General features: G+C 38.6%; 3 protein-coding genes across 57 annotated transcripts in view; 2 read left to right on the top strand and 1 right to left on the bottom strand.

Annotated features, from left to right (window-relative positions):
* Window positions 1-3346: 3346 nt before the first annotated feature.
* On the top strand, window positions 3347-184370 carry CLASP2 (cytoplasmic linker associated protein 2). Of its 47 annotated transcripts, XM_067005787.1 has the most exons (43): window positions 3347-3778; window positions 18024-18102; window positions 24204-24307; window positions 26823-26914; window positions 28125-28200; window positions 29756-29853; window positions 35979-36049; window positions 57323-57469; window positions 74827-74906; window positions 77174-77266; window positions 80584-80729; window positions 83741-83876; window positions 89756-89826; window positions 92840-92899; window positions 94088-94165; window positions 95143-95310; window positions 97511-97566; window positions 98635-98808; window positions 115604-115627; window positions 117431-117448; window positions 119951-120052; window positions 120205-120231; window positions 123091-123117; window positions 125780-125950; window positions 126508-126615; window positions 130756-130818; window positions 131791-131897; window positions 133494-133517; window positions 134900-135144; window positions 137188-137251; window positions 147490-147653; window positions 148479-148557; window positions 148690-148740; window positions 152890-153033; window positions 162056-162199; window positions 163531-163637; window positions 165576-165729; window positions 168936-169164; window positions 175765-175958; window positions 176458-176586; window positions 178762-178968; window positions 180035-180151; window positions 182624-184370. In XM_067005787.1, exons 1-43 carry the CDS (start codon window positions 3584-3586, stop codon window positions 182708-182710), a joined length of 4710 nt encoding a protein of 1569 aa, XP_066861888.1. In that variant the 5' UTR covers window positions 3347-3583; the 3' UTR covers window positions 182711-184370. The 47 variants fall into 47 exon arrangements, with proteins under 47 accessions (XP_066861888.1, XP_066861892.1, XP_066861889.1 ...); XM_067005791.1 differs by lacking the exon at window positions 148690-148740; XM_067005788.1 differs by lacking the exon at window positions 133494-133517.
* Window positions 184371-208555: 24185 nt separating this feature from the next.
* UBP1 (upstream binding protein 1) lies at window positions 208556-280271 on the top strand. 4 transcript variants are annotated; one of them, XM_059077366.2, is made up of 17 exons: window positions 208556-208648; window positions 209155-209346; window positions 225917-226068; window positions 253645-253721; window positions 257598-257703; window positions 258890-258996; window positions 261323-261475; window positions 261578-261688; window positions 262131-262238; window positions 267885-267988; window positions 270207-270261; window positions 270507-270600; window positions 273317-273407; window positions 274162-274271; window positions 275320-275462; window positions 276179-276230; window positions 278273-280271. In XM_059077366.2, exons 2-17 carry the CDS (start codon window positions 209234-209236, stop codon window positions 278308-278310), a joined length of 1614 nt encoding a protein of 537 aa, XP_058933349.1. In that variant the 5' UTR covers window positions 208556-208648; window positions 209155-209233; the 3' UTR covers window positions 278311-280271. The 4 variants fall into 4 exon arrangements, with proteins under 4 accessions (XP_058933349.1, XP_066861930.1, XP_066861931.1 ...); XM_067005830.1 differs by lacking the exon at window positions 208556-208648 and adding an exon at window positions 208697-208769; XM_067005829.1 differs by lacking the exons at window positions 208556-208648; window positions 275320-275462 and adding an exon at window positions 208695-208769.
* FBXL2 (F-box and leucine rich repeat protein 2) overlaps window positions 279068-288358 on the bottom strand; it is a 94754-nt gene continuing 85463 nt past the window's right edge. For 2 of the 6 annotated variants that reach the window (XM_067005831.1, XM_067005832.1), the window contains 3 exons: window positions 288224-288280; window positions 282906-283118; window positions 281298-282260 (listed from right to left, as the gene is read on the bottom strand). In XM_067005831.1, coding sequence (XP_066861932.1) covers window positions 282153-282260; window positions 282906-283118; window positions 288224-288280 — 378 coding nt within the window. In that variant the 3' untranslated portion in view covers window positions 281298-282152. Of the gene's footprint in view, window positions 280574-280718; window positions 282261-282905; window positions 283119-288223; window positions 288281-288358 lie in introns of those variants that run through there. The other 4 variants (XR_010835013.1, XR_010835015.1, XR_010835014.1 and 1 more) reach the window with 4 other exon arrangements.

Below are 288358 nucleotides of genomic sequence, written 5' to 3' on the forward strand. Positions count from 1 at the left end.
GTGCCTATTTAAGAACGAAATGAAAATGCACTTTTTTTCCCAAATGCCTACTAAGATGTTAGGATGTGAATACTTATTGTTTGGCTCTTACTATTCAGTAGATGTATTTCTTAGGTGTTTTTTTTGGTCTAAGGTTCTGTGAAAAATCACTGATACTAAAGTGCTGTGAACTAGAAGGCTTGAGAACTTTCTGTTCTAACAATATTTAACTGAGGACAGACAACAGTGCTATAGAGAAATAAGTAGATTTTGTAGTAGGTATGTAATGAAAATAACAATGTTAAATTTAAATAGTCAAGACTACATCTTGTAGATAAACATGTTATTCCTCAAAAAAACACTTTAAAAAATTTTATTGAAGTATAGTTGATTTACAATGTTGTGTTTAATTTCTGCTATACAGCAAAGTGACTCAGTTATACATATATATATTCTTTTTCATATTCTTTTCCATTATGGGTTATCACAGAATGTTGAATATCACAGAATGTTGAATCATGTGCTATTACAGTAGGACTTTGTTGTTTATCCATTCTATATATAATAGTTTGCATCTGCTAATTCCAAACTCCCAGTCCTTCCCTCCTCCACCCTCCCCTCCCCCTTGGCAACCACAAGTCTGTTTTTGTTTCGTAGATATGTTCAGTTGTGTCTTATTTTAGATTCCACATGTAAGTGTTATCATATAGTATTTCTCTTTCTCTTTCTGGCTTACTTTGCTTAGTATGATCATCTCTAGGTCCATCCATGTTGCTGCAAAGGGCATTATTTCATTCTTTTTAATGGGTGCGTAATATTCCATTGTATATACATATGTACCACATCTTCTTTATCCATTCATCTGTCAATGGACATTTAGGTTGTTTCCACATCTTGGCTGTTGTAAATAGTGCTGCTATGTACATAGGGGTGCATGTATCTTTTCTAATTATAGTTTTGTCTGGGTATATGCCCAGGAGTGGGATTGCTGGAGCATATGAAAAAAATCACTTCTTTAATTAGCTAATTCCGATATATTCTCAAAACTCAATTTATACATAAACCTCTCCAGGAAGCCTTCCCTGGTTTACACCTCTCCTAGCCCCATTCTCAGTGCCATCTAGATAAGAAGTCGCTCATATAGGCTTCCAAATACCTTCTGCTTACCCCATCCTCGCATCCTGGGAATGTTGATTTTCTTGTCTGTACTTAGGTTTGTTGTGGGTAGAGACCAGATATAAATGAACTTTGTATCTGTGGACCCTGGCACAGTGTGTAGCACATAACAAGCTTTCAGAAGATATTTGTCGATGAATTAATGAAACACACAGAGGGTATGCATAGGTAATAGTAACCAGTGTTACTAAACATTTCATAGGTACTTCCAACATTACTCAAATGCCATAATATTATTTTATAACGTGAAGACTATTTAGTTATCAATTTAAAGACCTTGAGATACACAAGTTCAGAAAGGTGAATGGAGACAACAGAGGGCTTAGGGCAGCAGTAACTTTTGGTCACAGGGACAGGTAGGGCTGAACCTAGAATCCAGAGCCTCCTACATTTTTTTCTATACCACATACTGCACCTGGTCCCTGGCAATTAGAAAACAAACTTCTTTGGATTGGACTCTTTTTTAATATTCTTCTGTAACCCTTATGAACAGAACCTTTAGACACTCAAGGAACAGTTACTACAGTTTACTTGATTGAGGCCTAATTGCAGGGAGATTACAGTCAATTAAAGATGGAAGAAACTTTACATTACAATACAAAGAGAAACAGAGAAATATAGAAAAAACCTCAGAGTAAACACAGAAGAGAGGTTTCTTTGAATTTGGAGAGTGTATCATTATTGTTTTTGTTATTATTTTCTTACTGTGAACATTTCAAACATTTCATTACATTCATTCACTTGTTCAACTTAAATTGAGTGCCCATTATTTGCCAAGCACCATCCAAGGGAAAATACAAATGATCTTGGAGCTTTCTGTGTAATAGAGGAGACAGATACATAAAATAAGTATTAAATTGTGGCTGGAAATAATTGGCAGGAAGCTAAACACAATGTGCATTTATTTTTTAAAAATTTTTATTTATTTATTTATTTATTTTAGGCCACACTGCAGGGCATGCGGGATCTTAGTTCCCCGACTAAGGATCAAACCAGCACCTCCTGCAGTGGAAGCACGGAGTCCTAACCATTGGACTGCCAGAGAAGTCCCCAATGTGCATTTAGAATGTATAATAGACCAGTTTACACACACTAAAATGGCTAAAACTAATTACCCAACCATACCAAATATTGTGGAGGATGTGGAGCAACTGGAACTTCCGAGTACTTCTGTTGGGAGTGTAATATGGTCCAGCCACTTTGGAAAACAGTTTGGCAGCTTCTTCTAAAGTTAAACATACACTTCTCATACGACCTAGTAATTCCAGTCCTTGGTATTTACCCAAGAGAAATGAAACCCTGTCTCTCTCTGCACAATGACTTGTACACTAATGGTTATAGCTGGTTACAGCTGGAAAACTGAAAAATGAAATAACTCAACTGTCTATAAACAGGTGACTGTGTCACGAACTGTGGTTCTTCCATATATGGAATACTACTCAGCAATAAAAAGGGATTACTGACACACCAACAGCACTGGATCAGCCTTAAAACGTATGCTAAAGAAAGAAAGAAGCCCGAGTCAATAAGAGTACAAACTGTGAAGTCACGTGAAATTAAAGGGCAGGGAAACCTATGCTACAGTTATAGAAATCCGATTAGAAATGCTTGGCAAGGCAGTGGTTATTGACTGGGATGTTCCTCGAACTTCCCAGGGTGATGAAAACGTGCTCCAACTTCTGTAGGATGGTAGCTCTTCACATTGGTGAATACATTTGCCAAAGCACATGGACTGAACACTTAAAATCTGTGCACTTTACTCTGCAAATTAAATCTTTGTTTTAAAAAAAAAAAAAAGCATCACATGGTGACCCAACCAGAAGCAGGAGTCATGGTGTTTGTTTTTTAAATAAGTAAGTGTATGCTACAAAGTAAAACAGCAACAACCACCACCACAACAAAACAAACCCCAAAAACCGGGAGTGGGGATGGGAAAGTGGAATTCCTAGTACCAGAAACTTTCCCAAGTATTGGTTTCAAGTGGAGGAAAACCTAGAAGTGTTCTCGATTTTACGGGGCGAGGGCAGGCTGCTGAGATGGCGGGTTGCAGAGAAGTGTGGGCTTCCTGGGGGTGCCAACACAGTTCGACCCCAATTCCCCGCAGAGGTCCCGCCTCCGCCCCCGCCTCCTCTGGGAAGCTAAAGTCCGGACAGACGGGCGGGCGCTCGCCCGCCGGCGTCGCGCTGACGTCACGCGCGCGCTGACGTCGCCGGCGGCCGCGGCCTCTGAAGCGGGTTGGGGCGCGGGGGGCGCCTAGTTTGACTAGTTCGGGGGCCGATCCACGCTTGACGCTGCACCCGCCGCGCCCCGCGAGCCGCGCCTCGGCCGGACCCAGCGCGTCCCTCCCGTTCCCGTGGGGCCCCGCGCTGGCGGCTGGGCGGCGCTCGGCGAAAGTTGGTCCCTCACGGGCGGGCGAGCGGTCGCGGCCATGGAGCCCCGCTGCATGGAGTACTTCAGCGCCCAGGTGCAGCAGAAGGACGTCGGCGGCCGCCTGCAGGTCGGCCAGGAGCTGCTGCTCTACCTCGGCGTCCCCGGCGCCATCCCAGACCTGGAGGAGGACCTGGGCTGTCTGGGCAAGACGGTCGACGCTCTCACCGGCTGGGTGGGTTCGAGCAACTACCGGGTAAGTGGCGGCGGCGCGGCCTGGCAGGGCACGCCCTCCCCCGTCGGCCTTTTAATCACGGATGTGCGAGGCCGGCCGGGCGAGCCCCCGGGGGGGCGCCGGACCCCTCGGAACCGCCTCGCGGACTCGGGGTCCCCCGACGCGCCCCCACCGGGGAGCCTGCCTCTCCGAACTCGAGCCGGAGACCGATTTCCCACCACGACCAACTTTTTCCACAATTGTGAACAGTGACAAATTCAGTGATTCCGTGACACCGCACCGTGCGGAGTTCCTTGGCAGTAAGATATAATGTTTCATCACGTATTTTTAAAAAATCAGTGATCATTTACATGCATAAAAGGTTCGAAGACGTTTTACATTTGTACGTACCTATGTAAACACTACCCAGACCAAGACGTAGGACATGAGGATACAGATTTTAAGTTGAAAGATGTCAAGCTAATCCCTGTTCATTAGTGATTTTTATCCTACTTAATCGCCTGTTTCTTTTTTTCTTATATAGTTTGTGTGTGTGTGTGTGTGTCTGGAAGGTTGTGCTTTTCGTGTCTAAAGCATCTTTAGAGCTTAATAGCGTGCCTGATTGAGTTTACCGTTAAATCTAATGAAAAGATGCTGACCTCATGGCATTATTTATTTGCTTTTCGTTATGGCCGACGGAAGGCAGTTGAATGCTGTCATTTTGTTTTGCCGCAGTTGAGGACTGACTCGGATTTGAAACCGTGCCGTAGCAGGTTAGCTGATGCTGACAAAAAATAAAAGGATGAGGTCCAAGAAGGAATGAGTGTTTCTGAAGAGCCGGTAGTAGGCAGGTTGTAGCCAAGTTGGGAGACCAGGTAAATATTCTGTAATCAGCCTGAACTGTGGTTTTTGGCAGTAACTTTTCTTTCTAGTCTTCTGGTGGCAGTGTTGCTTTAAAATGTTGGCCCAAACGTCCTGTGAAGTGATTCTTCTTAGTAATAGATACTTATAACCCAGCGAATAGGCTGTACTTTAAAAGCATTATCATCATGGAGAAGAAAAGCAAACTCTAAAATTATTATGCAGATTTAATGGTGACACTTATATGAGTTTTGGAAGGGTTTGACTTTTTACAGGAATAATAGTTTGAGAATTAACCACCTCAGTGCTCCATTATATACTATCTCTTTATTATTTTTAAAAACTTTGGGAAAAGTTAATATTTAAGAATATGTCATTACTGTTTAGGGGATTAGTCTTATTTCTTTGGAAGAAACATGCTAAATTTACTTACACTGTAAGAAGAGCATGCACACTCAAGATAGTTGATTTTGTGTTACAGCCTAGGCTGCTGTAGAAAGTCGGCTCTTTGGTAATGCTTGCTATCCTTCCCAAGTGAAGGTTGATGTGTCACCTCTACGCTGGCTGTGGTTGAACTGGCTTTGGGCCATTTCACACCTCAGATGTACCATCAGTGAATGGCAGTTAAGCAGTCCCATCTCTTGAAACATATTTTTGGCTTCTGTGATACCACAGTATCCTGTTCTTTCTTTTTTGTCTCTAAGAGCTACTTCTACTCAGCGTTATGTTTTTCCTTTAACTGATCCTTAAGAGTTAGAATCCTTCAGGGATCTGACTTAAGTTCTTATCTCTTTACTACACATTCTCTCCATGCTCCTCAGTAGATACTGTAGCCTGAGACAATTTCAGAAATCCGAAGAGAACTCCCACATCCTCACCTACATACTTCCTTGTAGCTGTGCCCATATAACTCTTGTCTTCTCTGTTATAGTGAACAAATTATCTATCTTTCCCACTTCTACCAATCCCCCCACATGGGTATGAAGGCATGTGTATCCCATGCCCTCTTGCCTTCTCAAGGACATTAATTCATTAATTCTGATCTCTCCTTGAATCATTAGTTCTCTCCTTTCTACTGAATTCTGTAGTATAAGAGCTTTTCTGACTTTTGGGGAGAGGGCATTCTAATTAGTTTATTTGGGATTTATAAACTAAGTTACCAAGCTAGGTTACTCAAGATACAATGAATATTTAAATCTTCTGAAAAAAGTGTATCATGGAATTTTTGAACATACATACAAATAGAAATGTACTTATATTTCAAGTTATGCTGAACAAAATATAGTTTTTCTTTGGATTTGATAGTACTTCAGAATTTGAGTTTCTTAATAACAGTGAATTTGAGTGACTATACTTATATGCTGGGTATTATTCCAGATATTGAAGACCCAGCTGTGAACAAGACTAGAAAGGCTTATTCATTCAGCTTCATTTGGATATTAATTGAGGACCTACCATGTGCAGACAATATTCTGGGTACTTGGGATACAATAGTGAAAAAAAGACAGAAATCCTTGCTTAGATTCTCGTGGGGGCAGAGGAATAAACAAGATAAAATAACTAAAATCTGTAGTATGTTAGATGGTGGTAAATGCTTTGGAGAAAAGCAGTGAAGGGAATAGGAGTGTTGGGCAGGATGCAGATGTTGGAATTTTAAATAGTTGGTCATTGAAGACCTCACTGAGAAGTGATTTAAAGGAGGGAAGAGTGAGATCACTGCTGTCTTGGAGACAGATAGGTATAAAAATTGAATAGTTTCAAGTAACAAGTGTTTGTAAATCAACTGATGTTAAAGAATGAGGGGAAGATGAGACTATTTTGGAAGTAAAGGAAGTGAGGTGAAATTTGACAGACAGGAAAGAAATATAGGAATGAAGAATGCCTTTAGGGAGAGGAAACTGCAAATGCAGAGAACCTAGTTCTGTTGAGGAACATAAAGAAGACCAGCATGGCTAGAGTTTACAAGTGAGTGAGGTGTTCAGAAAAGTGAAGTTGAGGAGGCGGGTAGAAAGAGCTTTCTAGGTTTATTCTAAATTGGCAGAAGTTTTTATGTAGAGGGTTGTCTGCTTTGTGGGCAGTGGACAGTAAAGCAGCAAAAGAAGAAGGAGAGCGATGGTGGCTAAGGCTTGTTTGGTAGCAGTGGCAGTACTGAGAAGTGGAAGATTTGGTATGTGACTTGGTGGTAAAGCCAGTAGCACCTCCTCTTGCACTGAATATGAGCATTGAGAGAGAGAGCAGTTAGGTGTAGTTGCGTTACTTGAGCACCAGTAGAGGGTAGTATTTACTGAAATGGGGAAGACTGAGTAAACAAGTTGGGTGAAGGAAGTAAAAAGTTAGGTTTGAGAAGGTTGTTTGACATCCAAGTTGAGATGTTAAATGGATGGTTGGGGTCTTCATCCCAGTGGAGAAATCATAATTGAAGATTAAAAATGTGGGAAGGGCTTCCCTGGTGGCGCAGTGGTTGAGAGTCCGCCTGCCGATTCAGGGGACGCGGGTTCGTGCCCCGGTCCGGGAAGATCCCACATACCGCGGAGCGGCTGGGCCGGTGAGCCATGGCCGCTGAGCCTGCGCGTCCGGAGCCTGTGCTCCGCAACGGGACAGGCCACAACAGTGAGAGGCCTGCGTACCGCAAAAAAAAAAAGTGGGAATAGGTATGTATATTATATAAAATACAAATACATGTGCTCTGGTGTTTGACTTTGGTAAGGATAGTCCTGTGAGTTCATGAGTTCCCAAATTTTAAAATGGTACTACGGCAATAAAGTGTCCCTTATAAAATGCAGTTAAATATGATACCCACCATTTAAAGAGTCCTGAGTATCAGGCGTTGTCTCAGGTGTTTTATTTCCATTATCTCATTTTAATCTTTAAGGTGGCCTTAGAAAGTAAGTACTATTTCCTTATTTTGTAGAAAAGAAGATAAAAGTATCTTGGCGTAGGTCCTAGACCTGGTATATTGGTGGAGTACTTAAACCAAGAGAGACCAGGATTTTCCTTTCCTTTTCTGTACTTTTGTAAACCTCTTCAATATCCTATCACTTGTCAGCTCTACTCTCACTTTTTTATTTTATCTATCTGCAACTATAACAAGTTGACCCTAAAAGGAGAAAACAGTAAGTACCATTTATATAACTAGTGCTGGGCTAGTAATGTGCTAGGATTTCAAGTCTTGTAATCCAAAATCACAGCCCTTTTGCCATTTGAAGGATGATACTTTTCAATGTTAGCATCACCTTGATTGTATATCTTATAAACCATCAATTTCTTACAATATACTATTTTTTAGTTTGAAGTCTATCTATATATGGATGTTGTCTCTTCCTTTTACCTGCCATATAGGAAGAACATCCAGGTTGTTTTTAACTTTTTCCTGTTCACATTGTCCTTTTGCATTGTCACCTTGTACATGTGCATGAGAGTTTCTGTAGGGTGGTGATTCTGAACCCTGTCAGATTCAGTGCCGCCTTTCAATGCCCCCTTTACAATCTTGAAATAAAATTTATAGATAATACTCAATACACATCATTTTAAAAAATCCCAGTAATGACCTAACTGTACTATAAAGGAAAATTACACATAATTTATAATGAGATAAAATGTTTCAATATGTAAATGTGCCAGCCTGACTACCCAGGAAGACATAATGCTAGTCAGATGGCTGCATCAGTACATATTGCTATAAATGCCAATTCAGACCACTACAGGTATGTGGTTGCTCGTTATTCAGACTTCATCAGCAGCGTTACTGTTGGTGGTTGTGATATTCTGTGACTATAAATTCTGAATCTTATTTCTTTGACTATACCATCTTAAAGAGATTGACCACCCCATGTGACATCCAATTCACTTAAGTTTTAACTGTCCCATTATCCCTCTTGTCTGAGTTTAAATATCCTAGTCAGTCAATCACACCCTTACATTCTTTTTTTTTTTTTTTTTTTGCGGTACGCGGGCCTCTCACTGTTGTGGCCTCTCCCGTTGCGGAGCACAGGCTCCGGACGCGCAGGCTCAGCGGCCATGGCAAATGGGCCCAGCCGCTCCGCGGCATGTGGGATCCTCCCGGACCGGTGCATGAACCCGTATCCCCTGCATCGGCAGGCGGACTCTCAACCACTGTGCCACCAGGGAAGCCCACATTCATTTTTAATTCTCTTCTCCCTCCTCACTTTTCCTTTGTGGTTCTCATTTGATAAAATGTAATCCTAGTTAATCGAACTCTAACTACCCTGCACCTGCACCAGTGCAACTGAAGATGGATGAAGAAAAACACAAAACCTCTAACTGATTTCATTTTAAATTCCTGACCTTCAAGTGGGTCCTCTTTGGAGCCTGGCAATCTTCCTATATTTTCTTGGTTCATTCATTCTTTCATCTGTTGCTCTCCCCTCAGACCTATCAATAGTTCTGCTTCCATCATCAGTTTCAGCTGATGGCCTTGCTGCCTACTTCACTGAGAAAATTGAAGGAACTAGAATTTATTAAGATTCCCACTACTGTATGTACCCAACTTCCAGCACTTATACCCATGGCAGGCTCTCAGTATTTGTAAAATCAGTGAAAGTGTGTGAAAGCACACTTGATTTATCTGCTGGCTGCATTCCTGGAAACCTCATATAGTAAAACTGTGTACACACACACAAAAGTGTTAGCCTCTGATAACTTCAAACAGGGCTTTTATTTACTTAAATGACTGGCAGCAGGGCTACCAAGTATGGCCATGTACCTTTGGGATGCAGAGCTGCAGGGAATAATATTGTGTGTCTCCAATAATTGTTCTTGGTTATGTGTCTAGCAGTGGAAATATTGGGTTATACTTCCTGTCTTGTCCCCCTTGCTCTACCTAGAATTTATCAGTATCTTTAAGTTATTTATTCCCCTCCTTTTTTGAGAGAAATAGTTTTTTAATATATTTATATAAAAACCTGATATTTCTCTTCAGGTTTTCAAAATTTGTAAGCCATCATGTTTTACTTATTTGATCTGTGCATACATGTTCACTTGCCAATTTTTCTATCCCATTCTTTTACTCATTTTCTTAGATGCTGAGTTAATTTGTGTGGGGGAAAAAAAGTCCTATACACCTACAGTATTTCCTAATGAGAGGAGCATTACAGAAGTATACTTGTTATGAATAATACATGCCTTTTCTCTGTTGCACCTATGGTGGAAAAAATCCATGACTGTGAATTAAGCTTATGTCCTACCTAGATTTCAAGAACTCTTGTTGTCAGGCTTTCTGACTTTTACATGGAAAGTTCTTAGTTGTGATTTTACTGCGCAGCATTCAAGATCTTAATTCTCCCACCAGGGGTCAAATCCTCGCCCCCTGCAGTGGAAGCGCGGATTCTTTTTATTTATTTATTTATTTTTTTGGTGTGTGTGGTACGCGGGCCTCTCACTGCTGTGGTCTCTCCCGTTGCGGAGCACAGGCTCCGGACGCGCAGGCTCAGCAGCCATGGCTCACGGGCCCAGCCGCTCCGCGGAATGTGGGATCTTCCCGGACCGGTGCACGAACCCGTGTCCCCTGCATCAGCAGGTGGATTCTCAACCACTGCGCCACTAGGGAAGCCCCGGAAGCGCGGATTCTTAACCATTGGACCGCCAAGGAAGTCCCCGTTGTGATTCTTAAATTGGGGGTAATTACTATCGCATGCATTACTTAGCTCTGTTGTTGGTTGACAACATTTCTGATTTAAATCATTTTGAAGATTAAACATTATGTTGAATTAAAACTGTCGCCAAGATGACAACTTGCGTGTGAGTTTATTGATGTCAGGTTACTCAAAGATGTTCAACCACTTGTGATTCAGAGGTAAAAAGGGAGTGTGAGAGAGAGAGAGAGAAAGAAAGAATAGGAAAATGACCCTAAGGGTTTGGGGACTTCTTGGGGTTAATAAAATTTCATAATTTTTTTTTTTGGCCATGCCATGCCACTTGCAGGATCTTAGTTCCCTGACCAGGGATTGAATCCAGGCCTTGGCAGTGAAAGTCCCAAGTCCTAATCACTGGACCACCAGGGAATTCCCCATACATTTTTAAAAATTTCAGTTTTGTGGCTTAAAAACACCATAAAATTTAAGCATGGTTGTAGCCCAAAGTTTGCTTTTGGGGGTTTCTGTTTTTCTACCTGTTAAAAGGTATGTCATTTGTGCTTTTATGTCCATACACACACACACACACACACACACACACATATACACATACATACATTTATATATAAAATTTGGCTGCACCACGAGGCTTACAGGATCTTAGTTCCCCCACCAGGGATCAAACCTGGGCCCTGGCACTTAAAGTGCCAAGTCCTAACCCCTGCACCGCCAGGGAATTCCCATATATTATATATTTTAAATATTTCATTGTTGTATATTTTATATGTTTTATATTTTTGCTTTTATATTTTATATATACATGTTAGAAAGTACATTATTTTTGCTTTTTTTTTAAAGGATCTGAATGGAGGCATTTGAGTTCCTAAGAAATTGGTGAGGAGCAAATTGGAATACTGCTCTAGTTGTTTTTTCCTCTTTTTTTCAGGGTTTTAATATTCTACTGAAAGGATCCTTAGCCAAGATGCAGGCTAAGTTGAAAGATGTCTAAATGGAAATTCAAGAAGTTATTTGTAGCTCCATGGTAAATCTTGACGTTTGCTGTGTCACATCCACTCACCAGATTCTTTAGGAATGTGTTGGCTATTATTGGGTCTTTATTTACTATCCCATGTGAATTTTAGAACAAGCTAGTCAAGTTGCACCAAAAATTGTGGCTTTTTATTGGGATTACATTGGATGTCATCTTTTGGGGGGAAGACTTTATATCTTTATAATATTGAATTTGTCATAAATTGCAAATATATTGTTTCATCAGTTAAGTCTTTCTATTAATGTCTCAAAGATATCAATAAGTGCTCTTTAAAAAAAAGCATAACCTCAATATTATTATTATACATAAAAAATTCCTTGATATCAAATATCTTGGGTTTAAACTTCCAGTTTTTAAAAATGTAGTACAAATTTTGTAATTAGTTGTTTTAAGAAAAATCAGGATCTGAATAAGGTTCACATGTTGTGATTCATTAATATATTTGTTTTCTATTGCTGCTGTAACAAGTTACCACACCTTTGTATCTTAAAACAAAGTACATTTACTTTCTTACAGTTCTGGAGGTCAGAAGTCAGAAATGGGTTTTATTGGTATAAAATCAAGGTTTCAGCAGGATTGTATTCCTTCTGGAGACCTTAGAGAATTTTCCAGCTTCTAGATACTGCCTACATTTCTTGGCTTATGGCCTTTTCTTCCATCTTCAAAGCCCTCAGTATCTCATCCTCCCATCTTTCTTTCTGACCACTGCTTCTGTCATCACATTTCCTCTGACTCTGACTGACTTTCCACCCTGTCTCTTATAAGGACTCTTGGGCCCAGGATAATCCCAGGGTAATTTCCCCATCTTAAGATCCTTAACCACATCTTTAAAGTTTTTTTTACCATGTAGTTAATCTTTTCACAGGTCTGGGGATTAGGATGTGAACACATTGGGGAGGCCATTATTCTGCTTACCTCAGTTAACATGTTTATTTGTTTATTTACTTATTTAGGTTGGGTTGGGTCTTCGTTGCTGAACATGGGCTTTCTCCAGTTGCAGTGAGCAGGAGCTACTCTTCATTGCGGTGTGCAGGCTTCTCACTGTGGTGACTTCTCTTGTTGCGGAGCATGGGCTGTAGGTGCACGGGCTTCAGTAGCCGTGGCATGTGGACTCAGTAGTTATAGCTCATGGGCTTAGTTGCTCTGCGGCATGTGGACTCTTCCTGGACCAGAGATCAAACCTGTGTCCCCTGCATTGGCAGGTGGGTTCTTAACATTGGCAGGTGGGTTCTTAACCACTGCACCACCAGGGAAGTCCTAACATGTTTAGTAAGTATCTTAATCTGTTTCTCCCTCAGTGCCTTTTAAAAAAAAATTCTTGGCTTTTGTTTGTGGTAGAGTTTCCCACAGTCTGGATTTTGCTGATTTCATTCCTATGATGTTTTCTCTGTATTTCCTATAAATTGGTAGTTGATCTAAAGTTTGATCAGAATCAGTCTTTTCTTTATTTTTTATTTTATTTTATTTTTTTTAGCAAGACTACTTCATAAGTAGTGGTCTTCTTCCACCAGCTGGCATATAACATTAGGAAGGCACGTAAGGTCTTGTTCTGTGATGGTAGCAGCCATTAATGTTCAGTGTTTAGATCTCTTATTCATTAGGGTTTGCAAAATGATATTCTGATTATGTCATTCCTTCATTCATTAGCTGGAATACTTTTATAAAGAGAAACTTACACTGTTTACTAGTACCTGGTTACCCAGTGGTATAGTTTATATATAAACTATAGTTTATAGTTCATATGATTCGTTATTTACTAATTGTCAAAATAATGAGGTAAAAATAACTAGTATCCTCCAGCGTTGACCAGATAGTTTTTGTTATCATTATGAACTCTTGCATTTAACTATATCTAATGCATTTCAAGACAGTACTGTTATTATCCTCACCCCTTTCTTTTTAATGTTCAGGCTGGTTTCTTTGGTGTTTTTTTGTTTTTTTTTTGGCCACGCTGCACAGCATGTGGGATCTTAGTTCCCCAACCAGGGATCGAACTCGAGCCCATGCCCCCTGTAGTGGAAGGGCAGGGTCTTAACCACTGGACTGCCAGAGAAGTCCCCAGTTATTATCCTTATTAATATCCAAGCTGTTCTATCACATGACTCTAATAATCTTTAATAGAGTCTTTGCTATCTGGTATAATGAGATCATGTTTTCTGATCCTGCCCTGGAATCAACCACTTCTCCAAGAAGCTTTGGTTCCTTTTTGTGGGAAATGGTATGTGGAAACTACAGTGTGGGTGCTAATGGAACTTACTGTTACTCATCTGATCATTGTTTCCAGATTTTTTTCAATGCATAGGGTTAGGTTTAATTTAAAGAAAAATATATCATGAGTTCATACTGATATTCTAATTCAGATTCAGGACTGCAGTTTTTACTATTATATATCTTCCATCTATATCTCCTTCTATCAACATAATTTCTCAAAACATTGACAGTTTCTTTTTTGCAGTTTCGATTTTGTCCTTGGGGTATATCCCACTGGAGAGAGGCTCAGCGGCCACGGCAAACGGGCCCAGCCGCTCTGCGGCATGTGGGATCTTCCTGGACCGGGGCACAAACCCATGTCCCCTGCATGGGCAGGCAGACTCTCAACCACTGCACCACCAGGGAAACCCAGGTTGCTGTATTTTAAAGTCACTTGGAATAGTCTTCTGTGTGGTTATGCTACTAATGGAGTATACATTTAGGTTTACTTATTTTATTTGATTTTCAATGAAATTAGTTATTGCTACAAAGAAAGTATATTCAAAATAGTCTGGTTCCTTTCTCTGTTCCTTATAGCCTATTGCCAACCATAAAATTTTTTTCTGATTATCTTTCCATTGTTATATTTTAAATAAACATTTATAACTAAATCTATTTGTAGTCCCCTTTTTAAAATATACATGTGCATTTCTCCAACTTGATTTTTTCACTTAATATATCTTGGAGAGCATTGCATAGCAGAAGTAGGGTAGCCCTCATTTTTATTTTTAAAGTGTCATAGTACTCTCTAGTGTGGATATACCATAATTCTTTGAACCTGTCCCATACCACTAATGAATGTTTGAGTAGTTTCCAGTCTCTTGCAGTAATCTTTGTGTGTCTTTTCATAATTTTGCTGGTATATCTTCAGGGTAGATTCCTAAGTCAGATCTTCCTAAGAGTCCATGTTTTTCCTGTTGATTTGAGATACTGCTTTTATCATCTATTAAATTTTGTGTATGAGCGTGTCTATTGGTGCACTTTCAGTTAATTTTTAAAGTAGCTTTATCGATATAATTCACATATTGTACAGTTCACTCATTTGAAGTGTACAGCTCATTTTTTTAGTATATTTGTAGGTATGCATGATAGCACAGTAGATTTTAGAACATTTTCATCACCTCAAAAAGAACCCTGATGGCATTTTTCACAGAACTAGAACAAAAAAATTTCACAACTTGTATGGAAACACAAAAGACCCTGAATAGCCAAAGCAATCTTGAGAAAGAACAGTGGAGCTGGAGGAATCAGGCTCCCAGACTTCAGACTGTACTACAAAGCCACAGTAATCAAGACAGTATGGTACTGGCACAAAAACAGAACTATAGCTCAGTGGAACAGGAGAGAAAGCCCAGAGGTAAACCCACACACATATGGTCACCTTATCTTTGATAAAGGAGGCAAGAATATACAATAGAGAAAAGACAGCCTCTTCAATAAGTGGTGCTGGGAAAACTGGACAGCTACATGTAAAAGAATGAAATCAGAACACTTCCTAACACCATACACAGAAATAAACTCAAAATGGATTAAAGATCTAAATGTAAGGCCAGGCGCTATAAAACTCTTAGAGGAAAATATAGGCAGAATACTGTATGACGTGCATCACAGCAGGATCCTTTTGGACCCACCTCCTAGGGAAGTGGAAATAAAAACAAAAATAAACAAATTGGACCTAATGAAACTTCAAAGCTTTTGCACAGCCAAGGAAACCATAAATAAGACAAAAAGACAACCCTCTGAATGGGAGAAAATATTTGCAAACGAAGCAACTGACAAAGGATTAATTTCCAAAATATACAAGCAGCTCATGCAGCTCAATATCAAAAAGCAAACAACCCAATCTGAAAATGGACAGAAGACCTAAATAGACATTTCTCCAAAGAAGATATATAGATTGCCAAAAAAACACGTGGAAAGATGCTCAACATCACTAATCATTAGAGAAATGCAAATCAAAACTACAATGAGGTATCACCTCACACCAGTCAGAATGGCCATCATAAAAATTCTACAAACAAATGCTGGAGAGGGTGTGGAGAAAAGGGAACCCTCTTGCAGTGTTGGTGGGAAAGTAAATTGATACAGCCACTATGGAGAACAGTATGGAGGTTCCTTAAAAAACTAAAAATAGAACTACCATACGACCCAGCAATCCCACTACTGGGCATATACCGTGAGAAAACCATAATTCAAAAAGAGTCATGTACCACAATGTTCATTGCAGCTCTATTTACAATAGCCAGGACATGGAAGCAACCTAAGTGTCCATCAACAGATGAATGGATAAAGAAGATGTGACACATATATACAATGGAATATTACTCAGCCATAAAAGGAAACAAAATTGAGTCATTTGTAGTGAGGTGAATGGACTTGAAGTCTGTCATACAGAGTGAAGTAAGTCAGAAAGAGAAAAACAAATACTGTATGCTAACACATATATGTGGAATCTAAAAAACAAACAAAAAAATGGTCATGAAGAACCTAGTGTCAAGACGGGAATAAAGACACAGACCTACTTGAGAATGGACTTGAGGATACTGGGAGGGGGAAGGGTAAGATGGGACAAAGTGAGAGAGTGGCATGGACATATATACACTACCAAATGTAAAATAGATAGCTAGCGGGAAGCAGCCACATAGCACAGGGAGATCAGCTCGGTACTTTGTGACCACCTAGAGGGGTCGGATAGGGAGGGTGGGAGGGAGGGAGACGCAAGAGGGAGGAGATATGGGGATATATGTATAGGTATAGCTGATTCACTTTGTTATAAAGCAGAAACTAACACACCATTGTAAAGCAGTTATACTCCAATAAAGATGTTAAAAAAAGAAAAAAGAACCTTGTACCTTTAGCTGTTACCTCCCTATCCCCCACATACGCTAGTCCTAAGTACCACTAATCTACTTTCTATCTATGGATTTGCTTATTCTGGACATTCTTATAAATTGAATCACAGAACATGTAGCCATTTGTGTCTGGCTTTTTCACTTATCATAATGTTTTAAGGTTTATCCATGTTGTAGCATGTGTCGGTCTTTACTGTTTATAGCCAAATTATATTTGATTGAATGCATATATCACATTTTGTTTATTCATTCATCAGTTGATGGACATTTGGGCTTTTCCATCTTCGGGCTGTAATGAATTATGTGTAATGAACATTGGCATGCAAGCATCTGTTTGCATTCTGCTTTAATTCGTTTGGGTATATACCTAGGAGTGGAATTATTGGGTCCTCAATGTTTCTGCGCCCCCCCCCCCTACACTTTAGGCCTTCTCTTTTTTCTCATGCTTCATAGAGGGGTTTTCTTCTTCCCCAGTGGTAGACTGCTGTTGCTTCTTATTCTGTTCTTGCTGGCTGGTTTATGGGTAGTGGGCCTGGTCCAGCTGTTTTCCTGGTCCAGCTTCAGTCTTAGGAACCCTCTGTCCCTGAGTCTTGGGGGTAAGGCTTTATCAGAAATCCTGCCCCTCCTCAGCTGAAACCTTTAATCATCAGAGCCCAGCATGGTTTTTTGCTCCTACCCTTGAAGTAGAAGCCTTTTTTTTTTTTTCCCTTTTCTCTTTACTTAATAGGTATGAGTTTTTACCTCTGTCTAGAGGGTAACAGCATTGTCTTTCCCTCAGTAGCTTCAAACTTTCGTTTCCTGTAGGACAAGGAAAGGGGAAAGGTTTGTTCTTTTCCTGCAGAGGCAGCTGCTCCCTTCCTACGAGACCTGTAACCACCAAGAGACTTTCTCTTATCTCCTACCTTGTCCTCAGTCTTAATTATCAGTGTCTAGTGGAGGTTTGTGGAGAAAGAGCCGGCAAGTGGGTGTGAACTCTCCTTGTGTCTGCAGCTAATAGGGATTCTGTATTTTCATGCTAACCCACACTCAGCTATTAACAGTGAGTTGAATATAGCTGAATTCTTTTTACGCACTTGCATCTAAGCTTCATTTTCCATCTGTCCTCTGCCACATGTGACCTTCTGCTTATGTCTCATTCTCCTTAGCACCTGTCTTTCCTAAAGATTTCAACCTAGATGATTATTTTACAACCTTAGCTTTCTGATGAATTCAAGAATAGTTATGGTTTTGTAGATTATTTGGCTTTTTCTTGTTCATGGTGGGAGTGATGTTTTTTTCCAGTTTCTTCATCCCAGACAGAAGCTAGAATTCCTCTGTAATTAAATGTGCTGTTTTGTTTAACTGTTTCATTTAAGAAACATTTCAACATTACAGGAAAGTGACAGGTATAGTCAGTGAACTCCTGTGTACCTTTCACCTAATTTACCAGTTATTAATATTTTGCCAAATATGCTATATCACTATCTTTCTGCATTTGCATGTCATCATTATTATTATCATTATTATTGAACCATTTGAGAATAAGGTGCCTTACCCTCATGACTGTTCACCCTGAATATTTCAATCTCCTTATTTTTTTAAAAACTTGGTAATATGTGAAGATCTTTATGTCAGCAGTTAGATACTGATATTAAAATATGCATCAGTAATTTGTATTCTTTAAAATTTCTTTCCATCTGTAGGTGTCATTAATGGGATTGGAAATTTTAAGTGCCTTCGTGGACAGATTATCAACACGATTTAAGTCCTATGTAGCAATGGGTAAGTTAACTTTATTTAAAAATTATTGTAGGGTTTGACATACTTTTTTCTCATAATTTTTAACAGAATTAGTTCTTTGTAAATGCAAAAATGTAATTTTATACAACCCAGAGATTTGCTACTTAGCATTTTAATTTGCTGAACATAAAAGATTTTAAGCCTATTTAAATAAATATGTTCCTTTTAAGACAAAAACAAACAAAAGCAAAAAACTTACCGACTATACTGCTAATAGATTTTTACTTTGTATTTTCAAATTTTTTACTTATCTTTTACTTTTTTGTAACATATTAATAATTTATAATATAATTCGCAGCACCACTTTTCACTTATCTATGGTGAAGGACCAGGTTTTTCATTTCTAGTCTACTGCAGACCAATATTTTGTAAAATACAATACAAATAAATTACAGCAAAATGAAATGAAAAAAAATACAAGGCTCAATTTTTTACTGGTAAATTCAACAAATGTATAATTTACTTTGGTCAGATTGTTTCCAAACCTTGTTTTAGAAAAACTCACAATTTCTTTACCACAAGTAGTTTGTAGACTGGTCCTGGGCTGCTGGCCATACTTTGAGCAGCACTTACTTACAGTATGTTTGCAGTCCAGAACGATGTGCTAGTATAAAGCTGTTTGTATAGTAGTTAGATTGAAAAGTTGGCTTTGACTTATCTTTTAAACCTAAGTGACCTTTGCGTGCCTTTTGGAGTGCTTCAGTGAGTGGATTTGGTCCTGTTATGTAGAAATATATTTAAGGGTAACCTCAGATGTTTGTGATTTCTTTTATGGGTTAAGTTAATGCCTCATAATGTATTATCGCCCTTATTTTCAAATTATCTTTGGTCAGCTTCATGTTTGGTATGCCACTAAATTCTGCCAGTTTCTTCTTTTATTTTTATTGTCTATTCTTTCAGCAAAGCATCTTAGTGACTTTCTCTATCTCTATTATTGCCTTTTTAATCAATACTTGGTTCTAATTCAATATTTGTATGAATATCTTCTGAAAAGATGATTTTTAAGCTGTCAGTCTCCTGCTTAAAATCCTATGATAGATGTTAAAAACTGTGCTCTGCCAACATGTGTTATTGCTTATGTATTCTCTTAATGTATTTTGAATCATTGTTAGTAAAAATTCATATTTGTAGATTGTCTTCAAAAATTCGCCAATGTGGCAACCCTGCTCTTCCATTTCCATGTGTAAATAAAGGCAGAAGCTCTGTCGTAGCTTCCTTTTTGTCTGGGTCATGAGCTTTCCAATCCATAAGTCTCTCCCATCTCCTCTTGTTTCCTCATAACTGAGAATTTCAGTTATAATACACAGAGGTTGGAATACTGCAGTTCTTAGGTCTGGTTTATTTTTGGCATTTCTGGTACCTCCCTGACTGTGGGCACCTCTGTTTGTCACCCCTGCCCTGTAGTAGCTCCCAGTTATTAGTTGTTACAGACAATATTTTAGACTTGAGAGTAATTCTAGGTATCACATATCTCACTTATTTTTCAGACACAAGGAGGGCCAGATGGGGTTTGATATACTTACTGACTGTTTATATTGAGGCAGTAGGAGTATTAGGACCAGAACCCTAGTTTGCTGCCTCCCAGGACTGTCCTGTTTTCAAAACTTATTTCTGTTTTACTGTCCTTGGTGTTTCAGTTCTCTCAGCGTCTATGGCTCTTCTCCACCTCAGCAGCCTTATTTATTTGTGATTGTCAGTAAATACTCTCCACTATTGTTAATCAGAAACTTGCTCACTCTTGTTAGCTCTGGCTTAGCTTGTTTATGCCTCTGCTGTGCTGTTATTTCTTTTTGAAATCCTCTCTTCTTCTCCATGGTACTTCCTTTCTGGGGTTTTTTTGGATTTTTTTTTTTTTTTTTTTTTTTATGGCTGTGTTGTGTCTTCTTTGCTGTGTGCAGGCTTTCTGTAGTTGCGGCAAGAGGGGACTACTCTTCGTTGCGGTGTGCTGGCTTCTCATTGCGGTGACTTCTCTTGTTGCAGAACACAGGCTCTAGGAGCGCAGGCTCAGTAGTTGCGGCTCGCAGGCTCTAGAGCACAGGCTCAGTAGTTGTGGCACATGGGTTTAGTTGCTCCGCAGAATGTGGGATCTTCCCGAACCAGGGCTTGAAACCGTGTCCCCTGCATTAGCAGGCGGATTCTCAACCACTGCGCCACCAGGGAGGCCCCCTTCCTTTCTGTTTTAATGATTTACTTCCGATTTCAATATCTGGGAGCTTTGCAGATTAATCTCACCATATAGTGAATTTTTTTTTACTTCATGATTCTTATACCCATAAATATTAATAAATTACATTAAGTTGTTTTTGTTGGTTAGTGTTTTTTGTATGTTTCCCACATATCTACATATTCTCATATGTGTAACTTTATCTTTTAATCTCCTAACTCTTTCTGGTTATCCCTGAGCATTTACTGTTAGTCAGTATTGTTTTCACTTTGAACCCTAAGTGTTCATTATTTTTCTTAGTGAAACCTGAACTTGTTACTACTTGAGAGTCAGTGTGATATAATAGGAAAATTTCATCCCAGTTTTGCTACCATTTATTGAATGCCCACTTTTTATCCATTTACTGGGCTTCTCTACTTTACATATATGAAAGATTATCCTCAAATAATTATTTCTAATTTGTATGACAGCTCTACAAGAGAGGCTACAGTATATCTGTGTGCTTTTAAAGAGATACAGTACTAGACTAAGAATCGCAGAGTTAGCTTTCTTGTATTATTCCGTCATAGATCTTAGCCAAACCATTTTAGGAGCCTTTCCATAAAAGGAGGGAATTGAATTAAGTTATGTGCTGAAGGTTTTTTTTGATAATGTAACCTTAGATATATGTAACTTGATGTGAGTGATATTGTTTTCCTTTTGGTACACTTAGGTTATTAACTATCATTACAAATATTTTTTATCTTTTTACATTAAAAGTGAAGTTTTAGGGGCTTCCCTGGTGGCGCAGTGGTTGGGAGTCCGCCTGCCGATGCAGGGGACGTGGGTTCGTGCCCCGGTCCGGGAAGATCCCACATGCGCGGAGCGTCTGGGCCTGTGAGCCATGGCCGCTGGGCCTGTGCGTCCGGAGCCTGAGCTCCGCAACGGGAGAGGCCACAACAGTGAGAGGCCCATGTACCGCAAAAAAAAAAAAAAAAAGTGAAGTTTTACGAAAATTGAGGTTCATGTTCAGTTTTAGACAAAGTACCAAAAAAAGTATGGACTCTATTAATGTAATTCTTTAATATATTTAAATTTTCTCTTGTGACTACATGTACTGTGGAAAACTTTAATGTTCAAACCAAAAAAAAAAAAAAAATACAATTTACATTTAACACTGATAACCAACCAAGTTTTCTTTTTTTTTTTTTTTGCCGCATCATGCAGCTTGAGGGATCTTAGTTCCCTGACCAGGGATTAAACCTGCGCCCTAGGCAGTGAAAGCACAGAGTCCTAACCACTGGACCACCAACCCTGGTTTTATGATTCCCCCAAGCCTGGTTTTATGACAACAGTAAAGGATTTCATATTTTATAAATCTTAAACAGATAGTTTAATCCAAAATGGTTTTGTAGAAAGGGTATTAGAACAGTCAGGATGCCTGGTCATCAGCTTTGCATCTTGTAAAATGGTTTGCATCTTGTACAATGCTAAGAGAATAAAATATGCTAACACCTATGCTTCAGACTTCTTCCACGTTTCACTGTCCAAATTCCAGTCTATGATAGATGTATTTGTTTGTTTAACAAGGTTTTTTTGAGAGTTTACAGAGTGAAAAGCTCTGGTTTGTATTCCCAATAATTATTGATTGCATGTTCATTATCTACAGATCTTTAAGGAATAGTGCTAACACTTCTGAATGGTTATTATGGGCTTGGCCACAGGTGTTTTTTACCAGTTTTACTTATTCTCTCACTAGCTGTGTGAGGTATAGACCTGGATCCCTCCTTATTTTACAGACAAAGAAACTTTGAAGTTAGAGAAGTTTACTATCTTGCATAATTAAATAACCAGCAGAGCTAGAAATAAATCTTGTTCAGTTTGACTCCAAGAGTTTATATGTTAAAAAGGAAAAAAATTATGAATTTTTTTGTTTAATTTAATAGCTGTAAATCTTAAGTTTACGTAGTGTGAGGTTTTTTGTTTTAGTTGTTTATGTTTTATAAATTTTAGTTTTAAATTGAAGTGAGCCCTGTTTGGGCCAAATTTTTTTTTTTTTTTTTTTTTGGCTGCGCCACACGGCATGCAAGATCTGAGTTCCCCAACCAGGGATCGAACCCGTGCTCCCTGCAGTGGAAGTACGGAGTCTTAACCACTGGACCACCAGAGAAGTCCCTTTATTTTCTTTTGGAGTTAAACTCTACCTCTTAGGAATGAAGTGTCTATTTTTTGTTTCATTATTGTTATGTGGTTGTTAATACACACACACACACACACACACACACACACACACACACACACACACACACACACACACACACACACACACACACACACACACACACACACACACACCCCCCACCTCAGTCACAAATAAATGGAAGTAGTTATGACTGTAGCCTAACACTACTTGTGTGACCTTGGTCAAAGTATTTAATTCCTCTGGGCCTTCTCTATCAAACGGGCCTACTCTGTTTCATAGGATTGTTATGAGGATTAAGTGAGATAATTCAGTGCTTAGTACATAATAATATCTAACATTTACTAGTGTTTAGTATTGTCTTCGGTCTGTCAGAAGCTATCAGAATGAGTCCCACAATAGCCAATCATGTAGATATAGATGAATTTCTCTAGTGTTAACAATACATCTAAACAAAATGAGGATTTATACTGTTTCAACTGACAGATACTTCAGTTGCCCCATGATTAGGCTTATGATTTTTATTGCAAGGACTTCGTTTTCTTACACAATCATTTCCTTGATTAAGCTTAGATTTTTGGATGATCTTTCCATTTTGCATGGTTGGCTTCTCACTCAAATCATTTTCTTCCAGAAGGATGTGTTCCTTCTTTCCTTAAATGTTGTTGATTATTATATCAGTTCTGGTTGTTATGTTATAGACAATGTTAACATTGCAGCATACGTTTGCATTACATTACATACACATTTAATTATATGTGTCTATAAATAAACTAGAGACACATTGAATGCTTTCCCAATGTCCTTCACTCTCTGAGTTGTTTACATATATTTCAGTAATCTTCTGAGGTGAGCACTGCTGCACATATTTATGGGTTGAGGAGATAAAGACAAAAAGATTAGTTTGGTCACACACATAGTAATACTACACTGAGTGGTAGTGGTAATTTAAGGGATTACAAAAAGATAATTTTGACTATGAGATGTTTTTGCCCTATGGGCTGACTTTAGAAACCATAACCTCAGTTCAAGCCCCCCTCCCGTTTCCTTCCCCCCACACCCAATACATGTGATTTCTTTGTGGTGCTTTGTTGATTTATAGTTACAGCAACCTGTTTCATGAAAACTCTCTTAAGAATGGACTCTAACTGCCTTTCCTGCCTCCTTTCATGGAATAGTGTCAAGGTCTTGGACATAGTAGAGAAAGACCTCAATCCCATGGACCCGTGCTTTGTTTTTGTCATTTGAGTAATATGTTGTACCTATAGAATAATACATATCAAGCATGTACAATTTAAAGAATAACTATAAAACCAACCCCTGCCTGTGCCCAGGTCAAAGAACTAGAGCTCTGCCAGTTCCTTATATGCTCCCTCTTCATTTCTTGATGACACCTCCCACCCTCTACCAGGGATGACTGCTGTCATGACCTTTGGGATAATCGCTCCCTGTTGGTCTGTAACGCTTAACCGTCTATATGTATCTCTAAAAAGAATAATATTAAGTTTTGCCTGTTTTTTGAACATTATTATTATAAGTGGATGTCATACTGTATGTATTCTTTTGAAACTTGCTTCTCATTTATTTTTGATTGGACTCATGAGTAAAGAACTTGAAACAATTTGCTTACCTCATAACTTTTCACTTATGGAAATAATTGATATTTGTAATTTTGTAAAATACAGTTTATAATGGAGATGAATTATAAATATTTATTCTTTTCCCCCTTAATTTCTCTAGTTATTGTAGCTTTAATAGACAGAATGGGAGATGCCAAAGACAAGGTTCGAGATGAAGCTCAGACTCTGATACTGAAGTTAATGGATCAAGTAGCACCACCTATGGTAGGCCTACATTTTAGAATTCAGATTTTGCTAATTAATGATTAAATAACAATAAAGATAGATGGTAATCACTGCAAGTCAGTAAAACCCCAGGGACATAAAAACTAACATTTTAAACAGTAAATTATTGCTAATGCTTTAAAGAAGTTGAAATTTTAGATAGTGTCAATATTTAACATTTTGATTTTTTTGCTTTCCTTTTTCTTATTTTTCTATTCTTTAATGCTTTTGCAAAAAGCTAACTCATAGATCTAAGTGATTTGACAATGTACTGATTATACTATTTGTTAGGATTTTCTGGTTTTTGCTACCTACAAACAATACAGTGTTCAGTGAGAAAGCTTATTTTGAGAACTACTGAATGTTATATGAATTTCTGCAACTCTTACTGAAACAAGGAGAAAATTTCTTATTTTAACAGATGGTTACTAATTATATAAGGCATACATTAGATGATGGTGACCTGTGTTTTATGAATATGGTAGAAAAAAATTGCCCTTACGGACGTATTTTGAAAGAGGAGTAAAAATAAATTAACACGTAAACAAGGATTTAAAGAGTAGCTCATGTTGGGGGCTTCCCTAGTGGCACAGTGGTTGAGAATCCGCCTGCCAAGGCAGGGGACACGGGTTCGAGCCCTGGTCCAGGAAGATCCCACATGCCGCAAAGCGCCTAAGCCCGTGCACCACAACTACTGAGCCCATGTGCCACAACTACTGAAGCCCACATGCCTAGAGCCCGTGCTCCGCAACAAGAGAAGCCACCACAATGAGAAGCCTGTGCACCACAACAAAGAGTAGCCCCCGCTCACCACAACTAGAGAAAGCCCTTGTGCAGCAACGAAGGCCCATTGAAGCCAAAAATAAATAAATAAATTTATTTTTTTAAAAAATAAAGAGTAGGGGCTTCCCTGGTGGCGCAGTGGTTGAGAATCCGCCTGCCGATGCAGGGGATACGGGTTCGTGCCCCGGTCCGGGAAGATCCCACATGCCGCGGAGAGGCTGGGCCCGTGAGCCATGGCCGCTGAGCCTGTGCTTCCGGAGCCTGTGCTCCACAACGGGAGAGGCCACAACAGTGAGAGGCCCGCGTACCACAAAAAAAAAAATAAATAAAAAAAAATAAAGAGTAGCTCATGTTAAGTGGGAAAAAAAATCAGAATTTACAAAATATAGTGATACTATGTGTTATCATTTAAAATACAGTTTAAGAATTGTATTACATATGTTTTATTAAAAATCCAAATAGTATTGAAAGTAAACTTCCTCAGATTTTTTATACTGTAGAGTATAAAGATATGTATATAATCCTTATAATTTGATGGGTATCCTTTGACACTTGCTTAGCAGTTCAAATTTTAACTTTTTTTTTTTTGGCGGTACGTGGCCCTCTCACTGTTGTGGCCTCTCCCGTTGCGGAGCACAGGCTCCGGACGTGCAGGCTCAGCGGCCATGGCTCACGGGCCCAGCCACTCCGCGGCATGTGGGATCTTCCCGGACCGGGGCACGAACCCGTGTCCCCCGCATCGGCAGGCAGATTCTCAACCACTGCGCCTCCAGGGAAGCCCTTAACTTGTTTTTGACATGCTGTTATTATGAGTACTGTAAAGAGCATCCTTGTACATGTGTCTTTGGACATAAATGTAATTATAGAACAGAGTTCCAGAGATAGTGTTGCTGGATCAGGTTGTTCACATTTAAGACTTTTTTGGTAAACTTACAAGTTACCCTTCAGAAAGTTTGGCAGAGGAAATAATATTAGTAGAACTAATATAGAGTCCAGGGAGAATAGAGCCCAGGAGTAGGGGTTTGTGTGTATGTGTGAGAGTATGTGTGTATGTACACATTAATTTAGTAAATGGTAAGGGTGGTGTTTCTTAAATGTGGAGAAAGGATTGATTGGGACAATTGGCTATATGTTTAGAAAAACAAAGTTGAATTCCTTCTTATAACAAACCCATATAATTGTTTTAGATTGTTTGTATAGGTTTATCTATGCTTTTTTTTAAAAAAAAAAGATTATAGTGGATAACAATAGAATGATTATGTTTCTGTATTTGGATCCAGTGTTAAAAGGAAAAAACCCCTGAATTATAAAAAACTGAAAAAGCCTGTTCCATGTGACAGTCTGTACTAGTTGCTAGGCAACATTGGACCTTTTAAATGCTTGCAATACTACTAGGCTTATAATGGTAACATTGTTATTGACGGTTTCTAAAGTTTAGAAGAAATTATATGTTGTTGTAAATTTTAAGGTTTTTAAATGTTGGACACAGTTTTTCTGAGAATAATTGAAATCTAAAGTGAAAGATATAAAATAAAAATTAAAAATGTGATTAAGATATTTAAAAATGGGTGAGAGCAGCATCAGTGCAAATTTGGCTTAGAAAAACTTGTAGAGAAATCTGTGGGAAAATTTAGCTACCAGTAAGGTTGGTTGTACAGTTGAGAATAGATAAAAGATTGTAACATGAGTAATTTAATTTTTTGTTATACATGTTTACTTTTCTTTCAAATAGTACATTTGGGAACAGTTGGCTTCTGGTTTTAAGCACAAGAATTTTCGATCTCGAGAAGGCATGTGTCTGTGTCTTATTGAAACATTAAACATGTAAGTTTTATGATTACTGGAGTATGTTTTTCATTTTTCTAAAAAAAAAAGCAAAATCCATTTCACAAAGCTCAAGGAAAGCTATGGAAATAACAAATTTTAAATAGTTATTAATTTATCTCTGGCACCAGAGTTTTTTTATTTGATAGCTTTATCTGTTAATTTTTTTGTATGTATGTTGTTATCTTTCATGTTGTTAATTTAGAATTATTAGTCATTGATAAGAAGAGTTTCTTTTTTTCTCTTTAATATGTTAATAGTTGCCACCCAAATAGATGGTCATATAACAAATGTACTGATATAACTTAGGATCTACCTCTGTTCTGGACCCAGTTTGGAAGTTTTTTAAACTCAGTGGTATTTCAACAATTGTAGCTATTTTCCCCAGCCCCCTTTTGCCAGTTGGCCCTAGGTTTTCTAGAGCAGTGCAGGTGGTTACCAAAATCATAGACTGAATAAGATTCCCCCAGGTAACCAGACAGTGAAGCTGACAGCAGTGTGCAGAGCTCTGACAGCATAGATGCCACAGAGCTCAGAACTCCAGCCTGAAGAAATTGTAAACTAGGGCTTTTGTTCTCTTTCTGGATTATTTTTTCAAGTTCTGTGCAACAAGATAGGTAATATATAGTAGCTTTCAACTTTTTTGTAGTGTTACTTCCTTTTCTCTAACTATACCTTCATTTTATTTTCTTTTACTCCTCTATGGTCCTTTCTGCCATCTAGAGCTTGTAAGTGCATTCAGTCTGCACAACTTTCATGGTTTTTGGCTGTCTTGTCATTTGCTTTCAACCCATGACCTCATCAAAATATTAATAAGCATAAATAAAGATCTTTTAATTTACTTATTGTACTGGAATGCAAATTTGTTTGAGACCCAGAGTCTAAAAAAACAGTATTTTAATGCAAAAACTCAGATTTTGTAAGTGATTGATAGGTTGCTACGTTTAAGAGTGCCATTGGTTGAACATTTTGCTCTGTTGGATCATGTGTTGACAGTTTTCATTGTCAGTCATGATTATTCAGTTTTACATATCTCACATTGTTTAGAATTAGGTTTTGCTGTGTCTCATATCCTTCATATTTTAATGATGTGTGCCCATGCTATCCACCATATTTGTCTTATTGAGACAGATAAAAGTATAAGGATATTTTGTTTACTGTTTGATTAAAACCAAATTCTCTTTATTTTTTTTTTTCAAATTATATTTAGTTTTGGGGCTCAGCCACTAGTCCTCAGCAAGTTGGTACCACATTTGTGTATCCTATTTGGAGATTCCAACAGTCAGGTAAAATTTTATCTACATTTAAGCACTGACTAATTTTTTAGCCGCCTCTTATTTTCTAATGCTCTTATTCCATTTTTAAAAAGAAGGGAGAGGGTGGAGAGGGGTGGTAAAATCAAGATTCCACTTCATTTTTTCCTTTTAAAGTCTACCACATTTAGTTTTTAAGAATACACTATATTCACAAATGTAGCTTAAGTTTGTTAGCTGTTTGGCTAGTATTAAGGATAGATGGGACTTAAAGGATAGTTCTTGAGTTTGAAAGATTGAGTAACAAAGAACCTGAATTTCCTTCTCTAGTCCTCCTATAAGCTAATTGTGAGGGCAGATTGTCAGCTTCCTTTTCATTCCTGCATAACAACTTTTGCAACAGTCATAACCCTGTTTGTGCCAGTGGTATATCACTTGTTGGAAATTTCATTCCCTGAGCTTCAAATACTATAAGCATAATACAGGGGTGTGTTCTGGACCTTGTCCTTTGTGGTGGAGTTGAATCTTGGCTGTAATCCTTTTGGCACAGCTTGGGCATTTGGAATGACCCTGGATATTTCCCTGCTTTTAGGCCCTAGCTCCGCCTCTAGAGGTTTGTAGAGAGTTCTGCTGTCTCTTCATTTGCCCTTCGACAGTGAGCTATGCAAAGGAACTAAAAGCTGTCTTCCACATTCCTGTCTTTAGGCCACATTTATTTTTTCTTTTAATTGTGGTAAAATATTCACAACATAAAATTTACCATTTCAGCCTTTTTAAAGTGTACAGTTCATTGGCAGTAAGTACACTGACATTGTTGTGCAGCCATCACCACCACCCATCTCCAGAACTTTTTCATCTTCCCAAGCTGAAGCTCTCTACCTATTAAACAATAACTCCTCATTTCCCCCAGTCCTTCAGCTCTTGGTGGCCACGTTTTACTTTCTCTCTAAATGAATTTGACTACTCATAAACGTGGAACCATACGGTATTTGTCCTTTTGTATCTGGCATATTACACTTAGCATAGTGTCTTCACGGTTCATCCATGTTGTAGCATGTGTCAGAATTTCCCTCCATTCCTGTTTAAGGCTGAATAATATACCATTGTATGTATATACCACATCTTGTTTATCCATTCATCCATGGATAGACATTTGGGTTGTTTCCACCTTTTGTCTATTGTGAATAATGATGCTGTGAACATTGGTGTATAATTATCTGTTTGCTTTCAGGCCACATTCTTGAAAGGCAGTTTTATTCTACGAAAATATGTTAACCATGATAATGATTTGTACTCATATAGTTACTATCAGTTCTTTATACAATATTATTACAAATAGAAGATTTTTTTAAAGCCAGATTTATTTACATGTTTCTTAGATTTCTGTAAAACTTTTACAAGGTTTCTCTAGAGGTTTCTTGGCAGGTCATCTTGGTTTTTGTTAATGACCTGCCATAATCTCCCAGGGGTTTAGAGGCATTAAAACCAACTTGGAGCTTCAAGTTGGTCTGTGAATTTAATGTTACCTTGAGGTGAAGTATTTTATTGTGTCTCATGTAAGTTTTTAAAGTTCTGAATTATTTGGCAGGTTAGAGATGCTGCAATATTGGCTGTGGTGGAGATTTATAGACATGTGGGAGAGAAAGTGAGAGTGGACCTTTATAAGAGAGGAATTCCCCTTCCTAGGTAAGTCTTGCTAAATTTATTTTTTTGCCAATGCTTTTAAAGGTTTTAATTTCATGTGCTTATTTAAAAAAGGTTCAATTTTCTGGAATGCTTTAATATTCAAAAGATATAAAAGGACATATAGGTTATTACTGTTTAAAAAATTCTTAAGATTCTATACTGTTCTAGACAGGATAGTATAATGAACCTCATGTAACTATTATCCATCTTCAATAACTAACTTGTGGAAAGTTTTGTTTGTTACACCTTTACCTACTTAGTCTTGTCCTGTATTATTTTCAAGCAGATCCAACTTATAACATTTCATCTGTAATTATTAAATATATTTCTTTTCATTTTATTTTTTATTTTTTTTCACTGAAGTATAGTTGATTTACAGTGTTTCAGGTTTACAGCAAAGTGATTTAGTTTATATGTTTATATGTGTAATGTTTAGTTTATATGCATGTATATAATCTTTTTCAGATTCTGTGCCATTATAGGTTATTACAAGGGATTGACTATAATTCCCTGTGCTATACAGTAGGTCCTTTTTGTTATTCATTATATTTCTAAAGGGAAAAAAAATTTTTTTCCAATCACAACACAATGCAATCATCATACCTTACATTTTTTTGCAAATAATTCTGTAATATCAAATATCCAGTTAGGGTTCAAATTTTCATAAATGTCATAATGTTTTATAAATGTTGTATGTATATATTTTAATAGTTTGTTTGAATCAGTATACAGATAAAGTCCAACAATTAGTTGATATGTATTACAAGGCTGTTTAAATCTTTGTGTACCCCCAAATACTTTTTTCCTTGTGTTTTATTTGTTGAATAAGTTGGGTAGTTTACCCTGAAAGGTTTCCCATATCCTGGATATTACTAATTCTTTTCCTGTGGTGTGGTTTAATGTGTTCTTCTGTCTTTATATCCTGTAAATTGGTAGTTGGATATATAGGCTTGATCAGATTTTCGGTGGGGGGTGGCAGGAGGAGCAAGACTACTTCATAGGTGCTGGTGTGTTCTATTTACATAAGTCTCATCAGATCTGGCTGCCTCTCTTACCACGTAGATTATTTCCAGTATGAATTATTTTTAAGGTAATAAGGTCGTCTAAAAAATATGCATTTTGTTTACTTATTTATTCATTTGCTTTCTACTTCCAGGGTTAAAAAGAATTTTATTTGAATAAATTCTGTATCATTTAATGAAAGAAATGGTATTAACGTATATTGATATATTTTGTGTATGTATATATGTTACATTATATATTTTTAAATTTATATTGAGATTATTTTTTTTTTAAAGTATTTAGAAGTTTTGTTCAATTTTGACATTCATACAGAATAGTGCATAAATTGTAAGTATGTAGCTCTGTAAGTTATCACAAAGTGAATACACACATGTATCTCCCACACAGGTGAAGAAGTAGAACATTACAACATTCCAGAATCCTCCCCAAATCTTTCTTAATCCTTGTCTTTTCTCTCTTTCCCAGAAGTAACCATAATCCTGACTCTATCACCATATGTTAGTTTTGCCTCTGTTTGAATTTTATATAAATGAAAACATATAGTGTATACTTTTTGTGTCTTGTTTCTTTCAGTTAACATTATCTCTTTAAGATTCATTTGGGTTGTTGGATGCAGCTATAGTTGTTCATTTTCATTGCCTTATAGTTCTCCTTTGTATGAGTAGGTCATACTTTATGAATCCATACTGTTGATGGACTTCTGAGTTATTTTCATTTTTTAGCATTTATGAATTAATGTTGTTAGAAACATTCTTATGCATGTCTTTTGGTATACTTATGTATTTGTTCTCTTGGAATATATTTGAATGGATTTGCTGGGCCATAGGGTATGTTTACCTTTAGTTTATATTCATAGACAGTTTTCCAAAGTGGCTGGAATATTGGATGATTTCATTTATATGAAATGGCCAGATATGGCAAATCTATAGAAAGGAAGTTAGATTAATGGTTGCGTAGGACTGAGGAAATTGGGAGAAATGGGGAGTGACTGCTAATGCATACAGGGTTGTTTTTTGGGATGATGATGATGTTCTGAAATTGATTGTGTACATCTCTGGTTTTATATTAAAAACCATTGAATTGTGCACTTTAAAGGGGTGAATTATATGGTATGAGTTTTATCTCAATAATTGGCTGTTATAAAAAAAGGTAAGTTCTGAGATACCTAATTACCTCTTTTTTCATATTGTACTTGCGATTTATTGTTGTGACTCTAAACTTAAATATGGACTTTGGATAGAGTTGCTTTTCCAATTTTATCCTAGTGCTTTACTGTTCTCTATCCTTATCCTGAATCAGAACCTTCCAGAGCTTTACAGACCTCTATTCTTTGGCCTCCTAAGTTGTGTTTTGGGTATTCCAGCCTCTGTTGTATTTGCCTTCTGTTGAATTTCCTAAATTCTTTTTCTTCCTGAATTACTTAAGAGATCCCAGTCTCTTCTTTCTACTCTTACATTGTTCCTTCCCTCCTTTTCCATCAGATTATATGTGTAATGATCCTCCATTATGAATAAGCTTGTTTTTCTAAATAGCTGTATTATTATTTTATAATAGCTTTTTATTATTTCTTTTTCCTTTCTTTCTCCCTGTTACTGTTATATTTGCCTGGTCTTTCAGTTGACCCCTCTTCCCATTAAAGCTGCCTGTATCTGCATTCCTTGCTGTATATTTTGTCTGTCCCACCTCAATTCCTTACCAATCCTCTTTTCTCTCAGAGCTTCCAGCCGTTAGTTTCCTACTTCCTTTTTGCTACTGAATAGCTAGCTGAGTGTTAATTTCATGCTTCTTAACATCTTGTTCTGCCTTTTTCCCAGAGAGCTTTCCTAAATCCTCTCCTTTCTGTTTCTGGGCTGTGTGTGGTCTTCATTCTGAAGTTCCATCTTCCAATTCCAGTTTTCCCTCCCCTGTCTCATCTTGTCCATCTTGTCTCTGGGCAGCCTGTCTAGTGTCTGCTCAATTCTCTGGAAGGTAACTACTTTGTAGGATGAAGGGACCTGTATCTTTTGACTGCAGTGCTTTCATATGTGTGAATATTTGTTGAATTTAATGGGGGTAAGAGCTGAGGTTAAGGTTTAGAAATTCCATTATAATGAATTCCTAGAAGGTTTTCAACTAAAAGAAATTTTTTTAGACCAAGCAGTATTTTCATCCTCAATTTACAAGTAAAAAGTGACAGGATGTGGACCAAGGCTTAACTAAGGTTTTAGAAGTAAAATCATGACAGAACCATTGATGTGAGAAAAACATTTGGCAATTAACGACTTAACCCAAATCTCTAAGTCATAATTTAAGAATCATAGTGGGACTTACCTGGTGGCACAGTGGTTAAGAATCCGCCTGCCACTGCAGGGGACACAGATTCGAGCCCTGGTCCAGGAAGATCCCACGTGCCACAGAGCAATTAATCCCGTGTGCCACAACTACTGAGCCTGTGCTCTAGAGCCCACCTGCCGCAACTGCTGCAGCCCGCGTGCCTAGAGCCCATGCTCCACAACAAGAGAAGCCACTGCAATGAGAAGCCTGTGCACCTCAACGAAGAGTAGCCCCAGCTTGCCGCAACTAGAGAAAGCCTGTGTGCAGCAACAAAGACTTAATGCAGCCATAAATAAATAAATAAATTTAAGAAAAAAGAATAAATCATAGCATGATATAATATTGGAAAGTAAAAAATAGTGCTGTCAGCATGATCCCATGATCATGGTCTGAAAAAAATTTATATATAAATATAAAACATCGGAAAGCGTGCAGTTAAATAAGTTCTCTGGATGGTGGGATGGTGGGATTTGTTCCTGTTTATATTTCCTAATTTTCTTCTATAATGAGTATACATTGCTTTTGTAATAAGAAACTTTTTTTTAAAGTGATAGTAGAAGTGTATTATTCTGAATATAAAATCAGAAGTGCTAATAGAATTGCTGTTGAATTAAAATAGGTTAACAGGAAAAACATCAGATTATCTGTCATCAGCATCACTTTAATTTCTGACATATTTCATTGTTTTTATGTTTGCCTTAAGTTTCCGTAGCATGATTTTTATGTACTTTTAAAAAAATGTCTTGGTTACTGAGTAGATTCATTATAAGGTTGGAACTAAAGTATTGGGTTGGCCAAAAAGTGTCTTTGGTTTTTAAGTAAAAATAAAAGACACATTTTAAAATTTCACCAAGAACTTTATTGAACAGCGTACTCACCCTTTTGTTCTACTATCTTCTGCCATTTTTCAGGCAACTTCATAATTCCATCTTGCCAAAACTTTTTATCTTTCTGAGCAAAGAACTGTTCCAGGTGCCTTTTACAGTCTTCCAGGGAGTGGACATTTTTTCTATTAAGAAAATTTTGTAAAGACCTAAATAAATGAAAATCCAAAGGTGCAATGTCTGGTGAATACAGCAGATGAATCAGAACTTCCCAGCCAAACTGTAACAGTTTTTGCCTAGTCATCAAAGAAACATGAGGTCTTATGTTATCCTGATGGAAGATCATGCGTTTTCCGGTTTTTTTTGTTTTTTTTATTTGGCGGTAGGCAGGCCTCTTACTGTTGTGGCCTCTCCCGTTGCGGAGCATAGGCTCCGGAGGCGCAGGCTCAGCAGCCATGGCTCACGGGCCCAGCCGCTCCGCGGCATGTGGGATCTTCCCGAACCGGGGCACGAACCCATGTCCCCTGCATTGGCAGGTGGACTCTCAACCACTGCGCCACCAGGGAAGCCCCAGATCATGCGTTTTCTTTTGTCGCTTTTCGTCGAGTGCTGCTTTCAGTTGGTCTAATTGGGAGCAGTACTCGTTGGAATTAATCATTTGGTTTTCTGGAAGGAGCTCATAATATAAGACTCCCTTCCAGTCCCACCATATACACAGCATCACCTTCTTTGGATGAAGACCAGCCTTTGGTGTGGTTGGTGGTGGTTCATTTTACTTGTCCACGATCTCTTCCATTCCACATTATTGTATGGTATCCACTTGCCATCGCCCATCACAATTCGTTTTAAAAATGGAACGTTTTCATTACGTTTAAGTAGAGAATCGCGTGCAGAAATACGGTCAAGAAGGTTTTTTTTCGCTTAACTCATGTGAAACGCAGACATCAAAGTGATTAACATAATCAAACTGGTACAAATGATTTTCAGTGCTTGATTTGGATATTTTGAGTATGTCGGCTCTCTCCTGTGTTGAGAACAATGTTGATTGGTCTCCATTAATGTCTCGATTTGATCGCTGTCAACTTCAACTGGTCTGCCTGACTGTGGAGCATAGTTCAACAAGAAATCTCCCGCATGAAACTTCACAAACCACTTTTGACACGTTCGATCAGTCACAGCACCTTCTCCATACACTGCCCAAATCTTTTTTTTTGCATTTCAGTTGCATTTTTACTTTCTTGAAATAATAAAGCATAATATGCCAAAAATGTTGCTTTTTTTCCTTCCATCTTCAATATTAAAATGGCTACACAAAAATTCACCAATTTTGATGTCCTTTTTTAAATGCACGCTGGTATAACAGCTGTCACATAAAGTCTAACAAAATTGTTTTGAATGAAGTTAAAGACAACTAAGTGCTATTAGAGCCATCGTGTGGAAAAAACCTAATGAACCTTTTGGCCAACCCGATATTTTTGATGGGTTTGGGGAAATAATTTTATGATGAAAATATGAAACTGCTTTGTGTGAAAGTTATCTTTTTTAAAAAACTGAGGTATAGTTGATGGTACAATATTATATAAGTTTCGGGGGTACAACATAGTGATTCACAATTTTTAAAGGTTATATTCCATTTATGGTTATAAAATATTGGCTGTATTCCCTGTGTTGTACTATATATCCTTGTAGCTTACTTATTTCATACATCGTAAACCCCTACCCTTGAAGGTTACCTTTTCACAAATATACCTGCGAGTGTGTAGAGTGCTACCTGTGTTTGAATGCTTTGCCCTACTGAAGAGATGCATTTTGTGTCTGCTTTCAATGAGTTAATTGTAAAAGAGAGTTGTATAGAGCTAACTGAATCTTTGGAATTGTTTTTTCTCAGGGAGATGGTGAAGGAAATTTGTTTCTAATTAAAACTGTATGTAAAACAAACAAATAAAATTTATTCTTTATTCCCAGATTAGAAATGATACTTGCCAAATTTGATGAAGTGCAAAATTCAGGTGGTATGATTTTGAGTGCCTGCAAAGGTAAGAATAATTAAGTTATTCCAGTTCTCAAACATTTCTAAGATTATTTAGCAAAGTTTTAGACACTAAAATATGTCTTCAAGTCAACTATTATATCACTGATTCAGCAGATTTGACTTTGTGGCTTAAAACTTGTTTAGGATAACAAAGTCTTTACATCCTGCTGATCATTACCTATCCTCTGACTATTTTGGAGTAAGTGAAAATTTAATAATGGGTTAATTGTGTAAAATGATACTATTCTTTTGCCTTATATTTGGTATCTTCTGAGTTAAAGATATGATGACCCTCTTGCCTTCTATGTTCTGTACACAAAATGTGTTTATTACTCCCAGAGTAATTGTGTTTTTTTTAATTTATTTTTTTAATTGAAGTATAGTTGATTTACAGAGTTGCGTTAATTTCTGCTGTATAGCACAGTGACTCAGTATATACATATATGCTTTTTTTTTGGCTGCGTTGGGTCTTTGTTGCTGCGCACAGGCTTTCTCTAATTGCGTTGAGCAGGGGCTACTCTTCACTGTGGTGCACGGGCTTCTTATTGTGGTGGCCTCTCTTGTTACAGAGCACAGGCTCTAGGCGCACGGGCTTCAGTAGTTGTGGCATGTGAGCTCAGTAGTTGTGGCTCGTGGGCTCTAGAGCACAGGCTCAGTAGTTGTGACGCACGGGCTTAGTTGCTCCGCGGCATGTGGGATCTTCCCGGACCAGGGCTCGAACCCGTGTCCCCTGCATTGGCAGGCGGATTCTTAACCACTGAACCACCAGGGAAGTCCTCTACATTCTTTCTTATTTTCTTTTCCATGATGGTTTATCCCAGGATATTGAATATAGTTCCCTGTGCTATACAGTAGGACCTTGTTGTTTATTCATTCCATATATAATAGTTTTTATCTACTAACCCCAACTTCCCAATCCATCCCTTCCCCACCTCCCATCCCCCTTTGTAACCACAAGTCTGTTCTCTCTGTCTGTGAGTCTGTTTCTGTTTCATAGATAGGTTCATTTGTGCCATATTTTAGATTCCACATATAAGTGATATCAACGGTATTTGTCTTTCTCTTTCTGACTTCACTTATTATGATAATCTATAGTTGCATCCATGTTGCTGCAAATGACATTATTTCGTTCATTTTATGGCTGAGTAGTATTCCATCATATATATGTACCACATCTTCTTTATCCATTCACCTGTCGATGGACATTTAGGTTGCTTTCACTGTAGACTTTTTAATGATGGCCATTCTGACTGTTGTGAGGTGGTACCTCATTGTAGTTTTGATTTGCATTTCTCTAATAATTAGTGATGTTGAGCATCTTTTCGTGTGCCTCTTGGCCATCTGTATTGTATGTCTTCTTTAGAGAAATATCTGTTTAGGTCTTCTGCCTATTTTTTGATTGGGTTTTTTTGTTTGTTTTTGTTGAGTTGTATGAGCTGTTTGTATATTTTGGAAATTAAGCCCTTGTTGGTTGCATCGTTTGCAATTATTTTCTCCCATTCCATATGTTGTCTTTTTCTGTGTGTGTGTGTGTGTGTGTGTGTGTGTGTGTGTGTGTGTTATTTTTTAATGGTTTCCTTTGCTGTGCCAAAGCGTGTAAGTTTGATTAGGTCCCATTTGTTTATTTTTGTTTTTATTTCTATTGCCTTGGGAGACTGACCTAAGAAAACATTGGTATGATTTATGTCAGAGAATGTTTTGCCTATGATCCCAGAGTAATTGTTTTAGTTAGATGCTTTTAGTAGAAATTGTAGGGTTGATTACTCTGTTACACCTATGTGTAGAGTATCAGTGATCATACTAGTGAAGAGACACAGCCATAGGAACTTCACCAGTGTAATCATTTTTGGCTTCTTAATTAGAATGAGACCAAATTGGAATTCAAGGAGGTTTGGAGTTGGTATCTGCATTTATTTGATTTTGTGGTTGCTCTTCTCTTTGTAAGGTTGCTAAATTGTGTTTGGTCTTATTGGGTAGAATTTACCTTCAATCCTTAAGTATTAATTAACCATATATGTGAAGAATATATTCTATTTCCAGAGATAGGTGGTTTTTCTACCTGGGAAAGTAGGTTCATATTAAAGATAGTATGCTTAGCTTAGTAATGTGCATGATGTTGGAGAAAAAATTTGGTGTATGAGTTGTTATAGTCAAATAATAGGAAAGCTAGTTACTAATATAATTTGGTTCTCTTTTGCTGGATAAACCAAGACCAAGCCTTGTTGTATTTCAGGAAGGCAGATGGAGTGAGAGAACTTAGTGTTAAAAAGATTGTGTCTACCCTAATCTAAACTTAGTTACAGAAGCATAAATTAACTTCAGCATTACCAATCCTCACCCTGATTGCCAGCTGTTTCTCACTCCTCTTCTCTAAATAGAAGGTGTTTTAAGTACCTTGTCCTTATTTTTCCAGCTGTTACCACTGTCCATTTCCATAGAAACCAGAAACAGCAAGAAGATGGAGAATTGTTAAAATTCCTTGAATTAAGACTTGTGTGTTTTCATATCATTTACACTACATACTCATTTATGTATTCCAAACTATGTAGTTACAGCCCTATGAAGAAAAGCATAATGCGTACTGAAAATTTAAGATATTATTTGGACATGGTTTATTTTGAAAGTATTGTCCTTGTATTTTGTGAGGTTATTTCTGTTACCTTCAAAATAGAAGATTTTTTTTGTTTCCTATTCTTTTAGCTCCCGTTTCTTTTTCTTTTCATTATCTCTCCACAAACAGGGATGTTTGGGGTTAGTATCTGGCATTTATTTCTCTTGGAGAGAGTTTTCAGAAACCTTTCTGTTTTTGGAGATTATAATCTGAATACTGCAAGTATAGTCAAATGTGAACGTTAAAGTCTATAATATACTTATTGGTGTGTAAAAATTGGTCATGATGATTTTGATGACAGTATTAAGCTGTCATTGAAAAATACTTTAATGGCTCTGTTAATAAGGGATGAGACTAGAAGAGGAAAGCTCATTTATCATGTTGGTAGTTTCCAGGGCCCAAGCCTCTTTTTCCCCCTTGTCTTTATTCTCTTTCAGTGATTTAATCCAGCCCCAAAGCTTCAAATGGTAACTATTTGCTGATGACTCCTAAATATGTAGTTCTAGCCCTCATTTATCTCTCTGCGCTCTAGATCTGGGAGCCTGTGGCCTCGACAACATTTCCATTTGGATGTCTAAGAGACATCTCAGGCTTAACAGGTCCAAAAGTTAAAGACTGTTGTCTCTTCCTTTCCCTCAAAACTGTTCTTCCCCCAGTTTACCCATTTCAGTCATTGGCACCACCATCAGCTCAGGCTAGGAAATTTCCTGATTAGAATTAGTTAGCATTGATCTCCCATTCTAACTAGTCATTTTTGCCTCTGAAATTCTAATATATGCCAAATTTGCTTATTTTTTTCCATCTCCACTGCTAAAACCCCACTCTAAGTCTGCTTTAGCTTTTACCTGCATCACTGCAATAGATTTCTGTTCCATGTTTGAGCCCTGGAATCTATTTTCTACCCAGAAGTGAGAGTGGTCTTCTTAAAATGTAGACGGATTATGTCACAACAGTGAAGAAGACAGTTAAAGTTTTTGCCTCAAGGAGCCTACATTCTAGTGAGAGAGATAGATCATAAATAAGTAAACAAATGGATATCCAGAGTGATTACAGTTGGTAATGGAAGAAATACAACTACTCTTTGTTTAATGAATTTAATGAAATTAACTTAAATTATTCCTTAAAATGCTTGCTGCTAAGTGAAAAGCCATTAAATTAAAAAGTTATTTCTTAATTTTTCCTAACTAACATTATGTTATGTTTCATCCCAACCCAAAGTGCTTGAATAATTTTCACAGGTAGAAAAATACATCAATTGAGCACTGAAAACAAATTTTTATGACTAGCAATTTGAAGGCAAATAAATAGTTTATACCTAAAATAATGTAATGAAGGTTTATTCGACTCCTTTTTTATTTCTGCACAATTTTTCCCCACACAATTTTCAGTCCCTGTTGGCTCATTGTTATTGTGCACTCAAACTAAAATTTGAAAATAAAGTTATAGACCAGGAAAACATTTAGGACAAAATAAAAGCTCATCATGGAAACCTGTGGAAATAGTTCATGCATACAACAGATTGAAGAGCTATTAAAGATACCACCTCTTTTCTCTCTCACTTGGTGTACATATGTAAAGCAAATTATTGTGAGTTCACCCAAACATGGCACTCTATTCAGATTTGTTTCATCTTATATTCTGTGACTAGAAACTATTATGGTAAGTAAAAATTTTTAGTGTGTCTTTGCCTGAAACCAAAATAATGAAATATCACACTTCTTATAATATATTCATTGAGGGTGTTTGGGGATGAAAAAATCATTTTACTAAATACAGACAAAAACAAAAGCCCAGAGGATTTGTCGTAAAGGTGGTATAACTTTTTAAGAGCCACTGCAGTTAAAAGTTAACATCTACACAGTCATTAAGAGAAGTAAATAGGGTATGGAGATGTGAAGTAACTCTGTGATGCCGCTTTAGATAGAATAGTGGGGCAAGCATCTCTCAGAGTTGACATACTTGAATTGAGACTTGATAAAGGAAAATGAGCTAGTCATTGGATACATGATAGGAAAAATGCTTTGGGCAGAGAAAATGTGACCATAAAGGCCAAGAGGTGGAAAAGGTCTTAGTATATTTGAAGAAAGGAAGGAAGGCCAGGGCTGACTGGAGCCTGGTGAGGCTAGGGCTCTGTTGGAAGGGAGACCGTGTATGAGAGAAATTGGAAAAGTAAGCAGGAACCATTATATGAGGGTCTTGTAGGCCTTGGGAAGAGTTTGGTAGACTTCTGGGAGTAGGAAGGGTTTTAGGCTGGAGAGGCATGTGGTAAGTGAGAGTGACATGGCCCAACACTATCTTACATACATTTATTGTTTGGAAAAATTGTCTATTTCTTTATTTCCTCTTCCTTCTGCCTCTTCTCCCCTTACGCATGTCTTGATACATGACTTTATATCTCATGCTTTTGTCTCTGATGTCTTTCATGATTGCCATATCTACGCTTTTAAGTTGTTGTTTTTTTTGCATTATGAGGACCTCTCACTGTTGTGGTCTTTCCCGTTGTGGAGCACAGGCTCCAGACGCACAGTCTCAGCGGCCATGGCGCACGAGCCCAGCCACTCCACGGCATGTGGGATCTTCCCGGACCGGGGCACAAACCCGTGTCCCGCAGGTGGACTGTCAACCACTGTGCCACCAGGGAAGACCCCGCTTTTAAGTTTTGATTGAACTCTTTGACTTGATTTTCTAGAGCATTAGTTCAGCACACTCAAGAACACAAAGTAAATTCTATTATCAGAGATTTGAGCATGTCGTTTAATTTGGGAATAGTGAGAAATGCATGGCATTTTTTTTTTTTTTGTCGAGGGTTTTTCAAGCCTGAGTTTAATTCTTGTATTACAGAGTAAGTTAGGCAGAATCCTTAAGTGCAGTGGAATTAGCTCTGCTATTAGAAGGAAACTGGATTTAAAATTAATCAAATCATGGCTGAAAGAAGGCAACACCAGCCCTGTAGGAAGGAAAAGACTGAAAGTTGCAGGCCCCCTGTGATTATGGCAGGGTCTGGTGTTTTCTAGACAGGCTCCTATGCTAACTGAGATACAAACACGGACGTGTTGGTGGCTGTGACTGCAAGTCTTTTTCTTTTTCACTGAAAAAAATACGTAATTCTGATTTGTCAAGTGTGTGTAGGACCTAATGCAGTCTTGGCATGTAATCATTGTAAAATATTTCCCAGCTTCTCTCTGAAAACAGTTGCTAGGAAAAGCATTGTTTTAGGAGGCTGGCAATAAACGAAACCACAGAAATTAGGCTTTGAAATTACCTTGATATTTGGCAAAAGAGGTAATGAGGTAACTTGCAGTCTAGTTTATAACATACCCTTTGGTGAAAAGCAAAGCAGCCCTTTTCTTAGGTTGATTTTAAAATGTATCTGTTTGTGACCATGAGCTCCAGGGCCTTCTTGGAGCTTGACAATGTGCTGATGGTTGTGCAGCTTGGATGAAGGGTGCTCCGTGTCCCTGCAGCTGCGCACTGGCCAGGTTCTGTCTCCTCCACCAGAAGCAAGCTTTGTTCCGTGTGGCCCTGCCGTCTGCATACAGAGCAGCCTTTGATGGGCTGCCTTTGACGTGATTTGTTTACGGCAGCCAGAAATGCTTCCTGCATAATGAGAGCAGTTAATCATGGAAACTGGGCTCTTCCTGTTTGTGCACTTCTAGCAGTCTTCTGTTGTAAATATTAAAAGGTAATGGCAAAAGGATGAAAACCTTTTAAAAAGGCACAAATCAGTTAATTCATCAGATCATGTGATTGCTACTGATTACATGGATATCTTTAGGGAAGCAGAAAATGATTGCTGAACACATGCCTTGTGTTTTGATGATTGCATTAAAAGTCCCCCAGTGGGATGGCATTTATTGACTCCCAGAGCTTTTTTGACATTAAATTTCAGGCAGCCAGCACAAGGAGAAACACGGTAACGTATATCTAACCTCATATGTGCAGTTAAAGAATAATCTTGATCAAGCTCTGCTAGGCTTTGCTAAATAGACGAGGGCTTTCAGGAAGACCCCAGACTTTTATTTTGAAGTGGAGTAGCAGCTGTTGGCTATTGCGGTGCAGAGCTGCAGCGGCCTGGGTCACACAGAGCTCCGGGTGTCTGCAGGGTGTCTGCAGGCTGCAGGCCGAGCCCAGTGGCGCAGGCACCGAGCTGCATTTATTTGCTGTGCTGTTTGACCTGTTGGTTTGAGAGAGCTCCCTGGACCATCTGAATGGCTATGGGAGATGGTGAGTAAGATTTATTTTTCTTTTTTTTGCTTGTGCTATACACTTCCTTTTAAAGTGACAGTCATTTGCTGTATAAGAAATATATTTCTCCCTAAAAAACGAAGGACACTGTGTGTGTATGTGTGTGTGTGTCTATACACACACACACTCATATGTTCATGTGTGCACGTGTGTGCGTACTTGTCATTTGGTATCATTTTCTACTTGATATGTCTGTATGGGATCTGGCAAATACAAGATGACAGTTTATCTTGCAACCCAAGCAAACCCTCTGTCTTTGGTGGTGGATATAAAGGGATGTTGGAGGAAACATGGAATAATGTAAAAGCTTTGAAGAGAGAACATGGCCTTTGGAAGAATGACAGGTTTGGCAGGAAGGTTTAGTTAGCTAGCTTGATATCTTTCCTGTTGTATTTGACAACAAGTAGAATTCTGTGGTGATAAAGTATATAAAGAAGCAAAATGGCTTGCCATGGGCACTGTTTTCAGTTGATATGCTTGTGATTTGTCAGTGTCCCTAGTAAATAGTTCTCTAGAAAATATTTAGTCTTTTACAAATTCTATACAGGTATAATTTGATCAAAAATTGATTTTGCCAGTGTTTTATTGTGATAAGAATAATTTAAAAAACATGTATAGTGCTGTATAGTTTTCCAAAGCACTTGAGTATACTTATTGTACATTAACTCCTAAGGTACAGATAACTGTGAAGCATACAGAGTATTTTGGTATTTCCATTTCACAGATTGGAAAACTAAGGCTTGTTGAGATTTTAAGTCCCAGATCCAGGCACAAAGCAAACCAGAATCAAATCTGGAGCCTCAAATGTGCATTCAGTATTGTCCTTCATAACACTTAATACTTGAGCATTTTTTTCATTATTAAACATTTTGTTAAGATGCTTAGAGGTATACTTTATAATTACATCAACACCAGAGATGTGTACGAAGGGGAATTTGAGGTTACTTCAAAAATGTTTTGTGTATTTTTCACTACGTTCTTTAGGAAGACTGGTCTGTATTTGGGAGTTTTAACTCTTAACAGTTTCAGCCTCCTTTTATGACTGTATAATGACTTCTCTCTAAGGAGTTTGTCCCCTTGGGACAATGAGGAATAGGGTGCAAACTTCAAAAGGATGATATTGGTAAACAGTCATTTAAACTTTTATACACATGTTAATGGAAATATGATACTAAATCTGGTTTTGCATATTGTTATAGTTTATCCCAAGAATTTACATAAATGTTTTATATGTCCTTATAGAAATAAATAACAATATAAACTTCCAATTTTTAAGGCAAAAGCCATCAAAGTTAACAAATTGGGCTTCCCTGGTGGCGCAGTGGTTGAGAGTCCGCCTGCCGATGCAGGGGACACGGGTTCGTGCCCCGGTCTGGGAAGATCCCACATGCCGCGGAGCGGCTGGGCCCGTGAGCCATGGCCGCTGAGCCTGCGCGTCCGGAGCCTGTGCTCCGCAAGGGAGAGGCCACAGCAGTGAGGCCCGCGTACCACACAAAAATTAAAAAAAAAAAAAAAAAAAAAAAAAAAAAAAAAAAAAAAGTTAACAAATTAAGTTCTCATATACTTAATGGCATTGCCAAGTTTTTTTGTTTGATTGTTATTTCTAAACCTTAATTTACAAGCAACTCTAAATATTGCATTTGATTTGGGTTGTACCCAGATTTTATTTCTTTTTTAAGCATTATAAGTTCAATGGCTATCAATGTATATTTATTTAATTTTTCTTTTTTCAAGTAATACTGAATACATTCAGACTGTTTAGGAAAGCACTGATTTTTAAAAAATCAAAGTAACAACCTCATAAAACTCAGAGGGTAACCTTGCATATTCTCCTCTTTAAAATGGAAATACTTTTATTGGATTTTTATTGATAAAGTAATACATCTTTATTAAAAAATTAAACACCTAAACAGTAGTAACAAGTTATCTTGGGATTTATAGTTCTTAACAGTTTCATATATACTCCTCTGTATATTAGTCTCTCTCACGTAACACACATACATCATACTAGTATCATGTGAACACATACAACAAATGGATTATGTTATTCCTAACCTATTTTGTTTTTTACTCTTTAATACACTAATATCTTCTCTTTTTAAAAATTCAAACAAAGCAGATAAAGCAAAAATCCTCTCAGAACCACCTCCTAGCCCCAAGGCCAGGAATAAGCAGAGATGAACACTTTTATTAGTTTGGGGTTTGTCTTTTTATACCTTTTACTCTGCCTTATATACATATTAAGTATCAAAATTAATTATTTTGGTTTTGACCATGTTTACATAAATGGCATCATTCTTAACATATTTTTGCCATTTACTATGTCTACTCAATATCACATAGTGATCTTTTTTTATTCCATCATGTGTAACTGTTTTATTTGTTTGAACTGTTGCACAGTATTCCATAGTATGGATATATCATAACCATTTCTTTGTGGAATTTCAAATTGCTTAATCACATATAACTTTTCTAAATGATTCTGAAATAAACATCTTTGTACAAATCATGTGTGTGTGCACATACATATTTTTTAAAATAATTAGAAGTTGAATTTCTGGATCAAAGTTTTTATTCATTTCAAATTGTGTTAGCAATCTCTAATTTCCTGCCAAAGAGGCTTTACCACTTACATTCCCACCAACAGTGCCTTCTATCTTGCATTCTTTTGAGTTCTCATTATTATTAATCTTTTTAAAATGTGCCTATTAGATGGATGAAAAATATCTCACCCTTTTAAAAAACATCTTTCTAATAAGGTTGATCATCTTCATACGTTTGGTTGTTTGTATTTTCTTTTTTGTGGATTGCTTTCTGGCATCTTTAGCCAACTTTCTGGTTTTGACTTTTTTGTTTACATATAGTTGCTCTGTATGTTCTGGCTATTAATCTGTTATCTATTAAATATATAAGCTTAACTTCAAGGCCATATGAAAGATTTTATTTATTAACAGTTTTATTTCTAGACAAACTCAGATTTGTGAAGCACTGTAATGACTATCAATTGAAGAGTTGCTGGGGGTGGCTTTCAGGTGCCTTTCTGTTTAGTTGTCTTTATCCTCACCTAAGATTATAAAACCAGGCAGTCAGATGATTGTGAAGTAGTTCTGGGCAGCCAAACCGGATAGAGTTAAAAACCTGTAGGATTATTATGTGGCGCTGAGCCCTGAAATCTGCCTCAAAAGCTCACAAGAGGAATTTGGCCTTTTGTTGTTACGCTGCAGAGTGGCTGGAAAGAAATAAGGTTTTGTTGCAAATAGACTGTTTCTAAACTTTAAACATATCAACACAATTTATTATTCCAAACGCTGAATCTCTTAAAAAATCCATACAAGCGATGATATAACCTTGGCGTTATAGAGGTAAGCCTTTTGGGACCACTCCAAACTGACATATAACTACTGGTTTGGGGGATAGGCAACAATAGCAAGAAATTAATGTTGAATAGATCTCTGTTCTTCGAAACCCTTGAATATTCTATGTGATATACTAGGATTGGATAATTTAAGTCACTGAAAGAAAGCAGCCCTTTAACTTACTGGCCAAAAGGCCAAGCTTTTCTTCTAGGAGCAGTAAGGGAAAAAAAGAGTCTATGAGGAGAAAAAGTAAATTACAAGGGAGAAAAAAATGGGCATTCAGCAGCAGTAAAGGCAGATAAGTAGTGGGAACTAAGATTGAAAATCTTCTTGATACAGACGCATTTACCCGTCTGGGTGCAAAATGTTGAACATCAGTGGCAAGTTATCCTCAAACATGATGTTGCTAATGAACCTGAATCTTCAAGAAAAGATTTACATTTTTTCTTTGTATACGTGTAGAATGTATAGTAGATGTTCTTGACAGCTGTTATAACCAAGCTGTAGTTGTCATGAAATTTTAACTACCTGAAATGACTACATTTTGTAAAGGTTCTAAATAAGTCTCATTATGAGGCTCATTTATTATTTAGTTTGATATTATGGTTATCATGAAATATGTTATTTACTTTTATTAATACCAAATAACGGTTTAAATTGTGTTTAGCTTTTTATTTCACTGAACTATTGAAGGTCTTAAATTTTTAAAGGCCCCTTTAAGGAGGAGGGTAAAAGTCTTCAAATATTTTTTAACTAGTGAGTGCGCAGTGGTTAAGAATCTGCCTGCCAATGCAGGGGACAAGGGTTCGAGCCCTGGTCTGGGAAGATCCCACATGCCGCAGAGCAACTAAACCCGTGTGCCACATCTCCTGAGCCTGCGCCCTAGAGCCTGTGAGCCACAACTACTGAGCCCGCGTGCCACAACTACTGAAGCCTGTGCGCCTAGAGCCCGTGCTCCACAGCAAGAGAAGCCACTGCGATGAGAAGCCCACGCACCACAATGAAGAGTAGCCCCAGCTCACCTCACTAAAGAAAGCCCATGTGCAGCAACGAAGACCGCACGCAGCCAAATAAATAAATAAAATAAATTTATATTTTAAAAATCCGGTGATTATTTTATTTTGAAGCACTTTGATTTTCAGTTTCTAATCACTTTACTGAAATTTTTCATTTTAGTTTAAATTGAAGACATTCTTAGTTTTTACTATTTGATTATTTTACTTCTGAAAGCTTGTGATTCTCTTTAGCCCTGGGAAATCTTTTTTTTTTTTTTGATAAGTTTCTCCCCTTCATTAGTTTTAGTTTCTCCTTATGGAATTATTATTAGTCAGATATTGAACCTTCTAGGTTAATTCACTGTGTATTTTATGTTTTGTATTCTCTCTTACGTTTATGCTTTTCTCTTTTATTCTGTGTTCTGGGAGATTTCCTTGACTTTCTTATCCAGTTCTTCTATTAAATTTTAATTTTGGCAAACAAAAGTTTAAATGGTTCTAAAAACTGTCTTTTTCCTTTTCTGGTGGTTCCATTTTTACAGAATGCACGTGCACACCTGTGTGTAAAATACTGAGCTTCCTGAGTTGGGGGTGGGAAGAGCTTAATGATGAAATCATTCCATAGGTTTTCAGTTGTTCCATGCTAATCAGCTCTGTATTTGCTGGCTTAGAAACTGTCACTTCTGTCATTCTACAAGGTAGCTCAGTTCTCTCTGCTGTTTCATTCTGCTTCTGAGAATTCTAAGTTGCAGCTTTGCAACTTAGAATTTTCTTCAAAAGCCTTCCATCCTTTTTATTTGCATCTTGTAAGAAATTATTACTATCTTTAGGTGCTGATTTCACATACTCTCTGCCTTGCTTCATTTTCTTTGCTCTTATGATGTTGCTTATCATTTTGGGGGGTTCCATTGCAGGGTTTTGGGTAAGAGAGTAAAAGTGTTCAAATTACCGTAATTTTTTTTTTTTTTTTTTTTTTTTTTTTTTTTGTCGTACGTGGGCCTCTCACTGTTGTGGCCTCTTCCATTGTGGAGCACAGGCTCTGGACGCGCAGGCTCAGCAGCCATGGCCCATGGGCCCAGCCGCTCTGCGGCATGTGGGATCTTCTCGGACCGGGGCAGGAACCCGTGTCCCCTGCATAGGCAGGCGGACTCTCAACCACTGCGCCACCAGGGAAGCCCTTACCGTAAATTTTTAAGGAAAAATTTCAAACATACTCCAAAATAGAGAATATATTATGACAGACCTTCCTTACCACCCATTATCCAACTTCAAGAAATTATCTATACATAGCCAATCTTTATTCATCTGTATCCCTACCTATCTGCCCCAGCCCTACTATCCTACTAGACTGGAATGTGTTTGTGTGTACATATGCACATGCACTCCTACTCATATATAAAATAAAGTAAAACATCTTTTTAAGAGACACAGTACCATTTTCACATCTAAAAAAATTAACCCATAGTATCAAATGTTCAGTGTTCACATTTCCTTGATTGTTTCATAAATATCTTTTGAGAGTGAATTAGGATTCAAACAAGGCTCACCATTGCAGTTAGTTGATATATCTCTTAAGCCTCTGTTCATCTCTTTCTTTTTTTCTCCACTTGCCATTTATTTGTTGAAGAAAAAAACATTTGAAAGTTGCCAGCATATATAGAAGATATTTTAAGATGTTGAGAATGGATGAAGCCATTTAGAAAGTGTGTTTGAAGAGAAGGAGGATGTTCAACATTTAGTGGTTGAGTAAAGGCGGAAGATACTGAGCTACAGGGACTTGTGAGGTCAGAGGAAAGCCAAGGAGAGTATCCTATTGTAAAAGCAGAGTGGAGAGTGGGCAACTAAAATGGTTTTGAGTTTTCTGAGACACCTATGGTACAATAGCTTACGGGATTATTGTTTCCTAGTCTCAGTTGCTAATTTAGCTATGACCATGGTCATTGCTGGATATGCAAGTATATAAAACAGTTTAGAAATCCAAAGCCCTTTTACACAATTGTTTTAATTAGAATAAGGAAGGATATAGCTTCAAGTGAAAAGCGGAACTTTGGTATAAGAAACTACTTAATATGAAAGAGTATATATTTTGCATGAAAATCTGTGACTTGGGTTCTTACTGAACTGGTTGGTTCACTGAAGAAAATACCAAATGAATTCTTTTTTTTTTTTTTTTTTCTTGAGAAATGGTATAAAGTTTTGGCGTGCTGTTTTGTTTGCCATGTAAGATGGAGCAGTTTTTCATATTTTGTATGAATTCAGAAGCAGAAATTTCAGGTTTTCAAATACATGTACCCATAAAAGTGAAGTGCAATGTTTAAATATATGGCTTTCATTTGAAGAGAAAAAGAAAAAAGGGAAAGGACTTGATTATGGTAATATGAATTTACTATTTTATATCGGAAACCATGGGGACCAGTTGTGTTTTGGAATTCAGAATATGTCAGATTTTAGAAAAGTAATATGGCCATACACCATACATTGTATAACAACTCCAGATGGGTCTGAGGCTTATCCTTGTAACCAAACATATTAATATTTTTGCAGTTAAATTTATACAAATTCACAATGAGTAAAATACACATAATAAATAGTCTCTTGTCAGTTCACATCATGTTTTGCTATAAACTGAGTTCAAATCAGTTCAGATTTTGCCACCAAATGAATTTAAAAAGACAAAACAAGTAAAGGTGGACTTTAAAGAGTTTTTTGGCTTTCAGTTATGCAGGTATGGGATTGTGGGCCTGTAATACCTCAGTGTTTGCTGAGGGCAGTTTCCAAGTGTTATATGAAGGGAACAAAAGGTAAAGCCTTATCCTACTTGGGCTTCTTTCCCCCCTGCCCCCTCAATTTTTGCCTGTCCCTGCCATCCTTTTCTTATCCCATTCCTCCTTTCTCCTACTCCATTTCTTCATCCTCTATTTCCATCTCTTCCTTCTTCTCCTTTATTTCTACCTCCTCCTTCCATCACCATCTCTTCTTCCCAATCTTATCCTCCTCCATTAACAACTCCTTCTCCATCTTCATCTCTTTCTCCTACTCTTATCAGCTCCTCTCCTCCTTTTTCTTTCTTTTCCATCATACACATAACCACTGCAGCCTGCTCACTTTATTAGTTTATGTCCTCTAGTACTTATTAATATGTTCATCCTTTTCAGTTTCTGCACCAAACCATAGTATTTTCATTTTGAAACATTGGAGTGAGAAGAGAGGTGTCAACATAATCATGATTTATAGGTTACTTTTTGTATTTGATCCTTTTTTGTTTTTTTGGCCACGCCACGTGGTGTGTGGGATCTTAGTTCCCTGACCAGGGATCAAACCTGCACCCCCTGCATTGGAAGTGTGGAGTCTTAACCACTGGACCGCCAGGGAAGTCCCTTGATCATTTTTTTTGTTATTCAGTTAATATTGAAGCACCTACTATATGGATCCTAGGTGATTTTTTTTCTGGTTTATCTTCTAGTTCACTAATGATCCCTTGAGCTGTGTCTAAAATCTACTGTTATGCCTGCATACTGAATTTAAATTTCAGTTATTGTATTTTTAGAAGTTCTGTTTGGTTGTTTTAAAAAAAAAAAAATCTATGTCACTTTGAAAATAGCTTTCGTATCCGAGTTATTTTCAAGCTTGCCTAGTAAAAGCTTCCAAGTACAGGTGTTTTATAGCCTGTGCTTAATAATTGTAAAATTTGAATTCGGAATTCTAGGACCTTGATAATTCTAGGATCTGTTCCTATTGTCTATTTCCTTCTGTTTATTCTTGCTCATGGTGTCTTGTTTCCTGTCATGCCAAGTGATCTTTGGAAAATTATTTGTGCAAATAATGTGAGGCCAGAGAATTTCTTCCAGGAAAAGTTTGCATTTGCTTTTGCTGTTGCTTGGGAGTACTACCAGTGTGAGCCTACTGAGTTTTGTTTTTTTTTAAACATCTTTATTGGAGTATAATTGCTTTACAGTGGTGTGTTAGTTTCTGCTGTATAACAAAGTGAATCAGTTATACATATATATATGTCCCCATATCTCTTCCCTCTTGCGTCTCCCTCCCTCCCACCCTCCCTATCTCACCCCTCTAGGTGGTCACAAAGTACCGAGCTGATCTTCCTGTGCTATTCGGCTGCTTCTCACCAACTATCTATTTTACATTTGGTAGTGTATATATTTCCATGCCACTCTCTCACTTTGTCCCAGCTTACCCTTCACCCTCCCCGTATCCTCAAGTCCATTCTCTAGTAGGTCTGTGTCTTTATTCCCGTCTTGCCTGTAGGTTCTTCCTGACCATATATTTTATTAAGATTCCATATATATGTGTTAGCATATGGTATTTGCTTTTCTCTTTCTGACTTACTTCACTCTGTATGACAGACTGTAGGTCCATCTACCTCACTACAGATAACTCAATTTCGTTTCTTTTTATGGCTGAGTAATATTCCATTGTATATATGTGCCACATCTTCTTTATCCATTCATCTGTTAATGGACACTTAGGTTGCTTCCATGTCCTGGCAATTGTAGATAGAGCTACAGTGAATATTGTGGTACATGACTCTTTTGAATTATGGTTTTCTCAGGGTATATGCCCAACAGTGGGATTGCTGGGTTGTATGGTAGTTCTATTTTTAGTTTTTTAAGGAACTTCCATTCTTTTTTTTTTTTGCAGTACGCAGGCCTCTCACTGTTGTGGCCTCTCCCTTTGCGGAGCATAGGCTCCGGACGCGCGGGGTCAACGGCCATGGCTCATGGGCCCAGCTGCTCCGTGGCATGTGGGATCTTCCCAGACCAGGGTACAAACCTGTGTCCCCTGCATCGGCAGGCGGACTCTCAACCACTGCGCCACCAGGGAAGCCCAGGAACCTCCATTCTATACTCCATAGTGGCTGTATCAATATACATTCCCACCAGCAGTGCAAGAGGGTTCCCTTTTCTTCACACCCTCTCCAGCATTTATTGTTTGTAGATTTTTTGATGATGGCCATTCTGACTGGTGTGAGGTGTTACCTCATTGTAGTTTTTGTTGTTGTTGTTTTTTCCTTTTTTTTTTTTTTTTTTTTTTTTTTTTTTGCGGTATTCGGGCCTCTCACTGTTGTGGCCTCTCCCATTGCGGAGCACAGGCTCCGGACGCACAGGCTCAGCGGCCATGGCTCACGGGCCCAGCCGCTCTGCGGCACGTGGGATCTTCCCGGACTAGGACACGAACCCATGTCCCCTGCATCGGCAGGCAGACTCTCAACCACTGCGCCACCAGGGGAGCCCCTCATTGTAGTTTTGATTTGCATTTCTCTAATGATTAGTGATGTTGAGCATCTTTTCATGTGTTTTTTTGCAATCTGTATATCTCCTTTGGAGAAATGTCTATTTAGATCTAGGTTTTTAAGAAGACTTTTGTAAATGTACATTTTATCCAGTGTTTATAGTTGTTTGTCTTTGGTGTTTCTTTTCAAACAACCTAGTAACACTTTTACTGGAGACAGAATGTCTCTGTACTATGAAAAATGCCATTCTGAGTGCTGTTCTACATGTTGGAGATATGGCAGTGTGCAAAATAGACCAAAGTTCTCACTCTAATAGATAATGCATTTCAGTGGGAGGAGGCGGGTAATAAAATAAGTAAAATATGTAAATGGTAAGCGATAGAGAGAGAAATAAAGCAGAGAGGTAGGGATAGATTGGTAGCATCAGGATGGTGGAAAGTTTATAATCTTAGTATCCAAAGGGGACATAATTGAGAAAATTATAGATGAATAAACACATGAAGGAGGTGAGTAAGCAGTGTGGCTATGGAGGGGAGGAGCATTCTTGGCAAACAGGTGCAGAGCCCCTGATATGAGTCACAGCAAGAAGCCTGATGGGACTGGTTGGAGAGAAAGGTGGAGAGTGAATAGGAGATGAGGTTGGAGAGACCTATGTGGTGTCTAAGGTCTCACAGATCTTGGAGTCCTGGTAGACCTTTTTATGGAGTCATAGGAGGATTTTGAGCAGCAGTGTGATGTAACTTTGTTCAACTCAGGACATTATGTTGAGAATAAACTCTAGGGGGGCAGAGGTGGGGAGCAGGAGGAAGAGTTAGCTATGACAGTTATCCCAGGATTGTTCTAGGTACTGGTGTTACAGTATAAACAAGACAAAGTTCCTGCCGACTTCCAGTCCACCTTCTAGTTCACTCAGAAGAAACTATTATTTCAGGAAGTGGTAGGTGCTATGAAGAAATATAGGATTTGTTCTGATATTTTATAATTACTAAGAAAATCTTTTTAAGCCTGTAATATTTATAACCTATATATAAACTAAACTACAGAACATTTTAAATTTGGGGGCTTGCGATGATGAATTAGTTTTATGAATTCTTTTTATTTTTTTAAAAATTTATATTTATTTTTGGCTGTGTTGGGTCTTCGTTGCTGCGTGCAAGCTTCCTCTAGTTGGGACGAGTGGGGGCCACTCTTCTTCGCAGTGCACGGGCTTCTCATTGCGGTGGCTTCTCTTGTTTGCGGAGCATGGGCTCCAGGCACGTGGGCTTCAGTAGTTGTGGCACATGGGCTCAATAGTTGTGGCTCACAGGCTCTAGAGCTCAGGCTCAGTAGTTGTGGCGCATGGGCTTAGTAGCTCCGCGGCATGTGGGATCTTCCCAGACCAGGGCTCAGACCTGTGTCCCCTGCATTGGCAGGCGAATTCTTAAGCACTGCGCCACCAAGGAAGCCCCTAGTTTTATGAATTCTTTTAGCTAGCTTATGGTCAAGAAAGGTATAATCTTATGGGAAGTGGGTAAACATTTATTTCCCTCTGTATTTGTAGATTTGTCTATTTTTCCTTTTAGTTCTTCAATTTTTGCTTTATATATTTGAAGATGTGTTATGGGTACGTAAAAATGTAGGGTTAATTTTTTCCCCCTATTGGATTGGGCTCCTAAATCATATTAAAAAGTCTCTCTTTATCTCTAGTAATGCTTCTTCAAGGTGCTTTGTTTGACATTAGTATAGCTATGCCAACTTTCTTTTGGTTGGCGTTTGCCATGGTCTTTCTCATCATTCTACTTTTTAAATTTTATGTGATCCTTATATGTAAAGTATATCTCATTTAAGCAACCTGTTTTTAAAAATTCAGTCTTGGTCTTTTACTTGGAATATTTAGTTCATTTACTTTTAAGGCAGTTACTGATGTATTTGATTTTATTTTTGCCACTTTATCTTTTATTTCTGTTTTTATCCACTTGTTTTATCTGTCTCTTCCTGAATCTTTTCAATTAATCAAATCTTTTTTATTATTTTATTTTTCTTCTAGTTTATTTATGTATATATTTACTCTTATTTTAGTGGTTTGGCAAACTGTTGCTTGCAGGCCAAATCCAGCTGCCCTTCTGTTTTTGTACATAAAATTTTATTGTAACACAGCCACACCCATTTGTTTACATGTCGTGGTATCATTACTTTAACATTACAGTGGCATAATTGAGTAGTTGTGCAGAGAGACTACATATATGTATGGTTTGCAAAGCCTAAAATATTTACTATATGGCCCTTTATAGCAAAAGTTTGCCTATTGCTGCCATAGGGCTGTGGTTTTGAAACTTGACCATGCATCCATCATAATCACTAGGAGGACTTGTTAATACACAGATTGCAGGGTCCCCATCTCCAGAGTTTCTGATTCAGTAGATTTGAGTTGGGGCCTAATAATTTGCATTTCTAGCAAATTGCCAGATGATGATCTGGGACCACATTTTGAGTACCACTGTCCTAGAAGTTACAATATGCATCTTTGACTTTATACAACCTAAAATAAATTACTGTGTTTACTACTTCCATATTAATACTAAAAGCCTTAGAACCCTTTAACTTTGTTTGCTTACCTCTTAGGAACACTATTTTATAATAATCTCAGACTGGCCACAACTCATATGTCCATCAACAACAGAATGGATATTAATAACTTGTGGCATATTCATGTACTGTAAAACTATAAGCAATGAAAATGCATCTTCCAAATATTATATTGAGTGAAAAGTAGCTAGGTACTAGAGTACCTATTATATGATTCCTTTTATATAAAGATCAAAAATGGGCAAAACCGACTGTGGTGTTACAAGTCAAGACTAGCTTTGGTAGGAAATAGTGACTTTTGTGGGGGTCAGTGAGGGTGCTTACAGGATGCTGAGAGTGATCTGTTGGTCTGGAGACTGGTTACACTGGCATATTCCTTTTGTGAAAATTAATTGAGCTGTGTACTTTATATACTTCTCTCTGCCTTGTTTTGATAAAAAGGTAAAAATTAATTTCCTAAGAGTTTAAGAATGTTGAGTTAATTATTTTTAAGCAGTAGAGATATTTACTCATTTTAATTTTTGTGTATGTGTGTGGGAACAGAGAACACTGTTTCCATGGGAACTTCTGGCTACTCAAGTTTTAGTACCTCTCTGTAGATTTGTGTATATACTCTGTCCCTCTTAGCTACATTTTTTTGTTTCAATAGGGTAGTGGCAAATAAAAGCTTATTTGGGATTGTATTAGTGTTTTTAACAGAGCAGTTTCTATAGAGCATAGGTTTTAATTGATCCAAACTGGCTCCCCAATAGCATTATGCTAAAAAATATATATATATATTTTTAACTAGAAGATACTTTTTTCCTACAAGTTGTGCTATTTAAGAAAAACACTTGCTGAAAAGGAGTGTGGTTCATGGGTGTCTACTGAATAGTAAATTTAATGGTATCTATTTGATTCTTTTTTCCAATAAATAAAACAGTCTTAACACTTGTCTGGTGTATATATTTTAAAATATATTCAATAGTTGGACTTGCAGTCCTTTGTAGGGATGATTTTATTCTGCTGGATTTGGGTGTTTGCATAGGTAAGGGATGCAGACTGAAAGGAAGAGATTCTGGCACTTTGATGTGAAGCCTGTGGTAAAGCTCCTTCTCTGCCTCGCCCATCTTGTTTGTCGTGGTTGGTTTGTGCAGGGTCCTAGAGAAAACCATCTTCTTGGACGAGTAAAATGCATACATCTTGTGATTTGGAGGGTGGGGTGGGGGTGGGTGGGCTCATTTTATATAAGGAGGTTATACTTGTGTGGCTATTCATAAATATTCCAAAAGGAGCTTTGTAGAATATTTTAGAATCATTTGTGAGAACAGAATGTTCAGTTTGGTTTCTGTGGCCTAAATAAACAGTAAATTGTAAGATTACATAGTTAATTATGCCAGTAATGAGCACTGTGATACTCCGTATTTTTACTCATGCAATAATAAGCACTCCAGCAGATTGAATATTGCAGAAAACATTTTCTACTTTTATAAATTTTCATGTGAATTAAATAGGAGAAAACAAATGCAGGTTTATAAACCTTTCGTATTGAATGCCCTTGAAATTTTGATACAGACTAAGCATTGCAACTACATGGAGGATTTTTTAAAAGGCATGGAGAATTTTTACCTTTCATCGGGCAGTAGCTGCCATAAGATGATGTCACCTTGTAGCTGATTGGCTGTTACAGCACCTAGGGCAGGGAAGAGAAAGAAAAATGCCGGCACAAACCTCAGTGGTGGTTCTGTGGTTGTTGCTGCCTGTTTTTGATAGAATCTTTGATTAGTATCAAATCTATTGTATTTGGCCATGTGAACTATTCAGAGCATCCTAGGGTGAGGAAAATTAAGAGCTTTCAGAGGAATGAGGCGACTGATTTGCAAACGGATCTGTGATTGTAAGTTGCAGAATCTGGGTATAAGGAATAAGGCAGGGTGTGCTGGAAGATGCAGTATGGGAGGAGCTGTCGGAAAATGCTTATATGAGTAGCAAAGAAATGAAAAATGCTTTTTACTGTTCTTAGAGTTAATGTATTCGGTTTTATGTTTTGACTTAATATATATAGGTAGGAATTATAATATTGCAGACTGATTTTAAATTATACTGGGTTATTTTATATAGTGTTAGTCAATATATGCTTATTCAAAGGAGCTTTATTTTGTATTATATATCATAGAAATTAATGACTTTATATATAGCTTTATTTGATTTTGAGTCTTATGGAAAATTGAGCAAAGCTTAGTTCTCTTAAAATACATTTTTCTAATGATTTGTGCAGATAAAAGCTTTGATGATGAAGAATCAGTGGATGGAAATAGGCCATCATCAGCTGCTTCAGCCTTCAAGGTTCCTGCACCTAAAACATCCGGAAATCCAGTCAACAGTGCAAGGAAGCCTGGTTCAGCAGGTGGCCCTAAGGTTGGAGGTAATGTAAATCCATTTCAAATCTGATGTGCATGCCTCATGCCCTTGATATGGCCACACATACTTAGAACTTTAGAGGCATATGTTTATTCATGACTGCAGCAGGATTGCAGGTCTGGAGAATCTGTTGCAACACACAGAAGAATGTACTGCCTTTTGGAAAATGTTTAAAATATTGTATTTTGTTATTTCCTGTCAGAACATATGTGAGTTCGTGTTTTCTTGAGAGTATTTATTTTTCAGAAGCCATAAAAAGATATTTAAGGGAATTTTGGGGGGTTGGGTTTTGTTTCATTTTTTGTTTTTAAGGAGAGAGCAGGTTTTTCAGAATTTGGCTATTTTCAGATGCTTTAATTGTTAAAGAAATATTGATTTATGTAATGTTCTAATATATTCATCTAGGGCATGAGTCTTAAATACTCTAACATTGGAAAAATGTTTGAAGATACTGGGTATTGAATAGTTTGTCACAATAGGAAATGGGTGGTGGTCAGGTAAAATTGCCTGAAAAATATTTTCTGGATTAGATAATAATAAATAGGAAAAAATAGGTTTTATGCAGTTATACAGAACATAGTACATTCTTTGATCATTTAGAAACTATTTCTAGTATATTGTCTGATCTTTGAATTTTTAATTAGTATTTTTTCATATACTAATTAGAAAGTTGTGAGTCCTTTTCAGGTGCTAGTTTTGCCAGGTTTTTATGGTAAAGTGAATACTATAAGAAAAAGAGTAAATATTTAATACTAAAAAGACAATAGTTCCTATCTTTCCCTTTTTTGTTAATAAATTTGTGTGTTAGTTATAATTTGGGAAAACAGATTTTTCCTTGTTTATGATAGCTGGTAGGAAAGTCATGGTCTTCAGGATTTTTTTTCTCTGTCTGGAGTTCTTTTAGTAAAAGCAAAAAGGAAAGAAAAATAAACTATATTTTGATCAGGTTCTGTAAGTTGTGTTCTCTTGATCTTTTTATACAACCAAACGTTCTTTTCTATGTCATATGATATTCTAAATATAGGAAAACTATTTTAAATATTTCATCTTAAATATCTTTAACTAATATTTCATGTAACCAGCAAGAAAGAAGGTATGGTATAGGTATACACACACACACATTTGCATGCATATAAATAAATAGATAAATAAAATACTGTTGAATAGAAATGTCTTATTGATTTCTCTGGATATTTCGCATAATTTATACTTTAGTATTTTAATGATTTTCTTTTTGTTTTGCAATTATAGGAATGTATTCTCATTCAGATGTTAGTTATTATATCCTATTACATGATGTCTATTATGCATTCTTACTTATTTCTGGTAAAAAGTAAATGACATTCTTTGCTTTCTTACTTTTGTAACAAATGGCTACCTTCACTTACTACAAGGGGAATATTTTTTTCTTTATTTTGAGGTATAGGTTTCCAATCTATGATACTATGATAAGTATTTTATGAAATTGTCTTATTTGACTTAAAATGGATTAATATTTGAAATTCATGGTGAAAATATTTAACATTTTTGTGAATCTGAGCCAGAAGTTTATAATTAGCTCTGATTTTCATGTTTTACTTTATTTTCTTAGATGAAAATTGAAGATTGTAGTTTACCTACCAAAGGTCACTTAATTCTGATGTTAATCAAATTGATAAAATCAGATTTCTTTTTAAAGAAACAGCAGACTTTCTTAATGCCACTCCCCCCTTCTCTGATTTGTAGTGCTACCAGATATGAGAATGTAGGTAGCTTTCATGATTGTAGTCATTAATCACTCATACAGATTATATTATCCATCCTGGCAGTGGCCCTTTTGATAAAAATAAGGGAGAGACCTTCGTTCTTTTTTCACTCTCCTCTTCCTCCACTTCTTCCTCCTCAGTCTTTTGGCAGTTGCGTATTCATTCTGCAATTTTTAGTTTGTTTATTTCTTTTGTTTGCCATAGCTCATTTAGTTTCATTGCACTTTTTTTTTTTTTGTGGTACACGGGCCTCACTGTTGTGGCTTCTCCCCGGATGTGCAGGCTCAGCGGCCATGGCTCACGGGCCTAGCCGCTCCACGGTGTGTGGTATCTTCCTGGACCGGGGCACGAACCCTTGTCCCCTGCATCGGCAGGTGGACTCTCAACCGCTAAGCTACCAGGGAAGCCCCGTTGCCCATTTTTGTAAGAAAAAAGCTATTAGTCAGAGGATACTGATATTGCTTCAGAAATTTATGTTATTTTTGGCTGTCAGCCCTTCTTTGAAAATTTAACTTTAGATCTTTTTGTTCTTGGCAGAAGCTTATTGATTTTTAAATTAGTTGTAGAATGTTTTCTTAGAGTTGTAGAATCTTTGAGTTAGAAGGGACATTGGGAGTCATATAGTTAAATTTACTATTCAAGTATAGCAATCCCTTTCAAAATATTCCTGATAGATGATTATTCAGCATCTGATTAAATATGTGCTCATGAATTAAAATTTGGGACAAAAACCATCTGCAGTACCACTACGTATAGACATAATCAACTGATAAATTATGATGTACTTTGTTCCATTTATTTTTATAATAACTTTTCTAACTATTTTTACACATACAAATACTTTCTCAGGAGGAAGACAGAATTGGCACCCTTCCTTTTGTAGTTTTGTTTACCTTTTGTCTCATTAATATTTTACCCTGATCATTTCCTCATTGTCTTAAATTATTAATTTAAAACTATTCATGGCTAGTATTCATATATAGGCTGCTTTCATGTTTTCTGCAGTTATAAAGGGTGCCATCATTCTTTTAAGTATATATTTTATTAGCATATCTCTAAACATTTCCTTGGAATCAATTTTTAAAGTTTACTTAATCAAAAGTCACAGGGATTTCTTGTGTTCTTTCAGTTTGGCATAGTATCCTCCAGAAAAGTTATAAGCCATTTCAATTCTGGATAAATTATTTTTTTATATTGCATTAAAATCTGCCTCCTTGTAACTTAGGCAGGGAAGATGAATTATCTGTTAACATGATACTTTCAAATACTTGAAGGTTGTCCTGTCTCTCTTTATATAACTATTGTGTTTTCTAGACTGTACAGTTTCTTTCTCATAACTTTACATGGAATAATGGTGATTTAGTCCAGGTATTTTATTTGCTACTCCTTGGTATATAATAAACAGGTATGATTAGTTCCTAATTAAAGGAGTATGGTAGACGGAGGTATACAATAGTGGTATAAGCCAGTCACAGTACACTGAGTTTAACAAATTTCTTTTCAGAAGGATTAACAAAATAAAAATAAAGTGAGCTTCTTTGGAATCCTGATGAATCTACTCTGACGTTTTGGAGTTTAATTTACTTCAGTTCTCCCAGAGATATATGTCAAGATTAAAGAGATGTATGCTATTTTTAGCAAAGTATCCTAGCCAGTTAAAGCCAGTAGGACCTGTATTTAATCTTTAGTGTGTGTTAGTTTTGTTTTGTTCTTTGCCTCAGTGTGCCAACCTTTTCTCTTCGTATTGCAATTGTGGGGCTTTTAAACCAAGGAGAATTAAAAAAGAAAAGGTTATGGGGTTGCTCCCATAACCTTTTCCAAATATATCATGGCTATAAAAATCCATATTATGTGGATGTCAAAAGTGTTACCTTTGTGCTTTGCTAATTAGAATAAGGATAAATTGAATTCCCTTAAATAGTCCATTTTCTGAATAACATTTGTGACTTCATAATAGGAATTTAGATAAACATATTTTCCATCCTTTTGGCTTAATGGCTTCAATACAATTGCTGAATATACCTGATTATTTGTAATTCTTACATCTCTATAGTATTTGAGGTAATAGTTTTTAAAAATTGGGGGATGTTTTTACTTATGTTCTCTCATTTAAACCTCAGAACTCTTGAGTTAGATACTTTATCTCAGTTTTACTGATGAGCAAACTAAAGTTCAGAGAATTTAAGCAACTTGAACAGGTCATGCATCTAATAAGTGGATGAGGTGCAAAAATCACGTTGCTATACTGCCACCAAAACTAATCTCACAGGGTAAATAAGGACTCTTGTAGATCCTAAAGCTCTGAGGTTATAAACTACAGGAATGATCACTACTTTCAGGGTCCACAAATCAGTCATTTTAAACCTCAACTAGTATGATTCCCAGCAAAATAGAATATTTGGAAGTAAACAAACTGGTAATTTTTTCATTATAAATGGAAATACTTTTTAGAGTTTTCTTTTTGAAACTGCCTTTTTAAAGCTTACTGAGTTATAATGTCCGTATTCCTGTACCAGTTATTTTGGCTGCTATTCTTTTCTAAAAATAAAAATTGAATTAGATGATGATATAATTGTTTTTGTTTATCATTAGTACCAGATTCTGACGTTAGTGATTTGTCACTGAGGCTTGTATATAATCATTGAAACACATCATTAACCAATCAATTGTCAAAGTTCTGTTGTTCTCTCTCACTTGCCCATTCATTCAAGCAGACAGAGTATTTTCTCTCTATTGTTTCCATCTAATATCAAAGAGTACTTTGAAATGGTTTTAACTTTGAATTCTTACAATTGGTTAATTACTGTCTTTTCAGATTCAGTAGTACTTACTCGTTTTTAGGGTATTTTTTATTAGTTTTACTTTATGTCTTACCTGAGGTTTTATTAAGAATGTCTAAATATCTGTTTTCCACAAATTATACTAATCATTCCCATTTTTTCCTGTGATGCAAACAACAAAGATGTTTTTCCTTTTAAATAAAGATCATGAAAATCAGTATATATTAAATAAAACAAATCTCACAGAATTTGTTGTTTAATCTTGAAATCTAAATTTTTAATTCATAAACCTCAATTTCTTGTTTTTGAACTTATGTAAAACCAAATAAGTTTTCTGTTTGTGTATTTTGTTTTGCTCATTTTCTTCCTCCTTTCTTCCCCCTAATGACAGGGAATGGTACTAAGCCCAAAAGATTTTAGCCTTGAAGGGATCTTAAAATATGATCTGACCGCAGTTCAGATGAAGAGACTAAGCCTCAGAAAGTTAAATGATGTATCCAAGATCAGTTAGTTATTAGCAGAGATGAAACAAGGGCCCAGTGTTTGGCCTACTGTCAAGGGCTTTTTGGATTATCTCTGGGTCATCTCCTCACTAATACTGCATATAATACATATTTCATATTTTTATCCCATATAGCAAAACACTGTTAATGACATTTGGAATTTAAGGATTGGCCAGTCACCATTCTGTCTTAAATTTCTGTGAATCCCATGTCATTCATCATAAGATGCCCTGGTGCTGTCTCTCTTAACTAGGGTTTTAAGGTAAATAAGATTTGAATAATTAACCAATATGTTATTATAAATATAAATCAGTAAACTGCCCAATGGCCTGCTGTGTCTAAGAATATGTGTGTTTCGCTGTAGTTATTTTCTTTGACCTCAGTTTTGTTTTACCTCTTGTGCAGGACTTAAGGTCAAAGAAATTTCATTGTTCAAGGTTTGTTTTCTGAAGCATTCAGAATGTTTGAGAAGGGAGGAAATTAATATAAACAGCCAAACTATTTTGATTAAAATTAGTAGACATATTGAAGACCTAGTCTCTTCACAGATGAGTTATTGTCTTTATCTACATCTGTATGTAGAGCTTACTGTGTGCAAGGCTTCATGTTAGGCACTGAGGAGACCACAGGAATGCTCAAGAAAAAAAGCAGAAAAGAAATTGGAAGATAAATTATAGTATCTGTCCATGCTCATTATTCCACCAACCATTGTTAGTGGTTTTTAGTGTTTTGGCCTTTGCATACTTCATTTGTCTATACTTTTTGACTGAGATTTAAGTGTTAGAAAATTATCGTGTCATATAGGTAGGCAAATTGATTTCAAGGTTTGCCTCAGAAAAGAGTGAAATATCATTAATATAGATCGCACATGTGAGCGATTTTCCATCAGTTAGATTTGTTATACTTGATCCATATAAAATAGAAATTTGTAATAACTTACAATTCCAACTTATATTTATTACATTATATTACTGAATTGGTAAGAAGCATTATTTCTATGATGGGCATGTTGTAAATTTACTTTTTTCCATTAACTTGGCATTTTTCTTTTTTAGAACCAATTTATGTGTTTCTTACTAATAAATTGAATGGCATAATTTGATTTTTTTAATATAAAATGTATACTCACTGTTAACAAGTCTAACATTAGAGAAATGTTTAGAAAACCAAACTTTCATACCATCTTGCTTTTCTAATCTCATTGCCCAGTGTTATGTATGATATACTTCCACATCTTACTCAATTTTTATTTGTGTAGGTATTCAGATTAGATTTTATTTTTGCCCCCATTAAACATACTAGTAAACACTTTGCAGCTTGCTTTTTTTCCACAAAACATCCTTCCGTCCTTCAGCATCAAGAATGAGAGCTATCACATTCTTTTAATAGCTATACAGTATTCCCACATTATTGATGTACCATGATTAAATAAACTATTTCTCTGTCAGTGTCATTCAGGTTGTTTGCAACTTTATGCCATTACAAAGAATGCAGGTCTCCATGTACTTATGTATTTGGTCATTCTGGTGCTTCTGATCTGTAGAATAGACTCCTCTAAATGAGGTTGCTTGGTCAAGGTTGTGTGTGCTTTTAATTTTTTTTTTTTTTAACATCTTTATTGGAGTATAATTGCTTTACAATGGTGTGTTAGTTTCTGCTTTATAACAAAGTGAATCATGTGCTTTTAATTTTAATAAAGACATTATTTTACCTTCTCTGGCCTTGAATATAACAGGTTCCTTTTGATGGATGAAAAATGGTACTTCTTTTTCTTAATCCTCATCCACCTGTCCAGCCAGCCAGCAGCTAGCAAATGTTTACTGGAAGCTTTTAGTATGCTGCTATTCTTGCAATCTCTGGGAAATATCAGTGAACAAGAACAAAGACCCTGTCCTCCCAGAGTTTATATTCCAGTGAGATTCAGAATATTTAAATTCATTAATAGGGATTAGCATATCCTCTTGTGTGAATTGTAATTTATTATTTGCCCTTTTTTTTTAAACATCTTTATTGGAGTATAACTGTTTTACAACGGTGTGTTAGTTTCTGCTTTACAACAAAGTGAATCAGCTATACATATACATGTATCCCCATATCTCTTCCCTCTTGCATCTCCCTCCCTCCCACCCTCCGTATGGTCACAAAGCTCCCAGCTGATCTCCCTGTGCTATGCGGCTGCTTTATTTGCCCATTTTTTAATTGGGCTGTTTTGTCTTCTCATCAGTTTGCTACAGTTTTTAAAATATTAGGCCTTTTATGCTTTTATTAAAAGTTACAAATATTTCTTCAGTCTCTCCTTTGTCTATGGCATTTTTATGTCAAAACTTAAAAATTTTTGTTTTGGTAGGTAAAATATCTATCCTTTTTTTTTTTTTTTTTAAACTTCCCAATTTCCTGTCTTGAATAAGAAGGACTATTGTCTAGTCCCCAGAGTTTATACAAATAGTCTAATTTATTCTAAAACATAAATTATTTTACATTTAGTTTGTTCAGTATATCTGGAATTTTTTTTGTATAAAGTGACAGTATATTCATTTAAATTTCTTTTCTTATGTATGGTCAAGTTAATGTCGATACAATTGGATAAAACATTCTTTACTCCATTGAATTGAGATACTACTAACTGGATGTATTTTGGTTACTGATGTTCCTGATGTTTATCTGTACCTATTCTAGCTTTTTAGTGAGTGGTTTCCCAAACTTTTTATTATGAAAATTTTTAAGCATGTAGAAAAGTTGGCATGCAGTAAACACTCATCACCTAGATTTAGTAACTAGCATTTTGTCATATTTGTTTTAACCATCTCCATATAGCTATATTCCCACATGTATTCTTTTTTTTTCCAAAACTCAACAGTTGGAAAGTAAATTGTAGACATAATGACATTTCAGCCATAAATATTTAATATACACCTCCTAAGACTTAAAGGTGTGCTTCATTATAACCATAATACAATTATCATATACCAGAAAATTCCATAATATTATGTATAAAACAGTCCCTTCACCAATTTTTTTTTTTTTTTTTTTTTTTGTGGTATGCGGGCCTCACTGTTGTGGCCTCTCCCTTTGCGGAGCACAGGCTCCGGACGCTCAGGCTCAGCGGCCATGGCTCACGGGCCCAGCCGCTCCGCGGCATGTGGGATCTTCCCAGACCGGGGCACGAACCCGTGTCCCCTGCATCGGCAGGCGGATTCTCAACCACTGCGCCACCAGGGAAGCCCCCTTCACCAATTTTTATACCATGACATTGACTTTTTTTTTAAAGAGTCTATGCCAGTTGTCTTTTAGATTGTCCCATGCTGTGGATTTGTCTGATTTCTTTGTGGTGATATTTAACTTGTTCCTTTAAGCTCTTTTATTTTCTGTAAGTTTATTCTAACTATATACCTCCTTTTTTTTTTTTCTTTTCCGCATGCGGGCCTCTCACTGCTGTGGCCTCTCCCTTTGTGGAGCACAGGCTTTGGACGCGCCCTCAGGCCCAGCCGCTCCACAGCATGTGGGATCTTCCTGGACTGGGGCACGAACCCATGTCCCCTGCATGGACAGGTGGACTCTCAACCACTGCACCACCAGGGAAGCCCTATATACCTCCTTTTAAGCACTTCCATTCTATATTCAAATTTCCTCAAATGTCCTAAAAATATTTTTTAAAGTGATTCTGTGGGGCCAGAAAGAAAAATTTACTGTTTGTCAGTTCAGGACTGCCCTCTTCTGTTGGTGTAGTGAAATGCATCTTCTTTTCTAAATGGTACATGGAAGGCTTTCTATTCAGTGCTTCTGATTCTGTGATACCATCTCATTTCAATAGAACAACATCTTCTCTTTCTTCCTTTCCTTTATCCACCAAGCTTTGAAGGACTACCTCCCCCTTCTAAGTGCTACTTACCTCTTGTTCTGAGGGGAACCATATTTGATGTCTTTGTACTCCACTGCCAAGATCCTCTTCCATACAAATTCCTCGGATTTTTCTCTCCAGTGAGGACTTTGTAATTGATACTGCTGGTTTTGGATGTTTATATTTCCCCATTTGTAAATTGAAGTTTGAAGTGAGAACTTGTATTACAAGTATGTGCTGTGGACAGTTTTATTTGTTTTTCTTTTTGATCTCTGGTTTTCAGAGTATTTAGTAAAACATTTGATTTGAATTTGGATGACTACCATTTTCCCATGGGAATCAGAATGTCTACTGTAAGTTTTAAAATTGGGTAAGGAAATAACCTTTTTTTTTTTTTTACTAGATAATCCATTATCTCAGCATTTTGTTGAATTTTAGACATTATTATTGAATTACTTTCCTTGTTGATCTGAATCACTTCTTTGTCGTGTATCAAATTTTTGTACATTTGTGGGTCTGTTTTCGAAGTTTGTATTTTGTTCATTTGATTAGTTGGCCTGTCCCTGCACTAAAACCTAACTGTCATCATTATCTTAGGTTTGTAAGTCTTCATTTCTGGTAGGGCAAGTACTTCCTGCCTTTACTTATAAGGATTATCTCAACAGTTCTTGGCCCATTGCCCTTCCAAATTTTAGAATCAGCTTGACAACTTCCACAAGAAATCCTGTTGGAGGCTTGATTATGGCAGTACTTTGGGAAGACTGGACATCTTTATGATACTGAGTCTTCCTGTCCATGAACACAGAATATCTAGCCATTTATTTTAGTGTTCTTTAATGTCTCATTAAAATTTATTCTTTTTTCCACCTCAAGGTTTTTCACTTTTTTTGTTTTGTTTTTGTTTGTTTGGTTTGTTTTATTTCTAGATACCTCAGAATATTTTTATTTTATGTTAAAAAACATAGTGGGTTTTTTTGGCTGTGTTGGGTCTTCACTGCTGTGTGCGGGCTTTCTCTAGTTGCGGCGAGCGGGGGCTACTCTTTGTTGCAGTGTGTGGGCTTCTCATTGCAGTGGCTTCTGTTGTTGCAGAGCATGGGCTCTGGAGTGCAGGCTCAGTAGTTGTGGTGCAGGGGCTTAGTTGCTCCGCAGCATGTGGTATCTTCCCGGACCAGGGCTCAAACACATATCCCCTGCATTGGCAGGTGGTTTCTTAACCACTGTGCAACCAGGGAAGTCCCCCAAAGCATAGTATAATTGTAAAACTTCATTGAAAGAAATTTTTAAAGTCATAAATAAATGGACATACTACATTCCTGGATAGGAAAACAGTATTACAAAGATGTGAATTCTCTCCAAATTCATCTATAGAGTCAATGCATTTTCTTTTTTTTTTTAAATTGAGGTATAGTTGACATGCAACGTTATATCAATTTCAGTTGTACAATATAATGATTCAATATTTGTATATATTGCAAAATGATCACAACAATAAGTCTAGTTAACATCCATCACCATACCCAGTTACAGAGCTTTTTTCCCCTTGTGATGAGAACTTTTGAGATTTACTCCTTTAGCAACTTTCAAATATGCAGTACAGTGTCAACTCTAGTCACCATGCTGAACTTTACATCCCATGGCTTATTTATTTTATAACTGGAAGTCTGTACCTTTTGACTCCCTTCACTTATTTCATCCACCCCTTGCCTCTGGCAACCACTAATCTGTTCTCCATATCTGTGTGCTTGGTTTTTTTTGTTTGTTTGTTTTTTAGATTTCACATATAAGCGAGATCATACTGTATTTGTCTTTCTCTGTCTGATTTATTTCACTCAGCATGATACCCTCAACGTTCCTCGACGTAGTATTTTCTTAATTTAAAATTTCTAACTTTGTTGCTGATGCATAGAAATGAAATCAATTATTATATTTTGATTTTATATATAGTCACCTAGCTAAAGTTTAATTTTTAATGATTTTACTATATATTATTTTGGGTTTCCTATCTACACCAGGATTTGGCAAATTACAGCCAGCAGGCCAAATGTGTCCTTGCTATCTGGTTTTAGAAATAAAGGTTTATTGGAATGTCGGAGAACTAAGGTCCTGCATGCCCTGTGGCCAAAAATAGATAGATAGATAAAGTGTACAGCTCAGTGTTTTCAAAAAAAACCCGTTTGTTTAAGTGGACCCACATAGTTCAAACCTGTTTTGTTCAAGGATCAAACGTATTTGAACTTTGTGAGCTCATTGCTTGAACTTAATTAGTGGAAGTCCTTCAGGTCCAAATTGGGGATTCTAGAAGCTTTCCTCTGAGAAGTTTTTTTTTCTGCTGGACATTGGGGAATCACCAATCAGGGACCCCTTCAGCCTCTCCTAGGTCTTGTCTCAACCAGAATTCTCAGTTACTCTTCTCCACCGCTTTACTGGGAACTCCACTTTTCAATAGGGAAAGCTACAAAGTCACATTGTAAAAGGAGCAATTGTCAAGAATGAGAGCAATTGTTGCAGCTACCCTTGCAGCCAGCCTACTGCAGCTTGCCCACTGACCACGATAATTTACATGCCTCCCCCACACAAAATGCACTCATGGACATTTCCCAAAAGTCTCATCCTAATTATACCATCAGGCTCAAAGTCCGTGATCCTTTGATCTGCATCAGGTCCAGATGCATGTGAGGTTTCTCTCCTCTCGTGTAGCTCCTCTCCATGCAGAGGCCTTTGAACTAAAAAGACATCTACTTGCACCCCACATACTCAACATACAGGACAGAAAAACCATAATAGACACTCCCATTAAAAAAAGGGGAGGAGGGCTTCCCTGGTGGTGCAGTGGTTAAGAATCCGCCTGCCCAGTGCAAGGTACACGGGTTCGAGCCCTGGTCCGGGAAGATCCCACATGCCGTGGAGCAAATAAGCCCTTGCATCACAACTACTGAAGCCCGTGTGCCTAGAACCTGTGCTCCGCAACAAGAGAAGCCACCGCCATGAGAAGCCTGCGCACCGCAACGAAGAGTAGCTCCTGCTCGCCACAACTAGAGAAAGCCTGTGCATGGCAACAAAGACCCAATGCAGCCAAAAATTTTCTTTTTTTTTTTTGCAGTACGCGGGCCTCTCACTGTTGTGGCCTCTCCCATTGCGGAGCACAGGCTCTGGACGCGCGGGCTCAGCGGCCATGGGTCACGGGCCCAGCCGCTCCACGGCACGTGGGATCTTCCCAGACCGGGGCACGAACCCGCGTCCCCTGCATCGGCAGGCGGACTCTCAACCACTGCGCCACCAGGGAAGCCCCCAAAATTTTTTAAAATAAATAAGTTTCTTTAAAAAGGTTGGGGGAAGGAACAGGAACTTCATAGTAGTCACTGACTTATAGCAATTTTGAAATCCAACAGGAATCTGCTGTCAGGTTCCCTTATTACAGGGGTCATGAATGTTCCATCATGAAGGTTTCATTCTCTCTTTGGGTGTGCTTCTCTAAATCAGTGTTTTCTTCTGTTCTTGGTTTCACCCTGGACTCTGGTCTCTGCCCCTTAAATCTTTTCTTCTTTTGTATCAAAATGTCCTGTGTTTTCAGCTGAGTGTCTTTTTCAATCTACTTCCGTTAGAAAGTTGGGGATCCAGAAAGCTCTTCTGTCTTTTCATAGCACTCTTCAAAAGCACTGATAGTGCTTTCATTAGTGTAACTCTCTTTAAAAATTATAGATTTTGTGTGAATTTCATCAAGGTTCCTGCCATATTTCCCTCCATGTTTTTCCAGCATTTATCTTTCTCTTCAGTGCTAGTCGCTTCATTGTAGCATGAGAAGAACCTGCCCCTTTCCATCTCTAAGACTTTGCTCTCCTTGCTCCTGTATCTGTACTTTACCCTTTGTTTCATTCACCATTGTATCCTGCACTTCACCTTATTAGTAGTTAAGGACTAAGTAGAATGGAGTTTTCTCTTTATACTTGAACCTTTTAAAGTAGTATTTGAGGATTTCTGAGAAGGCCTCGTCTAGGCAGTCTGGCACACTAGAAACCATGGTATGTCCTGAATGACAGTACCCTCTAATCCCCCTTTTCCCCTCCCTCTGCTTCCCAACCAAGTGATTACCAGCTTAGAGTGGATTCTAGAGCAGGGATCAGCAAACTGTAGTGCACAGGCCAAATCCAGCCAACTGTCTGTTTTTGTTTCACCCGCGAGCTAGGAATATTTTTTACATCTTTAAATGATTAAAAATAGTCAAATGAAGGATAATATTGTGTGACATGTGAAAACTATATGAAATTCAAATTTCAGTGTCCACAAATGGAGCTTTATTGGAATACAACCTTGTTCATTGTATATTGTCTGTGGCTGCTTTCAGGCTACAATGGCAGAGTTGAGAAATTGCAAAGGGAACCATATGGCCCATAAAGTCTAAAATATTTACTCTCTTGTCCTTTACAGAAAAAAATTACTGACCTCTGTTTTAAAGTGGTTAGACAGCTGGGCAAAGCTCTTCTGTTTCAGCCCATTAATATTTTCTGGTATGATTGTTAGTTAACACAGTTATACTTGAAAGAGCTTTAGTAGAACTGGAAGCCAGCTTCACTTGTTCCTTCAGCCCAACCTGTACTTGTGCTCCTGCTCTCAAACATAATTTATCTAAATACATCTCCTCTTGGTGTGCACACTCATGCTCCTTTTCTTGCAGTAATATTTGACATTAAAGCCCATTACTCTTTTTGACTGTCTTCCTATGTAATTCATTCTCCTTGCTGGTGCTAAAGGGATTTTTGGGTGAACTTTTGTTTGTTTGTTTGTTTTGCGGTACGTGGGCCTCTCACTGTTGTGGTCTCTCCCGTTGCGGAGCACAGGCTCCAGATGCGCAGGCTCAGCGGCCATGGCTCACGGGCCCAGCCGCTCTGCGGCATGTGGGATCTTCCCGGACCATGGCACGAACCCGCATCCCCTGCATCGGCAGGCGGACTCTCAACCACTGCGCCACCAGGGAAGCCCTGGGTGAACTTTTTAAAGCTGTATCAGAAAATGGAGTGATGATTGCAAGATAAAACAGTTCATTCAACAGTTTGTTTCCTATGCAGGGATCCTTTTCCTACTTTGTAGGCCAGACAGTCAAAACCAAGGTGAGGGGAAACATTAGGCAAACGTGGATTGTAAAAAGGTTTACTTGTAATACATACAAGATATAAGCGAGGTTAGAATGGGGAGCTCAGAATGTCCTCTGTCTTTACACTATTCGTATATCCCAAACACTCCCATTAGCAGCCCCTCTGCTTAAACAAAGTGATTCTCCAAGGTAAGAGTGAGGTAGATTAGGGTTAACTATTCAGACCATGCAAGTTCTTACCAAATTTGGTAATGCCCATGTCCAGGTTTAGAGACCTAACTGTCATATCTGAGATAGTCACAAGGCTGCATTTATTTGTCTCTGCATCTTCTGTGGGACTTTTAAAAGCCATTATATTCTACTCCCCCACCCCTCCCTACTAGCTTATTTGGCCCTAGTCATAAGAAATTACTGCATAATAAAGAAATTATGATTAGAGTAAATTGTGACTTTCAAAGTTAGACTTTCCTATGTATGTCCTTAGTCATTGGCACATTTTTCTGGCCTTATCTGTGATCTGTTCAGATGCTCTGCATCCCCTTGAAGGTTTTTGACATTGTGTTATGGCTGGTGGGTTAATGTATCGACATTAGCATTCTATTGTATGTATGATGCCTTAGTAAACTGCATATATACTGTAGTAATCCTTCGTACTGACCTCCCCTTCACTTCTCCATTCCTCTGTAAAACTTTCTGTCTTCCACACTTTAGTACACTAAGGTTGTTAACTGCCTCTATTCGGGTATATCTGCACAGGTCTCCTCTACCACTTGAGATGTATACTTTCTAGGAGTCAGTTGTTTGTTCTCAAACTTGCCTAATGGTTGCTCTTATTAGTGTAACAAAGTAATTTGCAGAAAGTGGTAATATAAAGGAACAAAATATATTAATGAATGTGGAAAGAACTTTGTTTTTATGAAAACTGTGTTGTATGTTTAGGAATTGCTTGGTAAGGACCAGTCCCTAACGAAATTTCTGTTCAGTGGCTTAGACAAAGACAACTGTGAAAGATTGGGAAGAAATTGTAAAAATCTAGGCATATGCACTCCTATCAGAGGACCCATTGTCGAAAGCAATAAACCCTGCCATATTAAGAGATTGTAAATGAATGTAGTATCTTATAAGATGTTAAGATAATATGGTTAGCTATCTTTTTGTTTCTTTGCTTTAGCTGATTATTTTCAGGTAATCAGTTAGTTACTAGTACTGATTATGGGGTTGAGAGTTTTATTATTTTATTGGATTTTTTAATATCTAGGGAGTAACTATAATTTATTTACTCTTGTAATTGAATTTCCTATAGCAAGCATGCATTCATTCCTCTTAGTTTATGAAATTGTCATTGCTTTTAATTTGCAGTTTTATATTGCCTTAAACTTTATGCTGTTCTGTGGTCCATCTCTTATTGCAGTTAAAAATCATATACAAAGACCTTCTGAGGTTTTTGTTTGTTTTTAAGATAAGGAGCTTTTTATACACCTTTGGAAATCCTGAGTATTTTTTATTTTTTAGGATGATTTTTTTTAAAGTCCAGTTTTGCAGTATTAATATTTCCTTTGGTAGATGATAAACTTAATTGAAGAGATATTTTCTGTTTAATTTTTTAACCAGAGAGATTTTTTAAGTGAATTGTCCACTGGAATGTACATCTTAGGTATTTGAAAACCATTTTATGTGTTGGATTTTTGCCATGAAGAAAATAAATAATAAGTAGAGTTATCAGCCAGATTCCAGTCAGAAGACAGAATCCACAAGTTATTTTTGCAGAGAGAATTTAATATAATTTGTTAAATGGGTATTGATGAATTAAGAATGCAAGAAGAGAACACTAAAGTATCACGGAAGAGGCTGAGGAGGCGAGAAGATTACTGACCCTTCTACCGGCTTCACAGTCCATCAGTGCAGAGCCTTCCCGGCTTTATTCTCCTTCCCCCTCAAACAGGTGTCTCCTCCCCAGCTACTTATACCACGGTACTCTCAGCGGCTGTGTTAAGATTCCTTGGTTGAGCTTTGTGACAACAGTTCTCCATGAAGCCAAGTTCCCTCTGTTGACTCTAGTTTCTTCACTGTCATTAAGAGCAAAGACACTATTTTAGTGTCATCTGCACAACAATTACATATAGCAGCTAAGTACCTGGGAAATAATATTTCTAATTCATACTACTTCTGTTAAACAACTCCCCTCCCCATTTAAATACTGATTAATTTGAAAAAAATAAAAATAAAAAATAAAGTATCATGGATGTAGCAATCACAGTAAATAGCTCCTACCCCTAAAGCTGGAAGAACAAAATGAGGTTAAAATTATTGAAACATAGAGGCTTAGAGGAGAGGCCCTACAGAGCTGTGACTTGACCTCTGCAGGTACTAGCTGTCTGGTGTCTCTGTCAGGCATAGTGAACTGGTTTCAGTGAATGTTAGAAAAACTGCAGTCTGGAACTGCTACTGAAATGAGCAACCTGCCAGAGTTGCTAGGGTTTTACTGACAAGAAGAGGAAGTAGTTAGGAAGGAGCAGGTCCCTTCTTGCTTCAGCTCTCATTCTTTCCAGCATCCCTATTGACACAGTTTAACAGGAAACCATTAGAATCAGCGAAAAAATGGTTTGCTCAGTCCTAGGCCCAGGATCACAGTATAAAAGAGTGTATTTGGAGCTGAAAGACAATAGCTAATTATTGGCTCTTAAACAACTACTGCCTATTAAATTTACTTTTTTATTGTATATGTGCAATAAAAGAAGATTTGTTTGTATATTTAAAGTTAATTTCAAGACCCTCATTTCTTTCACTTTTGCTTTCCTGACCACTGCAGCACATGTGGATCCTCTGCCTCACTTATTTGGCATGATTATTGACATTTAGGGGCATATAAACTGACTGCTCAGCTTTTTAAATGTTTTATCTTTTCACCTGTATTTCTTGTGTCCTTGCTCTTGCATTGAATGAGGGATGAGAGGGCTCTGTTCTTATAGTTTGGATTTTACTACCAGCCTCATCTAGAACCTTATAGAGAGTTAATCAACTACTGCTAAGTACCTTCTCTTTTCTGAAAAGTTGGAGATTTTTTTTGCAGTACGCAGGCCTCCCACTGCCGCGGCCTCTCCCGTCGCGGAGCACAGGCTCTGGACGCACAGGCCCAGCGGCCATGGCTCACGGGCCCAGCCGCTCAGCGGCACGCGGGACCCCCTCGGACCGGCGCATGAACCCGCTCCCCCCGCATCGGCAGGTGGACTCCCAACCACTGTGCCACCAGGGAAGCCCTGGAGATTTTTAAAATACCTTCTTATAAAATGGAATGTCTCAAAATTATGCCTTTTTCATACAAAAGAGTTAATATTTTTCATGGTGTTCTTAGTGCTAAAATGCTTAAAAGTAAACTTTTAAAAATAAATTTATTTTTAATTATCAGGTGCTTCTAAGGAAGGAGGTGCTGGAGCAGTTGATGAAGATGATTTTATAAAGGCTTTTACAGATGTCCCTTCTATACAGGTAAGGATGCCAATAAAGTGACATTCCCCATGAATATTGCCTATGTGCAATATTATTTATTTTTGTCCCTGTTTTCCAAATTCTTTTTTTCCTGAATTGACTTACCAAACTATTATTTGTTGGTACAGTTAGACTTCCAAGTGATTTTTTCAGTGAGGCTGAAATAAAATTGAATCCATATCATTGAATCCATATTACATTGCAGCGTCCAACTACATCCACTTTTTTTTTTTAAAGATGCCTGTGATATAGTGTTCTTCCATTTTTTTTCCTCCTACCTTTCTGTCCACTTCATCTCTTTCTCCTTTAAAGCCATATCCTTCTTTACTTGACTGTTGAATACTGAGATTTCTTAAGGGTTGGTTCTGGGCCTCTCTTCTCCCTCTCCATTTCCTTCCTTCTTTCAAATCCATGGCTTTACTTCCTGCCTTTACATAAGTAATGCACAGGTTTTTATCACTAAGCCAGAATTCTCTTTAGTGCAAAATTAATTTTTCCACTGATTGTTTATTTGACATCTCCTTTTAGATGTCTCAGAGGCATCTCAAATTCAACGTGCCCACAACTGGACTCATGATCTTCCCCTTTCAAACCTACTCTTCCAGTGTTTTATATGTGGAAACCTAATCAGTTACACAAGTTAGAAACCTCGGAATTATTTTATTGCAGCCAATTCCTAACTTAGTGGTATTCAAACTTCTTCACGCTGTATGCCCCCTAAAAGAATGTTTAAAAAAATTATGTACCGCCTCACTGAAGTAAATTTTTGAGTCGACGCTTTTTTCCCTTGTTAGGGGAGGGCAGCCCTGGCATTGTATTCCAGAGCAAAGCATCATAATAAGATTAGGAGTGGGAGAGGAACCTGCCTTTCTTTTTAAATATGGCAGAAGGACTTTTGTGAAGGGGAAGTGGGAGGCAGGAAAGACTCAGAAGCCTCCAGTAATCACTCTGTAACAGATGTTTATCTGGTTCCCCTCCTGCCTCTTCAGCCTTGTCTCATGCCTTGCTCCCCTTTGTACTCTTGTTTTTGGCAACTTTTTGTTTTAAGTAAAAGGGGAATTTAATGGCTGTTGAAAGTGAAAAATATAAATAGGGCCTATCTGATGGCAGTATCTGTTTGTACAACTCAGATGGTATCTAGGACCCCATTCTTTCTTATGTGTCATTTCTGGATTCTTCTGCATTGTCTTCCCTCATGGTCAGCAACATGGCTGCAGCTGTCTGAGCCTCACTCCCTTAGTGCCCTCTGCCTCTTCCCCAGTTGACCATGTAAAACTTTGAAATTCACTCTTAACTGAACTAATTTAGGTCATGCGCCCACCTCTGAACTTTTACTGTGATGTAGAGAAATACTGTGCACTGACTGACTTAGGCCTTGGGTCACTGTTGCTTCCCCTGATCCCCTTTGCACTCTTAACTACTGTACTTGGCCTTCTTTCAGTTTCTTTCTGTCACAGAGCCTTTGCACATGCTGTTCACTACAGGGAAGGCTGATCTTTCTCTATTTTGTCTAATGATGTCTGCCTTATGCTTTAGCTGTCAATTCAAGCTGGACTTTCCTAACTAGTTCAAACCCCCTACTGTATGTATACTTTCATGGCAGTATGTACTTCTCCTTGGTGATACTTTCTATTTGCAATTTCATATTTTATATCATTTGATTAATTTTTTTCTTTCCCTGACTAGATTATAAGTTCCATAAGGCAAAGACCATGCCTATTTTTTGCTCACCATAGTGTCCTTAATGCCTAGAATGTTACATCCCTGTTCTGTGAATATTTGTTAAGTGAGTGAAAGGATAATGGTGTTTGGCAGACAGTTAGCTCCAGAGGGAATAAAGCATGTAGCTCTCCTGGCTACAGTCTAGTGAGAGGGTGGGAGGAGGGACTAACCTAAAACATGTCCTTTTGCAATATTGTATAAGTATATGAATTCAATAGATATGTTATATACCTGAAGTCATTTTGAGAACTCAGTCCTGTTTTTACTAATCTGTAGGATATTTGCATTTTGTTTTTAAATGACAAAGCACTTTAAAAGTATATTTGAAGTTACTCATGAGTGGAGAAATACCCTTACCTGAGTAACAGGTAAGGAAGACAAAGCATTTTATTTTATTATTGTCTATAATGTATTTTCATTCTCCATTTAAAAATGGTGTTAAAATGGGAAATAATATTATTACAGGAAAGATTATTTGAACATGAGGGCATAATTTTGCTGTGGCAAGAAATATTAATGTTATAATTTTGCATCTTTTCTTTAAGATCTATTCTAGTCGAGAACTTGAAGAAACATTAAATAAAATCAGGGAAATTTTGTCAGATGACAAACACGACTGGGATCAGCGTGCCAATGCAGTAAGTTTTTTATTTTTTATTTTCTTATTCCTCTCCTTTTTTTTTCAATGTTCTTTTTCAAAAACTTGGAAATTCAATAGTAGTACTATCTGGTATTTGCTTATGAAATAGAGAGTCTGATAGGTAACATTTCTTTCTGGGAAACACAAATAGGTCTTTTCTTAGTTAGGGTCCATTTTTTTCTGTTTTGCTAATCAGGTGGAGCCTATCTCATCCATTTGTTAGTGTCTCCACATGTGCTACTTTTTGAGCTTCATTGATGCCCCAGGACCATGACTCTCCTTAGGGTTACATAGTTGTGGAGTAAAGGGAACCCTCCTGCACTGTTGGTGGGAATGTAAATTCATAGGGATGGTATTAAATCTGTAGATTGCTTTGGGCAGTATGGCCATTTAACAGTATTAATTCTTCCAATCCAATAGCATGGGATGATTTCTTTGAATCATCTCTAGCTTCCTTTATCAACGTGTTATGGTTCTCAGCATATAAGTCTTTCACCTCCTTGTTCAGGTTTATTCCTACGTGTTTTTTTTTTTTTAATGTGATTTATAAAGGGAATTTTTTTTTTTACTTTTTCTTTCTGATAGTTTATTGTTAGTGTAAAGAAATGCAACAGATTTCTGTATGTTAATTTTGTATCCTGGTACCTTGCTGAATTCGTTTATCAGTTCTAATAGTTTTTGTGTGGGGTCTTTGGGGTTTTCTATATAAATTAGCATGTCATCTGCATATAGTGACAACTTTCCTCTTCCCTTCCAGTTTGGATACTTTTAATTTCTTTTTTTGTCTGATTTCTGTAGCTAAGACTTCTAAGTTGAATAGAAGTGGTAGAGAGGCCATCCTTGTCCTGTTCCAGATTTTAGTGGGAAGGCTTTCAGCTTTTCACCATTGAGTATTGGGTTTGAGTTTGGCATAAACCATTGGCTGTGGGTTTGACAAAAATAGCTTTTATTATGTTGAGATATGTTCCTTCTATACCCACTTTGATAAGAGTTTTTATCATGAATGGATGTTGAATTTTATTAAATGTTTTTTCTGCATCTGTTGAGATGATCATGTGGTTTCTGACCACATTGATTTGTGTATGTTGAACCATCCTGTGACCCTGGGATGAATCCAACCTGACCACAGTGTATGATCCTTTTTATGTGTTGTTGGATTCAGTTTGCTAATATTTTGTTGAGGATTTTTGCATCTATATTCATGAAAGATATTGGCCTATAATTTTCTTTTTTGGTAGCGTCTTTGTCTGATTTTGCTATCAGGGCGATGATGGCTTCATAGGATGATTTTGGGAGTATTCCCTCCTCTTCAGTCTTTTGAAAGAGTTTGAGAAGGATTGGTATAAGGCTTTTTTGTACATTTGGTAGAATTCCCCAGTGAAGCCATCCAGTCCTGGACTTTGTTTGCAGGGAGTTTTTTATATTGCAGATTCTATTTCACTCCTAGCAATTGGACTGTTCAAATTATCTATTTATTCTTTTTTTTTTTTTTTTTTTTTTTTTTTTTGTGGTTCGCGGGCCTCTCACTGTTGTGGGCTCTCCCGTTGCAGAGCACAGGCTCCAGATACGCAGGCTCAGCAGCCATGGCTCACGGGCCCAGCCGCTCTGCGGCATGTGGGATCTTCCCAGACCTGGGCACGACCCCGTGTCCCCTGCATTAGCAAGCAGACTCTCAACCACTGTGCCACCAAGGAAGCCCTATCTATTTATTCTTTTTTTTTTTTTTTTTTTTTTTTGCGGTATGCGGGCCTCTCACTGTTGTGGCCTCTCCCGTTGCGGAGCACAGGCTCCGGACGCGCAGGCCTAGCGGCCATGGCTTACGGGCTTAGTTGCTCCGCGGCATGTGGGATCTTCCCGGACCAGGGCACGAACCCGTGTCTCCTACATCGGCAGGCGGATTCTCAACCACTGCGCCACCAGGGAAGCCCTCTATTTATTCTTGATTCAGTTTTGGTGGGCTGTATGTTTCTAGAAACTTGGATGGACTTGTTTTTATATTTTGTGCTGTTTTAACAAAATTGCAATAAACATATTTGCACATATTTATAACAATGGTGTTTTTATTTTTGGAGGTTAAATTTTTAAAAGTGGATTGGTGGGTAAAGAGTAGTTGCAACTTTATTTTAGTAGACATTGCCAGAATATTTTGAACAAAGGTATTAGGCATCCATGATCTTAACAGTAAGAGCTATTACTGGGTACTATCGAGTCTTTTTAACTTTTGCCAGTCTAATGAAGGCAAATGATATGTCTTTGTTGTAATTTGCATTTGCTTATCACTAGTAAGGTTGAATACATTTTCTTATATTTATTTTGCCCAATTTAATATTTGGTTATTTGTCTTTTTCTTATTTTACTGTCATTCCTTGTGTATTGTACTTATATACTGCAGATAATTTTTTCCTACCATATTGTAATTTTTTTTAGTTGTTTAGATGCCTTCTGATTTCTCTTCTGCTTATGATAGTTTGCCTTATATACCCTAAGATTGTATAACTATTCTTTCAGATGTTTTTCTAATATCCACAGTATTTTATTTTTATGTTTTCCATCCTTAATTCATCTTTAACTTTAAAGATATCTTTAAAAATTTAGAAAACCACAGAATTTAATATGAAATTATACATAATAATGGGTATGATAGGTAAACTTTTAGCTTGTATGTGTGAGCACAGATGTGTGCACCTGAGTGTATCTCAATTGACTGATTAATTTTATTAGGTATGTATGATGTTTATATGGAAAACATTTGACAATCCTATTCTGAAAGGTTTAGAAAGAGGGAGAAAGAGCTATTTGTGTCACAAAGTGTGATAATGTTAAAATATTGGAGATGGTGATGACTTAATGGTTGATCCTTTTGATTTTTTTACTTTTGCTTATGGATGAATATAGTTTCCAAATTTGTTTCTTTTAAAAATAGGCTTCTTAGTAGATAATGGTGATGGTTGTACAACATTTTGAATGTTCTTATTGCCACTAAGTTGTATAATTTAAAATGGTTAAAATGGTAAATTTTATTTTAGTGTATTTTGTGACAATTTTGAAAAGACTCCCTTAAAACTTTAAAATATACTTACCTACTCAAACATTACATGTCTATTATGCATATAATTAAATCTATAATGTTATTTTCCAGAAAGCTTTTTTTGTTTGTTTGCAGGTTTATTTATATTTAATGCTGTTAAAAATGTCTGAATATAATTATGAAATATAATGAAAAATTTTTAAATTTTGTTCCAATAGTGAAGTTTAGGTAGGTATTTTTGGACTGCCACTTTTTAATGTCAGTAATGAAAATTCTTTTTATTTCAGCTTAAGAAAATTCGATCATTGCTTGTTGCTGGAGCTGCACAATATGATTGCTTTTTCCAACATTTACGCTTGTTGGATGGAGCACTTAAACTTTCAGCTAAGGATCTTAGATCCCAGGTGGTTAGAGAAGCTTGCATTACTGTGGCGTAAGTATATTCTTTTTTGTGATAAGTATTTTTTAGGAATGAATTTTGTACTCATTGATTCAGTGATTATTCAGTAAAGCACTAGCAGGATAACCCCAAAAAAGCATATATATGTTCCAAAAATCATATATATAAGGATTAACTTTGTGTGATGAAAAAAAAAAAATCTTTCTTAATAGCACTTTATACCAACCTTAAAATATGTTTATATGTCTAAAGTCTACTGGTGGATTTTTGGTCACTAACTCTGTGAGTATAAGAAGAAAGTGAATGGGTCTGAGAACTGGCTATATGTAACTTTCTCTTTGCTAATTTGGATATTAAGCCTTTTATTTCTGATATTTTAGCAGTTGTCTTGGAATTATAACATGCATCGTTAACTTATTGAAATCTAAACCTATTCTGTATGTTTATATTTTTCTAAAATTTAAGGATGGTAGAACACTTAAACTCCTTTTAGCACGTCCCCTGACCAGAATACTTTGTTGTATATGTTGTTGTATTCCTTTGAAGAGAGGGAACACAAAGATGCCTGCTATTAATATTTATAATCTGGATTGTACTAGATGTCCTTCCTAGTCAGAACAGAATAAACAAACAAATAAAAAAAACCCTGAGGAAATAAAAACTATGAGGATTGCAAGAAAAGGAACAAAACTGCCCTTATTAACAAATGATATAACTGTCCATGCAGGAAATGATAAGAATTGATAGATAACTTATTATAATTAAGGGAATATATAGCAAGATTGCTAGATACAAGTCAATATACCAAAATAATTGAATATCTCTTGATAGCAAAACAAAACAAAAATCCACAAATTGTAACCTTCAAAAATAGTCCGTGATGAGAATAATTCTGCTGCTTGCCATGATGCAACAACTAGTACAGGATTAGCCCTCTTGCAGAAAACTGGAGAAAATATGTAAGACAACTGTGTACAGATGATGGACAGCAGACAGAGCAGGAATGTAATACTTGAAACAAACAAGTCAGTTGAGCAGTATGATCAGCACAGTTTTGACCTGGATGCATTTTCTGGACTGTGGAGAGGAAGGGAGAACCCAGGCAGAGCAAGGCAGTCTCACTGAGTAGAAGAAGAAACAAATTGGAGGTTCTGAAAGCTGAAGTGGCTAAAATTTGCAATGCAGAACACTGGAGAGGAGAGATATACAGAAAAAGAGATATAGAAATCTGCATAGGGGATCCCATGAGTCTAGGTGAATACTAATCTGTGCATGTGAAAGGTACAACTAACTCCCTGAGGACTGGAAAGAACTGCTGGAAGCTATAAGATAACAATTCCCAGAGTTCACCTGGGCCGGGAGAGGTTCAAGTTCTGACGAGCCAGCCTGGAGAAACATTGTTGAACACCCAGGGCATTCAGTAGAGACCCCAGAAAGGCTGTTGTATAGGAATAGGACTGTTCAGGCTACTCTGGAGGCTGAGTACTCTGCAGTATTCTCAGGCCACCCCTCCCAGTAAGCTTATAAAAATCAAGCTGATTCCAAAGTACATCACTGGCCTACCAGAACAAAACTCTTACACTCTTTAAAGGAAGACAACAACATCCGGGCACAGGTGGCACCTCTCTGCTTCTGATTTGAGTTTCACATTGGAAAACTGAAGGTATAACTGAACACTAGTAAGTAAGTCTGAGTCTGAGTACTTGTTTGAACCAGGAACCTGAAATTTTGGCACTAACTGTACCCCAACCATGTATTTTAAATAAGATGTAAGTATATAGAAATTAAAAATTCCACAAACATTGTCAGAACTATAATTACAGCATTCTTCCTAAGTGTTTTACCCAAAATCATATTAAATTAATTAGCCTGGATTAGTTAACTACAAATTTGGAAAGAGAAGACAGATTCCTTAGAGTCACCCAACTAATCAATGTATGGTAAAGTTCTATTTTCAATCAAGAATTCTGAAATCCTATACCAAAGATGTCAGGGAGTATTTGTGACCAAAATATTAATATTTCTCATTAATAGAAATAGAGGAGTACTGGGACTTCCCTGGTGGTGCAGTGGTTAAAAATCTGCCTGCGAATGCAGGGGACACGGGTTTGATCACTGGTCCAGGTAGATCCCACATGCCTCAGAGCAACTAAGCCCATGCACCACAACTACTGAGCCTGTGCTCTAGAGCCCACGAGCCACAACTACTGAGCCTGCACACCACAACTGCTGAAGCCCATGTGCCTAGAGCCCATGCTCCACAACAAAAGAAGCCATCACAATGAGAAACTCGCACATGCAATGAAGAGTAGCCCCCACTCACCACAACTAGAGAAAGCCCACATGCAACAACGAAGACCCAACACAGCCAAAAATAAATTTTTTTTTTTAAAAAAAGAAAGAAATAGAGGAGTACTGATTTGGGAAAGATTTTAGTTATTTGTAAAATATGTTGAATTTAAGATTGATATTGGGGCATCAGAATGGAAATATCTGATGGAAAAAGACTAAAGTTCAGGACAATCAGAGCTGAGTGTTTTACCTGTCATGTTAATGGTTAAATTCTGAGATCAGATGACTTCTTCATTGCAAAGAAATGGTTAAAATGCCAAATTTCAACTTTGCACTAGACAGTAAAAGGACTGGGAGAAGAAGGAAATAGGTAATATCTGCACTTGCCTTTCTCTCTTTTGTTTTTCTGCCATTGGAACTGGTTAAAATAAAAATTTTTTTAATTCAGTAAAAGAATATTTTAAAATTGTATGGTCCTACCTATATTTAATGTTAAACTTTTTTTTTTTTTTTTTTGCGGTATGCGGGCCTCTCACTGTTGCGGCCTCTCCCGTTGCAGAGCACAGGCTCCGGATGTGCAGGCCCAGCGGCCATGGCTCACAGTCCCAGCCGCTCCGTGGCATGTGGGATCTTCCCGGACCGGGGCACGAACCCGTGTCCCCTGCATCGGCAGGCAGACTCTCAGCCACTGCACCACCAGGGAAGCCCCTAAACTATTTTTTTTTAAAACATTTTTCTGTCTTCCTTTATAGCCATCTTTCAACAGTTTTGGGAAACAAGTTTGATCATGGCGCTGAAGCGATTGTACCTACACTTTTTAATCTCGTCCCCAATAGTGCAAAAGTCATGGCAACTTCTGGATGTGCAGCAATCAGATTCATAATTCGGGTAGGTTCTTTTCTTTTCCTTTCTTTTCTTTTCTTATCTTTTCTTTTTCCTATCTTTCTCTCTGTGTGTTTGTCCACCTCTCTGTCTGTATGTCTCTCAGTGTACTTAAATAAATCATTGGTATTTTTTTAAACCCCCAAAGGAAAATTACTTTTGAATTATTTTTCTGATAATAAAAGTAATACAGTTATTATTGAACATTTAAATAGTACAGAGTATTACGAAGTAAACATGCTTGCATACAGAATATAATAGACATAATATGCATGTACGTGTGTGTGTGTGTGTGTGTGTGTGTATAACCACGTTATAGGTGGTAGCAGGCAAATGTAAAACAATAAAGTTACAGGCAGTGGTAAAAGATGACAGACAAATTCTTAATATTTCTCATCATCCACATCTTGAAGGTGCCCAAAAGAACAGAGTTAAAAAAAATAAATCTTCCACACTTGAATTCTGCTCTTCTGCAACTAACCACTCTAGCTATTCAGTATGTACCTTTCCAAACTTCTGTTCTTGCCTGTACAAACTATATTTACAAAATGTAAATGTAGCATTTATATTTTACATATATGTAAAAATAATGTGTTTTTACACTTGCTTTTTAAACTTCATGTACCTGGGCGGCTTCCCTTGTCCATACATATAATTATTTTTAATGTCTAAATCAGTTCTCTATTAAAGAACATAATATTAAATTGTCCTCACCATTCTTCTCCTTGAGGTTTATGAAGTTCTTTCTCTCCACCTTTTACCAACATTGTGCATTATTAGTATCTTAAAGGTTTTAAAAATTTAATAATTGAAATATTATTTCATATTCTACTTTGCATTTCTTAGATTATTAGAGACATTGGGGTTTTTTTTCCTTTAATAGTTTTTCTTTGGATTGCCAGTTTATACTTTGTGCATTTTTTTCCTCACTTATTTCTAAGGCCTTTTTTATATTTTATAAGAACAGTCAGCCCTCCTTATCCATGGGTTCTGCATCTGTGGATTCAACCAACCTCAGATCAAGAATATATGGGGGGAAAAATTCCAGAGAGTTCCAAAAAGCAAAACTTGAATTTGCCTCCTGCTGGCATCTATTTATATAACATTTACAGTAATTACAACTATTTACTTATCATTTACATTGTATTAACTATAGTAAGTAATCTAGAGATGAAAGTATACAGGAGGATATGTGTAGGTTTCATGCAAATACTGCACCATTTTATATAAGGGACTTGAGCATCCACAGATTTTGGGATCCTCCCAGGGTCTTGGAACCACCCCTGTGGACACTGAAGGATGACTGTAAATTAATTCTATGTTGCAAATATTTTTTACCAGTGTGTCAATTCTTCAAATATTGTGTAAGTTATCGTTTGTTATATATAGAAATTTGAACTTTTTTTGATTTGAGACAATGCTCCTTTTGTGGGTTTTGTTATAGTTAAAACAACCTTCCTCATTTCTCAATTATAAAAATATTCAGTTGTTTAAAACTTTCATGATTTTGTTTCTTAGGTTTAGATCTAACTCAGTTTTATTTCTGTGTGAAATACAGGTATCTAACTTCATTTTCCCCCAAATACAAAGCCATTTGACCCAGTGGCATGTAGTGAATTACAGTTCAGTCTTTTCTTAAAATACCATTGTTTTCATGTAGTAAATTTCCATAAATATATGGGTCTGTTTTTTAAATGCCTTTTCAGTTTCTGTGATCAGTTTGTCCTCTCCTGTTAAGTGATGTTTTTTTTCTAATACTGCTGTACCAGGTTTTTTTCAGCAATTAAATCCAGTGCCTATGAAGAAATCTATGAATCTATCTATGGAAATGTTCATTTCTTTCTATTTTAATATTTTTGTAAGCTTCACTAAATCTGGCACCTTTATAACAGTGTTCAAAAATAGTGGAAATAATTGAAATATTTGTTTTATCCTTGAGTTTAATGGGAGTACTTTAAATATGATGTCTGGGATAACTTTCTCAATACTTTACATTAGGTTATGAGAATTTCCTCCTATTTCTATTTTGCTAAATTTTGGTTAGCAGTAGATGTCGAATCTTGTCAAATATCCCTTTAATATCTTTAGAAATGGTTGTCTCTTCATTTATCCATTGTACATTCGTGAGCTAAATTCTGCTTGGCCATTGTACCTTATGATGCTACTAGATGCAGTTGGCTAATTAAGATTTTGGTATTTACTTAATATGAGTCTTTTGTAGAATTTTCTGTAATTTTTCTGTTTAACATATTTTGTTTTTAGGGTTTGCTGACTCGAAGTTATCCAGTAACATTTCCAGTGTTTAGACTGGGTGTTCTTGCATCTCTTTTTGAAGTATTCTTGGTTATTTGTGTTTTCTCAGAATATCTATTTCATATAGATTTTAAGACTCTTTGGCATGAGGCTGTATACTTTTAATTTAAAAAAAAGTTTCTTCCACTGTGGTTATATTGCCATTTTTTCTTATTATATTATTATATGTTCTTTAAAAAAAAAAACACTTGCTAGAGGTATTGTTATGGATTTTTTATAAGCTTCAAGTTTGTTTTATTGGTACTAATGGGGTTCTTTAATTTTTTCTAGTTCTTTAGTTTCTACATTTGTGTTTCTTAATTCCTTTCTTTGACTTGCTGTGGCTTACCTCTTTTTTTTCCACTAGATTTTTGTGGTATATCCTTAGATAATTTGTCATAGTTTTTGTTGTTTAATATTATAACACTTTCTTATTATAATGTTTTCTTCTGAGTTTGGCATTAGCAGCATCCAGTGATTTAGATTTATCACATTCTCTTTATTTTATAATTCTCAATTATTTGTAATTTCCATTTCAACTTTCTCTTTGAATTACATAAGGATATTGTTTGCATTTTCAGATGGTTTTTTTGTTGTTCTTATCATTTTGTAATCTCATGATATTCTGATCATACAATGTGGTTGTACAATTTCTTCTTTATTGAATAACCTGAATTTTGTTAGTATCCTAATACATCATAAATTTAGATAGATAGTCTTTTAGTATTTGCAAAATATGGAATTCATTTATAGGGTACTTTATTCATTACTAAATCTAGTTTGTTTATTATTCAAATTCTTCATGGTCTCATTTTTTAAAAAGCTGCTTTATCTGGCAAATTCTGATTCTAGTTTTTATCAACTTTATTTTCCTAACAACTCTTGCTTCATGTACTTTATGTATGGTGAAAGTTTTTGACTACTGCCATCTTGAAATAGTATTTTTTCCTTTCCTATCTTTTCTGTTTTATGTTCATTGTATTTGCTCCTTACCTGTTTCATTATTTTCTTAGAAGTTTCTTACTCATTGTCAGTGTCAGGAATAAAACCTCTGTTTTACTTCCCCAGCCTTTTAAAAAGTATATATTTTATCTTATTCATGTCATTTTTTCCCCTTAACCATTAAATTAAATTGAGCCAAAGACACTTTCATTTTCAGCAATTGAAATTAATTGCTTTTTTTTTGCTGCCTTTATTCCTGCCCAATCTTTATTAGGAAACTCTTCCCATTTAAAATTTTTGTTTGGGGCTTCCCTGGTGGCGCAGTGGTTGAGAATCTGCCTGCCGATGCAGGGGACACGGGTTCGTGCCCCGGTCCGGGAAGATCCCACATGCCGCGGAGCGGCTGGGCCCGTGAGCCATGGCCTCTGAGCCTGAGCGTCCGGAGCCTGTGCTCTGCAACGGGAGAGGCCACAACAGTGAGAGGCCCACGTACTGAAAAAAAAATTTTTTAAAATAAAATAAAATAAAATTTTTGTTTGATTTTAGTGTGTTCTCAATTTTCATGTATATTTATCTTTGTGTATTTCAAAATAGCTTTTCTTTGCCCTTATCAAGAACTCAAAAATTGGACTTTAGGTTCACATTTCTTTTCCCTCAGAATTATGTCCTTTTCACTCAGTTGTTTTCTTAACTTTTTATTGTTTCTATAATAAGATATCATTTGATTTTTTAATTTAAAACAAAACACCACCTTAGGAAGGTTTATAGAGGGGTGTCTGTGTCAGGAGTTCCCTCACGGCAGGCCTTGGAGTAGATCATCTTTCATTAGTGCTTTCTTTACATAGTGGAGCCAGATTTCTGACTAAAATGAAGTTTCCTTAAATTTATGTTAGTTTTCATGGATCATTTATTTATTGCTTCTGTTTGTCATTTATCATTTCCTAAATATTTTTTTTGTTTTCTGTCTTACAGCTGTATATGTTCTCAGGAAAAATTCCTTTAAATTCTACTTACTATCTTATGATCTCATTGAAAATACAAATTGGGTGTTTTGTTGTTGTTGTTGTTTTACAACAACATTATTTCCTGTTTTCTATATTTTGTTTCCCAGGTTCTGACTTGGTGTTTGGTTGAATGCATCATCTGTAATTGTGAGGATCACTTTTTATTTTCCTTTGGTATAGCTCCCCCGAATATGGTGTAGCAATAGTTAGGTTAGTCTTTTGCCCCATCCCTGCCACTGTGTTGGATGTGGGTTAATCAGTCAGCAGTAGGGTTATGAGGAGGTTATGAGAGAGGAGGAAGAAGGTAGGTGAGACCTCCTATGTAGTATGTTGTGGCTAGGGAGTCTCCTTGGGCTTTAACGCCACAGTAATGTTTGGGGATGGGTTCTTCTGGATGCTCTAAGGGAGCTGGGTCCACAGAGCCCTTCCACGCTGACTGTAACAGTTGAATAATATGCAGGTCAGCACTGTGTTGCATTATCCTCATTTGAACAACTTCACGTCTGTGGGTGGTTTCCCACTGTAGGAACTGAAAAAAGTTTTCCCTCTAATTTTGGTTGAGTTCGTTGTGGCATACACTGATGTGCCATTCACGTTCTCCTTCACTGAAAGACTTGTTTCCCCAGGACTGGAAGCAATGTGGGCAGACAATCTTCAGCTGCCAACCTCTTCAAGGATTACCTCAGCTTGCAGAGAGTTGCCTTTCCCAAGGTCTTGCCCCTTCCTGGTTATGGCCCATGTCTAATAACTGATTGATGTGGAAGTGTAGTGCTGTGACTATCTTAGACCAATTTGAGACTACTCTGAAGGACCATTTTAGCCCCAGAGCTCCCCAAAGCTTCAGCTTTGGGCAAAGATGTCCTTGGGCCATATCACAGATTGATTTCTTCTTCTGCTCACTCCTGCTTCCTTCTCCTCCCTTCCACTGGTGTTGATCCCAAGAGTACTTCTTAATATCCTGAATGCTAAACTCCATCTCAGAGCCTGCCTCCTAGAGAACCCAACCTGTACCATTAGCTCAGAAGAAAAATAGGAGATTTAAAACATCAAATATGTATGCTTAGGTTATTATTTTATTCTTATGTCAATTATGAACTTTTTAGTTTTTGCTTGACTAAAGAAGAACATAAGAATTACTAATAGAAACCAGAAGATTGTATATACTGACCTTTACCTGAATTCTAGAGAGCTGTGGTTCAGCCAGGATGAAAGTTTAATTAAAATCACCATTTCAAAGTACATTCACAGTAGTTATGTAGATTCACTCTAATAACCTGCTTTGATGACATAGCAGTTACTGTCTTCTCCAGCAGTAGCAGTACATCAGAAAATAAGACCAATACATGCCTGGTCCCTCTTAGTACTCCATCCCCCCAAAGTACACTGTTCTAACAGTTCTCTGTAGTTATACAATTAACTTGTCTTTATTGTTTAATATTACAGTCACATCTGCCCTTCTGAAACTATATCATTACTATTACTTTAATTTGGGGAAACTTTTTGACTGGTCTTAATTTCTTTCAAAATCTGATTTTATGGTATTTTTGTTCTGTTCTAATATAGCTAAATACTTGAATGCAAGGCAAATAGAAGAGATTATGCAAAATACACAGTATTTTTCAACTTCTTCTAAAATATCTTTTTCAGCATACTCATGTACCCAGACTTATACCTTTAATAACAAGCAATTGCACATCAAAATCAGTTCCTGTAAGGAGGTAAGTTTTGAAAAAACTTAGTATAGCTTTATGTTGAATATTGCATTATGTTTAATTCTTATTTGGGTGCAAAAATTAGTTGTCATCAGTTTCTTGCCTTCTAGAAACCTTATTAAATTTTTTTAATCTTATGTCATATAAGGGAAAAAGGAACAAAGTGCTTATTATGACTATGCACATTTCTCAGTTTTATCCTATTAAGGTTTGGTTTATTTGGGCCACTAGTTGTTTGGTTTTCAGAGAGTATGGAGTCTAGAGTCAGCCCTTACCTAGAGTCCTATAACTGTGACTGATTGTCCTACCTCAGGCAGTTATTATAACTTCCCTGAACCTCAGTGTCTTTGTATGTTAGTGGGGCTAATAATGTGGACCCCATGGAGTTGTGAGGGTTAAATGAGAAACACAATGGTAGAATTGAACATAGTGTTTGGCATGGGCACAGAGTATGCAGCCATAACACGTCAGTCTGTCAGTATCTCTCTCTCTCCTTATGGTTTCTACATTTTTATTTATTTATTTATTTATTTTTGCGGTACGTGGGCCTCTCACCGCCGTGGCCTCTCCCGCTGCGGAGCACAGGCTCCGGACGCGCAGGCCCAGCTGCCATGGCTCACGGGCCCAGCCCCTCCGTGGCACGCGGGATCCTCCCAGACCAGGGGCAGGAACCCACACCCCCCGCATCAGCATGTGGACCCCCAACCACTGCGCCACCAGGGAAGCCCTACAATCTTTAATATCATCGCTATCTACATGAATAATAAAGACAGCAAAAACAAAATTTGTGCATTGGATATTTAAGAAAATTGTAAAGAACTCTTTCCCCTTTTTTGTTTGATAAATATGTTTATTTAAGTACTTTGAATGTTAGGAAAAATAAGACATCATTATTACCTGTAAGTGATTTGGAGTTTTGGGACAGTTGTTTAATTACCTCTCTCTTATGTCAGCAAACAACAGCCCACTGGTCGAATCTGTCCAACAATCTAGTTTTGTATGGCCCACAAGCTAAGACTGTTTTTTATGTTTTTGAAGGGTAGTTTAAAAGGGGGAAAGAAAAATATATAAAATGGAGACTATATGGTTCTCAAAGTTTAAAATATTTACTGCCTAAAATATTTATTATCTGGCCCTTTACAGAAAAGGTTTACCAATCTCTGTCTTACACTGAAGAAAATGGTAATTGGAGAAATAGGAATGTGACAGAGAAGAGGAAGTCAGGAAATGCATCAGAAAATTACCTTGAAAATGGGGAGCAATTCAATACCTGTAAGGGAGGAGAGTGGGATATAATGTACGCAGAGATGGAAAGCTATGCTGTGTGCTTCAGAGCCATCGGACAGGCCACTGAGGCCAGAACACATGATAAATGGGAGGATTCAGTAAGAAAAGAGGCTGACTGAGGGGAAGAAGGGGATAGGTTGAAGTCAAAGTATAGAGGGCTTTGAATGTCAGGAAGAGAAATTTTGATATTGTTCCATTAGCAGTTTTTGGTGAGGAGGTAATGTCATCCATCCTAGTTTTTATTTCAGCTATGAACAGCAATTAAAAAGGGACAATGAGAAGCATTGGTTTAATTAAGTAGGACTTCTTACAGCTCATGTAAGAGGCAGGGTCCGAACTAGAGCTGTATTTATGATAATTGATTGAAGGAGGTTTTATTCAATAAATTCAGGAGATTTCAGATATAGAAATGAGTCTTGATAATTGGATATGGATGAGGAAGGTGATGTCAAGTGCTTCAGACTGTGATCTGTAGAGTCAGAATGCCAGGGTTTAAGGCCGTGCTCTATCACTTTGGGCAAATTAATTTAACCTCCATGTTTCTCTTTTTTCTAATCTGTATCATATGGGCTCCAAGAGTAGACTTGAGAGGGTAAGAATTAAATATGTTGTTTTGTATCAGTATGTAGTGTTTGAATTGACACACTGCCTGTGTAGAGATGTCTGTGAGCTGGTTGACACTCTGACTTAATGGCTGAATTGAAGAACCAGTGCTGGAGATAAAGGACTAGGTGTGAGAAGTACAGCTGATAGAGCTAAGGGTACAGGTGATACTGCCCAAGAAAAGACTATAAAAGGGAAGTGGGCTGAGATCAGCACTAAACAGGGGAGCACCTATGTAAGGGTAGGTGCAGGGAAAGTGTTAGTAAAGGAAGAAAAACAGGGCAGAGCTGTGTCGTCAGATGCCAAGAAAGAACAAAAGCTCAAGAATGAGACAGTTGAAGAAGTTGAGAACCAGAAGGCTAAGGAGAAAACACCAAATACTTGATTAAGAATCATTTACATATATATTTAAGGGAACAAATGTAGAAATGGAAGATCCGTCCCAGCTTTCTTAGTCACCATTGTATGTCTTCAGTTTCTAGTACGCAGTAGGTGTTTGGTAAATGTCTTTTAAATTAAGTTAAATTGTATATTTGACAAACATTTTAAGTTAAAATTATGGGGAACCCTTAAAGTCTTTTTGAACTGTTAAGCATGAGAATAGTTGGAGCCTTAAATAAGTTAAGTGGGACTTCCCTGGTGGCACAATGGTTAAGAATCTGCCTGCCAATGCAGGGGACACGGGTTCGAGCCCTGGTCCGGGAAGATCCCACATGCCACGGAGCAACTAAGCCCGTGCGCCACAACTACTGAGCCTGCACTCTAGAACCCGTGAGCCACAACTCTGGAAGCCTGCGTGCCTAGATCCCATGCTCCGCAGCAAGAGAAGACACTGCAATGAGAAGCCCGTGCACTGCAACAAAGAGTAACCCCCGCTTGCCGCAACCAGAGAAAGACCGCGCCCAGCAACGAAGACCCAACGCAGCCGAAACTAACTAAATAAAGAAATTTATTTTTTAATTAATTAATTAAGTACTTGACAGTAAAATCTAAAAACATGTCTTATGCTTTAATTTAGGGGGCAAAGTGGAATATTATAGAAGAAAGTGTTAATTAACATTTAGTTATAAATTAATATAGCTTAATATAATGTTATGACATTTAGTTATAATTAACTTTTATTTTTCAGGCGTTCATTTGAATTTTTAGATTTGTTGTTACAGGAGTGGCAGACTCATTCATTGGAAAGGTATGCATTGACTATTCCTCTCCCACCACCATCCCCTCCCCATTGTCACCGATTCTTTAGAAATTGATGTGACTGGTTTTGCATTATTTCTCATTTTGCTTTAAAAGTTATTAGCACTGATTTTCCCTTAAAGCTGTGGTGCTCCTCTTATTCATTACAGCTATGATTTTCTTCTTTGTGGGGTGAGTGAGGGTCTCTTAGTAAATGGGTTATATAAGGTATTCCAGGTTAAATTGGGCAAATATTTTAAAATGTATTTCTAGTCACGTAAGATAGGTTTCCTGAGGTGCAATTAATCAAGTAATGAATGATTTAAGATAGAAGAAAGGCACTTCCTTTCAGAGGAAAGAGATTAAAAAAGTGAAAGAGGAATTTCCTGGTGGTCCAGTGGTTAGGACTTGGCGCTTTCACTGCCAGGGCCCGGGTTCGATCCCTGGTCAGGGAACTAAGATCCTGCAAGCCTCGCTGTGCGGCCATTAAAAAAAAAAGGTGAGAGAGATTTGTTGGAAAGTTTTTCCACACCAGTTGTCAGTTGTCATTGGTCAAGTATTCACTGGGTAGCGTCTAATGAAGCTCTGAGATGAACAAGAGGAAAATGTTGGTCACTGGCTATTTGCGTGGCTGTATTTCTCATTAATTGCAAGTTTGAAGCTTGGAATATACATGCATTTATGTTGAACACGTTGCTGATTTTCCATTCCCATGGAAATCATTGAATCTATTCATAACCCATTTCTAAAAAATTGAATTTGTTGTACTGCAGGCATGACACAATTCCAAGTTTTCTTTTAAGTTCTTTTGTGGCAGCTGCTATTCAGTTTGGTTAGATTATAACTGATTGTACTATTAGCAAATAATTTTATACATTGGTAGATTAGTGGGGAACCACACAAAAGGTTTTTTTTAATTCATAAAAAATTTGATATTTGAGTGCTGTATGTCTGGGCTCCATCTAAAAATAATTATGTCCACGTTTATAATGTTTGACTTGTCAGAAGGAAACCATACATGAATGAAATGTATGGGATGGATTATTGGGAAATCATGCAATCTTAGATTTATTATTGTGTACTAATTATCTTTTTATCTCCCTTGCCCCTTTGTGATTGATGCAAAATGTATAGGCAGTATCATTTATGGTGAAATACATAGTTTTACACATGAATCTAAAGGTGTTTTATTTTATAGACATGCAGCCGTCTTGGTTGAAACTATTAAGAAGGGAATTCATGATGCCGATGCTGAGGCCAGAGTGGAGGCGAGAAAGTAAGTCTATAATGTATTTTTTGACAGTTTAAACATACTTTGGTCTTTTCGTTGACGGGAATTATATTGGGAAAATGAAAATATCATTCAAGTGTCCCAAGTATTCTATTTGATTAGCTCTTTAGTAAAATGGAGGTTGATTTTTCTCCATTAAATCTGTACTGGGTGTCTTAACAGTGCATTGTCATTTGTATATTCCACAGTATTCCTGTTCCATCATAACGTACTCACTTTTGCTGTGAATAAAAATAACTAATTTATTGAACATTTAATATGTACCTGATACTGTGTAGGGCAGTAGGTATATGTTATTTTCTAATCCTTAAAATGATCCCACAAAGGTGCTATCTCCTTATATTGGCAACTGAAGTTTGGAGATTTGGAAGTTTACCCAAGGCAACACAGACCCTAAGGCCACACAGCCAGCTTTTGAACTGAGATCTCCTTTTCTCAAAAGCTTGCTGTCTTTCTACCAAAACTTGTTAAATATAGAAAGTATTCTATTTGGCACATTGTGGGTATATTTAAAACCTATGGGGGACTTCCCTGGTGGCACAGTGGTTAAGAATCCACCTGCCAACGCAGGGGACACACAGGTTCAATCCCTGGTCCAGGAAGATCCCACATGCTGAGGAGCAACTAAGCCCGTGTGCCACAACTACTGAGCCTGAGCTCTAGAGCCCACGAGCCACAACTACTGAAGCCCATGCGCGTGGAGCCCATGCTCTGCAACAAGAGAAGCCACTGCAAGGAGAAGCCTGCGCACCACAATGAAGAGTAGCTCCCGCTTGCCGCAACTAGAGAAAGCCTGTGTGCAGCAACGAAGACCCAATGCAGCCAAAAATAAATTTAAAAATTAAAAAAAAAAAAACCTATGGGCTTAAAAACCTTTGTTCTTCTTGAACGTACACATTTTACGGTTAATGTCTAATAATGCAAAGTTATTACTTTTTGTTGTTTGTTCATTTGTTTTACAGGACTTACATGGGTCTTAGAAACCACTTTCCTGGTGAAGCTGAAACACTGTATAATTCCCTTGAGCCATCTTATCAGAAGAGTCTTCAAACTTACTTAAAGAGTTCTGGCAGTGTAGCATCTCTTCCACAATCAGACAGGTCCTCATCTAGCTCACAAGAAAGTCTCAAGTAAGGTCATATAAATGATAATTACTGATTTCTTTGTCTCTCCAGCTCCACAAAGTTCCTTAAGTTGGATGGTTGAATATCTGATTGCTTTCACTTGAAGCCTTTTTGAAAGAATGATGACTGAGTGTGTTTATTTTCTTTGGTCTGTTTTCTCAGGGGTTGGATTACATACTTGTAAAACTTCTTGTTAGGTAAAGAATATAGGGATTCAAATTTTGTTTGAATATGTTCATGTCTGTGAAAAAGATTGGAAAGCATTAATTTGTATGCTTTTCTTAATACCTGGAAAATAGTCAATATAGTAAGTAACCCATTTCTAGGGCACTGTAGTGGAAGAATTATAATGGAGATTCAGAAGTCATCTTCAGAACTCTTACGCAGCACTGTGACTGGTAAAAACTCCACTGCCTTCTTTCCTCGCCTCTTGCATGGTTTAAGATTTCAGCAAATCCCTCAAGGGGGCAAAATTATCTAGTATCTGACTCACTTCTCTGTAACTCCACTCGTCATTATGTTGGCTACCTCAAACCCTTGCTTCCTTGGCTTACCCCTATTTTCTGTTTCTCTAGCCCTGTGAGACTGCTAAGATCCCTAGCAGTGGCCACAACTATCTGAAGATTTCCCCAGGGAAGAGCAGCTCACAGAGCAGCTCCCTGTAATTCCTATCTCTTCAGGACCTTAACCCCACAAAGATTGCTGTTTGCCTTTGTAGCTCTCTGGTACAGAAGTGGGACTGGGAGGCACCTAGGGCACAAAATTCAAGGAAGCACTCACAGGGTCTTGTGAGTACTGTACTAAATAAAAGTTCAGTGACTTACATGTTTTCGGAGTAAAAGCAGATATGATTTGATTTTAAAAAACAATTCTTGTAGGAATAATTACCTATTTAAACTTCTCTTTAAATTTGTGATAAATCCTTCACCTCAAATGAGCTTTGTTGCTTTTTTCCCCTTTACTTTGATTAACTATACTCAAACTTTAAAGTGTATATGAATCACCTGAAGATCATGTTAAAATGCAGAATCTGATTCAGTAAATCTGGGATGGGACCTGAGATTTTGCATTTTTTACATACTCCTGGGTGATGTCGATGCTTTTTGTATATGGACCATACTTTGAATAGCAAGGACCAAACAAGATACTTTCTTACTCTAGTAGAACATCTTTAAACATAAACAAACAGCTTTAAAATCTGTGGACTTGAAGTGGTCTGCCTCAACCTATTAGAGTAACAATTTCAGGGGATAGTTATAAAAATAATATAATACTGGGTTTAATAACCAACTACCAAATTTACCATTTGATAATAATAACTTAAAGAATGTTTTTCAACGCTCTGTCATTAACGTCTCTTCCCCTTACCTTTAAACTTTGTAGACAGGGAATTCCCTGGCGGTCCAGTGGTCAGGACTCCATGCTCTCACTGCCAGGGCCTGGGTTCAATCCCTGGTCAGGGAACTAAAACTCCCACAGCCACATAGCATGGCAGATAGATAGATACATACATAGATAGATATACTTTCTAGACTCTCTCACATACTTAGATATTTATTTATGGGCTTCAGAGTACCATAGTAATTAAATAATCAAAAAAGATATTAAAGGAGGCAGTGGATTCTTTGAGTTGATTCTAGGTGTTTTGCTTTCTAATCATACATGTTATCCTCAGCAGTAGTCCTTAGCTTTGTTTCTGTTGCTCCACGCAGTAATACTTAATAGAACTCCTATAGATGGTGTTATACCTACTGGGTAACTGCACGAGTTACCAATGGCCACAACCATTATGACTTCAGTGAGACAGGCCTTGGTTACACTGAATTCCCTGTGTACTAGCAATAATACTACCTTTCTCTCATTCTAAGTGAAATATCTCACTCAGAGTAGAAGTGTTGGAGAGTGCTATTATTGAGTTCCCTGTGGTAGTGTGTGCTGAGGACCAGAGTGAACAACAGCAACCTCGTCCCTGTTTCTGTAGAGCTTACAGTCTTTATTCAATGCTAATTATTTCATTTTTGCTTCACAGCTAACTTAGATACCATTGATATATGACAACAACTGTTCTAAAGTGATTTGTAAAAGGAAAATTGAAATCAGAAATACTTCTCAACTCTTTGGAAAACTCAATGGTATTTCGTTAATTTTTGTCAGAGGAGTGATAAATTATGTCATCTTACTAAAAGTATTTCTTTTTACCTTGCAGCCGCCCTTTTTCTTCCAAATGGTCTACAGCAAACCCATCAACTGTTGCTGGAAGAGGTAAATTGCCTTTTTTAACTAAGAGTCATAGCATATTTTACTTAATAGAGTACAAGTGACTTTATAAATAAAGTAAAAGTTACTATGTAAAAAGATATTCTCACTCTGGGTCACATCAAGAGTTGAAAAGTTTAAAACACAAAATTACACTTTAAAAGTTTTAAAAGCAAATTAGAACAGTTTTAAAGCTAAACAGTTAAAAGCAGTAGCTTTTAAACTGTTTTAACATGACCCACAGTGAGAAAATCATTTTGCATAGTAAATACCACACCTATATACTGTACCTGTGTTTGTATACCATATACATATACTACATGTCATATATACAGTGTAATGTATATAATTATATACATACAATATACATATGCTGTGTAGTATATTGTATATAAGTATACGTATGTAGTATAATCCAAAGTTCCAGGAAGCCTACTTACCCTTACTTGTGATGCATTCTCTTTTCTACTGTGTTTCATTTCTTTAAAATGCTGTCATGACCCACTTAGTTGATTTCACAGCCTATTAATGGGTCATAACTCAGAGTTTATAAAACTCCTCATTAAAACTGAAAAACTAAAGACCAGAAATTTACTGACTTAATTGGCATTACCTAAGACTGGCAGAACCTGCATTATTTTCTGAATTATTCTTTTCCCAGGCTAGTTCTACTTGCGTTATTCTTATAGTTAAAAAATAGCCCCGCCGTCATCTATTTATCTTGTAACAGTGCTTCATTTTCATGAATCAATCATAAACATCATCCTTTCATCTATAAAACAATCCTATGAACTTTACAAAGTATAGTTATTTTTCCCATTTTATGAAAGGGGAAAATGAAGCAGAGAAATATTGAGAAAATTGTCCAGGAAGAATTAGTTGTAACGGCGTTGAAACTGAGGCATTCTGATTTTAAAATGCTCTAAAGTACTTTCTAGTATCCATTTGGCCACTACTTCCTTTTTGACCATCTGTCATCATGGATTATCTCATGGTGATTTCAAGTTGATATAATTTTTGTGCCGTTTGCAGTGACTGAAATAATATAGGTTACCTTTGCTTTGTTTTTCATAGTATCAGCAGGGAGCAGTAAAGCCAGTTCCCTTCCAGGAAGCCTACAGCGTTCACGAAGTGATATTGATGTGAATGCTGCTGCTGGTGCCAAGGCACATCATGCTGCTGGGCAGTCTGTACGAAGTGGGCGGTTAGGTGCAGGTGCCCTGAATCCAGGTTCCTACGCATCACTAGGTAAGACAGCTAACTATGGGAAATTGTACAACATTTTCTCCCTCGTCTCAGGAAAGCAGTGAATCATCATCAATTTCAGTGATTGATGATGGTGATATCTTTATCATTTCTATTTCATTTTTGCTAGTTAAGGATAGTCCATATGTTTTATATTATTCTGTCCTTGCAATGTAGTTCTGAGGTATCTGAAATACCTTGTTTCTACTTTTCCCCCTGTTGTCCTAACAATCTTAATCAAAGGAACAGTTCTTTATTCCATGATTTCCATATAGAATTTTCAAAGTTTTGCACTACAGCCACATCCAGCTGCTGGATACTAAGGGAGTTTGGTCTCGTACCCAGCTTCTCCATTATCTTTCTCTTACTTCAGTTCCCTTACCAAGAAGTTAAAGCCTTTTGGAAATCTGGGAAAACCGCAAAGCTGAATCACAATCAAAGCTTAAACATAAATAAAATACCTAGGAATAAACCCACCTAAGGAGACAGAAGACCTGTTTGCAGAAAATTATAAGACACTGATGAAAGAAATTAAAGATGATACAAACAGATGGAGAGATATACCATGTTCTTGGATTGGAAGAATCAACATTGTGAAAATGACTGTACTACCCAAAGCAATCTACAGATTCAGTGCAATCCCTATCAAACTACCAATGTAATTTTCCACAGAACTAGAACAAAAAATTTCACAATTTGCATGGAAACGCAAAGGACCCTGAATAGCCAAAGCAATCTTGAGAAAGAAAAACGGAACTGGAGGAATCAGGCTCCTGGACATCAGAGTATACTACAAAGCTACAGTAATCAAGGCAGTATGGTCCTGGCACAAAAACAGAAGTATAGATCAGTGGAACAGGATAAAAAGCCCAGCGATAAACCCACGCACATATGGTCACCTTATTTTTATATAAAGGAGGCAAGAATATACAGTGGAGAAAAGACAGCCTCTTCAATAAGTGGTACTGGGAAAATTGGACAGCTACATGTAAACGAAATTGGAACACTCCCTAACACCATACACAAAAATAAACTCAAAATGAATTAAAGACCTAAATGTAGGCCAGACACTATAAAACTCTTAGAGGAAAACATAGGCAGAACACTGTGACATCCATCACAGCAAGATCCTTTTTGACCCACCTCCTAGAGAAATGGAAATAAAAACAAAAATAAATCGGACCTAATGAAACTTAAAAGCTTCTGCACAGCAAAGGAAACCATAAAAAAGATGAAAAGACAGCCCTCAGAATGGGAGAAAATATTTGCAAATGAAGCAGCTGACAAAGGATTTATCTCCAAAATATATAAGCAGCTTATGCAGCTCAATATCAAAAAAACAACCCAATCCAAAAATGGGCAGAAGACCTAAATAGACATTTCTCCAAAGAAGATATACAGATTGCCAACAAACACATGAAAAGATGCTCAACATCACTAATCATTAGAGAAATGCAAATCAAAACTACAGTGAGGTATCACCTCACACCAGTCAGAATGGCCATCATCAAAAAATCTACAAACAGTAAATGCTGGAGAGGGTGTGGAGAAAAGGGAACCCTCTTGCACTGTTGGTGGGAACGTATATTGATACAGCCACTATGGAGAACAGTATGGAGGTTCCTTAAAAATCTAAAAGTAGAACTTTCATACGACCCAGCAGTCCCACTACTGGGCATATACCCTGAGAAAACCATAATTCAAAAAGAGTTATATACCACAGTGTTCATTGCAGCACTGTTTACAATAACCAGGACATGGAAGCTACTTAAGTGTCCATCAACAGATGAATGGCTAAAGAAGATGTGGCACAAATATACAATGGAATATTACTCAGCCATAAAAAGAAATGAAATTGAGTTATTTGTAGGTATTTGAGGTAGATGGACCTAGAGTCTGTCATACAGAGTGAAGTAAGTCAGGAAGAGAAAAACAAATACCGCACACTAACACATATATATGGAATCTTAAAAAAAAAAATGGTCCTGATGAACCTAGGGGCAGAACAGGAATAAAGACACAGATGTAGAGAATGGGCTTGAGGATGCAGGGAGGGGGACGGGTAAGCCGGGACAAAGTAAGAGAATAACATTGACACATATATACACTACCAAATGTAAAACAGATAGCTAGTGGGAAGCAGCCACGTAGCACAGGGAGATCAGCTCGGTGCTTTGCTACCACCTAGAGGGGTGGGATAAGGAGGGTGAAAGGAAGACACAGGAGGGAGGGGATATGGGGATATACGTATGCGTATAGCTGATTCACTTTGTTATACAGCAGAAACTACCACACCATTGTAAAGCAATTATACTCCAATAAAGATGTTTTTTTTAAAAAAAAGCTTAAGCATATATTCCCAAAGCTATTCAGAGTTTGTTTTTTATATCCATCAACCTTAAAAGTTTGAGATTGGTTATCCATATTATTTATCTCTGTTTTGTGCTTCATTTTTCTTTCTCTTGGGTAGTACTCAGGGAACATTAGGCAGGCAGATCATTGGAACACAATAGGAAGTGCAGAGATTCTAGGTGTGAATGTGGTACATAATAAAGGTGGCATAGCTGCATTCAGTGAGGAGAGCATAAATTATACAGTAAATGGTGTTTAGACACATGGCTTACAATTTGGTACAAAATTAAGTTAGAACCATGTTTCATACCATATAAAAATTTATTCCAGATAACTAAGAATTTGAACAAAAATATAAAGCATCTTGACAAAAACATAGTAGTTGAGTATTCATCTAAGCTCAGATTAGAGAAGAAATTTCTAAGCGTAAAGAGCCAGAAAACCATGAGGGAAAATCCCTTAGGATTGAAATCTTAAGTGTGAAAATATAAAATCAAGTGACTGAAAATTAAAAGGGAAAAAAATTTTGCCAATACTACAAAAAAAGCTAAAATGTGAACAAGTTTTATAAGTCTATGAGAAACAGATGAGCTTATTTTTATAGAAAAAAATTTTACATATATCAAGAAAAACATATTTCAAAATTGCCCCAAAACCCCCAAACAGATGTTGGACCACCACTGTAATCAACCAGATGCAAACTCAAAGACCTGTAAATGCAGCAAGAAAGTTAAGGTTAGTGCCTACTGTTCATAAAGAATGTGTTTAAAATTGCTAATGTGAAGTAATCATGGAATATTTTATCTGAGTGGCATTTTAATAATACCCATGAAGCTTTTTTCTTTTTTTTTTCTTTTTTTTTTTTTTTTTTTTGCGGTACACGGGCTTCTCACCACTGCGGAGCACAGGCTTCGGATGCGCAGGCCCAGCAGCCATGGCCCACGGGCCCAGCCGCTCCGCGACACGTAGGACCCTCCTGGACCGGGGCATGAACCTGTGTCCCCTGCATCAGCAGGCGGACTCCCAACCACTGGGCCACCAGGGAAGCCCCTTTGAAGCTTTTTTAAATGTTGAGAGTTTTGAGCCAGTAATTCAATGTTTATAGATAATTATGCCAAGAAATAAAAGGAATATTCATTATGTTTCTAAAAATAGATGTATTACTTCAACCTTGATGTGTAACAAAGAGGCAGTGATTAAGTTAAGGTATATCCTTACAGATACTATGCAGCCATTAACAAGTCATATTTTTTTTAATTTTTAAAAAAATTTCATTTATTTTTGGCTGCGTTGGGTCTTTGCTGCTACGTGTGGACTCAGTAGCTGTGGCACACTGGCCCTAGAGCATTCAGGCTTCAGTAGTTGTGGCTCGTGGGCTCAGTAGTTGTGGCTCAAGGGCTCTAGAGCTCAGGCTCAGTAGTTGTGCATGGGCTTAGTTGCTCCATGGCATGTAGAATCTTCCTGGACCAGAGGTCGAACCCATGTCCCCTGCATTGGCAGGTGGATTCTTAACCACTGTGCCACCAGGGAAGCCCCAACAAGTCATATTTTTAGCAAAGATCAAATGATATGGCCTACCAAGCAATGTGTGATACTTTCATTATTTTGTAGATGAAAATAGATGAAAGACTGGACAAAGATGGGTTTTTTTGGTTTTTTGTTAAGATTCATCTATGTTGTTGCATGTAGCTACAGTTCATTTATTTATATTTCTATGTACAATATTCTATTGTATGAATATATCGCAATTTAGTTTTCTGTTCTTCTGTTAGTGGGCATCTTGGTTGTTTCCTGTTTTTTTATTATTATGAATAATACTCATGAACATTCTTATATAGAGGACTGGACAGAGATGTTTACAAAGATGTCAACAGTGGGTTGATTAGTGCTTTTAATTTTCCTAAAACTTTTCTGTGGTAGAAACATTACCTTCTTGGAAATGCGTTATTATTTCAATATATGAAAACTAATCAATATACCATATAGTAAAATAAAGGACAAAAATCACATGATCATCTTAGTAGATGCAGAACAGCCATTTGACAAATTCCAACACCCTTTAATGATAAAAATACTCAGCAAACTAGTATAGAAGGGAACTTTCTGAACCTGATAAAGAACATCTGTGAAAAATCCACAAGTAGTATATATGTCATGATGAAAGACTGGATGCTTCCCCCAAAATCAGGAACAAGATAAGAATGTCCACTCTTGCCCTTCCTAACAGCATTATCATGGAAGTTCTAGCCAGGTCAGTTAGGCCAGAAAAAGAATTAAAAGGTATCCATATTGGAAAAGAACTGAAACTATTTGTCAAAAACTTGGTCTTATATATAGAAAATCCTAGTAAATTCACAAAAAAAGATTAGAGCTTATTAATAGTTCAGAGTTACCGAAGATAAAATCAATATACAAAAATCAATTGTATTTCTAAATGCTAGTAATGAGGGACTGCCCTAGTAGTCCAGTGGTATAGAATCCACCTTACAACACAGGGAACACCAGTTCAATCCCTGGTCAGGGAACTAAGATCCCACATGCCGTGGGGCAACTAAGCCCGCGTGCCACAACTACAGAGCCCACTCACCCTGGAGCCTGCGCGCCACAACTAGGGAAGAGAAAACCTGCACGCCACAACTAGAGAGAAGCCTGTGCACCACAATGAAAGATCCCACATGCCTCAATGAATATCCCATGTGGCACAACTAGAGAGATGCCCACGCACCACAATGAAAGATCCCACATGCCTCAATGAAGATCGCATGTTCCACAACTAAGACCCGACGCAGCCAAAAATAAATAAAATAAATAAATAGAAGATGGTGGAGTAGAAGGGCGTGTGCTCACTCCCTCTTGTGAGAGCACCAGAATCACAAATAACTGCTGAACAGTCATCGGCAGGAAGACAGTGGAACTCACCAAAAAAGATACCCCACATCCAAAGACAAAGGAGAAGCTGCAATGAGATGGTAGGAGGGGTGCAATCACAATAAAATCAAATCTCATAACCACTTGGTGGTTGACTCACAAACTGGAGAACAATTATACCACAGAAGTCCACCCACTGGGGTGAAGGTTCTCAGCCCCAAGTCAGCCTTCCCAACCTGAGGGTCCGGCAAAGGGAGGAGGAATTCCCAGAGAAACAGACTTTGAAAGCTAGTGGGATTTGATTGCAGGACTTCAACAGGACTGGGGGAAACAGAGACACCACTCTTGGAGGGCACACACAAAGTAGTGTGTGCATCAGGATCCAGGGGAAGGAGCAGTGATCCCATTGGAGACTTAACCAGACCTATCTGCTAATGTTTGTGGGGTCTCCTGCAGAGGTGGGGGGTGGCTGTGTCTCACCATGAGGACAAGGACACTGGCAGCAGAAGTTCTGGGAAGTACTCTTTGGCATGAGCCCTCCTGGAGTCTGCCATTAGCCCCACCAAAGAGCCGTTAGCCTCCAGTGCTGGGTCATCAGGCCAGACAACCAACAGGGAGGGAACTCAGCCTCACCCATCAGCAGACAAACAGATTAAAGTTTTACTGAGCTCTGCCCACCAGAGCAACACCCAGCTCTACCCACCACTAGTCCCTCCCATCAGGAAGCTTACACAAGCCTCTTAGATAGCCTTATCCACCAGAGGCCCAACAGCAGAGGCAAGAAGAACTACAGTCCTGCAGCCTGTGGAATGAAAACCACATTCACAGAAAGATAAACAAAATGAAAAGGCTGAGGACTGTGAACCAGGTGAAGGAACAAGATAAAACCCCAGAGAAACAATTAAATGAAGTGGAGATAGGCAACCTTCCAGAAAAAGAATTCAAAATAATGATAGTGAAGATGATCCAAGACCTCGGAAAAAGAATGGAGGCAAAGATCATGAAGATGCAAGAAATGTTTAACAAAGACCTAGAAAAATTAGAGAACAAACACCTAGAAGAATTAAAGAACAAACAAACAGAGATGAACAAAACAATAAATGAAATGAAAAATACACTAGAAGGAATCAATAGCAGAATAACTGAGGCAGAAGAATGAATAAGTGACCTGTAAGGCAGAATGGTGGAATTTACTGCCGCAGACCAGAGTAAGAAAAAAGAATCAAAAGAAATGAAGACAGCCTAAGAGACCTCTGGGACAACACTTAATGCACCAACATTCACATTATAGGGGTCCCAGAAGGAGAAGAGAGAAAGAAGGGACCTGAGAAAATGTTTGAAGAGATTATAGTCGAAAACTTCCCCAACATGGGAAAGGAAATATCCACCCAAGTCTAGGAAGTGCAGGCAGGAGAAACTCAAGGAGAAACACGCCAAGACACATAGTAATCAAACTGACAAAAATTAAGACAAAGAAAAATTATTAAAAGCAACCAGGGAAAAACAACAATTAACATACAAGGGAACTCCCATAAGGTTAACAGCTGATTCCTCAGCAGAAACTCTACAAGCCAGAAGGGAGTGACACGATATATTTAGAGTGATGAAAGGGAAAACCTACAACCAAGATTACTCTCCCTGACAAGGATCTCGTTCAGATTTGATGGAGAAATCAGAAGCTTTACAGACAAGCAAAAGCTAAGAGGATTCAGCACCACCAAACCAGCTCTACAGCAAATGCTAAAGTAGCTTCTCTAAGTGGGAAACAGGAGAGAAGAAAAGGACCTACAAAAACAAACCCAAAACAATTAAGAAAATGGTAATAGGAACATACATATCAATAATTACCTTAAATGTGAATTGATTAAATGCTACAACCAGAAGACACAGTGTCGCTGAATGGATACCAAAACAAGACCCATATATATGCTGTCTAAAAGAGACCGACTTTAGACCTAGGGACACATACAGACTGACAGTGAGGGGATGAAGAAAGATATTCCATGCAAATGGTAAACAAAAGAAAGCTGGAGTAGCAATACTCATATCAGATAAAATAGACTTTAAAATAAAGACTGTTACAAGAGACAAGGAAGGACACTACATAATGATCAAGGGATCAACCCAAGAGGAAGATATAACAGTTTCATATATATATATATATATATATATACACACACACCCAACATAGGCATATCTCAATACATAAGGTAAAGGCTAACAGCTATAAAAGAGGAAATCGACAGTAACACAGTAATAGTGGGGGACTTTTAACACCTCACTTACACCAATGGACAGATCATCCAGACAGAAAATTAATCAGGAGACAGAAGCTTTAAATGACAAAATAGCCCAGATAGATTTAATAGATAGTTATAGGACATTCCATCTGAAAACAGCAGATTACACTTTCTTCTCAAGTGCACACAGGACATTCTCCAGGATAGATCATATCTTGGGTCACAAATCAAACCTCGGTAAGTTTAAGAAAATTGAAATCATATCAAGCATCTTTCCAACCACAACACTATGAGAGTAGAAGTAAATTACAGTTAAAAAAACGTAAAAAACACAAAACACATGGAGGCTAAACAATACTAAATAACCAAGAGATCCCTAATGAAATCAAAGAGGAAATCAAAAAATACCTAGAGACAAATGACAACGAAAACATGACGATCCAAAACCTATTGGATGTTTATAGCAATACAATCCTACCTCAAGAAACAAGCAAAATCTCAAATAAACAATCTAACCTTACCACCTAAAGGAACTAGAGAAAGAAGAACAAACAAAATCCAAAGTTATTAGAAGGAAAGAAATCGTAAAGATCAGAGCAGAAATAAATGAAATAGAAACAAAGAAAACAATAACAAAGATCAATAAAACTAAAAGCTGGTTCTTTGAGAAGATAAACAGGACTGATAAACCTTTAGCCAGACTCATGAAGAAGAAGAGGGAGAGGACTCAAATCAATAAAATTAGAAATGAATAAAGAAGGTACAGCAGACACTGCAGGAATACAAAGCATCGTAAGAGAATGCTACAAGCAAATCTATGCCAATCAAATGGACAACCTGGAAGAAATGGACAAGTTCTTAGTAAGGCATAACCTTCCAAGACTGAACAAGGAAGAAATAGAAAATATGAAGAGACCAATCACAAGTAATGAAATTGAAACTGTGATTTAAAATCTTCCAACAAACAAAAGTCCAGGACCAGTTGGCTTCACAGGTGAATTCTATGAAACATTTAGAGGAGAGCTAACACCCATCCTTCTCAAACTCTTCCCAAAAATTGCAGAGGAAGGAACACTCCCAAATTCTACGAGGCCACCATCACCCTGATACCAAAACCAGAGAAAAATGTCACTAAAAAAGAAAACTACAGGCCAATATCACTGATGAATATAGATGCAAAAGTCCTCAACAAAATACTTGCAAACAGAATCCAACAGCACATTAAAAGGATCATACACCATGATCAAGTGGGATTTATCCCAGGGATGCAAGGATTCTTCAATGTACGCAAATCAATCAGTGTGATACACCATATTAACAAATTGAAGAATAGAAATGATATGATCATCTCAATAGATGCAGAAAAAGCTTTTGACAAAATTTAACACCCATTTATGATAAAAACTCTCCAGAAAGTGGGGATAGAGGGAACCTACCTCAACATAATAAAGGCCGTATACGACAAACCCACAGCAAACATCATTCTCAATGGTGAAAAACTGAAAGTATTTCCTCTAAGATCAAGAACAAGACAAGGATGTCCACTCTCACCACTCTTATTCAGCATAGTTTTGGAAGTCCTAGCCATGGCAATCAGAAGAAAAAGAAATAAAAGGAATACAAATTGGAAAAGAAGAAGTAAAAGTGTCACTGTTTGCAGATGACATAGCATGATACTATACATAGAGAATCCTGAAGGTGCCACCAGAAAACTACTAGAGCTAATCAATGAATTTGGTAAAGTTGCAGGATACAAAATTAACGCACAGAAATCGCTTGCATTCCTATACTCTAACAACGAAAGATCAAAAGAGAAATTAAGGAAACAATCACATTCACCACTGCAACAAAAAGAATAAAATACCTAGGAATAAACTTACCTAAGGAGGTAAAAGACCTGTACTTAGAAAACTATAAGACACTGATGAAAGATATCAAAAATGATGGAAACACATGGAGAGATATACCATGTTCTTGGGTTGGAAGAATCAATATTGTGAAAATGACTATACTACCCAAAGCAATCTACGGATTCAGTGCAATCCCTATCAAATTACCACTGGCATTTTTTACAGAAGTAGAACAAAAAATCTTAAAATTTGTATGGAGACACAAAAGACCCCAAATAGGCAAAGCAATCTTGAGGGAAAAAAACGGAGCTGGAGATATCAGACTCCCTGACTTCAGACTATACTACAAAGCTACAGTAGTCAAGATAATATGGTACTGGCACAAAAAATATATAGATCAATGGAGCAGGATAGAAAGCCCAGAGATAAACCCATGCAACTATGGTTAACTAATCTATGACAAAGGAGGCAAGGATATACAATGGAGAAAAGACAGTCTCTTCAGTAAGTGGTGCTGGGAAAACTGGACAGCTGCATATAAAAGAATGAAATTTGAACACTCCCTAACACCATACACAAAAATAAACTCAAAATGGATTAAAGACCTAAATGTAATACTGGACACTATAAAACTCTTAGAGGAAAACATAGGCAGAGCACTGTATGACATAAATCACAGCAAGGTCCTTTTTGACCCACCTCCTAGAGAAATGGAAGTAAAAAACAAAAATAGACAAATGGGACCTAATGAAATTTAAAAGCTTTTGTACAGCAAAGGAAACTATAAATAAGAAGAAAAGACAACCCTCAAAATGGGAGAAAATATTCGCAAATAAATCAGTGGACAAAGGATTAATCTCCAAAATACATAAACAGCTCATGCAGCTCAATATTAAAAAAACAAACAGCCCAATCTGAAAATGGGTAGAAGACCTAAATAGACATTTCTCCATATAACACATACGAATGGCCAAGAGGCACATGAAAAGCTGCTCAGCATCACTAATCACTAGAGAAAATGCAAATCAAAACTACAATGAGGTATCACCTCACAGCAGTTAGAATGGGCATCATCAGAAAATCTACAAACAACAAATGCTGGAGAGGGTGTGGAGAAAAGGGAACCCTCTTGCACTGTTGGTGGGAATATAAATTGATACAGCCACTATGGAGAACAGTATGGAGGTTCCTTAAAAAACTAAAAATAGAATTATCATATGACCTAGCAATCCCACTACTGTGCATATGCCCTGAGAAAACCACAATTCAAAAAGACACATGTGCCCCAGTGTTCGCTGCAGCACTGTTTATAATAGCCAGATCATGGAAGCAACCTAAATGCCTATCGACAGACAAATGGATAAAGAAGATGTGGTCCATATATATGATGGAATATTACTCTGCCATAAAAAGGAATGAAATTGGGTCATTTGTAAAGACTTGGATGGACCTAGAGACTTTCATACAGAGTGAAATAAGTCAGAAAGAGAAAAACAAAATATCGTAAACGAACTCATATATGTGGAATCTAGAAAAATGGTACAAATGAACCGGTTTGCAAGGTAGAAATAGAGACATAGATGTAGAGAACAAACGTATGGACACCAAGGGGGAAAGTGGGGACGGGGGTCGTGGTGGTGATGGGATGAGTTGGGAGATTGGGATTGACATGTATATACCAGTATGTATAAGATAGATAACTAATAAGAACTGGCTGTATAAGAAAAATAAAATAAAATAAAAACAGTTGATGGAGTCAGAAAAAAAAATAAACCTTTTAAAAAAAATGCTAGCAATGAACAATCTGAAAATAAAGTAAAAAAGCAAATCCAATTACAACAGCCTCAAAAAGAATAAAACATTGTACATAGGAATCGATAGAACAAAAGAAGTGTAACTAGGATGAACCACTCTTACGTTTCTCCTTTACTCTTACACTCATAATATTGCTGACAACAGATGTGTGGTATTTTTGCATCAAGCAATTCTCAGACAACTCGTAGATGTCCGAAAATTCAATTCAGTTGTGACCCTAACCATAGTTAACACAGACCTTACAGGTTAAGGGCTTAGTCTGTTATGACCCCCGCCCCCGCTCACCCCCACCTCAGACATCAATTGCAAGTCCAGGTTGTTACCTGTGCTTCTGACCGACTGACTCTAAGTCACAGGTTCCCTTGCCCCTTCCTTGAGTTAAATTAATTTGCTAGAGTGGCTCACAGATCTTGGGAAAACAGTCTACTTACTAGATTACTGGTTTATTACAAAAGATATTAAAGGGTATGAATGAAAAGCCAGATGAAGAGATACAGGGGGCGAGGTCTGGAAAGGTCTCAAGTTCAAGAGCTTCTTTCCCTGTGGAGTTGCAGTGTGCCACCCTCCCAGCATATGGGTGTGTTCACCAACCCAGAAACTCTCTGAATCTTGTGCTTTTGGCATTTTTATGGAGGCTTCATCACATAGTCATAATTGATCATTAACTTAGTCTTCAGCCTCACAACTCTTCCCAAGAGGATGGAGGATGGGGCTGAAAATTCCAAGCTTTCAATCATGGTTTCATCTTCCTGGTGACCATCCCCCATCCTGAGGCTGTCGAGGAGACCACCAGGAAATGCCTTATTAGAACAAAAGACACTCCTATCACCCAGGAAATTCCAAGGGATTTAGGAGGTCTGTCAGGTACCAGGGTCAATGAGCAAATATTAGAGAAAAAGGTACTCCAAGTGCTCTTACCACTTGAGAAATTACAAGGGTTTTAGGAGCTCTGTGCCAGGAATTGGGCGCATATATATGTTTTATTTCACATTTGTCCACTAAAAATTACAACACATTGTTAGAAGAATTTAAAGCTCTAAATAAATGGAAAGACACACAGGTTATTTAAAGACTTAATATTAAGATGGGAAATTGACGTACAGATTCAATGCACTCCCTATCAAAAGTCCAGCTGCCTTTTTATAGAAATTGACAAACTGCTCCTAAAATCCAAATGACAAAGCAAAGTTTCCAGAATAGATGAAACAGTCTTGAAAAAGACTGAACTTGGTGTACTCACACTTCCCAATTTCAAAATTTACTTCAAAGCTACAGTAATCAAGTCTGTCTGGTACTGGCATGAAGATAGACATATACACCAATGTAATAGAATTGAGAGTCCAGAAATAATCCCATATATCTATGGTCAGTTGATTTCCAACAAGGGTGCCAAGACCATGCAGTAGGCAAGAATTCTTTTCAGCAAATGTTGCTGGAACAACTCGATAGCCAGGGGCCAAGGAATGAATTTGGACCCCTACCTCATGTCATATCCAAAAAATTAACTCAAAATGGATTAAAAACCCAAATGTAAGAGCTAAAACTATAAAATGCTTAGAAGAAAACACAGGTGTAAATCTTCATAACCTTGAATGATACAATGTTTTCTTAGATACTAGGCCAAACACAAGCAACCAAAGAAAAGCTAGATAAATTGGACTTCATCAAAATTAAAAGCATTGTGCTTCAGAGGGCACCATCAAGAAAGTGAAAAGACAACACACAAAATGAGAGAAAACATTTGCAAATCACATATCTGATTAGGGACTTACATGTCAAGTAGTTAAAGAACTCATAACTCAGTAACAAAAAGGCAATTCTATTTAAAAATAAGCAAAGGATTTAAATACATATTTCTTTAAAGACAAAATACAAATTGCCAATGAAAGCACATGAAAAGATGCTCAACGTCCTTAGACATTAGGGAAGTGCAAATCAAAAGCACAGTGAGATACCTCTTCACACCCACTAGGCTGTTATCCAAAGAATGGGCAATAACAAATGCTGGTGAGGATATGGAGAAATTGAAACCCTCATACACTGCTCCTGGAATGTAAGTGGAGCCACTATGGGAACAGTTTGGCAGTTTCTCAAAAAGTGAAACATAGAGTTAGCATGTGACCCAGCAGTTCCACTCCTAGCTGTATACCCAAGACATGTGAAACATATGTTCTCATTAAAACATGTACCTAAATGAATGTTCATAGCAACATTATTCATAACAGCCAAAAAGTGGAAACAACCCAAATGTCTATCAGCTGGTGAATGGTTAGGCAGGTATGTGCATACAATGGAGCAGAATATTACTCAGCCATAAAAAGGAGCACATTACATAAAAGTGAAATACTAATGCATGCTCTAAGAGGGGTGGAACTCGAAAGCATTATAAAGTTAGACACAAACAGCCACATACTGTATGATTCCATTTACATGAAATGCCTAGAATATGTGAATCCACAGAAACAGAAAGTAAATGAGTTGTTGCCAGGGGATGGGAGTTGGGAAAATAGGGAATGACATCAATGGGTATAAGATTTGTTTTTGGGGTGATGAAAATGTTCTGGAATTAGATATTTATGAGGGTTGTTAAGTCTTGTGAATATATTAAAAACACTGAATTGTATACAATGAAAGAGTAAATTTTACGGTACATGAATTATACATTAATTTTTTTAAGTGGGGAGAATGGAAAACAAATAGAAATAAAACATTCATCCTGAATCTTAAAAATAAAACATTATATTTAGTATCTATTATTTTTTAGTACCAGAAAAAAATACTGAATTTGAAATGTTTTAATATGAACTCGAAAGCCATTTGCAGCAATTCTTTTTTTTTTAAAATTTGGACGCGCCACACAGCTTGTGGGATCTTAGTTCCCCAACCAAGGATTGAACCCAGGCTCTCAGCTGAAAGTGTGGAGTCCTAACCACTGGACTGCCAGGAAATTCCCAGCAGCAATTGTTTTTTTTCATAAGAAAGTCATAATAGTATCATGAGATTGCTTAATTTGTTTCTTTTGGTTCTTTAAGGTTTGAATGGCATGTTTGCTTCTTTACAGAAGGGAAAGGTGTCCCTCTATCCTGTTTTCTTCATCTGGCCGAGGTTCACACTCAGGCACAATGAGATACTTGTCTGTGCCTCTGTCCAGGGCTTAGAGAATAGATTTTCTCATTCTTTCTATTTCTATGTCTCTTTTTCTTTTTCTTCCCTCCCTCCCTCCCCCCTCCCCCCTCCCCCCCTCCTTCCTTCCTTTTTCTTTCTAAACCCCCTTCCCCCGCCTTCCTCAACTTTCTTATACAGGTGTAACTTGTGTATTCTTTGTTTTCTTCTCTTTGATCCTTGTTTATCATGACTGAACATTTATGGATCCAGAGATATATGCTTCTGTATTGAAAGAGTCAGTCTATTGGTAGGCTGCTAAAGGATGAGCAGCAGCTAAAAGCTTGTTGAGTTTTATGCATTTTGAGTTTGAAATCCCTGAGACATCAAACTGGAAGTGTTCGGAGGCATAGTAGTATAAGAGAAAGAATTACATACAGTGGCAGAGAACTCAGGAGAGAGATCTGTGCTTGAGATTAGATTTGGAAGTCATTAGAGAATTGTTCTTACTGTAATCTTTCCATACTAAACTCAATACATTACTTAAAGCAGTTCACAGGATTTTTCGTCCACTGAAGTACTGAATCCTTTGGCGATGGGGATATGATGAGTGTTTTGAGGTTTACCCTTGAAAACTTTATCCTGAAGAGGAAGCTTGGTATGATGGGAGACAGGAATTTCTGTTAAGGAAACCTTGATATATCTATGCATATTTATGAATATTTGTTCTCAACAACTAGGTCTGTGGGATTGCTTAAATGAAAAAAAATAAATGTTTTCAGTTGGAGTCATGTGGACAGAAGTCAGATTTCAGTTGATTGAGGAAGAAGTTGGAAGGAGAATCTGTATAAATTATTCCTATGCTTAGCGGTTGAGAAGAGATGAAAGAAGATTGTAGAAATTATCTGTTGTTAAAGCTTAATGAACTTCTTGTTTTTTAAAATTGAGGGAGTTAAATATGTTTGTATACTAAGATGGTAGAGTCAGTAGAGAAGGAAAAGTAAAATTGGAAGAATGAAAGAAAATTGTTTACGGTCAAAGTTCTTATGAGAAACATAAGGAATAGGAGGATGTATAGAGAAGAGCTGGGGAGTTAGCCTTGGATGTGGAAGGGTCATCAGCTTCACTGAGGTAGAAGGGAAAGAAATGAAGGAGGTAGATTCAGATATATTTTGGGCGGGTGAGCATTAAGAGTCATGTCATGGGGAGGTAGCTGTGTCTTCATGTTTGAGGAGTCAGAGTCAGGACACTGAGCTAATAGAAAGCAGGGTGTCTAAGAGGTGGCTTGAGGTTTGGAATAGCAGTTGAGGAGGCACAAGAAGAGGGGCTCTCTTCTGGGCTTCCTGCAACCACCCACACATTTACAAACTCACTAGAAGAATTCACTGGACTGTTAGCTGTACTCATTGCTGAGGTTTATTATAGCAAAAGGACACACAGCAGGATCAGCAAGGGAAAAAGTCTCATCCGGTAGTCTGGAGGAGTCCAGGCACAGGCTTTCAGAGTTATCCCTCCCAGAGGCGAAAGCGATGGGCTGCACAGAACATGCTCCTTCCTCCAGCAATGAGTGTAGAACATGTGCATAGTGTTTCTGTCCAGAGAAGCTTCCTTAAGACTCAGAATCCAGGGTGAGGGTAAAAGGGTGGTCATTATTCAAGCAGTCTGCTGCACAACCAGCCACAATTACCAGAATTCCATACTCCCAAAAAGATAACAGGTATTCCCCATAAATCACATTGTCTGCAAAAACAGTTCAGGCAAGTTGGTATAGCAGGAGTTCAATACCCCGTCCCCAACACTCAAACACACAAAACAGCCTTATCATTGATATAATCAGGATCCAAAACTAAATTCCCAAAGGCCAGCTAAGGGCTAGCCCTGTAACTAGGCTCTTCTTAAGAGTATCAGGCCTGGTTTATTAATACTTTTCTGCAGTCACTAAAGGCCAAGCCTGATAATTACCCCAGTTTCTAGTAGTGCCAGTATTCATGACTTCGTGGTTTTGTAATTTTCTCTATTGGGGCACCTCAAAGTAGCGGGGTAGAGAAATTTAGTTGTTAGATTTATCCATATTTCAGGTCTTAATGGGACTGAAAGTACTAAGAAAGGATGGGGTGAGGAAGCAGCAATGCAGTAGACAGAGGATAATGATGAGACAGCTAAATTTAGAGTAGAATTTGGGGGTGTGCTCTAGCCTATAGAGGAAAAGAGAAAGCAAGGCAAGGTGACTCTTAGATTACGAGAAACTCAGCAGACCCAAGCAAGGGGTTTGTCTGATGGTGCAGGGGTCCAAGGTTGGGACATGGGCCTCTCTAACTTACCTAGGCTAGTGAAAATCAGACTTATTGTCAATTCAATTCTATATATATATAATTTTTGTTGTTGGTATTTTTATCTCACAAAGAAACCTCGTCTTGTTTAATCTCCTAGTATGTTTTAGTTGAAAACAAGCTTTATATATACGTGTGTGCTATGAATTCAGTGTTCTTAAAAATAATGTTTTCCAGGGGTTATAAAATCCTTTTCTAATATACTAAGTTTTCTTCTGTTCTTTGCTTGCTCTTTCATCAGAGGATACTTCTGACAAGATGGATGGTAAGAACTTCCTTTTCTAATTCACCTAAAAAATTTTATGGCTCTTGGATTCTACATGATACCTTTGTTCATTCTCTTAAGTTCTGAAAATACGCTGCTTATTTGGCAGCACTCTTAATGTGAAAATGGCTGCGTAATTCTCTGATTGAATTTTGGGTTAGACATATCCATTTTCGGTTTCTCAGTTTACTCAAATACTAGGTTACTGTTTGTTATAAGTTAAATCAATTTTCTTAATTTTTTTTACCTGACCTCTTAGAATATTCTTGATTTCTTAAGTGTTTCTCTGAAATATTAGATTCAGAAGAAGGGAAAGGAATCTCATAAGTCACTTGATTCAGTTCTTTAGTTTAATAACTCTTGATACAGAGAGAGACAAATGACATATTTTTCAGATTCATATGGTTATTTATGAAAATGAAATGCAAGTCACAGATGCTGTCTTTCAGAAAGTGAGTTTTAAATTAACATTTAATCAAAATTGAACTTTGAGCTATGCCTTTTTAATTTCAGTATTTAGTTTATCTTTATTTGCTTGATCCAGTATGGTAATTTTTATCTGTATGGTATTTTTGTTTAACACTAGACTGTGTATTATCCATACTTGCCCTTCACTTCATCAGATACCATAATGTTATCTAAGAACTTGAGCTTTTTTATTAGAACTTGTAAGAAGATCCTGCATCTGTAAGTCACAGTATGAGATCTAGGGAAAATGGAAAACTGTATGTTTTCTGTCAATTATTACATAAACTCTGAAATTGGTATATCTTCCGTTCTGATGAAATGGAAGATTTATTTAATCTTGGGTTGGGTACATGAGTGTTACTTATAATTAGTCTCGGTGCTTCTGTGTGTGTTTAATGTATTTCATAAATTTAAGAAATTATTAAATGAAAGAAAACCAAGAGATAGTTTCTATATTTCAAACCATTCGATATCAGTTCTAACACTGAGATTCTAGATCCTTTAAAAACAAATTATTCTCACATTCCAGATCAAAATGTTTTCTGGGGCAGAAACATCAGCCTATTTGAGGAATCACACACACACACGGAGAAACATCTTTTTTTGCCCTATAGTAGTAGTGAGTTTGTTTTTTTTTAGGCCGTGCCGTACAGCTTGTGGGATCTTAGTTCCCCGACCAGGGATTGAACCCGGGCCCTCAGCAGTGAAAGCGTGGAGTCCTAACCACTGGAGTGCCAGGGAATTCCATTTACTTGATCATTTTTGCTAGTTTTCATTGACATCTTAGGGAGTACAAGAATTTTTGAATAAATAGCTAATGGATTGATAGGCCTTTGTAATGCCTTGGTGAAAATACTGGGTTAATGAGACCTAGGTCATGGATTTGATTCCCGTGTTTGTCAATTAGTTTTCTAGTTCTTTTATGGACTACCTTTTGAAAATGCACAGAAAGAATTCTTACAATGGAAAGATCTATAAAAATCTTCGTTTTAGAGAGAGCAATGAAAGTTGCATCTTTCTTGAGTAATTAATTTCTCTTATTTTCTTCACCATTTAAAATTTTAAGTATGAAGTATAGCAGACAAACGTGTTTGTTATAGAATTTTGCTATTTTTAATGGTCTAGTTTTAACCTTTTTTGTGCTATGAGTCATTAGGTTACCTCAAATTTTCTTTTATCTCAAAATGAATCTTTTAGAAGCTAATTTAAGGCTATCGAACTAGAAATTTTTTCTTTTGCCCTTTTGTTTTCATTGGGTGGGAGGCGCGAGGAAAGTTTTAACATCAGCATTGGTAGACTTTGTTGAAATGTTATTGTTTTATTTCTCTTATTTAGGAACAGCATCTGAAGATGGTAAGAATTATACATTTTGTTAGTAACACAAATACCTCTACATTAATATTTTCATTGGTAGGAATTAAATATTAAAAACTAAAATAGGCTAATTTCTTTGCAAATCTATATAATTTGTGAGCTGTGGTAGCTTTTACATTTCATATTTGGTTGTGTTAGTTATACATGTGGATTTTTTTTTAATCCTTCATCCTGGAGTTTTGCCTTGTATCTTGGACCATCTCATGCTCGAAAAACATAAATGCTTAACGTGTTTAATAATATCTAGTATAAAGTTTCATAGTTTCATTTTTTTCTTGTAGTGACATTAATGCTTTTATTTTGTGTTTTTGTTTTTTAATTTATGCCAATTCATTTATACTTTGGGAGTGCACATGCCATTGCTTTATCGTCTTTAAATATCCTCAGCATTTAAATGCATTTATTTTGTCAGATTTTAAATGTATCTTTGATTTTGAATCAGTGACTGCAGAATTGCATATGATTTGAATTTGGGATTACAAAAACCTTGCTAGATATAATACTTTATTTTTCTCAGCCAGTTTACCTTTTAAAAAATTATTTATTGCTTTTGAATTTGTAGAAAGGAAAAAATTCAGTTTTTATATTTATCCTGCCTGAAGGCTGTCTTATTAAGCCTGTGATATGAAACACATTTTTTTTTCTAAATTTTATATGGATGACATTTTCTTGTGATACACAGTTAAGTAGATTTAACATTTTGGAGGTCTCATACTTACTCTGATATATTTGAAATATTTTCATATTTTAAGTTTTAAATTAGAGTACTAGTTTCTGGCACTGTGGCATTGTAATTTAGAATGGTAGTATCAAAATACTTAATTTATCCTAATTTCTTTGTTGTACTGGATAAATTCTGCATTTCAAAAATAATAATTTTTTTCTATTTTACTTCTTAGTCACGAGAACATTGTGTCCTATTCTAAACAGACTCTGTAAAAGGGCGAAAGTTCTGAATTATGGGCTTTTTAGGGGCCTCAAAGAAGTTGATAGAATGCTAGGATCTACCAACTGTACTTCTCCTTTTGCTTCATTTTATTCCTAGTTCCTAATTATTCTCTTATCTTCCCTCACTCATTTCTTAATTTTGTAATTTTTCCTTACTCTTTAGTGTATGTTTTCCTAATTAATATTGCCATAGCAGGCTAGCCCCTATATTGTTGGGATTTTTAAAAAATTTTATTTTGTTATTTATTTTTGGCTGCTTTGGGTCTTTGTTGGGTCTTTGTTGCTTTGGGTCTTTGTTGCTGCATGGGGGCTTTCTCTAGTTACGGCGAGCGGGGGCACCTCTTCATTGTGGTGTGCAGGCTTCTCATTGCGGTGGCTTCTCTTGTTGTGGATCACGGGCTCTAGACATGCAGGCTTCGGTAGTTGTGGCACATGGGCTCAGTAGTTGTGGCACACAGGCTTAGTTTCTCTGCAGCATGTGGGATCTTCCCGGACCAGGGCTCGAACCCATGTCCCCTGCATTGGCAGGCGGATTCTTAACCACTGCACCACGAGGGAAGTCTGCAGCCTCTATATTGTGATTTCCCTAAAAGTTGTGCCTTTTAACTAAAAAGTATTTTGAGTCCTTCTTTATGATCATGTTTGGTATTGGTTCTGATTTGATAGTGATTGAGACTGTTGCTTGATAATACCAAAGTACCTGCTAGTAATATATTTTTGTTTTTTCTAACGACAGTTTACTTAAGCACTTTGGTAAGCATTATCTCCTTTGGTTCAAGAACTCTAGAAACATCTTGCGGCTTGGTTTTGTGGAGGGGGATGAGGCAGTAGTAAGAGAAGAAAGTAACGCAACTTGGAGGTAGAGAAGGAAATGTGTGTAGAAAAGTGCCATCTCTTTGAGGACTGGTATTTCCTCAAATAATTTTATAAATGAAATTGGTTAGTTCGGGGAAGAGAAGAGGAAACGTGTCCATGTACATCTGTAGTAATCTCATGTTTAGCACAGGATATAAAAAGATGAGATATTTTACCTAGTATTGTGTCTTCTTACAGATCTCTTTAGAAGTACATTTTCAGTCAGAAAGATTGTTTGGGTTGTTGTTTCCAAGATTAGCTTGTATTTTAAACTACAGGACGGATTTGAGAATAAATTAAATTTCATGGAAACTGAAATTTTAAAATTGGAACTACCAATTAAGAATAAGTGCATGCCTATGGTACTTATCTTAATTATAACTCTACTTTACTGGACTAATAATATCAAACTGAGAATGGAGGTCTTTTAGTTTGACTTTATTCTTGCCCGTAAAGGAAAGTTAGCTTATGGTGCAACACGTAAAAAGCAGTATGTATTTTTAAAATTTTAAGAGAACTATAATGTTATAATCTGTAAGTGAAGGTTACATTATTATAGAATTTAACAATACTTGAAAAGCACACCCAATTAGAAAATTATAGTGAGATTGTTTTCCTCATTACTAAATATTATTATAGAAAAAAGTCTTTAATTATGTAAATAATTTTATTTCTTAGGCCGGGTGAGAGCAAAGCTTTCAGCACCACTTGCTGGTATGGGAAATGCCAAGACAGATTCCAGAGGAAGAAGTCGAACAAAAATGGTGTCTCAGTCACAGCGTACGTATTGCGTTAGTTCTCCCATATTTCTAATATGTTAGGATAAGCGTATTCCTTGTATGTTACTGTATGAAGAAATTGACCAGTGGAAAAAGACAAAACTAATTTCAAAAAAGACAAGCCACATACTGAGTTCTTGTTCTGTACTTTAGGTTCATCATCACCTGACAAAAATGAAGGTATTTTTTTTTCAATGTTTTGGGTCAGTTGTTGTGCATGTTTTGGAATTTTTGGAGTGGGTGTTGTCTTGTCTTTGGTGTGTTATTAGGGCTGCATCATTGATATCTGCACTTAGAAAGAAAAACTTCATCTGCTATACAGACTTTTGCATGGAGATATTTTAAATAGCACAAATCTTTTAACATTAAGGTTTTCACAGTCTACTCAGAAACTTGTAAATGTGGAAAATTGTGCTTTTTAGAGGCAAAATAATTGCCATATGTTAGCATCAGATCTGGTTGCATCTAGCTAATGTTGTTCAAGGGCAGATATATGGTATCTTTGTACTCTCTCTAAAATCTGTTAGAATGCAGTTAGCATTTTTGGCAGGTATATACTGATTCATAAAGAGGAAACAAATTGAAATGACCAGTTTTGTTATATTCCTTTTTAAATTTAAGGTTTATATTTTTGCAATTTCATTGGAAGCTGAGTTTCTCATAAGCACAATTATTAAAAAGCACAATTTTGAATTCTAGGTAAAATGAATGATCCATTCCTATATATTCCAGAATAGTAATATATACACTTAAGGCATAATTAATTTAAAAGAGTTCACATTCCTTCTTTATCGAGAGATTTCCCTTAGCACATACCTCTTAGAACAGAAATTTTTTCTAGGGAGATAATTCTGGGGTTCTTCTATATACTTGGCCATTTTGGAAAAAAATAGATGTAGCTATCTTCCACTGTTGTTTAGGTGACTCTTCCAGGATACAGATGCCCAATTTGTCTGTTGTTTTTTTTTTAACTTGATTCTTGAATCGTGGAATCAGGGAAAGGAGCTGGGCTTAGAGGGGGTAAGAGCAGTGATTAGACAAGTCCGGCCTAGCAGATTCTTCTCTTTCCAAAGTAAAAAAATCTAGACAGAGTAATGATGGGAGCACTCAACAAGAGTCCTAAAAATAAGCAGAAATGCTTAGTAAAATTGGTTTGCAAATTGAGGGTTATTTACAAATAGGAAAACATGGCAAATGCCCTCTGGGTGAGAGCTCTTTTCCCAGCCAAATTAGGAATAGATCATACCATATTCTTCCCTGATCTTGTGTATTTTTAGGGTAACTGTTAAAGTAACTTAATCTTTAGCAGTATAGCATAGTAGTTTAGAGCCTTGCTATTCCAAATGGGGTGCCCAGACCAGCATCAGCATCACCTGGGAAATGTACAGTCTCATGCCACCACAGATCTACTGAATTCAGTCCTTAACAAGATCATCAAGTGATTTGTGTTATAATCAAGTCTAAGAAGTATTGATTTAGATCATGGATTTGATCCGTGGCTTTTCCAGGTTATTTTAAAGTTGCTGTATTTCTATATACTTCTACTGTAACCAGTAAAATGAAGAGGATAATCTCACAGGATTGTTGTGAGAATTAAATTAGTATTTTGCCTGAGCACAAAGTATGTGCTATATATTTTAGCTGGTGAAATTGATGTCCTTGTTTTTCTTAACCTAATGTCAACTGAATATTATACTCCTATTGTGCACTTCTTTGTTGTTATTTCTTATGGCCTTCAGTAAACAAAAATAATGGTGAAGTTAGGAAATTTAAAGCAGAAAGAGAAATAAAGGTAGCAACCAGAAACTGTCTGTATCCAGCATCTTAAGGATAAAACAATTTTATATGAGATATTTTACTGAGTTCTCTTCTAAAGTAATGCTAAGACTGAACTCATGGCAGAGATTCAAAGTGCTTTGTGTATGGTTTTTTTAATATATTACTTAAGGGACTCCCTTTTAAGTGTATTATAACTACTGATCACTTCAAGAGAATATAGAATAATTTTTTTACATTTGGTTTTTCACTTTGAAACTCAATCCACAATACTTGAAATCCTCTCCTAGAGTGTGAGAACATAGTGATAGATTTTTAGACCTAGTAGGATTTTAAGATCAAGATGTTCCAACTATAAAATCACTTAGATTTTAAATCATATTGGTGAGGTTTTTGTTTATTTGCCTGCTTATTTATTTGAATGACTTTTTTTCATTTCAGATTCTTTTGAAAAAAGATATTGTGGCCATGTATAATTTGATGCAAGTTTCTTTACACATATTTGCACAGAAATATTGCTGTGCTCTCCATCTTCACTTTGTTGTGAAGTAATTCATTAGGGTTTGCATGGTCTTTTCCATACTTTTATATCACCATTTAGGAAATAAAAAAATCTCTTGGGTCAAAGCAGGTATGTTCTGATGGCTAACCCCAAATAAATAAAAACAGACCCAGTGGAGAGACTTCCAGACTTAAATGTTTACGTAAAGATCGTGTCTTTTGTTGATGGTAGTGACTGATTATGTACAAATGATTGTACAGCCTGTCAGAAATTTTGTCTCTCCACCCCACCCCTCTACTGTTTGTTTTTTTTCCCTGTGTGTCTTAAGAAAGATAAAACCTGTAGCTTTTTCATGTAATTTTTCTTCAGCTAGAAGATGTTGTAGTTCTTCCTTGCCTGTAGTTTTAAATTAAATGTTTAAATTATAAAAATTTAAACATTTAATTATTTAGATTTTAAACTATCAGTAGAAGAAAAGCTGAAGAATTTACATTTACTTTTGCACCTTCATTTCATCTGCTTTGTACATGAGTGTCTGGTTTCAGTTTATCAGCTAAAAACTACTAAATGTTCTGCTTCTGTTACAGACATCAATGGTTTGGGGATTTTTTTTGAAGTTTGCTTTTTTTGCTTTAGAATTTTTTATTTTCTAAGAACTGACTAAAGCTTTCTTATTTCCATCTGCCATTCATTTTAAATCTGCTTCTTCCCTCTTCATGGATTATAACCCTTACCCTAATTCTGCCTTTACACTTGTTCAGGATCACAATCTGCTAATACCATTGGTGGTAAGAATATATAGACTTTATGTGTGCCTCTATTGTTTCATCACCTATTTTCATTATCAAGAATGGGTTCTATTCAGCAGAAATTCTTAACATTTAATATTATATTGGGGTAAAAATCACCAATTATGATTTTTCTTTGCCCTGTCCTTATTTATTACCAAAACCCTGGGTTTTTTAAATTATCCATGTTGTTGCCACAGGTGTGAACATTCAAAAATGAAGGAGCTTTAATAATGCCTTGAAAACATCTTATAAAAAGTATAAAATGGTAATTTGAAAACTTTAGGCAGCACAAGAGAAATTAGATATCTAATTTCAAATTTCATAAATTAGAGTATTTTCTAGTAGCATGCTATTCCCTAAGTGCATCATACTCTTTTTCATCAACTATATGGTTTTCCTAGAAGAAATAATTAGCCTTGGTAGTTCTTTTGCTGGGGAAAGAGCCTTGATATTTTCTTCTAAATATAAATAATTCCAAAATGGGTTGTAGGCACTGGAATTAACACGCTGTTGGTGAGGGCCGGGGGCGGGGGGGGATGGCCATTGGAGAAGAGCAGGTAATGATTAACACTGCCAATTTTATTTCCCAGGAGAGGGCATGAATGAATTTAAATATATAGAGAGTGAGCTTGCATAGTTTTGATAAATTCAATAAATCTAGAATAGGTAGCGTGATTACTCTGCTTCTATACTATATGTTTCCTCTCTGCTGAATAGATCCACATTTCAAGAAATTCTCCAGTCTCCTGCCAATACTGTCACCCCCTAAACTTACATTAGTTTTAACAGAATAACGTGTTGTATGTGTTCAGTTCATAATTTATACTTTTTATATTGTTGCAAGTGTTCCCATAAAATATTCCATCAGCTTATCTTGCATTGTGTGTTTGTAGCATGTTGGGTGTTTGGATGTTTTGGTGTGTATGTTTAGTTTAGATGCTGCATGGAGAAAATAGGTGCCTTGTGAGTACCTCTAAGGTTATAACTGAAAGAAACTTGATTTAAAGATTCTTCACCTGAAATATCATGAAACAATTCAAATGAGTCATCATTTTAAAGTACACTTGTATAATTTCCCTGCAACAATTTAGAATTCCTTCTACACAGATAATAAATTGCTAATGTCATCATAAACATTGATTTGTTTTACAGTATTGCTATAACCAGCAGAAGATGAGTTTCATTTTGTGTGCTAATAAAGTTTAGGAATTAAGCATGAGTTTAAATTGTATTCAGGAAGACCATGCCAAGAAAACGGTAGCCAGGGTCACAGATCAGCAGCCCATGAACCACATTCAGCCTTCCTCCATTCATGTATTATTTGGTCTACACAACATGATAAAAATCAGGAAATGTCAAACCTTTCATTTAAAAAACAAAAAAGTCCCAAAATGTAGCCAGTATTACCTCAAGACAGAGCTGGCTTGAACTAAAAAGTCACCACTCCCTGCCTTACACTCAGCTCTGCTCCCCGGTTGATGTTCCCTGCTTGTCCCCATTGGCTTTGACTCTTTAATCTTTGCTCTGTGGAAGTGAAGTGTCAGTGGGTAAGATTATACCAGGTGAGCAGTGACTGTGGAGAAGTACCCAACGAAGAGGAAACGTTGCTTTCATGAAGTTTTATTTAAGTGCAAGTTTAACTTTTATAATGCTACCATCCAGAATCTAGAGTTAAATTATACCTTGGAGTTATCTAGTTATCTAGTTATATATCTAGTTCATTTTCCTTTTCAATGCAGACAAAAAATGTTTTGATTGACAAGGAGCTTATCCCCTTAAACACTAATGCATGCAATTCTAGTTTAAAAGCATGTTTCTTAACTTTTTTTGTTAACTCTTACCCCAATCTCTGAGATTTTGTCCAGCTCCCTTTCTCTATCCCTGACCACGTATCCTTTGTCTTCCAAGACTGAAAATCACTAGTTTAGAAAGGGTCTGCCTTCTTTGACATTTATTTGCCCATTAGTTGTGTTTTACCCTCAGTATACATCTACTTGGCAGACTGGCCACCCAAGACCCCTTTGCTATTTGAAGGCAAATAGCAAAATGCAAGTTTCTTTTTCAGCTGGCCCAACTTTGTAAACATTTAAAATTAAATTGTGTAAAAATTTAAAAATATACATAGTTGCGAGATAACCTTGTTATGCCCATTTAGAGGCATCTCAGCAGGCAAACTTTTAACAGGAAGCACATTTTCATTACCATATTCTTAACAAAAATAATAGCAGTAATAGAATTATTTTTTTCCTTTTAAATGTATAGCTTTAATATATAGCGTTTTAACATATAGCTTTAGCTGCATGAAATGTATTGTTAGATAAGTTATTTCTTTGGAAATCTTTTCTACTATTTATGTTCTGAAAATCATAATAGTATTGTCCTTATTAAACATAGCATCTTTTTTTTTGAAACATAGCATCTTATATACTCCCCAAACTGAAAATATATTTACATGATTTACCATTCAATCCTAGTATATATAGTATACCTTTTTATTCCAGGTTTTGAGTATATATAAACCTTCCTCAGTCTAATTCCTTTGAACTTAGAACTGCCATTCTATTACAGTTTTCTCAGGTGTACTTCTTGAATTTTTATCCTTTCAACAAGTTCTCTTGGAGTTCACATCTTAACATTTGTATGTGTGTTTGGTGTTTAGCTGGCAGCCGGTCTGGGTCTCCGGGAAGAGTTCTGACCACAACAGCCCTCTCCACTGTGAGCTCTGGTGTTCAAAGAGTCCTGGTCAATTCAGCCTCAGCACAGAAGAGAAGCAAGATACCACGAAGCCAGGGCTGTAGCAGAGAGGCTAGTCCATCTAGGCTCTCAGTGGGTAAGATTTTTGTGCAAAACTTGGGACCTTGTATTTCTTTAGTATTTCAGGCATTGAAGACTTCGATTTAGGCACTTTAAGTTAGAGAAAAACAACTTAAAATTCAAGGACAACTGAAATATAGGTTAAAAATGGAATTAGATATCTTATCTTGAAAGTATAATTCATTTATATTTTAAATCTTTTTATTTTAGTAAAATACTATTTTACTCTTCTAATCACATACAAACTAGAAGATTGTTTTCAAGAATTTTAACTGTATTCCTGGTAATGCTTCATCAAGAAAAATTTCTTCTCAACCTTAGAAAAAACTTATTTATTAGTTTTTAAGAAAGAAAAGAATAGGGACTTACCTGCTGATCCAGTGGTTAAGACTCCGCACTTCCACTGCAGGGGGCATGGTTTTGATACCTGGTCAGGGAACTAAGATCCCACATGCTGCATGGAGTGACAAAAAAAAAAAAAAAAAAAAAAGAAAAGAATAAAACTAAAATATCAAAAATACAAACTCTATCTCCTGTTTACTCCCCTTCTGTGCTGCTGTTGCTTCATACCAGCCCGAAGCAGTCGTATTCCTCGACCAAGTGTGAGCCAAGGGTGCAGCCGGGAAGCCAGTCGGGAGAGCAGCAGGGATACGAGTCCTGTTCGCTCTTTTCAGCCCCTTGGTAAGTGTTTGGGCAGGTGTGAGGCATATTGCTTTCCTGTTGTGTTCCTACCATCTGATAACCTCAACACATCCTGGATTTAGTTGATGATTTCTTCAACTGTATCTTTTCCTCTATCTCTTTTCTGTCTTTTTAAGGACAGTCAGAAGGAAATTATATGTTTGGGCAATTCCTTTGACATTAATCTGTCTTAAATGAGCAAGTTAGACATTGGATAAACAATTTGCCTTCATAATCAAGTAAATATCATATAGATTTAAACTACAGAATATTGAATTCAAGATTTTTCTTAACAAATCTCCCTATAAAATTTAAAGACAATATTTAAAAATTTACTCTTAAGTGAAATATGGACTATTTAGTTTGATAAAAATACTTTTGTCCTTTTTAGCAGAAATATTAACATTTCACCTTAGATATTTCAGATTACTAGAAAGAATGCTACAAAATAATATATGAACTACTTATTAAAATGGGAGGGATTAATATTTTTATAGTATTTTACAATTTAACAACATTTCCCATGCATTAGCTTATATCATGTCATTTCTGTGAAACCTGTCTGTCCCTGATTATAGAGATTATATTATACCCTTGATTATAATACTATACTATATTTACCTCAATTATAAAAATATTAAATGATTTTTTTTTTTTTTTTCCTGTGGTACGCGGGCCTCTCACTGTTATGGCCTCTCCCGTTGCGGAGCACAGGCTCCCGACGCATAGGCTCAGCGGCCATGGCTCACAGGCCCAGCCGCTTCGCGGCATGTGGGATCTTCCCGGACCGGGGCATGAACCCGTGTCCCCTGCATCAGCAGGCGGATTCTCAACCACTGCGCCACCAGGGAAGCCCATTAAATGATTTTTTTAAAACTAAATATTTTAGAGTAATTGGAGAGGCAGAATTTTTTATGTTGAAAATCTTTAGAATTTCTGTGTGGTCCTCAGCATTTTAACTAATACTTTGTTTATATGCACTTACCTATAGCCATTTCAGGTTTTTTCTTTTAATTCCATAAAATGTAGGTTACTGTAATACTTAAGAGAGTTGCACTTCAGACTTTGTGACACTTACGTAGAACATAGTTCCACTCATTATTTATTGGAATTATTATTTCCTTCAATAGACACATTAGGGCTTCCCTGGTGGCGCAGTGGTTGAGAGTCCGCCTGCCGATGCAGGGGACGCGGGTTCGTGCCCCGGTCCGGGAGGATCCCACATGCCGCGGAGCGGCTGGGCCCGTGAGCCATGGCCACTGAGCCTGTGCGTCCAGAGCCTGTGCTCCGCAATGGGAGAGGCCACAACAGTGAGAGGCCTGTGTACCGCAAAAAAAAAAAAAAAAAATAGACACATTAGTATAGAATTTCTAGAGATTAATTTCTAGTTCTTTGGGCCATTTGGCTCAACTGTATCACTACTAGACTATCCTGTACTGACCCTTTGAGCTAGGAACTCAGGCAGGGGTATCCTCAACCCTTGTTTGTGTTCCAGTCCCAGGTGCCAAAGAGTTTCCTTCTATACTCTGCCAGAGGTAGATTTAGTTCATGTACAATATACAGTAGGCTTAGTCTGTAGAGTATCTGTCTGTGTGTGTGTATACATGCACACAGACATACGTATACATATATATGGTACATCCTCATGCATATATGTTTAAAAATGAAATAAATCTTACATTTGTATAAAGTAAGCATGCCACCTTCAAGAGTCGAAGGAAGTAGAGTGGGTGTGTGGTAGTTTAAGAGCATATATTCTAGGGTCAGATGGCCTAGTTGATACCCCAGCTCTGCAGCTGTTTTATACCTGGGTTTTTCCTTATCTGTAAAGCCAGAATAATAATAGCATGTAGTTCTTAGCATTGCTTTGAAGACACTGTAAAGGAGAGAATACATGAAAACTGTCCCTCAGAGCAGTGTTTGCACACGGTGAGCACGTGGTTATCACGGTCATCATCACTGCTGCGACTGCTCTTCCCAGTCTTCCCCCTGGAACAGTGCTTGCTTACCTACAGTTAGTTGTGTGACACGTCAGTGTCAAGGATCTTAGATTTTTTTAACGGTATAATACTTACATTTGTATAATGTAGAATTAGTAGAAAATGTGAGATATCGGGAAGAAACAAAAATAGGTTTCTGTACCATTTAAACATGTATAATAGTTAGAGATTAGAGGAAATTTATAACCAACTTCTAATTACTTAAAAAATAAACATGCTAATATGCCTTTTTTTTTTTTTAACATCTTTACTGGAGTATTATTGCTTTACAATGTTGTGTTAGTTTCTGCTTTATAACAAAGTAAGTAAGAACGTATACATATACCCCCATCCCCTCCCTTTTGCTCCTCCCTCCCACCCTCCCTATCCCACTCCTCTAGGTGGTCATGCCTATTTTTAAAGAGATATGTTGTTTAGTCATTGATCTTCTAGATTTATCTAAAAGCCATTTAGCAATTTAAGTCATTTAAATTTTATTATTAAAGGAGGTAGTTTTCCCAATTGTGATGAAAGAAACATCCTGTTTGGTTTAAAGGTGGTTAAACCTTTTAATCATATAGTTTTAGAAGAATTGAATTTTATAGCCCTTTATTTACATATGGATATTGCATAGTAAAGGTAGCAGATTAGTCCTGTTAATTACACAGAGATGAAGATAGCATTCCCAGAGATCAGATTGTCCTTTTCATTCCCATTTTCTGCCATATTTGCCTACATTTTTCTCTTTCTTTATTTGGTGAATCCTTTTGTCGCCTCTGACTTGAATATGGCCATTCAGCAGATGAATCCCATAGCTTGCCATTTTATTCAGTTGTAACACAAGACCAGCATCAGGGGCCTCGCCAGAAATAAATCAGAGCTAAACAAAGATGAACTCTGGAACTCACACTCTTAGTTTCCTTCTGTTTCTGGAACCAAGATTCAAAAAAAGGCTTACATTATTACAAGCATGTGAGTGTTATCTTCAGCCACAGATAGCTATTGATTTCAAAAGGTTTTCAAAATTTTTTCATCTATTAAAACATTTCCATATTGCTTCAACTCTTCCTTATCATTTTAGAAATTATTCTGTTGGGTAAAATTAAAACTATATATTAGTATGTTTTACTAATGATACCAATCACCTTTCAGGGTCTGTTAAACATTTTATGCAACATTCTATCTTTAATCCTATCTCTCAATCTTTTTGATCATTTTCTTATTCATTAAGGTCCTGTGGCAAAGGAAAGAGTAATTCATGTAATAAAAGTATTTTAACTGTTCTCATTAATATATCTGAAGCAGAGTAACTTTTAAACTGAGTAATATGTTTCATTAAATAATAAAATGATTTTTTCCTGGCTTATTTGTTTGTATGTGTAAGAAAAAGACTGACTTTATGATGTTATGAAAATCAGGATTTTAAGATCTAAAATTTTAAATATCCTAAATTTAGATTTAGAGAGATGTCATAAATATAAGGAGAAGTCACAAGTTTCTAGGTTTTTTGATTAAATTGTTAATACTCCCCTTTTTTGGTGCTCAAAATGTGCTTCGATATTTAAATAATCTACTGAATGCAGAATTTATATACTGTGAACCATTATAGGAAACATTTATGTTAACATAAATGAGGTATGTTATCTTTTGAACAATGTAAAGATGGTATGTGTACTAATTAAGAGCAAAGGCCTGGAAAGACTACAGATACTGAGGTGTGGCTTTGATCAAATTAATTAACTTTTCTCTGTGCTTTAGTTTAGCTATTTGTAAAATTGAATAGTAACAACTGCCTCACTGGGTTCAGGACTAGAGGAGATGGGATTATTTGGTTACTATTTACCATAGTGGTTTTTTTTTTGAAACTACAGTGTTCATTTTTTTGTCTCATGCTTGTACTTTTGACATTTCCTTCCATTTGAATACTTATTTTTTGTCTTCTGTGAGCTTATGTCTGTCCCCTTAGGTGTAAGATCTGTTGTGTGTCCAGGAAGATATTGCAATGCAAGTGTTCAGTTGCCCTAGTCTAAGGCAATATTCTGATCCTTAACTATTAATAGTAATACCATTGTGAACTAACTCTCCTTGCCTGACTGTAGTGCTGCCACTATTCCTTGTTTCTGTAGTAATAGATGAGGTTTGTATGGTCCTGTTATTCCAGCCTCCAGACACCATTCCAGATCTACTGGTGCCCTCTACGCCCCCGATGTGTATGGGGCCTCAGGTGAAGGATGAGTACATTTTCACTATCATCTGTGCATTCATCTTAAGTTTTTTGTCTTTGTCAGTTTCCATTGAGTAATCATGTTTTAAAATTGATTTGTTTTATTTACATTTAATTTGTTGGAGAATAAGTCATTTGTGGGTTTTTAAAAAAATTTTCCCCCAAGTAACTTTTTTCCCTTCAGCAATCTTATTTGAACATTTTTCTCACTGGAGATGGGCGTTTGTTTTTTTTTTTTTGTATAACCTAAGTTATGTCATTTTAAAATATAAAATTGTTTTATGTTCTCAGTTACGTACTTCATCTTTGTATATCTGTTTAAAAAAAAAACCAAAATGGTGGATGAAGTGTTTTAATTGTAAATGATGATATATTGTAGAAAGTAGTTGAGAAGAAGAACCCATCTATGGTTTGTCTTTACATATCTCAGAGTGTCGGGCAATAGTAGGTCCTTGACAAATATCAAATGATACATCTTAGCTACAGAATGAATCAGCCTATCTTGAAGGAGAAGAGATAATAATTGGAGGGGTTTTCCCTTGTAAATTCCTGGCGTGCCTTCCTTGAGCTCCCTAATTGTTACTGGTTTGAGAATTGATCTTTGTTCTGGGCTACTCTGTGGCTCAAGCAAACAGATGAGATTTGCCTGACTGATATAGCTAGATTAATTACAGGGCTATAGACTTGCAAGCCCTTAGGTGGCCAGCCATGCTTTCTTCTATCTTCTGGTGAAAAGTATATCATAGCTACTATTCTTTAAATTTACTTCTCACACACTGTCAGTGATTTTAATTGCCTTTGCCCTTTTATTTGACCAAAAATAAATGTACCCAGAGAATACAGTATTGCTTTTAAAATGCTTTGCCCCATTGGTTTTTTTTTTTCCTCCTCTTAAGGATTTTAAAGTTTCCAACATGACCCTGTTACATTTATGGCTCTCTCAAAGCTATTTTCCTTCTTCTGATGAATTAGGTCCAGGGTATGGGATCAGCCAATCAAGCCGACTGTCATCCTCTGTCAGTGCCATGCGAGTCCTGAACACAGGTTCCGACGTGGAGGAGGCAGTAGCAGATGCCTTGGTACTTTTCTCCATTTCCTTATCTTTACAGATGTTCCAGCTGTGAAACTGGATGAGTGAGCCATTCCACAAGTGTGGGAAAGGAGATAGGATAATTCTTGTGGATTAAATCTAGGAAGATCAAATATGGGCAATGTAAAAAGCAAAACAGTATAATTAATTATTGATCTTTATTAATTGCCAAATTTTTAAGCCAGGGCCCATAGTAATTGATGGGATGTCAGGAATATAAATATTGATATTTTTAATATGGTGATGTTTTTTATGCACTGTAATACACTGAGAAAGTCAAATAGATCAGTATATAAATATGTACACTACAAGTATGTAATTTCAAATTTAGCTTAACCTTGGGTATTTAGGGATTGTTTTAGTTTGGGGTACAGTTTTGTTTAGTCTTTTACTTATTTGTTTTTTCTGAGCTGAGAGAAAGTACAACTTCAAAATCCATAGATCTATGATGGTTTGTCAGAAGAGTGCTGTTCAGATAGCACTGTAGTTTATCCTCACTTAAAATTATGAAGAAAGTATTAGAAACAGTGATTATAATTGGCTTTTGCCTTTTTCCCAAGTCAGTTCAACATGATAATTTCTCTTTCAAATTATAATATTAATCCTATATTTGAGAAGTAAGCATTTACTCAGTTTTTTGCACAGAACTTATAAAGGTGTCATCTTTATTTTGAAATTTAAAAATATATTATGCCTTTTAAAACCACATATCACCTCTTAACCAGTGTTGATACAATATTTGCCACATATATTTGAAAAACAAGTTTTTTAAAATATTCATTGATCATAGCTGTAATATATTAAATGTAATCACGTGTAATTCTGTTCTAACAGTCTGTATGTGCTGAATTTTTCTCTTTACCTTAGCCATCTGATTTTTCTAATCAGTATAACTAAGTAGGAACTTTGTTCTTTTGAGCTTGGGACATATTGATCACATCTTGTTCTGGTGATATTAAATTAGTCATACGTTTTAAATTTACTATTCCTCATCAGTGTATTTCTCAAATTATGTTTTTTAGTTTCTTGTAAGTGGATGATTTACTAGTTAAATTCTGCTCACATAAATTTTATTAATTAAATGGATTATTCTTGAACTAGTTATTACTTGTTATAAGATGTTGTATTTGATTTATATGAGGAATATTTAGCCACCAGGGCTAAAAGCTGAATCCCAATAATTTGACTGTGAATACTTCCATTATTTGCATAACATAGATATTCCAGTTATAAATATCAGTTTTTAGGAAAAGGCTATCCAACTATTAAGTCTAATTGGACCTAGGGAAAATCATAGAAATAAAATTAACTTTGGAAACAACAAAAGGATCCAAATAGGAAGAAGACTTGAGTTTCTTTGGAAAACTGGTTATGGGAATATTTCTGTAGCTTAGATTTTTTTCTTTGGACTAAAGGATATTGACAAGTTAAAGATATATTCTCCTAATAAGCAGTTCTTATGTATCTATATATTTAAAAAGTTAATGTTTCTAATTATGGGCATTGTTTATGCCTACTTCACTGTGCTGTTTAGCAAAATGTTTTTCATTATTTTCAATTTTTCTCTTTAAAAATCTGCTCTCAGCTCTTAGGAGACATACGGACTAAGGTATAGACATTGCTGTTTTCTGACATCTTATGATACCATAACTTTTTTTTCTTTCCTTCATCAGTTTAACAGATGATAGTCTTCTATAAAAACTTCAAATGGAAGTAATAAAATCCTTAGATATACATCATTTTTCTGTATATATGATTATCAACAGGGAGATAGTGCTTAAATAGAGTGTCCTATGGGGGTTCTCATCCTTTAAGCCTGATTACTTTGTACAAATGCAATGATGTCATCGACACTGATGTCTATAACAAAACTGGTCTTGAAGACCAACACAGGAAATACCACATTTTTGCCATTCTAAATTAAGTTGGTGCCTCTAAAATCAATTTAGTGATGGAAATGTCATTATAAAACTATTTTTAATTGAGTTCAAGTTATATTTCTTTTAGATTTTAAACTTGGAGAATCTAAGTCACCTAGAGCTGTGTAAAATTATTGTGCTTAAATGTTTCTTAGAAATATCTTCACTGCTCACCAGCCTAAATTCAAATATCAGATTACATAAAGATTTATTTCTAATTCTTCCAAAGAATCTCAAATAAGCTATTTATTCTGTCTCATTTCACTTTTAATATTCAAAGTAAAATTAACAGTTACATTTATTAAATAATAAGCTACATTTATTAAATAATAAGCTTCAGATATAAAGAAATCAAAGGAATCTAAATATGCTTTCTCATAAATATTGAAATAGACAGTATAGACATATTGGGAAGAACATGGAGGACCGTCCAGGAGCTTGCCTCCTAAAAGTAAGAGTAAGCAAAACAGGCTCTCATCATTCTCTGTATTTTACTTGTCTAGGAAATGTCAGGGTTGGGTACAAGAGAAGAAAGAGTGGCAAGACAAGTGATAGTAGAAGTGAAAGGAGAATAGAGGAAAGAGAAGGTTGAGAGAGAGAAAAAAAATAGAACTTTACATGGGGAAACATGTTTTTCTGATCCATTGCCCATTTTCTGATCCATTCTCATCCTTTAAAAAGGTAGTAATTTCTTCTTAACAACTCAGAATTTTAGTACAGAGTCCATCCATTTATACTCTTGTAGTTCTTTTTGGTTTTCCAGGAAAAGGAAAAAGTTAAGGAAGAACCCCGTGTTTTTAGTGCTCCCCACTTTACATATCTGACTTCCATACAGTAGTCTTATTCTGCTTTTACCACTCGCCATAGTTAAAGAATATTTCATCATCTACTAACTCCTAAAACATGTTTTTGAAAATAAACTAAATATCAACATTTTATTATTACACTGATTAGCAGCATGCTTTACACTGATTTTTAAACAAAAAACAGTCTTTTTTTTGGTCACTAGAAATTTGTGAAATACCGGCATATTATTTTAGCTACCACTAATGAGAGTCTTTATGTGTAACAGAAAAAACCTGCTCGAAGAAGATATGAATCATATGGGATGCATTCAGATGATGATGCCAACAGCGATGCATCCAGTGCTTGTTCAGAACGCTCCTATAGCTCTCGGAATGGTAGTATTCCTACATACATGAGGCAGACAGAAGATGTGGCAGAAGTCCTCAACAGATGTGCTAGCTCCAACTGGTCAGAAAGGAAAGAAGGCCTCCTGGGTCTGCAGAACTTACTAAAAAATCAGAGAACGCTAAGGTGAGTTATATTGTCTTTAAAATAATTGTCCTGTCTGGTTAGCACTTTTTGACTTGACTTTTTTATAACACTTTAAAGGTACTGGTATGGGCTCATACGTGTCCTGAATTCAGAAGGTGGCATCAAAATATTTTCCCAAGCCTTAATCCTTTAGGACCATCTATACTATTGTTACTTTTAAAAGTTTTAATTAACTTGCTCTATTTAAAGAAACATTCTAAGAGGAAACTTTTTATTCACAAGTAGATGTTAAATGAAAAATGTTATTAATTTTTTAAATGAAAATAAATAATAAAATATGCATAATTTTAAAGCTGAATCATTATTAAAATTCATTCCTGATAAGTTTTTCAGTGAGATGAAAGAATATTTATGCTCATTTGGAAATGAAGGTACATTCTTGGTGTTTGTGTAATATTTGAATCTTAGTATAATATGAAATGAATCTGGAGTGAATTTCTCTAAGAACAGAAGTTTAGGGACTTCCCTGGTGGTCCAGTGGTTAAGACTCCATGCTTCCACTGCAGTGGGTGCGGGGTTGATCCCTGGTCGGGGAACTAAGATCCCCCATACTGTGTGGTGTGGCCAAAAAATAAAGTTAAAAAAAAAAGTTTATATTGGTTTTTAGTTAGGTTTGATTCGGTTTCCTTTCCTAATGGCTTCTGCTTGCTTTTCCTCTCTAAATTCTTTATTTTTTTAAATTTATTTTCGGCTGCGTCGGGTCTTCGTTGCTGCGTGTGGACTTTCTCCAGTTGTAGCAAGAGGGGGCTACTCTTTGTTGTGGTGCACGGGCTTCTCATAGCGGTGACTTCTCTTGTCATGGAGCACGGGCTCTAGGTGCGCAGGCTTCAGTAGTTGTGACACACGGGCTCAGTAGTTGTGGCGCACGGGCTTCATTGCTCTGTGGAATGTGAGATCTTCCCGGGCCAGGGCTTGAACCCGTGTCCCCTGCATTGGCAGGCGTATTCTTAACCACTGCGCCGCCAGAGAAGCCCCTCTTTATTGTTTTCATCTGTGTAATGTTTTAAATCTCTATGGTCTATCCCTTAAAGAACATAGTTTCAGAAAATTCATAAGTTTGAGTGTGGTGGAAAATAGCGGGCCACTTCCTGACTTGATACCTGAAATCAGAGTTTGATTTACTAGCTGAATGTTTATTTTAGGAAGTATTAGAACTATATAATTTAAAATAAGTGTTTATCTATATACTTCCTAATATAGTTTAATGCTTTCATATCACAGTTCATGAATCACTACAATAAATCATCGTCCTGTTGTTCCCAACCCCATCAAGATTAGATTAGTATTAGGTTCAGTATATCATTTTAAATGGCAAGGAAATAGTCATAGTTTAGAAAGATTTTAGCCCTCAGGTGGCAAAATTTAAGAAAACATCATAGCATTTAAAAGGATAAGATTCATGTGCTGGGAATGTCATCTGTATACTTTCCTCTTTTGTGCTACATTAATGAAGTACAGTTGTATTTCTTTTCATATAACTTTCAACCTTTAAAATAGTGTCTGTTACTACAGAATTATTGTTGCATTTGATAAATTTGTATTTAGCCCTGGCTAGTAACTAGTAAATCTCACTAATTTCTCATTTAGGAGGGATGATTTTTTTTTAGCTTTTTTTTTTTTTAAGAAGCCCATTTATATGTAAGGTCACTTTTTTTTTAGGCTGTGTTCGGTCTTCATTGCTGCACGCCGCTTTCTCTAGTTGTGGCGAGCGGGGGCTACTCTTCATTGCAGTGTGCAGGCTTCTCACTGCAGTGGCTTCTCTTGTTGCAGAGCACGGGCTCTAGGCGAGCGGGTTTCAGTAGTGTGGCCCTCGGGCTCTAGAGGGCAGGCTCAGTAGTTGTGGTGCATGGGCTTAGTTGCTCTGCAACACGTGGGATCTTCCCAGACCACGGCTCAAACCTGTGTCCCCTGTATTAGCAGGTGGATTCTTAACCACTGCGCCACCAGGGAAGTCCCTGTAAGGTCATTTTAAATGACTTCTTCCTACAGCAAGATATTAATTCCACTTTATTATTTTGACAGTCGAGTTGAACTGAAAAGATTATGTGAAATTTTCACAAGAATGTTTGCTGATCCTCATGGCAAGGTATGTTTTAGTATTTAAGATTACTCCTATAAGGTGTCATTATTGTATTGCCCCAAAAAAGAAGTGAATAATAACAAAAAAGTATAAGCCATTTTTATTTTGTTATTGCCCTAAAATGGCAATGATCTTTTCAAACATAATTGAAATTGAGTATTTGATGTCATACTTAATTTAGAAATTGCTCTCTAGTAACTGTTTAAGCTTCTCCAAAGAGAGATTATCTAAGACTATGAACTGAAGAATATAGTAACATGCAAAACTCTTATACACTTAGGGTGAGTATTTGTATTTCTAAAAACATTTTACTATTTGTAAAGGAAATAATTGAGGTAAGTTGAAAAAAGTTGCTAACTTTTTATTCAGTTTCCTTCTCTATTAACATAAATATATTCTTAAAAGAGCAATTTTGTAGAAAAGAATTGCCATTGAATAACAAAAAGCACAAAATATGGCTTCACCCACAGTTTGTTAGTAATATAAAAGAAGCATTTCATATACTGAAATAGTTCATAAAAATCTTCAGAACTTTGTTCAGTTTTTAAAGCGGATTAAAATTGTATTTAAGTACTTACGCATAGTCTGCATGTATACTGTGAAATTTTGCTTTAAATTGTAAAATTTTGCTGTAAAATGAACTCATTTATTCTGTTTTCAGCAGTGTGTTTGACAATGGTGAAACTTTATTCAGTATCTTCCTTTAGGACACCAGGTGTCTACATGAGAATTTCTAACCTAAGTGAAAGGGAGATGTGGAAGGGAAATCATAAGAAAGATATTAACAAATTTTACTTTATTGTTTTTTTTAATTGTCTCCACTTTATTGTTGCACATGTCATTTCCCCCTCATTTTTTTTGTATTTTCAATATTTTCGTTACTTGTGACACTACTTAAAGATACTAAAATCCTACTCTATACATAAACTGAAATCCAGCTAAGAATTATAAATTGCTTGTACTTTAACTTCTAAAGATTATCCTTTTATCAGAAGGTATATTTATTTTATCCAAGAATGCAAGATCCCATTAAAGACAAAGATTAAAGTACACTAAGTTTATAACTTTCAAACTGAGCATGTAGATAACCGTACCATTTTATACTGATATTGCTACCACTAATTACAGCTGTAGGAATTGCTTTAATGGAAACATTTCTGTAAATCTTGAACAAATTAGCCGTTGACATTTTTTGTTAGCAATATGAGCCAAAGGACAAGACAATTATGATCTGGGTGGACCTGTTTTATTAAATGATGTTTTAATTAATAATCTCTACAACTTTTAAAAATAGAGTTTTAAAACATCTTCAAACGTAATATAATTCATCCCTACTGGAAGGTATGAGAGTGTAAGGCTAGATTAATTCTTGAAGTCACAGTTTTTTATTTTTTGTTAGGACAATAATGCAATTTAGTTGGATCCTAGGATTTGCACAGTAATAAAGAGAAACACTTTTTTAAAAAGTGTCTTGAAGAAAAACTTTTTTAAATAAAATAAATGTTAAAATTTTTTTTAAAAGTCTCTTGAAGATCAAGTAGGAAAACCAAGTTTGATGTTGGTGAAAGCACAGATGTTTGGCCTCCCTTAGTAGATGCAGAGAACCAGCCACAATCCTTCCGAGAGTTTTCGGGAAGGAGACTTTTTTTTTTCCTGTGGGATTTTATAACAACATACAATTCTTATTGATCTATTGGCTTTGTTTGTTTGGTTTTGGTTAGTTTAGTGAATACACATGTAAAGGGAAGATTTTTTTAAAATCGTTTTTGTTCAGCTTTTGTTTGGTGATTGTCCATCAGAGACTCTGCCAGTAATGTAATTCATTAAGAAGAAACTGGATATATCACCATACTGTGCTGAGTTAAAAATATCAGGGTTTGATTTGAGCTTTTGCATCATATCCTTATATTATTAAAATAGTAGATATCCCCCCCTTTTTAATTTTATAAAGTACTGACAGTCCAGTCATTAGGATCAAGCAGCTGTTCTTGATGCTTTCTTTTCTTTCCAAGTAAAATTTTATTCTCTATCAAGAGTCGGCCTTTTGGGCTTCCCTGGTGGCGCAGTGGTTGAGAGTCCGCCTGACAATGCAGGGGACGCGGGTTCGTGCCCCGGTCCGGGAAGATCCCACATGCCGCGGAGCGGCTGGGCCCGTGAGCCATGGCCGCTGAGCCTGCGCGTCTGGAGCCTGTGCTCCGCAACCGGAGAGGCCACAACATTGAGAGGCCCGCGTACCACAAAAAAAAAAAAAAAAAAAAAAAAAAGAGTCGGCCTTTTTTGTTTGTTTGTTTTTCCCTATAAAGGACCAGGTAGTAAATATTTGTAGCTTTGTGGGCCATAATGATCTCTGTCACAACTACTGAACTCTGCCATTGTAGCACAAAGGTACCTATAGACAATATCTAAACAAATGACCATGGCTGGGTTGCCATAAAACTTTACTTATGAACATTGAAATTTTTATTTTCATAAAATTTTCATGTGTCACGAAATAGCCTTTTCTTTTGATTTTTTTAAAAAACCATTTTAAAATGTAAAACCATTTTTAGCTCTCAGACCATAGTTTCCCGACCCCTGTTCTATACAGTCAACTCTGGTCATTGACACTAAAATAGAAATATGTTCAAGAACCTCTGCTCATGCTCATGCCACTGGTTGAAGGTTAAGACTGTTGAAGGGAAACAGTGTACTGGCCCCTGCTGGGTGAAATCAGCCCTGTTATCCCTGTATATTGTGCCATTCTCCATTTCTGATCTGTAATTTTTGTCTAAAAGCCTAGTGCTGCCTTGCCTCTTCCTCTAGTTTTTTTCTTCTGTCCTCCACAGAGACTGTGTCAAATAGTCTTTCCTCAGAACTCCAGCCCTTTTCACCTCTCCACCCATCTCATGCCCCAAGCATATGTCCTGGCCTCTTAGCTTACCAAGAAAATAGAAGCCATCCAGCAGAAACTCCATTTCCTGTCTCCAAACTAGCAAAGTTAACTGCACATAAGCCCATTCTTTCTACCTTTTCTTCTATGGAAATGGCAGGAGGTCTTACCTTGAAACTGTTGGTAACCACATAAATATGTACTCTATTTTTTGCTAACATGGTCTCATCTGCTTGGTCTTCCAGGAATTTTTCATAAATTTCAGTTTGCTGTTTGACATCCCTTTTTATTTTTCAACCTTGTGAGTTTATCCAGCATATCTTTTCTGACACTTTAAGGGAAGGGATGTGGGAGAGGTAGAAGGAGGGGTGTTTTCTGTTGTGCCTGATCCAGTCTTCCTCACAGTAGACACCCTCTCTTTTCAGACACTTATCTCTCTGCTTGTTTTACTTACGTTGGTGTTGCTTGGAGCATTGCCTTAGCCCCTCCTTTTTCGCTGTACCTTATCGGAAGCTTAAGTCACCCACTTTATCCTAATGACTCTCAAATGGTACTTCCAGCCCACATTGTTCTCCTGCAGTTACTTAGTTACATGCCTTTTGCTGATCTTAAACCTCAAAATGACTTTTCCTCCTACACTGCTTTATCTCATTAGATGAAACCACTGTCCTCTCATTGCTCAAGTGAAGAATTGGGGCATCATTCTAGAAATTTACTCAGTCCTAATTGATTCAACCTTCTAAACATTTCCATTCTCACTGCTAATTCAGGGCACAATCATCTTTGACCAGCTGCACCTCCTCCCCACCTCCTATCTCTAAATTCTCTTCCACACTGCATCTTTGAATAACCTTTCTGAAAGGTAAATCTTCTCTACTAACTTAAAACCCTTCAGTGACTACTTATAACCCTCAAGAAAATATTCAAACAAAGCCTATCATTTTTGCTTGTCATTCCCTTCTCACTCTCAACCCAGCCTGGAAACTACGTTCATTTCCCCAAATGTGCCACGTACTTTTCCTCATAGCCTCGAAATAGGCCATCAGAGAGACTTCTCTTTTCTTCCTCAAGTGTGGGTTAGCTGTCCACTCTGAATTGGAATCACTTATCTGTAACCTTAACTATCCTGAAACTCACAGGGCAGAAATCTTCTGAAGCCTTGCCCCCAGAATGGGCCGTAGTGTTTAGGAGACACCTCATACCATGAGGTTGGTTTGGTGGGTTTTCCCGTGTCCTTTTAAGTTGAAGTCAACTTAAAGCTGTGTTAACAGCTTCTGAATAGTAGCTGGCTTCCATGTTAACTGAAAGCTGTCCTTATTTCTCCCCAACATGATTGAGACCACCTGCTGTCCCCAACAGGTTACTTAGAGAATCAGGGTGTGAGCAGCAGCCCCCGTCTCCTTTCATCTAGGATCACCTCCAACCCCCAGAATGTTTCTCTTATATGTGTTAGAGTAAGCATCTGAGTCCAGCTGAAATATCAGGTGAGCTCCAATACACATCCCAGAAAGGAAGGGCTAGAAAAGAGCTTCTATTTCAACTTCTGAATACAATTGAAATAGATGCTGGGTTTTTTCCTGGGACAGGAGTAATGTGGTTGGTAAATCCAGTTTACAAGCTGAAATTATTTGATGTCCATAACTTGATAAATAAACTTTTTAAACTTTCAGATACTACTCATACAATCACAGTGTATGACTCTGTAAAGCCTCTAAATATTTTTCTAAGAGAGGCAGTACAACACAGTGATAACAACTATGGGTAGTGGAGCTAGATTGCTTGGGTTCAAATTCAGCCTCCATCACTTATTAGCAGTGTGTGCCTTGGTTTCTTAATCTGTAAAATAGAGTTAATAAGATTGCGATGATGATTAAATGAGTTAATGTATGTAAAGCCCTTACAACACACCAAGCACTATATAAGTTTTTTAAAAATAAATAAGTTTGGGCTTCCCTGGTGGCGCAGTGGTTGAGAATCCGCCTGCCGATGCAGGGGACACGGGTTCGTGCCCCGGTCCGGGAAGATCCCACGTGCCGCTGAGCGGCTGGGCCCGTGAGCCATGGCCGCTGAGCCTGCGCGTCCGGAGCCTGTGCTCCGCAATGGGAGAGGCCACAACAGTGAGAGGCCCGCGTATCACACACACAAAAAAAATAAAAAATAAAAATAAATAAATAAATAAATAAGTTTGAAAAATTAAGGAATTCAGGGCAGATTTTTATTTTGATTTCTCTAGACCCATTTTTTTCCTTCAAATGTAAGGAGTGTCAGATGCCAAAAGCTATCCCCTGTGCTTCTGACATTTGACTCTGAAGGACCTACTTGAGAAGAGCCACCTTCACTAAAGTGCATGGTTTGATTTCACATTTTATGGTCTGTGTAGTCCTACCTCTCGAAGTCTTGAACAGCTGGGGTAGGAATTCAATCTGTGGCTACTAAAATGCAACACAGTTGAGTGCCCTGCTTAGAAGGACATATCTGGTCTCCTGAAGAGTGTCTGCAGTCTTAGGATCAGGAGACCAAAACATACATCTTACCTGGGGAAAATTAAAAGTTGTGGTATACTTACTTTTTACCTCCAAACAATAGTAATTATTCTAAGCCTTCACAGAAATAATTTAACTTGTGAATGCATTGCTTCTGAAGAGGAAAAAAAAAAGATAAAAGAAAAATTCTAGATACTGTGCTTTAGAAGCAAATGTTTGCACTGTACAGAAATTTTGGCAGGTGTCTGTTAGTCTTAGATTTTTTCCAGAAGTTGAGCCTCAAGGATAGTAGGGTCTGGAAAAGAAGGGAGTTCTTGTTTGTTTTTTGTTATTAAATTTCCTTGGCAAGAAGGTGAGAGAGAAATATAGGAAAATCACATAGTCTTCTCCCATGCTATTCATTTAACTCTTGTTTTAAAAACTATTTTGAGTTTATCGTAAAACTTTGAAAAACATTTGTCACTTTTATTTTCTAAGTGTTTTTCTTCCATACAGGAACTTGGCATTGATGGCGACTAATTTGTGTGTTTTTCTTTTTTTTCTTTTTTTCCTTTTGCATGCTGTCCCCTGTGTTGGAACTCTCAATAGAGAGTAAGTTGGTTCAATATTTGTTGGAAACCTAACTTTACTGCATGACTGTGAAATTAACCCTTTTTCTCTGTTTTCTCTCCCGAAGAGTTCATGCAGTGTTGGACCCTTTGCAATCCACGAAATGCTATTTGCAGTTATGCAAACTGTCATTCTGTTTGGAGATGTGCTTTTTAATCTACTAATTAATCTAATTTGATTATGTTCTTCTGTTCTATATTTGATGACTGGCACACCTAAGATATAAGAGGTTAAGAAAAGGCTGCCTCAATTGTAATAGCTCAAATATTATAATTTTCCAATAAACTACAGTTATAAATTGATTCCATTGAAGGTTGGTTTCACTGAATTATTAAAAAAATAATTCCCAAGTTTCACAGTTTTAAAAATTGAATTCCAACCTCCACATATGTGCTTTCTAATAGTCTATTAATGGCATTCCATGAAAGCAAACAGGGCTGTTTAAGGAGCAGTGATTCTCAGCTTTCTCTTCTGAAATCAAATTTTTAGTCCTAGTGCTATATTAATATGTCCACTTTCCTCTTTCTCCTTTAATCATAGATAAGGAAATGGGAGAATATCAACATCTGACAGTGAACTCTCTGTGATAGGGCAGTCAAGTAAGAAATTTTATGCAAAATTTCCAATGTATATTTTGGATGGATATATATATATGCATATATTTATCATTTAGTAAGTACCATTGATAAGATATAAGTATTTTGAAAAATAATAGTATAATTCTATATAGAGAGTACCATAAATAACATGTCTACATTTTTATTCAGTTATACTCACATTTTATCTAATCAAAAGAAATTTCTACTTCTGATTAGAGACTCAGAGAAGTCTTCTTTAAGAAAATATCAATTCAGATCTTGACAGGAACATAAACTTTGGATTATGTCAGAATGAGAAGAAAGGGCCTCCCCAGCATGACTAGCCTGAGTCCAGAGAAGTGGGAGATGTCAGAAAGACTACAGGAAAGAAAAAAAATCTTGGCTGCCATGAAAGGAAGGTCTTACATATCTTCCCTTGCATTGAGAAAAAGGGTTGGCTACCAATTGCAGGGTAAGGATTATTTACTTATGAGAAAATTCTTACTCTTTAAGGAACTTTTCCTGCACATTCATTGAACAACTTTTTAATTTGGTCCTCAGCTTCTGATAACATTAGGCTTCGTTCTAATTGGTGATACAAGACTAAAAACTATATAGTCTTTTTTCTCAAATGTTATATATTCCAGATGGGAAGATGATATAAATTCAGAAAAAGTGAAATAACACCATAAAGCTAGCCCCACTACAAGTTCCAAGTAGGGATGATCAGTGGCTATTATCTAAAGAGCTCCGAGAAGCTTTTTGGCTGGGTCTTGAGTGGTAAGCTTTGTAGGAAGTTGTGCACTTTATGTAAATAGGGGGATTAGGGAGTGTGGTAAAAAATGTGGAGTGTGTGTGAGATGTGTTCAGGGACAAAGAGTTTATGCTGCCAAATGGTCCAGCATGAGTCTGGAGAGTTAGAGCTTCGTCTAAGCCTTGGAGATATTATTCTATAGACAGTGCAGGGACATGAAAGGATTTCATTTCTATCAAAAGAGTGATGTCACAATCTGATGATGAGAAAGAAGTATGAGTTGGCCTGCTGTCTGTTTTGTAAATAAAGTTTTATTGGAACACAGCTGTGCTCACTTGATTGCATACTGTCTATGGCCGTGCTACGATGACAGAGCTGAGTAGTTGTGACAGACACTTTATGGCCGGCAAAGCCTAAAATATTTACTTTCTGGCCTGTTGCAGAAATCCAGACTTGAGGTCAGAAAGAATTGGTGCCTACGATGATGATGTGATCAACAGATTTGAGGAAGGCCAAAAGTGAGAGCTATTCTAGAGGTTATTGTGGGGCCTAGTAGGCTAGGACAGAGAGGCCCTGTCAAGGAAGTCATATTTTCGGTGAAAAGAGAATCAGGATGAAGACTGGCTCTTACATCTCTCCTTATTCAGGATGCAAAAGGAAAATGCCTGGTAAAAAGAATGAAAGAAGGAAGGGAGATAATAAGAGGAAAAACAGTGTCAAGCTACAGAATGGCTAAGCATACTAAGCTAATGAAAAAGCTATTACATTTCATGATTAGAAGATAATTGGTGGGTACAATAGGATGGAAATTGAAGGAGAAATTCTTGAGACAGAAATTAAGAAATTCTGCATCTGTAAACAAAGAATTTATGTTGAGAATAAAAGAGTAAAGATAGAGGAGACCATACTTTAAAGAACAAGAATATAGAAAGCAAGATTAGTCTTAACAGAGGAATAAAATTGGCTCTTCCTTAGAGAAACGATTATGAGAAGGATAGCTATAGAAGAAATCAAAGTGAGGGAAAAGTCAGTGGAGAATTTTATTATGAATGACAGTAAAGTAGATTAAGTAAGTTGTCTAGTAACAGAGCGGTTGGAACACAACTAAAAACCAAGTGACTTAGTCATTGATTAGCTGTGGAAACCTTGGGAAGTCACTTAATTTTCTAGTTCTCAGTTTCCTGAGAACCAGATAAAATGGGAGGGTTGACTTGGGCATTCTAATGTCTATGATTTTCAAAATGGATTTTGGCATAGAGAAAGCTTAAAGTTGGACTTTTCAGGAAAATAGGCAAAAGTTGAAACAATAAGAGTGAAAGTGAACCAAAGAATTAGAGTGTTGTACTGGTAAACCACATTTGAGAGGGGGCAGGAAGCCCTGATTTGTAATGTTAGTTATAAATTCTGAGGTGTAAATATTCCCACATGGCTGATTTCAAGCCACCAACCAGCTCACAAAATTCCTGAATATTTAACATTTGACTTTCTAGGCAGGTACTGACTGACTCCAGGACATCAAATCACTTGACAGATTTGCCAGGTACCAATAAGAGTGAGTACTAGATTAGACACATGCACTTGTCGCAGAGCAGGTCTAGTGAGGAACAGAAAATTCAAAGTAGTCATAGTTTCTGCTTTTACAGATAGTATCTTGAGCAAGTAGCTAAAGTGTACTTTTTCTAACTCAGATTCAAATGTTGAAAAGCTTAGTTGTAATTCTGATAGATAAAAATCCTTCATTTCTAACATAAGAAAAAGGAGTTCATGTATAACTATATAAAGGAAATTCAAGAAATAAAATATATATTGAGAACAAAACTCTTTAATTTTCAAATTAATGTCGTTACTTTGGGCTTAACTTTTGAAACCATAGTTTTTATAATCCATTGTGATTATAAATTATCTCATATAATACAATATGGCTGACATTATCTTAAGAGCTTTTCCCTCTTTACCTAGAAATAAATTTTCCTGTATGATATTGAATTTATTGAGGAGATATAATCTTACCGTATGTCACTTTTCCTAAGTTTTGTTTTGTTTTATTTAATTTTTTGGCTGTGCCGTGTGGCATGTGGGATCTTAGTTCCCTGACCAGGAATCGAACACCTGCCCCCTGCAGTAGAAGCATGGAGTCTTAACCACTGACCACCAGGGAAGTCCCCATAAGTATATTTAATGAGATAAAGCACTTATGAATTTTAGCTTTCCTTCCCTTAAATTTTTCCTGAATCTTCCAAAAAGTTTAAAACTTGTAGATTAATATTGGAAACAGTATAAAGCCAGTCAATAGAAATGGAAACTAATAGCATGCCATCTAGGACTTTTTAGAAATCATTAAAATGTAGATGTAGATTTGTATCCTGATTTTATTTATTTTAGGTACAGTTACAGTTATCCCAGGTCATTTAAAATTACTTTTGGGGCAGTTGTAATAAATAATATGTCTTATACCAAAAAATTTTGTGACCACTGACATTTTGAGAACTAAGAAGTCTCCAATTAGCACGTTATATCAAAATCATCTTATATGTTAAGGTAGCTGTCTATGTAGTCAACCTCTGATTAACTCACTGCCACTCTTCCAAAGAGCTGGGGGCTGATGAGACCATAGGTAGTTCCTTGCCCTAAATTTCAGATAAAATAGATTTCAGTTTAAGCTGTGGAATCATTGACAACCTTAGGTGTGCCAGCCATTACAGCCAAAGTTTCTTTACCAAGTGATGCTGCATGGAATAGCTAATTGTCGAACTTCAGCAGAAGTTGGATAACAGTTCAGATGTACTCTTATATCACAGAGTCCAATGAAAAGCAAGAGAGATTGTTTTTCCGCTTGGCTGCCAATCGCTGTGCCTCTGATTCCTGTATTCCTTTCTATTTCCGTTTTGAATTGATCATAGAGGTCAATATTTCCTCCTTTTTCTCCTCCCTCCCCCGTTTATCCACTGTAGGTGTTCAGCATGTTTTTGGAGACTTTAGTGGACTTCATACAAGTCCACAAAGATGATCTTCAAGATTGGTTGTTTGTACTGCTGACCCAACTACTGAAAAAAATGGGTGCTGATTTGCTCGGGTCTGTTCAAGCAAAAGTTCAGAAAGCCCTCGATGTTACAAGGTAAGATTTTCTTCATGTATTCCAAGTTTACCCGGTAGAAATCAAGAATATTTCGTTTCTGTGTTAAAAGTTCAGATTTCTGAGTCCTTTCAAACTATGTAGATTGCATGAGCTCCATTTGAAAATTATTGATGTTGCTCATTTACATGGTATATTTAATGTAACATTGATCCTTAGTTCAAACACTATATTTAATCTACAAAAAAATTTTATTAATATTGGTTGAGTAATTCAAGGTAGTGTTTTATTTTAATTAAGATGTAACTGCAAAGTAGAGTTGAAGATTTTATTCAGTCTAGTGTAAAGATAAAAATATTTTCTAAGTTTAAAAAGAATGTTTTATTACACATTCTTTTTTCAGAAGATTTTGAACCAATGATATATTTCTACTTTCTTGTGTAGATTGTTGAAGTGACTTATTTCAAATATCCATTTACTAAGTTGAGGTGAGTCTAGAATTCAGATATTAGGTATGGAAACATCTCTGATAATGTTGAACTTTTTACTGAATACATTTTTCTGATTAAATCTGTAAATGAGGCAAGAAATCATTCTTTGCTATAGTGTTACTTTTTAACCCCCTACAGGGGTTTAAATTTATACTTACAGGGTATAAATTCAGACGTTCAGATTCTTCTGGGAGTAGCTTTTATTGTATACTTTACCACATAGCCTATATACCACATACAGGTTCTACTTCATGCATGCTTTCTGAATGACATTGTGTTTTGTTTGGTATTAAACATAATCTTCTGTTAAGTTTCTAAATGCTTACTTGCTGACTTAATTTTTATTTTATTTTGCTTTGTTCTTTCCTTATTTCAGAGAATCTTTTCCAAATGATCTTCAGTTCAATATTCTAATGAGATTTACAGTTGATCAGACCCAGACACCAAGCTTGAAGGTAAAAATTTGAGGTCTTTTGATGACATTTTAAGGAACTAAAGTATTTTATTCATAAAGTTATGTTAATATCTGTACTTCTGTCACACGAGAAGCTGTTCAATCAGTGGATTTTGTTTTTATAAACTTTCAGACAGTCAAGCCAGCACTTCGGGACCAGCTTCACTCTTTTTGGAGTTCCAAGGTTTTTTTTGGTTTTGTTTTAATCTGCATTATTTCTTTCCTTAACTCTCTTTACAAACTGCAGTGTTTCAGATAATGTTTGTATGCATCTATATATTCAACTACTAACCTTTATAAGCCTATAAAGCATGCATGGATTTGATTTCAAATGTTATTTGATACCAGATTATCTTTTGGAGAAGCTTACTGGGGATACATATTTAGAAGGCAATACAAGTATGGCCGTCTAACCCTAAGCTGTTATGCAAACTCTCTCTATAAAATCTTATCTAATTTTATGTTTGTGATTTCCCAATCCTTTTTTTTTAAGTTAGGAATTTGAATAGTTATTCTGGGCAAAATGTCAGTTTTGCCTGTATATTTCAGTAAACAGAACTTTTAAAATTTAATCTCAGTGCTATTCTCCAGTTCTTAACTGAAACAGTAACTTTTTTTTCTTTTTGCAATGTGATTTTCTAATGTGTGCATAAAATTTAGATTCAGGATTAACTTCCTCCATTGTTATTAGCACACATTTTCTAGTTAATTTATGTGAAAACTAGGTAGACTCCAATTTTTGATTAAAAATAATTATTTAACATAAAAGAAAAGATAATATAAAAGATCTGCCCTGAATTCTTTACTAAAGATGTTTCTTAGTGAGTTTTCTTAAATTAAAAAGAGGTTAAAGTCAGGGAAATAACAAGCATATAAGCATTTATAAGCCTTGTATTTTCTGCTCTGTTCTGCACGAAGTATGTTTCTATTAGCATTATTGCCTTGGATTGATTTTCCTTTAAGTTTCTGAATATGATTTTGCCTTAAAATCACAATTATATTTCTTACCAGGGTTGACTTATACTCATCATAATGTTATTTTCTCAGAGCTGCTTTGTGAAAAAGGATCCATCTGTTTTGATTTTTAAAAGTGACCTGCAGAAGGAGAATAATTTACTTGATGTTATTGATAAATACTGTTTAAACTTATTTTTTTGTCCAAGCCATTGTGCTAGGCATTCATAGGAATATAAAACAATTCTCTATCACTATTGTTTATAATACATGATAAACTGTAAACTGTGATAAGAGTTATGATTTAGGTACTGGTGGTAGGTATTCAAGTGCTGTTGAAAACATATGTTTCATGGCCCAGTAGAAATGGAGGTCTAAACCATTAGCTTAAGAAATAACGGTGATAGGTGAGTTGAAGGAGAGAATAAAGTTGCTGAAGTCCTGAAGAGAAAGACAGTGGAAAACATATAATTAAAACGTCATACTACTGGGGCTTCCTTGGTGGCGCAGTGGTTAAGAATCTGCCTACCAATGCTGGGGACACGGGTTCGAGCCCTGGTCCAGGAAGATCCCACATGCCACGGAGCAGCTAAGCCTGTGCACCACAACTACTGAGCCTGTGCTCTAGAGCCCGTGAGCCACAACTACTGAGCCCACAAGCTACAACTACTGAAGCCTGTGCGCCTAGAGCCCATGCTTCACAACAAGAGAAACCACCACAATGAGAAGCCCGCGCACCACAACGAAGAGTAGCCCCCACTCGACACAACTAGAGAAAGCCCGTGTGCAGAAATGAAGACCCAAACACAGCCAAAAATAAAATAAATAAATTTATTTTTTTTTAAAAAGTCATACTGGAGACTAGAATCACAGACTGTTTCTCTAAAAGCCCTATATACATATACATATATATAATACATATACCTAGACTGTTTCTCTAAAAGCCATGTATACCTGTACGCATATATGTATATATGGCTTTTGTATATAGGGCTTTTAGAGAAACAGTCTATGTATAATATATGTGTATTATATATAATACGAACATAGTATGTACTTGGCTTTTATATATTATATATACACACATATGCACACACATGTAAAGCTGTAGGGGAAAATCACTCTTCAACTCATAAATTGATGTTTTAGGACAGCAAGGAGACGTTTTATTAGAGCTACACCTTATGCTGAAAATAAAAGTAACTTTCAGATGGGTGACAGGATTAAGAATTAAAAACATGTTGTAGAAAAACACAAATAACTTGAGTATGAGATGCATAAAAATTCTTTATTGAAGAAGTGCTGGATTTTTCAGATAAAATTTTACATCTCTCACAGAGTATCATGTGGGTAAATGTCAGAAAGGAAGCAATAAAATAGGGGGAAATTGCATACAGAGTGATTTTATTTGAGTAATATTTTTTTAAATAAATGGAATTTTGTTGACTTTTTTTTCTGAGTTTCACAAACAGGTTTAGAATTATATGCACCTTAGCAACTAGATTGTTTTTCCTCTCTGAAGAAGAATGCATGTTTATGTTATTCAGAATACAGACCATGTATAGAACCTTGTGAAATATTCTTCCAAAATGTAAATTTTCAAATGATTTTATGTGTATCATGGTTATTTTGCCTTTGGTATAGTATACACACCTATTCTGTGAAACCCTTTAAAAACTTTACATGCCTCTCTATAAATTGTCAAGACACGGAACTAACTGAATCTCACATAGTGCAAATAAATATATTCAAAAAAACAAAATACACTGATGTTCATTCTTTGATTTACTATAGTCACCTTTCAGCCAGTCACACTGATAGAAGGTGACGGTGGCTTCAAGAATTCAGAATGTTATGTGCAGCCATAATTTAGTTGGGCCTGCTGCTGCAAAAGTAACCATAAATCTCTTTCCCTCTCCCTTGTACAATTTACTCATGATAGCTGATAGATTAATTCTTGTTTTTTTCAGTACATTTCTTAAAGTTATAGTTACTTCTTAAAATTCATTTATTATGAAATGAAGAATGTAAATTGATGCATTCTGTCTTTTTTTTAAACTGGAAACAGAAGGGGGAAAATGTACAAGAGTCAGAACTTTAACATATTACTTCCTATATATTAACTTGGCTTAGTACTTCCCAGAGACCTTATTTGGATTGAGTGAGAAAAATGACATTTTAAGATCAATAATAAGGGAAGGAGTGTAGAAAACCTGATTACCTTTATCTTTGACAATATTTTTTCAAAGTCACTATTTTAATCATATATTTAAACCTTCCTTTTTCTAAGTCAGCAAATCAGCATTTAATATGTGTTTAGAATCTGCTGTATTCAAGGACTGTGCACTGTGCCAGGTGCCATTTCTAAAGGGCACTGGTAAAGTCTTAGAGAACCATTGCTTAGAAATCCTAGAATGTTAGATGTGCCTTTAAAAACAGTGGTTCTCAAACTTTTTTTCTACCCCAATATACCTGAGAAAGGGGAGATTATTTAACAATGGCTTACTCTAAAGATAAAGAAGGCTGCATCTAAGAGAGAAGCATGTGTGCTTTGCCCCACCTCCTGCTTACATTGAAGCCTGCATCCTACCACACACCTACCCACCATGCCACCCACGCATCAGGAATTCCTGGGAGAATAATAGACTTTAAACTCATATATGATAGTTCTTTTATACAGATATGTGTTGTCTCTTCTCCAGTGGTACTTGTGTAAAACTTTTTTGTCACATTTATTTTGAGACGTAGTTCTAGCAGTTGATGGACCTATTAAGGAACCTGATCTCATTGTGTGAGTCTTACTGTATGTTTGCCAAAAACCTGTATTGCCGACCTTGATTACCCAGTTGATTTATAATACCTTATTTCCAAAATTCTTTGGTTCATTTTCCCAAGAGGCAAATTGTACTTCAATTTATAAAGACTGGTTCCTAGGGAAATCTAGATAAGAGTCAGCTGTAATCTCTGAAGGCCGACTCAAGGAGAAATGTCTAATCTTATCAAGAGAGTCTTCAGCAGTTGTTCAAACATGGAGAAATGAAACTTACAAGTTCTGCTGTGTGTGAAAAAAATCCACATTATCATATACTTGTACCTCTGGTAGGTGGGTGATTGTATAACTTCTCTTTTGTTGTTGATGCTTATTCATTTTGTATTTGTCACAAAAATAATCACCTAGGGACTTCCCTGGCCATCGAGTGGTTAAGACTTCACACTTTCACTGCAAGGGGCGTGGGTTTGATCCCCCGTGGAGGAACTGAGATCCCACATGCCGCACAGCGCAGCCAAAAAAAAAAAGTCACCTAATTATTTCTGAAGTGTTCTCATTGCCCCTCAATGACCAGCTGATTGTCCTCTCTCATTGTGCATCCGTCTGCAGGTGAAGGTTGCTATCCTCAAATACATAGAAACTCTGGCCAAACAGATGGATCCAGGAGATTTTATAAATTCCAGTGAAACTCGCCTGGCAGTGTCTCGGGTCATCACTTGGACAACAGAACCCAAAAGTTCTGATGTTCGGAAGGTATGTTTTAATTTAAGGTTTAGAAGATAAATTAGAAAAGCAAGTCAGTCATTTTGGATTGCCAGTGAAGGAAGCTAATGTTTTCAGGATGTTACCAGTTAGCATAGAGTTATTTATCTGGTGATATAAAGACCTTTTAAAAAATATATCTTCTCTTTTAAATTTTATCCAATTAATATGAGTATAATTTTCAAACTTAGAATTAACGATAACTGTCTTTGAAACAGTCCTCCCAACCTCTAATCTTACAGCCATTCAAAATATTTCAAATCTTTCCCCACGCATTTACCTATATATTTCAAATAAGAGCTTGTGCTGTTTCTTGATTTATTAATTTTAGGCATTATTTATTGATCCATTGATAAATTTAGTCATTATATATGTCTGTCTACCTTCGTAAATTAAGACTTAACTTTCCCCTATCCTTTCCTATGTCTTTCCCCATAACCTTCAAAATACTTATGAATCAATTGTTGGTACTCAATAGAAAAGATTTAATTTTGACTGTGTAAGTAGTCACCCCTACACCAAGTGGTTTATTACAGCCTCCTTCCTTACAGAAGCTTTATTTGTCCTGGTGTTAATAATTTACCTTTTCATTTTCCTTTTTTTTCCCCCCCACTTTTTTTTTTTTTTTTTAATTTTTTGCGTTACGCAGGCCTCTCACTGTTGTGGCCTCTCCCATTGCGGAGCACAGGCTCCGGATGCGCAGGCTCAGTGGCCATGGCTCACAGGCTCAGCCGCTCCGCGGCATGTGGGATCTTCCTGGACGGGGACACGAACCCGTGTCCCCTGAACCGGCAGGCGGACTCTCAACCACTGCACCACCAGGGAAGCCCACCCCCACGTGTTTTTTAAGTACTTGTTGTTAGGTTCAACATCTCTGTCATATGCTCATGGCTAAGATTTTCCATATGCTCAAAAACAGGTTATTTATTTTCTGGAGAGTTCCTTTCTAGACCCTCCTCTGTTCTCTTCACCTTCTTCCTGAAACTTCTCTTCAACCCTAATCATTCGTTTCTTGTATTCTGTATCTAGCTCTGTTGACAAAGCCAGAATAATCAAAACAGTATGGTACTGGCACAAAAACAGACACATAGATCAATGGAACAGAATAGAAAGCCCAGAAATAAAACCCATGCACACGTAGTCAATTAACCTATGATAAAGTAACCAGGAATATACAATGGAGAAAAGATAATCTGTTCGATAACTAGTGCTGGGAAAACTGGACAGCTAGATGTAAAAGCATGAAATTAGAATATTTTCTATCACCATATACAAAAATAAACTCAAAATGGATTAAAGACGGGCCTCACTGGTGGCGCAGTGGTTGAGAGTCCGTCTGCCGATGCAGGGGACACGGGTTTGTGCCCCGGTCCGGGAAGATCCCACATGCCGCGGAGCGGCTAGGCTGGTGAGCCATGGCCACTGGGCCTGCGCGTCTGGAGCCTGCGTCCGCAACGGGAGAGGCCACAACCGTGAGAGGCCCGTGTACCGCAAAAAAAAAAAAAAAAAAATGGATTAAAGACCTAAATGTAAGACTGTACAAGTCCTAGAGGAAAACATAGGCAGAACACTTTCTGACATAAATCACAGCAATACTTTTTTGGATCCATCTCCTAAAGCAAAGGAAATAAAAATAAACAAATGGGCCCTAATTAAACTTAAAAGCTTTTGCAGAGCAAAGGAAACCATAAACAAAACAAAAAGACAACCTATTGAATGGAAGACAATATTTGCAAATGATATGACCAATAAGGAATAAATATCCAACATTTATAAACAACTCATACAACTCAACATCAAAAAAATGAGCAGCCCAATTGAAAAATATGCAGAAGAACTGAATAGACATTTTTCCAGAGAGGAAATGCAGATGGCCAACAGGCACAGGAAAAGATGCTCAACATCGCTAATCATCAGGGAAATGCAAATCAAAACCACAATGATATATCACCTCATACCGGTCAGAATGGCTATTATCGAAAAGAACACAGGTAAAAAATGTTGACGAGGATGTGGAAAAAAGGGAACCCTCTTATACACTGTTTTTGGGAATGTAAATTGGTGCAGCCACTGTGGAAAACACTATGGAGGTTTCTCGAAAAACTAAGAATAGGGACTTCCCTCATGGCACAGTGGTTAAGAATCTGCCTGCCAGTGCAGGGGACATGGGTTCGAGCCCTGGTCCAGGAAGATCCCACATGCCGCGGAGCAACTAAGCCTATGTGCCACAACTACTGAGCCTGTGCTCTGGAGCCCATGAGCCACAACTATTGAGCCCGTGTGCCTAGAACCCATGCTCTGCAACAAGAGAAGCCACCACAATGAGAAGCCTTTGCACCGCAACAAAGAGTAGCTCCTGCTCACCACAACTAGAGAAAAGCCCACACACAGCAATGAAGACCCAATGCACCCCAAAATTAATTAATTAAACAAAAACATTATTTGAAATAATTTGAAAAGATACATGCACCCCAATGTTTATAGCAGCATTATTACAATTGCCAAGATATGGATAGAAGCAACCTAATTGTCCATCAGCAGATGAATGAAGGGCCTTCCCTGGCAGTCCAGTGGTTAGGACTTCTTCCAATGCAGGGGGTGTGGGTTTGATCCGTGCTCAGGGAGCTAAGATTTCACATGGCTCAGGGCCTAAAAACCAAGACATAAAACAGAAACAATATTATAACAAATTCAGTAAAGACTTTAAAAATGGTCCACATCAAAAAAATAATAATCTTAAAAAAAAAAACAGGTGAATGGATAAAGAAGATGTGATGTATATATATGCCATGGAATACTACTCTGCCATAAAAGTGAATGGGATTTTGCCATTTGCAGCAGCATGGATGGACTTGGAGGGCATTATACTAAGTGAAATAAGTCAGACAGAGAAAGACAAATACTGTATGATATCACTTACATGTGGAATCTAAAAAATATAACAAACTAAATATAACAAAAAAGAAGCATATTCACAGATACAGAGAACAAACTAGTGGTTACCAGCAGGAGGGGCAATATGGGAGTGGGGAATTATGAGGTACCAACTATTAGGTATGAAATCAGTCACAAAGATATATTGTACAATATGGAATATAGCCAATATTTTATAGTAAATATAAATGAAGTATAGCCTTTAAAAACTGTGAATCACTATATTATACACCTATAACATATAATATTGTACAGCAGCTGTACTTCAATTTTTAAAACCAAGCCAAACAAGACAAAAAACATAAAGATTAAGCAGAAATTAATGAAATAGAGAATAGAAAAACAATAGAGAAAATTAGTGAAACCAGAAGTTGTGTTTTTTGGAAAGATCAACAGTATTGATGAACTTTTAGCTAGATTGACAGAAAAAAAGAGAAGACTCAAATTACTAGAATTAGAAATGAAAGAGGGAATATTATTACTAACCTTACAGAAATAAAAAGGATTATAAAGGAATGTTACAATATTGTATGCCAATAAGTAGTTAACTTAGATGAAATGGACAAATCTCTAGAAAGACACAAACTGCCAAAAGTGACTCAAGAAGTCAAAAGAACAAGTAAAGAGTTTGATTTAGTAATCACAAAACCACCCACAAAGAGCAGCCCAGGCTCAGATGGTTTAACTGGTGAGGTCTACCAAGCATTAATATCAGTTCTTCACAAACTCTTCCTTAAAAAACAGAAGAGTAAGGAACACTTTCCAACTCATTCTGTGAGGACAGTTTTATCTTGATAAAAAATGCAAAGACATCACACACAAAAAGAAAACTACAGATCAATGTCTCTTACAAATATGGACTCTCTTAATCCTGGCAAACCAGATTCTGCAACATATAAAAAGAGAATTATACACCAAGGCCACGTGTAATTTATCCCAGGTATGTAAGGTTAACATCTGAAAGTCTATTGTAGTACTCCACATCAATAGTAAAAAGACAGAAACCACATGATTATCTCAACAGAAAAGGCATCTGGCAAGATCTAACATCTTTCATGATTAAAACAAAAACAAAAAATCGTAAACTAAACAAAGTATCAAGGGAAGGGACCTTCTTAAACCCAATACAGGGCACCTCTACAGCTATTACTAATATCCACAGCTACTTAATGCTGAAAGATTGGATGCTTTCTCCATAAAGTCAGGAACAAGAAATGGATGTCTGCTCTCACCATTTCTGTACAACATTGTAGCGGGGTTCGCCGGTTTCTAGCCAGGATAGTTAGGCCAGAAAAAAGAAAAAAAGAGAGAGAGAAAGGAAGAAAAGTAAAACTATTTCTGTTTGCAAATGATACAATTTTATATATAGAAAATCCTTCAGAATCACTAAAAAAAACCATTAGAACGGGGCTTCCCTGGTGACGCAGTGGTTGAGAGTCCGCCTGCTGATTCAGGGGATGTGGGTTCGTGCCCCGGTCCAGGAAGATCCCACATGCTGTGGAGCGGCTAGGCCCGTGAGCCATGGCCACTGAACCTGCGCGTCCAGAGCCTGTGCTGTGCAACGGGAGAGGCCACAACAGTGAGAGGCCCACGTACTGGAAAAAAAATAAATAAATAAATAAAAATCAATTGTATTTCTAAACACTTGAAATGAACAATCCAAAAATGAAATTAAGAAAACAATTCCATTTACAGTAGCATTAAAAAGATTAAAATAGGGATAAATTTTTAAAAGGAAGTGCTAAATGTATAGTAGAAACTATGAAATAATATTGAAAGAAATTAAAGAAGATTTAAATAAATGGAAAATCATCCCATGTTCTTGGATCAGAAGACTTAATATTCTTAAGATGGCAATACTTCCCAAAGTGATCTACAAATTCAGTGTAATCCTTACCATACTCCCAGCTGGCTTTGTAGAAATTGACAAGCTGATTCCAAAATTCATAATGGAATTCCAAGGGACCCCTAATAGCCAGAAGAGCCTTGAAAAAAAAAAAAAAGTAGGAGGACTTTACACTTCCAGATTTCAGAACCTAATACAAAGTAATAGTAATCAAGACAGTGTGGTACTGACATAAGGCTAGTCATAAAGACCAGTGGAATAGAATTGAGAGTCCAGAAAAAAAACCTGTGTTTATGGCTAATTGATTTCCGACAGGGGTGCAAAGACCATTCAATAAGGAAATAATAGTCTTTTCAACAAATTGTGCTGGGACAACTAAATAGCCACATGCAGAAGAATGAAGTTGAACCCTTACCTCATGCCATATACAAAAATTAATACAAAATGATCAAAGACTTAAATGTAAAAGCTAAACCTAGAAAACTCTTAAAAGAAAAGAGGGATAAATCTTCATGACTTTAGATTTGGCAGTGGATTCTAACCAAAAGCACAAACAACAAAAGGAAAAAACAGATCAGTTGGATTTCATCAAAATTAAGAATTGGGGATATTCCAAGACCAAGAATACTGATGGGACTGTAGAAACCATTGATTGACATGTTTTAAGTAAGGGAATGATATGATCTGATTTATGTTTTAAAACATTATTTTGACTAATGTGACAAAAATGGACTAGCTATGTTGTGTAAGGGAGAAGAGGGTGGGAGAGGTAGGGCTGATATTCAACGGAAACTAAGTTTTCATCTAATGTAGTAGGAAATCACCAGAAAATGTTTCTAACTGATAAATCAAGAAATAATTATATAAGCCCATGTATACCTAACAATCAGTAAAAACAAGCATTACAAAGAGCTCTGGAGAGCTGAACAGGGGATTGAGGACTATAAAACCTTTTCTAAAGGTTTTTTTTTTTTTTTTTAATCCATGAGTATGTGTTACTTTTTTTTTTTTTTTAGATGTTGGGGGTAGGAGTTTATTAATTTATTTATTTTTGCTGTGTTGGGTCTTCGTTTGTGTGCGAGGGCTTTCTCTAGTTGTGGCAAGTGGGGGCCACTCTTCATCGTGGTGTGTGGCCCTCTCACTATCGTGGCCTCTCTTGTTGCGGAGCACAGGCTCCAGACGCGCAGGCTCAGTAGTTGTGGCTCACGGGCCTAGTTGCTCTGCAGCATGTGGGATCCTCCCAGACCAGGGCTCGAACCCGTGTCGACCCTGCATTAGCAGGCGGATTCTCAACCACTGCGCCACCAGGGAAGCCCATGTGTTACTTTTATTTAAAGACTGGAAAATTTATTTTTAAATAAATGTAAAGTGTAGGTAGTAAAATAAATGTGATATTAAACCAACAGAAATGAAGGACTTCATCAAAATATACTAAAGCTATTGCAGGGACTTCCCTGGTGGTGCAGTAGTTAAGAATCCACCTGCCAATGCAGGGGACACGGGTTCGATCCCTGGTCCAGAAAGATCCCACATGCCACGGAGCAACTAAGCCCGTGTGCCACAACTACTGATCTGTGCTCTAGAGCCTGTGAACCACAGCTGCTGAGACCACGTGCTGCAATTACTGAAGCCCGCACTCTCTAGGGCCTGTGTGCCGCAACTGATGAGCCCGCGTGCCTAGAGCTCGTGCTCCACAACAAGAGAAGCCACCACAATGAGAAGCCTTTGCACCATAAGGAAGAGTAGCCCCTGCTCACCATAACTAGAGAAAGCCTGTGCCCAGTTCCCCTAATAATCGGGGCCCCTGATATAGCATTCCCTCGTATAAACAACATAAGCTTCTGATTACTCCCTCCCTCATTTCTACTACTAATAGCATCCTCAATAGTCGAGGCCGGTGCAGGTACAGGTTGAACAGTCTACCCTCCTCTAGCCGGAAACCTAGCACATGCAGGGGCTTCCGTCGACCTGACCATCTTTTCCCTGCATTTGGCTGGTGTCTCTTCAATCCTTGGGGCTATTAACTTTATCACAACTATCATTAATATAAAACCCCCTGCCATAACTCAATATCAAACACCTCTCTTCGTATGGTCCGTCCTGGTCACAGCGGTCTTGCTCCTTCTGTCCCTACCCGTCTTAGCAGCCGGAATCACCATACTGCTAACCGATCGAAATCTAAATACAACCTTCTTCGATCCAGCAGGAGGGGGAGACCCTATCCTATACCAACACCTATTTTGATTCTTCGGCCACCCTGAGGTCTATATCCTAATTCTACCTGGCTTTGGAATAATCTCACACATTGTGACCTACTACTCCGGAAAAAAAGAGCCTTTCGGATATATGGGAATAGTTTGAGCCATAATCTCTATTGGATTCCTAGGCTTTATCGTATGAGCCCACCACAATGGTGCAATGAGAAGCCTTTGCACCATAAGGAAGAGTAGCCCCTGCTCACCATAACTAGAGAAAGCCTGTGCCCAGCAATGAAGACCCAAAGCAGCCAAAAATAAATTTAAAAATTAAAATAAAAAATAAATAAAGCTATTGCATTTTAAATCATGCGAGTTAAACCTGTATTATTTGATGCAGAAATAGACAAAGATCAATGGAATATAAAGGAGGGTCCAGAGAAACACATTTATATAGAAGATTAGTTCATGATAACGGTATCACGTTGAGTCATGAGGAAGGATACACTCATTGGTTTGGGAACAGTTGGATTGTCTGTCTCTAGAGAGAAAATAAAGCTGCATCTCATACACCAAAATAAAATCTAGGTGGAATAAAATATACCTTAACAATTATTAATTCATTTGCTCAAATTAATTTGAGATACTTTCACTGTTTAGGTTCCAAAAAGACACAAGATGATAAAGTTTTGTTTCAAAATGCAAATAGCTTTATTTAAACGCTATTAACATGTTAGAGTACACACCTACACAGTGTATACTTTGTTGTTGCTTTTAACAAAATGGGCTTATGTTACAGATGTTTTATAATTTTCTCCTTCAGCAGTATGTAATAGTCCTCTCCCAATCTCTTCATGTATAGAGCTACATCATCTTTCAAGGGTGTGTTGTGTAGTATGTCACTGTGCCAATGTAACTTAATTTCACCATTCCCCTCCTGTTGTTTATTAGATGTCATAAACATGGAACGCTTAGGTTTTCATAGAGTGGGGTCAGAAAGGGTCCTGAACAAGATGTGCACATTTACATACAAGTCATGATCATGAACTATTTGGGTTTCTTTCTCCTCTCAATTAAGTTTCTGTGTAATCTGAATTTCACAGTGTGGCTTTTAATAACTCAATTGATTACTTTAGAAGAAGAAAGGAAATTTATGTTTTCTTAACTAATCTGAGTAACCTTCCTTTGTTCCCATTTCCACAGAAACATTAGACTAGTTTTAGCTTCGAATTGTAGATTTGTTAAGATTAGTTGCTTTGAGAGAAGACTAAATACAGCTAGTTAATTTAAGAATCATATAATGGGACTTCTCTGGTGGTCCAGTGGTTGCAAATCAGCTTTCCAATGCAGGGGACATGGGTTGATCACTGGTCAGGGAACTGGGGTTCCACATGCCTCAGGGAAACTGGGCCTGCGTGCCACAACTAGAGAGCCCACATGCTGCAACTACAATGCCCATACACTCTGGAGCCTGTGCACCACAACTACAGAGCCTGCACGCCACAGCTACTGAGCCCATGCGCTTTAGAGCCACACGCCACAACAAAAGATCCTGCGTGCTGCAACTAAGACCCGATGCAGCCAAAAAAATAAATATTTTTTTTTTAAAAAGAATCCTGTATTGAGAAAATGAAAATTAAAGTGCTAAGTTGCTCTTGATGGGCTTTGTATAGTTTAGGGATGTAGTTCCTTATTTTCATCCATCTTTCTTCTTGTAATAATTTTTTTAGGAAAACTGAAGTAGGAACATATATTGACAGAGTAATCCTAGAAACTGTCTGGTTGACTTTTGCCATTGATTGTTAGGTCGTGTTGTTATACTTTTCATATTCCTGTCTTACTTTCAAAAAATAAATGGTAAGTCAAATATTTTTTGATTTTATTCTTCCAGCAAAGAAATTTGAAAGCATATAAGAACATCTTTTTCCTTGGGAAAGATGGCCTTGCACTATTGAACAGAAATGTTGAGTGAAGAAAATGGTCTCCTTTGAGTAACCAAAATATATTCATATGCTTCTTGTATGTCTTTCTTTTCTAGGCAGCGCAGTCAGTCCTGATTTCCTTATTTGAACTCAATACCCCAGAGTTTACAATGTTATTAGGAGCTTTACCAAAAACTTTTCAGGATGGTGCTACCAAACTTCTTCATAATCACCTTCGAAACACTGGCAATGGAACCCAGGTCTTTTTCAGTTATTTTCTTGGCCATTGTATAATGTGATGACTGATTAACAATAATTGTTTTTTTTTTTTTTTTACATGAAGTAAACTTTGATCCTAATGTACAATTTTTGCATCTGCATTGGGCAGCATTTTCTGAGCAGAATTAAATATTTTCCTGGAAAGAATAGAGTTCTTAGGCCTATCATGTTTCTATTATAATTTGGTGTACGTTAGGATGGTGGTGAACGGTGGCCAGGGTATGAACAAGGAAAGTGAAATGTAGCAGAACTTAGATGAGGGCATCAGCTTTGCAAGCCATGAGAATTAGGACATGCTCTTTAGATGAACCAGTCCTTATTTGAGGACCAGAAAGGATGACTTATTCCAGGAATAACAAATAAGGCCCGAGGAGGGTAGTACTTTAAAGGATATTGTTCACATTTAATAATAACAGGCTTGTCAGCCCATAGGTGGTTGGATAACACAGGATTTTGTTTTGGAGAAGTAAGATCTGAGTAAATGAAACATTAGTGTTATATCTAAATGATATCAAACCATTTACATAATATGCATGAAGAATTGAACTTAAGTTTTAAAAAGACAAAGAGAGCGATACCTTTGCTAATGGATAAAGGAGAAAGTAGATGCACTTATGGCAGGATTAAGGTAATGTTTAAGGGGGAGAACAATCTGAGAACAATTTCTTGGGACCAAAGTCAGTTTTTTTAAAAGAAGGGGGAATTCCCTGGTGGTCCAGTGTTGAGAACTCTTCACATCCACTGCTGAGGGCCTGGGTTCGATCCCTGGTCAGAGAACCAAGATCCCACAAGCTGTGCGGTATGGCAAAAAAATAAAAATTAAAAAATTTTTGAAAATAAAAGGAGAAAGTATTGTTTCGTTATATTTTAAGAGATAGGTAAATTACTAACATGACCAGATTCTATTCCTTTGGTGTCTTTGTAAAAATCATTTGTAAATCAAACTCAAGAGGGAACAGAATTTGAGCATTCGTAACGGTTGGAGGAAGGAAAATTGGCTCAGAGCAGGGAGCTAATTTAAAATTGTTAATTTGGGATCTTGTTTAATCTTTGAGGAAAAAGATATTGTGGTAATATTTGAGAGAAGGAAGTCTGTGAGGAGAAAAATAAAAAGGCTTAAAGAGCTAGATTTCTGAATGGGAAGAAAGTTTTTTCCCACAGAAACTAGAGATAAGTACATGAATATTTAAAATAATGACCTATAAGTATGGCTTTCTCATGTTGTTCAACATCTTGATTGTATGGCTTCCGGAAGAGCCTTTTGGTTAAACTACCTGTCATATGTTAATGTTTATTTGACTCCGTCCATCAGGGTTCCATGGGGAGTCCTTTGACAAGACCAACACCACGGTCACCAGCCAACTGGTCCAGTCCTCTCACTTCTCCTACCAACACGTCACAGAATACTTTATCTCCAAGGTAATAAAAGGGTTATTTTCCATCATGGTTTGTATTTGCAGATTCCCCATTCTTGGAAAAACAGACATTAATATAATTCCAGTTGATTTCTACTCAACTTGAAAGGTCTTAGACACACAGAAACTTAGCAAAAAATGTTAAGTTTATTCCAAAACTAACCCTTTAGATGATAATAATGTATAGGATATGGAACTGTTTTTTGTAAGTGACAGGAAAACTTAGGGACACAGCTTTTGGAAATTACTGCTTGTTGCATTAAGAAGCATAGTTAGGGCTTCCCTGGTGGCGCAGTGGTTGAGAGTCCGCCTGCCGATGCAGGGGACACGGGTTCGTGCCCTGGTCTGGGAAGATCCCACACGCCGCGGAGCGGCTGGGCCCGTGAGCCATGGCCGCTGAGCCTGCGCGTCCGGAGCCTGTGCTCCGCAACGGGAGAGGCCACAACAGTGAGAGGCCTGCCAACCGCAAAAAAAATAATAATAATAAAATAAAAAAAAGAAGCATAGTTATGTTTCTCAGATATGCTGTATAAATCCATTAATTGCCAATTGTGTCTTTCAATTATGATACTCAATATAAGTGATGAGGTCAAGTTATAATGATGAATATTTAGATCTAATATTGGCCGGCCACCTCTAAAAATAGAAGAAAAAATTAACCTTATAGACAAAAATGTAAAAATAAAAAAAATAGGGAAAGGTTAAATATAAAATGGCAATATGTATAGTTAGGAAAAGATGTGACTGTGAGATTGAGTCTTAATAAGACATGTCAAATTTTCACACACTTGTGCAGTTCAAGCATGAGCTATATTTCAGATGAAGTTCTTAACTCATTAGTGGATTAACATTATTTTCCCATCTCCTGGCCTTTTAAAAAATTTTGCCTAGGGAATTCCCTGGCGGTCCAGTGCTTAGGACAGCACGCTTCCACTGCAGGGGGCACAGGTTCAATCCCTTGTCGGGGAACTAAGATATCTCGCAAGCCTGGCAGCCAAAAAAAGTAAAATAAAATAAAATAAAAGTTTTAAAATTAAAAAACTTTGTCTAGTGGGTCATATTTGTACTTACCAGCTTGATTTTTGTTATTAACCATATACCATAACATATGCTTCATCGTATTCATTACAATTATAAGATGCTTCATTATACTGCAGACCAATTGCAAACTTATCATCTAGCCTGTTTTTTCCATGTTATACATATGTGACAATTTTGATGGCTAAATTCCAGACTCAGTTGAATTTCAGAATCTGATTATAGAATTCAGATTAGTAACACTTATTATGTTCACTGTTAAAAATTCTCAGCCTTCTTACAGATTTATGTAAAATACATTTATCTCCTCTTTAAGCAGTACCATTATTGTGAGTTAACCACAGGGGTTAGCAAATTCTCTGTAAAGGGCCATATTGTAAATATTTTAGGCTTTGCAGGCAATGCAGTCTTTGTCACCTCTACTCAGCTCTGCTCCTATAGTGTGAAAATAGCCATAGATAATAGCTAAATAAATCAGCATTGCTATGTTCCAAAATTTTACTTATGGACACTGAAATTTGGGTTTTATGTAATTTTCTTGTGTCATGAAATGTTATTGTTTTGATTTTTTTCTCAACTATTTAAAAATGTAAAAAAAATTCTTAGATTTCAGGGGTCGTAATTTGTTGGCCTCTGGTTAGTCAGAACATTTTTGAAGGTGAAAAGACAAACCAGTTGTTAAGGGCTGTGCATTCTAGAGTCACTGTAAGCTGCCCTTGATGGGCAAACAGTGGGACATGTTCTTTAGCCATGTGTAGCTATCAGGTTTCGTTTTGCTAATTATGCTTTAGAAGCATATACATTCTCTAATCCTGTCTTTATAAATATCCTGTGTAATCTCCTCAAATGTATTTGTATTTTAAAACTATACATAAATAAAAATTAATTGTTGTCTTTTTCATAGTGCATTTGATTATGACACAGAAAATATGAATTCTGAAGATATTTATAGCTCTCTTAGAGGTGTCACTGAAGCAATTCAGAATTTCAGCTTCCGCAGTCAAGAAGATATGAATGAGCCTTTGAAAAGGGATTCTAAAAAAGATGAAGGCGATTCAGTGAGTATTTGAACATTATTACATTGCACTTGTTTTCATTAAGAGTTTTTTATTTTGTTTTCTTTTTAAACTTTGCTTTCTGTCATTTTCAAAGATAATTTTCCAGGGGTCAGTTAGTATTTACTGAGTATCTACCATGTGCCAGGCACTGTTCTGGGCAGAGTTGCTGCCCTCAAGTTCCTCGTATATTTTTGGGTAGAGATGAGTACTGTGGAGTTCTAGGTTAGAATATAAAGTGAATCTATTTTAGATTAAGTTGTAAGGGAAGATGACATTTGCATTGAGACCTAAATAAAGTCATACAAGATCTCGGAGAGAAGAATTCCATAAAAGAAGTAGCAAGTGCAAAGACATTTAGATGGGAGCAAGCTTTGTACAGTTGAGAACTGGGATGAAAACCAGTATAGGTACATGGACCAGATCACGTGGCTCTTGTAGGACAAAATAAGGTGTTTAAACCTTTTTTATTCCTGTTCAGTGTAGTGATAGTGATTTGTTTCATCAGTTTCTGCAGTTCCAATTAAGAATGTTATGACCCATTTTTCTGACATTTGTGAAAATTATTGCTCAGTTTGTTACCCCACCATTATACAAAAAAGTTTTTTTTTTTTACTCTGCTTCTTCTTAGGCTTTTCTCTCACAGCTTAGACTTTTCTCAGAACAAGCTATCCCACCATTTCCTGTAGAATCTGTGGTTTTCTCAGTGTTTACAAAATTATAGAACTTTGCAGTGCTTCAGCAAATCTCTACAGGGCTCCCTGCTCTGCTTCCTGACTTCTTTCCTGCTATTGTTTTTCTCCCCGTGCCTGTATGGCAGATGAGCGTAGTAAACTGGATGCCAAAAACCTGCTTACCACTCGTATTTGAGGTTCCCTACCCCAAAAGCTGCCTGTGGTACCAGTAACAGGTTAGTAAGAGTCACTGCTTAATTGAGACTTTCTCCCCAGTGATATCAGGGTACAGTGTCAGGAGCCCAAGTAGTGGATTCTGGCAGAAGTGAGTTTGGCATTTACTCACTAGTCAGATTATCACTTCTAAGCCTCCATGTCTTCCTAAGGAAAATAGGGATATTACTGCATACCTTAAAAATTATTATGCATATAATAAATCATATGGCTCCATCCAGCCCAGACCTTTCTCCTGATTTCCAGATTCATACATCCAGCTGCCTGTTTGAACCTCTGATCTTTCCTCCTAAACTGTTCTTTTCTATTTCAGTTGATAGCAATGCTAGTTGCTCAGCCAACAACCTTGGACAGAACAGTTGTCCTTGTCCCATCTCTTTTTCTCATCCTCCCTACTCCGTCCAGCAGGAAATCTGTTGACTCCATCTTCAAACTATAAGCCACAATCTATACAGTAGACTTTTTTCCCTTGTTACCTCTCTGGCCTCATCTCCTACTACTCTCCTCTGCTTTAGCTACATGCTTCCTTGCTGTTCCTTCAACTTACTGGGCATGCTTTTTTTTTTGGCTCTGTTGGGTCTTTGTTGCTGCACGTGGGCTTTCTCTAGTTGTGGCGAGAGAGGGCTACTCTTCGTGTGGTGCACCAGCTTCTCATTGCAGTGGCTTCTCTTGTTGTGGAGCACGGGCTGTAGGCGTGTGAGCTTCAGTAGTTGCAGCATGTGGACTTCAGTAGTTGCAGCACGCGGGCCCTAGAGCTCGTGGGCTTCAGTAGTTGTGGTGCGTGGGCCCAGTAGTTGTGGCTCGCAGGCTCAGTAGTTGTGGCGCATGGGCTTAGTTGCTCCATAGCATGTGGCATCTTCCCGGACCAGGGATCGAACCCGTGTTCCCTGCAATGGCAGGCAGATTCTTAACCACTGCGCTGGGCATGCTTTTGCCTCGGGGCCTTTGTCTTGGCTATTCCCTCTGCCTTAAACATTCTTCCTGCAGATAGCCATGGCCAGTTTCTTCACTTCCTCCAAGTCTTTGCTCCAGTAGCTTCTTAGTGACCACCCTATTTAATCTTCAGCCTCCTCTCTCCCACCTCGGCACTTGTGATCCCTTTAATACTGTACTGCCTCCCATACACTAATTACCTCCTACCATACCACATACTTTACTCATTCATTATGTTTTCTTAATGTCTCTGGCCCTCCACTAGAATGTAAACTTCATGAGGATAGACGGCATTCTCTCGTTTGTTCAAGAATATATCCCCAGTGCCAAGAATAATACCTAGCATGGAATAGGTGCACAGCAAATATTTAAAGGATGTTTGTGAAGGACCTAGCTAACAACTTAGTACAGAGTTGCTCAGTAGATGGTGGTAATGGTGATATTGATGATCATAATTGATATTTTGATAAGTATGTTAATGTACCCGAACTCCATCAGGCATCCTTCCAAAAGTTATGCAGTCCTTTTGGGACTTTTTAATTTTTTCTTAAGTAGGCCTTTTTAAAATTTGGTTTTCTTATACTTTGTTGACATACTGTCATTGTATAATTTACAACCTTAATAATGAAATCTGGGAGCTTTTAGTTCTGTGTTGCTAATGAAAGTGTTGCTAATGAAAGTCCTTTTGTATCTTTAACTGGCATAGAGAAACTGTTGCTAGTCACATTGTATATATTGCTTGATCAAGCCACTGGCAAGGAAAATATAGGAATCATTGGAGACAGCATTCTTTTTTTTTAACATTTTTATTGGAGTATAAAAATTGCTTTACAATGGTGTGTTAGTTTCTGCTTTATAACAAAGTGAGTCAGTTATACATATACATATATCCCCATATCTCTTCCTTCTTGCATCTCCCTCCCTCCCATCCTCCCTATCCCACCCTTCTAGCTGGTCACAAAGCACCGAGCTGATCTCCCTGTGCTATGTGACTGCTTCCCACTAGCTATCTATTTTACATTTGGTAGTGTATATATGTCCATATATACACTAACACTCTCTCACTTTGTCCCAGATGCTTCCCCCTCCCCTGTCCTCAAGTCCATTCTCTAGGAGGAGAGACAGCATTCTTTTACAGTTCTTATTTGCCCTTATGGCTGTGGTTTCTTTACATCTCTTCTATAAACTGTGACTTTTTGCATGTAAGTTTTAACTCATCATGTTGATTTCCATTACTTAATTTTTTTTTGGCTGGTTATTGTTACCTTTTTAAAATAGCTTTTGAAGCAGTAGGGAAATATCTTTTTAGAATTTCAAAGAGATTTAAAAAGGAGTTAATTTGCTCTGCCTTCCCCTTCCCATTAATAGACCTGTGGCGGTCCTGGGATGTCTGACCCAAGAGCAGGAGGTGATGCTACTGACTCAAGCCAAACAGCCCTTGATAATAAAGCTTCATTGCTCCATTCGATGCCTGCTCACTCCTCTCCACGCTCTCGAGACTATAATCCATATAACTACTCAGATAGCATCAGTCCCTTCAATAAGTCTGCCCTCAAGGAAGCCATGTTTGATGATGATGCTGACCAGTTTCCTGATGGTATGTCCTGGGTCCTGCTGCTACTGTCTGTGTTTTGGAGGACTGGTAATCAACGAAGCAAACAAAATATGCATGCTTTTTTATTGTAACTCCCTAAAAAGTAAGGATCTTTGGGGGTGGGAACGTTCTCTCCTATCTTCTAGGAGCTCATTTCTAGTGGTTTGGTGGTTTTCTGACCCTGAATAAGAGGCAGATTAACCATCCTAATATCATCCTTGAAATCAAGAAAACCTCAGTGACCTCCCAGAAACAACTGAAACTAGTTGTAGCTTATAAATTTAGTCTATCTCTAGACACATTTCATTTAGTTATTAATTTTTAATACCACAATGACAAAACCCTTTGAAAGGATACCCATTCTTTACAATAGCCTTTTGAGTGTGAAGTCATACACTCTTTAATAAGATACATTCAAGAACCAAATATGGGAAAAGCTACCATTAAGATTTGGAGTTGACTTAGGTCTAAGCTCTGACACTATGCTGCATCACCTGGGAAGTTGGTTGACCTTCCTGAATCTCACTTGTCCCTAGGCTGGAGATGCTATGTTACCTGCCCTTCTGATCACAGTACGCAGTAAGGTTTGGATAAGGTGTATAAGAACTGACTGTAAAGTACAAAACACTGTAAATGTTTTACTTATTTTTAACAGTAAGGAGTTACATTCTTTTCCTCTACAAATTACATGATCCATTAATTCTTTTCTTAACTAAGTAATGTATAGTAATATATAACTTTATGTAAATAAACTTGAAAGTCTCCCCCTCAACACTTTCATGATTTCATACTTAGGTAATTTCTAATTTTCCCTTTATTCCCTCAGTGTTGCTGTCAGTGAACATATTTCTGCATAAAATTTATGTACACATACAGGTAATTCTAAGAGATTTCTAGGGATAGAATTGCCCAATTAAGGGATATCTGTAAGTTTGTTTTGAAAGTTACTACCAATTACCAACTCAAAACACTTGGCCAGTTTAAGTAGTACTGATTTCCTCACCAACCCAGAATGTTTAAGTTTTTTTATTTTTTGTCATTGTGATGGATATAAAATAGGTCATCCTAATGAACATTTCCTTAATTGTTAGGAAGACTAGAAATTAGATACCAGATTATTTTTAAATTTTTCTTATTTTGATGAATAGAAAAATATCTTCACTTCTGAATTTCTTTGATTACTAATGAGGTCAATGAATCATATTTTGGCCAACATGTCATGTTAAGGGACTTAATATATCACATATATCACAAAGGCAAAATTATGACAACATACCAAACTGTCTAAATTACATAAGAATCTATAAAATCACCACAATTATGCACTTTGGTGTATTTTAATCTATCATAAATAGTTGACTATGCTCTTGAGGTTTAGTCATGATAGCAGCATAACAGAAGTGTGTGAATTGGACCTAGCAGCAAAGTGCCCTTGGAACCCTGCGTAGTAGCAACATCCTGGTGATTGAGACCTAGCTTTAGCAGCTTAATTTAAATTGGTTTTAAATTATTTATGCACAGAGGTCACAACTGACATTTCTTGCTTTGGCTCCGCTATATGTATATCTCACATATATATACACTATATATATATATATATATATATATATATATATGTAGGGGGTTTTTTTAAGTATTATTTCAAAATAGTCAAAAGCTTAAAAGTTGGGAGTACAGTAGAAGGAACTTTTTCTTGAACCATCTGAGAGTAAGTTGCCAAACTGACGCTCCATCACTTCAAATACTGGGACATACTTTCTATAAACAAAGACAGTCTCCTGTGTAATTACAATATATTCATCAAAGTCAGGGAATTATCAGTGCTACATTAACAACTACCCATCCTTAGAGTTTTTCCACTTGTCCCGATAATATCTTATAGTGGAGTATCCAGTTCAGAATGTCATGTTGCATTTAATCATCACATCTCCTTCAGTGTTCAGTCTTTTCTTGGCTTTCATGACCGTGGCACTTTTGATGGTTAAAGACCAGTTATTTTGTAGCATTTTCCTCAATTTAGGTTTGTCTGATGTTTTCTTATGATTGGATTCAGATTTTTTTGTACTCTTGGCATCAGTATCACAGAAGTGTCAGTGCGTCCTTCAACTAACACATGATTTCCCTTTGCCCCAAGATTGGTGATGTAATTTTGATCACTTGATTATGGTGCTGCTAACAGGCTTCTCCACTATGAAGTTACTCATTTTGTAATTACTAAGTGTTTTGTGGAGAGGTACTTTAAAACTGTAAATATCCTGTTCTTCATTAAACTTAAATTTTATTTATTTTAAAAAAATAAATATTTATAACTGTACAGACACATAGTTTCCTGTTGTATTCAATGGGCTATAATGTTTAACTGTCATTATTTATTTTGATGCTCAAATTGTCCTTAATTTGACCATCAGGATCCCATTCAAGCTGGCTTTTGTGTCCTTTTAACATGTCCCCATTCTTACATTCTGACACAGTAAAATCTTATACTGTCCTTGCTTCAGTCCTGGAATCAACCATTTCTCCAAGGATCGATCCTTGGTTTCTTTTAACAGAAAATGGTCTTTAAACACTAAAGTCTGGGCACTAGGTGTACTCACTGCTGGTGGGACATCACTACTCCCCAGACCTCTAAGTGACTAGAGCTAGGGAGTGTGTGTGTTTGGGTGTGCACGTGCATGTGTATACACGCATGCACGCTGATTTATATCTATTGCTGTATCTGTCAAAAGCTATGTGTTTATAGCAATAACTCCAATTCTAGTCTAGCACCATGAGATTAATTTTAGTTTCTCCCTTTCCATATTAATAACTCCCTGTGAGAAACCTGACTTCCGTTATCTTGAATATACTTACTTATTTGATCAGTCCTCCTGTGTGCAGCCAGTTCTCCATCTCTGCCACCACCTCCTCACCTGCGCGGATGCACTCCCCACCCTGCTGGGCTCTACCATTCCACCCTCAGCTTCCTTGGCCTCCATGCCATTCTGCTTGGGCTCTGACACATCACACCTAGTTGCCACTACATGTGGACACACTTCTTGTTCTAGCTGAGCTCTGAAACCCTATCTTTCCCACTCTTACGTGTGGAAACCATCCGTACTCTGCCTGGGAATCTGTCCCTAGGCCTGTAATTTTGATAAATGGAAAAATATCTTCATTTTATGAGATTGAGGAATTGTGTTTTTACCAGCTTCTCATGTTGAGGCTTGATATATCACAAGTACCACAAAGCCAAAATTATGACAGCTTAGCAAGATCACCCCCTTATTGTCTAATTCTCTTCTCCTTTACTAAGGATCATATATTTCTCATTTGTTAAAGGAAAATATCTTTGGAAATTATATAACTGAAACCTAACTGGGTAGAATATTTTTGAACTGGAGAATGTTATTTCTTCACAGCATAATACTTGATTGACTTCTGAAACATTTGAAGGTAGATAAGCCTTCAGTTACACCAAAATAGTAGTTGTTCCAAGCTTCATATAGCAATTGTTTTCATTTACTCTCTATTTTCTTTTTTAAATTTGAGGTGGGGAAGACCATATTTGACATTATTTTATTGTAAACATTGCTGACATTATCTTTTTTAATGTATCAACCTCCATTTTGCTGTTTTGATTTTTCTTTTATGCCCTGCCCCCAAGTAAAATTTCTCCTTATTTTGTTTTTAAAATATAAAACTTTTGTCAGGAGATAATTATTTTGTTCAAGTAGGAATTTGTTTTAAAATTCTGAGACTTATTATCTCTTAGTATCTGTAAGACACATCTTACTCAGATGTGTCTGTACATATTACAGACAGATACACACATTAGTGATACATTTATCAAAACTAACAAGTCAAACCCACTAATGGCCAGTTCTAATTGTGACCTTTGTAAAGTTTACCGGGGACTATAATATTCCAGAATATGTACTACTTCTAGTGAGGATGATACTGTTATTCAAGGGAGACTCATATTTCAGGCCCAGGTCCTCACCATGACCCTAGGAGGTGCGTGCTATTTTCCCATTTTACTGATAAGAAAACCCAGCCTCCACAATAATTGAGAGCGTGCTCCTATCACACAAAGGCTAAGGGGCAGAGGCTTGGTGAGACTCCAGAGCCCGTGTTCTTTTCACAGAACAACAATGCTTCTGTGTGTCAGAAGAGGAAATATAGTTGATTCTACTTTATCTTAATTAATTCAGTATGTTAGGTTTATCTCATTTGTATGATATAAATAGTTCAGTTTTTTAACAAATAATTTATGTGCTTTCTTTGGCAGAAGTTATTTTCCTCTCAGTCAGTCATCTGTCCAGACCATTATATGACAAGTCATTTCTAATTATCTTCTAGAGTAATTACAAAGCCTATATTCATGAAGAAGAGAACTGAGTTCCTTTGAAACAAAGCATTTTCTTGAGATTTCCCTTTATTCAGCTGAAATAAAATAATACTCTTATCAGAATGATTTTATGACATCTTTGAAAGTCTGATAATGAAACTTCACAGGAGTGATTTTTGAGCGGTTTATAGAGATGCATTGATCCTGCTGCAGTAGTTCCTGTTAAGCCAGCAATATTGTTCTAATGTTGGTCTATACAAATGAGATTATTATAATACAGTTTTTATTCTCCAAGTTAAGATCTTTGAACTCAAATTTCTTATTTTTCATGGTTTTGCTCTGCATTTTGCAGAGGTTCTTCCTGATCTTCCAAAACCCTAATTTAGTTCTCCTCAGTGATCATTCTTTCTAGATTATCTCAAGTTTTTAAATTCAGTAATCACATTTTGTGCTCTGTGTATGAGTGTATGGGAACCAGAAGTTCTTTGTGCTCTTATTATAGTTCCATGAAAGTTGTCCTAACAAACTTCCTTTTTTTTTTTTTTTTTTTTGTGGTACGTGGGCCTCTCACTATTGTGGCCTCTCCCATTGTGGAGCACAGGCTCCGGACGCACAGGCTCAGCGGCCATAGCTCACGGGCCCAGCCGCTCCACGGCATGTGGGATCCTCCCAGACCAGGGCACGAACCCGTGTCCCCTGCATCGGCAGGCGGACTCTCAACCACTGCACCACCAGGGAAGGCCCAAACTTCCTTTTTTATAGGCAGTGAATATTGTCATTGCATTTTGGTTCAATTTCCCTTCCCTATCATCTGTTGGTTTTATTCCAGTAGAAGTCATCTGTTCTAGTAGTTCAGCTTGATTTCCTTTCCTCAGGTTTCTGAATCCTCTTAAGTGAAATATAACTTTTCTTTCCCTACTTGTAGTTGTGGGTTCCCTGAGACCTATAATGTCAGGCCATTGGTGTCTCTAGGTCAGTGGCTAACTAGCTGGCAGGATGAGGCACAGTAGCTTCTGTTTTTATGAACCAGTTGTGAACCATCTGGCAAACTACAACCTCAAGGTTCATTTTTGGGAAAAGTGCTCTTTCCTCTTGAGTGTTTCCTTTTGTAGGCAGCAACCCTCTCCAAAAGGCCAGCATACTCATGCCAAGTGAAGCTACAGAGAATACAGCTCCACAGTGTTAGCTGTCTTTCCTGGAGACTTGGGAGAGGGAGTGACCCCAGGTGTACCTTCTAGGCTCAGGCACCATGTTCTATGATTATTTTATTCCAGAGAATGAGTGAGAAGGGAAAAGAATCTCTGGCACAAGCTCAAGCAAATGCCTGCCCAAGTCCCTCAAACCAGAATTTATCATGTATTTTATCATCAAAAGAATTTAGGAAGAACTCTGGTATTTTTTTAATGTTCTGATGTGAACTTTTGGATTTAACTGTCTTTCCTACAAAGATTTCTCAAAGCATTATCTGATGACTTTGAAAAATTAACAATTTGTCCTTTAACATTCATAAAATTCATGAGTTTATAATTATACTTTAAAAAAAAAAAGCAAAAACAAATGAAAACTCCTTGATAACCACTGGGCCCAACTCTTGACTCAGAAATTTAAAGGGAAATATATTAGGTATTCTGCCTTTTCTATCAAACTGTATTTCAGGGCAATCAAAATAGCTCTAATTGATAAACTCACTCTCTCAAAAGAATTCCAACCCATTTTTAACTCCTAATAAAATAATTGATTCAGCAACATCAGTGGGTGAAATCATTAGTTAAAAGGTTGATGGAACTTTACAATAGTGGGATCAAGTTGTTACCAGTTAAATCCAGTGATCATTTATTAGTATCACTGAAAATTGAGTACCCAGACACTGTAAGCCTCCTGGCATGACAACATAGAAGTACATGCTGAAGTGTGTAAGGATGAAATGATACATTTGGGATTTGCTAAAAATTTTTCAGAAGAAAAGTTGGGGGGGGTACGAAGATGATGTAAGAATGGTAAAATCTTAATAATTTTTAAATCTGGGTGATGGGTACACGGGGCTTCATTATACAATTCTCCTGTGAATTTTTATGATAAATGGTTTTAAACTAGTATTGAGGTTTTGGGGATGACAGATGGAAAAGAATATTACTTGGTCATTTTTGTTTGTCTTTGGGTTTTTTTTTTACAAGCAACTCTCTGTTTGTGTTTCATGATGTTATAACGTTGTCATCCCCATACTTGTGAAAGTTGACCTATAAAGTTACAGAATTAACATCATGTCCTTATGACAGATCTTTCCCTAGACCATTCTGACCTGGTTGCAGAGTTATTGAAGGAGTTGTCTAACCATAATGAACGTGTAGAAGAAAGAAAAATCGCCCTCTATGAACTCATGAAACTGACACAGGAAGAATCTTTCAGTGTTTGGGATGAACACTTCAAAACAATATTACTTTTATTGCTTGAAACCCTTGGGGATAAAGAGGTAAAATGGCAGAATATGTAAACAATAGCCTGTTTTTCCTGTCTTGGATTGCCTGTCATTGCCTATTAATCAAGTGCTACACAGATTTGGAAATTGGGAAAATGAGTCTTTTCTGCTGCTTCTTTCTGCCTGAAATTTTCACTGTAAAGTACTTTTTCTTCCCAACCAAGCAGCTCAATGATTTTCAACAGTTGACAACAGGGAAAATGAAAGGTTGCTGACAAAATTTTTGTAGGAGAGTACTTTTTTTTGCATATTTGAATTAGTCGTTCAAAAGTAAAACTTCCTTTTTAACAGAATGTAGTGGTTCTTGGTTTCTTTAAGAAGTATTAGTTTTCAACCAGAGATGTGAAAACTTAATTGTATAGTATACTGCATATTTTATGCAGTTGTCTACAATTCCCCCAACCCATATTAAGAGCCTTAAGTTACAGAAATGGAAAATGTAAAGATCGTCTACAACCCAAAATATTAAAAACATTAAAATATTTCTTCTTAGCCTACAATCAGGGCTTTGGCATTAAAGGTTTTAAGAGAAATCCTAAGGCATCAACCAGCAAGATTTAAAAACTATGCAGAACTGACTGTCATGAAAACACTGGAAGCACATAAAGATCCTCATAAGGAGGTAAGTGACCTGACAGTACTTCTGATATTATTACATGAAACATACAAACGTTGTTTGAAAGTACTCTTAGCAAGCATTTTCTTAATGTTCAAGGTAGTATCTGATTGAGAAGCAAACATATAATCTTTTCTGTTTAACGAATTATATTGATACCATGGCCTTTTACCTAAAATAGGTGAGGTCTAGGATATAATTTATCTGATTTCATTTTCTCCTGTAATTCACTTTTAGATTTCCATTTAGAGTTCACCAATCTTAACTTCACTTTCCATTTACCAATAAGAATTTGGTTTTTTAAAATAACTAATGAAGATAAGAATCATTGTTATTTTAAAGTGGTAAATTGCCTGTAGGAGCTAGATGTCTGTTAAAAGTTTACTCAGTAAAACAATGAGGACAGCTTTCCTGAAAGAGTCCTGTAAACCTGTCTTGCTACATTATAGTCAGGATATCCCCATCATGACCAATGACACTGATGGGATAATCAGTGAGTTGAGATAATCATAAGGACTTTTATTAAAATAATTAGAAAAGCAAGTTTCAAATAGGGACTGCAACTCTAAGAGAAAGCATCAGAGCAATACATAAGCAAAAGACAAGTCAAAAAAAGTTAAAACAGCAGTGAGACAAAATAGATTAAAGTTAAATATAAGATTTAAAACTGTAAAACTCTCAGAAGAAAGCATAGGTGTGAATCTTTGTTACCTTGGGTTAGGCAATAGTTTCTTAGATACAATACCAAAAGCAGAAATAATCACCAACGAAAAAAAGAGTAAATTGAACTTTATCAAAATTAAAAACTTCTGTGCTTCAAAGGATGCCCTCAGGAAAGTGAAAAGACAACCCATAACAAAGGAGAAAATTTTTGCAAATCATGTCTGATAAGAGACTAACCACCATAATATATAAAGAACTCTCATAACTCAACAATGAAAAGGTAAATAACTCAGTTTTTCAACGAGCAAAGGATCTGAGTCGACATTTCTTCAAAGAAGATATACGGATGGCCAATAAGCACATAAAAGGATTCTCACCCTCATTAGTCTTTAGGGAAATGCAGCTAAAACCACAATGAAATACCACACTTCACACACATGATGAAGAACGATACTAAGAAATGTTAGTGAGGATATGAAAAATTCGAAACCCTCTGGGTAATTCACTTTTCAGAAGCTGTGACTGTGAATCTTATAGGAGAGTGAGCCATAACTTTTAAATCTACCTGGATTTTTAATCCGATTTTTTTTTAAATCCACTTGGTGTTTAGTAGTGGTACATCTGTAGCATCTTGCTGAAGGCTTAAAAAAACTATGTCATATTTGTACTTTAGTTATCCACCTTCTGACCTAAATAAGGCCTTGTAGCATACCAGTTTTTACCAAAGATAAAATTGACATTCTTAAGCTGTTAGAGCTGAAATTAGCCCTAGGTCTTCTGACTTGCAGTGTATTTTCCACTATACCTTTCTAAGTACCTCTCACAGATTGAGAGCACAAATGAGACAATACCAAAGTAGCAGCAAAAGCAATAATTTTTACATGTTTTCAAGACCATCTTTAGAGATTACAGATTCCAATAAAAATATAGATAACTGTTTCTTCTCTTCATTGCAGAACCAGTGTTTTACCCTCCCCAAGTCCAATACAGAAGGAAAGAAAATCATTATGAACAGTAGGGGAAATAGCCTGTTAACTTGAAAACATATTAATGAAATGATTTTTATTTTATTTTATTAATAACGTGATAAAAGGCACAAGCCCTCCTGGAGTTGAGGGTCCTAACAATGAGCAGGGTCTCAGCGTGGCTGATGCAGAGGACTCCAGTCCCAGTGTAGTCTAGTTGGACAGAGCCTCCACTCCCCTGCAGAACTAGACCACAATATCATGTTAAAGTTGCTTTTAATCACTGAATCAAGCCAACATTAAGAGAACACAAGTGAAGGAAGAATGATGTAAAAAAGCACCATGTTTCCATCTTCTAGCTTCAACAGTTATCAACATTTTACCAAACCTGTTTTATCTGTACCCTCATCTTTTATGTTTGTTTGTTTAGTGTTTTCAAAGAAAATCCCAGATATCATGTCCTAGGACATATTTCATGAAGTGTATACATCCAGGTCACAGTATAAGTTCTACAAAATTACTTCCCTGCTAAATGTTGACCTCTTTGTTTTAGGTGGTGAGATCTGCTGAGGAAGCTGCGTCAGTGTTGGCCACTTCAATCAGTCCGGAGCAGTGCATCAAAGTGCTTTGTCCCATCATCCAAACTGCAGATTACCCAATTAATCTGGCTGCAATCAAAATGCAAACAAAAGTGATAGAGAGAGTTTCCAAGGAAACCCTTAACCTGCTTTTGCCAGAGATTATGCCAGGCCTAATACAGGTAAGCAGCAAAGCTTGGAGGAATAAGCTATGTGTGATACATTTGGGACTCAGTTATTTGAGGCACTTGCCAGGCAACACTAGTGGCATGACCAAGCCTTCCTGCTGTCTTAGGTGTTCGGAGCAAAGGCTTTCCGTAATTAGCTCTGTGTGTGTGTGGTAGAATATACATAACATAAAACTTACCATTTAGCATGGTAACTTACCATTTAATGTGGTTTTTTTCTATGCATACAAACCCATACATATAAATGCTTTTTAAAAATGGGATCATATCTTGTAACATGCTTTGCTTAACTTAATCATAGATTGTGAACTTTTTCCATCCAATAAATAATATTCTATAATGTAATTTGAATGACTAATATTACATAGTATGTATATTAAGATCCCTACTGAAGAGAGTTAATCATTCATTTCTTTGTGCTTCTATAGTATTACCTTTGTGACTCTGTTCTAAGCCGAATACTACTAAATTGTGAGGTCCTTGAAGATAAGATCCAAATCTTTTCCTTTCTTATCTGTGCTTTGGTGCTAAGAACAGAATATACATAATAGGTGTGTGTCGTACATATAGTGAGTACTGAATAAATGTTTGTTGGATGAATAACTTAGAGTAATGGTAGGGATGGGCCAGATGTTAAGCTTAATTCAGCCTGGATTACAGGAGTACCTTGACTGCTAGGCCAAGGAGTTTAGGTTTTATTCAATAGTGAGGAGCTGTTGAATTCACTACAGCTGAATGCTTTAGGAAGGTTAATTCAGAGACTTTGGCAGGGTGGATTGGCAGAGGGCCAGCCCCAGAGTCAGAGGATTGCAACTTTCCAAGCTAAGTAAGAAAGAACCCGATAAGGAAGGCTGACAGTGGAGTGGGGGTGCCGAAGGGGAGGTGGAGGAGGGAAGGGCACGTCTCTGCCTGAAAAGGTGAGAAATTAACTTTGTCCAGTCAGTAAAAATCTGTCTCCTCAGCACACGTGGGATCTCCTCTTTGAGTTGCACTTCTGTCTCTGTGGAATGGTACTTTCCTCAGATCCTTCAGGAGTGCTAACAAGGACTTTTCTTCCCAGGGTTATGATAATTCGGAGAGCAGTGTTCGGAAAGCTTGTGTCTTCTGCCTGGTAGCTGTTCATGCGGTAATTGGTGATGAACTAAAACCACATCTCAGTCAGCTCACTGGCAGTAAAGTAAGTAGTGCTGCTCTGTTCTAAAGATGGTGGCTGTGGGTCCTTCTTCAAAATTGAGTTCTTTGAGTGTGTTAAAGAGTAAATTTGGGGTATTCCCTGGTGGCACAGTGGTTGAGAATCCGCCTGCCAATGCAGGGGACATGGGTTTGAGCCCTGGTCCAGGAAGATCCCACATGCTGCGGAGCAGCTAAGCCCGTGCGCCACAACTGCTGGTCCTGCGCTCTAGAGCCCGCGAGCCACAGCTGCTAAAGCCCACGCACCTAGAGCCCGTACTCCACAATAAGAGAAGCCACTGCAGTGAGAAGCCTGCGCACTGCAACGAAGAGTGGGCCCCTGCTTGCCTCAACTAGAGAAGCCCTGTGCGCAGCAACGAGGACCCAGTGCAGCCAAAAATTAATTAATTGATTAATTAAAATAAAAAGAGTAAATTTGTTATTTGGATTTTAATTAGGCTTTGCGAATCCAACGTATTCCTCTTACCGTTTGCAGTTTAGCTGTTTGTACTTTCACATCTGTTACTCAGGTGAGGTCAGCGGTTTGGTAGGGTGGTTGGTAGACTGCTGTGAAAAAAATGCCTACAGCTTCTGGTTATTTATTGATCACCAACTGACTCTCCTCACTCCCACACCCAAATCCTTACCCCCAAGGGCTGTTTAATTAAGAATAAATAGTAGTTACATACCATGGATTTATATGTCCCCAAATATGGAACAATTGAACATTTAAAAATTTTTCCTTTATGAACTATGATAATCAAGTATTTGTTTTTCCTCTTTCTGTTCTTATTATGATCACAATAAATGTTTAACTTTGATTTGTTGTTAAAATAAATTTTCCAATTAGTCCTTAAGATGCAAAAAAACACAAAATCAGTCTTGCTTTCTTCATTTCTTTGATACTATAAAAACCTTGAAATTTGTTCTAAGGGGTGAGGATAAACTATGATTGTTGAATTATGATTTATGAACCGGTTAACTGGCAGGACACTCACCTTCATATAAAAAGTTTCCCAAATCCTAACAGTTGTCATTACTATAATCAAATTTATTTTTTAAGTAGCAAAGGGAAGAAAAAATACATAGAAGGAAAAAGAGCTCAGGTATATACCTTACAATAAGTACTTATACAAGTTATAGACAGATTAAAGCAGTGGGTCTAGGGACTTTCTGGAGGTCCAGTGGTTAACACTCTGCGCTTCCACTGCAGGGGGCGCAGGTTTGATCCGTGGTCAGGGAACTCAGATCCCACATGCTGTGTGGCGTGGCTGAAAGAAAGAAAGAGAAAGCAGTGGTTCTTAACCTTTTCTGTGTTACAGACCACTTTGAGCTTTAGGTATAATCTCATCCCAAGAAAAATAAATGCATACAGATAAATTTTACACATAGTTTCGGAGTGGGGGGTGTTCGGTGAGCCTCTGAATCTCGTGGACACCAGGTTTAAAAACCCTTCGGTCAAAGACAATGTTAAAAAAGCAAACTTTGGGGCTTCCCTGGTGGCACAGTGGTTGAGAGTCTGCCTGCCAATGCAGGGGACACGGGTTCGTGCCCAAGATCCCACATGCCGCAGAGCGGTTGGGCCCGTGAGCCATGGCCGCTGAGCCTGTCCGTCCGGAGCCTGTGCTCCGCAACGGGAGAGGCCACAACAGTGAGAGGCCTGCATACCGCAAAAAAAAAAAAGCAAACTTTGAACAACAAAGTGGTTTTCAGAGAAAAATGTATCCTGTATCCTGAGTTTTGTCATAAGTTTAAGTTAGGTCCTGATAATCCAGAGTTGTCTGTAGAAGAATTAAAATTCAGCACTTTACCAGAATACTAGGCAGCCAGTAGTAATGTTGCATGTGAAGACAGGAGGTGGGAAAAATATCTGAGAATGACATTAGGTGAAAAAAAAGTAGAAAACAGAATTGGATGTGCTTTGGTTCCAAACTATAAAAATATGATCTCATACAATAAAGACTGCAAAATGACAGAGAAATCAAAAACATTCTTGTTAGGAGAGCAGTGACGTAGTTGTCTGGGATCTTGGCTGCTGGAGCCCAAGTGCCTAATTGCCTCTCCTGGCCCACTTCTCTCTACCCCGTGACCTTAGGCAGGGATGGCACATCCTGTATCTCGATTTCCTGGTCTGTAAAATGTTGTGAAGATAAAAAGAGAGAAATTAAGGCAGTATATTGTATAGCACATACTGCTCAAATGTTTATCATTATTGTCTTAATGGTGACTTCTTTTTCTAAATTTTTTATGTTATCACTATAACATTTTCTGAAAAGGCATGCTAGAATACTCAGCCCTGAACAAACTGAGACTTAAAAAATTTTTTGAAATTCTTAATTATCAACAGTAACTGGGGCATTATAATAACCCCTCAGTCTAAAATACCTTTTGAAGCTCACATGTATAATTTTTTTTAATGAGCATCTTACAATAATTTAGAGCAGCTTTCTCACATGACATGTTTGGCTTGAATCTGCAGATGAAGCTACTGAATCTTTACATCAAACGTGCACAAACAGGTTCTGGAGGAGCTGATCCCACTACTGATGTTTCTGGACAAAGTTAGTGAAGCAGATGGAAGTGAACCAGGTCTCTCAAAGAAAGGACAGACAGACCACCCTCATCAATGAAAGGAAATTTTCAAATACATCTTTTGGAAGTTACCATTGTTTCCCAGTTTTAGTTTTTTGTTTTGTTTTGTATTTTCTGTAACAGAGGGCTATCCTCAGTCTGCATGTAACTTTTATGATAGTTATTCCAAATTCAAGAAGAAGCAGTATTAACATCATTTGGTCAATACAAAGTAATTTTTAATCTAATTCATCATTTCACATGTTTTACTTCTTTGTCCTCCCATTAACCTTTGCCAGTGTTATGACTGTATACATTTTTTTAAATGCTGGTTAAACAGGAATGCTTAAAGCTTTAAAAGTTTAACAGTCTTAAACATTTTTTGGCCTTTATTCAAATGCAGAATAATATTTTTATTGCTACTTTGAGTTTTGTTCCGTATCATGTCCTATGCTAGAAATATTGAAATGATGTGAAATAAAGCAGGACTAATCTGAACTACAGCTGGACTCTGTTGGTGTGATGGTGATACACATCATTAATTAGTTGCAACTTCTTTGGGGTGATCTGTAGTTTAAAACTAAGACCTCAAAGAAATGTTACAGAATCAGCCAGTTCTGTAAGGCTGATATCCTTTGTTGGTTGTTGATCTTGCCATCTTTATTTAAAACCATGTCCCCTCTATGATCCCTTAAGAAAGCTGTACCAAATCATCAGCCTGTGTTTTTCTTGTTACTTATTAAAATAGAAGGTTTCATTGCAGGGTTTTTTGGTTTGTTTATCTTTGTTGTGAATGATGCTTTTTTTATTTATTAATATCAAATTCACTTATGAATAAACTTGATAATGGAAACATTAAAAAAAAATCAAGTGCATGTGTGTCCTTGACCGTCTTCTGTTTCTCATTTAATAAACAAACTAATTATTGAGACATGGGAGTCGACCAGCACCTTTTCTTTAAATGGTGGAACCTGGTTTCCTTTTACCATGAAATTGTCTTACTTGAAAACATTGATCCTGATGAGAGAGAAGATGGTGCCAAGGTTATTATCTTTGTATAATGGGCTCAAATTCTCTACCTCTTCAGGGCTAATACTTTTAACTGAGCTGCTGCCTATAGTGTCTTTTGGAAAACTATTAAAAGGGTGATTTTCTGTTACTTTTTAACAAATTTTTTTAATCACCTTTTGCTACTCCTCTTATTTTCATGTGCAACCAACTTTCAAAAATTACCAGTTTTGGTGGAAGGCAAATTAGGTAATTTGGAACCAGGATACTAATGATTTCTCATCTTGACTTTTAAAAAAATCCTAACATAAAGTGAATTTGACTGGAAAGGTAAATACCTATTAGGGAGGCAATTTGCTTTTGTTACAGAGTTATCTGTACTTTCTTTGTTTAATCGAAAAAATGTAGAAATGTATGTAGAGAATTTAAGGCAAGAGTTCTGAATGGATGATTTGTGACAGGCTTTTACCTTCCTTCGTTTTTGTTCTAGCTAGCAGCAAGAAAATAGTTTCTATATATCCCCCCCTTTATCTGTAACAATTTTGTTTTCTGCTGTTAATTACATTGTGTATTTATAGTTCTATGCTTACTGTTGTGCATATACTGGCAATAAAACTGTACATAACATTACTTGAACAAATTAACAATGTATATCAGTTGTTTTTCCGTCTCACTGTGTGACAAGTCACTTATAACTAGGTTTTTAAAAATGTTTAGAAAGTCCTGTTTCAGTGGTATTCTCATGAATTTGTAAGTGTATCCAAGGAGAAAAGATCTGTCAGAAGTAGCAGCCACAAACCAATGTATATAGCTCTATATGCATGTATATATTATAGCTTATCCTTAAAAAGAAAAGGTATTTTAAACACTGAACTCGTCTCAGTAATGCTTTATGTTCCATGACCTTTGGTATGTTTTATAATCATTTTGGATCTAAATATTGATCTAATTTTGACCTCTTCTTTAAGGTCCTGCTCTGACTACTGTTGACAACTAAATAGAGTGGCTTAAGCTGAATAATAACTCTACTTGAAAACTTAGATCAAACACCCGGCATCTAAAGGCAGGCACTCAAGAAATGAATGAACTGAGTAACAGAAGAGTACAGTTTAATGTGACGAAGTGAAAGCTAAGTCATGTTTAAAATTCTGTTATTTCAGTTGATAAGACTATAAGAAAGTTATTGTTGACTGTTCAGACTGCTATATATAATACCTTTAATTTGTTCATTCCAGAAACATATTAAGATGTCAGCTATTAAAGAATGGTGATAAAAAGCTACTGGTTAAATTTTTTTCATTCTGCTTTTCTCCCCTAAGCTAATCATCAGTGTCATTCATTTACCCATGCTGCTGAGAACCAATTAAAACATATAATCACAGGTTTTAAAACATTTTTGTTTCTTGTGGGTTTCCAAAATCTGTAATAGACTTCTGACATTTTCAAGTAAGATATGGTTTGAACCTGAGGTTTCATATTTGGAGTAAATTTGCTATATTCCTTCATATTTTATTATAAACTTCAGGTCAAAATGACTTTTCACCAAGTTATGTCTTACAGTAAAAAACTAAAATCTTCAGGCTAGATCTATTTGTAAATTCAAGTGTTTCTTATTATTGTTCATTTAGAAAAACATTTACAGTAAATAGAAATGAGGATTAGTAATGTTATTCCATAATACATGAGGGTTTTTTAAAATTTAACCTTTGACATCTTTACTTTCTGTATTGTTTTAGTTCATTTTATTACAGTTAATCAGTATAGTTTTATAGCCATGCAAATGAAAGGTCTAGCATTAAGCTTTAAAAAAAACTGTCAGTTAAAAAGTTATCCATCTCTATTGTGGAATATTTGGAAAATAATGAAAAACGGAAGGAAAAAAATTACCTCTCATAGCATCACTTTAGATGATCTGTGTTGTTATTTTGTGGAGTGCTAAGATAATCAATTTGATTTAATGCTGAAAACTGTAAGGAAACATTAAGTTTTGTTAACCAGAGAATGACAAGATTAGAATTAGCTAAGATTTTGAATGCTTCTGTTCTGTGCATGTATTTAACAATACATTTTGAATATATTACTTCTTTGTTTTTCTATAGGATGACTTCTAACAGCAGCAAAATATTCATAGGTATGTGTGCAGCAAAATGCTGGGTTGTTGATCTTCACTGGATATTCTTATAAAAAATAGCTACATCTTTGGCACATCTCCATTTATTTCCTACTTGGCAATTTTATAGATTCCTTTACTATGAAATTACTAAATATAGAAAAACAATCGTTATTTAAAGATATACTAATTACTTAAATAGCTGGGTTTAAATTACTCTTATAATAGTAATCTAAAATAGAACAGGAAAATACAAGAAATCTTTATATGTATCGGAGTTTCAGTATTTCAAACTTACCTACATTCATCCATGCAGAAGATACGTGAGTAGTTGCCTTCAGGGAGACAGAGTAGAGCAAATAACCATGATACAGTGTGGTTAGTGCTATAGTAGAGAATAACACAGGGTGCTGATGGGAGCTAGGGAATGGGGGTGAGGGTACACAAGGTGTAATCACAGAAGGCTTCCTAGGAGAAGAGGTGATGTTTAAATTTAGTCTAGAAACTGAATAGGTCTGAGGCTCATTAGGGTGACAGGGTAGGGAGAGCAGAGGGGAAGCCAAAGAGCAAGGCAGTGCTCTATGAAGTAAGAAGCATTATGTCATGTCACTGAAACTTTTTAAACCATGATTTGTTTTGGAAAATGTAAAAGAAATCTCATATACTCTCTTAAAAGTCCCCATAAAATATCTTTCAAAAAGAAAAAAAAAACTGTGCATTCTCACAATCGAGAAAGCTTGGCTATAGCTTTTCTTTCAGGGGTTTTAGTTCAAAAGTTTTCCTTTTCTTGCAAAGTTATAATATTGGCTATAGCTTTTCTTTCAGGGGTTTTAGTTCAAAAGTTTTCCTTTTCTTGCAAAGTTATAATATTGGCTATAGCTTTTCTTTCAGGGGTTTTAGTTCAAAAGTTCTCCTTTTCTTACAAATTTATAATACTGAATTTGCTTTCCAGACTGAATGTATCATTTGTGTCTCCCCAGCTGGCCATCATTACACAGGTTGGTTTAGCTGGAACATGGGATGCCAGTGGAGAATGACCCCAGATTGAGTACTAGATACTCTGAGATATAATCTAACTGAACTAAGGAGTTCACTGCAGACTTAAACTGAAGAACAGCATGGTTAGAATTAACATCACAAACACCTCAATTTTACATACTCTGAAAACTTCAGAAGTGAGTTAGTTTTTAGGTTACAATTTTTTTACAGCTTGGTCTCTGTGAATCTGGTTCTGATTACCCTTATTTACCTACTAAATATTTGAGCACCTGCCCTGCATCTGACACCTCTAAAATCTGTCTGCTGTAAATATGTAGCTGTGGATCTGGTAATAGGAGAGATGTATTCATGTGTTTTCAGAAATGTGATCAGTACAGGAGGGACCGGCCTGTAACTCAGGGTAGAAGGTGCTGCTTCTTGCAAACCATCCTGACCAGATAGCCGTGCATGCAGCCCCGGTCCCCCAGTATTTTTTCCCTTAAGAAAGTGTGAATCTGTTATTTTTATTGGAAATGAGTGCAAAAAGGGATTGCTTGCTGGTTTTAGTCTAAAGCCAATTTTACAACAATTAATTTTTATCTAAGTTCAGGTCTGAGTAAAGACTTAGAGTTGAATTACTTCAACAAAGCAAGAAATGTGCCTTTTCTCCTCCATCCTCCTAAAGCCATGGATTTCAACTAGGGGTGATTTTGCCCACTGGACGACATTTGGCAATGTCTGGAGGTATTTTGGGTTGTCACAACTTGGTGGGGGAGTGCTACTGACATCTAGTGGGTACAGGCCAAAGGCGTTGCTAAGTATCTTACATACACAGGACTGCCTTACCACCCACCCCACCACACGCAAAAAACAAGTATCCAGCCCCAAAAGTCAGTAATGCCCAGGTTGAGAAAACTTGCGCCAAAGCAAAGGAGTTTCCATGGATAGTTCCACGGGTAATACAGCCCAGTTTAAAAACACTGAATCGGTTTTTTACACTAATGTTGAACACAAAGGTGAACAATCCAGAACTCATTTCCAGCCGAATTTTAGGATAAATTTTCCCATTTTTTAATACATATGGGGTCACATGCCAAACATTCAACACAAATCATTGATCCCCAACTCAACCCAAACTATTTTCTACTTGTTCTCCTACAACTTACTCCATTCTAAAGTCTCAGTCCAATGCTAGGGTAGTCCTTCAAATTTTCCTCTAAGAGAAATGGTGATTTTTATTTCAAAGAACTGATTTCTAGCTCTTGAGGTCAGAGAATTTCCATACAGTGAGGTTTCCTCCAGGTCTGCAGCAGTGTGGATGACTGAGGAGACCCAGAAGAATGGCCTTGAGGTTTGTTGGCCGGTATTAAGTCGATATTCAAATATTGTGTAATTCCACCTGTATGAGATACCTAGAGACAGAATGTAGAATGGTGTTTGTCAGGGGCTACAGGGAGGAGGGAATAGGGAGTTATTGTTTAATGGGCACAGAGTTACTGTTTGCAATGATGAAAAAAGTTCTGGAGAAGGATGGTGGTGACAGTTGCAAAACAATGTGAATATACTTAATACCACTGAACTAAACATTTTTAAATGATTAAGATGGTAAATTTATGTTATGTGTATTTTACCACAATTTAAAATAATTTAAAAAATAATGGTCATGGGCTTCCCTGGTGGTGCAGTGCTTAAGAATCCGTCTGCCAATGCGGAGTTCACGGGTTCAAGCCCTGGTCTGGGAAGATCCCACATTCCGCGGAGCAACTAAGCCCGTGCGCCACAACTACTGAGGCTGTGCTCTAGAGCCCGTGAGCCACAACTACTGAGCCCACATGCCACAACTACTGAAGCCCACACGCCTAGAGCCCGTGCTCTGCAATGAGAAGCCACCACAATGAGAAGCCCACGCACCACAACGAAGAGTAGCCCCCCCTTGCCACAACTAGAGAAAGCCTGTGTGCAGCAACGAAAACCCAATGCAGCCAAAAATAAATAAATAAATAAAATTGTTTTTTTTTAAAGTGCCTCAAAGATTTTTTTTTTTTTTTTGTGGTACGCGGGCCTCTCACTGTTGTGGCCTCTCCCGCTGCGGAGCACAGGATCCGGACGCGCAGGCTCAGCGGCCATGGCTCATGGGCCCAGCTGCTCCGCGGCATGTGGGATCTTCCCAGACCGGGGCACGAACCCGTGTCCCCTGCATCGGCAGGCGGACTCTCAACCATTGCGCCACCAGGGAAGCCCAAAGATTTTTTTTAATAAATAAATAATGGTCATTAAAATGAGGTCAAAATACAAAAGTAATTAAGAACTCTGTTCACCACCTGATTACTGTGAACAACTCTAGGTAAAGATGTTTGGGTAAATAATATATCAAATGATACCTATGGTGTATAATATATATACATATATATATACTGAGTATATAAAAGAGCAGAGTAGGCAAATTGAAGCAACTATTTTCTTTTTAATTTTTTGGCTGTGTTGGGTCTTAGTTGCGGCACGCGGTATCTTTCATTGTGGCATGCAGACTCCTCTCTAGTTGTGGCATGCGGTATTCTTTCTCTAGCAGTGGTGCGTGGGTTCAGTAGTTGTGGCGTGCAGGCTTAGTTGCTCCGCAGCATGTGGGATCTTAGAACTCCAAGCAGGGCTTGAACCCATGTCCCCTGCATTGGAAGGTGGATTCTTAACCACTGGACCACCGGGGAAGTCCCAAAGTAACTCTTTTAAAAGTTGCTGTGTTGAGATGTGTTGCCCACAAAGATTGCAAAATTTCAATCATGGCTTCCTCTCTTGCACTCTGCTCATTTTGTTCATTCACTGATTTCAGTGATTCTGACTTCACCACTGATGGGTTTTTCTAAATTTGGCATATGAAATCAGACCCACTTTGTCTAAGTCCTGCCTCCTTTAAGGTTCATACCATAGGTAGATCTGCCACCTTCTGCCTCCTTTCACCACCCTTGCCTTCTGCTGTTGTATCAACTAGTTGGCATCTGTCCTAGATTTCCTCACCTTCCCAAGAGAGGATAGTAGCAGAGAATGGATTATGCAGTGAAGCTGCTCAAGTGCAAAATCACTATTTCCACCACTTGGACAAGTTAATCTCTCAAAGCTTCAATTCCTCATCTACAGAGCAGCAAAAACAATAGCACTTATCACATAAGAATATTATGGAACTAAATGAGATAATGCCTGTTTCTTGGGTATAGCCTGACACTCCACATGTGAGGGACTTTAGAGCTGCAGTCTTAGACGGGGTGCAGCAATTCAGCTGACTCCCAGGGCTGCTGCTGTCTTCCTCTGTGCTCAGTTATTTCACCATCCTTGGACCTGAGCTGCTCCACCCAGCCATCATAGACCCAGCATTTCATCTGCTAATTGTGGGGCTTTAAAAAAAATTTTTTTTGATTGTGGTAAAAAACCTTGTAACATTAAACTTAACTGCTGTAGCCATGTTTAAGCATACAGTTCAATAGTGTTAAGCACATTCACACTGTTGTACAACAGACCTATAGAACTTTTTCACCTTGCAAAACTGAAATTCTGCTCCCATTAAACACTAATTACCCTTTCTCTAGCACTTGGCACCCATCTGTCTACTTTTTGTTTTTATGATTCTAACTACTTTAGATACTTCATAGGAATGGAATCATACAGTATTTGTCCTTTTGTGACTGGCTTATTTCACAGCATAATGTCCTCAAGGTTCATCCATGTTGTGGCATGTGCCAGGATTGCCTTCTTTTTTAAGGCTGAATAATATTCCAGTGTGTGTATATACTACATTTCTTTATCCATTCATCTATTTTGGAAATTTGTGTTGCTTCCAACTCTTGGCTGTTGTAATGCTGCACAGGCCTTTTTTTAAAAAAAAAAAACATTTATGTGTTTCTAGCACTGTCCACAATACTTGAACATAGCAAGTCTTAATACTTGTTTTATAAATGAATACATGAATAAATTAATTCAGTGAGTCTTTAGAATATCCAAGTCTCCTAAAAACAATAAAATTGTTCTATGTGTCTTTACATTCTGACTTTTGTTGCTGCTTTATATTTTAGCATGAAAATATGTAATAAATACTGTATACTAATTGTTCTTTCCTATGTGTCAGGTTTTGTGCCGAGTACTTTAGATGCATTAACTTTTCATTCTAATCCTACAAGGCAAGTATTATTATCATCATCATCATCTCCAGTTTACAGAAGAGAGACTAAGACTTAAGAGAAGTTAATTGATTTGCCCAAGTCATGTAGCTCATAAACTGTGTTTTAAAACCAGACTGAGGCCAGAGATAGAAAACTTAATCTCTGTGCTATAAATGCTCTAGTTATTGTACATGAACATTTTTAGGTCCCCTCCCAACTTTGTGAATAGTGGTGCCTTTAACCACCACCACCTATGGCATTTCAAAACTACTCTTTAGCTGCTGTATAAATAAATAAATAAATTCAAAAATTAAAAACTGCTCTTTAGGTATTTTGAAAAACTGATGCATAAAAATAGTTTCTAAAAATGCACACATCTCACCTAGGGAAGTACAGAAGTACTCAGAATAGGTAAAAATAATATCCATAGTAGTTAAAGAAGAGGATGCAATTTCCATATCCTCTATTGTCCTGGAAGCATTGATAAAATGAGGCCTTATAATTCAACCCAAACAACATTTGTCTTGGAGATGCCTGCTAACCCAAAGTATGGCTAGGCAGGGCAGCTAAGCTCCAGCCCTAACATCTCGCTGAGACTAATACTTATTTCATCATCCTTTCTAACTGTCCTTCCTTCCTTTGCTTGCCTGTCTTCAGGCCTGGTTGGCAAGAGACGTCGCAGTAAGACACCATACAATAGCCCTAAGGAGGGGTAGTCAGCCCAGACTGGAATACAGGTATAGTAAGGGAATGTCTCCAAGAAGAGGGAAAGAGGGAAAAGAAAGAGGGGCATTCATGATGAGCTCATGTATTGAGAAGGGGTTTTCTCAGACTTTGGGAGTGAATGTAGGTAATTTGACAAGCAAATGAAAAGCAAAGTATGTATCATAATAAACTATATCCTTATTTGTGAATATTTACACATAATGATGGTATTAATGAAAGTTGACTTCACCAAAAAGCTGCTTTAGCTCTGATTGGGTAGGAGGTATATAGATTACCGAATCCTTACCTTCCCTTGAAGAAAGTGAACAGATAGTGTCTAAAACCACATACAATATCAGGAGATATAGCTAAAGGTTGAAAGTGACTGCTTTGGAAACTAGCAACGTCATGATAAGGGAGGTTGGGTCAGGGGACTGTGCTTTGTTATTGATGGATGTTTTAAGCTATGTATTTTTACCACTTTGATTTTCTTCAAAAGTAAATGAATTACACCAGCACTACCAGATGTGTATTGTTCATGGTGCAAAACAACAACCCCCAAAAAAACTACGTGTACATGATATATGATTTTAAAGTTTGGAGGAAAAAAGGGTACATTTAAGATGCAAATCTGGGATATAGAGACAGGAGGAACTGAGGAAGAGAGGAAAAAGACTATCTGAGATGTGGGGTATGACTTTATTTGTATGACTTCATATATATTTGTTTTATTAAAGTCTTATCCCTACAAAAATGTAACTAAGACTTCTGGTCTTTTCCTCTGCTTCCTTGGACCAATCTGCCTTTTTTCTTGCCTCTGTATTCAAACCAATATTTAAACATTACAAACACCAGTCTTTGGTGTATGGTGTTTGGTCAAAAAAAAAAAAGTGATATCTCAGTTCAGAAAATCCCTTACCAACATCAGTGATGACTGGGGAAGATTGATGCTCGCTTTAGGTCCCCAGACCTTGGTTTTTATTTATTTATTTATTTTTGGCTGCTTTGGGTCTTCGTTGCTGCATGCGGGGCTTTCTCTAGTTGCGGCGAGCAGGGGCTACTCTTTGTTGCGGTGAGTGGGCTTCTCATTGCGGTCGCTTCTCTTGTTGCTGAGCACGGGCTCTAGGCACATGGGCTTCAGTAGTTGTGGCATACAGGCTCAGCAGTTGCAGCGCGTGGGTTTTAGAGCGCAGGCTCAGTGGTTGTGGTGCACGGGCTTGGTTGCTCCTCGGCATGTAGGATCTTCCCAGACCAGGGCTCGAACCCGTGTCCCCTGAATTGGCACGCGGATTCTTAACCACTGTGCCACCAGAAAAGTCCCTGGTTCCCAGACCTTGGTTTTTAACACCTTTCCTGCAAAAGAAGAAGTATTACCTTTGAAATTTCTGATTTTAATATCATGTAAGATTTTGCTATTCCATGGAGCAGCAGGTATCAGCATCACTCAGAAATTCATCAGTGCAGAATCCCAGGCCTCACCTCAGAATCTGCTTTTTTTTTTTTTTTTTTTTTTTTTTTGCGGTACGCGGGCCTCTCACTGTTGTGGCCTCTCCCGTTGCAGAGCACAGCCTCCGGACGTGCAGGCCCGGCGGCCATGGCTCATGGGCCCAGCCACTCCAGGGCATGTGGGACCCTCCCAGACCGGGGCGCAAACCCGTGTCCCGTGCATCGGCAGACGGGCTTTCAACCACTGCGCCACCAGGGAAGCCCCAGAATCTGCATTTTTAACAAGCTCCCAGGTAACTCATGTATGTTATGGTTTGTGGTTCATATGCATGCTAATGTATGAGAAGCAGTGATCTAGAGGTATTTATGATAAACAGCACTAATGTTATTTATATTGCATGGTTCTTTGATTTTAGAATCCTTTTATTTTAGCAATTGTCAAGCAGTTTATGGACTCCACTTTGAATCTTTCCAGTTAGCAGCTTTTTTTTTTTTTTAACATTACACATGCTCATGGGAAATCTATGCACAAATTTATTAACTACAGCCTGGGAATGCTAGTACTGCATCCTATGATCACACAGCCTCTAACAATGAAATGTACGTTGTATCATGATGAAGTATCAAGTAGGCTGATTCAAGTTACTGATCAAAATTTATTGTTTGAGCAATAAATACTACAAAACATATGTAATTGTCAGGCATTGTTCTAGGCATTAGGAATATCATACTGCAAAACTGGAAAAAATTTCTTCCCTCATGAAACTTACATTCTAGTTGAAAAGATACTTGAGATAGTGATGAAGACTAAGGAAAAAATATCAGGGAGGTGGTATGAAAAAATGTGAGGATGTGATGGAGTCTTACAAAGACTGGCAGTAAAGACCTAACAGAGCAGAATACTGAGCAAAGAGATGAAGGAAATGAAGTATGGAAGTGTCAGCGTAAAAATCGATGAAGAGCCACTCTAAGAAGGAAGTGGAAAGTTTAATTTGAGCCAACCTGAGGATTATAACCCAGGAGACAGACTTTCAGAAAGCTCTGAGGACTGTTCCACCCACTAGAGGTCAAAGCACAGTTATATAAGTTTTGGGGACAAAGGGTTGTACATCAAATAACATACTGACAGTTTACATAGTCCAACAAGATTAATAGTGGGTTATGGTTAGCCTTTACAGGATTGAGAAAGGAATGTTGTCTCCTAAGGAGTTACCTTGCTGGCACCAGAAGGAAATAGCTTTTTTTTGGTGGCATTTCTGTGTTTTTTAAGGGGATCTAGTTAATGTGTATGCAGATGCACAATGCACACTAAAGGGGAGAGGGTAGTGGCTCAAATGGACAGAGAGGGAGTTTTATGTTTAAAATTTCTTGTCCCATCTTAAAATAATTTATTTCATCAGTAGCAGAATAATGGCTCCCAAGATGTCCATATCCTAGTTCTGGGAAACTGTGAATACGTTACTTTACATGACAAAAGGGACTTTGCAGATGTGATTAACTTAAATATCTTGAAATGGAGAGAGTATCCTGGATTATCCAGGTGGGCCCAATGTAATCATTATAAGTGAAAGAAGGAAGGAGAGTCAGAGTAAGTGAAGAGATGTGATGGCCAGAGGTTGGAGTGAGGAGGAGCCAAGGAATACAGGCAGCCTCCAGAAGCTGGAAAAGGTAAGGCATCAGACTCCCCTAGAACATCCAGAAGAAACACAGCCCTGCCAACACCTTAACTTTAGTCCAGTGATACTGATTTCAGATTTCTGACCTCCAGAGCTGTCAGATAATAAATTTGTGTTGTTTTAATCCATCCAGTAATTTGTTACAGTGCAATAGGAAACTAATACAGGGAGCTAGACCTGTGGTTGTACAGACAAGTTATCTGCTTTAGCAGACATCTCCAAAATTACAATGGCTTTATAAAACAAACATTTATTTCACTTATGGTACCATGTACTGCATGTTGTCTAGGGGCTCTGAGGCACAGAAACATTTAAGGATCTATGTGGTAGCTATGCTCAAGAAGAGGAGACAAGCACTCCAAGTAAGGGGATGAGTAAGAACAAAGTGGTTCTAGTCTTTCATTACCTATCATTCGGATAAAAGTTCTGTTTACTTTACCAAATGAATTTATTTTACTTGCAGTTCCGTAGCCTTATTTACTTTTTCTTTTTAATCAATTAATTTATTTTTTATTTTTGGCTGCATTGGGTCTTTGTTCCTGCGCATGGGCTTTCTCTAGTTGCAGCAAGCGACTTGCTTCTCTTCTCTTATTGCAGAGCACAAGCTCTAGGCGCGCGGGCTTCAGTAGTTCTGTCACGCGGGCTTCAGTAGTTGTGGCACAAGGGGCCAGTAGTTGTGGCTCGTGGGCTCTAGAGCACAGGCTCAGTAGTTGTGGCGCACGGGCTCAGTTGCTCCGTGGCATGTGGGACCTTCCTGGACCAGGGCTCGAATCTGTGTCCCCTGCATTGGAAGGCGGATTCTTAATCACTGGACCACTAGGGAAGTCCCCGTATTTACTTCTGTGGTTAGCACTTTATGTAAGCCAACTTATTTTGAGTATTTCATTTGTCCATGCTTTTCTGGAAAGAAAGCATACAGCACATATTAAAGAAAGTATTCAGGGCTTCCCTGGTGGCGCAGTGGTTGAGAGTCCGCCTGCCGATGCAGGGGACACGGGTTCGTGCCCCAGTTTGGGAGGATCCCACATGCCGCGGAGCGGCTTGGCCCGTGAGCCATGGCTGCTGAGCCTGCGTGTCCGGATGCTGTGCTCCGCAAAGGGAGAGGCCACAACAGTGAGAGGCCCGCGTACTGGAAAAAAAAAAAAAAAGAAAGTATTCATAGATACAGAAAAACATATACTAGAGAAATAGAATAATACAGTTTTTTAGCATTTAGATTTTTCTTCTCCTCTTTCTTCCCCAATATCTCTACTCCAGTTTTCATTGCAGTTTTTGTTCTAAATAGGAGAGAAGTTAGGATGAAAGAAGATGGAAGGACTTACTGTTCCAAGGCAGGGAGTGTGGTCAGCACAGTCCCCAGCTGTCAGCACCTTTCTGGTCAGCACATGCCTTCAGCCATGCTGAGGTCCTGTGCATCCTTCTGTAGGAACAGGGAAATGCCTGGGTTTAGTGTATGGATGTTTCATCTTAGTATGTGGTGCATATGGCACTCACTCAGGAGTGGCCTTGAAAGGTAGTAGTGAAAGGAAATCCTCCCTATAGGGGAGAGCTTCAGACTCATCCACTTTGTGAGGAAAGAGGTGGCCTGAAATTAGAATGAATACACACACACACACATACACACACACATATATATATGTATATACATATATATACACATGCACATTGTTTGTGTATGTGTTATATATAATTTTATATGCACACACACACTCATGGGTAGTGGTGAATTACCTATCTCTCATCAGGGTACTAGAATCAAAAATATTACAATATAGCTGTGTTTAGCCTTTTTCTGATATCCACATCCTATGAAATTGTAAAAAGCAAAAGCAAAACCAAAACAAACAAAACTGACCCATCAACAATCTCAATTAATTATCCTAGCACAAAAAAATCCATAAGGGTAATTTTCACGTGGCCAAGACAGCCCAATAGAGTGTTTTGGCTAAAAGGAAGAACAGAGAAGGAAAAATACCCCACATTCAAGACAGGCAGCACTACATTATTCAATATTTCTGGAAAATGGCCCTAGGTCTTGATGACTCAAATTTAACTTGCCAGTTTATTAAAAGGCTACAATGTGACTAAAAATAGTGCAACAGCTTGCCTTCCCTCTATAAAATTCTTCTTTATTCCAAGAGAATCCCCCTTTAAGAATGTCTGAGAAGCCAGGGTTTTTTTCTGATTCCCTTGATATCAAATGGGAGATAAGATTATGACAAGTGCTCATAATCTAACTTGTCTGAGATTTTTCTTTCATATCTGTGCCTATCAGTGCCCAGCTGCACAGTTCTGGAACACTTAAATACTGAGATTCTGTTCTGCAATCCTTCTAACATAAAAGTATCTTTCCAAAAATATACCCCCAGTCCAAGGAGATGTATGGAAAATATCTCCACAGTGTGACTCCTTGTGAAACCCTGAGTTGAAAATAATTCTATCTTTGCTTGAAGATCTAATTGCCCATGAGCTGAGTTCATCATGGATTACCTGAGAAGCTGCAGCTTATACAGTGCTTTCCAGAGTCGCAATCTCTTGTAAATTACAAGAGTTGAGTGCTACTTAATCTAATAATACTGCACATTTAACCTACTTTTTATGGATATTTATCAACCATGCTTTGCCAAACATTTGTCTACAAGGCATCTGCTTGCTGTTTTAACCAGCATGACTACATCACTGTTGTAAATAAATGTAGACCCGTTGAATGATGGAGTGATCATAGTTCCTGCAAACTAAACAGGGACACTGAACCCGAGAGTTGATGTACCTCTAAGAAAAGTGGACATATACTGTTGTCCCTGCCAGATGAAAGCAAACTGCTTCTGGCATTCTGGTGATTGGGAAACAGAAAGAGGAATTTGCAGGTCAGTAACTGCCTGTACAACTATGGTGGTATGGCTTTGCTTCAGCAAAGAGCCATGTGAAACAGGAGCTAAATTTAACCCAGGGACAATGATTTCAGACTTCTGGGCCCCAGAATTTAAGAGAATACATTTGTGGGGTTTTTTTGTTTTGTTTTGTTTTGTTTTTGCAGTACGCGTGCTTCTCACTGCTGTGGGCTCTCCCGTTGCGGAGCACAGGCTCCGGACGCGCAGGCTCAGCGGCCATGGCTCACGGGCCCAGCTGCTCCGCAGCATGTGGGATCCTCCCGGACCGGGGCACGAACCCGTATCACCTGCATCGGCAGGCGGACTCTCAACCACTGTGCCACCAGGGAAGCCCCATCTGTGTTATTTTAAGCCACCTGGTTTGTGGTAATTTGTCACAGCAGCTATGTGAATCGAATAGTAGCTATGTTGAGAGAAAAGGAATGTTGTTGTTCCTGAATATAATTAACAATTTTCCAAGGTCATCTTTCCTGCTTCAAAATGGGTGTCTTGGACTTCTTAAGAACCACTTTCATCAGCTCATCACCATAGTATCATGAGAGCCTCAAGTTTAAGGTTTTTGTAATCTGGAGCATGAATGTAAATAGATAAAGAAAGAGGATCTATACCTTCAGCTCTTACTTATTAACTCAGTGAGAACCTGGGGCTGCATCTAGTGATGCCCATGCCTGAAACATGCTATCTGTGTTTAGTATTTTACAAAGGCTGAGGCAAAAGGAATACTGCTGTGACTTTATAGGTTTATGTATCCTTTTATGAGTAAGTGCTTTTCAATTCCCATTAGACTATTCACAATACTCCCAAATGAATCTTTTTTTTCACTTTAAAAAAAGAGAAAAATTTACAGATATAAAGAACACCTAAAGTCAAAAATTTAAAAACTCAGAATACAAATGAATGTAAAACAGGAAGGTATGAAAAGGGTTGACAGAACATACAACAGAAATTTAATAAAAATCTCAAAGCAACTCAGAAAAGAAGACTAAATTAAAATTTCCAAGGAAGGAGATTTGACTGAAAAACATAATGAGAGATATTGAGGAGATAAATAAAGACAACCAAGAGAATGAACTGAAATAAGGACAGAGGTAAAAATGATCAGAGAAAAGGTCATAGTGATAGAAGATAGGCAATGATCTAACATCCATACACTTGGAGCTTCTAAAAAAAAAAAAAAAAAAAAAAAAAACAAGCAAATAGAATACATATTTAAAACCAAAACCCAAAAATATCTTCCAGAAAGAAAAAGAGATCTGAATCAACGTATTGAAAAGGCCCACCCTGTTCCTGGAAAAATTATTCTGAAATGATCAATTCTTCGACATGTCCTAGTAAATCTATTAGACTTTAAAAGTAATGGGGGAGGACTTCCCTGGTGGTGCAGTGGTCATGTTGATACTGTAGACACTTCATATATGTGATGAAGTGGCACTTTACCCCTGTGGTTTTCCTCTTCAAAACCTGTAACATTAGTCCAACCATGTGAAGAAAATCAGACAAATCCAATAAAGGGGCAGTCTAAAAATTACTTGACTTCCTCAAAACTGTGAAGGTCATCAAAAACAAGGATAGTCAGAGAACCTGTCACAGCCCAGAGGAACCAAAAGAGATGTGAAAACTAAATGTAATGCAGCATCATGAATGGGATCCTGGCACAGAAAAAGACATTAGGTAAAAATTAAGGAAATCTGATCACACTATGAACTTTAATGAAAATGATAATAATAGTAAATCAATACCAGATCATTAATTGCAAATGGAACATACTAATAAGAAATGTTAATAAAAAGGAAACTGGGTGTAGGTTATATGAGAACTCTCTGTACTATCATCCCAATATTTCTATTAATCTAAAAAAATTATAAAAAATAAGTCTATTAAAAAAAAATAGGACTTCCCTGGTGGTACAGTGCTTAAGAATCTGCCTGCTAATGCAGGGGACACAGGTTCAAGCCCTGGTCCGGGAAGATCCCACATGCTGCGGAGCAGCTAAGCCCATGTACCACAACTACTGAGCCTGCACTCTAGAGCCCACGAGACACAACTACTGAGCCCTTGTGCCACAACTACTGAAGCCTGTGCACCTAGAGCCCATGCTCCGCAACAAGAGAAGCCACCGCAATGAGAAGCCCATTCACTGCAACGAAGGGTAGCCCCTGCTCGCCACAGCTAGAGAAAGCCTGTGCGCAGCAACGAAGACCCAACGCAGCCAAAAATAAAATAAATTAATTAATTTTTTTAATAAAAGAAAAAACACAGAGGCATAGACATAGAGAACAAACATATGGGGGGGAAAGGGGGGATGGGAGGAATTGGGAGATTGGGATTGACATATATACACTACTATGTATAAGACAGATAACTAATGAGGACCTACTGTATAGCACAAGGAACTCTACTCAGTACTCTGTGGTGACCTAAATGGGAAAGAAATCCAAAAGGAGGGGATATATGTATATGTATAGCTGATTCCCTTTGCTGTACAGCAGAAACTAACACAACATTGTGAAGCAACTATACTCCAATAAAAATTTAAAAAAAACAAAACTCAGGTGGGCAGTGGGAAAAACTGCTTTGAAGGAGACTAAAGAGACTGAAAAAACAAATGTAGTTATGAGCCTTAATTGAATTCTGGATTACAGACAAAACTATAATAAACAATTTAGGAACAAATGGAAAGATTTGGAAATGAATGTTAATAGATATTATTTAATGATATATAATAATAGAAATTAAATAACTCAATTGAAGTTTAAAAATTTTTGGATGTGCTATTACAATTCTGTTGGAGAATTTCTTTGTCTTAGAATACATTTTGAAGTATTTACGTATGAAATATTGCAACTTAATTGTCATTGTCAAGAAATATGCAACTTAATTTCACATGGTTAAGCAAATAATAAATAGGTAAAGAGAAAAAAATAAAATATTAACAAGAGTCAAATATATGACTAAAGAATATACAGGTGATCATTTTTCTGTTCTTTCAGCTTTTCTGTAAGTTTTAAAAATTTTAAAATACATAGTCGGAGAAAAAAATAAGAAAGGCTTAAGTTTTTGGAGAAGCATAATATTACATTAAATTTGCCTAGGAGAGGAAAAAATTACCTGTTCTGTTTTCCTCGAGATGAAGGGCATTTGGAAGCATATGAATTACCAGTTCCACAATTCTCCAGAGTAAAACTTTTTCAGTCAGTCATAACTGAGTAAAATATTCAAGCAACTGCCAAGTGGCCGGGGTGCCTCAGTGAAACAATGATAAACTGAAGACTGTTCACATTCACATATGGTCAAATAGCATTTCATTCTTTGTTGGTTTTTATGACATAGTCAAAGACACCATGAGCAATGTCTATGCTTGAGTTGCCTGCTTATCCAGGCTATAGTAGTCAGGTCATTCTTGTTGATCGGATAGGTCCAAGACTAAAAGCTCTTCAGAGATTACTGGGAACCAGGCAGAGTTTCAAGTTCGATCAATGTATTGGTTTATTTAATCCTCATAACATCTCCATGAGGGAGATGTACTATTATCTCCATCTTACAGATAAGGAAGCTGAGGTAAAGGGAGGTTATGTAACTAGCCCTAGATCACACAGTAATAATTGGCAGAGCTGGAATTCAAATCCAAAGCTAGCTAAGGAGTCCAACCAGTGTCTCACATTCAAAAGAGTACCTGGCCCTTACTTGTGGTTATGTATTCCACATGATGTTCATATTCTTTGTGACATAGTCCCAGTTCTCAAAATCTGGTTGAAGGGCATTCTTCCTATGCACATACAGAACCAGGAAGGTACATTATCATTTTAAAAGCAAAGGGACTTTGATCAAATCCCACCTAATAATATTGTTATCCATCAACCTCAGAATGAGCATATTTGTTAACTGTTCCAGGAACAAATTTCGCTAGTTTTATATCCAAATGACTTGCAGTATTTCAAACATTTTCCTACCTAACTGGTTGTGGCATGCTTTTACAAAAATGGCCACAATTTCCCAATCCCACCCCTATTTCTCTTAACAGAGAATCTGAAAAAACATGCATTTTATTATGGTGAAGCATTTTAAGAACCAGCAGACAAAAATCATCTTTGCTCCCTGTCAGCACTTAAAACCTCAAAATTGTTGTGATTTTGCATCTCCTCATGTTAAGAGGAAGAGTCTGTTTCCCCATCCCTTGGACGTGGGCTGGTCTTTGTTTTTGTTTTTGTTTTTTTTGTGGTACACGGGCCTCTCACTGTTGTGGCCTCTCCCGTTGCAGAGCACAGGCTCTGGACGCACAGGCTCAGCGGCCATGGCTCACGGGCCCAGCCGCTCCGCGGCATGTGGGATCTTCCCAGACCGGGGCACAAACCCGTGTCCCCTGCATCTGCAGGCGGACTCTTAACCACTGCGCCACCAGGGAAGCCAGTGGGCTGGTCTTACGACTTGCTTTGGCCAAGAGATTTCAGCAGAAGTGATGGTGCTCCCGTTCTGGGCTGATGAAGGCCTTTCACTGTCCTGTTGTCTCTTGTAACCCATTCAACCGCCATGAGCATAAAGGCAGGGCTAGTCTGCAGGAGGATGGGAGGCCTGCCATGCAGCCAAACCCCAGACGTCGGCGAGAGCCAGCCAAGATCAGCAAGGCCATCCCACAGCTCATTGCAGCAACATGAGGAAGCCTCACTGAGCTCACAATAGTTGCCCAACTGAGCGCAGCTAAATTCTGACCCACAGAAGCATGAGCTAAGTAAATGCTGGTTGTTTGAAGTCACTAAATTCTGAAATGGCTGGTTGCACAGCAAAACCTAACTGACACTCCAGCTCACTGGGTACTTAGCACTGGCTTTTCCAAAACCTCAATATGTCCCAAAGGTACACCCAGCACCCCACTGTCTTAATCTCTTCAGGCTGCTATAACAAAATACCACAGACAGCATGGCTTATAAACAACAGAATTTATTTCTCACAATTCTGGAGGCCGGAAGTCTGAGATCAGGGGGCCAGCATAGACAGGAGAGGGCTCTCTTCTGGGCTGCAGACTTCTCATTGTGTCCTCACATGGCACAAGGGGCTAGAGAACTCTGTGGAGTCTCTTTTTATGACAGCACTTATCCCATTCACCAGGGCTCTGCCCTCATGATCTAATCACCTCCCATCACCTTGAATTTTGAGGGAACACAACAGACACTAGCACCATGAACCTCTTAACAAAGACTCTGAAAGGATGCATATTTTGAAATGGTTAAGCAAAGTCAAGAACCATCACACAGAAAGTGTCTTTGCTAACTTGTCAGCATTTGAAAATCATGCTATTTATCATTGATTTTTCTCGAGGACTTCTTGCTGTGCAGGAGTCCAAAGAGGTAGCACTTTTTAATCCGGCACTCAAATGTGAACATTTCTCAGACCTGATTTTCTCCATCAGGAGCTCGTCCTTCCTGTTTACCAGTTGTCTTCCTGGTCATTAGCTGTTACTAAGTGCTGATTGGATGAAGCCTCTGTAAGAAGAACAGTCGTTCATTGGCTGATCTCCATGGTCACATCTGAGAGGAAACGGTAGGTATGGGATCACTGACCATGGCAATAGCAGCTTTTCTGTTGAGAGCTGTAAGAGCCGCTCTCACGGTTTTGCAAAACAGCAAGAACAGAGTGTTCTTCAGATGTGGCTAATCTTTACCATTACTGGCAACATAACATTCTGGTGGTGAGGTTTCAGGTTGTCCTGCAAGAGGTAGCCCCTCAATTTAGTTGCTCTTTTCAATGAAAGTTTCTGTGTGGGTATATCTCAAAGATGTGCTCCAATTTGTGTATTTTTTGGAGTTGCAGTGTACAAACGCCATTTTCACGGTACTTTGTTTAATCTATTTATAGGAACTTTATATATTAGGGAAATAAAACTTTGGTCCATGATCTAAGTTCTAAACAGTGTTTTTCTGTTCTCTTTTCATTTTGCTTATGGTGGTGTTTACTAGGAAGAAAAGTACAATTTTTATGTTTTCAAATGTTATCAGCCTCTTAAGATTTCTAGATTTTGTGTCATAATTTAAAAAGCCTTTTCATCTCCGAAGGAAATTATGTTCCTCCTCTAAAATTATGTTCTCATATTTTCTTTAGTGTTTTACTATTTTGCTTCTATCCTTTCAAACCTTTTTGGAAAAACAAAAAACTTCAAGTCACTTGGAGTTTATTCTGGTATGTCTTTCAGATGGTTAACATTGATTCCCCAATCACTTATTGAATATCCCATTTTCCTCCACGATTTGAGATGCCACTTTTTACTGCATAAATTTCCATATGCATATTGATTTTTCATTCTCTTCCCTTGCTCATCTATCTATTCATTTACCAATGCATACTCTTTACATATTTAGGTTTTATAATGTCCTAATATCTATTGACTTTTTCAAATTTTTTGGACTGTTTTTGCTCATTTATTTTTCCATATTAATCTTAGAATCAGCTTGTCCAGTTAAAAAATTCTGTTACTATTTTTACTGGAATCATATTAAATTTATTGGTTAGCTTAAGGAGAACTACCATTATAAAACTGAATGTAGTATTTTTTTTGGCTGTGTTGGGTCTTCGTTTCTGCGCGCAGGCTTTCTCTGGTTGTGGCAGCGATCAGGGGCTGCTCTTCATTGTGGTGTGCAGGCTTCTCACCGCAGTGGCTTCTCTCGTTGCGGAGCATGGGCTCTAGATGCGAGGGCTTCAGTAGCTGCGGCATGTGAGCTCAGTATTTGCAGCACACAGGCTCTAGGGCGTGAAGGCTTCAGTAGTTGTGGCCCATGGGCTTAGCAGTCGTGGCTTGTGGGCTCTATTGCACAGGCTCAGTAGTTGTGGCACACAGGTTTAGCTGATCCGCGGCATGTGGGATCTTCCAGGACCAGGGATCGAACCCATGTCCCCTGCACTGGCAGGCAGATTCTTAACCACTGCACCACCAGGGAAGTCCGTGGATGTAGTATTTTTTGTTTTCAATGTACATTTGTGTTTATTTGGAGAATTAAAAAATTTTGCTCACATAGTTCTTTACCCTTATTAGGTTAGTTCCTAGGTATTTTATCTTTTAAAATTACATTGTAAGGACTTCCCTGGCAGTCCAGTGGTTAAGACTCCGCAGTTCCAATGCAGGTGCATGGGTTCAATCCCTGGTCAGGGAACTAAGATCCCACATGCCATGCAGTATGGAAAAAAAAAAAAATTAAAATTATACTGTAAATTGATCCTTTCCTTCTATTATATTTTCAAACTTGCCACTGTGTTATTAATTTTTACTTGTTTCCCATGAGATTTCCACATATATGAGCATATAGTCTACAAACAGTGATAATCTTAACCTCCTTCTTTCCATTTCTATACCTCAAATTTCTTTTTCTGATCTAATTCTGCTGTTTTAGTGCCTTCAAAAACCTATTAAGTGGAAATTCCCTAGTGGTCCAGTGGGTAGGACTCCGTGCTTCCACTGCAGAGGGCACAGGTTCACTCCCTGGTCGGGGAACTAAGATCCCACAAGCCATGTGGTGCAGCCAAAAAAAAAAAAAAAAAAAACAAACAACCAAAAAACCTATTAAGTGATAATGATGAATGTGGCTGTTCTGGTTAAAAATATGTTCACAAGTTCCTTGACATTCATCCCTTCAAAAGATGGACTCGGGCTTCCCTGGTGGCGCAGTGGTTGAGAGTCCGCCTGCCGATGTGGGGGACACGGGTTCGTGCCCCGGTCCGGGAAGATCCCACATGCCGCGGAGCCGCTGGGCCCGTGAGCCATGGCCGCTGGGCCTGCGCGTCCGGAGCCTGTGCTCTGCAACGGGAGAGGCCACAACAGTGAGAGGCACGCGTAACGCAAAAAAAAAAAAAAAAAGATGGACTCATCTTTTTGAATGAAGGCTGGATTGAATGACTTACTTCTATGGAACAGAAATAAAGTGAAAAGGATGGTGTGTGACTTTGGAGACCAGGTCATAAAAGGCACTGCAGCTTCCTTCCTCTCTCATGGTTTACTTACTCTGTGCCAGTGCCATGGGTTTTTTTGTGGTGTTTTTTGTTTTTGGCTGTGTTGGGTCTTTAGTTGCGGCGAGCGGGGGCTACTCTTCATTGCGGTATGTGGGCTTCTCATTGCAGTAGCTTCTCTTACTGCAGAGCACAGGCTCTAGAGGAGCAGGCTCAGTAGCTGTGGCTCGCAGGCTCTAAAGCGCAGGCTCAGTATTTGTGGCACACGGGCTTAGTTGCTCCGTGGCACATGGGATCTTCCTGGACCAAGGCTCGAACCCGTGTCCCCTGTATTGGCAGGCAGATTCTTAACCTCTGTGCTACCAGGGAAGTCCCCAGTGCCAAGTTCTGAGGACACTCAAGCTGGCTTGTGGTCCCAAATGTTGAGGCACTGAGGCTTCTGGCCAACAGTCATGCAAGTGAGCTTGGAAGTGGATCCTCCTGCTCCAATTAAGCCTTCACAACTGAAGCCCCAGCTGATATCATGACTGTGACTTTATGAGAAACTCTGAACCAGAACAATACAGTTAAGCTGCAACCCCCCTTGTGTATTGGTGAAGTTATTGCTTATTGGACTAGATTATAAATTGATTCACATGACCCACAAAGTTTAAAAATGATTTGTATCAGCTTGGACTGAAAGGGACAGTGACAGTACAACGTGAAGAGAGGTCTTTAGACCCCTGCACAACTATAGACAGGAAGCAGCTGAAAAAATGATTTAACTGTAAACATGGGTACCTTTTTTTTTTTTTTTTTTTTTTTTTTACATGGGTACCTTTTATGGAACTGGAAGGATAACTCCGAGGGTGGAGCCAAGAGCCCAGTGGATGGAGAAAAGAGCCACTGAGTACTCTCAGGAAGTTGACAGAGTCCTAATCCAGGAACCGGCAACATTTACCCAGTTAGATTTCAGAATTTCTGTGGACTAGTGACAACTATGTACCTTTCATTGCTCTCCTCTTTGAAGGGAAATGCCTATAGAGACACAGTTTCCCATGCCTCTCTCATTGCATGTGATGTATGTGGTAGTGGTTAGTGCAGATCTCCTGTCTTTTTCATTCACAGACCTTCAAATGGAGAGGAACCACTTGAGTTACACCCAAGGAACTGCATCCAAGAGCTCATTTGCTCCAGGACCTCACAAGATTCTGGACCTTAATGCTGTACTGGAATGAGAACTTTACAGGGGTCTGGGGAAGGGCTGAGTGTATGCTGCATGTAAAAAGAATGTAAAACATTTGTGGCCAGAGGGTGGATTCTGGAAGTTTTAAAACATGGGCCCCAAATTATTTAACTCTCCTCCCATCAATCTGATTCTGTGGCTGCTTGACTAATAGAATACAGTGCAGAATAAAGATTCTGTATCAGTTTCTGGTCCCAGGCCTTACGTGTTTAAAAAAAAAGAAGATAGTTGTTAAAGATGGTAAGCAGATTTTACTCAGGATGGTGACTGGTACAGGGACGACTGCAATGGGATTTTGCAGTGAGGGAGACTGGGCTCAACCTCAAATACAGCATGGTAATTGGGAATTTAGAGCCAAAGAGCAGGGTGGGGGTTAGTGGATGGAAATTCACTAAGAGGAAACATCAAAGGTAAGGGGGTTTCTGGTTAAACTATCTAACAGGATTCTTGTTGAAGGTAGTCCAGGGTGATTAGATATTACCTAGGTCAGCAGTCCGCAATCTGACCAGGGCGCCAGGGACCGGTTTCATGGAAGACAATTTTTCCACGGCCCGGGGGATGGTTCAGGCAGTAATGCAAGCAATGGGGGGGGGGGGGGGAGTTCAGGCGGTAATGCGAGCGATGGGGAGCGGCAGATGAAGCTTTGCTTGCTTGCCTGCTGCTCACCTCCTGCTGTGCGGCCTGGTTCCTAAGAGGTACAGGTCTGCCGGCCCAGAGGTTGGGGACCTCTTACCTAGGTGATATTGGAGGCTAAGAAACCTCATCAGATACGGAACTAGAGGGTTCCTAGAATGACTTAGTGGGGTTCTTGCTAAACCTGAATTTTACAGATGGGAGAGGAGGTCAGGAGATTGACTAAAGTTTGGTCCAGCAAAGAATCTTTGTCCTAAAAAACCAGCAACTGCTACTTCCTGTCTTTGGGGACACTAGCTTTTGGAACCCGTATGCCACGCTGTGAGGAAATCAAGACCACACGGAAAGGCCACGTGTAGGCATTCCAGCAGGCCCAACTGAGGTCCCGGGCCACAGCCAGTATCAAGCATCAGACATGAGTATGGGAGCCCTTGACATGACTTTAGCTGCACTCATAGGAGGGACCCTGGATGGGAATCCCCTAAGCCCAGTGAACCCCAGAAGCATGAACAATAACAACAGCGTAATTGCCATCTGTTCCTGCGACCCATCTCCTCCTTTAGTTCAAGCTCGCCAAACTACTCACGGGAATTAGGAGTTGAGGGAACTTTACGGAGACCTTCCTCGGGAGTGTTGATTGGCTTGCACTCACGTCAATCAATACTTTCTACCCAATGGGCCTTTCAGCCTCCAGACAGGATGTGAGCCTATTGGCTAACACAACCGCTCTCTCCATCTGTAGTGTGGGCAAAACCCAGAAAGTACCCACAAAGACCACACGGGATCAAAACACCTCCAGAAGTGGCGTTCAGGGCGACTTCCTCCAGTGCGGTCCAATGAACTCTTTCTTTTGCCAGCAAATTCAGTCCTGAAGCCCGCCCAAAAGGAAGAAGATCTTGACCGGTTGTTTAGCACAGGGGCACAGAGACTCACGGGAGCCTCGACCAAGCACTTGCCGTTATTGTTCAGATCGCCTGTCAATCAGCGCGCTTTCTGGATGGGCGGAAACTGGCGGCCCTTTGGCACCGCCTCTTCCTGGGCTGGTGTGTAGGGAGGCCGCCAGCCCGCAGCGGCTGGGAACCTGCCGCGTGGGCGGGGCCGCGCTGCACGGCCGTACAGTTGCTTCAACGTAAAGCGTCCGGAGTGCAGCGAAGCTCGGGGCCGTGAGAGGGGGGCTTGGCCCGGTGCGAGCGCGGGGGCGGGGCCGCGGCCGGGGCGGGGCTGGAGAAGGCGGAAGCGGCGAGCTAGCTGGAGCCGGAGCCGTAGCGAAGCCAGCGTCTGGGCCGGCGGGACGGCGTCGGCTGGGTTGGCCGGGGCGGCGGGGCGCTAGAGCCGGGGCGGGCGGGCCGCGGGCCGGGGGTCGAGGCCGGGGGTCGGGTGTCGGGCGGGCTGAGCTCCCGCCCCCGCGCGGTCCCGGGGAGGATGCGGCTGGGGGCCTCGGGGCGGGGCGGGCGGCGGCGGCGGCAGCGCTAGCGGCGCAGGGGGTGGGCGGCGGCGGCATGAGGCGCGGGGCCGGCGTCCGCGGGAGGGAGGCTCTGCCCGCGGCCCGGACGCTCCCGCTGCAACTGCTCGCCGGGTTCGCCGTGCCCTGCCCGCGGGGCCCCGGCTGTTCTCATCCCGGCCGCCGCCCGGGCTGTCGCTGGTGACCACTCGCCGCGCCGCCGGAGGCTTCACCCGCGCCCTCCCCCAGGACGCGCCCGTGGAGCTCCGGCCTCTTCGCCCCGCTCGCGGAGGCCGCGCTGCGCGCCGGGCGGCGGCGAGGCCGGAAGATGGCCTGGGTGCTCAAGATGGACGAGGTGATCGAGTCCGGGCTGGTGCACGACTTCGACGCCAGCCTCTCGGGCATCGGGCAGGAGCTGGGCGCCGGCGCCTACAGCATGAGGTACCAGTGCCCGGACGCGGGCGGGCGGGCGGGCGGGCTGGCGGAAGCCTCTGTCTCCTTGGGAAAGGCCTGTACGACCCTGGGCCTCTGACCGCGCCATGGAGCCCCGCGGGCCTCTGCCCACGGCGGGGGCGGGCGACAGAGGGCGGCCCCACAGGCTTTGGCCCGAGGACCGCCCCTGAGGGCTGCATTTTTGCTGTAAAATCGCCCCGCTGTTAGGATGGCTTGAGTTGGGGGAAGGGACTTCCTTGCCTTGCAAGTGATTTACAAGCCACTTAGAGCTGGAATACAGTGTACTAAATGCTAGGACTCGTGTTGGGAAAACACTCTCCAGGGATTTGGCAACAGTTACTACTCTGTTCTACATTGTAGTCTTTATTGGTTGCAAATTTTAATCACTTGATATTCTAATAGTAATTATATCATAAGTGAAAGTAGCCACAGGGGAAAAAAGCACATTAACTTGGGTTTTTTAATTGTCTCAAAGTGAAGTTTTTCACTGGGGGGACAACCCTCTGAGGCTGTTTCCTTTTGAAGAAGGCTTTAAGATGCACTGATTGCACCACAAACAAGAGTTTGTTTAGTCTCAGCTGTCTGTACAAGCAGCCATTCATTTTGTTTAATTTTGATAGGCTGAAACAGATCTGAGCTTAGTCTCTCGCCTTTGTCCTGAAGAACACTGGGTTTTTCCTGTCAGTTTGGCAGCTCTGTATTTTAATTTTTTTAGCAGTTTTATGGAAATATAGTCTACTTAGTATACGTTCACCCGATTAAAGTGTAAAATTTAGTGGTTTGGCAATTTTTCGTTAATGCGAATTAAATGCGATTTTGCGAAGAGACTCTTTAAAGTAATGACTGGTGTCTTTGACGTGCTGTCCAGTTTCCCAGTAGCTTTCATACCTCTCACTGCAGCTCTGGGGGAGGACAGGGAGCATTAAAGTCCTGAAGAACGACTTCTGGGTCAGAGCAGGCCTTGGATGGTAGGGGCTGCTCCCTGAAATAATACGGCTTTTAAATCTTTTTTTTTTTTTTTTTGGTACGCGGGCCTCACTGTTGTGGCCTCTCCCGTTGCGGAGCACAGGCTCCGGGCGCGCAGGCTCAGCGGCCATGGCTCACGGGCCCAGCCGCTCCGCGGCATGTGGGATCTTCCCGGCCCGGGGCACAAACCCTTGTCCCCTGCATCGGCAGGCGGACTCTCAACCACTGCACCATCCGGGAAGCCCTGGCTTTTAAATCTTAAACGGAAACTCTGAGCTGAAAAGTGGAGATGTTTCTTAGGGTGTGGAAGCACATGGATGAGAACGTCAGGTCGCCGGTCTCTGACCCTGATTGGGTCTGTGCTGGTCTGCCTCAACTTGGCACTTCCTCTCTCTGCAGCTGTGCAACTTGAGGGCTCTGGATGAGGTGGCTTATTTTCTAGAACAACTGTCTTAGTGTTGAGGAAATTGAGCTACTGAAAGCCATAAGGTCACCTTAGTCGTCAATACAAGAGGCACTGATTCACAGTGAAAACATGTGTGGGCCTCGAGGGCCATGCTGCTCCTTGAGACCCTGGACTTGCAATGAAGGCAGAAGAGGGCAGGTGAGGCAGATTCAGTGTTTCCTCTCAATTATGGTTAAATGAAGGTTTGCTGCTGAGAGCTTTGCTTACTGAGGGTTGTTTTGAGCTTTTACTTTTTTTTTCTCGAGTTCTGTTTGTTTCAGTGATTCAGCCAACTAGTGAACTTTTGTTTATGGTCTAGAAGGAAAATCTTGATATTAAACCGTTTCATTACCTTGTCCTTAAAGGTATTTTCTGACATCTTTGTAATTCTGTGTCTTTTTACAATACTTTCCGTGAGGACTTTTTCCATTGATTGTTTTTGGTTATTGGTTATATGGTATGTGTCATTTAATCTGAATTTTCTAGTATCTTTGAAGGCAAATACCATTTTTAAGGAGCTTATTTAGTTTTTTGTACTTAATTGGGTCCTCAAGAGGAGCCAGGAGAGTACTTGCCTCTTGTGAATTCAAGGCCCATTATTTCAAATACAAATTTAGGAAAACTCCAAGATTGCCTTGATCTGGAGAAGGTCTGAAGAAGGCTGTAGGCTGTTGCAGTCCTCCTTTGATGGCCCTTACGCTTCCCACGCCCGGCCCTGGAGCTAGGGAGTCCCCCAGCCTCTTCTCTCTGCAAGGGCAATGGCCTCCTTTCCTCAGGCATCGGGGAAGCAGGACATTCCGGAGCTCCAGGGAAGTAAGGCTCATGATTCTTGTCTATTTCATTTCTCTCAAATTCAAGAAATAAACTTGAGGTGCTAAATTTGAAATTATTCGAAAAGTGACTTCTTGATAAAAATTTGCTCTGGAGGCAGCTTTCCATTTTTCTTTCAAAGTCAAGTATGCTAGAGAGACTTCCCTGGAGGTCCAGTGGTTAAGACTCTGCACTTCCACTGCGGAGTGGTAGGCGAGCTAAGATCCCACCTGCCACACAGTGCGACCAAAAAAAACCCCTAAATTGAAGTATGCTTACTGTATTTGCTTTTTGTATGGCTTAAACCAAGAGGTATTTCTAAAGACTTCTTTAGGAAATGATTTCTTCAGCTTTGAAGGAAGATAGCATGAAAGAAACATGTGGTTTCTCTCAGTAGTCTGACAATTTAGAAATATATGTTTGCGTTAAATGATGTAGGCTGATAGTATTGGGATATGATGAGGCTAATTTCTGGTAAAATCTTTGCTTCCCTTTTTTTTTCTACACTCTGTTTCTCATTGTCTGTGTTCTGTGTGTACTCTGGTACCCCGTTTGTTTGTATGTGAGGCACAGGCTGCTGCAGATTCTGTTTGAAATGAGGCAGGTCATAAATGTTTTTTAAAATCTTAGTTACAATATCAGGTGTCTAGAGATGGTTGAAGAGACCCTAGAAAGCTAATAGACTAATTCTTTTCTTGTAAGTGTGTAAACCAAAGTTTGTAGTTGTTAAAGCGATTGTCAGTGGCACCACCATTCCAAGTGAGGACTGAATTTCCCCTCACTGAATGAAGGCCGAAACCCATTGTAACTTGAAATCTGGGTCATTCATGTTTTGTGAAGTAAGGAGAAGATAACCAAAGGACTTGAAAAAGTAAAGCTCTCTTAGGAGGGTCTTTTGGGCCACCTGGTAATTTTATTTCCATCTTAAGTGTTCACATGAAATGTATAATCTATAATAAGTTAACTTTCAGGATTTAACAAGTAATTTGAAAAATAAAAGTAATGTGAATTCTTTATGCATAAAAACTTTTTTAATATTATTACTTTACAAAGGGCATTGGTCTGAGCCCTCTTAAACTTCACTGTGGTATACATCTGTTTTGAAACAAAAGGTATACTTTACATATTCTTAAGTGAGAGTTACATTCATAGTTTACAAATAATTTGCTAAATCAAAACTCGTTTGGGGTGAAGACAGATTTCCTATACTGATTGAAAGATTAAAATGTCAGTTTATAGACCCTTTGAGGTAATGGGAAAATTTCAGCTTTGATCAGTGTTAAGTTAGTAAAAGATTACAAAGGATATGGTTTACTATGTAGCTATTAATAGCTTATAATTTTCTTTGGGTCTCATGCTAAAGCAGAATGTCCTTGAGTAGGTGACATTTCTTGGAAGTATAGAAAATTTTCAGGATCAGTGAAATTTGAGCGATTTATTAGGGTGGTACCTGAGACTGCTTCCAGAATTGGCAATAATTTCTATAAAATTTCTCAGTTCAAATTTTAAAAACTTTTTCTGGATTTAATCTTGAAAGAATTTAATAAATTGTTGATAAAAAAACGATACTTCAGAGTACAGTATCCATATTGGTTATTACCTTAAAGCAGTGATTGGCAAATCTTTTCTATAAAAGGCCAGATAGCAAATATTTAAGGCTTTGTAGGCCAGAGGGTCTCTGTCACTCTGTTTTGTTTGTTTACAACCCTTTAAAGAAATGTAAAAACCATTCTTAGGTCCTGGTTGTACAAAAACAGGCCAGCTGGGTTTGGCCTTTGGGCTGTAGCTTGCTGACCCCTGCTCTAAAGGATAGATTCTAATAATATACTTTGATTGCCTTGGAAAAACATTTGCTGAGTATTGAAACCTTATATTCAAAAAGTAATTTTTATGTAGACTAAGAACTCACTCAGCTAATTTATGTACATCCAATTGTTTGTCCATAGATTTTATTGTGTTCAATTTTTAAAATCAGGTGTTCCCTCCCTGCACTAAGAGTAATATTCAGTACAGTTTATGCCCTTCAATCAGGGCTGTTTGAAACTTGGTAGTTTATTGATACGGTCTCATAAATGTGATATGTTCCATCAGAGTGACACTTGTTAGTTTGCTAGGACAAATTGAACATTTACTTTTGGTGGAAATACCATCTGATGGTTCATCTTTTTTTGCTGTAAGTTCTGTGACTGAATTTAAAAGAAGTTCTGTAATATTTATTTTGCTTGCTTTGGGACATAGCTGATACATGGTTGTGAAACTCTCCTATGTTGAACCTTGGTAGTAGAGTCTTTTTGTTTTAAACTTTCTGAGTTTATGAGTTAGGAGTTTACGTTTACAAGTTAAAAAGATTGTGTAGATAGTTGACATATATCCTTTACCCAGCTTATACCCTTTACCCAGCTTCTCCTACTTGCATAACCAGAATACAGTCTTCAAAACTGCCTTGGTACAGCACTGTTACCTAAAGTGCAAAATTCACTTGAATTTCACAGGGTTTTTTTCTCTATTGCCCTTTTTCTAGCCCAGGTTCCAATCTAGGATCCCATATTGCATTTAGTCTTTACCTCCTTCAACAACAATTCCTTAGTCTTTCCTTCTCTCTTATGACTGACATTTTTGCTATGTAGTGGTCAGAACCATTGTTTTTAAACACATAAAAAATTTTTGGAAGCAACAGTAGAATACCTGTGAATACGATTTAGCTTTTAAAGGATCTCTGTCATTTTAGCAGAATGATTTTTTTTAAAGGCTCATTTTTATTTTATTTTATTTTTTAATTTTTTGGCTACGCTGTGCAGCATGTGGGATCCTACTTCTCCAACCAAGGATTGAACCCATGCCCCCTGCATTGGAAGTGCAGAGTCTTAACCACTGGACTGCCAGGGAAGTCCCAGCAGAACGATTTTGAGTAGAGTCGGACCACTGTTGCAGTCATTCATTTATAGATTACTTTGTCTCAGTCGACCTGAATAGAATGGTATGCTCTGTCCTTTGTAGTCTCTTCATAATCAAGAACTTTTAAATTTTATTAATTTATTTGAAATAACAATTACAAACCATTATATATTACCACAAATATATTTTATAAAAAAACTTTTTTCGGAAACAAAACACTTTGTGAGAAGAGTGGTAATTGTCTTACACTTGCAAATTTCTCTTTTTTTTTAACATCTTTATTGGAGTATAATTGCTTTACAATGGTGTGTTAGTTTCTGCTTTATAACAAAGTGAATCAGCTATACATACACATATATCCCCATATCTCTTCCCTCTTGCGTCTCCTTCTCTCCCTTCCTCCCTATCCCACCCCTCTAGGTGGTCACAAAGCACCGAGCTGATCACCCTATGCTATGCGGCTGCTTCCCACTAGCTATCTGTTTTATATTTGGTAGTGTATATATGTCCATGCCACTCTCTCACTTTGTCCCAGCTTACCCTTCTGCCTCCCCGTGTCCTCAAGTCCATTCTCTAAGTAGGTCTGCATATTTATTCCAGTCCTGCCCCTAGGTTCTTCATAACCATTTTAGATTCCATATATATGTGTTAGCATACGGTATTTGTTTTTCTCTTTCTGACTTACTTCACTCTGTATGACAGACTTCTGGGTCCATCCACCTCACTACACATAACTCAATTTCGTTTCTTTTTATGGCTGAGTAATATTCCATTGTATATATATATATGCCACATCTTCTTTATCTGTTGATGGACACTTAGGTTGCTTCCATGTCCTGGCTATTGTATAGTGCTGCAATGAACATTGTGGTATATGACTCTTTTTGAATTATGGTTTTCTCAGGGTATATGCCCAGTAGTGGGATTGCTGGGTCATATGGTAGTTCTGTTTTTAGGTGGTTTTTTTTGCGGTATGCTGGCCTCTCACTGCCGCGGCCTCTCCCGTTGCGGAGCACAGGCTCCGGACGCGCAGGCCTAGCGGCCATGGCTCACGGGCTTAGTTGCTCCGCGGCCCGTGGGATCCTCCCGGACCGGGGCACAAACCTGTGTCCACTGCATCGACAGGCGGACTCTCAACCACTGCGCCAGCAGGGAAGCCCTGTTAGTAGATTCGTTTGATCATGGCCATTCTGACTGGTGTGAGGTGATTCCTCATTGTAGTTTTGATTTGCATTTCTCTAATAATTAATGATGTTGAGCATTCTTTCATCTGTTTGTTGGCAATCTGTATTATCTTCTTTGGAGAAATGTGTTTATGTCTTCTGCCCATTTTTGGATTGGGTTGTTTGTTTTTTTTAATATTGAGCTGCATACACTGCTTGTAAGTTTTGCAGATACATCCTTTGTCAGTTGCTTCATTTGCAAGTATTTTCTCCCATTCTGAGGGTTGTCGTTTCGTCTTGTGTATGGTTTCCTTTGCTATGCAAAAGCTTTTAAGTTTCATTAGTTCCGATTTGTGTTTTTTTTTAATTTATTTCAATTTCTCTAAGAGGTGGGTCGAAAAGGATCTTGCTGTGATTTATGTCATTGAGTGTTCTGCCTATGTTTTCCTCTAAGCAAACTTCTTTAATATTTGGTGTAGAAAAGCAGATGGATTCTCTTATCTGCTGTTGGAATATATTGTTTTGGTTGACATATGTGAAGAAAATCCAGCCTCACGTAGATATGTGTTTGGAAAAGGGGAGATTATTTTAATAGCCCTTTCACATCATTTTGGAAAGTTGTCTGATAATATACCAGCACTTGAAAAGTGGTAGTTTCTTAAAGTTACAGTGTGGAATCTGAAACTGTATCAATGTACTTTTTGTACTATTACATTAGAATCAATTTGTCTGTTTTGAACTCTGATTGGGTCTCTTACCCTGATTAATTTTGAAATATGCATGCATTGGTCATTTGGAAAATAATGATTTCTTGAGTTATGCAGATCTTCTAAATGTTGACATTTTTCTCTATGCAGTATCAAAAAATCATATTCCTTAGTATCACTACTGCCCCATCAGAGAAGGTACATGGTGGAGGGTGCAGATTTTATCATTGGTAACAAACGCTATCACAGTTGTTTTCCTTGAAATGATAGGCTCGGTTTATTCATTTTTGAGGAAATTTCTGTCAGATACTCAGGTATGAATAATCATAGTTTGTCAATATTTATTTCAAGTAAAAATGATATTCTGTGAGAGAAGCTGCTAGATCAGCTCACAGATCATAATTTCATAAAAAACTTTTCCTTGAGACAACCATTGCACTTAGATGTGCAGCAGAAATACATTATACCTACCCAAGGACCAATATTTAATAAAATTAATACTTTTTATACAGTGATTGCTAGTGTAGCTTGGTGCCACTGCCTTGATTTATGCCAAGGCACCTGCAATTTTAACCACCATCGGTTTTGTGCAAATGTCAACTGAGTGAGAAAGGCAAATAATGGCTCACTGTTATTCTGAGAATAGGTTTGACCTCCTGAACCCCCGAAAATCTCAGGTTCCCCAGGATTCCACAGACCACACTTTGAGAATCTCTGGTCTAATGTGTGCCTAGAGTTTGGATACTTAAAATATTTTCTATTAAATTAAAAACAAACTAGAGTTCAGAGAGTCCCGGTGTCACTCAACAAAGGGCAGAGCTGGGATTTGAAGCTCCAGAGTTGGGATCTGACCTCCTCTTCTTCCCATTGCACCCTTTGGCTGCCCACCAATGAATAACTGAGAAGTCTTCTCAAAGTAGAAGAAGATAATCTTTCTGGATAGGAGGAAAAATGCTATATATATTTTTTTTTTTTCTTAGAGCTTCTTTTCTCTTTTTCTTCTCTCCAGGACCTTGCTGAACTTATTAGTTCTAATAATTTGTAGGATCTCAGATTTCCTAGTTGATATCTTTAAATAATGATAGATTTATTTCTTCCTGTGTAATCTTTTTTTTTAATATTTAGTTTTTGGCTGCGTCAGGTCTTAGTTGTGGTGCACGGGCTCTTCTTTGCAGTGAGCAGGCTTCTCTCTAGCTGTGGTATGTGGGCTCTGTAGTTGCAGCACGTGGGCTTAGTAATTGCGGTGCATGGGCTTAGTTGCGCTGTGGCATGTGGGATCTTAGTTCCCTGACCAGGGATCAAACCAGCGTCCCCTTTGTTGCAAGATGGATTCTTAACCAGTGGACCACCAGGGAAGTCCCACTTCCTGTGTAATCTTTACATTTCATTTTCTTGCCTTAGTGTGTGGTCTAGCCTTCACTGCAGTGTTATTTAGAAGCACTAAGAACTTGAATCTTCAGTCTTCTTACTGATTAGAGAATTCTTCCAAAGTTTCATAAATAGGTTGTCTCTGTTTATAGCTGAGATTGGTCCTCAATTTTCTTTTCTTTTTTTTTTGTTTTTGTTTTCCCTGTCCTTTAAAAAAAACATTAAGGCTGTATCAGCTTCAAGTGAGCAGGAGAGCTTTCTCTTTATGAGCTAAACATTTTTGTGTGAGGTGGGACTTACCTGTTTCTTCAAGGTTTTGTAAAGCTCACCTGGAACACAGCATTTGGTGATTTTTTTTTTTTTTTTTTTTGCATGAGTAGATGTTTGCCTGTGTAATTTATTTAATGGGCATAGGAAATACACAATTTGTCTATCTTACCCAGCTGTGGGAATTTTTTTTCCAGATTTTTTTTTTTAACTGATCTCAATGATGTTTGTGATTACTCCCTTTCTTTCACTCCATGTATTGCTTGTGTCTTCCTTCTTCTGTGACCTATTTCAGAGGTTTGTCTATATCTAGTATTTTGTAAGAAATCAAATTTTGGTTTTGTTTTTCTCTATTGCATTTTCTCTTTTATTTTTGTGGTCTTCCTTCTTGTCTTGCTTACGCTTGTTATTTTCCACCTTCTTTAGTTGGGTGTTTTCTCCTTTGTTTTTGGTGTGTGTTTTCTAATAGATGCATTTACGGCTATATATTTATCTGTAAGTCTCTCTCCCAAGGTTTTTTTTTTTTTTTTTCTTGGCTGTGTCGGGTCTTCATTGCTGTGTACGGGCTTTCTCTAGTTGTGACGAGTGGGGGCTACCCTCCCTTGCAGTGCATGGGCTTCTCATTGCGGTGGCTCCTCTTGTTATGTAACATGGGCTCTAGGCGCACAGGCTTCCATAGTTGTGGCACGCAGGCTCTAGAGCACAGGCTCAGTAGTTGTGGCACACGGGCTTAGTTGCTCCACAGCATGTGGGATCCTCCCGGACCAGGAATCGTACCTGTGTCCCCTGCATTGGCAGGCAGATTCTTAACCACTGCGCCACCAGGGAAGTCCCTCTCTCCCAAGTTTTGAAGGCAGTACCTTTGTTTTCATTCAGTTCTTTTGTTTTCTTTATCTTCTTGTAGTTTTTTATATATTCTGGATACTAGTCTCTGATTATGCATGTATGTCACAGATACTTTCTTCTGCTCCTTGGCTTGCCTTTCCATTCCCTTTATGTTGGCTTTTGAACAGAAGTTATTGATTTGGATATGGTCAGATTGACCAGCCTTTTCATTTATAGTTAGTCTTTCCCTACTCTGAGGGTATAAAGATATTCTTGTAGTCTTCTCTGAAGATTTATTACTTTACATATTCCATCTAAGTTTATAATCTCTCTCGAGTTTTGGTTTTTTTCTTCTGTTTTTGGTGTAGTATGAGAGGAGGCCAGTTAATTGCAGTTATCCTTGTATGAATATGCAGTTTACCTAATATAACTGAAAAGACTACTTCTCAACTCTTTATGTTGCCATTCTGTTATAAATCCAGTGCCCATCAAGTTCTAAATGTGGTGTTCTGTTTCCAGATTATGGATTCTGTCCTTGTGTTCCTGGGGAATATCCAGCTAGACCATGGTTTGTCATTATCTCTTGGATGTGACTTGTTAATACTCAATTTAGGAGTTTTGCATGTATATTTATAGCTGAAATGAACTTTTCATTTTCTTTTCTAGTTTTGCATGTACCTAGTTTTGATTTCAAAATTACTTAAGTCTTCATAAAATGAATTAGGAAGTATTTCCTCTGCTTCTGTCCTGTTGAAGGGTTTGTGTAAGAGCTGCCATTGAAAGTTTGCTAGAACTCGCCTGTGAAAGTTTACTCTGGGGGAATATTAACCACAATATCAGTCTCTGTAGGATTATTTTTTAAAGCTTTTTATGTCTTTTTTTTTTTTTTTTTTTTTTTTTGGCTGCTTTGGGTCTGCATTGCTGCATGCTGGCTTTCTCTAGTTGCGGCGAGTGGGAGCTATTCTTCATCGCGGTGCGCGGGCTTCTCTTGTTGCAGAGCACGGGCTCTAGGCACATGGGCTTCAGTAATTGTGGCATGCGGGCTCAGTAGTTGTGGCATGTGGGCTCTAGAGCACAGGGTCAGTAGTTGGGGCACACGAGCTTAGTTGCTTCACGTCATGTAGGATCTTCCAGGGCCAGGGATAGAACCCGTGTCCCCTGCATTGGCAGGTGGATTCTTAACCACTGAGCCACCAGGGAAGTCCTGCTTTTTATGTCTTGAAGAAAGCTTTGGTGTTTTTTCGTAAGGAGTTGTTCATCTTATCCATATTTTCAAATATGTTGGCATAAAGTTGTTAATAATATTCTCATCTTATTAGTTTTTATATCGTTAGTTATATCTTTTTTACTCATACTGATTACTGCCTTCTCTGTTTTTTTTTTTTTTTTTTTTTTTTTGTGGTATGCGGGCCTCTCACTGTTGTGGCCTCTCCCGTTGCGGAGCACCGGCTCCGGACGCACAGGCCCAGCGGCCATGGCTCACGGGCTTAGTTGCTCCGCGGCATGTGGGATCTTCCCGGACCAGGGCACGAACCCGTGTCTCCTGCATCGGCAGGCAGATTCTCAACCACTGCGCCACCAGGGAAGCCCTGCCTTCTCTTTTTGATCAGTCTCTCCTAGACATATATCTCATTTTTTAGGGCACACTGGACCAGTCCTTTTATGCACTTGATTCTTGTTTGTCAGGAGTAGAAGTTCTAGATTTAAAAAAAAAAATTTTATTTTATTTTATTTATTTTTGGCTGCACTGGGTCTTTGTTGCTGTGCATGGGTTTTCTCTAGTTGCAGCGAGCAGGGGGCTACTCTTCGTTGCAGTGTGCGGGCCTCTCACTGCAGTGGCTTCTCTTGTTGCAGAGCATGGGCTCTAGGCCCGCGGGCTTCAGTAGTTGTGGTTCACGGGCTCAGTAGCTGTGGCTCGTGGGCCCTAGAGTACAGGCTCAGTAGTTGTGGCGCACAGGCTTAGTTGCTCCGCGGCATGTGGGATCTTCCCGGACCAGGGCTTGAACCCCTGTCCCCTGCATTGGCAGGTGGATTCCCAACCACTGCACTACCAAGGAAGCCCCACTCCTAATGTCTTAATTCTTGGTGATTTCAAAAGATATTTAAATGGGACTTCCAGTAGCCTGACACTTCTGTTCCTTGATTTTCTTTCTTACAATGACATGATCTCAGCTACTCAATCCTATGGTCATAGGTTAGACCTTGGCATTACCAGTCATGCAGCCGACCTGTAATCTCAAATTCAGAGTTCACCTGCTGCCCCCTGCCCTTCACTCGCTCTCTCATTACCCTCGTCCTGCCATCACTGAACCCATTAAGATCTACAATCACTGATGCTGCTCTCAGTTCACTGCTCCTTACCCTCCTCTTGAACTCCTGTTTTCTTCCCCAGCCAGTTTAAGTTTCCCTGGTCAATCACTGTAATTACTTTTCGCATATACCCTTGTCTCCCTTGCCCCTCTTGCTTTATTCCCCTCTCCTATTTTTTATTTTAATAAAACTGTAACCCTGATTAAATCTGATTGTTCACCTCTTTACTTAGGTAGCTGAATGTGGCTCTAGGGAAGCACTGATTGGGCCTCACTGGAAGTGCATGACCTCAGCTCTCAGGTGCATCCTTTTGCTGCTCAGTGGTCTCACCACAGTGCCCTTGTCCAGTCCCTCTCCAGTCCAGTTCCTTTCCAGCTCTCCGTAAGGATGGGGTGGCTCCATCTCAGACCCACAACTCTTCCTCCTGGGGCCTACTTTCAGTTGATTTCCATACTTGGTACTTTACTGAGAAAATTGAACTTCCACATGACTGTACTGGCTTATACGTTTTTCTTGGTGTATCTAGGTGTGGTTTGTAAAATTATTTACGTTGCTTTGGTTATTTGGGGTTCTTGAATCAGTGAATTAGTGTATTTCATCAATTCTGGAATTTGCTTAGCCTTTATCTCAAATATTGCCTCTACCCCATTCTTTTCTCTTCTGAGACTTCAATGTAAAACCTTCTCACTTTGTCTTTTCTTTCTTAACATCTCTTCTGCATTTTCTATCATTTTGCTCTCCATGCTGCCTTCTGGATAACTTCTTTTACTTATATTCCAGATTCCTTATATATCTTAATTTCTGGGTGAGCTGTTATTAAATGTGAGTTCTTAATTTTAGGAATTTTATCTTCCGGTTCTCAAAATTCTATTTGTTCCTTTACAGGTTTGCTGTCCCTTGAAATGTCCTGTTCCTTGCAGATCTTTTCAGGCTTATCTTTTATTTCTTTCAACAGAGTAAGCTTAATTTTATCATACAGGTTCAGTAATTCTGGCATCTTGAAGTCTTTGGTGGGTATTGGTCTTTGTCCAATCAGGAAAAGAAAGAACACTGAGTTGTTTCCAGCAGAGAAGGATTTTAGTGAAGTATTTGATTGCAAAGGTGCTAGAAGGGCTCAGGGAGGAGAGCTGGCTGCCGGAGGCATGGTTGCTGATGCCCTGAGCTCTCCTGCAGCTATGGCTGCCTGCTTCTGCTCTTTCCCACTCCCTTTTAATTTCCCACCAGTGCTTCTTCCCTTTGGAGCAACCTAGGAAGATTCCAGCTGGCAAGAAGTCTTGTATATGTAGTTTTCAGGCCTCTAAACCTCTGCAACAAAGGCAGGAAAGAACTGAATACCAACAGACAAGAGTCTTCTCTTGGTTCTTGCTCCTAAAGTCGTGTTTGTCTGTGTGACTGGTTATTTTTGGATACTGGCATTTCAGAATTACTTGGAATAATTTAAAGCCTTGAGTCTTTTCATCTGCTTGTCAGATCCCTGGGCGGCCTACCTGTCTGGGATATGAGATGACAAAATCAGGTGAATACCAGAAATTTCTTATGGTTCAGCCTGGTAAAAATTATGACCTTAAATTATCTGGAGACCTAGTTTTTCATTTTAGTAATAACTGATTATCAGTGCTACAATTCATTCATCAATTTAACAGGTATTTGAGCTCCTTTGTGCTAGATGCTGGATTTGGTCTGTGAAGAGAAACGAATTTGGGGGGTGGTTATATACTTAGGGAGGATACACATTTAAGTCTCGTATACTGTTGGAAAATGAAAGCTTTGTGGATAAATAGAGCTGGAAAGGGGAAACTGGGAGTACAGATGGGAAGATAACAGTTGTCACTGGGAAGGTGACATTTGAATGAAATGAGCCAATAGGACATCAGCAGAAGAGGGGCCAATGCAGAGGCCCTGGAAAAGACAGGGAAGGAGGCTGGCTGAGGCAGAGAGACGGAGGGGTGGGTAGGTGAAAAGGAAAGAAGAGCAGATTGAGTAGGGCCTTGTCGGACCTTGTAGGGACCCTGGTTTTGAAAGTGAGCTGATGGGGAGAGTTCAAAGGAATGAAATGATCTGAATTCTGTTTAAAGAGGCTTTCTCTGGCTGCTCTGTTGGTTGGAATGCATTTTCTTTCTAATTAAGTCAAAAATTAATTGGGATTTCATTAACAAATGATCTCTATGTGTTTATATGTTAAGTTTATTCAAGAGTCTTTTAGCACCTAAGCATGAGCATAGTAGCCTATAACCAAGTGAATAAAATGGTGGTTGCCCTCTGGGATCTGAAGCAAATAAAATTTTATTTACTATGTGTAACAGTTTACTTACAAATAGCCATTCTTGGGCTTCCCTGGTGGCGCAGTGGTTGAGAGTCCGCCTGCTGATGCAGGGGACGCGGGTTCGTGCCCCGGTCCGGGAAGATCCCACATGCCGTGGAGCGGCTGGGCCCGTGAGCCATGGCTGCTGAGCCTGCGCGTCCGCAGCCTGTGCTCCGCAATGGGAGAGGCCACAACAGTGAGAGGCCCGCATACCGCAAAAAAAAAAAAAACCAAAAAAACAAATAGCCATTCTTATGCAGTCTGATGTCTTATTTTGATGACCTGTATGTAATGATCAACCCTAGCAGTTAGTGTTAAGATTTTTAAAGTATTCTCCATGTTACTTTTTAGTATAATTAACTAAATGCATCTGAGTTATAGCTCTCATCTCATTTTTTATTTCTTTCTCACCAAGAGAAATTTTTTTTTTTTTTTTGGCTGCACCATGTCACTTGTGGGCTTTTAGTTCCCTGACCAGGGATTGAACCCAGGCCCTCAGCAGTGAGAGCATGGAGTCCTAACCACTGGACCGCCAGGGAATTCTCTCACCAAGAGAACTTGAAACGCTTACATACATATGATATAGAATATGTATGTATTTTCGTCTACCATGGAGCCACTTGGACTGCTATGATTGTTTTTAATAAAGAGAGCTGCTCTGAGTCTTAAAGTACCATTTGTAAGTTTCCTGAAAAGTTTTTATATCTGCTCCAAGGATTTTATCCCTGTCCTGGAGGAAGGCTGGAGACCATTCCTGACTATGTGTTCCTCAGTTATACTTTTGACTTAGGAGTGTTTTGACAGTTCCTAGGTATAAATAAAGGAGAAGGAGAATTAGTGGGTAATTCAGTCCCTGACTAATCAGTCTGGTGCTTTAATAGAAATGTTATGTGGGAGGAGGGAATGCAGGGTTTCCTTTTCATTTCATTTATTTCCACATTTTGCTTTTAAATTGAATTTAATTAAAATGGGGTAACCAGATATCTGAATCAGTTAATAGTTTGTAAGAAGAAATAAACAATTCAGACAAGGCTTTGCTGTTCTTGTTGTTATAGTAGTTAATCACTTGGATATTTTGCTGTTTTACCTTTTATTGAGGAATGGACATAGAAAAACCATCGATATAAATGTACAGCTCAGTGAATTATCTCAAAAAAAGAAATACCCACCCTTCATATGTTAATGGTGGGAATATAAAATGGCGCAGTCACTTTGTAAAAGTTTGGCAGTTTCTCAAAAAGGTAAAGAGTTACCACATGACCCAACAATTCTACTTCTAGGTATATATCTGAGGGAATTAAACATGTCTACACAAAAGTGCATGCAAGTGTTCATAGCAGCATTATTCATAATCAAAAAAATGGGAACAAGCCAAAGGTCACCATCATCTAATGATGGATAAACAGAATGTGGTATATTCATACAATGGAATATCATTAGGCCTTAAAAAGGAATGAAGTCCTGATACATGCTACAACATGAATGGACTTGAAAACATACTAAAAGAAGCAAGTCACAAAAGGCCACATGATTCTTTTTGCATTAAATATCCAGAATAGGCAAATCCATAGAGACAAAGCAAATCAGTGGTTTCCAGGGTGGGGGGATAGGGAGTGACTGCTAAGGGTATGAGATTTCTTTCTGAGGTGCTGAAAATGTTCTGGAATTAGATAGTGGTGAAGACTGTGCATCTCTGTGAATATATTAAAAAACACTGAATTATACACTTTAAAAGGGTGAATTTTGTGGTATGTACATTGTATCTCAGCTGCTTTTTTTTTTTAAAAAAAGGCAAACCAAACACATCCATGTGTGTTTAACCACCAAAGTTAACAAAATATAGACAGTACCCCAGAAGACGCCCCCCATCGCCCCCCGATCAATGACCCAAGTTATTCTTGGGGAGAAAAATAACGGCTGTTTCTACTGCTACTGTTTGCTTCTCAGAAGAAGCCATTGTTTTAGACTAAGTATGAAGCTTTATGCTCTCAGCGTTTAACTAGGACCAGCAGGGAACTTTTTGTAAAATACCATTTAATCAAATGCTTCTTTGTGATTTCATGGTGCCAGTGTGACCTACCTTTCAAAACAGGTGGCTATGTACTCTTGCTTTTACTTATTTTTTAATAGAAATGAGTTTAAAGTTTTTAACTAATTTTTTTCACATAACTTTTTTTTTTGTACCACATGTATTATTAGCCTGATCTCTTTATCAGTAGTTTGGACTTACCTATTAAATATTTCTTACTTTAATTTAAATATTTCTTATTTTAATGCTCTGCCTAATCATAGGTACCACCACCACCCCAACTCACACTAGAGGTATGGTTTATTAAAACTATCTTTTGGGGGAGCCAGATTAGCATCAATAGTTCTTTTATTCTACATATCATATCTGATCTTAAATTTTAAAAGAAACTACCCCTAAATATTTTTATATGTTTTTAAATGTTTTAAACCCAGAATAAGTTCAGTGTTGATTTTTTTTTTTGCTTTTCAGCGATGTCTTGGCATTGCCAATTTTCAAGCAGGAAGATTCCAGCCTTCCATTGGATGACGAAACCAAACACCCACCCTTCCAGTATGTGATGTGTGCAGCAACGTCACCAGCTGTGAAGCTGCACGATGAAACGCTCACGTACTTGAACCAAGGTTGGTACGGCTGCGTCACACTTTGAGTTCACAAAAATCTGAAATAGTGTTTTGGCATTGCAGCCTAGATTAATGGTAATAATTGAAAATTAGATTCTTTTTGTCAATTTTTACAACTTTAGTTGTAAAATTGTAGGAATTTTAGTGTGAGCCAACAAAGCAATCGTTTGTGGAAAAGAGGGTCTATGGAACAAGATTTATTACAGGATTTCTTTAGACAAAATCCGAAGGAGGAGCAGGTAATAAAGGATGTCAGTTATTTTTAGGAACATGGTTTCAGTGTGGAACTTGAGAATGAATCAGAAGTCCAGCTAGCAAGGGACTTGGTCTCAGGAACGAAGCAGATTTGTGCTGATAATAGACTGCAGCAAGGTGGAGTCTGTGGCTAAAGTAAACTGCATCAAATCTTGTCTACACTTAATGAGAATACTATGTTACAGTGGTATGAAAGTGAGAGTGGGCAGAATGGAAAAAAGAGATGTGAGGGTAGGATATACAGTTGGAAAGAGTAAAGGATTTTTTTTGAGGTGCTCTCAGCAGTTTGGGCACTGGCCAATGTGACTTACCAATGTAAACAAAAGTACTTAGTTATGCAGGAATTCATTTGTTGGAGACCTATACTGAAAGCATGTTGGACTCTTATTTTTAAAAAGAATTGAACGTTTTTATTCTTATAAATATAGTACATACTTTGTAGAAAAATTGGGGAATATGTCAAGGAATAAAGCTGAAAATGGACTTCAGTTGCATCCCCCTCAGGAGAACCAGTTAACATCCTAGGTGTGTTTCCTTGTCTGTATATCTATTTTATTTCAACAAAATGGAAATTAACATCTATTCACTTAAGAGTATATTCTGATTATTTCTCTGTCATTAAATAGACTCTTTAATTCCTCAAACTTTTGGAAGGAACTATAGATATTAGATTACTTACTAGTGATTATTCCCGAAATGTGGAAGAATAGCTTCTAACTTTTCGTTTAACATATTAATTTAGAATTTATGAGGTTTTACTTCAGGTAATTCTAATCTGTAGCCTATGGCAACACTCTAATTTTGGTGTTAATATTATTTTAGGATTTGTTTGGGTAGGCATTCAGTTTGAGACTTAAGGTTCTTTCAAATAGGAAACTTAAGAGTCTCTATGGTAATCTGTTTTAGCTATAAAAATATCAGAAGAAACAGTGTAGAGGCAAGGCTACAATATTCAGTGTAGCTTTATTTCTAATGACAATACAAGGAAATAACCAGAATTTCTCTTACTTAGGGAATAGTTGAATAAGTTACATGTATACCATGGGATGAACGAGCACGTGCACATACACCCCTCTATTTAAAGAACATTGGATATGTCTGTTGGCCTGGGGGAATATCCATAACTTATCACTGTTACTGTTAAACTGGATAAAGACATCTCACATTGATAAAAATTGCAGTCCATCATCTATAGTGATAATGTATTAGACCTACATTCACAGAGTGCTGGCTGTATATGAAGCAGTGTACTAAATACTATACGTATGTTGTCTCACTTCCCACAATAACCTGAGGAGAAGTGTTGTTGATCCATTATAGATTTTAAAAATGGAAGCTTAGAGCAGTTGATAGACTTGCTCAATGTCAGTTTGGTCAAGCTTAAATTTTAAAAAATAGTTATTGAATATCTACAGTAGTGTACACAAGTCTTTTTTTTTTTTTTTTGCCACACTGCCCGGCATGTGGAATCTTAGTTCCCCAACCAGGACTCTGCAGTAGAAGCATGGACCCCTAACCTCTGGACCACCAGGGAATTCCCCACAAGTCTTAAGTGTACAGCTCAATGAGTTTTTACACAGATCATTCCCTTGAAAATACTACCTGTGTCCAATATTTCCAGTACCCTGGCAGGCTCCCTGTATCCCCCTCCCAGCTGACACCCCATGTTCATTGTGATCAGTATAATAAGTGCAAGTGATTTTCTGGCATGTGACTATGCTCCCTGCAGTATTAATGATGAGTGTGTTTTTGGTTGTAGAATTGTGTTAATTTACCTCTTAATTTCTCCCAGCCTTTTAAGGGAAAAAAAGTGGAAAAGTGAACCGCATATACAGGCTGCATTTTTGAAAACATATATTTGAATAACCATTAAAAATGCATTTGAGTAACCGTAAAGAAATTCTACTTTTATACACTTTTTTAAAAGAAATTATAATACTTTAAACTTACATGAATATCAGACAGTTTTCACAGGTTTGTCTCCTAGCATTTATCTCCTAGCATTATATTTTGGCAAAAGGTTCTGAACCCAAGATTTTTTGTGAATCCCCTAAATCATTTTCAAATTTTTACTGAACGTATACTTTTCTAAAGAGAGGATCCATAGCTTTTCCTAGATTCAGGCTAAGTTTGAACCTGACTGAGATGTTGCTTGAGTGTCTTTCACCCCACTTCTTTTAAACTGATAAGTTAACCAAGGTCCGGACTTAGCAAAGTGTCTTTTTTTTTTTAATTGAAGTATAGTTGATTTACAATATTGTGCCAGTCTCTGCTGTACAGCAAAGTGACTCAGTTATACACATATATACATTCTTTTATCATACTCCTTTCCATTATGATTTATCCCAAGAGATTGGTTATAGTTGTGCTGTACAGTAAGACCTTCTTGTTTATCCATTCTAAATGTAATAGTTTGCATCTACCAACCCCAGACTCCAAGTCCATCCCTCTCCCTCCCCCTCTCCCCCCTTGGCAACCACAAATCTGATCTCTGTGTCTGTGACTGTTTCTGTTTTGTAGATAAGTTCATTTGTGCCATATTTTAGATTCCACATATAAGTGATATATTTGTCTTTCTCTTTCTGACGTACTTCACTTAGTATGATAATCTCTAGTTGCATCCATGTAGCTGCCAATGGCATTATTTTGTTCTTTTTTATGGCTGAGTAGTATTCCATTTTATATATTTACCACGTCTTCTTTATCTATTCATCTGTTGGTGGGCATTTAGGTTGTTTCCATGTCTTGGCTATTATGAATAGTGCTGCTATGAACATAGGGGTGCCTTATCTTTTTGAATTATAGTTTTGTCTGGATATATGCCCAGGAGTGGGATTGCTGGATCGTATGGTAATTCTATTTTTAGTTTTCTGATGAACCTCCATACTGTTTTCCATAGTGGCTGCACCAGCTTACATTCCCACCAAGAGTGTAGGAGGGTTTCCTTTTCTTCACACCCTCTCCAGCATTTGTTGTTTGTAGACTTTTTTTTTTTTTTTTTTTTGCGGTATGCGGGCCTCTCACTGCTGTGGCCTCTCCCGTTGCGGAGCACAGGCTCCGGACGCGCAGGCCTAGCGGCCATGGCTCACGGGCTTAGTTGCTCCGCGGCACGTGGGATCTTCCCGGACCAGGGCACGAACCCGTGACCCCTGCATCGGCAGGCGGATTCTCAACCACTGCGCCACCAGGGAAGCCCTGTTTGTAGACATTTTAATGATGGCCATTCTGACCTGTGTGAGGTGACACCTGATGGTAGTTTTGATTTGCATTTCTCTAATAATTAGTGACATTGAGCATCTTTTCATGTGCCTGCTGGTCATCTGTATATCTTTGGAGAAATGTCTATTAAGGTCTTATGCCCATTTTTCGATTGGGTTTTTTGTTTTTTTGTTGTAGAGTTGTATGAGCTGTTTGTGTATTTTGGAGATTCAGCCCTTGTGGCATCACATCATTTGCAAATATTTTCTCCTGTTCCATAGATTGTGGTTTTGTTTTGTTTTTTTAATAGTTTCCTTTGCTATGCAAAGTCTTGTAAGCTTGATTTGATCCCATTTTTTAAATTTTTGTTTTTATTTCTATTGCCTTGGGAGACTGGCCTAAGAAAACATTGGTACAATTTATGTCAGAGAATGTTTTGCGTATGCTCTCTTCTAGGAGTTTTATGGTGTCATATGTTTAAGTCATTAAACTATTTTGAGTTTATTTTTGTGCATGGTGGGAGCGTGTTTTCTAACTTCATTGATTTACATGCAGCTGTCCAGCTTGCCCAGCACCACTTGCTGAAGAGACTTTCTTTTTCCCATTTTATATTCTTGCCTCCTTTGTCAAAGATTAATTGGCCATAGGTGTGTGGATTTATTTCTGGGCTCTCTATTCTGTTCCATTGATCCATATGTCTGTTTTTGTACCAATTCCACATTTTTTAAAGTTATTTTTTAGCATTCAGGATTTCTTTTTTAAATTTTTATTTATTTATTTATTTTTGGCTGTGTTGGGTTTTCGTTTCTGTGCGAGGGCTTTCTCTAGTTGTGGCGAGCGGGGGCCACTCTTCATCGCAGTGCATGGGCCTCTCACTGTCATGGCCTCTCTTGCGGAGCACAAGCTCCAGACGCGCAGGCTCAGCAGTTGTGGCTCATGGGCCTAGTTGCTCCGCAGCATGTGGGATCTTCCCAGACCAGGGCTCGAACCCATGTCCCCTGCATTGGCAGGAAGACTCTCAACCACTGTGCCACCAGGGAAACCCCTCCACATTGTTTTGATTACTGTGATTACTGTAGCTTTGTAGTATTCTGAAGTCTGGGAGAGTTATGCCTCCTGCTTTTTTTTTTTTTTCTCCTCAGGATTGCTTTGGCAATTCTGGGTCTTTTATGATTCCATACAAATTTTTGGATTATTTGTTCTAGTTCTGTGAAAAATGTCCTGGGTAATTTGATAGAGATTGCATTAAGTCTGTAGATTGCTTTGGGTAGTATGGTCATTTTAACAATATTAATTCTTCCAATCCAAGAACATGGGATATAATTTCCTTTACTACTGTTTTATAGTTCTCAGTGTATAAATCTTTCACCTCCTTGGTCAAATTTATTCCTAGTTTTCTTTTGTTTTTTGGTGCAATTTTAAAAGGTACTGTTTTTTTACATTCCTTTCTGGTATTTCATTGTTAGTGTAAAGAAATGTAACCAATTTCTGAATGTTACTCTTGTATCCAGCTACTTTGCTGGATTCATTTATTAGATCTGGTAGTTTCTGTGTGGAGTCCTTAGGGTTCTCTGCATAGTATCATGTAATCTGCAAAAAGTGACAGTTTTACCTCTTCCCTTCCAATTGGATACCTTTTATTTCATTTTCTTGTCTGAATCCTATGGCTAGGACTTCCAATACTATGTTGAATAGAAGTGGTGAGAGTGGGTATCCTTGTGTGTTTTTTTTTAATGTAAAATTTTTTTTTTATTTTTTTGGCCATGCTGTGTGGTATGTGGTATCTTAGTTCCACAACCAGCGATCGAACCCATGCCCCCTGCATTGGAAGCACAGAGTTAACCAGTGGACAGCCAGGCATGTCCCGGGGTATCCTTGTCTTGTTGCAGATTTTCGCAGGAAGGCTTACAGCTTTTCACCATTGAGTATTATATTGGCTGTGGGTTTGTCATAAATGGCTTTTATTGTGTTGAGATATGTTCATTCTATACCCACTTTGGTAAGACTTTTTATCATGAATGAATGTTGAATTTTCAAATGCTCTTTCGGCATCTTTTGAGATGATCACGTGGTTTTTGACTATTCTTTTGTTAGTGTGCTGTATTACACTGTTTCATTTGCATATGTGGGACCATTCTTGTTAACTTGGGATGAATCCCACTTCATTGTGGTGTATGATCTTTTTTATGTGTTGTTGGATTCGGGTTGCTAATGTTTTGTTGAGAATTTTTGCATTTGTATTCATCAAAGATATTGGCCTGTAATTTTCTTTTTGGTGGTATCTTTGTCTGGTTTTGGTATCAGAGTGATGGTGGCTTCATAGAATGTCTTTGGGAGTGTTCCCTCCTCTTCAGTCTTTGGAAGAGTTTGAGAAGAATCAGTGTAAGTTCTGTTTTGTATGTTTGGTAGAATTCACCTGTGAAGCCAACTGGTCCTGGACTTTTGTTTGTAGGAAGTTTTTTTATTACAGTTTCTATTTCACTTCTAGTGATCAGTGTGTTCACATTATCTATTTCTTCTTGATTCAATTTTCATGGGCTGTATGTTTGTAGAAAGTTGTCCATTTCTTCTAGGTTGTCAGATTTTTTGGCATATAATTGTTCATAGTATTCTCTTATCTTTTTTTTTATTTCTGCGGTATCAGTTGAGATTTCTCCTTTTTCATTTGTTATTTTGTTTATTTGGGTTCTCTTTTCTTCTTGTTGAGCCTGGCCAAAGGTTTGTCAATTTTGTTTACCCTTTCAAGGAACCATCTTTTGGTTTTAGTGATCTTTTTCTTTTCTTTTTTTTAGTCTCTGTTTAATTTATTTCCTCATTGATCTTGATTATTTGCTTCCTTCTGCTGACTTCAGGTTTTGTTTGTTCTTCTTTTTCTAATTCTTTTAGGTGGTAGGTTAGGTTGTTTATTTGAGATTTTTCTTATTTCTTGAGGAAGGCCTGTATTGCTGTGAACTTCCCTCTAAGAACTGTTTTTGCTGCATCCCATAGATTTTATATGGTTGTGTTTTCATTGTTGTTTGTCTCAAGGTATTTTTAAAATTTCCTCGTTGACCCATTGTTTTTTTTAGTAGCATGTTGTTTAGTCTCCATTTAATCTTTTCTTTCTCATTTCTTTTCCTGTCGTTGATTTCTAGTTTCATGCCTTTGTGGTCAGAAAAGATGCTTGAAATAATTTCTATACTCTTAAATTTGTCGAGGCTTGTTTTGTGCCCCTGTATGTGGTCAATCCTAGAGAATGTTCCGTGTGCCCTTGAAAAGACTATGTGTTCTGGGTTTTTTTGGATGTAAAATCCTGAAAATGTCAGTTCAGTCCAACTGTTCTGTTGTGTCATTTAGGACCTCTGTTTCCTTACTGATCTTCTGTCTGGATTGTGTGTCCATTGATGTCAGTGGGGTGTTAAAATCTCCTACTGTTACTGTATTCCCATCACTTTCTCCCTTTATGTCCATTAGTATTTATGTTTTTGGGTGTTCCTATATTAGGTGTGTATATGTTGCCGAGTGTAAAACCCTCTTGTATTGATCCTCTTGTCATTATGTAGTGTCCTTCTTTATCTTTCTTTATAGCCTTTGTTTAAAAGTCTATTTTGTCTGATATGAGTATTGCTACTCCCTTTCTCGTCAATTCTGTTTGCATGAAATATCTTTTTCCATCCCCTCGCTTTCAATCTGTGTGTGTCCTTTGTCCTAAGGTGGGTCTCTTGTAGGCAGCATATTGTAAGCTCCTGTTTTGTTTTGGGTTTTTTTTTTTTTTTTTTTTTTTGGCTGTGACCTGCAGCTTGTGGTATCTTAGCTCCCATCAGGGACTGAACCTGAGCCCTTGGCAGTGAGAGCACAGTGTCCTAACCACTGGACCACCAGGGAATTCCCTAGGCTCTTGTTTTTTTATCCAGTGTTCTACTCTGTCTTTTGATTGAAGCATTCAGTCCATTGGCATATGTATTTATTGCCATTTTAAACCTGGTTTTCCAGTTGATTCTTTTGTTTCTTCTTTGTTCCTTTCATTTTGTTTTTGTTTTTCTTTTTGTGGTTTGATAATTTCCTTTTATTTTATGCTTGTGTTATCTTCTTTTTGGTTTCTGTGAATCTTTTGTATGGTTTTGATTTGTGGTTACCCTGTTTTTCAAGTATGTTAACCCCTTCCTATATCTGCTTGCTTTAGGCTGTTAGTCATATAGGCTCAAATGCATTCCATTAAAAAAAAAAAAAAAGGAATCTGTATTTTCTTACTCTCCTGCCCCACGTTTTATGATTTTGATGCAGTACTTTTTTACATCTTTATGTTTATCCTCCTGCTGTTCTGTGAGTTTATCATCACTTTCACAAATAGGTTTTCTTTTTGATACTGGCTAATTTACGTAATTTAGTTTCCAGTTGTGACTTCCTCTTTCTTACATCTTCTGGTTTCTTTTCTATTTAGAGAAGGCCTTTCAATATTTCTTTTAGGATAGGTTTAGCATTGCTGTATTTTTTAGCTTTTGCTTATCTGAGACATTCTGATTTCTCTTTCTATTCTAAATGATAATATTGCTAGGTAGAGTATTCTAGGTTGCAGATTTTTCCCTTTCAAGACTTTGAATATATTTTGCCACTCCTTCTGGCCTACAGTGTTTCTGTAGAGAAATCAGCTGATAGCTTTATAGGGGTTCCCTTGTAATTAAGTTTTTCTCTTGCTGCCTTTAGAATCCTCTTTTTTTATCTTTAACTTTGCCATTTTTATTATAATATGTCTTGATGTAGGTCTGTTGGGGTTCATCTTGTTTGGGACCCTCCATGCTTCCTATATCTGGATATCTCTTTCCTTCTTTAGGTTTGGGAAGTTTTCAGCCATAATTTCTTCAAATACATTTTCAATCCCCTTTTCTTTTTCTTCTCTTTCTGGAATCCCTATTATGCGTAGGTTAGCACGCTTTATATTATCCCACAGGTCTCTTATATTGCTTTCCTTTTTTTTCATTTGGCTGACTGCTGTTTTGCTTGTGTAATTTCCATTATTCTATCTTCCAGATTGCTGATTCTTTCTCCTGCATTATTCATTCTGCTATTCATTGCCTTTAGCTCAGCTTTTGTCTCAGCAAATGAATTTTCTAACTTTCCTTTGTTCCTCCTTATAGTTTGTAGTTGCTTTTTACAGTAATGTGCATTTCTTTCAATAGCTTTTCTTAATTTCTTCAGTATTTTCATCACCTCCTTTTTGAACTTGGTGTCTGTGAGACTGAAGAGGTCTGTCTCATTGTTTGTTCTTTCAGGGAAATTCTCTTGGTCTTTTGACTGGGATTGGTTCCTCTGCTTCTTCATTTTACTTGTGTTTCTCTGAACTCTGAGTTCAGGAGAAACGATTATCTACTCCAGTCTTGGAGGACTGTTTATATGTGGGAGCATCCCTGTGTAGCTTGTGTGGGCTTAATATTTTTTTGGCATGAGGGCTGTTTTTGGTTTGGATGCTTGCCATCTCTTTCCCCCACGTGTGCTGGCCGTTATCCCCTTGATGGGGGTGTGCAGAAGTGCAACCTGCACACGCTCCCAGGAAGGTGGGGCCAGCAGTTGGCTCCCGGTTGTGGGACCCTCAGCAGCAGTGGCAGGTCGCACACGCTCCTGGGTAGGCATGGACAGCATTTGGTGCTCAGTCGCAGGACGCTCTGCAGCAGCAGTGATCCATGTCTGCCTCTGGATTCCGAGATGGCAGTGGCATCTTGCACCTGCCCCCGGAGCTCTTATAGGTGGTGCCCTGCTGCCTGAGAGTGGGCACGGAGAAAGAAGCTTCTGTGGCGGCCCACCCCTCTCCTTGCATGGCCCCCCACAATGGTGCCTTGCCTCTCTGGCAGGCCCAGGCTTCTTCCTGGACTCCCTCCGTTGTGGCTCACCACACCCTAGCCCCCTCAGGCCGTCTCCACACAGCCAACCCAAGTCCTCTCCTCCGGGTCTGACCTCCAAACCCTGGGCCTCAGCACCCAGCCCCCACCCGACCCAGTGGATGAGTGTCTCAGGCTGGGGAGTGCTGCTCTGTGGCACCAACCATCTGTGCATGTCTCTCTCCACTTCGTCCTGCACAAACCAGTTGCTGTGCTCCCTCCAAGGCTCCAAACCTGCCCCCTCTGTCCCAGCTGATCTCCCAGGCAGTGAGGGGACTTCCCAGGGTGCAGGAACCTTTCTTCTTTCACAGCTCCCTCCCAGGGGCATAGGTCCTGTCCCGATTCACTTCTCTCTCTCTTTCTTTTTCTTTTCTTTTCTTTTTTTTTGGCCCTAGCCAGTTATGTGGAGATTTTCTTGCCCTTTTGGAAGTCTGTGTTCTTCTGCCAGCATCCAGTAGATGTTCTGTGAGAAGCATTCCACATGTAGATGTATTTTTTCTTAACATCTTTATTAGAGTATAATTGCTTTACAATGGTGTGTCAGTTTCTGCTTTATAACAAAGTGAATCAGTTATACATATATCCCCATATCTCTTCCCTCTTGCATCTCCCTCCCTCCCACCGTCCCTATCCCACCCCTCTAGGTGGTCACAGAGCACTGACCTGATCTCCCTGTGCTATGTGGCTGCTTCCTACTACCTATCTGTTTTATGTTTGGTAGTGTATATATGTCCATGCCACTCTCTCACTTTGTCCCAGCTTACCCTTCCCCCTCCCCGTATCCTCAAGTCCATTCTCTAGTAGGTCTGCATCTTTTTTTTTTTTTTTTTGTGGTACACAGGCCTCTCACTGTTGTGGCCTCTCCTGTAGTGGAGCACAGGCTCAGCGGCCATGGCTCACGGGTCCATCCACTCCGCGGCATGTGGGATCCTCCCAGACCAGGGCACAAACCTGTGTCCCCTGCATCGGCAGGCGGACTCTCAACCACTACGCCACCAGGAAAGCCCTGTAGATGTATTTTTGATGTATTTGTGGGAGAAGGTGAGCTCCACGTCCTGCTCCTCTGCCATCTTGATCCGATCCTCCAGCAGAGTATCTTAAATTGATCAGACTCACTTTTCAAAAGGAAACATTCTAAACAGTACATGTACAGTTTTGATTTTTTTTACAGAAGCCTTTCCTGAAATATATAGTGTAAAGAGAATCAGCAGAACACTCTATGACATAAATCACAGCAAGATCCTTTTTGACCCACCTCCTAGAGAAATGGAAATAAAAACAAAAAGAAACAAATGGGACTTAATGAAACTTAAAAGCTTTTGCACAGCAAATGATACCATAAACAAGACCAAAAGACAACCCTCAGAATGGGAGAAAATATTTGCAAATGAAGCAACTGACAAAGGATTGATATCCAAAATTTATAAGTAACTCATGCAGCTCAATAACAAAAAAACAAACAACCCAACCCAAAAATGGGCAGAAGAACTAAATAGACATTTCTCCAAAGAAGATATACAGGCATAGATATGGAAAATAAAAATGATTGATTTTTATCTAGGAATTACAATAGAATTCCATGGATATTTTTTAGCTGGGTGACATTGCCCTGGGAAGTTTCTGCAAAGTATGTAAAATGTGTCTCAGTGACCCATTTTAGTATAGTATCATCTGTGCATCAGCTTTGTTAGTGTGACTGTTAAGTATTGACATAATTTACTCTTTAGTCTTCCTGTTCTTAGGAGTTAGATTTTTATTCACATTTACTCATGAATTAATTTTCTTATCTTCAAATGAACTCTTCAACTCCACCAAGGGAAAATGACTCATCATGGCAGTGTTGCCTTGTTTATCGAAAAAGGATACAAAAGCTTTATAAAGAAGGGGTTAGATAGGGCACTTGAAGTTGTTCTTCATCAGCACAAGTTTTAATTCCTTTTAAGCTTCCCCACTCATTATAATAAGTGAGAGGGAAATTAAGCAGTCACTTTTTTCTCTGTTACTTGGAAATAATAGTGACAGTGAAAGCACAGTTATCTCCACTTTATATTAAAGTTTTAGAGGGAGTAATTTTTTCCTACAGTTATCTTTTTTGATTGACCATACTTTTTATAGGGACTTAAACCCAGAGATTTCTAATTCCAAATCTCATTTTCTTAACCACTGAGTCTCTTTACTAGAATAGTTCCAGTGTTTTCTAAATTTTCAGTTAATGGTCACCGTTTAAAATTTAACAGTGTAACTAAATGATTTATATACATGATTCAAAGTTCAGAAGGTATGAAGCAGTATACAATAAAACTCTTCTGCTCGCTGGCCCCAAGTAGCCATTGAATTGGAACCCTTTTTAGACACCTAAGAAGATTGTAATCCTGTTAGATGATGCCCTTTGTATAACAGAAATATTGTATCATTAATATTTTATTTATTCCAATAAACTTACTCTGTGATGACTGAATTATATGCTTAAGCATAGTTGTGGTGAATATAATGATCTTGTCACTAAAGGATGAAATTTAAGAGAGAACTTCCATCCCTAAAGTAATGCCTGGTGGAAGAATGAGATAGAACTGCCCAGGATATATGCATCTCTGCTGCATATGGGATGTCTTTACACACGTTAATCACATACCTTTTTGTTCCTTTTAAATGTGTCAACTCATTACAGTGACTGGTGATTTAAATGTTTTTCTGCATGTAGCGGGGTGAGAGGTAGAGGGCAGCAGTGAGCAGTTGTCATTAGCTGTCTCTGGGGCCAGGCTGCCTGTGTTTAGATCCCATTACACCACTTACTTGTCCAGGCAAGTTCCTTAATAAAATAACCCCCACCTAAGGTAGCTGAGAATTAAATTGAGTTAATATGTGTAAAGCACTTATAAGGTGGCCAGCACATAGGAAGCATAACACTAGCCTTTGCTGCTGTTACTATTATTTATAACTAGATAGCTTTAATGGTTTCTGATTGTACTGGAAAACCAAGTGGTTAGACCTTGGCTGACGTGTTAGTTTCCTATGGCAGATAGATGAGCAATTTTTACAAGTGGTTAGAATGCAACCCTGGGACTAGATACATGTGTAATGACTCAGGATTTTTGCCAGGTTTGTTGGTAAGTATGATTACAATCTTTTTTTTTTTTTTTTTAATTTATTTTGGCTGCATTGGATCTTTGTTGCCGCGCACAGGCTTTCTCTAGTTGCGGCAAGCAGGGCAGGGCTACTCTTCGTTGTGGTGCAGTGGCTTCTCCTGTTGCAGAGCATGGCTTCTAGGAGCGCGGGCTTCAGTAGTTGTGGCTTGTGGGATCTAGAGCACAGGTTCAGTAGTTGTGGTGCACGGGCTTAGTTGCTCCAAGGTATGTGGGATCTTCCCGGACCGGGGCTCAAACCCATGTCCCCTTCATTGGCAGGCGTATTCTTAACCACTGTGCCACCAGGGAAGTCCCTACAATCTTTTAAATAAGCCTGTAGCAGAGTTTGTTTGTTTGTTTGTTTTAATATTTATTTATTTGGCTGCATCGGGTCTTAGTTGTGGCATACAGGATCTTTCATTACAGCGTGCAGGCTCTAGAGCGGGCAGGCTTAGTTGCCCTGTGGCATGTAGGATCTTAGTTCCCCGACCAGGGATCAAACCCACGTCCCCTGCATTGGAAGGTGGATTCTTTTTTTTTTTTTTTTTTTTTTTTGCGGTATGCGGGCCTCTCACTGTTGTGGCCTCTCCCGTTGCGGAGCACAGGCTCCGGACACGCAGGCCTAGCGGCCATGGCTCACGGGCTTAGTTGCTCCGCGGCATGTGGGATCTTCCCGGACCAGGGCACGAACCCGTGTCTCCTGCATCGGCAGGCGGATTCTCAACCACTGCGCCACCAGGGAAGCCCTGGAAGGTGGATTCTTAACAATATTGACTACCAGGGAAGTCCCCCCGTAGCAGAGTTTTGAACTGTAGAAATAACATGTTTGCACTGCTTAGCAACTGTGGCACGTAGAATAATGGTGCCTCGAAGATGTCCGTATCCTAATCCCCAAAACCTGTGAATATTTTAACCTTATACCAAAAGGCACTTTGCAGGTATGATTTAATTAAGGCTGTTGAGATGGAGAGATTATCCTGGATTATCCGGGTGGCCCAGTGAAATCACAAGGGTCCTTAAAAGGGAAAGAAGGAGGCAGGAGAGTCAGGAGTCAAAGGGAGATTTGAAGATGAAGGAAGACTGCCACAAACTAATGGATGTAGGCTACTTCAAGAATTAGATAGTCAAAGAAGTAGATTTTCCCCTACAGCCTCCAGAAGGAATGCAGCCTGCTGACAGCTTCATTTTAGCCCACTAGACCCGTGTGGACTTCTGAACTCTAGAACTGTGTGATAATAAATTTGCAGTTTCAAGCCACTGAGTTTGTGGAAATTTGTTACAGCAGCAATAGGAAACTAACCCATCAACCAAGGCAAATGTGTACTATGTAGATGATCTCCAAAGTGGTGCATAATGAGCTACTGTTGTGTATCAGAGCTGTTTCCATAGTGTGGCTGTCATTTACTCTTAAGATTTTAGACAGAAACACTCTGCATACTATATAGTACTTACTGCCTCCTAGCTTATCTCTGAAGGCTCAGTCAAAGCTGCGTCTTGAAATAGGCATTTAATGAACCCTGAACCCTTGCACGCATGAGTGTGTGTGTGTGTGTAAATGTGTGCATATATGTATATTCAAATATATGGACTGTATACACGTGTAATGAACATATATGAGGATAAGTGGATTTGTGGAGCATGTTTGTGTATTGGAGTGAGAGCTATCCTAGACTGTTACAGGATTTACAGTCCTGTCAAATAATAAATGACTATTTAATGAATTTTGGTTACTTATAAAGGAATCATGTAATTTACTTTTAGAATGACTTAGTTCTTAATTTTGGCATAGACAAGTTATTCCCAGGAGAAGGTCCCAAATGCTTTGTGCTAGAAACAACATTGACTGACTGGATATCTGTAGCTTTGCACAGAGCAGTGGTCTCCAACGATAGCATGCATTGGGATCACCTAGAAGGCTTGTCAAACATGATTGATAGAATTTCTGAGTCAGTGGGTCTGGAGTGGGGCTGGAGAATTTGTATTTCTGACGACTTTCCAAGTGATGCCGATGCTGCTGGTCTGGGGACCATGCTTCAACTTTTTATTACTTTGAATATTCAGGCAAATATGTGAGCGTCCCCTCACCACCACTCCTTTTTTTTTTTTTTTTTTTGCGGTACGCAGGCCTCTCACTGCTGTGGCCTCTCCCGTTGCAGAGCACAGGCTCCAGACGCGCAGGCTCAGCGGCCATAGCTCATGGGTCAGGCCGCTCCGTGGCATGTGGGATCTTCCCGGACCCAGGGCACGAACCTGCGTCCCCTGCATCAGCAGGCGGACTCTCAACCACTGCACCACCAGGGAAGCCCACCACCACTTCTTATAGACAGATTTCCTCAGAGGAGCGTTGACACATAGGTGGGGCTGTAGCCATTCTTAGGCCATACTTGGTCACTCTTAGTAGCCTCCCCTTCAAGCTCATTGCTCACCTTCTGCCTCCGGAGCAGCTGTTGCTAAAGAATATTTGCCATTGTGTAATACCATTGTGTAACATAAAGAAAAATAATTCTGTGTAGTCTTAACTTCATCAGTGAGGTAGAAACTGGAACAAGTACTGATGCTTTAGAGTGTCGGTTTTTGTACTGTTTTGAATCATAGAAGTACAGAGTTTAAAAGCTGTATTTGTGTTTTCCTGGTTATGCCTGGGCAGCTGTCCTTCTCAGCTCTTAGGTAATGAGAAAACTTAAACCTCTAACTTTAAAAAAATTATTATTAAATATTTATTTATTTGGCTGCATCGGGTCTTAGTTGTGGCATGCGGGATCTTTCGTTGTGGCATGTGGGCTCTCTAGTTGTGGTGCGCAGACTCTGGAGCGACGGGCTTAGTTGCCCCACAGCATGTGGGGGTCTTAGTTCCCTGACCAGGGATCGAACCCACGTCGCCTGCATTAGAAGGCAGATTCTTAGCCACTGGACCACCAGGGAAGTCCCTAAACCTCTAACTTTGTGGAGTAAAACAACTGTAGTCCCAATATGGAGCCACAGAATGGGGAGTAAGCAGTTGCCTGTCCCTTTGGGAAGGGATCTGGCTGGAATAGGTTGCCCCTTGTCCAGTAGCCCCAGCTGAATCCATGATGCTTCCCCACCATGATATGAGTGACACGACTTCTTGTTTTTTGTGTTTTTTAATAGTAATATCTTACTATTCATTTTTATTTATTTAATTTATTATTATATTTTGGCTGTGTCGGGTCTTCGTTGATGTGCACAGGCTTTTTCTAGTTGTGGTGAGCGGGGGCTACTGTTTATTGTGGTGCGTGGGCTTCTCATTGCAGTGGCTCTTCTTGTTGTGGACCACGGGCTCTAGGCTCACAGGCTTCAGTAGTTGCAGCACGTGGGCTCAGTAGTTGCGGTATGCAGGCCTTAGAGCATGCAGGCTTCGTTAGTTGCGGCGCGCAGGCTCTAGGGCACGTGGGCTCAGTAGTTGTGGCACGTGGGCTTAGCTGCTCTGTGGCATGTGGGATCTTCCTGGACCAGGGGTTGAACCCGTGTCCCTTGCATTGCTAGGTGAATTCTTAACCTCTGTGCCACCAGGGAAGTCCCATGAGTGAGACTTCTGATCTTAAACTGTTGATTTATTCCAGATCAGCTTATTGCTGCTATTAGATCAGAAACACTTGTTCATATGGAGGCCAAATTCTACTTGGAACACCCTGTTAATTAACCGATATTAGCTACCTTGAAAACAAGTTTTAGGTCCTAGGAAATAAAGTAGCATGTCTGTTGGATTAAAAATACTGTTAAATGATTGACACTTCAAAAAAGAAAATATATTTTTTGGTAAGTTCATTTTACACTTTGGTAGATTTTCTTGAGGTTAGCTTTGGTTCTTGTTATAGATTAAAGTTCTGTATTAGGACCTTAGAAATAAATGCTTTGAACTTAACCAAGGTGGATCTGTCACACCTTGGGCTCTGTTTTGCTCTGGAGTCTATCTTAAACTCTATATTCAAAGGTAGGTGGGGACATGAATTCATAGCACTTATATTTTTCAATTCTGTCAGTGCTTTTGCTTTTCTAAGCCAAGAAAGGAGTAAACAAATCCAAAGGTGACAGGTAAATGCAGAAGATAAAGCTAAAAATAGGACTAGTAACTTTTAGAGTATTGCAGTTTGTGTTAACTTTATACTTCATTGGTAGTGGGACCTTTTTAATATTTCATTTGGAACCTAGACTAACATTTCAGGAAGTTGTTTTATTAGGAGAATTATGGAGGGGGATCAAATAGGAGAAATTGAACCAATAAAAGTCTGGTAGTATATCAATGGATATTGCCATCGAGTAAAACTTGGTGGGGAGGGATTTCTATATAGTGAGAGACATGGGATAAAACTGAAGAAGAAAGAAAGCTAGGACATATATAGTTTCCAACAGGGAAATCATTTGAAGCATAATAAGTATTACAGAGCCTTTTTTAAAAACCTGCTTTTGACTTCAAAAGAATAAAAATCTATAGTGCTTTAATACAGGAGCAGCCAAGCCTGAGATCTGTTCGTGGAAACAGATTGAACTTTATATTGAGCACAGAAATATCCTAAGGTTGAGGAGGAAAAATAATACAAAAGAAGATAAGGCACATTGAGATTTCTTTCTTTGATCTTTTTCAATCCTTAGAATTTTGAGGTTTTGAGGACCACAAGGGAATCCTGGTGAGAGAGGTTCTCCCTCCTTGTGCATTTGGTCCACCTCCCATCTCACAGGCTGCTTTTCTTTGGGTTATTCTCAGATTTATAAATCAACTTGATAAAATGTATGCAATCATACTCCTTGATTTTCTCTCTCAGATCTGCTTCTTGTGATCTTCCCCATGTCAGGAAGTTCCTTAACCGAAAATCTGGAGTAACCCTCAGGTGCTCTTTCTCTCACACTTCAATTAATATACCAGAAAATACATGGGCTCTACCTTCAGAATCTCTCCAGAGTGACAACTGCTTCTTAAACCATCTCCACCTCTACTGTCCATAGATGAGAGTGACTGTTTCCCTTTAGCCACGACATCTCAAACTGAGAGATTCATGCTAATCTGATAGGTGAAAAGCCATTTCAGTGTGGCTTTAACTTGCATGTCTCTGATGGAGTTCAGATGTCTGAATGTCTTTTTTTTTTTCTTGGCCGTGTGTCGCTTCTTGCAGGATCTTATTAGCTCCCTGACCAGGGATATAACCCGGCATCCTGGCAGTGGAAGCACGGCGTCCTAACTGCTGGACCACCAGGGAATTTCCAGAGGTCGAATGTCTTTTTCTTTCTTTTTTTTAAAAATAAATTTATTTATTTATTTTTGGCTGCGTTGGGTCTTTGTTGCTGCGCATGGGCCTTCTCTAGTTGTGGCGAGTTGCAGTTGTTACGGAGCTCGGGTTCTAGGTGTGTGGGCTCAGTAGTTGTGGCACAGAGGGTTAGTTGCTCTGTAGCATGTGGGATCTTCCCAGACCAGGGCTCGAACCCGTGTCCCCTGCCTTGGCAGATTATTAACTACTGTGCCACCAGGGAAGCCAGGGAAGCCCTCGAATGTCTTTTAACATGTTTAAGAACTGTTGGCTTTCCTTCTTTTGTGTGAAGTCCATGTTCATGTCATTTGCTCATTTTCTGCTAGGGTTGTTGGACATTTGTTAGCAATTTTGTAAGAGTTCTTTTCCTTTGGTAATAGGGAGATTAGCCCTCTGTGACTAATGTGAGGTGCAAATATTCCCCCTCTTGCTAATCAGAATCCCTGAGTCAAAAGATGCAGTATTTAACTTGTTAACAGGTGCAGGCAGACTGCCTTTCAGAAAGAGTTTATCAGTTTACATTTCCCCATATTTTATGTGCTTATTTCTTCCCCATCTTTACCCACTTGATTTTTTAAATTAATTAAACGTTTTTTTGTTGATCTGATAATCAGCACAAACATTTTGTTAATTTTTGTGTCCTAAATTTTTGAGGTTGAGTGTCATTTCAGATATGTAATGGTGTATTTATCAATGATATCTATTCATTTGCTTTTTAAAAATCTTTTTTTTATTTTTTAACTTTTTAAATTGAAATATAGTTGATTTACAGTGTTGTGTTAAATACTGCTGTACAGTAAAATGATACAGTTATACACACACACACATATATATACATTCTTTTTCATATTCTTTTCCATCATGGTTTATCACAGGGTTTTGAATATAGTTCCCTGTGCTATACAGTAGGACCTTATTGTTTATCCATTCTATATATACTAGTTTGTATCTGCTCATCCCAAACTCCCAATTCACCCCTCTCCTACTCCCCCTGCCCCTTGGCAACCACAAGTCTGTTCTCTATGTCCATATTTCTGTTTCATAGATAGGTTCATTTGTGTCATTTTTTAAAGTCTTTATTGGGGCTTCCCTGGTGGTCCAGTGGCTAAGACTCCATGCTTCCAGTGCAAGGGGCCCGGGTTCGATCCCTGGTCAGGGAACTAGATCCCACATGCTACAGCTAAGAGTTTGCATGTCCCAACTAAAAGATCCCACATGCCACTACTAAGACCTGGCGGAGGTCTTATTTTTTAAAAAAAGTCTTTATTAAATTTATTACAATATTGCTACTGTTTTATGTTTTGGTTTTTTTGGCCGTGAGGCATGTGGGATCCTAGCTCCCTGACTAGGGATTAAACCCACACCACCTGCATTGGAAGGCAAAGTCTTAACCAGTGGACCACCAAGGAAGTCCCCTGTGTCATATTTTAGATTCCACATGTAAGTGATATCAGTTGGTATTTGTTTTTCTCTTTCTGACTTACTTCACTTAGTATGATAATCTCTAGTTGCATCCGTGTTGCTGCAAGTGGCATTATTTGGGGGTTTTTTATGGCTGAGTAGTATTGTATTTTATCTGTTTACCACATCTTCTTTATCAATTCATCTGTTAGTAGACATTTAGGTTGTTTCCATGTCTTGACTATTATGAATAGTGCTGCTATGAACATAGGGGTGCCTTTATCTTTTTGAATTATAGTTTTGTCTGGATATATGCCCTGGAGTGGGATTGCTGGATCATATAGTAATTCTATTTTTAATTTTCTGATGAATCTCCATACTGTTTACCATAGTGGCTATACCAGCTTACATTCCCACCAACAGTGTAGGAGGGTTCCCTTTTCTCCACACCCTCTGCAGCATTTGTTATTTGTAGACTTGCTAACGGTGGTCATTCTGACCTGTGTGAGGTGGTACCTTATTGTAGTTTTGATTTGCATTTCTCCAGTAATTAGCTATGTTGAGCATCTTTTCATGTTCCTACTGGCCATCTGTATTTCTTCTTTGGAGAAATGTCTCTATAGGTCTGCTGATTTTTTGGTTGGGTTGTTTGTAAATTTGGTGTTCAGTTTTATGAGCTATTTATATACATGACCCTGTCTGTTGCATTGTTGGCAGATATTTTCTCCCATTCTGTAGGTGGTCTTTTCGTTTTGTTTATGGTTTCCTTTGCTGTGCAAAACGTTGTAAGTTTGATTCAGTCTCATTTATTTTTATTTTTATCTCTGTTGCCTTGGAAGACTGACCTAAGAAATATTGGTATAATTTATGTCAGAGAATGTTTTGCCTATGTTCTCTTCTAGGAGTTTTATAGTGTCATGTCTTTTAAGTCTTTAAGCCATTTGAGTTTATTTTTGTGTAAGGTGAGAGGGTGTCTTCTAACTTAATTGATTTACATACGGCTGTCCAATTTCCCAACACCACTTGCTAAAGAGCCTGTCTTTTTTCCATTTTATATTCTTGCCTCCTTTGTCAAAGGTTAATTGACTGTAGGTGTGTGGGTATATTTCTGGGCTTGCTGTTCTGTTCTGTTGGTCTGTATGTCTGCTTTTGTGGCAATACATCACTGTTTGATTACTGTAGTGGTGTAGTAGTGTCTGAAGTCTGGGATGGTTATGCCTCCTGTTTGGTCTTTTTGGCAATTCTGGATGTTATATGGTTCCATATCAATTTAGGATTACTTGTTCTAGTTCTGTGAAAAATGTCATGGGTAATTTGATGGGGATTGCATTAAATCTGTAGATTGCCTTGGGTAATATGGCCATTTTAACAATATTCTTCAAATCCAGGAGCATGAGATATCTTTCCATTTCTTTGAATCACCTTCAGTTTCCTTTATTAATGTTTTATAGTTCTCAGTGTATAAGTCTTTCACCTCTTTGGTCAGGTTTATTCATAGGTATTTTATTTGGGGGGGGTTGCAATTTTAAAAGGTATTGTTTTTTTATGTTCTCTTTCTGATATTTCATTGTTGGTGTAAAGAAATGCAACTGATTTCTGAATGATAATCTTGTATCCTGATACTTTGCTGAATTCGTTTATTAGATCTAGTAGTTTTTGTGTGGAGTCCTTAGGGTTTTCTATATATAGTATCATGTCATCTGCATATAGTGACAATTTTACCTCTTCCCTTCCAATTTGGATACCTTTTGTTTGCTGTGCCTAGGACTTCCAATACTATGTTGAATAGGGGTGGTGAGAATGAGCATCCTTGTCTTTTTCCAGATTTTAGTGGGAAGGCTTTCAGCTTTCACCACTGAGTATTATATTGGCTGTGGGTTTGTCATAAATGGCTTTTATTATGTTGGGATATGTTTCTTCTATATCCACTTTGGTAAGAGTTTTTTTTATCATGAATGGATGTTGAATTTTGTCAAATGCTTTTTCTGTGTCTTTTGAGATGATCGTGTGACTTTTGTCTTTTGTTGATGTGGTATATCACATTAATTCATTCTCATATGTTGAACCATCCTCGTAACTCTAGAGTGAATCCAACTTGATCATGGTATATAATCCTTTTTATGTGTTGTTGGATTCGGTTTGCTAATATTTTGTTGAGAATTTTTGCATCTATATTCATCAAAAATACTGGCCTGTAATTTTCTTTTTTCATGGTGTCTTTGGTTTTGATATCAGGATGATGGTGGCTTCATAGAATGCACTTGGGAGTGTTCCCCCCTCTTCAGTTTTTTTGGAAAAGTTTGAGAAGGATAGGTATGAGTTCTTCTTCATATGTTTGGTAGAAGCCGTCTGGCCCTGGACTTTGTTCATAGGGAGTTATTTTTTTTATTACAGATTCTATTTCACTTCTAGTAATCTATCTATTCAAATTATCTATTTTTTCTTGATTCAGTTTTTGTGGGCTGTATGTTTCTAGAAACTTCTCCATTTCTTCTAGGTTGTTGAATTTGTTGGCATGTAATTATTCATAGTATTCCCTTATGGTTTTTTGTATTTCTGCAGTATCAGTTGTTAAGCCTCCTTTTTCATTTGTTACTTTGTTTATTTGGGTTCTCTCTCTTCTTGTTGAGCTTGGACAGCAGTTTGTCAGTCTTGTTTATCCTTTCAAAGAACCGGCTCTTGATTTTATTGAATTTTTTTTCTATTGTTTTTTATTTTCTTCTTAATTTATTTCCTCTCTGATAGTTATTATTTCCTTCATTCTGCTGACTTTAGGTTTTGTTTGTTCTTCTTTTTCTAATTCTTTTAAGTGATAGGTTAGATTGTTGGAGATTTTTCTTGTTTCTTGAGGAAGGCCTGTATTGCTGTGAACTTCCCTTTAAGAACTGCTTTTGCTGCATCCCGTAGATTTTGTATGGTTGTGTTTTCATTGTCATTTGTCTTAAGGTATTTTCTAATTTCCTCTTTGATTTCATCATTGACCTATTGTTTTTTTTTAGTACCATGTTGTTTTGTCTCCATGTAATCGTGTTTTTCTTTTCTCATTTCTTTTTCTGTGGTTTATTTCTAGTTTCCTGCCATTGTTGTCAGAAAAGATGCTTAAGATAATTCCTGTACTCTTAAAGTTGTTGAGGCTTGTTTTGTGCCCTACTATGTGGTCAGTCCTAGAGAATGTTCCATGTGCACTTGAAAAGAATGTGTATTCTGGATTTTTTGGATGTAATGTCCTGAAAATATCAATTAAGTCTAACTTGTATCATTTAGGATCTCTGTTGGCTTATTGATTTTCTGTCTAGAAGATATGTTCATTGATGTCAGTGGGGTGTTAAATTGTTGTATTGTCAGTTTCTCCCTCTATGTCTGGTTAGTCTTTGTTTTATGTATTTGGGTGTTCCTTTATTAAGTGCATATATGTAAAATCCTCTTGTATTGATTCTTTTATCATTATATAGTGTCCTTTTTTATCTCTCTTTATGGTCTTTATTTAAAGTCTATTTTTTCTGCTGTGAATATTGTGACCTCAACTCTCTTATCATTTCCATTTGCATGAAGTATCTTTTTCCATCCCCTTACTTTCAATCTATGTGTGTCCTTTGCCCTAAAGTGGGTCTCTTGTAGGCAGCACATTGTAGCCTCTTATTTTTTAATCCAGTATGCCACTCTTTGTCTTTTGATTGAAACATTTAGTCCATTGACATTTAAGGTAATTGTTGATAGCTGTGTATTGGGTTGGCCCAAAAGTTCATTTGCTTTTTTTCTGTAAGCTGGCTTTAGTATTGCTTAGTTATCTTTAACTTCATTCTAAACAATTTTGTTAGACTCTATTGTGACAGCTATCATATCAGCATGCATTAAAAAAAAAACATCAAAATTGGTGAATTTTTGTGTAGCTATTTTAATATTGAAGATGGGAGAAAAAAGCAACATTTTCAGCATATTATGGTTTATCATTTCAAGAAAGGTAAAATCGCAACTGAAAAGCAAAAAAAATTTGTGAAGTGTATGGAGAAGGTGCTGTGACTGATTGAACATGTCAAAAGTGGTTTGCAAGGTTTTGTGCTGGAGATTTCTTGCTGGACGTTGCTCCACAGTCAGGTAGAGAGATTGAGGTTGATAGCGATCAAATTGAGGCATTCATTGAGAACAATCAGTGTTATACCATGCAGCAGATAGTCGACATAAGAAAAATATCCAAATCAAGCATTGAAAATCATTTGCACCAGTTGAGTTGTGTTCATTGCTTTGATGTTTGGGTTCCATGTAAGTTAAGCGAAAAAAAACTTCTTGACTCTATTTCCGCATGTAATTCTCTACTTAAACGTAACACAACCGTTCTGTTTTTAAAACAAAATGTGACAGGCGATGAAAAATGGATACTGTACAATAATGTGGAATGGAAGAGATCGTGGGGTAAGCGAAATGAACCACCACCACCAACCCCACCAAAGGCCGGTCTTCATCCAAATAGGTGATATTATGTATATGGTGGGATTGAAGGGAGTCCTCTATTATGAGCTCCTTCTGGAAAACCAAACGATTAATTCTAACAAGTACTGCTCCCAATTAGACCAATTGAAAGCAGCACTTGACAAAAAGAGTCCAGAATTAGTCAACAGAAAACATAATCTTCCATCATGATAACGCAAGACCACATATTTCTTTGATGACCAAACAAGAACTGTTTCAGCTTGGCTGGGAAGTTTTGATTCATCTGCCCTATTCACCAGACATTGCACCTTCGGATTTCCATTTATTTTGGTCTTTACAAAATTCTCTTAATGGAAAAAATTTCAATTCCCTGGATAAAAGGCATCTCAAAAAGATAAAAAGTTCTGCAAAGATGGAATTATGAAGTTTCCTGAAAAATGGAAGAGGGTAGTGGAAGAAAATGGTGAATACATTGTTCAATAAAGTTCTGGGTGAAAATGAAAAATGTATCTAATTTTTACTTAAAAACCAAAGGAACATTTTGGCCAACCCAATGTTTATTGCCATTTTAAACATTATTTTCCCATTGATTTTTATTTCTTCTCTGTCCGTTTTTCTTTGTTCTTGTGTGTGTGTGTGTGTGTGTGTGTGTGTGTGTGTGTGTGTGTTCTGATGATTTTGTTTTGTATTGATATTATACTTATGGTCTCTCCTTTTTGGTTTTTGTGAATCTATTCTGTTTTTGATTTGTGTTAACCCTGTTTTTCAAGTATGTTAACCCCTTCCTATATCTATTTGCCTTAGACTGATAGTTATATAGGCTCAAACACATTTTAGGGAAAACAAATTCTACATTTTCTTCCCTGCCCCCCATTTTACAATTTTTTTTAAAATTAATTAATTTACTTATTTATTTTTGGCTGCGTTGGATCTTTGCTGCTGCAGGTGGGCCCTCTCCAGTTGCAGCAAGCAGGGGTCACTCCCTGCTGCGGTGCACAGCCTTACCATTGCAGTGGCCTCTCCTGTTGCAGAGTATGGGCTCCAGGCACACAGGCCTCAGCAGTTGTGGCACGTGGGCTTAGCAGCTGTGGCTCACGGGCTCCAGAGTGCAGGCTCAGCAGCTGTGGTGCACAGGCCCAGCTGCTCCGCAGCATGTGGGATTCTTCCAGACCAGGGCTTGAACCTGTGCCCCCTGCATTGGCAGGTGGATTCTTAACCACTGCATCACAAGGGAAGCCCCCATTTTACAATTTTGATGTCCTCTTTTACATCTTCATGTTTTATCCTTTTGCTGTTCATTGTGGTTATCATCACTTTCACAGAAATTTTTTAATTTTTTAAAATCTGTACTGGCTTATTTAAGTGATTTATTTTTCAGTTGTGATTTTCTCTTTCCTATAGATTCTTCATTTCTATTTAGGGAAGACCTTTTAATATTTCCTTTAGGATGGGTTTAGTATTGCTGTATTCTTTTAGTTTTTGCTTGTCTGAGAAATTCTTTATCTCTTCTTCTATTCTAAATTATAATCTTGCTGGATAGAGTATCCTAGGTTACACATTTTTCCTTTTCAGAACTGAATATATTGGGTTGGCCAGAAAGTTCGTTTGGGTCTTGCCATAAGATGGTACGGGGAAACCTGAACGAATTTTTTGGCCAACCCAATGTCTTGTCACTCCCTTCTGGCCTGCAACGTTTCTGTATAGAGACCAGCTGATAGTCTTATGGGGGTTCCCTTGTAATGAACTCTTGCTGCCTTTAAAATCCTGTCTTTAAGTTTTGCTGTTTTTGTTATGATGTGTCTTAGTGTAGGTCTGTTTTGGATTTATCTTGTTTGGGACCCTCTGTGCTTCCTGTACCTGGATATCTGTTTCCTTCTTTAGGTTTGGAAACTTTTCAGCCATAATTTCTTCAGATACATTTTCAGTCTCCTTTTCTCATTCCTCTTCTGGAATTCCTGTTATGCATAGGTTGGCATGCTTTATATTATCCCATAGGTCTCTTATATTGCTTTCTTTTTTTTTTTTTTTCATTTGGCTTTCTGTCTGCTGTCTTGATTGGGTGGTTTCCATTATTTTATCTTCCAGTTCACTTGTTCTTCTGCATTATTCTTTCTGCTATTCATTGCCTTTAGCTCAGCTTTCATCTCTGCAAATGAGTTTTCTGATTTTTCTTGGTTCCTCTTTATAGTTTATAGCTGGTTTTTTTACAGTAATCTGCATTTCTGTCAATAGCCTTTCTTAATTACTTCAGTATTTCCTTTGCCTCTTTTTTGAAATTGGTGTCTGTTAGACTGAAGAGGTCTGCTTCATTGTTTGTTCTTTCAGGGTAATTCTGTTGGTCTTTTAACTGGGAGTGGTTCCTCTGCTTCTTCTTTTTACTTGTGTTTATCTTACTCTGTGAGTTTAGGAGAAACAGTTACCTACTTTGGTCTTAGAGGGCTGTTTATGTGGGGGTGTCCCTGTGTAGCTTGTACGTGTTTAATATATTTGTTACAAGGCTGTTTTTAGTATGGATGCCTGTTACCTCTTTACTCAGCGTGTGCGCGTCATTATCCCCGAGAGGGGCGGGGTTTGCAGATGCCACGGCTGGTGTCTGGTCTGGCAGCGGCTCAGGCATACCCCTGGAGCATGCAGTGGGGGCAGTAGCAGCTCGCGACCACTCCTGGGGTCTGGGAGGGTGGCAGCAGGGGCTCGTGACCACTCCTAGATATTCATTTCCATTTTTAAAGAAGTTATTGTTTATTCTTTTTCCAGGTTCAGATCCATTGTTAAGTATGCTGCAGATTTAACTTTTTAAAAAATCTCTCTTACCATAAGGGTGTTTTTAGTTTAATCTCTCTCAGTGTGTTGAATGAATTTGACTGTTCCTTAGTAGTGTATACAGCAGTTGTTTTCCTTCACCAGCCTTGGAGTGATTTAGTTGTATTTTGGTAACTTATGTTTTGACCCTATGATCTGTACTCTTTGTATATTTTTGTAAGCCCAGTGGAGTGTGGGCAAGGTATTGGTAGTTTTATTATAAAGAGCCTCAACTTCATATGGTACTATAAGCACTCTTTAATTACTGCTAATTTTCTGCATGTCAAATTATGCTGTCATTTTTATTATTTAATGACAGATAATCCAAACATCTTTTTTGTGGATTTGGAGAATATTACTAACTTTTGGCAGCAGCTTATTTTCCTAATTAAATAGATTGGTGTGTGAGTTTCTATTCGTGTTTTTTTTATGGACCCTAATTGAGCAGTGACAAGATGTGAGGTGGGTTCATTGGACACAAGGGAGAAAGCTCCAGGATTAAAATTTGACCTTGGTTTACACAAAAACCTGTCCACAAATGTTCCTAGTATCATTATTCATAATAGCCAAAAAGTGGAAACAACCCAGATGTCTGTCACCTGTTGAATGAATAAATGAAGTGTGGTGTATGCATTCCGTTGAATAATTTGGCCATAAATAGGAAAGACTGACACATGCTACAACCTGGATGAACCTTGGAAACATTATAAGTGAAAAAGCCAGTCACAAAAGGCCACCTGTTGTGTGATTCCTTTTATATCAACTGTCTAAAGCAACCAAATCCCAAGAGAAAGAAAGTAGATTGATGAGTGGTTGTGAGGGGCTGGAGGTGGGTGGATGAGAAGGGACTGCTCACGAGTATGAGTTTTCTTTTTGATGATGAAGGTGCTCTAAAATTAACAGCAGTTTTGGCTGCACAACTCTGCATTTACTAAAAACCAGTTAATTGTACACTTTAAAAGGGTGAATTTTATGGCATGTAAGTTATATACCTCAATAAAGCTGTTACGAAAAAATGGTCTCAGATAATGAGTGTTGAGAGGGTAACAGAGGAAAAGTAAACTGACTAAGGAACTCTTCAGTTTTCTTTGAGAGTGGAAGAAGGAAAGGATATGATTTGCAAGGAAGAGAAAGATTAACCTGATTTTGCTTCTTTAGAAATTGATATTGGGCAGTCGTATGTTTGAGTTGAATTTTTGTTACACAGAGTGATGTTCTTTATATGGATTGTTTTTGATACACAATTTTTAAAAATAGGTCAGTCTTATGAAATTCGCATGCTGGATAATCGGAAAATGGGAGATGTGCCTGAGATCACTGGAAAACTGGTAAAGGTAAGGACCATCTGTTTAAATTCCTAAAAGATACTGCAGTGACTCACAAAAGTAGCAGTTTTGCTGCAAGAGTTTTGTTTTTTGTTGCAGGAGTTATTAAAAAATTATTTAATTTCACTTTAAGAAAGTAATGGCTATATTAAAACTCTTTTGAGCTATATTTTGTTTACTCCTCTGTAAAATAGGAATTATAGTAATTACTGAGTGAAGTAAACGTGAAGGCCCTCTGGAAACAAGCCGCCATAGAAAAGTTAGTTGTAGCTAAAGGAGGGAGAAAAACCCACTATCACAACAAAAACTTTGTTTCTCTTTAAAAGATAGTGTGTGGGGGGGGAATATAAGTGTTACTTTGAAACTTTTATTTCACCTCTTAAAATTTCTCTAAGTAAAATTTGATCTCTTCACTCTACTGGTGTATCTGAATGAAGAGTCAGTTATTCCAGGCCTAGGAGGCACAGCCAACCCATTCCTTTTAGGATGTGTCTTCAGACCCATTCCCGGCCCCTGCAGTGTCGTGCAAGGTGGGTCCTTCTAGCCTCTATACCTGTCATGCACCACACAGTATCATAAACTCCAGAGCATTACAAGGCAAGGGTTATGGAAGAAGCTTAATTGGGAAAAGGGAAAACTTCATTGTGGCTAACTGTTAGCAAGGGAGAAGCAGGATGAGTTCTCTTGGTCCTTCCATCTTCCTGCAGAGAGGCCTCTTGGGGCCCGAGTACTGCTGGGCCCTCAGTGTGGAGAGGCATTCCATTAGAAAGACCCATCCCTTTTCAGACTGGCGAGCATGGGGAAGGCAGCCTGCGGGGGAGTGGACAGCAGTACTAATGCTAACAAATTAGGCTTGTCCAGAAAGCAGCTGCTCAGCACTGGAGGCCTGAGAGTCTTTGGGATATTTTAGTACTCCTCCCGCTTCTGAGGGCAGGAAGCTCCCAATCCTGTGAGAGGTTCTAGTCCCCAGTGGATCATTGTCTTGCCAACCTGGAGTAAGCTCCCAGGTTTCTTCTGACTCTCGGGGCTCCCAACATTCTCAGAACAGAAGGAGAGAGGTTATTTACCCATTCTCATGTGTGCCATCTGAACATGGAGTCTGTCATGTCTGTGTTCCATCAGTGGGTTTGATCCCTAAAGTGTGGGTCAGATGGCCTTTTTTTTTTTTTTTTTTTTTTTTTTTTTTTGCGGTATGCGGGCCTCTCACTGTTGTGGCCTCTCCAGTTGCAGAGCACAGGCTCCGGACGCGCAGGCTCAGCGGCCATGGCTCACGGGCCTAGCTGCTCCACAGCATGTGGGATCTTCCCGGACCCGGGCACGAACCCGTGTCCCCTGCATCGGCAGGCGGACTCTCAACCACTGCGCCACCAGGGAAGCCCAATGGCCTTATTTTTTTTTTTTTATTCCCTCATATTGGCTTTCTCACCTGTATTGAACACTAATTAGATTCACCCTTTTAAAAAGGCATCAGCACTGTTCCCAGTGAGCAAGCCCTATTGAATTGGTTATGCTCTGCTGGACTCTAGTGACAAATAGCTATAGTTTGGTCAAGGAGCAACAGCTCTCATTTTTCAGAGTCTAGGAGGCTTAGCGGTGTTGAAGATTCTCTCAGCATGTCTTGCTCCCAGCTGGTCATTGTCAGACAAGTATTGGGCACCCCGGCAAATCTTTGCCAAATTGTACCACACCTGGTTAAAATTCAGGCTAGTGTAATATATTGTTTAAGGGAAGATGTGGGTGAACTCTTGTCATTGTGAAAGTCACAGGGTTACTTTTTAAGAAGTCTTAGTTTCATCTTCCACTTGATAAGCCACGTGTCTGATTTTTGGTGGATGTGCCAGAATACATCCAGTACATCCTGAGAGCTTGCCTGAGATTCAGAGGTACAGTCTGCTACTGCCAGAGACTACAGGGTAACTTTCTTAAAGACCACATGCTTCTTCATCTAAAGGATCCATAAAATACTCTGCAGCCATCTACAGTTTAATTTCCTTACCCCATGATCTTTGCTGTTGAGGGGTGGGGTCTTCGGGATCAAATGCTGCTGATCAAAGGAGCTTTGAAACTTCTTGACCTGCTTAAATTTCTCTGATTGTTCTGTTTCTGTCTTATTGTTAGGGCCCCTTTATCTGTGGCTGATTCTCTAGATGTATTGTCTCCTTTTAGTCAGAACTTCCAGATAACAACTTTTTCCCCTTCCATTTAAGAGGTTTTCTTTTATATCTTACCATTTCTTAACTATGGTCCTCCATATTCCTTATTGTACTGTCTTATGTCTTAGTCTGACCTAGAATGGGGTTTAGTAAAGCACTTAAAACTAATACCTGTATTCTCATACTATTTTCACCTGAATTCATGGATTTGATCTGGTTCTTACTAAATATGGAAGAATCAAAATCATGACATTTTCTGTGCTGCACTTCTGAGATCAACCTGCTCGTGAATGTGAACTAGGAGCCACCACTGGCTCAAGCACCAGCTCTGTGTGAGGGGTTTGCTGCCAGCAGGCAGCCAGCCATGTGAAGTGGGTGCTGGTGGGGAATTGGGTGTGGGTCAGAGTGGCAACTGTGCCTTTATAGACGTCCACAGAGGTTCTAATGACTGACTTGGCCTCTTTTTAAACTATTTCAAATTACAGTATTTCTACTTTTAAATGGTTCCCTTCAAAATATTTATCAGCTATGTTTTGGACAGCATTTTGGGGGTGCGGAAGGCAGGGTCACTAAAGATAGTACTTATATGTATCGCTAACAAGTTATTTCCTGTTCAAACCAGCAGAGCGTCTACTGGAAATAAGATTATCTTACTGCATCATAGTCTGAGAAACAGTTATTTATAAATGTGACAGAAACAGTAATTAGTGCAAATCTGGTGTCTGAATCCATTTTGATGACCTGTTATCCTGTTCTTGGAATGGAACAGCAGCTGGCAGCCCAAACCTGTGGGAGGTGAGGGAGGGATGGGTGGGGAGCAGAGAATGGCCTAGAGTTTGTGGAGTAGAGTTAAAGCTTTCCCGAGGAATGAACCTGAGTGTTTGGATGAAGTTTACCTGTGTTTTATTTGTTTTGTTTTGTTTTTCCCTTGCTTACCTCAGATAACCTCACTTGCAGGTTAAATAGTTGAGGATGAACTTTGCATATAGGTTCTCTTTTAGGGGTGGTGGGCAGATTTACCCCCCTGCCCTTGCCTTTTTTTTCTGGGGGTGGGGGTGGCCGTGCCTCACAGCACTCGGGGATCTTAGTTCCCCGACCAAGGATCGAACCCCAGGGTCCACTGCAGTGGAAACGCAAAACCCTAGCCACTTGGGCACCAGGGGGTTCCCGATGTTTTCTTTATAGAAATATAATTCCTACTAATTTTTTATGGACATGGACCTTAATTTTGAATTACAGTATCAAATTTTTTAATAAAAATTTAACCTAAGAATCCATTTTATTTGCTCTTGTTATTTTTGAGTTATAATTCTTTGTACCGGGACTTCCCTGCTGGTCCGGTGGTTGAGGTTTCTTTCACCTTCAAATGCAGGGGTTGTGTTGTGGGTTCAATCCCTGGTCGGGGACCTAAGATCCCACATGACTCATGGCCAAAAAACCAAAACATAAACAGAAGCAATATTGTAACAAATTCCATTAAGACTTTAACAATGGTCCACATAAAAAAAAAAGTTTAAAAAATGATAGTAATAATTCTTTGCACCAAATAATTGTACCCATACCCAGGTATCCAAGAACAAAACAGTGTTTTATAAAACACTTACAAAATGTTTAAAGCAGAATTTGTTTTTGTATGCTTTTCTATTATAGGCTAATGCATAAGAAGTGAAAACACTTCTTCTTTTTAGCTGGAACAATTTTAAAGTGCTCATTTCCCCTACTTATTCCATAGAGCATCATAAGAGTTGTATTCCATGACAGACGGCTCCAATATACAGAACATCAGCAACTTGAAGGTTGGAAGTGGAATCGCCCAGGAGACAGACTCCTCGATTTAGGTACAAGTGGCCGTCAGAAGACCACTGAGAGATGAGGCAGTTGTTTAGCTGTACCTGTTAATACGTTAGCACCACACCATGTGTGATTGCGTGGAGAGTTTTAGTCACCTGTGTGGCTTGAGTTGTTTTATGTATGTATGTATGTATTTTAACATCTTTATCGGAGTATAATTGCTTTACAGTATTGTGTTAGTTTCTGCTGTATAACAGAGTGAATCAGCTGTATGCATACGTATATCCCCATATCTGTTCCCTCTTGCATCTCCTTCCCACCCTGCCTATCCCACCCCTCTAGGTGGTCACAAAGCACCGAGCTGATCTCCCTGTGCCATGCAGCTGCTTCCCACTAGCTATCTATTTTACATTTGGTAGTGTATATATGTCAGTGCGACTCTCTCACTTCGTTCCAGCTTACCCTCCCCCCTCCCCATGTCCTCAAGTCCATTCTCTATGTCTGTGTCTTTATTCCTGTGCTGCCCCTAGGTTCATCAGAACCATTTTTTTTTAGCTTCCATATATATTTGTGTTAGCATATGGTATTTGTTTTTCTCTTTCTGACTTACTTCACTCTGTATGACAGACTCGAGGTCCATCCCCCTCGCTACAAATAGCTCAATTTCGTTTCTTTTTCTGGCTGAGTAATATTCCATTGTGTGTATGTGCCACATCTTCTTTATCCATTCATCTGTTGATGGACACTTAGGTTGCTTCCATGTCCTGGCTATTGTAAATAGAGCTGCAGTGAACATTGTGGCACATGACTCTTTCTGAATTATGGTTTTCTCAGGATATATGCCCAGTAGTGGGATTGATGGCTCATATGGTAGTTCTATTTTTAGTTTTTTAAGGAACCTCCATACTATTTGAGTTGTTTTATAGTTAAAAATGAAGTTGTTTTTGGTGCTTAAAGAAACTGAGCTAGGAATTTTATGAGTTTTAAACCATTTATTTCATTTTTGATTGGTACCATCCATCATAGTCTTAGTAAAATGAAATAGAAGTCATGGTGGGAGAAAGTATGACACACATTAGGTGTGTTTTTATGTTGAAGTGATTGACCATGGAGAACATTGAAGGGAAAAGTTCAGCAGGGAGGTATAATAATTTCATTAGAACATAATCAGTAGATTGTAACCTTTTAATCATTCATAGTTTTGTTTCTGTGTCACTTCTTTTTAAAATACAGATATTCCAATGTCTGTGGGAATAATTGACACAAAGACAAATCCAAGCCAGTTAAATGCAGTTGAATTTCTGTGGGATCCTGCAAAACGCACATCTGCTTTCATTCAGGTTTGGATTTTTACATTATTAGAGGCATACTAGCCTCGTCATTCAGAAGGCTGTGGGTGAGCTAGAATTCTTGATACATGATATCATTTTCTTTAAATGCTTATTTGTAAACTGTCTTGTAATGTTTTTTATATACACACACACAGACACACACAACACACTCTGTTAAGTTAGAGTTAATCTACTAAATTCATCACTTATAGACTAACCTGTAAAGACAACCTTGATATGTAAAGCATTATTTAAATATCACTTTTACCACTGGTAGTAACAATAATCAAAACTTCCATTTGTCTTAAGATGCATTTCTCTTGAACAAAACGTGCTGTTTTAAAGGATATGATTGAAAAAAGTGTAGTTTTAAGATTCTGTCTAGCTTTATTTAAAAATATTTTAATACTGACATTTTCAATCCCCCACAAAAGTGAGAGGATAATAATGAATCCTCTTGTGCCCATCTCCTGGCTTTGACAGTTATTAGTAGTTTCCCCTTTTTGGTTATTGGTGGAATACTGTAAAGCAATGCCCAGGCATTTCGTTTCACCCATGAATACTCAGTTTGTATCTCCTAAGACGGGGGTTCCTAACCCCTGGGCCACAGACTGGTAGTGTCCATGGCCTGTTAGGAACCGGGCCGCACAGCAGGAGGTGAGTGGCTGGCGAGCGAGCGAAGCTTCATCTGTATTTACAGCCGCTCCCCATCGCTCGTGTTACCACCTGAGCTCCGCCTCCTATCAGATCAGTGGCGGCATTAGATTCTCACAGGAGCACGAACCCTGCGGTGAACTGCGCATGTGAGGGCTCTAGGTTGCACGCTCCTTATGAGAATCTATTGCCTGATGATCAGAGGTGGAGCTGAAGCAGTGATGCTAGTGCTAGGGAGCGGCTGCAAATACAGATTATCATTAGCAGAGAGGTTTGACTGCAGAGAGACCATAACAAATCAGTTGCTTGCAGACTCATATCAAAACCCTATCAGTGAGTGGCAAGTGAAAACAAGCTCAGGGCTCCCACTGATTCTGCATACGGTGAGTTGAATAATTATTTCATTATATATTACAATGTAATAATAATAGAAATAAAGTGCACAGTAAATGTAATGCGCTTGAATCATCCCAAAACCATCCCCACCCCACCCCTGGTCCATGGAAAAATTGTCTTCCATGAAACTGGTCCATGGAGCCAAAAAGGTTGGGGACTGCTGTCCTAAGAGATTAGTTTTTGAAAAACAAATATGGTATTATTATATGTAAAATAAAATCAACAGTAATTCTAATAGTGTGTTCAAATTTGTAAGTGGTGAAATTAAAACTACTGAGTAGGTAATCTTTATATAGAAAAGGAAAATCACTTAATTGCTGACTGGCCAAAGTAGGCTATGATTTGTGTGAACTATAGAGAGTTTAGTATTTTGCATTTTCGTGGTCTTCCAAGTAGTATCCCCCATCAGCTAATAATCAGTAGGGCCATGGTTCATATTAGTTGAATATTTTCTCATATTGTTCATCTGACTGGGTGACTGGTTATGTGGTGAATGAGAGCGATGGAACAGCTGTACCTTTCAGGTTGTGTACAGTCTTGGTGCAGAAATCAGTTTTCACCTTGAGTCCTTAGAAGAGGGGGGGTGTGTAGTCAGAAATTACGAAGGTCTTGTTAATGACACTGTGCCATGCCCTGGTGCTGTCACCATGGTGGTGTTGCGAGAGTGGGCAGAAGTGGTGGGAAGATGAGTACTGCCCTCAGGATCCTCTGTGAACTGTGAAGCATTAACAGGAGAGTTCAGCTGGATGCAGGTGGAGTGAGGAGTGGGCTTGGTGGACTGTGGAAGCTCCCCAGGCAAAGGATCACGAGTTGATGACCGTAGGAACAGCAGAGAGGTGACTATCTGGCTGGAGTTGGGGTGATGGCAGTAGAGGGCAAACGGCAGGGGCTCTGAGTAATGAGGTGATGATTGCTGTGGACTGAGCCCCACGCAAGGCTGAGGACCATGGGTCCAGTCTGGTGGGGTGGGGGTAGGGGACAGACACAGGAAGCTACTGTACTGATGCGCTCATCATCAGAGCAAGTCTTGCCTTCAAGGAGGGCACTGGAATGGGGCAGAACCCATTCCCACAAAGTTAAGGAGGGCTCAGCTGGATTTGTGAAAGGAAAGTCATACATGTTTAAAACAGTTAGAAATTCACGATAGACACCTGAGTAATATGTGGGAGTTCCTTTTAAAGGATCTTGAATTTATACCTGTGGCCCGACATCTGAAAGGGAGCAAAGTAGAAGGGTAATCAGTGGACAAGACTTTGAATCCATTTCAGCCTGACTCATTTTCTAGGTACACTGCATCAGCACAGAATTTACTCCCCGGAAGCACGGAGGTGAAAAGGGAGTGCCTTTTAGGATCCAGGTTGACACGTTTAAGCAGAATGAAAATGGAGAATACACAGATCATCTACACTCAGCTAGCTGCCAAATCAAAGTTTTTAAGGTAAGAGATGGAAACTAGGCTTTGAGGAAGTGAGGCCCAGTGTTGCTGGTAAAGGTGTTTGTCTGAAGCCTGATAGATGAAAAAGTCTACTTTGTTTTTAAGCCGAAAGGTGCAGATAGGAAACAAAAAACTGATCGAGAGAAGATGGAGAAGAGAACCGCTCATGAGAAGGAGAAGTACCAGCCGTCCTATGACACCACAGTCCTCACAGAGGTAATGCGGGCACCATTCCGGTTCTGAGGAGAAGCCGAGCTCTGCACTCTGGCACCACCTCTGAGGATGAGTTTGGCTGCAAAGGGTCTGGGAAGATTGGGTGGTAGATTGACATAATGTTCTTGGTGAAATTTGTGGGGAAAATATTATCTTTAAATTTGGGGATTTTAATAGATTTGTTTCCTGGGTGGGATCATGGACGAAGATGCTGAAATCCCAATCAGGTCTCAGAAACAGACCTTAAAATCCTTGGAGTTGATAGAAATTATGTTGGGGCCCAGAATGTCCGATGTTTGTCACTGCTGGGGTTTTGCATCTTCCTTACCTTTGAATCCTGCTAGTCATACGTTTGTTTAATCGGACGGCAGAGGCATAAACAGGGTATTAGATCTTTCTTTGTATAATGAAAAGACATTGATCCCAATCTTTGGTGTTTGTCCAGATGAGGCTTGAGCCTATAATTGAAGATGCAGTTGAACATGAGCAGAAAAAGTCCAGCAAGCGGACTTTGCCAGCAGACTACGGTGATTCTCTGGCAAAGCGAGGCAGTGTAAGGGCTTCTGCTTCTCTTTTCATTGTGCAAGAAACCTTGTGCAGTGTTAGATATAGGACCAACTTCCACTGAAAAGTAAAGCCAAATTTGTTTTTGATGTCCTTGTCTTGATTTAATTTGCTTTTGTTTAGACTTCCTGCTTTCTGTTTGTTCCTCACTGAGGAAAATTTCCTAAATCTAACACTTTCAAACAAAGTTGACCATATTGGGTGGTTTTGGAGGGAAAACAAGTGACACTCAGAAATGTGTTCTCTCCCTGTCTCCTTCCTTTCCTCCCTCCCTCTCTCTCCTTTGCACATACACTTCCTTTACGAGCACTGAAATTAATTGAAAATACTTTCTTTAGTAAAATAGTTATTTTGTGTAATTAAAAAAGGTTTTTGCTTTCTCGTGTGTGTAACTGATAAGAAAATGTCACGGATATTTGGAGAAATGATGGCAGCAAGCTTGACGTTAACATACGCAGTACTTTGTGTCCCATTTCCCTGCATGTAACGGAAGAATGTGTGTCTGCTTTTAAAAGCCTGATTGGCAACACTGGTAGAAAAATAATCCTTGACTGCATTAGTGTTTCCTCTTGGCACCTGCATTGTGACCTTATGCTTCAGGCCAGCATAGGACACCTTGCTACACTCAGCCTGGTTCCCCGCTGTAGTCCAGGGGGGCTTTGGTTGAATATGAACTTTGCCAGCTTATTAAGTAGAGCAGATCTTTATTTTATAACACAGTTCTTCATCAAACAGTTGACAAAGGGTTATCTTGTTATATAAACTTAGATCAGCTATATACCAGCAGTAAATGTAAACAGAGAACATTAATTTTTTAAAATAACTTATCATACATATTAATGGTTACTGTTTCATCATTGCAGTGTTTGTACTATCAAGGTGCCAGAAATGGAGTTTTCACTCTTACACATGTATCTGTAATTATCTGTAGACTATGAAAGCCACAGGCATTACCACAGGAACATTATTTCCAAATTAAAGCATTGAGTGGAAATATTTTAAATACTTCCATATGCATTTAAATAATATATGCAATAAAACTGAAAATGTCCTGTCTGAGGGGCAGGGGAGCATACCATGTTGCATTTTCTTTAAGTGGGCTTTTTTTTTTTTTTTTTTTTTTTTCTTTGCGGTACACGGACCTCCCACCACTGTGGCCTCCCCCGTCGTGGAGCGCAGGCCCAGCGGCCATGGCCCACGGGCCCAGCCACTCCGTGGCACACGGGATCCCCCCGGACCGGGGCACGAACCCACGCCCCCTGCATCGGCAGGCGGACTCCCAACCACTGCGCCACCAGGGAAGCCCTTTAAGTGGGCTTTTTTGATTCAAATCAAAAGTTGTATGGAACAGCTATATAATCCTTCCCTAAAACGCCTGCTCCTCCAGTTTTATGTTTTTATTCTCCTAATTTCCCAGCTGAAGACACACAAATGGTTCTTAGTAAACTTTTTTGGGGAGACACTGGTAATTCAAATCACTTTTCTCCTTTTGTTATAAACTAACTAATTAAAAGGAATGGTTCCGATAATTTGTAAATTAAAGAAATCTGTTATAGCCCAGAGCTCATCTGAAGATGCAAGTCTAAAGTATGCAAAACGTCAGCAGTTCACTGGCCTGGGATTTCACATCTTCCAAGTGTGCATTGCTCGCTTCCCCAGGGCTGCATTTGGTTTGGTTAAGATACTTCTGGGGTGGTTAGAGCTCTTCTTGGAAACCTGTTCATTAAAAGCAAGGTACAGATTAATCCCTTAAAAAAAGAAAATCCACAGCATTTTATATATTTCTTCAAGCACCTACAAAAGAAGGCCAGCATTTCTTACAGTTCTCTGATAGTTACAATTGGTTTTCAGTAGAAAGGGTATCCAGACTTACCTGTCAAAGCTACATGGCGCTGTGTGAGATGGTCCTGCACTGAATAGAGGTAGCACTGTAGGTTCCCACGAGCCACAGCACAACCAAACCCTTAGTGTCTCTGTTGGTCTTTGCATCTGAGCTGTATTTCATTGGCTCAAATCTGGGCTGCCAATGTCTACAGTCTGCAGTGAGTCCTCATTTTCTAATCTACCTGGGGAGGGACTTTGTTCATAGTGCACCAAAGCTGCGACTCTATAAGTCCAGGCCAGATATCGCTGGAGCCTTGATGAATCAGTACCATTGCTTACTTTTAAAGACAGGGAAGAATGACAAGGTAGAAGAAACACTGAAAATATTCCTTGGTATGCCTGTACTCTCCTGGGTCAAGACTGTAAGAGAAACTTAGGAAAAAAGCAGGTGGGAGAGTCTTGGTGTTTCATCCAGCCTGGCCATTGAAGAACTTGGAATCCATCATTTCTAAAAGTAGAGGCCTCCTAACAGGACCAGTTTTCATTGAATGCTGGTTTTCCTGTGTTCTCTGAATTGAATCTCCTATTTATTGGGCAAGTTTTAGATGTCAAACAGCCCTGCTTTTCAACTGCTAGAAGAATCTAGATGTGTAAAAGTGAAATAGGTATGTTTATGGAGTTTCAGTAAATTTGGTGTCTTTGCTGTATCACCTGCCATGCTCACTTAGAGCTTTTGATGGCTTTATTTCCTCAAACAGCTGGCAATAATTACCAAAGCAGATCTGGGGAGACTTGATGATATTGAAAGGTCTATACTGTTTTGATGTGCGTGTTATGCCGTGTTGTAATATTTTGTATCTGGGGAGAATGGTGTAGCGGGAAGACCTTCCAAGTAGTAGAGGTGACCATGAGCATGTGACACCCGCAAGTTAGGAGACCTGCCAGGCTGCCCACAGCGTCTTGGTTTCCTCAAACTGTATAAGCTGGGGAGGTACTACTTTGTAAATTGGAAAGAAAAACAAAAGACCCTAGTTTAAAAAGAATGGGCATTGTGTAAAATGTCATTTATAGTGAAATTGGTACAACATGCAGAGAGGGTTTAGCAATGCATTCCAGCCAAATTAGATTTCTTTTTTGAAAGTTGATAATAGCTGAAACATTAAGTCTGCAGTCATTTTCCACATTTCTGAGGGGATACCTAATGGGTAGTTGTAAAGAATGTTGAGATTATGGGATTTCTGTTTTATTTTCTTTGTACCCATGCATTTTTAAAAAAAATTATTATTTATTTTTGGTTGCATCAGGTCTTTGTTGTTGCGCATGGGCTTTCTCTAGTTGCGGCGAGTGGGGGCTAGTCTTCGTTGCAGTTTGTGGGCTTCTCATTGCAGTGGCTTCTCTTGTTGTGGTGCACAGGCCTCAGTAGTTGTGGCTCGTGGGCTCAGCAGCCACGGCTTGTGGGCTCTAGAGCGCAGGCTCAGTAGTTGTGGCTCATGGGCTCTAGAGCACAGGCTCGGTAGTTGTGGTGCACGGGCTTAGTTGCTCCGCAGCATGTGGGATCTTCCCGGGCCAGGGCTCAAACCCATGTCCCCTGCATTGGCAGGCGGATTCTTAACCACTGCACCACCAGGGAAGCCCTGTACCCATGCTTTTGATGGGTGTCAGACATGCTGTTTGAAGTTCCTGTAACCATTGGGGAGACTTGGTTTCTAAGCTCAGAGTCAGTCCTTCACACTAGTGGTCTTGACTTCACTCAAAAGAATTTTGAAAAAGAATATACTCCCTTGCACATTTTTAGGTTGACATCTGAAAGTTTTCATCATAAATTTAAATAGTTCCAAAGGATTTCAAAAAAAGGGATATATGTATACGTATAGCTGATTCACTTTGCTGTACAGTAGAAACTAACACAACAGTGTAAAGCAACTGTACTGCAATAAAAAAATTTTTTTGATGGTTGCAAAGGAAACAATTTTCTGACATACTTGAATATTTGTATTTACAACTTAAGGTGAAGCCATCACTTTAGTTAAGTCTGAAATTTTACTCTGCTCTTCCTTCTTTTTTTTTTTTTTTTTTTTTTTTTGCGGTACGCGGGCCTCTCACTGTTGTGGCCTCTCCCGTTGCGGAGCACAGGCTCCGGACGCGCAGGCTCAGCGGCCATGGCTCACGGGCCCAGCCGCTCCGCGGCATGTGGGATCCTCCCGGACCGGGGCACGAACCCGTGTCCCCTGCATCAGCAGGCGGACTCTCAACCACTGCGCCACCAGGGAAGCCCTGCTCTTCCTTCTTGATCTCCTGTTTTCTCTTTCACTCCCCTTAAATAATATTGTCCAAATAGGACATACTTTCATGCCTGGAAATCTTTTATGGTCACCTTAATTTTTTTTTTACAACAAACAATATAACTTGAAATTTAATTTTTAAAATTTCCTGTGACCATGTAAGGCTTAAGTCAGCTGACGAATTTAAAACTTATTATTTGTACCAGTTTATCAAAACAACAAATCACACAAATATTGATGAATAATTTTTCACTATAAAAATAGAAATGTTATTGGAAATGCATTTTGAATGATGAGACAGGGTAGAACATATTTAAATTCTAGATTTTTGTAGGTAAGAGAGACTTTGTTTAGATACATTTATTTTTCTTTCAGCAGTGTCATTCAGGTCTTGGAACTCCTTCCGAGATACCTGCCAGAAATTCCAGTGATCTCTCTTTGTATGATCTAATAAATTATTTCAGTGTCTGTCAGCTGACAAGATGTCCTCCTGAATTATTTTGAAAGCAAACAATTGAAAACCCCCTGACGTAGAGAAGAATTTTAGAGTCGTGTACTTTCTTAGTGTCTACCCTGATTTCTTTGAATGGTCTTCAGCTTGGTTTTTGGCAGAGCCTTATACCCCACAGCCATGGTGAGACAGGATGCCGTCTGTGTGTGAAATGGGAGAGTGCTTATGAAAGGGGACCTTTGAAACCCAGGGCGTTCTCAGTCTTAGAAAGAATACCGTGGAGTGAGATGAATTCCCTCCATCCTCAGCACTTGAGGCCACCCCTGGCCTGTTCAGCATGTTTTGACTTTAGCTTTTTCAGTTTTCCTAATTGGAATAGTTAATGTGTCTTTGTATCTTGGCTCTATTTTTGGTCAGAATTATGCCAAGGGCTGAAAAATACTTAAGTCCACCCTGCCCCTTCTAGAAAATATAAACAGTAAACGTAGGTAGGTAGGTAGATGGCTACAGGCAGTACCATCCACAGTTGATGTATTTTGATGTTGGGCCTGTCTCATGTTACTTGGGGATGATCATGAACCTTAGAGAGATCGAGGAAGTACGTGGGTACTGGTGAGGCTGCTCCTTGGGGAAGAGGGCGAAAAGAGGACTGGGTGGGACAGATCCACTGTCCTTGTCACCATGCGATGTCAGATGTGGCTTCTGAATCCTTTCTTGCCTCTGCTGTTCTTTAAACCTTGATAGGTACCTACTGGGGAATGGATGAAGAGGGAAGTGAAAGTTCTTGAAAGCACACTGTACTTAAGCGCACATTTAAAACACCTTTAGAAATGTTTGCTGCTGTCGTCACCTCAGGTCCTCTCTGAGAGTAATCAGTGTCTAGACACGCACAGCAGGTAACATTTTCCCTGCCACACACCAGTCAGTTTGATGCGTTTCTGTGAGGTTGCTTGATGAATGTTAGGTGTCTTGTGTTTCACGATCTTGCATTTGGCCAGACTAGAGAGTGAATTTCAAGGATATTTCTCCCATGTACTTTAGAAGCGAACCGTTCATTTATTTCTGTTTCTGTCCGCAGTGCTCTCCATGGCCCGACACCCCCACCGCCTATGTGAATAGCAGCCCTTCCACGGCGCCCACCTTCACGGCCCCGCAGCAGAGTGCTTGCAGCGTCCCAGACAGGTAGCCGGTGTGCGTGACGAGTGCCCGCGCTGCTTTATCTCCCTTCCGGTCAAGTTACGCAGTCTCTTTGTGTGTGTATCTGGGGTATGTGGTAATTAGAAATAGCCTGCTGCAGGACAAAACTCTTTTCTTCACCTTCCCGCCTTTTTGCTCCTAGCCCCCTTGTGCCTCACACACTCACAACTGTGGAAATTGTAGAAAAGGTTGCATTTTCAAGATATATTCTTTGTGAGATAAAATCAGCATTAATGGGCTTCATGGACAGAGAGAAAAGGACAGTGAGTTATTAAGGTGAAACTGTGACTTGAATATGTTACAAGTAAGTTTATGATAAAGTACACTTTAATGCTCACCATGTTGAACAAAGATTATTTTCTACCCTATTTCTTCTCCCTCCCAAAGACACTAATTTTTTTTTTTAAATTAAGTCTTTAAAACTTAAAGGAAGGACTTTGCATTTTAAAGACTTGCTCTGGTTTTAGAAATGGGAATGGTGGGCTCTGTTCACCCTATTTTGTGGCCTTGACTGTTAGCTGCTGGTCAGCAGTGCCCCTGGGAGATCGTCCTTCCTGGGGCTTTGCTCAGGAGCTCCTGCTGAGTAGTCAGATCAGAAGGTCCCCTCTGTTAGGACGTTTCTTGCTGGGAAGTAAAATTACGAAAGTTAAGACCATAAAGGAGGGAATTCCCTGGTGGTCCAGTGGTTAGGACTCAGCGCTTTCACTGCCGTGGCCCAGTTCAGTCCCTGGTCGGGGAACTAAGATCCCACAAGCCACGAGGTGCGGGGAAAAGAAAGGAAAAAAAAAAAGGAAAAAGGGTCCTCATTTTTATACTCTGGTCAATGCTGACAAGGTCTTAGTCAGCTCGGGCTGCTATAACAAACACCAGGGACTGAGTGGCTTATAAACAATAGAAATTCATTTCTCCCAGTCTGGGGGCTGGGCGTCCAGGGGCAGGATGCTGGCTGGAATGGGTTCTGGTGAGGACTCTCTCCAGGTGCAGGCTGCCAGCCTGTGTGCTCACCCAGCGGAGAGCAGAGGGGAGGAGGCAGACTCTTCTTAGGACTCTTAACGAAGTCACTGATCCCATTCCTGGGGCTCCGTCCTCATGGCTTCATCTAATGCTCATTACTTCCCAAAGGCTCCACTTCCTAATACTGTCCAGCACGCTGGGGGTAAGGTTTCCACCTGTGGTTTTTGAGGGGACACAAATATTCAGTCTGTAGCAGGGTCTGGTGAGAAAACAAAGAAGAACATGCCTTTTCCCTGAGGCGATGGATAGACCAAGAGGCAGCTTGTTTCCATGTAGGTTATTGTGCTTCAGGGTAGGGGGACACTCCTGGACTCTGGGACCTGCATGTTACCATGCAGGGGACTGAATAATCCTAGAAAATGACAACAGTTTCAGAGAGGAGCTGTGAATTCGTGTACACACTGGCTCACCAGATATTTCCCGAGAGCCCACGGTGCCCAGCACTGTTCCGGGTGCTGTGATGTGAGTGAGAGAAAGCCCTGTCTGAAGGAGCTCAAGTTCTAGTGGGCAGAGGAGCACAGTAAACAACCAACATGATAAACCTAAGTAACTGGGGTACAGGTGCTAAGAAGGGACCAGAAAGGTGGATGCACTCCCCGAGCAGCTGTTCTCATTTTCCCCTGGAAACACAGGGTTAGTGGCACAAGTTTGTTTCTTTTGTTCTCTTGAATTTCACCCTGTTTAATCATGGATAAATATATTCATTAAAGGGATATTATTTTTATTTTGGCTTAGGATTATTATATCATTTCTTGTAGCTCATTATTAAAGTAGATTTGGGGGCAGTTATTTTCAACTGTTTATCTTATTTGATTCTCATACTTTTTTCCTAACTAAAATGAATGAGTATCCGTTATTTTCCTGGCACCCCTGGAAATGACTGGAGCCCTTTTGTTTCATGAAACCTGACTTTCTTACTAGAACAGATGTAGGAGGAAAAGGCACAAATTAAACTGTCCTCTGGGGATCTCAGTTCCACAACCAGGGGTTGAACCTGGGCCACGCCAATGAAAGCGCCAAGTCCTAACCACTGGAACGCCAGGGAATTCCCTTATGTGTCTTAATCTTATCAACATATTGACTCCTTGACCAGTTGTGCAGACACTCTTTTTGCATAGTTAAATTGCTCTGTCCCACAGTATTAAAACATATATATCATAATAATCATTCTTTTCTTCCTTCCCCCCAGCAATTCTTCTTCCCCAAATCATCAAGGAGATGGAGTTTCACAGGCCTCTAGTGAAGTAAGTATCTTTACCCTAAACTATCATGCTTTCAGGGTCCTGCATTTTGAAGCCTCTGATGGGTTTGAGTCATTGTTTGGGTCACTGAATAATCACACCTGTGCTCTTCGTGGGTGTTTTAAACTTTAAACCTGGAGGATTTCTGTATATTGTTTAAATGTTATTTATAACATGCCACTGACTTGGATTATTTTTTGTAAGCCTGAATAGTTTCTTCTGTTTGTGTTCATTTTCTTTGTTAATAGCAACTTCAGCCTTCAGCCACGATCCAGGAAACACAACAATGGCTGCTCAAAAACAGATTCTCTTCCTACACAAGACTCTTCTCCAATTTTTTAGGTATGTTTGTGCACATGCACACACGTTGTTTGCTTGTTTGTTTTTGTACTTTTATTAGCTGTAATTAAGTTGGGGGGAGGTAACTGTATGTAGATTTGTAAGAAGTTGCCCAAACCTGTACAGGGAGCTGCCCAGTGTCCCCAGTGGTAGTGTCTTGCAGACCTGTGGGTGCAGTATCAGAACAGGAACTCGAGGCTGTTTCACCAGGTTTACATGCCCTCATTTTTGTATAGGTGTATATAGCTATATGCAATATTTTTGATTTTATTAACTTTTTATTTGAAAAAATTTTTGCTTTGCAGTAAGTTGCATAAATAACAGGTAGGTTCCAGTGTACCCTTCGTTCAGTTTCTCACATACTTATAGTACAGTATCAAAACCAAGAAATTGACATTGGTGCTATGTGAGGAAATTGACATTGGTGCTATGAGTGTATATAGTTCTGTGTCATTTTATCACATGTATAGATTGTATGCCAACCACCACCAAAGTTAGGATGCAGAATCTTGCCATCACCAGAGGGATCTCCCTAATTACCCCTCACCCACCATCCCTAATACCTAACAACTGTTAATATATTTTCTGCCTCCATGATTTTGTCATTTTGAAAATGTTACATAAATGGAATCGTACAGTATGTTACCTTTTTTTCTCTCAGCATAAGGCCCTTACTTCCATCCAAGATGTTGTAGCAATAGTTTGTTCCTCTTTATTGCTATGTAGCATTAGAGGGTATGAATGTACTCAGATACGGTTTTTAAAGACTTAAATTTTTTTCTTGCCCAGTAAGCTAAGGGAGTATTTAGATGTAATTTCAGAAAGGACCGGGCAGTGCTGCTTCAGGTGGTGCAATAAGGAAGCCTGTTTGGAGGGACAGTAATAGATAACACCAGCTGGGGCAGGGGCAGCATTTCCTAAACATATTTGGCCCTGGGACCCTTTCCCGACAGAAAACTTACTAACATGTCCTGGCCAAACTCCTCCTGGGCCACAGTGAAGTGGCAGCTGGCTCTCCTTAGCCCATGGTGTTGGGGGACCATCCAAATGCAGCTCGAGCCTTTTAAGAGGAGAGAACATGTGTGCACACAGCTGACCTAGAGCAGAGCCTGGTTTCACAAAGAACATGGTTTCCTATTACGTCAGCCCTATATTGCTGTGCTTGTGTCATGGTTAGTCATTCCCCAGGTAGCGCTTTGTCTCTTTAAAATTAAAGTGCTGGGTGAAAGTCGTTGGCTAGCTGGGATGCACATTTTTATGATTAAGTAAGCCTTTTAACTGTGAAAAACTAATTTAAAAATTTCAGCGTGTTGAGGGGTACGGGGCACGTCTTGAATGCTCACAGGGGAGACAGGGAGAGCACCACCCAGTCGGAAGGCTCTGCCACGAGGGCCCAGGTTCCTGTTCTGTCAGACGATGTGTGTTGTAGTTCTGAGTGGCTTGGCCTCCTGCCTTTTCCTTCCCCTGTGAGCTTCCCAACAGTAGAAAGGCGAGGAGAGGGAGGCTTCTTTCTCTGAGCCTGTTAGGCAGTCATGTTTTGGAGAGGGCTGTGCAGTGTCTGTCCAGCTCTGTGTGTGGGTGAAGGATGGGCACACACGTCTCTTGTCGCTCCTGGGAGCCCTGTTGGCAGAGGTGCGTGTGGAAGGCCCCCTGGTAGAGATGACAACGTCTGTCTCTGCTTACCTGACTCCATAAACAGCTCCATCAGTGCTCATGCCTCATGGGAGATGTGCTTCTCTGGTCTTTGTTCTTTTACAAACTGGAAAATTATTATGCTCTTAACATTTAAGCCCTCAGAAGTAGATAACTCCATTAATCTCGTTACATATGTAAGTGGATATTTATCATATGGAGGTCATGCTTTAATCCCAGAGGGCATCTTAATTCTCCCGATAAACTACATCTTGAGTGGCAATAAAAGGTAAAACAAAAGATTGTAGACACACTCGAACGAACGTAAAACATAGAAGAGTCTGATGAGCTCCTGTGTCACCACACCCAGCTCCAGAGATGACCAGCCTAGGTCAGTGTCATTCTCTCCCACGGGCCCCCCACCTTCCCTTTCTGTTCTACTTTAAAGCAAATGCTAGATACCATGTCACTTACACACCAAATACTTATGGGCGAAACCTTAAGTATAATATGCAATTCTCTGCCACGCTTTTGTATTCAAACTGGCTGCTGTGATGGAGTTGTTTGTTATAGAATGTTGGACTGTATGTAGCATGTTACAGTATAAAGAGACCTAGTCCTAGCTCTGCTGCCAACTTGTGTGCCTTTGGGCAGGTCCCCCAAACTCTGACTTAAATTTCTTCCTTTTGTAAATTAAAGATTGGTCTGGGTCATCTCAAGGGGAACTATCTGGGGTCAGGATCATGCTTATCTTCACGAGCTCCAGGCAGCCAGAATAAGGCAGGCACTGAAATCTTGTATTGGGAAGAGACATCCCTGTTGGCCCTGTGCTGTTGGCTCATTGCTCTGATTTTCCAGCCTCTGGGCTTCTGAGTTCCTTCTTGATAGAGAACATGGAGAGCCAGCATTCTCTTTGGCTCTGAGGGACAGGTATGTGTGTGTGTATTGTTCATGTGTATGTGTATACACAGGAGACCTGGCGATGGCTTCGAAGGACATTAAACTGTGAAGACAGATGCTGCAAAGTAGCCTGTACTGCTGGTTCTTCTCCCATTTCCTTGAGAAGATTCTTTTTGCTCTTCTCCAGGTGCCGACTTGTTAAAACTGACAAAGGAGGATCTAGTACAAATTTGTGGTGCAGCCGATGGAATTCGGCTCTATAATTCACTGAAGTCAAGGTAAAATACCATGTTTAAAAGGAACTGTTCTGCTTGAAATAAGAATGTGCCCTTGTTCGCGTGGGGACTGCGGGCAGGATGTGTCCACGCCACGTCGGCGTGTGCCCTTGCGCTGTGGGCGCTGGCCCGCCGTGCTCACGAGGAGACTGTTTTGTGTACACCTTCAGGCAGGCCCAGATATGATGCAGGCACTGAGGGCAGAGGTAGACTGTAAGACTAGAAATGCACATGGGCAGGACTGTGGTCTGGAAGACGACTGGGTTTGTTGCCAAGAAAACAAACTTCTCATTTAGGTGAGCTCTACAGAATCTATGGTTTTCAAGGTCATGTGACACTACTAAAGTTATTTAAAATGTAAACTTCTAATTGTGAATTAAAATGATAGAACTGTAAACTGTGCTGGCTTTTAAGATCCATTTACTATCGTTGGTATTTCTAGACTTGTGGTGTGAGAATTCCATTAAACTGAATTTTACTGATGTTAAATTGCTGACATAATCTTGAAACTTAAATTTACCAGCATCTGACCGACCATCTCAATGGTTTAGAGTCTGGATCATCAGATTAGACCACCTGTGATAACCTGTGATAGTTGGTGTGAGGTGTGTGTTTTTATATTCTTCCTAGTAAATTATTTTGTATAATGAAGTAACGTTGTAAAGTTCTCCTAAGGAAATAGACCCTAGATTCTTGTAGCTGTCGCTTGCACGTGCAGCCTTCCCGCTGGCTCACAAACGCCGTCTTCTGGTTGCAGGTCGGTGCGGCCCCGCCTGACCCTCTACGTCTGCCGCGAGCAGCCGGCACCGCAGGGGCAGCAGCAGGCAGCGGGTGGCGGGGGCGACAGCGGCGGCGCCACGCCCTACGGTGGGTATGGGCAGGCGGGGGTGGGGGTGGGGCAGGGCACTCAGCTTCCTGCCACTGCCCTTCTGAGTCGGTGGGGACCACCGGGCTGTCCTGGCAGCGGTGAGAGGCAGTGGCCCTTCTCGGCTGTCGTTTTGATAAAATTTAATTTTAAAAGAACAAGTGTAGGGCAGAGTATGGCACCCCTGCTTTGGAGCCTCTCTGTAGTCTTACCTTAATTGTAGTTCCAAATTCTAAGCAAAGGTTTCTGTACTCACACACATGAAAAAAAACCTTGTTTGGGGAAGCAAAGTAAAAGCACGGATGGATATTCCTGATCCGTGTTTGGCTTGAGTCAGTAGTAGAGCAGGACCTGCGAGACTCAGGCTCACTGTAGATGTGCCTGACGCTTTGCAGACAAGGGCTGCTGCACCGTCACGTGTTCCGGAAACAGCTGGGCTTTCTGTGGAGAAGCAGGAGGCCTCGTGGTCCACATCCTTAGCTTCTCGTGTGCCGTCTTCTACACTGTTTTTAATTCTTTAGGGGAAAGGAAGAGGGGAGAGGTAGCTTTTATTCTTTAGGATAAATTGCCAGTAGTAGGTTTACTGAATCAAAAACTATGACCTTTTTAGAGTTCTTTTTATATATGGCTAGAAACACGTAGCATTTGTGAAAATGGCTTTCTTTCGGTGTAACTTACATACCACAAAGTCCTCCCACTGCACGTACACAATTCAGCAATACTTTAATCAGTTTACAGTTTTGCAGCCATCGCCACAATCCATTTGTTAGTCCCATTACTCCAGAATGATCATCTCTGCCCATCTGCAGTCACTTCCTGCTTGCTTTTAAGATAAATGAAAACCTCAGATACTTTTGTACAGAGGTTAATTAAATTATATGTGTGAGCATAAATAATGTATTATTATATTCACATGGGTAGTAAGGGGAGAAGTATTCTTTATAATTTTTATATTTCTTTAGTACTTTGAAAGGAGTGATCTTCCAATAGATCAGGTGGAAAATAGATCAAAGATTACTGCTAAAATGCTGTTCTTATTTTTTATTTCAGTTTATCATGCAATCTACTTAGAAGAAATGGTTGCTTCAGAAGTTGCTCGAAAACTTGCATTGGTGTTTAATATTCCTTTCCACCAAATTAACCAGGTTTACAGACAGGGTCCCACCGGTATTCACATTCTTGTTAGCGATCAGGTAACTGGCGTGCCCTTTTCCCTTTCACACTGATATTTACTTTTATATGTGTTACTGAAGTGCTATAGAAAAAAAAATCTGTGACTTCTTTGGCAAGTACTCATGAGAATCATTTTCAGAGTTGGGAATCAAGATTGGGAATAATTTATAACCAAGAGTTCTAGGTGTCCTGGGTGGTAGAAGGAATACAGGTAAAGGAGAACCGTAGCTCCGATCCCGCCCTCTTTGAACTCTGACACTGGTCACTGGGGGGCTCCAGGTTAGCGTCCCTTTGGCCATTTTTAGCAAGGCATTTGAATGTGTTTTCCTTTTGTGTACTATTTGACGGCTGATTTTAAAAAGCTGTGAGGTTAGAAGGGCAGTTCACTGCCGCCCTGTGTTCAGTGACAAGCAAGTAATAACAGAAGAGCACTTTGGCAGTAACTTTTTTTAGTCACTATCACAGAGTCCAGCAGCGAATGCCTCCCTGTGGGCTGGAGGGTGACTGACCAGATCACAGGGCCCCCATGGGCAAGCACGGTCAGCACCGGGCTGGCCGGTACAGCAGTTGTAAGTCCTTGCTACCTCACACTGCGTGTCTGAATTAACCGTTTTGGCCACTGAGTCCTGTACTTGTGCAGCTATATTATAGATTATGACATTTTTCTTTTACTACTTTTACTCAGTTAAGAAAAGACAAGTTGGATCTTAATTATACATCTGCTTTATCCTTCTAGATGGTTCAGAACTTTCAAGATGAGAGTTGTTTTTTATTCTCCACAGTAAAAGGTACGTGTGTCTTGAAATGCGAGAATCATGAAAAGATAGCGCGTGCCTAAAATCAGCAGTCATCTTGCGTATTTACTTTTGGAAATGCTGGCTTTACTAATTTTAAGAAGTTTGAAAAAGGTACCAAGGGTATATTTCTAGTGACTGAAATATTGTCAAAATTAACTAGCAAGTAGGGAAGAGGAATCAGTCCTTCTGGATGTCTGGAGAAAAATCCCAGTCCATTCAGCCAACATTTTACTGAGCACCTCATGTCAGACACATGCCGTTGGTGCTAGAAAGGTCTTCCCCTCCTTTAGTGCGGAAAGGAAACCAGAATTGGTCCATAGATGCACACAGATTACAAATAGGTAATTTAGGTGCCATGAATGAATGGGGAAGTGGTGTTGCTTGTGGACGAGGGGGCCCGGGGAGGGGGACACACAGCTGTGGAGGCTTCTCTGAGGAGCTGTCATGAATGCTGAGACCTGGAGCCTGAGGGGGAACTGAACACACGAGGAGCAGCACCCCAGCTGGCGCAGGGCCGGGTGCAGAGGAAGGAGCGTGGCTGCTCTGGAGGCCTGAGAGGGCCCGTGGCTGCTGTGCAGGGCGAGGACGAGCAGAGCTGGAGGCGGGTGTGGTAGGCAGTGCCTGGCGGTGGTGGGAGTTTAGATTTTATTTGAAATGCATTGGAAAGTCAGTGATGTTGTTTAAACAGACGAGTAATGTGAATAGATTTTTCTTTTCTTCCACTCTCACAACTCTGTGGAGACAGATGAGAAAGTGGGAAAACTGGAGGCAGGAGATGTCATCTAGACGAGAGGTGACGGGATCTTGGATGCTGATAGACAGACAGGGCCCTGCTGGGCTCCACATTGGAGGGAGGAGGAGTGGTTGTGACTCTCACAGGAGCAGCTGGGCAGGCGGTGGTCGCGGTGGAGAGGTAGGCGGGCTTGGGGGAAGCGGTCAAGGCTTCCGTTTTAGGACATGGAAATCATAGCCGGCTGGGGCTGGCAAGAGAGGCCTGGGCTTGAGGTGTAAATCCAGAAGCCTTCAGCGTGTCCACCAGGACTCAAAGCCGTAGAAATTCTTGAGGTTATGGAGGGAGAGAATGTGAAGAGCGGGCCCAGACGGGGTTCACTAGAGTTCCAGTTAAAGGGCTGGATAAAGCAGGGGTTTTTTAAATGTGAAGTTACTATGAGAAGAGACCTTAAAAAGTCTGATGAGTTAATAAGATCTAAAGCTGCACCTCAAAGAGCACGATGTCAAGTGTCACCCTTTCCTGGGAAGTTACGCGAAGAGAGCAGCTCACCTTGAAGGGAGGGGCTGAAGTTAGGACTTCACCCTGTGCCTGACATGTCTCGTAAGCCACCAAGTTACCTGCAGTGCAGGGCTGTTTAGTCTGTGAACTGGCCCACTTTATCTTTTCTTTTCAGACATGTTTAGCTTAGTACCCTTTTGGCTCAATTTTTCGTTCTCAAAACAATGCAGTTTTTACTCTGCAAAACTGACAGTCTATAAAAGAGGCGGTTCGTACAGTGAACGGGTGGCTGCGTCCTGTGAAGGCAGTGGGGTTCCTGGTGTCAGGCATCACAGGACGTCCCCGCCCTGCTCAGTGAGTGTACTGTTTTCAGACATTGGTCCTTATGGAAAAATTCATTTGTTCCTTGATGAACGCCTGTACTGCTGCTTCTCGCCATCTCCTGAGAAACACTAGGCCATCGCACAAAAGTAGTGATGTACTTTTTTAAATGTTTCAGATCTACTTTTGAGGAGTTCAGAAATTGTTTCCAGAAAAGGTGGATGTAAGCACCCAGTTAATTGGATAGTCTCTGCCCTGCACCTTGCCCTCAGATGGGGGGCGGGGCGGGCAAAGGCAATGTGCACGTGGTGCTGCCGTAGGCAAGAGGGCTGGAGCAAGTTAGCTTGTTTTCCTCTAGAATATTTAAAGGTACCCTCTGAATTGGGGCGCGGGGTTGTAGAGTTCTAGGAGTGTTCAACGTAGTCTTGGTTCTCCAGCGTGGTAAAAAATTGCGCGCAACATCCCTTTCTTTTTTCTGCAGCTGAAAACGGCGGTGGCGTCCACATAATTTTGAAGTGACGTCTTGACGTAGTCTGAACTCTATTCAGCACCAGTTAAAGTTACGCTTAAAAGTGTGTGAAGACTGAATCCAAGAAGTCTTGGGATTGGATTTTACCGTATGAAATGTTTCATATTGAAAACACAGGATGACCTTTCTCACGAGCTGGATGAGAGGCACGTCTCCTTCGCTTCACTGCCACGGCCTTGCCCTGGGACAGTGAGCACGTCGGGCCCCGGTGCAGGTAGGCCGCCTGCTTCTCTGCCAGAGAGGCCAGTAGACACAGTCCCTAGAAGCAGCCTTCGCTGTCTTTTTACACTGTATGCGGTTTGGAAATGAATGTAAAGACGTACTGTGGGCATTTACCTTTCTGGGCCAGTTCGGCTTCTGCTGCCTGGACCTTATGGTGACCTTGAGCGGGGGCGGGGGGGGGGGGGGCACTGGCTGCTGCGGGGCCAGCGCCAAATCCACGTGTGGAGAGAGCGAGGCCGGCGCTGATACGGGCCGATCAGTGGTCAGGGGAGAGGCTTGGCGCCTTGTTGGAAAAAATGTCCAAGGGTGCGCGTCTGCCGTGATCATGCCAGATCGGGGAAGCCCCAAGCCAGGAAGACGGGCGTGAAGCAAACTGCATTATCAAGTACCTTGGTGAGAGGATCAGTGTAAATCCTAATAGGTACAAAGACTTCTGTGTTTTTGCTTTGTCACAGATTTATTGAAAAACTTTGCTTCTGCTTCCATTTTTAGCATTTAGTTTCTGGTTTTTTTTTTTTTTTTTTTGAAGCCCCAATGCCTTTTAAACTCATGTGGTTTTCTTTCTCCTTTTCCTCCTTCTGTCTCTGACCGCCCACCCAGCCCTGCACCATACTGTTGTTAAACTTTTTTTTTTAAGCCCTGTCCTCAACATTGGAAATATATCTAAGCAGGAGAAAACAGTGTGATAGTTTCTGACTTGGTGTTAAGGGGTCTTCATTATCAAGAGTTGAAATTTATTTGTGGAACACTAGACATCACAAACACTATACTGTACCATCAAAATTCCTCACACTTCTCTACTATGGAGCTTTAGTACAATCATGGGTAACATTCTGGTGATCATTTAGGGACTTTTTTATACACCACATAATAGCTTCTTTTTCTATAAAAAGAGTGTCTCTTTCACAAAACCAATGCTTGTTGGCCAGTATACGTTCCAAAGGGAATCACTCTGTTTTTGCAATTTTTTCTACTATCGTTATTATCTCTTCCCTTCACCCGAAGCCTTCCCAAAATTCATCAGCAAGCATTTGAGGCCTGTGGTGTACTAGACACAATTTTCTTTTTAAACTTCGATTCCATTTTTTTAATTATACCATCTCTGTCCATTCACCCAGTGTCTTGGTTTTGAGTGTATTATTTGATCCTTATCTTTGTTCAGGCAGATATAGGAATGGGTAATTTTGAGTTTAAAATCTCTCCCAGAAGACAAAACTACTTCAGTGGGTGAAAGCTTTGGCATTTTATGTTTTATTCATAAAGGAGTTTATTTGATACGAAAAAGTACTGTCTCTAAATATTCCATCTTTGGTTTGAAAATATCCATAACTTGTATAGACCCTAAAGCAGGAGAGCCTTCCTTTCTGTCATTTTCGCTTTGCTTTTGTATGTTTTCTGTACCAGTCACTTGGGAAAGAAGTGAGCTTCTCTCTTAATTGTTTAGTTTTGCTTGTCTATTTAGCATTCCTTTTTGAGTCTCAAGATTTATGGAACAATAAATGTCATTTTTAATGCTGTGTGCTATTTTGAATTCCTCATCAGGTTTTACAAGTGGGGTAAAAATAATTAAAAGCTCATCAAACTTGAAATGACACCAAGCAGCATTGAACATTAGTCTGTCCCAGTGAAACAGGTTAAATTATGGCACCAGCGAATTTGCTACTTTGTTTTTTTAATAGTAGGATGTACACATTTCAGTATAATAAATGTTTTCCGATTGTTTTGCAAATGTGTGTCTCATTTAAAATCCAAGTTCCTGCCAGTGTGTCACCTCATGTCATAGAATCAAGGAGTTCACTGTTGTATGTTCTGAGTACACACCAGTCCCGATGTTGTTATAAGAGCTGATGGGGGTGTGTGTTTTCAGTTTGTTTCCTCAAAGCTGATGCAACTGAGGACAGCTTATCCAGTGACTGTGCCACATTTAAAGGGGAAGCAAACCTGATTTTTCTTAACAGAGGTTCTCCTGCTTTGTAGATGCGGTCCAACGTCATTCAGCCAGTCCAGTAGCTGTGAGAGGTTGTGTCCGGGCTCAAAAGAGACAATGTATAGAAGGCCCTGGTCATTTAAATTTTCAAAATAGAAACTATATTCATAGCTTCCTGCAACAGCCATTTTTTTCCCCCACACAGTGGTGTAAATGTATATTTAAATAACTGCTATGGTATACACACAATAAGGCAGCAAAATCATCAGGACTTTAATTCTTATTCTGATAATCCTGTTAATTGATTTATGGAGTTGTATATCCCTCTATCTGCCTTCTCTCCCCAGAATGCAGCTGAGGCCTTGTATCCTAAATGCTTCTAAAACTCTCCACCTAATAACCCTGACCCAATTAGAAGTATTGCTGGTCATGGGGAAATTTCTCGTTTTTGCTGTTTCCCTCAGCTTCTCATGAGCCTCTGGGCTCTTCAGTTTGGGGAGTGGTTACTAAGAAGGGTTGGCTACCATTAACACAGAGATGCAGTGAAGGTCACAAATGTGGACAGCACAGAGCAGAAACCAGATCAGATTCCAGGTAACATTAGGAACGCCTGAATTTGGAAGATGGTTTTGCTCAGATTTGTCTGCCATAAGATAATAGCAATAAAACCCTCTGACTTAAGCATTTCAATGGTTTATTCATTTTTATATAAGTCTCAAAGGTGCCAACACTTTACTGATTTTAGTTTTAAGTGTGTAAAATTTTTGAATAGTCCTGGTGTAACGGTTTCTAAGATTTTAAAATAAACTTGGAAAAAAATCACACCCATTCTACATGCATCCATTATTTTTAATTGATTATGTTATAGATAACTTGAGCCTTAATTCTGTTTCTTTAAGGTCCCCCAAAGTTTGTGAGACATGACATGATTAGCTTTTCTATAACAACAACACATTATGTGCCACAGCCTACGCCAGAGCTTACGATCTCCAATCAGGCAACACAAACTGAGTTGCTTTTGTTTAGTTTTTGGTCCCCAAAAGGATATATGACAAGTCGACAGAAACAGAAAGGTGGAGACCTTGCTCCACCCTGTTTAGAGTCCTCATTCTTTGGTGTCTCATGGAAACCTAGTAACTTGCCTTCCACGTAAGTCGCTACATAGAAAACTGTCGGGCATTATGAATTTGCAGTATAGTCACTTTGATAAAGTGGCTATTTAATCTTCAAAGTGGAAAAGTCCTGCTAATCAAAATGGAATCGTTGTGAATAAAAGTAGGCCGCTGGCCGAAGTATCAGGTAGAAAATCAACAGCTTATTTTTCTGCTCAATTTGTGCTAACACTGATGGTCTGTCTGACGAATGCTGACAAAGTCAAGGGCAGGAATTTTGTACCTAGGGAGGCACCCACCTCTAGAGATCCAGGTTTCCTGCATGGTCCTGGCTGCACTATGACCACTCTTGCCCTGTGTTAATTGACACAAGGCTTCAAATTGATTGCATCACAGCAGAATAAAGGTAAAAACTATCAGGAGAGTTACTGCAGTCCCTGCAGACTTTTACCTGTAAATGCCTTTCCCAATGGAGAATCAACAGATTTGGATGATGGTGAAGTACGTCAGAAAGACTTGGGTCCTTGGGAGGAAGGGACACCTCATGAAGCCCTCGGCTGGACAGCTGCTGTCAGAGGATGACACAGCACCTGCACAGCCGCTGTCCACTTCCTCCCACTGCTGTCGGCGGGGTGACAGGAGCAAAGTAGGCATGGACTTTGACATGAGGGAGCTGGGCCTGACAGTAGAAAGGAAAAGTGTAGTCATAAGATAGTTTGGGGATTATAGGCATAATCCTAGAAAAGCCCACAGTTCTCCTATAGAATCTAGTTCATTCTACCATTAGGCAGATAGTCCCAATAGAATTTCTCGTGTGCGCTAACGCTGCTCCTGTTCACATCTATGTCTCCCCAAACAGCACCTTTTAAAGACAAAGAGGTGGTCACTGTCCCTGTCTGCAAACCGAGTAGAGATGTAATGGCTGTAGCACCTGGGGCTGCTTAGGGGTCTGAGTGCAAAGTTGCCTAAACTTAAAGCGTATTCAAGAACGATGCAGGTGAACTACATGCGGAAAGAACGCCACAGTTATTAAGACACTTTATACCTAGAGATTAGCAAAGATCAAGCCTACTGATAAGGGCCTTAAGTCCCTTTCCTTCTAATAAGTTTGCTAATCAGCAGACCACATGGAACCTCCACCCAGACCCATTCTGGAAGTTGACTCTTTCCAGGGTGGGGTCTAATAAGGAAATTCAGAAGAAGTCTAAGAGGATAGTTTGCATAACTATTGGCCCAGGACAGAATGTAGAAAATGGATGTTGATTCTTGGTGTATTTGTCGTTTGCTGAGAAACTGCCAGGTGTGGCTGCTGCCCGACACTTACCCGCATCCGCTTGATGCCCGCGCGGGTGACTTGCTGGCAGTCGTACAGCTCGAGGCGCTCCAGGCCACGACAGTTCTCCAGGTGCTCCAGGGCCACGTCGGTGATGAGGAGGCAGTTGTCCAGTTCCAGCACCCGCAGCCTCTCGTGGCCGCAAGGGCTGTTGCTTAGGTGCAGGATCCCATCGTCCGTGATGAGCTCACAGTGGGACAGGCTCTGGAATGAGGGGAAGCACAGATGTTTGCTGGACCCTCTCATTCCAAGGCTCAGGGCCCAGGAAGAGCAGGGAAGCCGGCCCAGGCAGTGTCCCTGGGAGCCGCTGAGCAGCGGGAGGATGGAGGACAAAGCTGTGGGCCCACGCGCAGCGACTTCTCTCACTTTCCCGCCAGCTGAAGACGGGAACCGGCACTGCAGAGGGTGGTCTGCGCCGTGAGGATCCTGAACTCACCTCTTCCCGCAAACAGCGAATCTACAGCTACACAGGGAACAGCTTCCTCCAGAAAAAAACAAAAACTGGCTGAACGACTCTCCGCATTGGGCAGATGAGAGAAGGCCCGCTTGGAAGCGGAAGGAGAGGCTGGGCCACAGTCTGTCACGAACCCCGGCCCCAAGCACGGAGACCCCCAGGCAGGAGGGAACTCATAACCTGGAGCTTCTCACTGAGGAGCGAAGGGTTTAACCCCACATCAGGCACCTGAACGTCTAGCTGGAAAAACCAACGCGCTGACCTCCACGAGACCCAGAGACCACAGCAACGTGAGGAGGAATCCAAAGGACTTTCACGCCCGGGCCCTCCCCACCCCCAGGGCCCAGCTGACGAGGGGGAGCCCAGCCTGGGTGTGGGAGGCTCGCCTGCTAGGTGACACCTTGGGGGGCCTGCTGGGTTGCCCCCAGGGCCTGGAGATGGGCGGGGGCCATCTTTGCACATTTCCTCTGCTGAGCTCCAGCCATTGGATGACATTTTCTTTTTTAAATTCTGGACTTCTTCCTTCCCGATGAGCACTATTTCACATGCTCTCCCGGCCCTGCCTCTGCCTCACGCCAGGGTGCCATCCTCATTCTCTGTCCCTGTGTTTCTCTCAGGGGGGAGTTTCACGCGTGTCTAGTGCCCCAGTTTTTGCAGCTGTCACCAGGGGACACGTCCAGCTCCTGGCCTGCGGGGTCCCACGGGATGTAACCAATGGAGAGATTAAGTGGCTCCCACGTCCTGGGGTCAGCAAGAGAAAACACCCAGGAGTCGTCTTTCTCGGAAAGAGATTAGGAGCTTGTCATCACAGCTGCAGCGAGGGGCACAGGCTTCTAATTAAACACACATCTAAGGGCTGACTGTAATCCTTTCTAGAGATCTTGGAGGCCAGTGCTCTCCCCTCTGCCATGCTCCAGAGCACCAGTATCTCCCAGAGGGGAGGGAGCTCTTACATCTGCCTGGTGACCTGGTTTTTATTTCTGGTGCCCCAGTCTTTGTATAAGGTGCCCATGGGATGCTCCTTGCTCACCTGGCCCTGATGGCCAAAGGAGGCTTGTATTCCTGGGTCCCATGGGACTTTAACATGAAAGATTTCTTGGCAGGCTACCACCCCCAGAGCACTTTACAGACAGCAGGCTGAAACACACCCCCAGCCTTTCTGGGAAAGAGGCCTATTTGCTCTTCCTGGAGCTTACAGGGCGGGCTTCAGGTCTGGTACACATCTAGAGGCCTACAGATGTGCTCTCAGCAAAGGTAGGTGCAGGTATATGCCATCTCTGCACTCTCCCTGGTCAGTATCCCTCCAGACAGGAGTGTACGCCCTTATCTGGGAAAAGTACCAAACAGGTCACAGAGCTGAAGAATACAACTGAACTGCAAAATAAAGTAGAAGGTTTCAAGAACAGACTAGATGGAGCAGATCAAAGGATCAGTCACTTGAAGACATGGCAGTGAAAATCACCCAATTAGAGCAGCAAAGAGAAAAAGAATGAAAAAAAGTAAAGATAACTCTAATAAACTTATGGGACGATATCAAGTGGACTAACATTCTTATTATAAGGGTAACAGAAGGAGAAGAGAGAGAAACAAGCAGAAAAGCTAACGAGAAAATAATGGCTGAAAACTTCTCTATCCTGGGGGAGGATACAGACATCCAGATTCAGGAAGCCCAGAGAATTCCAAATAAGATGAGACCCACACCAAAACACATTACAATTAAAATGTCAAAAGTTAAGAATCTTAAGAGCAGCAAGAGAAAAACAACTTGTTATATACAAGGGAACCCCCCCTAAGACTAACAGCAGGTTTTTCATTAGAAACGTTGCAGGCCAGGATGGAGGGGCACAATATATTCAAAGTGCTGACAGAAATGAAAAAAGAATTCCAACTAAGAATACTAAACCCAACAAAGTTATTCAGAACTGAAGGAAAGATGGGAATTCCCTGGCGGTCCAATGGTTAGGACTCAGTGCTTTCACTGCTGGGGCCCAGGTTCAGTCCCTGGTTGGGGAGCTAAGATACCTCAAGCCACACAGCGTGGCCCCAAAAAAAGGAGAGAGAAGTTTTCCAGACAAGCTAAAGCTAAACTAGTTCATCATCACTAAACCTGCCTTACAAGAAATGTTAAAGGGACTTTGTTAAGCTGAAAAGGGCACTAATTAGTAACAAGAAAACATGAAGGTATAAATCTCACTGGTAAAGGCTGTGATAAATCAGGGTGAAAGATAAAACTCTGGCATCAAGAAAATAATACAGTCTTTATTGGCTGCAATTCTTTATTCTTTAATAGCTAAAATTCTTAGATAGCTTCTAGGACCAATGAGCTGCATTAATATGATTTTAAGTCAAAAAAACTGGCTCTGGTACTGAAGAGGAAACCAGCCCCCCAATTATCAATAGAACCTGCTGATGACATCCTACAAACTAAAAACTGAAGTAACAAAGAGGATCCTTAACCTCCTTTGAACAAACTTCATGAACTCCTCTGTGTTCTTTTGAATCTAGAGTTCCCCTCGTTTGCAATTGTCTATTTTGACTTATTTTCAAAGAAACATGATCAGTTTCCCTTTCAAAATAGCCTTCTAGATTTGGTTTTTGTGAGAGTACAAGGCCCTTCCTTCCTTGAGGATCACAGAGCAGTTCCTGGAAGGGGTGGGGTATGTGCACACTTGCCTCCTTCACATGTAAAGAAGAACCTGGGAACTGAAGTTTAGCAAATGAGGTGTGATAGTTACCTGGCTCAGGGCTAGTGGGCACTTGCCTCATTTCTTCCTGTTTGCAGATCTTTAGTAAAAGCTAAAAACCAGATTTCAAAATTCTGAATCTGTGGAGCTTTGCTCCAATAGCATTGGCTCCTCTGAGCTCCCCAGGCTGGGGGAGGACTCCCTGGGGTGGACCCCTGGCTCCAGCATGGAGAGCACTGTCTGGCCCTCCCCCAGGGAGGTGGGGACCAGCTGCTCCTATGCGCGTGTCCCAGGCGCACCTGGGCTGCCCCGCACCAAGACTGTGCGTCTGTGCTGTGAGACCTGCAGCGGCAGAAACGCACGTCCAACAACCCTGCACTTCCACTCACCCTTGGCTCTACCTGGGGGCTGATAGAGGCGCTGCTACCATGTCCGTAGCAGGGAGAGCCCATGGAGTATCCGTTAACAAGGATCCCGACACACATTGCTGTGCAATTTCTGAGTGACGATAAAGTCTGTCTCTTCTGATGAATGATCTTTTCACTCTCCAGAGTCTAGAACAGTGCCCGGCGTGTAGTGGTCCTCAAGAGGTGTTTGTTTGTAGAGTGAATTTGATGAATATAATCAGATTTAATCCACAGCATTTCCCTTTTCTGTGTGGGCTACTAGGCATCTCCAAAGCTAAGTTTAGATTTCAACTGCAACTGTTTCCCTGCTTTTCTGCTAATAATCCTCCAGGTATTTTTCTTTTTTTTTCATTTGAGGCTCTTATCTTGGACTTCTGGTTTTTATTATAGTTTATCTTTTACTCTAAGTCCCCTTTCTGGAAGTAGCTTGTATGAATATCAGGGGCGATGGAGAAGATTTCATCATCAGAGTCCCCGCTGGGGAGAACACTCCGTCACTGAGGTGGCCTGCACTCCTGAGGAAGGAGTTAGGGAGCTGGTGGAAGGCCTTGTCCCGTGCACACAAGAGGCGACACTGCCGAAGGGGTGGGAGTCCCAAGTCCAGGGTATCTCCGAGTCGGAGAGAGAGCCCTTGGGCAACAGGGAGGAGGGAGTTTAAAGCAGGAAACAAAGCACGGGGCTCCTAACCTTCCCCACACCTCTGAGAAGCAGGCCATCTCAGGGACACGGGGACAAGGGGTGGAGAAAACACATCAGACAACTGGTTCTATCAATTATAAAACCAGATGAGAACTAATTTGGGAGTAAAGACATTAGAACAACAAAATTATCTGCAGGTGTGTAGAGGGAAACAGTTTGAGCAGAGAATCTGGAAACAGGTAGGTTTCTGACTATCTCTGAAATCTGATACCAAACTCAAAAATAAGTCCCAGAGCTGTCCAAAGCCCAGCACACTTGTGCCTGAGGGAGAAGCATCCAGAGGAATGTGGGAATGAGGAAAACTGGTGGCGAGAGTAACGCAAGGCCAAATGGAGCTTTAATGATGTTATAAAATCCTAGCCCTTGCTGACAGAGCAAGTTCAAAGGGGATAGAGAGAGCTGGCTTAAGAAAAATCTGTCGTGTTATCTCAGGGCAGTAGAAAGACCAGACCCCACGGAAGCCACGAGATCTGGGGCCTCTGGGCAGTTAGTTGTGTAAATTTGGGCAAGCTTAACCGCTCTGAGCCTCACCTTCCTCACTGGTAAAACAGGGATGTCCACGGTGCCTGCACCACAGGGCTGTGTTAGGATTCAGTGAGTCAGTGTATCTGGTGGGAGCAGGCAGCCAAATGGGGACTCCACCCCTGCTTCACGTCCAGCAGCCGGATGGGAAACGTGCATGCGACGGCTGCATGGCTAAGAGTGTCAGTGACACTTTTCATTGCTCGTTCTGGATCTTTCAGTATATTCTAATTCCTCCCCCATAGATATCTGAGCAGATATGAAATGTAATATAAGGATGGCCTCATTTTAATAACCGTGCTAACTTTCACTATACCTGATACGATGAACATGAATTTGAGTAAGGACACTGGTCCCTATATTAGGTTCACACCCTAAAATGAAAGCAGTGACATTTAGATACCCTGCCTCCCAAGTGAGCCCAACGCACAGACCCTTGAAACCAAGAATGATGACACCCTACGGAAAGGAAGGTTCTTGCTGAAGTATGGGGGTTCTTTTATCCCTAAGAGGTAAGTAACGTCACAAAAAGCTCAGACTCACCAGGGCTTGCAGTTTAGGACAGTGAATGGAGAGCTGGATGAGTGTGCTGTCGGTTATCTGGAGAGAAACACGTGGTGTCAGTGTGGCTCCTACACCAGAACTTAATACCTAATCCTGCTTCTCCTGAATACAAGA

This window comes from Kogia breviceps, chromosome 10, assembly GCF_026419965.1.
Source record: "Kogia breviceps isolate mKogBre1 chromosome 10, mKogBre1 haplotype 1, whole genome shotgun sequence".
NCBI lineage: Eukaryota > Metazoa > Chordata > Mammalia > Artiodactyla > Physeteridae > Kogia > Kogia breviceps.

Bases quoted from the DNA above. Each gene is read 5' to 3' on its own strand.
- CLASP2 (XM_067005787.1), top strand. From the start codon at position 3,584: ATGGAGCCCCGCTGCATGGAGTACTTCAGCGCCCAGGTGCAGCAGAAG. The intron at 3,779-18,023 runs GTAAGTGGCGGC...TTCCATCTGTAG, and splicing joins TGGGTTCGAGCAACTACCGG to GTGTCATTAATGGGATTGGA. The intron at 169,165-175,764 runs GTATGTCCTGGG...TCCTTATGACAG, and splicing joins TGCTGACCAGTTTCCTGATG to ATCTTTCCCTAGACCATTCT.
- UBP1 (XM_059077366.2), top strand. From the start codon at position 209,234: ATGGCCTGGGTGCTCAAGATGGACGAGGTGATCGAGTCCGGGCTGGTG. The intron at 261,476-261,577 runs GTAAGAGATGGA...TTTGTTTTTAAG, and splicing joins GCCAAATCAAAGTTTTTAAG to CCGAAAGGTGCAGATAGGAA. The intron at 267,989-270,206 runs GTAGCCGGTGTG...CCTTCCCCCCAG, and splicing joins GCTTGCAGCGTCCCAGACAG to CAATTCTTCTTCCCCAAATC.